Source organism: Molossus molossus, unplaced genomic scaffold, assembly GCF_014108415.1.
Source record: "Molossus molossus isolate mMolMol1 unplaced genomic scaffold, mMolMol1.p scaffold_m16_p_11, whole genome shotgun sequence".
In the NCBI taxonomy this organism is placed as follows: domain Eukaryota; kingdom Metazoa; phylum Chordata; class Mammalia; order Chiroptera; family Molossidae; genus Molossus; species Molossus molossus.
Genome location: NW_023425346.1, coordinates 32,120,079 through 32,408,436, shown reverse-complemented (window position 1 = coordinate 32,408,436; position 288,358 = coordinate 32,120,079). Strand labels below are relative to the sequence as shown.

General features: G+C 45.4%; 1 protein-coding gene and 1 long non-coding RNA gene across 2 annotated transcripts; both read right to left on the bottom strand.

The window, feature by feature from the left end:
• Positions 1–80,840: 80,840 nt before the first annotated feature.
• Positions 80,841–232,092, bottom strand: KIF5C (kinesin family member 5C). The gene is made up of 26 exons (XM_036254866.1): positions 231,953–232,092; positions 180,766–180,856; positions 172,820–172,893; positions 165,744–165,848; positions 161,478–161,526; positions 161,152–161,207; positions 160,360–160,447; positions 156,192–156,316; positions 152,940–153,044; positions 152,428–152,576; positions 140,297–140,445; positions 130,182–130,366; positions 125,379–125,447; positions 123,482–123,688; positions 120,179–120,325; positions 113,602–113,790; positions 111,525–111,642; positions 109,413–109,489; positions 108,272–108,381; positions 106,078–106,179; positions 105,797–105,857; positions 100,828–100,899; positions 97,841–97,945; positions 95,912–96,128; positions 94,702–94,815; positions 80,841–82,231 (listed from the first exon to the last, which is right to left on the bottom strand). Exons 1-25 carry the CDS (start codon positions 232,076–232,078, stop codon positions 94,709–94,711), a joined length of 2,883 nt encoding a protein of 960 aa, XP_036110759.1. The 5' UTR covers positions 232,079–232,092; the 3' UTR covers positions 80,841–82,231; positions 94,702–94,708.
• A 13,383-nt stretch (positions 232,093–245,475) lies between these two features.
• On the bottom strand, positions 245,476–261,762 carry LOC118624974. Its single transcript, XR_004958589.1, has 3 exons — positions 261,610–261,762; positions 261,007–261,158; positions 245,476–245,537 (listed from the first exon to the last, which is right to left on the bottom strand). It is a non-coding gene; the product is annotated as an uncharacterized LOC118624974 (long non-coding RNA).
• Positions 261,763–288,358: the final 26,596 nt, after the last annotated feature.

Genomic DNA, 288,358 nt, shown 5'->3' with positions numbered 1-288,358 from the left:
TAGATCCTTCCAGATAACACACAACTCTACAGTTTTTCAACTTTCTGATGCCAAGTCTCTGCTTAACTGCTTACTGCAAGACCTTGGACAAATTACTATGAGCATCAGTTTTGTTACATTTAAAATGGGGATAATATCACTTTCCATCAGTGGCTACAGAAGGATTAAATCAAATGTAACTTATGTAAAGGGCCAGCTATATATCTGCACATAGCAGGAGCTCTATAAATAAAAGGTACCATCACTGACAGCTATTTCGCTCTGTCTTCAACATTTTGTTGCCCCTATCTGATTTATTTTCTTCGAAGTATTTGGATTCAGAGAGGTACAGAGGAAATAGAATATCAAGAATAACAACGTTAGCCTCAGAGAATGTGTCAAAGATACAACATCGAGCAAACGGTCTGCAAAAACTCATCCATTTCTTTCCTACTTGAGTAGGATAAAGTCCAGTGCCCATCAGTTGGTATTCCTGTATTCTAAGTTTAAAAGTTATCAAACCCAAGAAAACAGCTCAAACAATTAATGCTCTTAAGTGACTATGGTAGCCAGCCTGCACAATGGCCCCTGATGACCTCCCTCTCCCACCTCTGGTAGCAAACCTTTGATAGTGCCCTCCTCCATCCCTGACACACACACTGAGGCAGGGCTGGTCTATATCGCAACCAATAGAACTAGGTGGAAATGATGATGTGTGACTTCTGAGGCTAAGTCATAAAAGACATTGGAGTGTCTACCTTGGTCTGTTGGATCACTTGCTCTGGGGAAAGCCAAACCCCATGTCATGAGGACACTCCAGCCGTCCCATGAAGAGGTCCATATGAAGAGGGACCAACTTGCCACCACGTGAGTCACCACAGACATAAATTGTCCAGCCCCAGACGAGCTTTCAGATGACTGTAACCCTGGTCATATATGATTACAACTCATGAGAAACCCTGATCCTCCCAGCCCCAGCCAAGCCACTTCTCAATTCCTGACCCACAGAAGCCATGAGAGATAATAAATAATGGTGGGTGCTTTAAGCAACTAAATTTTGGAGTGCTTTGTTACATAGCAACAGATTGTTATTATAGTAACAAGGGTAATTTGGCAAGAATATGAACTGGAATAACATGGCCCTTCACCATATAGCTACATAACCCAAAGGACATGTCCAAACAATGGTACATGAACAGCATGGCCCTGCTATGCAGAAGAAAGTGGCTTTAATACAGGACCACTTTCATATTTTAAGCATTATCACATCACACATTAACTGATCCCTAATTCCAAAAGCCTTTTAAAATGACATATTTGATTACATAAAAATGTAAAATGTCTGTATGGAAAAACTATAAAGTAAAAATCTAGTGACAAAGGAGGAAAATTATCAGCATTATAGGATAGACAGAGTGTTAATACTCTATAAAAGAAAATGCATAAATTAAAAAAGAAATCACTCCTTGTAAAACAGAAAGCAGATACGACAGATTCAAATAAAAGAGGTGCCAACAAAGATTGAGCTCTAGGGTACTCTAGTATTTATGTATCCGGAAGACAAGGTTTCAGCAAAGGAGACTGAGGAGCGGCCACTACAGCAGGAGGAAAACTAGAAGTTTCTAATGTCCAGGAAGACAAGGATCCAAAAGGGTTTCAAGAAATAAGGAGGTCAAGTAAGACGAGAACTGACGGTTGACTACTAGATTTTGCCACATGGAATGACTGGTAACAGCCACATCATCTGATTTCTCTTCCTACGGGCAATAAATCTTTGTTGAGGGCCCATTATATGCTAGGTACAGTGCTTCTTGAACTTAGCCTGTTACGTATGACTGCCAAAGCAGTTCGTTCTTTCTGGTTACTTTCAGAAGGGCATTAGACATTCTTGGGAGTAGAGGAATGGTAAGAAAATCAAAATGATCAGATTTAAATCCATTAGGTATCAAAAATGGCACATCAGTAAATAAGTAGTAAATATCTGGGAGACTTCTGACTATAATCACAACAATAGGTTTATGACGTCTTTCTACCTAGAACAGTCTGGATAGGCTAGGCTCTGCTGCCGAAACAAACAACCCTCAATTTCAGTGATCTGACACAGCATACATCTATTTCTTGCTGACTCAAAGCCCACAGTGGGCACCTCTAGCAAATAACCATCTTCCATGTGTTGTCTCAGCGTTCCAGAGTTCTGAATGTAGAAATGCACTTTCGCAATCACCACAGCAGGGGAAGAGAGCTCTAAAGGGTCTCATGCCAGCCACTAGATACTCCGGCCAGAAGTGACTCACGTTCAACCACAACATCTTGGGCAGAAAGAGCCACATGACCTGCCCAATTGGAAGGGAAGCCAGGAAATTTTCCCATGAAGAAGAACTAGGAATTGGTGAGCACTGGAAGTCTCTACTAAAATCAGGTTCTATTTTTTAAAGGATCTGACATCTAATCATCCATTTGGTCATAAAAACATCCCAATAAGGTAAGATGTAAAAATTGAAGGAAAAAAGTTTAAACAACTCTCCAATTCATAGTAAGATCTAACTTAAATCATTCTATAAGCTTTTTATTTTTTGTAAGTCCATGCTACCATTAACTTGGGGAAAATTCATTAGGACCACTGATATTTGTGGTCACTATGGTATATATAAAAGATGTCACAGAGTAGAATACTGCATGATTCTCTAAGTACCTTATACAAAAGAAGGCCCTTTGGAATAGCTGGGATCAATCCCTTCAGACATATTTCTGGCAATGCCTGGCTGATGCCGAAAATAAAAGCTAAAAGGGCTTAAAATGGAAAGCTTGGGTTTTCCTCAATACACTGGAGGTTCGTTTCTCTGTCTGTCACTGAACACTAGGCCACAGGATGGCATGTGTAAACTCTCTTCATGTTAAAGATGAACTTGAAGTTTCAACATTCCCTACAGTTCTAATTCGCAGGCTGCTGACAGCCTAGCTTTAATGAAACCAGCCTTCAGATACCATTTCCTTCTCTCAGATATGGGGGGTTTTCATATGCTTTTAGGACAGCAGGGAAGAGCTGTATCGGCGGTTTTCTTTATCAGCAGTTACTTAATTTAGTAGCATAAATGTGCTAACATTTTTTTTCAGAAAGAAATATATAGCCAAACCTTGGATTCCTAGCTCAAAATGAAATATCACTTGGCACCGAGATAAAAGCATTACTTACCACGATAAGACTTTTTTCCAAAGATTGTGTATTCAGAAAGAATTGAAAGAGCAATTAGCTGTAAGCTCTTATTTTTTCTTTAGTCTTTAAATTCCATACTGTAATCCTTAATGCAGAAGCTGGTATGTGAGTAAAGTGCTAAGTAAAAGCCTCAAATGGTATCAGGTCAACCTCATGAAACTCTTTCAACTGTTCTGTCCACAGTTTTACTTCCCTTTGCTTTACTGGGCTTTCGGAGGGAAAGAGAAAGAAAGGAAATTTCCAGTGTCCAGATAAATGATACGTACCCAGAGCTGACCAACCAACTACTATTCCCTCTTGGAAATGGGCAAGGATGTTTCAGTGCAAAACTACACCCTCTCAATACCTTACGTAGCAAAGGCACGTTACATAGCGAAGATAACTTGGTGTCCTGAAAAAGTGACCATGCGGTTTACTTCAGGAAGCCACCGAAGCTCACTCTTTGTCGTAGTCAGAAAAAGCCCTATCCAGAGAGTGTAGAAAAGGCTCCCAGATGTGTGTTTTAATGGAAGAGAATGAGGAGACATGAATTTTATTCCCAGATCAATCAATTACTAGCTATTCTCATCTCTATTTAAAAAACTGGAGAATACGATAGACTCAAATGGAATGATACAAATAAAAGCACTCTCCATTTGAGTAGAGCCTTATGGTCTGCAATGTATTTTACTTAACATTGCTCCCCGTGGCCTATATTAAGAACCCATACTTATACTGCCCAACTAGCCAGGACAGATCATTTCAATGTAGAGTCTATCTTCCTATCCTGAATGGTATTTATCTTTCTCAACTTCATCACAATATTTAGACTAAAGCGTATTCTCCATCCTAATACACACATCTTTGCGCAAAACCATCCAAGAGCGTTATTGAGTCCTGTGATAACTTTTAAGGGGGGGATCACATAATATATCCCTTAAGTAGGGGGATCCCTTAAGTAGGGGGATCACATCCCTTAAGTCGGGGGATCACATAATATATCCTCCAAGTTGGGACACTTCTGGAAAAGAAAAGGGACTCTTATGCAATGACACCAACAAAACAGTTCAACTGGAACTGTCCTTACAAACTACCCTCTTTATAAGCCTCCCAGGTAGACCTCAAGTTAGGCAGGAGATTCGGGCCTTAAAGGCTACGTATAAATAAAATTACATTTCTTTAACCTATTTTACTGATGCATTAAATCTTCTCCAGCTGATTCTTCCGATGGCAGGTATCATTGGAGCTTCTCCTATTCACTCTCTTCTCTTGTTCAACCAAACAGTCAGTGACCTGGGCAGAAAAACCCTGACCCCCTGATGTTTCTATTTAAAGGAACTCTGTTTATTTGTTGGCTGGTTGGTTGTAAAAACACAGAAACTACACCCAATGGAAAATGGCCTAAAACCAAACACTGCTAACATTTCAACAACTGTTATTCCAGTCTGTTTTCAGTGTTTCTAACTCTTAATTATAATAGTAATGTATAAATATGTATGACTATTTTCTCCCTTTAAAACATTGGAAAATTATAAGGAATGCAAATAATGGTCCAGGAACCTATTAATTTCTAGGCACTTAATATACATTATTCCAGATTCCAAAGTTTATTCCATTTTTACCATATAATTTTTAATATTTTCTATATTTTCTTTTTGTCTTTTCTTCACAGTTTTTTGTCTGTTTAATGTAATCATACTATGTATACCATAGTCTATGTTTAAGTGCATTTTCACATATTAATATAAACCTTGTAAGGATTGCTTCTCAATAAGAGCAATGCAAGTTTGATGAGGGGGAAAAGTCTTCCTAGATCTCCTTTATATCCAAGTGCACTTAATCTCTCTTTCAGAAGTAACCGCAGGGAACCCTTTCTTGTGTCTCCTTTAAGACATCTAAGCATCTCAAGCATGTGCATTTGATTTCACTCTACTCCTGTGTTCCCTGTAATTCCAAAGACCATCCATGCCCACTGTCATCACACCTCTCTGACATTCTCTCTCGAGCTCACTCCAATCACACTTTCAGTCCCACCACGCTCGCAAGACTGCACTTGTCGACGTCACCAGTGCCCTCCACATTGCCGAATTCCAGTCAATTAACTCTGAGACCTCATTTTCCTCAGCCTGAAGAGCGACTGACATTATATGTTGATGTTTCTTGAAACATTTTCTGCTTTGGGTTCCTAGGATGTCTCTCTCTGAAGATCATCCTGCCTCTTGGCCATTCCTTGTTGGTCTCCTTTGGTGGCTCTCCCCCATCTCCCTGACCTCTAAATGATGGGAATCCCACCCTCAGCCTTCTTTCACTCTCCAGCTATACTACCCCCTAGGTGACGTCGTCCAGGCCTATGCTTTAAATGCCTACTATATGTTGATCACTCTTAGCCAGATTGCAGTCCAGACTTCTCAAAATAATTGTGCTGAGTAAAAGAAACCAGATGAAAATAAGTACATACTGTCCTCTTAACATAAAACTCCTGAAAATGCAAAGTAATCTGCAGTGACAGAGACACTCCCCTGCCTGGGAAGAGGTGGGAGGTAGGGATTGCGAAGGGGCACAAGGAAGCACTTCGGGGTGACGAATATGTCCGTTGTCTTGATTCTGGTGATAGTTTCACAGATATGCACATGTCAAACTTAACAAATTGTACACTTTAAATATGCGCGGTTTATTGCAGGTCAATTTTATCTAAAAAAAAAAAGCTGTTATAAAAAAATGATGAGATTGCCCACTTGAGGCTGACCTCTTGCCAACCTAAACTTTGGCCTCATTGCAAAAATGTTCTTGAAGAGCATTTAGGAACAGACTGACATTGTTAAGCTTAATGCCCTGTGAAATCGTCTCAACTAATTGTTTCGAAGGCCTGTGGCAGCAGTGTGCCGAGATTATATCAGACGACCCTTTTTGTCTTCATGTAAATATAAACGAATGTTGCCACTGGATAAAGAATGCTTTTACGGCAGTAATCTCACTAGTTCATGCCGACAGACAGACGAATGTGTTATTTCACCTGGAGATGTCTGAGAACAATGCCTGCCCTTAGTTCCTTGTGGCACGTCTGTTACCTTACATGGTGGCTTCCGCAGGGAATTCTACCAGGGAGACAGCGAATCTGCATCACTGGTGGAGTGTGTGTGTGTGTGTGTGTGTGTGTGTGTGTGTGCACGCACATGAGCACCTGTGACAAAGACTGAGAGAGAAAGAATGAAGGAGAGAGACACAGAGGGACATAGGAAGGGAGACCTTAAGTCAAGTATTGATGTGTTCCCCTTCTGGAACTTTCTGGCTTTAACCCAGCCATTTCTTCCCTAAAGGAAAAAAAAAAATATGTGGAGTCAATTGCTTGACTTCTAAATAGCTCCAGTCTCTCCTACATCTTCTAGCCCCAGCCTCAGGAATTCAGGGAGCCCACAATTCCTCCACCTTCACTTGCAAACAAGTGCACACAAACACGGGGGCACCCCTGCACATACGCACGTGAACCCCAATCCCTCCAACAACAGTGCAGAGGTTCCTTCTCACTCTCTTCCCAGCAGAAGGTATTGAAAACCTGCATTACGGTGAAGGCCTCTCTTCCTCAAAGAACTCCACAATGCCATCTTACATGTGGTCCCTTGTCACTAAATCCGTGTTTTGTAAACGCAGTCTGAGCCCGTGGCAACTTGAATTGGACTAAAACAGTGAAGAAATCAACTCATCTCTTTTGTACAGTTATGTTTTAAATGTTACTTCGCTGCTCTGAATAGGAAATCAGTACCGCTTGGCAAAGGCAGCAGATAATCCCAAATGTAAATACAATGAACACTAAAGATGCCAGTAAATGCCTATAATCGTTCCCTGTGGAAACCTCGGGGCCTCCGTCCCTCTCTCGGAGGCTGGTGTGGCAAACAAAGACATCTCTAGTACTTGCTGATATCACTTTTTAACAAACTGATACTTTCTTCTTTTATTGATTTATTGATTGATTGATTGATTGATTGATTTTGAGAGAGAGAGAGAGAAACACTGATTTGCTGTTCCACTTATTTATGCATTCATTGGTTGACCTGCATGCGCCCTGACCAGGGATCAAATCCACAACCTTGGTGTATCAGGATGATGCTCTAACCAACTGAGCTACCAGCCAGGGCTGCTACTTTCTTCTTGACTAATGCGTAGGACTGGAAGAAAGCTGAAAGGGAGTGTCTTTGTGCACGTGCTGTCGTGTGCATCCCTGAACTCATCTCGTCCCAAGCGGTTCCTGCCCCCGGGATCACTGAGCCCCTCTCCCGAGCCGGGAGGCCAAGATGGACTCAGAGTTCACATAAAAACTGACCTACTCTGAGGACCTAGGAGAGGGCACCTTTATGCAAATTAGGGAAAGGCACCCACCCTGGGCCAAGGCGCGCAGGGCGTGATGAAAGGATGGTGTCCGTGTGAGCATTTGAAAAGGCATCCCTTTCCCCAGGCCAACGCAGCCTTCTGCCCGACAGACACCGGCTGGAGCTTGGCCCCACTCAACCCTCTGGCTTGGTGCCCTCGTGCAGTGAACGAGAGACACAGCTATACTTGACGGTTTGCCAAGCACTACCTAAGCCTCGGGTTTCCACTAGTTACTACCAAATTCATAATTCAGTGGCTGACTTTCCAGGGCTGTCTGTGGTGTACTTCCAATTCCTTTTCGTGTCTAGCCTTTGGGCTGTGCAGTGGCTCAGTACTTCCACTGGGGAACATACTGGAGAAAAGGGAAGCACTAACAGGGCCTTGTGGGCTCCAGATCACCTCTGGTGTTGGCTCCTCCCCGCCAGCCCCGCCCCACCGCTGCCACCCTTGAGGCTGGCTCTGGCCAAGAAGCACCCCTCCCTGAGCTGGCTGTTTCCGTCCAGTTCTGTTGGCAGCTAACAGCTGAGTACCGAGTCGGGTTTGGAGGCTTCTGCTGGCAAACGCACGCTAACGAACAGCGGGTCCAGGTAACTTACAGAAAGCGGCAGAACTGAGAAGAGTGTCTGCTGTTTAAGCACATGGGTTCAACTGTCTGAAGACACAGCTCTGCCTGCAAAGATCTGAACCCTGACAAGGGTTGGCTCAGGCAGCCAGAGTGTCTATGAAAAATGCCACACAGAGCTGGGTGGCAGGATGGGGCTGAGTTTGTATTAGCACAGACAGGAAGCAGATTTTTCATTATTTTTGCTTTTTATACTTCAAATTCTGGGTAACTCACAGCTTAGTCTGCATGGTAATTTTTTTTTCTTTATTGATTTTTTTTAGAGAGAGAGAGAGAGAGAGGAAAGCAGAAGGAGAGAGAGATAGAAACATCAATGAGAGAGAACATCGACTGGCCACTTCCTGCATGCCCCCCCCTGGGGATCAGGCCCACAACCTGGGCATGTGGCCCAATCAGGAATCAAACTGGTGACCTCTTGGTGCACGGGTTGACGCTCAACCACTAAGCCACACTGGCCAAGCTACATGGTAATTCTAAAAGGAGAATTCTCAAATGCTAGAAGTTCAAAGATGGATTCGTTTAGGCTTTTACAATAACTTACACAAAGCCACCGTTTTAAAAGTTCATATAAGTAAGACAGTCTTGGTTCATAAAGCCTGTGGAGAGGGTAGTGAGGAGAAACTAAACTCTCCAAGAAGAGTACCTATTGGCTCTCTTTGAAGGTAAGCCTCCACCAGGTGCTCTAGTCTGGTCCAAGGACCCACTGCCCATTGGTGACAGGGCAGGAGGACCCAGGGGAAGACCCACTGCTTTTGAAGACAAATTTCCAGAGAAAGACGGGGAGAAGGGAATCCATCTAAACCAGAGGTGGCAAGCTGGCCTCCGCGCAAGTGTCGACCACCAATGAGTCGTGAAGCATGCCGGGGTCACACCTGGGCTCCCAGGAAAGGGGGCTATAACTTTACAATAACTTTAAAATACATTACGATCCAGTTTAGCTATCACACACTCTGCCACTCCTTGTCCCTGGCAGACATCAATAATCAATCTTTTCCTAACAGGAAATGAGCTGGTATGAAATGGTTCTCTGTGGAACAAAGGTGTGAAATTCCTCAGACTGAACAAAGTGCTCATTTGGAGCAGCACGGAATGGTGCAGGGACCACGCCTGCTGAAAACAGCTCCTGCAGCCTGCATGCGTCCAGGAAGCAACTTCTGACCACGGGTCCTGGCTGCCTGCTTATTAAACATGGCACTGCTGTGCCAACAGACTTGCAAGAGGTCGACCCTGAGGCCAGGCAGTCAGGTGTGGTCTGACCTTGAGGGCTGGCTCTCCTTTCAGTTTCTGGGAAGTAAGGTTTTAAAAGTCCCCAGGTTTAAGACTTGCAATTCCTGCAGATCAGCCATTGTAAACGGAGGCATTCAGTCCTGGACTGGGCACTGCTCCTGGTCACAGAGCTTCGGAGAGCCCGGGGCGAGGCTCGCTCCAATGACTCATGTCATCGTTCAGAGAGACGGTGTTCAACAGTCTTAGGGTTCTGCTGGGTTCCAGGCTTGGGGGTGGGGATCTTGCAACACGGATTGCCTCCTGCTGGCTCTCCTGGGGTTTTCCCGTGAGAAAGTCATCAGGCTGCTCGGAGACCCAGAGTGATCTCGGAAGAAACAGAGGTAAGAGAAGAGCTTCTGTCCCTCTGAGGGGCCTCACCTGCTCTCCCCAGCCCAGTGGACCACAACGGCAAAGCTTTCTTATCGATTTTGCTAAAGTATAGGTGGTACGCCTTCAAAAACTCAGCTCATAGCCAGTTGTAGGAGGGGGACATTATGGTCATTGGACATCTGGAAACATTTACTTAAGCAAGTGTGTTGGCAGCCAGTCAGGAATCCAGGAGGCGTCAGAGCCACCGATCATCCTGTGACAGTTCGAGGTGGGAAAGGCCGCTGGGAGCCCCGAGAAAGTGCAGGGCGTGGCCTCAAAGTCCCTCATCTCGTTTGTCTAAACTTGCCACTGTCAAAGCAGTATGGCAAACCTATATCCATATCTACATACATCAAAGTCACGAAGCACTCCTGCTGGAGATAAGCTAACTTACTTATTAGCAATGCAAAAATCAAACCTGCTTTTACTTATTTTATTTTCTTTTAGAAAGAATGCAAGGGAAGGAACGAGGGGAAGAGGGAGGGAGAAAGAGAAACATTGATTCGAGAGAGACGCATAGATCGGTTGCCTCCTGAAAGCACCCCAACTGGGGCTAGGGATGGATCCTGCAACCCAGGTACATGCCCTTGACTGGGAATCGAACCTGCGACCCTTCAGTGTGCAAGCCAACACTCTAACCACTGAGTCACACTGGTCAGGGTTGAAATACATTTTTTTAAAATTTTTTTTCCTTTATTGATTTTGAGAGAGAGAGACAGGAAGAGGGAGAGAAACAGAAATATCGATGAGAGAGAACATCGATTGGCCACCTCCAGCATGACCCCCACTGGGGACTTGGTCCACAACCTGGCATGTGCCCTGACTGGGAATCGAACGGGCGATCTCTTGGTGCAGGGATCAACACTCAACCACTGAGCCACACCAGCTGGGCTCAAACCCATTTTTAAATCTCCATGGTCACGTCCTACACAATTCATACAGGACAAACTGATTTTGACCACACGGATCCAGATCAGTTGAGAACAGAAAAGTGAAATAACCTCAGAAAATTTAAGTCTTAGAAATACACAGTGAAACTCAGAATATGCCCACATTGGTGCTCATTCACAAAGGAATGTTCAGGGAGAGCACTAGGCCTGGGTCTCTTAACTCCCAGGTCTGTCCACCAGTCTATGCTAACTCCCTCAAGACGTGAACTAAAGGCAAAGATATAACAAGTAAGCAATTATTTACAATTTTTATTTGCAGGATCTTTAAAAAAGCACTGCCTCAGAATAATCAAAAGTGCAATATCTGACCCAATGACTTTTAAAAATTATACTCCCTTCTATTTCCTCATTAAATAAATCTTGTGTCTGCACATTAAAAATCATATAGGGTACATGATGAAATGACCAAATAGCCCAAGAAAACTGCTGATGTTTAGATTCAAGCACACTTGTATTTTTCACTGACAGATCAACAGCCATTGACTGTTCCCAAAGCCAGTAAAGAATCCTAATTTATATTAGAGGCTTGTTTTATTGCCTACTCTAACTTGTATAAATCTCCGATGATATTTAAACCAAAAACTCCTTTTACAATTATTCCCAGTGACACTGACACTACCTTTTGGAAGCAGGTACAAGGATCCTAGGACATATGAACACGTCATAGCCTTGGGAATGACAGGCTCACTCACTACCCAGATGAAATTGTTAGGGTCTGGTACTCCCCACAGGAGTACCTGGGTTGCCACTTGAGCAAATAAAAACACAGGAGGCTCCGTTCAATTTGAATTTTAACAAATAATGTTTTATTCATTGCTTATCTGAAATCCAGGTGTAACAGAGTGTCATGTATTTTATCTGGCAACCCCACCTTCCTCCACAGTGAGTTCCCGTGTATGGTTTGCAAAGGAGACTGCTTTCTAACATCCTGTTAAGACAGCAACTTTTGCAGATGTCAAGTTGCAAAGCAGTGCCTACATCTACACCATGCTTCATATTTCAAGGTCTTTCAGGGTGGCTTTGCCCTGCTCTACTAGTGGGAGAGGCTCCCTTTGGGGCAGAGGAAGTGGGGAGCAGAAAGACAACGAGGCATGGCGCCACCTGAGCAGTGTGCCGACAGCCTTTTGCCACTTTATAGAGGATGATAATAGTAATTATTATTATGTGTCGCTATTTTTGAGCACCTGTTTACTAAATGCCAGAAACTGAAACTGGTAAGCATGTTTGGCTAGTTCCCACTGGAGATGGAGACTTAGTTCCACATTTTGAGATCTGGCTCAAAAATACTCCTAAGAAAATAACCGGAGTTTTAATGGTTCTATTCCCACTTGAAAAGTAATAAACTGGCCCTGGCCAGTTTGGCTCAGCGGTTAGAGTGTTGGCCAGTGGACCAGAGAGTCCAAGGTTCGGTTCTGCTAAGGGCACGTACCTCGGTTGCAGTTTGTCCCTGGACCCGGTTGGAGTCACGTGGATGGCAGCCACTCAATGCGTCTCTCTCACATGGATGTTTCTCTCTCTCTTTTCCCCCTCTCTCTCCCTTCCGCTCTATCTAAAGATAAATGCAAAAATGTCCTCAAGTGAGGATAAAAAAAATTTTTTTAAGTAAAAAAAAATAATAATAATAATAATAATAAACTGCCCGGCTGGTGTGCCTCAGTGGTTGAGTGTCGACCCATGCACTAGGAGGTCACCTGTTCGATTCCCGGTCAGGACACGTGCCCAGGTTGTAGGCCCAATCCCCAGTGGGGGGCATGCAGGAGGCGGCCAATCGATGTTCTCTCTCATCGATGCTTCTATCTCTCTCTCCCTCTCCCTTCCACTCTCTCTAAAATCAATAAAGGAGAAAATAACAACAACAACAATAATAAATAATAATAATAAACTACGTTTCAGAGCAGAAGAAAGCAGCTGACCTTTCTTTTTCTGTGTCTTCGGCCCTAAAACGTTCTGCCACTCCCTTCCCTTTTGGATGGAACCTTCCCCACCTCAGCCCACGAATCCCTCAGTCCGCAGGAACTCGCCATCTTTTCTCACCCGCAAAAAGGTAAATTTAGGAAAATAAATGACATAATAAAAAAAAAATCAACCCCCCAGAGATGGCTGAGAGCTTTAATTACCGCCTGGCAAGCAGCACCCTTTCACTGCACCTTTACGACGAATTTTTATAATTGCTTACTGATTGAAACTGGGACTTGCAACAGGGTAAACTCATTTCCATACTAATATTAAGTAATGATGAATGCAGCTCAGGACCCAAGTTCAGGATCTGAAAGCATGGGCTAAGTGGAAATAAAGAAATTTAACCCACAGGGGTACACTTGCTACTTGTCTCTCAGATGATTTTCCATTCATTAACTGGCGTAAGATAAACGTATTTACATCTGCTCCGTGATAACTCACAAATGAATTCTGGCAGCTACCAGGGGCCCTGACAGATGCGACCGCCTCAGACTTGACTCTCCTTCCCCTTTTCTCTCCCTGTCCTCCCTCCTCTGCTGGTCCTTGATTTTGCATATTCATCCATATCCTCCCTCCCTCCCTCTCTCCTCCTCTCTCCCTCCCTCTCCTCCTCTCTCCGTCCTCCCCACACCCTGCACCGACCACCTTCTCACCCTCTTGCTGTCACAGGGGCCTCTCCCCCTTTCACTCTCCTGACATCTCCTAAATGGCCCCATTCACGGTTCCCCTCGCCCACCTGACAATCTGATGGCTTCAGCACCAGAGAGCAATAATTAACCAGATTAGCTCAGAGGAAATAATTTTTATTGTTCAACCCAAGTGCCTACAAATCACTAAGCACCGCAGCACTGAAACAAACTCCCATTGTGGGTGGAGGGGAGCCCAGCCAGACACACACTGATTTCACCTCAAGAACAAAATGTCGTCAGGAGGGAGCAGGGTGTCACAGGGGATGGCCCGCCATCCTTTTAAGAAGAGAGAAGCCCTTTCAACGTTTGTCCTTATTTTAGTACATCAGCTATGGCGTCCTTGCCATAATCTTTTAAAACAAAAATTCCTGAACATTAAAAGTCACACAAGCCAGGATAACAACATTGATGTTAATCATTTTTTATTGTTTTGATAGCTATTTTTGGAGTTGCTACTTGCTGCTTGCCCATCCTCCTTTGACAAGTGACTTCTCAATGCCAAGCAAACAAGCCACTATACAGGGTGGTATGAAGCCCCTTTTACAACTAACAAGTTACTTGTTATCTACTGACAAGGATCAAACATGAACACAGAATTGCAAATGGTGCTTACATTTTCACTGTCTGTAAATGTTTTGTTTTAAATAATTTAAGTTTAAAGTAAAATCTAATTTTCTCCTTCTTTACAAAAAAGAATCCGTCTGAGAGTTAATGCATGCTATCAAGAATTCCAGTCTTACAGGAAATGCATGATTACGCTCCTGGCTCTAGTAAGGCAGCATATCCAGAACTTAATCCCCAAGTGGTTTGCCCCAGGGTAACCGTCTCCTAACTATTCATTTCCACCTGCCTGGGGTTCAGTAGCATCTTTCAGACAATCCTTTGAATATTTGGTTCAGCATATCTAATTATGATCTTCCCATGCAAAAATGTGTCTCCAAGATTATATCATGTCCCAGGAATTCCAGAAGGAAAGTTACAAGGCTTTACTCAGTTTTCCTTAGGAGAGCAAGAGTCCAATCATTCTTACGTCAAAAGTTCATTTACGTTTATTTAGTGAAATTGCAGCTGGTATTCAAATCCTTGCTTGAGCATTTAAAAGGAAGGGAAAAAAAGATTTTTACTTTATGTACCATTTATTATGTCTGCTCATTCACACACAGGGACCAAAAATAATTAAATCGGTACCAAAAATTAAGTAGATAATTATTTTCTTCTTTGCTGGAGGAAATCTTCTCATTCATTATACATGTTTATTTTGCCCTCTTATTGCTCTGCCGTCTATATCAACTCCACAGTACCAAAGCAACATTCCTCGAGAATACATCAGAAACAAAAAAGGCAAGAAAACTTTTGTTCCATGATAATTAGAAAGACAAAGATGATGTAAAAGAGTCTCAAAATGATTGAGAAGAATCACAGATGAAAGAGAAATGTATCACCAAACTAGTGCAGCTGGGAGTAAGTGTGAGAAAATAACTTCAAGTGACCATCATAAATCGGGGGGGAAACAAATTATTCACTAACAAGAGCTAAAGAAGTAAAACAAAATGCAGGTTCCTACTATATGCAAACATGCAGAAGAAAATTCTTGGGGAAAGAGAAAAATCACAAATTGTAAAAGTCATAGTTAATGAAGGTGATTTTAGAAAACACTTGTGGCCCCGGCCAGTTTGGCTCAGCGGTTGGAGTGTCGGCCCTCAGACCGGAGAGTCCCGGGTTCAGTTCCCACTAAGGGCACATACCTCGGTTGTAGTTTGTCCCTGGCCCTAGTTGGGGTTGTGCGGGTGGGAACCACTCCATGTGTCTCTCTCATGTCGATGTTTCTCTCTCTCCTTTCCTCCCTCCCTCCCTCCTGCTCTATCTGAAGATAAATGCAAAAATGACCTCGGGTGAGGACTAAAAAAAGAAGAAGAAAAGAGAATACTTGTGGAAAGAGAGAATAAAGCCACCCAGTGCTGTCTAGATAATGAACAGTGAACCGTGTACAGCTCAAAATGTCAAATCCAAGGGAAAATACCTGAACTTGATCTTTAAGGAAATGGCCCGTGTGCACTTGGAGAAAGAGCAGAGAAGGTCAGGAACCACCAGGGATTATCCCCGCACAACAGACGACAGACTACCCTGATTCCCTTTTTGAATACTGTTCCCAGTCTTACTCATAGAAATGGCAATAGGGGTCTAGACAGTCTATCCCGAGATCTCATTCAATCAGGTGCCCAGGCCTCAGCGCCAACAGACTGGAACCCCCATTTCTATGTCCATCGAGCCCCCTATCTGAGTTGATTGCATCTGGACCAATCTAAATTGCCTATGGACCAACACAGACTACACCAAGCATCTGCTGGGATCTTCGAGTCAGCTTCTACACCCATGCCTCACATCCCTGACTTCTTTATCTCTGCCAAAATGTAAATTCCTATCTACACCTGTCCAAACTGTCTTCTCCACCCTGTTATCCTTGGCAGCCACTGTTTTCGGCTCCCTGCCCCTCAAAGCTTTGCACTAGACCTTTTGGCAACTTCGTCTCCAGGTAAGACAGTCCTTCCGCATCCGTAAGCTCTTCTCAGAGTGGTCTCCACCGTGTGACTTAGACGGAAATCAGGCTCTCTCTCTGAGACACTGCTTCTTCCCCTGCTGATGCCAACTACCCTCTCAATCCTAAACTATGGTGCTGGATTCACTTGGCCATGAGTGACAGGACCCCAGAACCCCAAGAAAGCAATGGCTTTAGAAGATAAAACACCGTATTTCTCTCTCACATAAGAAATATCTAGAGGTGAGCTTCACAAAGTCAGGAAGGACCAAGGTTGTTTCTCATCCTATTACTCCATCATCAGCCTGAGCAGTAGCTTCGGCTCACAGTACAAGAGGACTGTCATTTCACAAGAGAGCACAAGCATATTAAAATCAGCCAGAAGACAGAAGGCTCTTTTCTCTCTGAGGAAGTATTGGGTCAGTTATAAGCACCACTCCCACTTATATTCTGTTGGTCAGAACTTGGTCATATGGCCACACCTAGTTGCAAGATAGGTTGGGAAATGTAGTCTTTCTCTGGGTGGCCATGTGCCCACATAAAATTCATGCCTGTGTTGTCAAGGAACAGGTATGGGGTGTCATCTCACCACCTCTGCTTTGGGTGTAAATCTTTGATTCCAGGGCCACTTTCGAAACTGTCAGTCTCTCCCGGTCTATAGAGATTGCCTAGTCGCGTCCACATTCTCAGTGACACCTGGCTCATGGTCTTCCTGACTTCCCTAGTCCCCCATCATCTAAGATGACTTTTATGTGCACACAGGTAGCCTATCCAGCAGCCACCACCGCAGCTATATGACCCTCAATGCCAACACTCACCTTCCCTCTAGCTCTACTATCCCCTCTCCCATCCACATACTCAGTCCTGTGGTTCTTCTTTGACATCTTAACCCCCCACCCCACCCTCCCAATCCCAACCTCCTATCCTTCCAGCTTTCTTACTTTCCTATTCTGTCAAACATGAAGGCTGCTAGTCCCCTGAGGGCCGCCTTTCTCCTAATCTGGCAGGCTTTCTCTAGCTCCCTCGATCAATCTCTCTCTCTCCCTCCCTCCCCACCTTCTCCCCTCTCAACCATTCCTCCTTACCCTCCCTTCACCAATCTGAACACCACAGTTGTTCATATGAGCTATCATGCCCTGCTGGCATGGCTCAGTGGTTGAGCATCGACCCATGTACCAAGAGGTCGCTGGTTCCATTCCTGGTCAGGGGACATAACCCAGGTTGTGGGCCAAACCCCCAGTGGGGAGCATGCAGGAGGCGGCCAATCAGTGTTCTCTCTCATCGATGTTTCTGTCTGTCTCTCCCTCTCCCTTCCTCTCTCTCTAAAAAGGAAGGGGAGGGGAGGGGAAGGGAGGGGAGGGCAGGGGAGGGCAGGGGAGGGGAGAGAAAGGGAGGAGAGGGGAGGGCAGGGGAGGAGAGGGGAGGGGAGGAAGAAAAAGAGAGAGAGAGAGAGAAAGAGAGAGAGAGAGGAAGGAAGGAAGGAAGGAAGGAAGGAAGGAAGGAAGGAAGGAAGGAAGGAAGGAAGGAAGGAAGGAAGGAAGGAAGAAAGAAAGAAAGAAAGAAAGAAAGAAAGAAAGAAAGAAAGAAAGAAAGAAAGAAAGAAAGAAAGAGAAAGATAGATCACCTACCTTCTTGGCAAACCTCCATCCAGAATCAATTATTTCCAAAACAATGATCCTCAAAATTGGCTTAAAATTGTTGCATAGTTTTGAAACGTCCTCGTGTACCATTTTCCCCTCTGCTGGTTTACGACCTGTCTCCTCTATATTTTAGTTGCAGAAGTGACACAGTATGAGATTCACAGGAGTCACCTAGTAAATGTCCATTGGTTTATGAATAGAATGATGGACAGATCAGTGATTTGATGACAATAAGAACAGACATTGGACTAGTGTAAACCTAGATTTGCAGCTACTTCAAGAAACAAAGAATGCCAACTGTGATGAATATAAGCCCAAGGAAACCTCATGAAAGGCACAATTCAAAAGTTTATCCTTGGGCTTACCCTGTTCAACATGAATGAGGATATAGTTAGCATAATTATTAAAAATACCAGAGTTGGCCTGCTGGTGTGGCTCAGTGGACTGAGCCTCGTCCCATGGACTGAGAGGTCCTGGTTCGATTCCCCGTCAGGGCACATGCCTGGGTTGCAGGCTCGATTCCCAGAAGGGGGCGTGCAGGAGGCAGCCAATCAATGTTTCTCTCACATCAATGTTTCTATCTCTCTCTCCTTTCCTCTCATTCTAAAAAATCAATAAAAACATAGTTGAAAAAAAAAAGAAAGGCTTGAAACCGAAAGAGTAAAATAAATGTGGTTTGCCAGAAACAAGATCCAAAGGCTCTCAATAGGTTAGAATCAATCTATTTATCTTCCTTTTATGCACACAATCTGTTTGTTTGCTTGCTTGTTTGCATGTTTAAATAAGGACAAATGTCAAGTCCTTCATTTCATTTAGGTCCATTAGTTAGGTCCAAACCCCAACTTCACAGATGCAGAGATAAAATCCAATAGACAAAACTGCACAAGTGAAAATATATATAAGGCTCTGCGTGTTGCAAAGCTCAGTTTGAATAAAGAGCTTTCCCAAAGCCAATGCCACTGATCCTGCCTGACAGACAGCAGGCATCAAGAGCTGACCCCTGACGCACTCTGTGCACAATCACACTTCAAGCGCTGTGTTCAATGCAGGGCACCCAGATATTTTCAGGATGATTTGGACCAACCAGAACATAATCAAAGAAACGTAACCTCACAAAACTCATGAGAAAGTCTGTATCTTAATCTATTTATCTGTTCCCATGTTTACCAGTGTTGCCCAATGCTATAATTTTACAGCTTCAGAGTTTCAAAAGTATCAATGACTATCACATAATAGGCACGCAGTAAAGATCAGCTAAATAATTAAATGAGTAAAGACAAACTTTTCTTTTATTATTTTTAAATGTATCTTTATTGTTGAAAGTATTACAGATGTCCCCCCTTATTGCTTTATATCAAGCTTTAAAGATTTAAGATCCTTTCATTTGCCTTATGTAACCAATACCATTGGATCCCCTCCCCAATGGTTTGAGATGAGTTTTTTTACAAATAGGGTATTCTTTCAAAATAACTATAAGATTTTTATATAAGTATCTCCATTCATGCCTTATATGTAGTGTTGTCTGGTTAAGATGAACAGTCCTGTTTGAAGAAGCTAAGAGTACTGATAATATCAATAAAGATCATTTCCACCCCTAACATTTTTTTTTATCCTCACCCAAGGATATTTTTTCTATTTATCTTCAGATAGAGTGGGAGACACAGAGAGGGAGAGAAAGGGAGAGAGAGAGAAACATCAACATGAGAGGGCCAGGGACTGAACTGCAACCTACGTGCCCTTGGCCGGAATCAAACCTGCAACTCATTGATCCTCGGGCTGAACTCTCTACCACTGAGCCAAACCGGCCAGGGCTCCATCCCTAACGTTCTGTGAATACCTCTGATCTCTATCTTGAGCCAAAGAAAACAAATCTAAAATGAAAAGGAATCATCCAGAAAGACAGATGTGTTCATATTAAGTGCCTAATTTCATTTTGCCTGTAAATCATTGTGACCCACTGGTCAGCTGGAAATTATATCTGAACAATTCTAGGAAAATAAGTCCATTTCCTAAAAAGCTTATCTAACTGCATGTGAGTCTATGTTATGTTAATGAGTTAGGCTATTTTATGCCACTCAAAGGGTGAATTCATATATCTCTGAAACATAAAGCCTTGTATCAGGATATCACCTGTTATCATTCATTTACTATCTTTGTGATGACACAAATCCTCACCATGCTGGAACAACGGGAATGTACGCAGAGAGAGAACCACAAATTTCCTGACCCCTCGAATATACACATCAATGCAGAGTCGTGGATTTGGGGGTCCCAGGATAGGTCGTCTCCATGCCCATCACACACTTGGGTGCGCATTGCAGGGGAAGAATATGAGGTGGTACCTGAGCACGCAGGGCGGGGACTCTGACCACAGCTATGGAAAATAAACAGTTGGCTGCAGCAACGGGGTTCTAAACACCCACCCGCCCAGCCTCTGCACCATTATGCAATTCTGACTTTTAAAATAGATTTGCTTTTTTATTGAACCACTTAAATTTTTTGAAATACATATTTTAAAAATCTCACAAGCTACTAGATGGGCAAGACTGCACAGTGACAATTAAAAGTAACCCAACAAAAAAAAACAGGAGTTGTTGGTGGACAGCATGAGTCGGTAATTTACTTCCTCTACTTATTCAAAATGATACTTTCCTTAAACGGTCTAGCACATCCATTGAAACATAATATATCCAAACCACAAATAAACACTTACAGTGTGGTTGATCATCCAGGACAAACATTAACATCAGATTTAAGTATTTTAATTATTTTATAGATCATTTGTTAATATTTAGTATAAAAAAATGAAAGACAACATGAATGGAGCAAAGAGATTAGCAAAAGCTAGACTAGAGGACCGGCGATATGTCACCAACCTTCCCTGTGCAGACACATTTAACCCCCGCACTTCCCACGGTGTCCAGACGCAGCCTCACCGTCCCGCCCTGCTAGAAATCAACTCCTTTCCATCTGAAATTATATATATTAGCCAATCCAAGTTGGATTCATAATGGGTATACATATAACTGAAGGTAAACTAATTGCCTAGAATGTTCTCTATCCATGTTTGTTATGCCGCATGTCAAATAACTATCTCAATATTAAAAAATAACATTCATAGAATCTTGAACATGCACACAAATGCACTTCTAATATGACAGGCACTAGACTGCATGCTTTGCATATATTCTACCATTGGGTCCTCACCATGTTAGGTGCTGTGATCGCCATCATAAGAGAGGAAACTGAGCCTTTGGGAGGTTCCCTAGCTCCCTTAGAGATGCCCAGGAAGTAGGTGGAAGGTCTGTTCAGTTCTCATTGCTAGAATTGTGCTCTTAGTCACTACACTGTACTATCTCCCTGTTCTTCTCAAAGGCTCAAATGGTTTACTTGATACAACTGCTTACCTTTAACAGAAGAATTCACACTCTTCGTCCTGGTGTCTTGGCCCCAACAAAGTTAACGACTACTGAGAATTTCCTGACCTCTCAACCCCACACTTTGCTCAACCACTGCACATGGTCCTGACACTAAACACTGAACATTCTGTTTAAACCTTATATTATTGTGTTATTACTATCCTAAATATTATATTATTACATTATTACTATCCCAAATGGAACACTTCTTGGAACGCCTTCACCTGGAGAATGCAGCAGATACACGTTTACGAGGGATGTCAGTGTGGGAGACCGCCCACGGTGACTGTGCTCTCAGGCTGCTGAAGCCGGATGGGGCAGCACCAGAAGCAAGAGGGGCGGCTATGTGTCTGGGATTTGCTCCTGGGCATTAGAATTTCCAAGTAACCAATGGTCCAAAAAAGAAATCATCAAACCAAAAAAACAACATGCTCATATAATTACATTTTAAAACTAAAAAATAAACTTTAGACAAAAGAACATTTATTATATTAATTTACCTATTCATATTTTACTCCCCTTGCGAGGATAACCATATTCTTGGATGATGTTATACTGAACACAGACCACAGTAATTAGAAACATATCCCCAAATAACCTTGGTCCTAAGCATTTCAAAGAAAACCTCTGAAAGATATATGATTAGTCTGTTTTCTAGATGTCTTAGAAGGTCCTAGAAGCTCCCCACCATCACAGAGAAGCATGAACCCAGGGGACACGTGACACCCACAGAAATGTAACAATTCCAAAGGCAGAGTGTGGGGATATGAGGGCAAGAACATGTAAATCCCGCTGTAATGAAGGTCAGATGTGGAGGGGAGAAGAGAGAAACCAGAAGCCAAAGCATCAAATTATTTACCTACAAACAGTGATTTACAAGAAATGACATGACTGTCACCACCTCACAGTGGTGCGGAATTGCTAGTCCTGACAACAGCGCAGTAGTTCTCGAATCCTATCTGTCTGAGAACTTCCAACGCACATGTGCAGCATGCAGATTCCTAGGCCCTGTTTAAAAGACACTGACCCACTAGAACTGGGGCAGTACCCACAGATGAGCCCCTGGAAAGCACCACATGGGATCCTGATGCAGGCAGAACTAGACTGAGAGGCTACAGAATTTCCTTTGGGCACTAGGTCCCAATTCTGACGCTGCCACCAAGAAACTGTGAGCACCTCTTAGTGGAGGAGCAAGACCCTGGCAAGACCCTGGCAAGACCCTGGCAAGGCCCCTCACAGGTGTGAAGACTTACCCAACAAATCCACAACCTATGTGTCAGAGAAGGACATTATAACTGCTAAAGAACAGCATACATTACAGTTGATTTCTCCTTTCCTTATACACCTAAAATTCGAGCAGAGAGTAACAGGTGCAGAAGAAAAGGAAACCATCAGTTAAGTGTTTTTTCCAACTAAACTCAGTTGTTATAGATGAAACCTTGACTGTGCTCTTGCTCTTCCTTCTGTTTTGTTTTGTTGTTGTTGTTGTTTTGTCAGATGGGAGAAGAATAAGTTGCTCATCAGAGCAGTGTTCAAGAAGCTTGCTGTTAAGAGACTAAGTTACAAATATATTAATGATTTTTAATATTGAAATCAAATACTAAGATGTATTTCTATATCTCCTGGTAGAAGACATAAACTTTATATACATATTCATTCATGTGTTGAAGTCTGAATCCCCGGTACCTCAGAATATGACTATATTTGGAAATAGGACCTTTACAGAGGTTATTAAGTTAAAATGAGCTCAGTGGGATGGGTCCTGACCAAGTAGGACTGGTGTCCTTGTAAAGAGGAGTCGGACACAGAGAAGATGACATGGAGACACAGGGAGAGGGAGGCCATCTATAAGCCCAGGAGAGAGGCCTCAGGAAAAACAACCCTGCTCACCCCGTTATCTTGGACATCGAGCCTCCAGGGCGTGAGAAAATGAGTTTCTGTTGCGTAGGCCACCCAGTCTGCGGGACTTGGTTACGGCGGGCCAGGCCAACTAATGCACGTGTCCGAATAAAAAGCAAGGTAATCCTTCTTCCTCTGATACCTGTCTAAGACAGTGTACCTTGTCCTAGTTCTGACGAGGCCAGCCTTGTTCAGAGATGACACTCTGAGTCCAGACCGAGACAAATGAAGGAGAGAATGAAGCCCTGGATTCTCAACTTACCACTTTCTGTACCTTGAAACTCACGGAGCCACCACAGCTCAGTTCCTGGGGCTCCCGTCCCTCGTAGGTCTGCAGGAACAGGGTGGGGACCAAGGAGGGGCGGACTGCACAGGAAGAAGGCAATATCCACAAACCCCAAACCAACTGGCTCTCTCCTTGCTCTCTCGTCAGGGAGAGAACGGACGGCCCCTTTCCATTTTCTAGAGGTAGCCTTCTTTGGATTTATTACTATTAAATGTATGCAAATGTGGGGGGGCCGTTCCACACTGGGGAAGTGCTCTACCTGTATTGGGGTGGGAAATGTTTTCTGGAAACACTTCACGTTGAAGAAGAAATGGACTGCAATACCCCGGGTCAAAAGCCTTCACGTAAGGCACATCCAAGCATTGAAAAGACCCAGGCCCTCTGCCCAGGAACAGCTTTCTGGCAATGTCTTGGATTTTGATGGAGCTGGTTTTAACGGACCTCCCTCCTGCTCCCTGCATTAACCCAGAGGCACTGAGCCTGGCTTCCTTTTTCAGAAAACCCCAGTCCTCGCTGACCAGCCTGCTGAACGGGGCTACCTTCCTCTCCTCTCCCAGTAGTCTTTCCTCATTCTCCTCCCACATGAGTAACAGGAGCGTTGAAGAGAGCACCATGCTTCGAATCAGAAAACAACTTAAGACCAGTTACCTTAACGTAAAGTTACAGATGACGTACTCCCTCTCCCCTTGGCTTCAGCAGTACTCAGCATCAAATCCCTTCTTAGGTTCTACAATTTTATAACAGCCCCAAACAAAGCTGGTTCTGAAAGAGAACGAACCCCTAACAGACATAGCCCTATTGCTGGAACACTCTAAACACTTCTCAACATAACCAGTTGTTACGCTAGTTGCCTATAGTTAAGAAACTACTTTAAATGACTCTATTTTTACACAAGAGAACGTGTCAATTAACCAACTCAACCTCCTCATGTCCTTCAGCATGAAGGACATCCAGAGTATCAAAAAGACTAAGGGCCGCCATTGTTTATAACATATTAAGTAGATAAAAACCCATGAGTCTACAGTGATATTCAGAAATGGGTAAGGAAAATTCTCTACAGAAAAACGCCAGCAGGTCACCATAGCAGCAATGAAAGAATGACAAAAATCTCCCTGTTGCAACTCCAGTGTAACAGCTGATTCAGGGAGGGGTCAAAGGAAGCAAAAAACTTGGTTGAAAAGTGGTTGGGAAACCACAGGCACTTGACTTGCACTTTGGCAGAAATCAAGCCAAAGATTCTCACTGACAGCAAAGAAAAATGCACTTGCACAGTGGAAAGATCTGGCCGCCACCAGGTCTGCGTCAGCAATGCTGAGACAGCAGGACACTGTGCAATGTGGAATTCACAGCATCGCCTCGTCACCTGTGAAGTAGTTTGGGTAAAAATGTGTGCTATGGTCTGAATGTTGGTATCCCCCAAAGCTTAACCCCCAAGGTATTAGGTACCAGGAATTAGGATGTGGGGCCTTGGAGTGGTAATTAGGTCATGAGGGTGAAGCCCTCATAAACAGGATTGGTGCCCTGTAAAAACCCCGCAGCCCTTTGCCCCTCTGTCGTGTGAGAGAGGGAGAATTCTGCAACCCAGCAGAAGGCACTCACCCAACCATGCTGGTACCCTGATCTCTGACTCTCAGCCTCCATAATTGTGAAGAATAAGTTTTGGTTGTTTATAAAACACTCAGTCTATGGAACGTTGTTATACAGCAGCCTGAACGGACCAAGACAGTATTCGATATGAACCTACTCACATTTCTCAACCTAACTTCCAGTTTACAGGACATACACACAAAAGAGAATACGGAAATGACTCATGAGGAAACAATCAAGAAACCCAGATGTGGGACATTCTCCAGGACAACTAGCCCAGACTCTGCACAAGGATAATGAAGAAGGACTGGAGAGTAAGTTCAACTAACGAGATATAGCAACCAAATGCAACATGTGAACCTCGATTAGATCCTAATGTTGCTATCAGACATTTTCCAAATAAGGAGGGGAATCTGAAACTACAGGATATTAGATGACAAAACAACCACTGCTGATTGTCTAAGGTGTAATACTATAATAATAAACGGGAAACGTCCTTATTCTTAGCAGGTGCATTCTGAAGTATTCAGGGCTGAAATGCTCTGGCGTCTGAAACGAGAGAAGAGCAGATAGAGCAAACGCTAGTTGTTTGCTGGGGCGTGCATGGGCATAGCGCACATGAAGTTCTTTCCTTTTGCAATAACGTCTCTGCAGTTGTGCCCTACTGTCCCATTTTATTCCCATGCAAGGGGACTTCGTCCAGTGTCTCCGAGCTCTAGCCTGGGGACACGGGTTTCTGCACTGGCTTCATTACCTGCTGCGGGAATGTCTGTTCGGGCAGCCCTGGGCTTCCTTTACGAAGGCATACCCAGGAGCACCCAGGCAGGCAGAGAAAGCTGTTCCACACCCTGAATTCCTTATTTCCTATAGGCAATGAGGTAGAAAGGGAGGCTTGAATTATGGCTGTGCCCAGCCCAGTTCAGCTGACAAGGTTTTCCAGCTGCCTAACTACATGGTATGTATTAACCACACGATGGAGTCCAGCCAACCTGGGCCCTCAGCTGGCACGAGCAAAATCCCAAATAATAATGATACTGTTGTAATTACCTACTTATTAATTATAGGAAAGGAGCAAAGGGAAGACCAGATATTATAGGCACGTCATTTAGGCAGCTTCACCAGGAAGCTACAACTTTACGCTCCCCAGGGTTCCAACAAAGGGAAGACAGACACATGACCAGTCGCCGTTGAGGGAACTAGCGAGGGCGCTTGCTGGCGATCACACCTGTGGACAGAGATGGTTGGCAGAAGGGGCGTGGCCACGGCGAGCAGGAAGAAATCTGGGATAGTCAATTCCCTGAACAAAGAAGTTCGTGCTCTTGGTTCCTCTCGGCTTCCTAGCCTTCTCCAATGCGGCCCACGGCCAAGCAGACCCCCACACACAGCGGGCTAATGGACCGCAGAGCCTGGACCCGGCCGCAACACGGAACGGAACCTCTGGCCTCTGACTTTGCTTCTGGTTTTACTGAAGCAAACTTCTCCTATGACTGGACCAAGGGAAATGGAACTTTGGAAATCCAGGGATATAATTCCATGAAAATAAAATTTTCTACCATATCTCATCCTCCCGTGGGGGCCTCCAGAAATGCGTGTTCTAGCAGTACCCTAAGAACCCCACTTCCACCAATAACATTTGCAAAGAACAACCCCAGTTCGTGAGTACTTACTATGTGCCAGACACCAGGCTCAGCGCCTCACATGTATCTTAGTTCATGGATTTCCAGACGCAGTCAATCTTTACCACATTGAGTACTATACTAAAATACTGACTGAAACGCTCAGTGTAACTAAAGGCTAAAAAGAAATCCATAATATTATTCACATTCAGAAGGCTAAGTCACCATTGCTTAAAAAAATGGGAATTGGTATTGGGGGAGGGGGGAAGTTTCGCTGTTTCTCTCCAAAAAACCATTAATGCAAAACGTCAAATTCTTGCATGTCTAGGCATCCATAACCATTTATCATGAGAAAGAATGCATCACAATCAAAATTACAGCTTGCCGCCAGCCGTCTACCATGGCAATCAAAGCGAGAGAAGCAAAGATATATTACCTGGATCCAGCTGATCGTCCTGGGCCACGCTAATAGCTCCAGCCATGGCTCACAGCTCTTTTCACACATCGGTGTTGGAGTAAAAAAACTGGAGCAGATGTTTCCCCCCTCAAAGTTACTGCCCAGAGTTATTAAGGGGGAAATTACTCTTCAAATACCCGGTAGGGACAGAATAAAGGGGGAAAGGGGCCTTTCAAACATCAAGGAAGATAGGCAAGCGTTCGCATTTTGGAGAACAGCTGCTGAATTACATGAACATGTACAAGAAAAGAAGTGCAGCAAACCATTCAGCAAGCGACTCCAGTTTTTAACTACATAATAACTATATAGAAGAAAGTAATTTTTATTAATAAAATAGAAAGGCGACACTGGAATATCGTGCAGCCACTGAACTTGAAGGGCCACAGAATATGCCACATTAAAATATGACTATTGGAGTTTGGAACATTCTACCCCCAAAACATTTGGTATACAGTTTCTTTTGAGCTGTAGGCACTTGAAGGACAGCAAACTCCAGCAGAGGCTGTCTCTGAACAGCCCTGTCTGCTCAAAGACAGATCCTCCCAAAGGAACTCAACTGTCATAAGTCCCTTCCCCTGGAGGTTCATCAATCAGGGAAGATTGACTCATCACAGGACAGGAGGCTAGAAGTCAACACCATACCCAGACAAACTTTGTCACAAACTATCATATTTCCCATCTATTCTTCAAGGGTCCATCCATCTTTCCTAAAAATCATTTACTTTCCCCTACGAGGCCTCCACTCCTTCTTCCCTTTCCCTAGTAAGATGATATTGAAGCCTGAATTCTAAGCCACTCGAGGGAACTATGGATTTTTCCCTGGGTATCTCTCATGTATACATGAAAGACATGTTAATAACTTGTTTGTTTTTCTCTTGTTAAGCTGCCTTTTATTACAGGAGTCTTAACCAAGAACTCTGACGGGTAGGGAAAAATTCTCTCTCCTCCCATAGAATGAATGAATATGACTGCAGGCAACAACACGGATGAAATCTCACATCATGTTGACCCAAAACGCCAGACATTAAAAATACATACTATGACCACATACAATGTATGTGTATACTTTGCTTATTAAAATGTTTTTAATTTTAAAAAGTTTCAAGTATATTTAAAATGTACACAACATTTAAGCCAAGCAAAAATAACCAATGCTCTTAGAATTCAGAGTAATGGTTACTTTCGGAGAGAGGGGTAGTAACTCGGGCAGGCGCTGTCTCCAGGAGCTTGCTGTGGGCACTCGGTGTGGGAAAACTCCCTGGACTGCACTCTTCCATGAGCATTGTTCTGCATGTACGTAATACTTCCATAAAAGTTTAACTTCTATATGAAGATAACTGAATACTCCTACACCAAGAGATCTCTGACGTCTACATTTGAAACCACTTCAGAAATGGTGCTGGGGTAAAATCAGCCACCTAAGGAAAGCGAGGGCTCAAGGCAATTAGGAGCCGACGTCTGAGTCTATACGTGAAGTGAAATTAGACACAGTCCCTGCAATAACGCACAAATAGCTCAGCGGGCATTCACAGGGAATCGCTGGGGGGAAGTAATTACAAAGGCCTTTGATCTCCTAGTATGTCTTCTATCTGGGATCTCAAAGAGGCCAGGAAACAAATGAGGCCCAGCAGTGCTCAACAGGGGCAGCCCTGTCTTCCTCTGTTTCCTGCACCAGGGCCAGATCCTGCACCTTTGCATGGGAACCGCTGGACTCAGGAAAGGACCTGGGTGATCTAATGTCCTGAGATTCACAACATGATTAAATCAAGACTCCGGGTAAGTTGACTTCTGTCTGGTCTTTGTAAGCAGGACCCCAGTCGGAGAGCAAATCTACCTGCCCCAGGTTGGCATGTTTCCTCATCTGTTGGACTCTTAAAAAGGAAGAAAGAACAGAGAACTTAAGAAAAATAGCACAGCCTGCTACTTCAGCCCACCCAATTCTACTTGGCCTTCTTGCCCCCCAATTTATGGGTTGAATTGTGTCCCCCAAACTTCACATGTTGAAGTTCTAACCCCCAATACCTCAGAATGTGACCTTAGTAAGCAAGAGCCTCGCTGCAGATGCAATTAGTTAAGATGAGGTCATACAGGAGTAGCGTGGGCCCCTAATCCCACATGACTGGTGTCCTTACAAAAAGGGAAACTTTGCACACCCACATGAAGAACGCCCTGTGAAGACTGGAGTTATGCTGCCACATGCCAAGGAAGTACCAGCAGCTCGGAGAGAGGCCAGGAACACATCCTCCCTTAGTGCCTCAAGGGACCAGACCTGCCTGCGGGACCGAGAAAACACACTCCAGTTGTTCAAGCCACTCATTTGTGTGGCTTCATTCCGTCAGCCTTGGCAAACTCGGACCTCGAGTAGCCCAGGTCTGGCGGTGCTGGTTAAAAGGCCATTCCACCCTTCTCCTGCAGATGAAATAACACACACAGAAGAATAAAGCAGACCGCTTTAAGTCACAAAGCAGGGGACACAGACCAAGATTGGAATTCAGGAATCAAGAAAAAAACGTGCAGCCAAAATTATGAAAAGTAAAAGCATGAGAGAAATAGCAAACTCTCGCCTGCTAACCCCTCCATCTGGGGTGGCTTCAGATGGTCCTGGCGAAAGAGAGAGGTGACTGGTGTATGTCCCCACAGCCTACGCCCGCACACCTTTCCCCGAGACGGGTAGCTCCCACTGCAGGGATGAATTCCTTTCAAAGGCCTGAATCGGCTAAAAAAGAAAGCAGTTACTGAAAATAAGGCAAGAGAAAGAGAGAATATGAATAGAAATGGCACTTTAATAAGTAATAAGACTTCAAAGGAGGCCAGTAGTTCAGAATCACTTCTGAACTTTAATATAGAATTAATGTACACTCTCTTCCAAAAACGTTAGTCCAGCAAAAATCTCGTACAGTGGTGTCTATTTCAAAAGCAGCCACAGAAAGTGAAAATGAACCTCCAAAAGCAATCGACACGGGGATGAGTTTTTTGAGTTGATCTCTGATATGTGTCGGCTATGGCTAAAGTCCAAATTACGGCAAACGTCAGTACCGTCTCAATTAAATTTAATATTAGCTGGTAAAATATGACTAGAGTTAAAGGTTATGCAGTGGAAGTCCACTCACTTAAGAAATATTCATTGAGCACCTGCTACAGGCTGGAGACCAGTCCACACACTGAGAGTCAGACCCAGCAGTGAACAGAACAGATCCCAGCCCTGCCCTCACGGGTCGGATGGAGCTCGCAGACTGCAGTTTCGAGGTCACTCACACAGTGCTCATATCTGATGGTCTTTAAAGGAGAACGTTTTGTGACAACATTCTTGAGAGTTCCTTTTTTGCTCTTCTGAGTTTGAAAATTAAGTGGGTCTCCATGACTCTCACTGAAATGAGTCCCAGAGGCGGAGCTTGGGGCTCTTCCGAGGTACACCGCGAGAGGGGGAGGGAGCTCCCCATAGTGGGCGCACCAGCCTCAGAAACTGACCAGTGTTCGGCCTGAGGAAGCCAAAGCCGCTGATTTCATCCCCAAAGCACCTGGTGACTTCAAGACACTGTACTTACAATGCTGGCCGGCAACTGCACATTTGAAATCACTGGACTACGGAAAGGAACGATGCGCTCCAACACACTCGGATGTGACACGGGCGAGCATTTCATGGACAGAGAGGGAAAGGCCAATTGAAATGAAGGTCGGTTATGGCAGCAAAAAGGCCTCTGTCCAGGGTGGTGGCACTTTCCCAGGGGGTGGCCAGGGTGCAAGGTGAGGGCAGCACCCCCTCCACCTCCACATGTGGGATCCTCAGTCCTGGGAGGGTGCTCCTCAGGCTTCCATTGTGGCACTGTGACCTGACATTGTTAGGTCAGCCTCCCCGGTAAACGATAATGTTGACTGACACATTCCTCATGTGCATGCTGCGACTTCCCTTTCCTAGTGGGGGCCAGCAGCTCTGCAACAGCCCTTAGCAAAGCCGACCCCCTCCCCCCCCAAGCAGCAGCACTTGCGTCAAAGGGCCACAACTAGGTTTCAGCCCAAAGCTATGTCACTGGGACCTGATGCCGTTCCAACTGCCCTTCTTTCTCCATGACACCAGCTCACTTGCAGCCACGGGACAAATGGAAAGTTAGATGCCGGCATGAATGACTTCAGTGTTTACATTATTAAGGTTGAAAATCATCCACTAGAAAACGCCCAGCACTTGGAGAACAGCGTCTGGTGCACTGCTGCCGACCCTGACATGTCAGTGCGGCACAGGTGAGCCCCAAAGGGGCTCAACCCTAAGAGCATGTGCTCGCGTGGATGTGCTCAGCTCTCCGACTTGAAAGACTCAGGTACAAAAAAAGAGAAGACAAAACCTTAGAAGCCACTCCGTTCAAATCACTTTCAAAACAGACCTCTGCAGAGCCACCTGCTGCGGGGGAGTCCTAGGGGAACGTTTTAAAACTACAGTCACCCCTTCTTACTACCTAATACATTGTCCTTAAGAAAAATCAAAATGCATAGGAATACAATGGTTTCCAAGTACAAAGAGAACATATTTTTCAGGTAATCTATTGTGTCCAGATGGCTACTGAAGCCATTCCAGAAGCTGAAACCTCCGCCTCCTCGGCTGATGGACAACTAGGGAGTTTCGCTGCTCTCGGGGGAGGGGTGGGCTCCTGCAGACTAGCCGACGGCTGCTTATGCTCTGGGTGCACCTCCAGTCGGGTTTTTTCCCTTATGTTTTCTAAGTTCCAGGGGACTTCCTAGGGGTTAAAAATAAGCTGTCAGGGTGTTCTGCGGCATTTCACAGGGCACCGGTCTCTAAGTTCTCCCTGGCCAATCATTCCAGCCAGGCAGCCCTTCAACTATGGCCAGAGGCACCGGCTGTCATCCTCCCAAATGCCTCAAGTACAAAGGGGGATGGGCTGAACCCGCAAACCGTGCATATCCTAGGTTAGGGATGTTTTCACTCCCCTACTGAAGACTTGCTTCCTCCTCTCTTCTCTTCGGTAACCAAATCCAACCCCAGCACAATTTAACCTTGACCCTATATAGCTAAGGAATTTACAAAAATGCCTTGAACGCCTCAGATTTAAAACATTTGTGATTATTGAAACAACCTAAGTGTCCAGTGGTACACAAATGTATAAAGATGTGGTACATACAGATATACAATGGAATATTATTCAGCCATAAAAAAGAATAAAATCTTGCCATTTGTGACAACAGGGATGGACCTAGAGGGGATTACGCTAAGTGAAGTCACGACAAAGACAAATACCATATAATTTCATTTAATACGTGTGCTCTAAAAACCAAAATAAACAAACAAAACAGAAACAAAGTTATAAATACAGAGAACAAACTGATGGTTGCTAGATGGGAGGGAGAGTAGAAGGAAAGGTTAAAAAAGAACAAGGTGAAAGGATTAAGAAGTACAAATAGTCACGGGGATATAAAGTGCAGCATAAGGAATATAGTCAAAAATATTCTAATAACTGTGTATGGCATCAGAGGGGTATTAGACTTATAGGGGTAATCACTTCATAAGGTATATAAATGTTTACTCATCATGTTATATACCTGAAAATAATAAAATAATATTGTATGGCAACTATAATTGAAAAGTTAAAAAAATTTTTAGAAAACATTGATGACAATATCCTCCAATGAATAAAGGCAACCAAGTTTCCTTTCCATTTTCAACCCTTGGACCTTTTCATAAATTGGAGTGAAGATTTTTTTCCATTACCTTTTAAGGTAGTATATCCTCACTATAGTTCACTTATTAGAGTCCATCAAATATACACATCAGTAATATTCCCTTCCTGTCTTTTTTCCAAACAATTTTCATCCTGCTTCACACCTAACATAGAGCATATCATAATATTATTTCAGCTCTAAAATATCCCATCCTATAGATGTACAACCATTTACTTATCAATTCCCTTCTTCCTTAGATAATTAACTCACTTTTTATTTTTCTTTATTATAAATCACACTCTGAAGAACATCTTTAGGCCAAAGATTTTATTTTACTTCATACATTCCTTTGAAAATATATTTCTAGAATTAGAATTACTCCAGGTATAATTATCCAAATGGGCAAATTATTTTAAAGTTTTGAAGTCAAACTCAGAGTCATCTCCAAATGATGAGCATTCGTTTACAGATTCATCCACCACAGGGCTTTCGATCGGTCCTGCCCTCTAGTCTTCCATTTACCCAAAGCAAACACGTTTCCACCTTCCTTTCTCCACTAGAAGTTTGACAACTTTTAAAGAGTTTACATCTCAGTTGGTTTTTTTAGAATCACATAAACTATTTAATTCTATCACACTGAGATTTGGCACAAACATACACATTGAGTCTAAATCGCTCAGAAATGTGAAATTTAATAGAGTGTCCATATACACTGCACAACACAATATAAAAACACAACCATAAACATATGTATCCGTCAAAATAGAAGCTGTCCATCTAAATCTGATTGGCCGTTTCTAAATGTTCCTATTAACATCTGTTTACTGTATTCACTTAAGACGAGTATGCTCCCCCCTCCCCAATAAGGACAGAGGGAAAGAAAGGAAGAGAACGATTTCTGAATTTCAAAATCAAAAATCACAAAAATTTATAGACCACCTTAATATGTGGTTGCAAATTAATAAAAGATCAACTCTTTTAACTTTAGCAATAAAACACAAACCTCAGACCAGCTGGTGTGGCTTGGTGGGTTGAGCATCGTCCCATGCACCAGGGGGTCACCCTTTCGATTCCCAGTCTGGGCACATGCCCAGGTTGTGGGCTCAATTCCCAGTAGAGGGTATGCAGGAGGCAGCCAATCATTGTTTCTATTTTTCTCTTTCTCTCCCTTCCTTTCTCTGAAATCAATAAAAACATATTTAAAAAAGAAAAAGAACCCTGGCTGGTTCCAAAGAGTCGCAGGTTCAATTTGGGTCAAGGGCATGTACCTCGGTTGCAGTTCAGTCCCTAGCCCTGGTCGGGGCCATGCAGGAGGCAACCAACTGATGTGTCTCTCTCGCATCGATGTTTCTCTCTCTTCCTCTCTCCCTCCTACTCTATGTGAAGATAAATGGAAAAATATCCTCAGATGAGGATTTAAAAAAAAACAAAAAACAGAGCCTTCAGAATATTAGGAGGAGCACAGCTCTAATTCCAAGTCCATCCCTCCCTTTCGCCATCTGTAGGAGTCTCAGATCACTCTGCCACCACTGCTGTGACAAAGACACACCACGGTGGCTTCTCAAACTGCAACATGCCTCCGAGTCACCAGTGAATATGCGACATGCGGATTCTGATTCAGGAGGTCTGGGGGTGTGGGGGACCTGAGACTCTAGGTTCTAACAAGCTCCCAGGGGCCATTACTGCTGCTGGTCTGAGGACCAAACACTTCAGCCGCTAAGAATTTTGTCATCATTGGATTTATAACAGACGTTTCCAAACTGCAGCTATTAATGATTGACTGGCTCAGTTCGCTTTGCTTTTGGTTGTTTTATTAAATACAAGGTCTTTAAAGAGAGAAAAGATGCCTTGTTTTTCCAGATTAACACTGATTCGGCAACTATATTGACTATGAACAAAATATATCAGAAACTGGTCATGTGAGTGACCTTGAGGAAGGACCTGACCACCTGGGGGAGGGAAGGAAGATTTTCACTGAACATTCTTTTGCAGCTTTTAAATGTTGAACCACGTGAGTGAATTACCTATTCAGAAAATAAATTGCGTTTTAAAATTTTAAAGCATTTCAGAGGATATTCTGGAAGCTCAATAAATATTCATTCAAATTAGTCCATTTCTCAGGAAAGAAAGTCCTAGGCCTTACTTTATTATCTTAAATAAGTTAGCACTTTCTGCAAAAAGGAGATATCTCTTAGTTTAACCACCTTCTCGGATCATGCCAATATTATTTTATAATAACATTTTCAATGTGATTACTCTTCTCTGGCACTGGAAAGGCCCACCTGCACACCTTGACTCACAGGAGATTCATAAACACTTCTCTGTGCCCGCTAACAAGTCTGGTGCCTACTGCTGCGAACAGGAGAAAACTGCAGAGAACTTCCTATAATTTCAACATCTAGTCTGTAAATTTGAGAATCAAGCCTATTTGCACTCTCGTCCCTATTAACAGCATTCAAGTTGGCATTTTGCTTCTACATACACAGAAGTAATTGAAACTGGAAACAGAAACCAAAGGAGGGATTGGTTGAGAATATGTGTGTAGCCATGTGCATGGTGCATGTGCATGGCGTGTATGTATATGTGTGCATGGCGTGTGTGTGTGCATGGCATGTGTGTGCATGGTGTGTGTGTGCATGGTGTGTGTGTGTGTATGGCATGTGTGTATATGTGCGTGTGCATGGTGTGCATGGCGTGTGTGTGTGCATGGTGTGTGTGTGTGCATGGCGTGTGTGTATATGTGTGTGCACAGGTAAGGAACCCTACCGCTGACTCCTGGAGTAAACCTTAGCGTAGCCCTCTGACCTAATCTTAATCCATACTGACCCAGCCCCACCTGGACCCTCACAGGGTCTCCATGGCACACGCATCCTTCTTTACGTAACTTGGCCATGACTCAGCTGTAAGACTCTGCAACGTCTAAATTAACATTCACATGTATACTTTTTTTTATTTTAGTTTTTCCTTTATTGATTTTAGAGACAGAATAAGGGAGAGGGAGAGAGAGAGAGAAATATCGATGAGAGAGAACACTGACTGGCTGCCTCCTGCATGCCCCCCACTGGGGATCGTGCCTGGGCATGTGCCCTGACCAGGAATGAAACCGGTGACCTCTTGGTGCATGGGTTGACACTCAACCGCTGAGCCACACTGGCTGGACTCATGTATAAACTTTTTTTTTTTTATCCTCACCCGATGACATTTTTCCATTTTTTGTACAGATAGAGTGGTGGGAGGAGGAGAGAGAGAGGGAAACATCGATGTGAAAGGGACACATCGAGTGGCTGCCACCCGCACGACCAACCAGGGCCGGGGACAAACTGCAACCGGGGTACATGCCCTTAGCGGGACCCGAACCCGGGCCTCTCTGGACCGCAGGACAACGCTCTAACCGCTGAGCCAAACCGGCCAGGACTCATGTATAAACGTTTAAACAGCTTGTTTGGTTCTGCTTTACACTGAGTCCCCTCAGAGCACACTGTGCCACGTTCGCGGAGCCTTCCTTCCCCAATCTCACTTCTGTCATCCACAGCTCACGCTGCCGGTGCCCTGGCTGGGCCTTCCCCACGCCTCAGGTCCCCATTCTCTCCCTCTAGGGCACAGCCCATGCTGATAACTGAGTGGGTCTGCTGCATGGGCTACAGGGTCAGAGACAGAGAACCCAAGCTGGAGGGATCCCCGCGCAGAGCCCTGCCCGGGTGTGGCAGCAGTCCAGCTCGTGTGTCCAAAGAAGCACAGTCAACCCTGCCTAATTCCAGTCTGTCATCCAAGGAGCGTCGGCAGTGGTAGGGGGATAACCCACAGCACTGGGGTGAGGACAAGGAGACCCAGCAGCTCAGTGGAGCTCCCTAACTCTCCCCTCAGCACAGAGTCCCGAACACCCACAGATACAGCCCAGCACCAGCCCTGACTCCAGCAACGAGGGCTGGGCTTGGCAGAGAGGATGGCGAGAACCAGGCAGATCCAAGGGCCTAGCCAAGAGGGCAGCGGTCCCAGCAGGAACATCAATGCCAAGCAAGAAATTGAAGAAACTCAGAATTACAGGCCAGGAAAATAGTGCAGGGGCTGAGGCGAGGGTTCATTCAGCTCACACACGTGCTCTCACCCAGAGCTTGAGCTGTACCCGAGTTTCCTACCTGCCAGGTGATGGGGTGTGAAGCAGCCAATGTGCCTTTGCCCACGTTAGAGATGGATGGAGATCTGAGAGCTACTGAGCTGGGGTTGCTGGTGAAAACCAAGAGGCACTACAGCTGCTCGGGGCTGGAGAAGGCAGTACAGCGGCCAAACTACCATCCCACTCACTCAGAAACTCTGAATAGCACCTCCTCCAACGCCACCACACCACCATCATCAAAACCAACAGTGACTGGGCATGCACTGCCTCCCTGCTCACTATTCTCCAGCCTCTCTAGCCTCTCTGATGTTCCTTGAACAATCCAGGTAAGCTGCCACCCCAGGGCCTTTGCACTTGCCATTCCCACTGCCCAGAAGGCTCTTCCTGTAGATGCCTCCATAATTCTTTCTCTCTCCTCCTCCATTCTGCACTCAAATGTCTCAGTTTGCCTTCCCTGACCACCCCGTTCCATGCATCACATAAGCAATTTTCCAATTAACAAATACTCATAAATGATCAATCCTCTCCCCTGCCACCTCCGCACTCTCCTTTTCCTGTATTTATTTTTCTTCAAAGCACTATCACACTGACAGTCTGTATTTCTTTAATATCTTTGTTTATTGTCCCCTTTACCAGAAAGCACATGAGCTGAGCTGAGAGTCTAGGAAGATAAAACAGCCTTCCAGAGAGAAGAAAGGATGCTACAGGCAAAAAAACAACTGCCCACTAGGTCCTTTTTCTTCTTCTCATTACATAGCCATTTGCTTCCTGACCTTTAAGATCTAGAGTGAAACTCCTCCTCCTTAAAGTTTTCCTTTATGTGTCTCCACTTCCCTTTCTCCACACTCCCAGCACCTTGTCTGTCCAGGCAAACGCCACACTAACCACCAGCACCTCGCGGGGCTACCATCCCCCACTAGAGGACTCAGTGAGTTAGTTCCTGCTGGGAAAAGCGCTAGAACAGTGCTTAGTTCTGTTAAGTGTCATTAAATTGTAGCCATTATTATTATTTGGCATATGTATCTTGTATCGCATATACTGATTAAAATCTTATTTCTATAGCGAAATTATAAGCAAATTGAGGGCAAAGAGCTTAACTTATATTTTGGAATCCCCCAGAGTACTTAGCACAGGTTTTTAATAATTATTCGTCAAGCGATTGATTTCTGTTTTAAAGAGTCATTTGAAACCCCTTAGAAGCTCTGTTTAAACAGTGACTCCAATCCTTTAGCTCCTCCAGGACTGACCCGGTGTGCAAATACGGCAAATCTCCGAAACCAGCATTTACAACAGGAACTCTGCTACGGCGCGGAATGCAGAGGCAAAATACTACATAAAAAAAAAAATTTAAAAAAAAGATCAAACAAATATTGACTCAAAAGAATTTTCCCCAAGGCAACTGTTATAGTCTTATCTTGAATAGAATGTTTGCACAGTTCATTAAATATTGCCATGGACTCAGCAAAATCCCGGGCAGACCCTGCCAGACCAAGCTTCACATTCCCACCACCTTATCACTCTGAAAAAATCCTCCCCCTCACACCCTCACCTATCTCTGCGGCTAATGCTGTGTGTGGGTTAAATGATAAATCAGTCACACACCTTTTAGCCATGGACAAAAGATAATGGAGTCTCAGTGCCAAAGACTGCATTTACCAATCCCACAGCAAATATGCTCTGTCTTGACCCTCCCAGAAATCAATCAGGCTGCATCTGTTACTACCTGTTGACTTCTTGGAAAGGTATGAAATAGTAGGACTGTATAGAGAGAGAGGCATTTACTGGTTTACAGAACATGCCTCTACCCACCAAATACTAAGGAGAGTTTACTTCCCGTGATTACTAATGGCGAAGCCTGCCAGAAGCCAGGAGCCTCGAAATTCACCCCAAACTCACAGACTGTTCTCTGGGCAGGGAGAAGGCTAACTGCTAGCTTTCACTGCGTTGTCTAAAATGTGTGTGGCCGGGGGGTGGGGGTGGGGTGTCAATTGTGATATGTGAAAGCCAAACAAGAGTCATCCACAACCGTTCTTCCTCCCCTTCTTCCCCCCAACCATTATTTATCAAGCACTTTATACGATGACATATTATGTATATGATGGTTCAGACACTCTGTTCTAGGCACTGGGAATACAAGAGGAAATAAACCCTACTTTGCCCTCAGGAAGGTTGTCATTTAGTGAGAGAGAGAGAGCGACAAGACAATTTAGTAAAATCTATATTGTGTTAGATATTGGTAAGTGCTAAGGATAAATGGGAAATTCTGTGCAAATGTCCTGTGGCAGAGCATGGCTAACATGTTGGTGACCATCAAGGAGGCCAATGTGGCTGGAACCTACTGTTCACAGGAAGAGAGGCAAGAAATGAGATCCAAGGGAGCAGGGAGAAAGACCATACAGAACCTTGCTTTCTAAACATATGCCTTTTTATTAAGCACAGAAAGACCACACATTTACCAAATTTTTATTTACTCAAAACTCTCCAGTGGTTATTTTTCCAAGAATGTATGTCTCCATATTTCAAGTGAATAACCTGCCCCCTACCAAAAAAAAAAAAGTTATAAAGCAAGTCAACATATTTGCCTAGGGAAAATCCCTGTGTTCTAGTAAAAATGAAAACACTGGCTTTGAGTGTAAGCTTCTATTCATGGGACTGGGACCAGGCATCACAACAGAAACCACAGCTCAGCACCATGGGCAACTGGATGTGCCACGATGCTATAAAAAGATGTCATGCTCGTTAAAAAGAATAATATGTGGAATTATGGGAGTCTGGAGCATTGAAATTTATCACAGGGATATTTTTTTAAATGTTTAATGCCTTAAGGTCTTTGGCAAATTTAAATGCAAAGCTGGCTAGTATAATATCCAGACCACACATGTGTCCTGCCCAACTAGCTTCTCAACATGAGTAACATGCTATCAGCCAAGATCTGAGACATCTGGGTGGTATCTACCAATTCGAGACAGCCCTGAGCAACCCTGTTTCGTGGATCACATAAGCAGTTTTCCAATTAGCAAATTCTCATAACAAATTCTAAACAACTGCCTGGAGTGACTCCTCTGTTCTTCTTCTTCTTCTTTTTTTTTAATTTATTGATTTGAGAGAGAGAAACATCAATTTGTTGTTCAACTTATTTACGGTTTCATTGGTTGCTTCTTGTTTGTGCCCTGACCAGGGATCAAACCTGCAACCTTGGCACATTGGGACACCGTTCTCACCTACTGACCTACCTGGCCAGTGCCGCCAAGGTGACTCCCCTGTTCACAGGAACACACAGTCTGTGTCGCCAAGACAACAAGCATGGACTACAAGACATGCCCTGAAGCCCATGTAACAAAAAAAAAGCTATTATTATTAATAACCAGGTAGTCACATCTTTGACCATCAGGTTCTACCGGGGCCACACCTACCACCCCACCCACAAAAATGAGCAAATTCCTGTTGCTGGGTCATTTCATGGCTCTCCTTCCTGGGATAGAAGTTATCAGGAAGAAAATTAAGAGAAGTCAGTGGGGCTAAAGTGATTTATATATGAAGAACTTAGGGGGTAGAAGTGCCTAGAACTGCAGAAAGGTATGGATGGGAGGAGTAAAAGTAAGGTTTGAGGAGAGGCGATCCAAAACAGTGCCTCAGCTAGGAGAGACGGGAGAGGATTTTTAGAGCGGTGGCTTAGAACGTTTAGAAATGTGCCTTGAATCCCTCTTACTGTTCTCAAAAAGAGGCAAGTCAAGTTTGAAACTTGGGAAACCGTCGTTAGTTACTTGGGATTCTGAACTGTGTTCCTCTGGCGGGTAAACTGCATCGAGATCTCTTGGAACCGCTGGAAATGGAGAGTCTGGTCCATGACACAGAAATGCATGGAATTCTTCCCTTGACAGGATACAGTCTGCGCTTTCAGGGTGATGACATATTCTAGAACAAAGCCTGCCAAAGATGTAACAGGGCGAGTCACACCCAGCTGTCCCTGCCCTGCCGCAAACATCTAAGCCAGCTAGTCCATGGATGTTCAAAATCACATGTCAGTTTCCCCCAAACTACCTAACAGAGAGATTTTGTTGTAAAGATTCATTCTGTCTTGCATTTTTCCAGTCTCAGCAAAAAGCTCAAGTAAGAAAAATCGGCTTCCTCCATGGTGTTCCCCAATCACCTAGAAGTTTCTAAGCAATTACCTAAGAAAAAAAGGACTTTCTGCGGGGATCGTCAATCTAACAATCTTCCAGAAGACAACCTACCAGTCAAATTAAAAGGAGGGTAGTCATGCATCCTTCAAAAGTAAAGGTTTATCTACCCTCCAGGAAGTTTATGGTCAAAGAAGATTAATATATAACATAGAATATGTCCCACTGGTGAGTAAGCAATTAATTTTTCAGTTGTACAAAGAAGTTAATAAAGTCTCCATCCTGACTGTAAAATAACTATTTAAGATATAGATGATTACACCAGGAATCTTTTTAAATTGCATAAAATAATAGAGAGCAGAGCGTATAGGTAGCATAAAAACTAAAGAAAAATATTACCTGAGAGGATCTTCTACAACCAAAGGATAAAAGCAAAGTTTATGAAGTCCCACTTTATAACACTATATAAAACTCCAAATCTAAATATGTAGAATGGTTTCCATTCTCTGTTTTTGCACTTTTTCTTATTTTCTACAAGGACCATATATCATTTCTACAAATCAGGAAAAAAAAATTTTTTTTTTAATTATGCACAGGAAAAATAAACAGAAAGAAAATCTACCTTTAAAATATTATCAATACGAGTACTTGATGGGGTAAATTTCTCTTTACTTTTCACTTTTCTGTATTTTCTGAAGCCTTTATAATGGTAATGTAATAATTTATAGTAAAAAAATACAACTTTTAAAAAGATGTTTAAATTATTAAAATGTCAAAGAACTAAAATTTTTTGTTAAGGGTCATAAATGTCTGACTACAAAATATGATCAGGAAGACGTGTTCAGCACTGATCCAGCTGCTTTCAGAGTTCAAGAATGTACGCGTTACGGACCAGTGCTTCTCCGCTGAGCATGCGTAGAAGCCACCTGGAGGGCGTGTCAGACACAGGTGATGGGACCAGCTCTTCCAACAAGCTCTCAGATGATCCTGATGCTGCCAAGCAGTGGCCCCAGGGTGCACAGCCAGGTTTGAGGCCAGAGAAAGTGAGTCGAGTCCAGCCTGTGTTCTCCCAGGAAGCATGTCAAGTTCATTCTAGACTGGGCGGAAGAGAAACTGAAAGTTCTAAAGCAGGGACACCCAATCCATCTCTCGCTAGTCAACCCTCGGTGATTAAAGACTTAGTCATGTCCTTAAAAGGGGGTCGATGAAAGGAAGACCATCAAGATTCCAGGACTCAATGATGGAACCAGCCTTTGGCTCCAACTCGGAGACTGCTTCTGGATTCCCTAGAATTTTCCAGAAACGTACCAAATCTCCTGGCGGTAGTTTTCAAAGACTATATTTTTTGCTACAATGATTTTGTCAGATGCCTAAGAATAGGTGGCAGTCCATGAATTCAGTATCTATCAGTCATAAGAAGACCAAAATAAATAAATAAAGGTGAGCTGACCAAACACACCAGGTGACTCTGAGAACACTGGAGGGGGGGGGGGGGACTTGTAAAGAGTCAAAACACCTGCTGCCCCTTCACTCTCAACCCCAATTCCCAGCCACCCTGGGGTCCATCAGGCGCTAAAGACAAAACCCACACTTGAGAACTCCGTTAAAACCTCAGGAAGACACTGCAATGCCTAAGAAATTACTCCGGTCACCCCGATCTCCTCCACCTCGACAGCCCGTCAGAATGCCACAGGTGACGGTGTTTCCTAAGGAGGAAGGTACCTGGCTGAGAGGCCTCCACGTTTGTGCAGTGAGAACGCTCAGGAACTAACTAATTAACCATTCAGAAGAACACAGGATTCCCACCAGCCTCAGGTCCCCAAACGCCACATTCGCCATTCATCCCCAATGCTGCCAAGTCCTGCTGCAGGGAACTAATTACACGCAGTGGGAATTCTGGAGCTGCCGGTTCTAATGTTTATCTGCTGTTAACTTGTGCGACCTCAAAGATATTTCTCTAGTGCCTTTATTTCCTCTGCTATAAAAGCAAGACAAGGGAATGACATGCTTGACAAAGTGCCCCAATATAATACTATAGTCACCCCTATTCTAGAGATGCTTGCAGAGATGGTAATTAACATGTCTCTTTACGAAGGCCTTTAAAGATAATTGATGACGTATTGTGAGAAGCATGGGCTCTCAAATGATATTTCCTCTTAGGTTTCAGTGGCAAATGCTACCGATAAAATGGTTGATTAAAAAAAAATACAGTATCAAATGCGCTTCTTTGTAAAGCATTTGGTTTCATTCACTGGGGTGTATTTTTTCAGACCCGTACCTCTAACAACAGACCCTGGTTTAAGAAATCACTTAGCCCTGGCTGGTTTGGCTCAGCGGTTACAGCGTCGGCCTGCGGACCAGAGAGTCCCGAGTTCGATTCCCGCTAAGGGCATGTACCTTGGTTGCAGTTTGTCCCCGGCCCCAGTTGGGGTTGTATGGGTGGCAACCACTCGATGTGTCTCTCTCACATCAATGTCTTTCTCTCTCTTCCTCCCTTTCTCCCTCCCGCTCTATCTGAAGATAAATGCAAAAAAAAGAAAAAGGAAAAGGAAAAAAAAAAAAGAAATCACTTTAAATTACATTTCCATAATCTTAACCTCAGGCACTGGAAACCATGTTTTAGAAGAATGATCAGTAATATACTATGGACACGTGAGAAAAATTGGTTATAAAACATTCTATATACAAAACAAGTAGTATAACCTGATTTTGTAAATCTACGTGAGCACAGAAAAAGATTGAACAAAGTGTAGCTGTGTTTTACATCTATTAGAGCCCCAGCCCTTAGCTTACACATCTGAGTAAGCTATATATTAAAGTTATCACCCATGTTAATAATTTGTGTCACAAGCTAATGCCAATTTCCCCAGTCTGTTGTCTCTTCATTTGTATACAAATTTTAAATTTTAACATATTTAAATATGTTCATTTTTTTTCTTCATTGGTTGCTTCTCTTGTTTTAAAGCCATAAAAAGTCTCATCCCTATGCTGACCTAATAAATATTTTTCTGCTAGTTTTGCTATAATTTGATTTTCAATGTTCAGTTCTCTGAAATTTATTTTTGTGGTATGATATGTTTGGTGGGGTCCAAATTAATATTGTGTCCAAACGATTTATTTTAAAATCTATTAAATAATTCGTCTACATTGCCTTATTTTGAAAATGTTAGCACTTTTGTATTATATGTAGTTAGGAAATAATTCCAATTCACTTTTTTCTTTAAATCCTCACCCGAGGATATTTTTCCATTTATCTTGAGATAGAATGGGAGGGAGGAAGAGAGAGAGAGAGAGAAACATCAATGTGAGAAAGACACACAGGGCTGGGGACCAAACCACAACCGATGTACGTGCCCTTGACTGGAATCAAATCCGAGATTTTGGTCCACAGGCCAACATTCTAACTGCTGAGTCAAACCAGCCAGGGCCCAATTCACTTTTTTAATATAAAGTACAAGAACCTCAAAGTAAAATCCAAATGTACATAATAGTTTTGTAAGAAATCTCAGTAAGAAATTATGAAACAAATAAAATCATCATCATCAAGCCATTTCATCTGCAGTTGGACATCAGGCAGCTAAGCAATAATTCCAAGAGGTCGCCGGTTCGACATATGCCCAGGTTGTGGGGCAAATCCCCAGTGAAGGGCATGCAGGAGGCGGCCAATCGATGTTCTCTCTCGTCGATGTTTCTATCTCTCTCTCCCTCTCCCTTCCTTTCTAAAATCAATTTAAAAAAAGAAAGAAAAATAAAATCAGTCTTCCTTATTCAGTAGAAGGCTTTGAGGAAGTAATTGTAGGGTATATAAGTATATGGTAGCTGAGTCACCAACTCCTATTCGCATTCTCCCCTTATTTTATGAGGAAGGGCTACTTCTTGGGTGGCAATGTTATTCTAACCCTGACACAGCTGGAAATAACACCCCTCAGCCTGAAAAATCTCAAAGAAGTTGAAGAACTCATTGTTATCCAATCAAGATTTAGAACCATCATTTTCACTCTATTGATTTTTTTTCCTCCAGATATATTAGAAATCTCCAGCACACGATATGTACTATATCAATTTGCACTTGTTTCCTTGATTTCTAAATGTCTGCATCTTGCTATTCCCATTAAGATCTAGGCTCCTGGAAAGCAAAGGTTGTGTTTATCAAGGAAGGGAGAGAGGAAGGGAGGGGACCCAGCTGCAGCCACCTGCAGCCAGCTGCCTCTTTGCTAACCCTTGCCCACGGTGAGCACTCAGAAAAGGCTGCCACTGGCTCAGCTCTCCCAGCATTTCAGCCATAAACGATGCTTAAGGAAAAAGAAAAGGAACGTGTATCACTGAAAGCTTTCATCTGAATTCCTCTTCCCTACGAAGGAATATGGACAGGTTTCTGCCATCGCCTCACACCCCGAAGCACAAAATGTGATGATCTTTCCTGCATTTGCATAGGTACGACTCATCACATTATGCAGCCCTATTTTTTGACTCAACAGAACAGAATTGCACCATTAGGATTTCAGCATGTCTATTCTTGCAGTGACTGTTTCGAATTGTGCCTTTCAGAAGCAACCACTTTGAGGGGAAAAAAAAAAAAATTGTAACTTCCAAGGTATATACTTGGCTTGGTTTTAGAATCTGAGCTTTTCTGGGTTCATTTTCCTGTTGTTTCCCTCGTCGGGAGGGAATGGCTGAGGGAGGGTCCTCTGGAGCAAGGCAGCTGATGGAGTCCTCCGCCTTGTCATCCCTGACTTCCATCCCCTCCCCCAGCAAGTGAACTAGAGAAAGCACTCTCACTGTCAATGCTACAATTTGCTGAGCAGCTTATAAACATGTTTTACTTGTTATTTCCAGTACTGTTTCTGTTACCAAAAAATTCTAGAATGTATTCCCTCCCCATCTCTAAAACAACTGCTCAGTTTAATAGGGTGCTTAATTATTAGGTGCAATTTTAGAACTCTTGCTTAATTTTTCATCTAATAAATGACTAGCATGTGAAGAAATTTGATATTTAATTTCATAATATACTTATATTCTCATACATAAAATAGAAAAGCCTAACTTATAAAAATGACCCTGCTCTCCCTTTTCTGTCAGAGAAGAATGGCTTCGTTTGTCATGAGCATCAGGAGGCCAGGGAAGAGGAAAGGGATCGTTTTACCTGCTGGCAAAGCAATCGTATTTGACTCCTCCCAAAAGTGTCCCCATCCTACTCCCAAGCCCAGAGGAGCCTGGGAAAACGAGTAGAGTTACATAGTAATAAATACCATCCCAGCTGCCTCTCCCTCCCCTCTCTCCCAGCGTGTGCCCAGTAGTGTCCACTCGAGAGTCAGGCACACACACAGGAGGTCAGAGAGTAGAAAGCAAAGGCCAGGGGGCCCAGAAAAAATGCAATTCCTTCCACTGTATTGGGAGAGAGGCATCTAAAACCACATGTAAACGAACACAAACTTTATTCTTGGATTTAACCAGTAAGTCTTATCGTAGCAATGCATACCTGCTCCCAACCATGTTCAAGAATGTCACTGCAGCCTGGTGAGTCTGAGAGAGAGGCCACAGAGCATCCCTGCAGGAATACCTCCGCTCCTCTCCAATCTTTCCTGTCAGTAGTACTCAAAAGTATTACCTGTTCCATTCCACGGAATCTAGATTCAAACCTACACCAGCGCATTTTCCCCTAAAAGATGCAGTCTCCCCCAAAGACTCTGAGAAGCAGGAGGAAGAAGGCATTTGCAAGGTCTAATGGTCAATACTGGGAAGAGTGCCGGAAGGTCACTAATTGAGGACAGACACCTGGGGTTTAGGTTTGCCCAAGCTGACTTTGCCCCGCATGGAAGCTGTCTCTTAGAAGCAACAACCTTGCAGTTATGGGAGACACCAGGGTGGCCTGTGGCACTTCACATTACCGGCTGCCGTCCTTCAGTCCTGTCTCTGACCATGTCCTTCACCAAGTGACCTTGAAGCTCCTCTCACTGATGGGGAGCTCGACATTCCCCTGCCCCTTGATTCTGGGTTTGCCTGTGACTTGCTTTGGCTGGAGGGAGGTTAGGCCTTCAGAAGTCCTGTAGGTTTGCTCCTACACCTCCAGCTCTGCCATTGCCTTGGGAAGAGCTGCCCCAGGGTGATCCTCAACTGCATGTCCAGCCAGGTCATAGCTTGAAATATAACTGCTCAATCAAGTCCAGTCTAGATCAGCCAAGCCCCAGCCAACCCACAATTGCTAAAGCCATCATAAATCATAGCTGTTCTAAGCCAGAGGTTTTCAACCCGTGTGCTGCAGGAATTTTTAAAATATACAGTACCTGATTATTTAGTCAGGGGCACTGACCTCTTTTCCCTTAGACCGTCCAATAAAAAAAATGACAACAGCCAACACAACAATAGCTGTCTGGTGTGAATGAATCAAAATTACACCTATTTCCTTTGTCAGATAGGCAAAAAATGGAACATTTTTTTGGTGTGCTGCATGATTTCAGTAATTAGTTTGTGTGTGCCATAAGATAAAAAAAGTTTGAAAATCACCGTTCTAAGCTTCAGGACATTACGATGGGGGGAGCTAACTGAAACACAGTCTAAGGAGACTACTCATGGAAAATATGATATGCCCTATGCCCCAAAAAGGATAACTAATTTTTTTTTTTTTTTATCCTCACCCGAGGATATTTTTCCATTTTTTGTACAGATAGAGTGGGAGGGAGAGAGAGGAAGGGAGAGAGAGAGACAAACATCGACGTGAAGGGACACATCAAGTGGCTGCCACCCGCACGACCAACCAGGGCCGGGGACAAACTGCAACCGAAGTACGTGCCCTTAGCGGGAACCAAACCCAGGTCTCTCTGTACCGCAGGTCGACGCTTTAACCGCTGAGCCAAACTGGCCAGGGCGGATAACTAAATTTTAATAAGTGTTTACTATGAACCTATTTTTTTAAAAGGTGAACCCGGCTGGTGTGGCTCAGTGTATAGAGCATCGTCCTAGGGGCTAAGTCCTGGTTCGATTCCCGGTCAAGGCACACGCCTGGGTTGCAGGCTCCATCCCCAGTAGGGGCCATGCAAGGGGCAGCTGATTGAAGTTTCTCTCTCACATGGATGTTTCTAGCTCTCTCTCCCTATTAAAAAAAAATCAATAAAACACATATTTAAATTTTTTTTAAGTCTTAGGTGAGTTATTCTTCACAAGAACCCCAGAAAACAGGTGGGATTTTTTTTTTCCTGTTTTAAAGATAAGGCAAACCAGTTAAGTAACTTGCCCACAGTGGAATGTGGTAAAGGCAGGATTCAAGCCCCAGTCACCCAGATCCAGAGCCCTTGCTTATAACTTCACTACTAAACAGCCTTGCAAACCTAGCCCAGTCTACCTAAAAGTCTGCTGAAAGTTCCCACACATTTGGGGTAAAATCCCAACTGACAAGCCCATTAGTTAAGTATTCAAGGCCCTTTACAGTCCTATCCCTGTCCCGGCTTCTGTTCCCTCGTCCTCACCCCTCCCTCACTGTCTGCTCCAACCACACTGAGCTCCTACACTTTCCAAACCCACCAACTGCCTTGAATCTTGAACTGTTTCCTCTCCCCAGTGAACCTGCTGCTCCCTCTACCCACAATGCCCACACGTTCCTTTTTGGGCCACCTCTAGGTCACTCTCTAGGACACAGGCCCTGGGGTACCTCCTCTAAGAACTGCTTCCTGCCCCGGCCAAGTGCACCTGGCTGCCCCCCTGAGTACCCCTCACTTCCAGGGCCTTTTCCAAAGAGCACTGGGCACTCTGGGCCACTACCATCTGCCTCGTCTGTCCTGAGCCCGGCCCCCAGCCCCTTGAGGGCAAGGCCTGAGCTTTAGTCATCTTTGTCAGCTCAGTGATTAACAAGGTGTCTGGTCTCATCGTGGGAACGCAATAAAGGTTTGCTAAATTAAAAAGCGGGTGAAAGGAACAATGACATGATGGAGAAATGGATATGGAGACAGGAGGTTTAATTTTTCATTTTTAAATATCAAGTCTTCACTTCTAATAAACATTAATTAAACTGCTCAACACCCCTGAGTCTCCAGCTATATATTCTTCAATTAAAATAGTTCTTTCATGACGGTTTCCTCCGCCAAACCTTCCCCCGCAGGCTTGTGTGTTCCCCGGAGCACCCTGGGACAAGTAACAAAAGGCATTATATTTCCTTGCAACAGCAGGGAAATTGAAGGCCTACCCCCTAACTGTTCACTCCCGACAACACAAAAGTACAAGTACTATGATTGCAAAAGAGATGGAGGAAAGTCTGTGGCAGAGGAAGGCATATTATTAAGGAGTAGAAGACTCCCAAGGCAGGGCACAGAGAGGTGGTAAGTGGACATCGAGGAGAACAGGCTCATTTCAGATGAACTAGCGGGGGGCTCCGGACAGGCCCCACTCTCAGAATGCCGACTTGCAGGTGACAAGTGGTTACCGCTGCCTTGACCTCAGAGACACCCGGTACAGGTGTGGGGCTCAGCGACCCCACAGCAGCTGTGGAGGGCTGACGAAGAGGCTACGGCGCCCTCAAATGCACAGGGCTCCCAGGCCGGATCCTAATCTCAGAGCCCACAGACACTACATCCAACGAGAGTAAAACGTTCCTGGATCGGGGACTGGAGTCCTCTGAACACAGACTCCTTTCCCTCCGCAGCTGCCAGCTCACCAATGAGCGCGTGTCTGATGCTGGAGACACGTGTCTCTGGTGACTCCTGAGACAGACAGGAGAGGCGGAGCAATGGGTGTTCTTGATCCCGCACACCTTCTGCTCGGACTGGGTGCACTGTTACAAACAACTGGAATGGAAGAACCAGAAGATCTCTGAGATCAGTAGTTTTCAAACATTTGCTAGTGGCTGCCTTGTTCAAATAACAGCTTGCAGAGTATGAACAGAGGAAAGGAAGCCGAGGCTGCTCCCTTTAGGAGGCAGGGGCCAGGAACCCCAATTGTGTGTGCGGGGACAACCTCCGAGATGGCTTCATGGAGGCTGGGGAATGTGGCAGGGAAATCAGAGTCAGTCCAAACCTGTATTTTGCAGGATGGAAACCATAGTTCAGAGGGAGAGGTGACTCATCCAAGGCCCCAGGGTCTGAGAGGCAGAAGGCCACTCAAGAACAGGACTCAGGCTCCTGGCCTCCAGTCCAAATGCTCCTTCCTCCACGTGGTGCCACCCCCTTTCCTGGGAAGGCCTCCACACCCTCACCCTTTCCCATTAGCAAGTCCCAGGGCAACTCTAGGGCTTAGACAGAGGCAAAGAGTAACTCAGTGACAATGTTTTACTAATGCATTTATCACATATAATAGTTTGCTCTGCTATAAACACCAATGTGTCCCCTCTGCTCCCCACCCCAAATGACCCCCAACATGGGCAAACCATTGGAGGCTTTTCAATGACCTAGAACTCTCTCAGGATCTCCTCCACACTCCCTCCCTTTTCTGTTGCATTTTTTTTAATCCTCACCCGAGGATATTTTTCCATTTATCTTCAGATAGAGTCGGAGGGAGGGAGGGAGAGAGAAACATCAATGTGAGAGAGACACGTTGATTGGTTGTCTCCCGAATGACCCCACACAGGGCCTAGGGCAACCGAGATACGTGCCCTTGGCTGGAATCGACCCAAGACTCTTTGGTCCACAGGCCGACGCTCTACCGCTGAGCCAGGCAGGCCAGGGCTCTGTTGCATTCCTAACAGCACTGAATCAAATGACTGCCTGCAATGCTGTGCTTCTTCATTTCGCTGGGTTTACCCCCACACAGTATTTGTGTGTGCTTTTAAAATGCTGCTTGTGCCACTTTTTAATTTCATTTTAGACGTCTGCAAAGAGAGAAGCCAACATTAAATCACAGGGACTAGAGGGGACTTTATGAACCGCTTACAAGGCACAAATGAAGTATTTTCCCATTTTCCCCAGATTGACTTGGCTGCTGTATCACGTGCAGAAAAGAGTGTGAACCAGAAAGCGGCCTGCACCCTCCTCTCATCCCTCACATATCAAAAGAAAAAATGCAGTGTAATAAAAAAGAAAAAAAAGAAACCAGGACTTCATATTTGTTTACAAGTTAATTAAACTTGAAAGGTTTGTGGGGACAATTCATTTTCTTTTGTAGCCCAAGGCCATAAGGTTTCTGTTCCATTTACCAGAGAAATGATAAAAAAAAGTAACAGTAACCTGCTGTTATTTTAATCATAATAATAAATAACATATAATAAAGCCAGAAGCAAGGGTTTCTTTTTAAATAGCAAAGTAAAAATGGAAACACATGTACCAAACAATTTTTAATTGACTTACTAGAACAAAACTCCAAACTTATTTAAGATGTGCACCAATTTAAATGCTTTTGTTAATACCACTTTCATTCTCTCTCTTCCCGAAAGATGACTTTACTGTCAGCACACAGGTATGACCTGACATGAATTCTAATTGATCCTCTGAACTGACAAGATTAAAATGGAAAGAGTATGCTCTTTACAAACAAAGTTGAATGTGCAATAAGCAGAACAAGAAGCCTTCCCCAAGCTTCCTGGGGAGCTCAGGCAGGAGTAGAGAACGTCCAGTCAGTCTCACGTCATCAAGCACCGATCGGCAGAACAATGCTGAGCAGCCTTCTCAGGGAAGGTGAAGCCAATCCTCCACGGTCACACTGATAATGAACGTGGGGGCTGGTGTTGTATTACCCCAACCAGACACAACAAATGGAGCCAGGAAGAGGCTACACATGGATTGCCTCCCTTTGGAAAAGGCTGTGTGTGTGTGTGTGTGTGTGTGTGTGTGTGTGAAAACATTTCAGAGAAAGAAGAGTTGCTGATGAGATAGAAAAGAAATTGTTGCATACACTAAGAGGTTCCTCCTATCAAAAAAAATGTGAGGTTGAATAAAGGATTTCTAAGCCTCCAGTTCTCCAATTCTTTGTTCCCATGGGGGTAGAAGGTGAATGTTCCATTAGCAAACTGACACCCAAAAACTCGAAGGGTGAAGCCCACATCTTGCACCAGTTTCTTCTGACGGGTTACAGTTTGATGGGAACCACTTGCCAGAATAGTAAACTTCCTACTTCCCGTCTGTCTCCCCAAAAGACTTCTCCATGAGCACCCTGAGGACATGGCTTGCGTTTAATCTCTGTGATTCCAGCTCAGTGCCTAAAGCACACAGTAGGCAATCAGAAATGTGGGAAGGCAGGGTAAATAACTAGCAGAGAAAACTGGAGTTTGTTGTAAAATAATGAATGCCTATATCTTATAAAATGTTAATCACACTCCTTGGCACCTAGATGTCACCTGAATAGATTTTTCAATTAAAATTCTCCTTTTCTAGCAACTACTAAGCCAGGCCTCCCCACGTACAAGACAAAGGGAATTTTTATTGTCTGATGTCCCTTCTCAGGAGGAACCAGTCAGCAACTCCTGCTCTGTCACTCAAATTCTTAGAGTATAAAAACAGGCATCAAAAATAGCATAAATTATACCGGCCGTCTCGTTAATCAGGAACATCAGAGAGGAACAAGACAAGGATGTTTGCTCTCACCTCTTCTATTCAACATTGTACTGTCAAAGCAATTAGCCAAGAAAAAGAAATAAAAGCCATCCATATTGGAAAGAAAAAAGTAAAACTCTCTCCATGCGTAGATGGTATGATCATGTATATAAAAAATCCTATTGAATTCGCTAAAAAAATAAAAATAAAAAAAAAACTACTAAAGCTAACATAGTGCAGAAAGGTTTCAGGATATACAATCAAAACACAAGAATCAATTACACTTCTTTGCACTACCATTAGACAATCCAAAAATTAAATTAAGACTATTGTGTTTACACTGCATCAAAAAGAATACAATGCTCGGTAGTAAATTCAACTTTTAAAAAATTAACTTTAAACATTTTTTTAATAAAGGAAGACTTGAACACTGAAAATTACCAAACGTTGTTGAAAGGAGTTAAAGAAGAGCTAAATAAATGGAGAAACATCTCTCAAATTAATAATCCTCAAATTGATCTACAGATTTAATACAATCTCTATCAAAATTCCAGCTGGCTTTTTTTGCAGAAATTAACAAACTAATCCTAAAATTTGTTTGAAAATATAAGGGACCCAGAATAGCCAGAACAATCTTGAACAAGAAGAACTCATACTTCCCAATTTCATCAAGATGAATGGATAAGCAGAATATAGTATGTTGAACAGAATATTTTTCAGCCATAAACAGGAATGAAGTACTGGTTTATGCTACAACCTTGAAACCGTTATGAACCTTAAATTTTAAAAATATCATGCTAAGTGAAAGAAGCTAGACACAAAAGGTTGCATGATGTATGACTGCACTTATATGAAATGTCCAGAATAGGCAAATCCACAGAGATAGAAAGTAGATTACTGGTTGCCAGGGGCTGAGGGAGGCTGGGAATGGGAAGGGACTTAATTCCTATGCAATTTCTTTGTGGAGTCATGAAAACATTCCAGAATTAGACAGTGATGATGGTTGTTCAACTTTGTGAATATACTACAAATCACTGAATTACAAACTTTAAAGGGGCAGTTCTTATGGCATGTGTCTTTACCTCCGTTTTAAAATAACAATAATAATGGTGAGATACTTTCACTGACTACTGGTGAAAATGTTCACTGGTAGAACCTCCTGAAAGAGAGGTTTGGAAATGGGTATCAACTTTGACCCAATCATTCAAATTCTAAAAATTTATACTCTGTAAATAATGATAAATGTCACAGGTTTAACTATGAAGATTATTTGCAATGTTGTTTATAATATCAAAATATTGGAAATACCCTCCCTGAAGGCACAGCAGAGATTTTGTTACACAAATTATGGTACATTCATTCAATGGAAAGTGCGTTGTCAGCTATTAAAATTATCCTTATGATATACTGTTAACCAGAAAAAGAAGGAAATAAAATACAATGTGTGATATGATCACATCTTTGTTTTTTGAACTACGCATGTATGTATACATGCCTCCATGTTACAGAAATAACAGAACTGGGTGTCTAACATGGTAGCCACTAGCCACGTGTGTCTATTTAAATTTAAATTAATGAGAATGAATAAAATTTTAAATTCAGTTCCTCAGTCACGCTAGCCACATTTCAAGTGCTCAATAAACACATGAGGACAGTGGCTGCTATACTGAATGGCATAGAATATTTCCATCATTGCAGAAAGTTCTACTGAAATGAGCTGATATAGAAGAATACACACCAAATGGGCTTATAGGTACTTTTAATTTTTTTTGTTTCTGTTTATTTTTCCCTTTTTCTATAAATATGAATGTTTATAGGAATATGTGTGTGTGTGTGTGTGTGTGTGTGTGTGTGTGTGTATTTATTTATTTATTTATTTAAGATTCAAAGTCAACTGAAACAGGAGAGCAGGGCTTTGGGAAAACTTTCCCTGGGTGCAGGCATCGCCCACCACTGCAAATGGAGTGAATCCCTTTGCCTGCGGCAGCAGAGGGGCTGGTTCTGAGAGCCTCCCTTGCTGAGACCACACCTCTGCACCCACTGAGCTGGGAGTGACGAGGGCGTGGGAGCACCCACGGACTCGCTCTGCTCTTACCCGGAGTTCAGCAGTTTTTCAAGAATAATGTGTCTCAGCTTGCTGTATGTATTCGATGGATTACCAGAGTGATAAAATGACGGTCTCTGTTCATTTTGTCCAGATTTATAGTTGCTTTCTGGGGAGAGGATCTGCAACCTCCTCACTTGGCCACAGCCAGAAGGCTTTCCTCCTAATACAGATTTTAAGAAATAATAATCTTGGTGCTGCAGGAGGCTTGGAAAAGAGAAACTCTCAAGCTCCAGGTGATAAAATAGATTAGTTCATGCTTTCTGGAGGACAAGGAATATATATATATATATATATATATATGTGTGTGTGTGTGTGTGTGTGTGTATATATATATATAGAGAGAGAGAGAGAGAGAGAGCGCCTTAAAAATATTATAGCCCTTTACTCGATTATGTCACTTCTAGAAACTATTCTAAGGAAATAGTGGATGTGTGCTTCAGAGGCTTAGCTACAAGCGCACACATGACAGCACTGTGCATGACAGCCAGAAGCCGAATTCAAACTCCAAGGACAAGGCATGGCCTCCCGATGAAATGTTACGCCAGCCTTTAAAGATAATGCCGTGCAGGAATATTTAACGACAGGGAAGACGTTTATGAAGGTTAAGTTTTAGAAAATGTCTTAATACAGTATAAAAAGTATCATTTCACGTTTGTAAAATACATATTATACACACACACACACACACGTCTATGCTTAGAATAAATGAGAATAATTTAAATGTAAACAGTGACTATCTCTGTAATGGGAAAATAATCCGATCGGGGAGGTATAATCTCTTATTTTCCACATTTGCTATAATGAACATGTATCACTGTGGTAATAAGAAAAAAAAATAAAAATTATTGTTTTTAAAAGATGAAATCATATGATTTAAGACAGGAAATCTTTGTACTTAGAACCTAAAATAAAATTATCACTACAGTTGAGCATTCTACATTCAGCTCTGGGCTTCCTGGCCACCAAGGCACACAGAGAAATATAAAGAATTCCCTAGGTCTCCTGGGGGACACATGGCCACCCTGGCACTAGGCTCTAAGGGAAGAGTACGGTGCCCATTTCTCGGGAGCCCTCATGCCATCCCTGCAGTGTGGCCAGCTCTCATCTTGGTCCCTGCTGTTCCCGTAGCTGCTTAAGAGCTCTGGTCCTCACACCTTGCTAATGGACAAATAACACACAAAGTACTTCCACTCCTATATTCTACCATAGCAAAATAGTCCCAAAATAAATGAGATGTTTTCAGTAAGACACCAATGATGCGCTATTCTGCCGGTGTCACTGGCTCGCCAGGAACAAGAGCGCTCAGAAGGTGGTCTCACAGAGGAAGTGGGGCGTGGAGCGAGTGGTCCAGGCAGTACACTTTCAGAATGCACGTTTCTGAGTAACACGGCTGAACAAGAGCCCTCTGAGAAGAGAAAGTAGAAAAAGTAGGTCAATGGCTATGAACGGCCGCTCTAAAGCCTGATGGAAGTCCCGAGGAGGCAGGGCCAGGGCTGCCCGCCTCGAGGTGGTCCTGGCCAGCTGAGCCTCGTCACGACAAGAAGCAGCCTCCAGAAGGGCACACAGACTGTACCTGTCAGAGTCTCTGAAGGCTCAGCTGTGTATGTCGGGGGAGCGGTGCGGGAGGGGAGTTGTGCTTTCTTCTCGTCTGTGGCTCTCTCTCCTGCTACAGAAACAGTTTGCATGAGATTCCCCTCTGTATCTTACCTGCATTTTCTCTCAGATCCTATCAATTCAAGTCACTCCTAGAGACAGCAGAACTTGGAATTTCACAGAACTTGAGAGACTCCTAAAAATAGCTTTCTTCACCCCCGATGTGGCTCAGTGGTTGAGCATCAACCCATGCACCAGGAGGTCGCCGGTTCAATTCCCGGGCAGGGCACATGCCCAGGCTGTGGGCCAAATCCCCAGTGGGGGGCATGCAGGAGGCAGCCAATTGATGTTCTCTCTCATGGATGTTTCTATCTCTGCCTCTCCCTTCCTCTCTCTAAAATTCAATAAAGAAAAAAATATTTTTAAAATAAAATAGCTTTCTTCTTCCAAATCTTCTCCACCCCCAAATTCCTTTCACCCCATGCCTGGTGCTGACCTCCAAAATCAACCCTTTCCTGACCACCTGTGTGCCCTGCTTTCCTCTGTGACCTCTAAGAACATGTCCCCACTGCACAACTCACTGGTGTTCTTCTTACTCGTCGTGTGTCCCCAAGTAGGCTGTAGGCTGTGAAATACTGTGCACCTCACTCAGAACCTGCCACAGTGTCTCATGCATGAGTCCCAAGGTGACAAGTCCAGTTAGATTACCGTGTTTGTCCACTGCCCAAGGTAAACGCAGGGCTATCGAGTTCATGTGTGGTAAGTTATAGATAAGGTTGAAGCACAACTGGTAGCAAAGCAATGGTGCCAAAGGCCAAAGTAGCTTGACTGGGAACACAGTTTTCTAAGGTTCATTCAACAAATTAATTTTTTGGTATTGATCCCTATGAAGAAAAAGCAAGAAATTCTTCTGGACATCTAAGGAGTTCATAGTCTCTTAGAAACTAAAGACTCACACGTAGCTAATCAAGATAACATGTTATTAATATGAAAAAAAGTGGGACACATAAAAATTATCCAAAAAAAGCTAACAATAGTGTTCCGCAGGAGATGGTTTCAAATTACATCCCACTGAACTGGGGCCAGGACTCGAAGTGGTGTCTAGAAAAAGACAAGGAACCCTTCCTCTGCTCTGAAGGATCTGCCCGCCTGCAGAGCCCCGGCCTCTGGATGAGGTCGTCCACGTGCAGGACTGGAGTTCACAGTGCATGACACTGGCCAGAGCGATGCGGAGGCTGCAACCGCCGAGGAGGCCAGCACAGAGAAGGCACAGGACAGCTCTGAGGTGCCTATGAAGCGTGTCTGGTGGAGTACGGCTGGAGAAGCACGTTTCGTACTGCAAGAAGCAACCCATTGGTGGTGTGTGACATCCATTTAGAAATACAAGACTTACAATAAGCGCTGTTTCACAAAATGCTTGCGATGAGCATGAGTGTGTGTGTGTAGGTTCACACATACACGCACATGCATGCACACACACATGCACTGGGTCATGCAAATGGATTGCTTTTCAAAACCGTTTGCGAGTAGACACATTACTTGGTAGATTACATAAGAACACATTCCAATGTAGTACAAGGAAAACACTTCAACAAGTAAAGCTATCTCACAATGATGTGTCATTTTGAATGGCAGAGAGTTTCCAGCATCTGAAAGCCATGCCAAAGCCATAGTTTGTTACAGAAGGTATTCACAGAAGTAACAGAAAGTTAAATGAGAAGAACTCTAGGTTTCCTCCCTGTTCTGTGAGAGTGTCAGTAGATCATTGGTAATCAACTACCACTGAAAGCGCAGTAAAGAGGGTAACAATTCCACAAAGTCACAAGGGTGAATGTATATAGCCTGAAGTTTCATTTGGTCATTTACATTGGAACAGGGCCCCTGTGAAAGGAAACATTGTCACTGATATTTAGACCAGAGGTTCTCAGCCTCGATGTACATCAGAATCACCTGGGGAGCTTTTACAAGGCGCCCATGCCTGGATCCCAACTTATATCAACTGGAACACTGGAGCCCAAGGTTTTTATTTTTTTTTAACATTCCCCAGGTAAGAGTTGAAAAATCACTGATTTATCTCCATAAATAACATTGTACAAAAGCACACAGGGAAAGTAAACAGCACCAGAATTATACACGAAGATCATAAAAAGAGTTAGAAAACGTCATGTCAAGGCTTCTGAAAGGGCTGAAAAGAGCACCCCTCCCATGCACACAACAAATAAAAAACCAGATAAACTGCCAGTTCACAACCTCCTTAAATCCATTAGACAGCTGAGGTCACAGAGAACAAACTAGCCCCAAATCTTAAAGAACTAGGCACCTGCAGAAAGAGACAAGACGTGAGCACTTGTTTACCTGAGGCAAATGCACCTGGACACTGGCTAACAAGCATCAGGTAACAAATAATAATGGACTACTTCTGGAAGAGTTAAAAGAGCATGGAAACAGAACCCTCAGAGGCACAGTATAAAGGGAAGACCTAAGGCAGACTCTGAAACAGATATTGAGAAAAGTCCTTCAGCAAAGCAACCCCAACTCTGAACTCAAGGTGGCCCAAGACGAATTTGAAGTCTGTGAGGCACCTGAGGATAACCACAGCAACAACAAACTTCAAATCCAGTTCAACCCCTGACTAAATTGATCAACACCAACACTAAGGCCTAGTCGAAACAGAAAGGCTTACCCATTTCCAGGTATAAAAGCTACTTATCTCAGTCTTGAATGTTCTACACAAAAATGTCCAGTTCTCAACAAAACATTACAAGGCATACCAAAAAAAAAAAATCAAGACAAAAACTACACTGCTAAAAGACATAGCAATTAACAGAACCAGTCTCCGATATGACTTAGATGTAAAAGCTATCAGACGTAAAAGTTAAAATAAGCATAATTAATTGTAAAAGACTGAAACAGAAAAGGTGAAAAACATAAAAGATTAAATATATTATTTTAACAAAGAAATAGAAACTATAAGAATAAAAATGGAAATGGTTGAAAGGCTAAACACAGTAAATTAAGAATGCTTTCAATAGATATTCCTCAATAGCTTTGACAGAGCCAAGGAAAGAATCAGTGAACCTGAAAATAGGTTGGTAGAAATAGCCAAACTAAAACAAAAAAGAAATAGGAGGATAAAACAAAACAAACAAATTTAAAAATTGTCCAGGAGCTATGGAAAAATTCTAACCTAGGTATAATCAAACTTTTAGGAGAAAAGAAAGAGTATGGGATGAAAGAAATATCTGAAGACATAACTGCTGAGAATTTTTCAAAATTAATGACAGACACCAAACCACAGATCCAAGCTCAAGATTACAAAGCAGGTCAAATACTAAGCATGTGTGTATGACATGCACACACACACACACACACACACACACACAAGCATTTCATAATCAAACAGTTGAAAACCAAAGACAGAAAGGAAATACTGAAAGCAGTGAGAGAGAAATAAAACATTAAATACAAACAAGATAAGAATTACAGAAGACTTCTTATCAGCAGGAAGATAAGTAAGACAGTGAAACATCTTTAAAGTATTGGAAGAAAAAAAACTGCCAACCCAGAATTCTATATCCAGTGAAAATACCTTCCAAAAATGAAGGAGAAATAAGCATCGTCATAAACAAACAAAAACTGAGAAAATTTATTGCCAGGAGACCTACACTATAAGAATGCCAAATGAAGTTATTCAAGCAAAATATAATGCCAGACAGAAACTTAGATCTACACAAAGACATGAAGCATTGGAAATGTGATAAATGAAAGTCAAACAGAATTCATCTTTTTCTTATTTTTAATTGATATAAAAGTTAACTGAATATTAAAAGCAAGAGTCAACAAACTATGGCGTCCAAGCCAAATCTAGCCCTGTAGTCTGCTTTAGTATGATTGATGAAATAAAAATGGTTTTATGTTTTTAAAATGTTTTTTTAAAAAAATATATACAACAGAGACCATATGAAGCCTCAAAACCTAAACTATTTACTTTTTGACCCTTTACAGAAAAAGTATGCTGACCCCTGGTCTAAAGCAAAAATAGTAGCAAGGTTTTGTTTGCAGTATATGTAAAAGAAAAATAATAACAATAGCACAAAGGATGAAAAAGAAAGTTTGGTAACATATTGCTGATGGTCCTTTACACTACACATAAAACAGTAATTTACTTGAAAATAAACTCTAGTGTGTATATCTATATCTCACTAAAAAAATGTTAAAGAAACATAAATAAGAAGTCCATAGTAGAGATAAAAGGGAATCATAAAAAATTCTCAAGAAATCGGGGAATAAAACATCCTGCCCAGGTGGCCCAGTTGCTTGGAGGGTCATCCTATACACCAAAAGCCTTCAGGTTAGATTCTCAGTCAGGGCATATACTTAGGTTACAGGTTCAATCCCCAGTCAAGACACGTACAGGAGGCAGCCAATCGATGTTTCTCTCTCACATCAATGTTTCTCTTTCTCATTCTCTCTCTCCCATCCTCTCTCTAAATATATCCTTGGGTGAGGATTTAAAAAAAAAAAAAAAGAAAAGAAAAAACAGATGGAACAAAAGAAAACAACATGGCAAAATGACAGATTTTCATTAACCATACCAATATCATAGAAGTGCGAATCATCAACACACCAACTAAAAGACAGATATTGTCAGATTGGTTGAAATAGTAAGACCCAACTATATAAGGTCTACAGAAACCCACCTTAAAACTACAGATGTAGACAGGTCAAGATTAAAAGAACAGAAAAAGGTATAGGATACAAACACTAACCAAAAGAAAGCTGGTATATCTATAATAACACCCAAAGTAGACTCCAGAATAAGAAATATTAACAGGGATAAAGAGAATATTATACAATAAGAAATGAATCAATTATCTCCTTCTTAGGACATAACAATCGTAGGTGTATATGCACCTAAGAACAGATGGTTAAAATATATAAAGCAAAAAGTGATAGAACTAAAGGGATAAACAGAAAGAAAATCTATAATTTCAGCTGGAGATTCTAGCATTTCTCTCTGCCGTGGATAAAACAAGTAGACAGAAAACAAGTAAGGACACAAAAGACCTGAACAATTCTATCAAGTAACTTCACCTAGTATTTCTGGAACATTGTACCCAACATTAGCAGAATACATATTCTTTTCAGAACATTTAACAAGACAGACCTTATTCTGGGCCATAACACAAATGTGAACAAATTTTAAATAGAAATTACGCAAATTATATTGTGAGATAATAATATAATTAAACTAGATTATCAGTAACAGAAAGACTTTTGGGGGAATTCCAAACTATGTAGAAATTAAATGACATACTTTCTTTTTTTCTTTTTTTTTTTTTAATCCTCACCCAAGGACATTTTTCCATTTTTTGTTCAGATAGAGTGGGAGGGAGAGAGAAGAAGAGAGAGAGAGAAACATCGATGTGAAAGGGACACGTCGAGTGGCCACCCGCACGACCAACCAGGGCCGGGGACAAACTGCAACCGAGGTACATGCCCTTAGCGGGAACCAAACCCGGGTCTCTCTGGACCGCAGGCCAACGCTCTAACCGCTGAGCCAAACCAGCCAGGGCAAAGTGACATACTTTCAAGTAACACATGGGTCAAGAGGAAAATAATAAGAACAAAATTAATTAAGTTAAAAACAGAAATAATGAGACAAAATCTAATCTTTAAAAATGTCAATAAAACTGATAAACTTCTAGACAAACTGAGTAAAAAAAGACTGAAGACACAAATTACCAATATCAGGAACTATCACAATAGACTCCACAAGCATTAAATGGATAATATAACACTACCACAAACAAATCTATATCCATAAATATGACAACTTAAGTGAAGGAAATTATTTTCTTGAAAGATATAAACTACCAAAACGTATCAAGAAAAAATAGGTAACCTGAATTGTAAAAAACCTATATCTATTTTTAAAAATTAAATTTGTAGTTAAAAACTTTCCATTAGAGCCCTGGCCAGTTTTGCTTAGCGGTTAGAGCGTAGCCCTGCAGTCCAGAGAGACCTGGGTTCAGTTCCCGCTAAGGGCACGTACCTCGGTTGCAGTTTGTCCCCGGCCCTGGATGGGTCGTAAGGGTGGCAGCCACTCGATGTGTCACTTTCACATCATCATTTCTCTCTCTTTCTCTCTCCCTCTCACTCTACCTGAAAAAAAAATGGAAAAAGGTCCTCAGGTGAGGATTAAAAAAAAATTAAAATAAAATAAAAAAAACCTTCCATTAGAGAAAACTCTAGGCCTAAATGGTTTCTCTAATTAATTCTACGAAACACTGAAGAAAGAAAAAATACCTATTACATTCTCTTCCAAAAACACATCACAACAAAGTGGAGTTTATCCCAGGAATACAAGGCTGGTTCAACATTTGAAAACCAATCAATGTAATTCACCATATTAAATATAAAGAAAAATCACATGATCCTTTTAATAAATGGAGAAAAAAGCACTCAACAAAATTCAAAATCTATCCATAATAAAAAGTCAGTTAACTAGAAATACAATGGCATCTACAAAAATAACCCTCAGCCATCATCATAATTAATAGTAAAAGACTGTCGCTGCCCCATGATAAAATAAAAAAATAAAAAAATAAAAAACAAGGCAAGAGATTCTCTATCACCACTCCTGTTCAACACTGTACTGAAAAATCTTAGTCAGTGCAATAAGACAAGAAGAGAAATAAAAGGCATCCAGATTAGAAAGGAAGAAACAAAACTATCTTTATTCACAGATAATATCATTGTCTATGTACAAAAACCCAAATAATCTACAGATAAACCTCCTAGAACAAATAAGTAACTTTAGCAAGATAACAAAATACAATGTCAATATACAAAATTCAAGTGTGTATCTACATACGAGCAATAATAACAACCCTTCAAAAATAAACTACTTAAGTATAAATATAACAAATCATGTGTAAAATTTCTATCCTAAAATTACTATACTATTGAAAAACTTTTTTAAAAACTGAAATAAATGAAGACATAAGATATATCATGTTCACAGACTGAAAGACTCAGTATGTAAAGATGTCTATTCCTCCTAAATTAATCTATAAATTCAGTGCAATCCCATTAAAAGTCCCAGCAGGAGTTTTTATACATACTGGCAAGCTGATTCTACAATTTATAGGTAAAGGCAAAGGAACTAGAAGAGCCATACAATTTTGAAAAAGAATAAATTTGGAGGACTTATACTATCTACTTTCAAGACTCATTAAAAAGTCACAGTAATCAAGACAGTGTAGTGTTGGCACAAAATGGCCATATAAATCAATGAAATAGGATCGAGAGTCCAGAAACAAACACTTACATTTTTGGCCATTTGATTTTCAACAAAAGTATACAGATGATTCAACAGGGAAAGGATAGTCTTTTATACAAATGGTGCTGAAACTTCCACATGCCCCCCCCCCCAAAAAAAAAAAAAAAAACATTTCTTGACTCATACCTTACTCCTTATATAAAAATTAGCCCCAAAATGGGTCACAGACTTAAATATAAAACATGAAACTTCTGGAAGAAAACAAATTTTTCAAAACTTTTGCTTGGCCAAGAATACTTAGATAAAACAACAAAAGTTTAATCTATAAAAAAAATTGATAAATTGGTTTATCACAGTTTTTAAAATTCTGCCCTGAGAACTATATTGTTCCAGGAATAAAAAGATTAAGGCCCAGACTGGGAGAAATTATTTGTAAATCACATTTCTGACAAAAGATATATATCCAGATTATGTAAAGAACTCTCAAAACTTGACATTAAGCAAACAAACGACCCAATAAAATAGGTAATCAAAATTACCTCTGCATAACACTTCTACGCTATACATTCTCATTTAAATCTGTACATTTTTTCCAATCAGTTATGGGTCCAAATTTCTCACCAATTTTTGTTTGTACCATATTATTTGACAATAAAATTAGGCTTTTGGTCTCTGTTAACCTTTGATGCACTTTGTATTCATCTAAAAAAAATTTTTTTGTTTTAATTCAGGAGATAAATTTCATATATAAGTCCTTAGTAAAGAGACTACTTTTCCCATCAAATAAAATCGGTTCTTTAAACAACAAAAAGTTATAACTCTGAGTCATCAAAATTTTTCTCACCTTTTAAATAATGAACCCTGAGCATGAATCACATTTTTAATCACCATATTTCCTCCTTCCCCTGCTACCAAAACTAAACAATTCTCTAACACAGTGATGAAAGAAATGACCCTTATTATTCCTTTGCTCATATTTCTTCACTTATTTCTCATCACCTTGTACTATGCTTTTTAAGTCATTGTAAATCATGTTTGGGAACAATGTGAGTTATAACAACAGATTCTGCAAGAAAGAAATCCTTCAAGATCAAGTTATCCAATATGTAACCCTCTTCTTGCAAGTGAGCATCGGCATGTGTGGGGTTTTTCTGCCCAATACCATACCTGCCCAGACTATATTTCTTTGCTGGCAACCAGAGAGAACAAGCCTGGAAGACTTCCAGCACTTTGCCCAGTGTTCTTTTTAACCTGTTTATTTTTTCATTATAGTACTTCTCACCACCTGACATGTGAAACAAATCATAAATAAATGTCTTCTTCCAGTAAACTGAAGCTCCATGAGAAGAAACTTTGTCTTTTGTGTGTACTCTTTATCTCCAGCACCCAGAACCGTGTCTGGTACACAGTAGATGCTCAATAAATATTTATGATTCATTCGAATGACCACCCAAGGTCTCTCTCCACCTCATCCCCTCACATCCTTCTAGTGATGCTGCCTTCCACCCCCTCCTTTCTGTCAGGATGAGTGACGGATCTTTTTGCCAATTTCTGTGCTAACTAGATATTGAGAATGGAAGATCATGAAAAGTAGCATCCCTGGTTGTCCAGTCTAACTCCAAATGTCCACCAGTGTCCACCATATCACATGGAAACAAAAAGCAGCACTAACCTCATACTTGAAGTGAAAACAGGCTAAATGCTAACAGGCTAGTTTCCTACTGAGCACAACTACAGAGTAATCACTTGCTGGAGTTACTATCCGCAGAGCTGTCTTCTAGTCCAGGAGCTACCACTAACTGCATCTTCACCAAGTCCCAGCCTGTTAGTTTGGACAGGGAACAGCACTGAAAGGAAGACATGATTCAAAGGGACATGGGGGAAGGTTGGGGAGAGGGACACACAGCAGAACCAGCTGTGAAGCTTTTGCAAACTACACAGAGCGGCCCCTAAAGTCCTCTACCCTCGTCCACCCGTTGAGAATTACCACCAAAGATTGAGTCACTGTTGCTGTTACCATCGGGAGTATGAAAACCTCAGAAAATCTTTTCCACGTTTTCAGTGTAAGTTCTTTGAGGAGTGGGGCCAAAATGTATGCTTCTTAGCAATACCCAGAGTGGTATATAACGGAGGGTATGCCTGTCTCTACCTGCGTCTCCAACCTCAGCACCTTTCTTCCTGTCGGACACACCACATACTGCTGTTGTACTGAATTTCCCCATTGCCCATATAGGCCACGCCTTTCATCATCTGTCACCACCTGTGGAAGACAAGGTTGAATGCCCACCTAACCACCCGACAGGCAGTCTTGCTTTCTTCCTTGTCGACAGAATTCCGATTTTGTTCAAATCTGGAGCACCAATGTGCTCAGGGGAGGTGAGCCCCTCATCTGGCTCCAGAAGACTGCTTGGCTAAAACATTCATGGCCACCCTCTCTCCTTTGCCAGTGACTGGCTTAGGGTGGGCTTACAACTATTGTGGCCAATGGCACCTGGCAACGGCACATGGAACTTCTGGGAATTTTGTCCTTTGTTATCTAGAGAAACACGGAGAAGCAAGTCCTGTCCCTTCTTTTCTGCTTTGGATGCTATCACGTGAAGGCATAATGCAGCCCCAGTCACCCTGTGACAGGGCAGAGAAAACCAAGGGCATCTCCGAGGAGCCAGTCTGGAGCTGTGACTACTCCAAACTGCCTCCCTCCAGACTTCTCACACAAGATAGTACAGTAACCTAAATGATGTTACTTACACTAGAAAACTCTACATGATACCCTGCCACATGGCCTGGGAAGTCCCTCCATTTTCTTCTCCTACAGGAGGCTTACTCATCTCCAATTTAAAGGACAACTACAGTTTCCTTGGGAAGTCTTCACCATATCCCCAGTGAAACAGTCCAGACTCTGCCTTTCCAGCTAGACTGGGAGCTTATAAGCAAGCATGTTCACCCTTGGCAGAAGCCTTAGCATATGTTGGGCATTAACTAAATGTTGAATGAATAAATGAACAACAAAACAGTGAATGAGAGGATGAATATGCAAGATGCCTTCATGCCCTGGACAGGCAGACGATGACATCCAGTGTACACTCTGCTACAGACTTCTTTGGATGGTGGTGAGCAAAGGCAGAGACAGTGCAATGGGCATGTCCTATTATTATCTGCCCAGGATGCAGCTTTCTCATTGGGAACTGCCCCACCCCAATCCACAGCAGCTGTTTATCACAGTAGCTAAACCAATCTCCCAGACACTGGTGGCACTTGGGTAAAGTACCCCCTTCTGTGGTGGAAACCCACTCCCTGTCCACTGAGATGGCTTGGCCCTGCTTTGGTCTAGTATATGTCAATAAGATTTGCTATAATGATGAAGGAGCTGGAAGAAGAGACTGCCCCGCCCCACCCTCTCTCTGAAGGAGGAGATAAACCTGACGGTGCCAGTGCTATTTATCATTCCATAGTAAGAACCAGTCAACACGACGGAAAAGAGCCAAGAAATATCTGAGAAGACACCCTGCACCCCCACAGGAGCTCCTGGATCTAACTATGCCTAAAGCTGAAATCCTCAGCCTTTTCACTCATGTGACCCAATCAGTTTCTATATTACATAAGGCAGTTTCCAAGCGAAGAAAACCCAACCCAAAGAAAAGAATTCTGACAAATGTAACAACGAGAGCAGGCCGATACCCTTCTATCTGCAGGGCCTGTGCACCAAAAGCTCTCAACCTTGGCTTCTAGGATGGTGTCAGGAAGTAAGACAGCACAGAGGAGGCCTCTCCATGAACAAGTCAGAGTGGTAAAAAAATAAAATAAAATAAAAAATCTCCCTCTCCCCAAACACAGTGCCATCCCCATCACCAGGGTCCCTTCTTAAAGAGGGTAGTCTAAGGCTCCTGGGTCTCCCTTCTGTTCAGAAATGTGTGGGGAGTTCTGGAAGGCATAAAATGTTACACTAAACTTAAAAAACGGAGAGAACTTTTTCATCAAGCACTGCATGTACTTTATGGAGAACCTATAACTTAAGGCTGTCCTAATGATTGTAATACTCCTTTTACCTTTGAGGAAACTGAGGATCAGCGAAAAGTAATTTGCTCAAGGTATCACAGCTGATAACTATAATTTAAATACCAGTCAATACCATTCTAGACTTTCTCCGCTTTATCACACTGATCGCCCCCCCACCGAAGATGGAGAGCTTCCACCTTTCACAACGCCCCAGGGCACAGAGCCCTGCAGCCCTGCAGCCTACACCCCTCGGTGTCAGAGCAGCTTCGCATACTCAGCTTCTCGGGAGCTCCAGGTAACCCATGTGTGGGTCGGTTATTCAACACCAGCACCGAAAGTGCGGAGCAGGGCAGAGCGGGCAGCAGCACCGGCGCGGGCCCAGGGAGGCGCCGCAGACGGAGAGGCTGGGGCTGCCCTGCTCCGCCGTCGGCCTGAACCCGCACCCGCCCGGCGCTCTCCTCCGCAGTCGGCCCCCAGCCTCTCCTCTCCCACCAGCGCCACAGAAGTCGCGATTCCGCAGCACCCCGGCCACTGAAAGAGCCACGCAGCCCTCGCGCTGCCCCCGGCGCCAGCTCCTGCCCCGTCCAGATGTTCGCAGCTGTTCGCCCGAAGCCAGCGCCCGGACCCGACCCCTCCGCTGTGCCGCGGCCCCCGCGCGCCTCGCTCCTCCCGCGCGCCGGACGGGGGCGCCCCGCAGGGCCTGGACGCGGGCTCCGCAGCCCCGCAGCCCCCCAGCCCCCCAGCCGTCCCCGGGCCGCCGCGCCCGCCCTGCTCACCTGCACCGGCCGCGCTCGCCCGGCTCCCGGCCTCGGCTCCGAGCGCGCCCGCGGGGGGCCGACGTTGGCTGCGGCCGCGCGGGGCGGGGCGGGGCGCGGCTCCTCCCCGCCCTGAGCCACCTGGGACGCCCCGAGGGGGCCGAGCCGGACAGGTGGGCCCCGGCGGCCAGGGAGCAGCCCGGGCCCCAGCTCCGCTGGGAAACCTCACGGAGCCTCCGCAAGGCGGAAAGGAGGCCCGGGCGACCGCGTGTTAGGTGACACCTAGGACTCTCAGGGCTTGGGAGGCGGCGGGGAGTCGGCCCGGCCTGTTCCCACCCAGCCTGGCCCGCTCGGGAAATGGAACACAAGGGAGTGAGCTGGACCCAACCGAGCTCAAAGAGGGAAGCCAACCCCTTTCTTTGTAGAGTATAGAAATCGAGACCCTCAGGGTGAAAATGATTGCGCCAAGGACACAGGTGAGTTAGTTCAGAACCGGAAGAACTCAACCAGCTTTTCCCGATCATTCCACCCTGCTCCATTCCCACATCACCCACCCCTCAAACAATCCCCACCCCTTTTTAATAATGACATTAGGCTATAAATAAATAATTTCCAATGGTATGTCCTCCCCACCCCTAGACTGTAAGCCCCAGGTCAGGCAGGAACCTCACCTGTCCACTGTTGACTCACCAGAGCCTTGAACAAACCCAGGACAGAGCAGGTGTTCAGTTAATACCAATAAACAAACAAGATCTGGCCCCGTCTTTTGAGTCCAGCCTTATGCGGGTCATTCACATCAGGCCAAAGTGGCTTACTCCCGCTTTAGAAGCGACAGCCCAGAGTCAAGCTGCCTGGCTTCCAGGCTACCTATATCCTCTCTGCACTGCTTACCTCCCCTCCCCCTGCCAGCCAAGCAGCTTGTGGGAGGTCTACACTCCCAGGGCAACTTCGGATGCTGTCAAGCAAATCTTTAACTTCTGAAGATGTCACAGGCCAGGGAACTCCGATATCTAATGCCATCCTGCCAGCCTTGCACTGTGCAAACACTATGGCAACTGATCCAGACACCCACAGCTGGTAGTTTGAGGTGCTGGTGAGACAGTAGCTGGGACGTCTTGGTGGGGACAGAACTTCTGCTGAAATGGGGCTTGGGTTTGGTCCTCCACTGAGATCTCGAATCTGTGGCCTTTCCAAGCCTCTCAGAGGCGAAGTGTGACCTGAGCCACTTGCATTTACTGAGTCCCTGACAGTTTCAAAAGCAAAGACATGTCAAAATAGGATACAAAGAACATGGTATGTTTGTGTGTATGTGTCCCATTTAACAAATGAATGGGCTTCACACATATATACATGCAAGGTAATGTGTGATGCTGCTAATTTCAAGATTCATGAAAGAAACCCATTTCAAGAGCAGTACAGGGAAGGAAGGCTGTATAACTTTCAAGTTGCAATGGAGAACATTCTTCTTATAACTATTTCAATACTCTTCTATGACTGCATGTATTAAACCTCAAAGGCCATAATTAGACTGCCAAGGTGAGGTCATGGTCAAGTGGCTTGTCCCTTCCCTTCCCCCAACAGTATGCACAACATTCTCAGACCTGGAGCTCCCATTCCCTTTCATCAGTGAGTCCTGGGTGGATGGGTGTTTAAGACCTGGTGTTGTCCGGCTGAGCACATCACACTGGGCAAGGCTAACCTGGAAAAAAGTTTCAGTGGATGCCCCACCTAGGTGTGCCTTACTCCAGTTGTCCTCCCCCTGTGGCAGGTGGAGAAGCTGGTGTCCCAGGGCAGGGCTGTGGTAGGGCCTGCCCCTTGGGACAGCCACTCCCCAAAGCAGGTGGGGCTGAGCTTGGAGCTCCTCCAGGTCTCACCCACGCGAAGTGGGCCCAGCCCTTGTTGTGTGTTGGTTTCAGTCAGTGGCACATGTGATCCTCTGTGATTTAGGCTGAGTGTGATCTGGGCTGAGCCAGCCTGGTAAGTGGATAAGTGATGCCAGCCAGACTGGCCTGGGAATGATCGGGAAGGCACAAGTTCTGCCCTGGCACACACACATGCCCCCCACCCCACCCCACCCCCGGCTGTGCTTCCTGAATATCCCTGGCCCTGTTCTTCAGTTATGCCCTTTTGCCACTTGGGAAATGTGCAGGCATAAAAACAGGTAAGATCTCTGCTTGAAGGTCTTTGCCTGAAAGGGGCATCTGAAACATGAAGGTCTGATCCATTGTGAGGGTCAGTGAACTAATGCATGTGAGGTGCGTGAGCAGAGCGACAGCACAAAGCACCCGCTCAGTAAACACTGCTGTCACTGTCGTTGATGTGGCTCTGACCAGCGCCGCAGAGAGAGCCCACTGATGTCCGACAGACGTTAAAGTGCTGGAAATAGAGACAAAACCATTGCTGGACTCTCAGGAACCTATGAATTAATCCTTGCAAATTACTGTCTTACTATTCTCTGCTGGTTCTTAAGGAAATATTTGAACTAGAAAATCTTCAGTTTCTTGTCTATCTCTAGTTCTCTGATAATACCATGAAACATAAATTAAGCAAAGAGGAAATAATCCAAAAAATATCCAAACCTCAGGAAATACTTCCCTTCCTAATTATTTCTACATTTACTTAGGATTCAATGGGTACATTAATACTGTATTTCACTTTCTGAGCATATCTTTTAATAAAACAATGTATATAAAGTTCCTAGGATCATTCCTGGCACATAATAACTATTCAACTAATTATAACTAATATAGGAGAAATGTAGAGAAATGGCCATAAATATTAAAGTCAGAAAGAGCTATGATCAGGTAGGCAATCCGATAATCACATGATTGGGTTACCCAAAATTTTAAGTTCACTGGCTATGGAATCGGAATATATGAGTTGAAATCCAGCCACCACTTACAAGGTATGTTAATCTCTCTATGCCCCACTTTGCTCGTCTATAAAACAAAAAGAATGCTAGTATATCATAGGAAAGTTAAGAGACCAACAGAATAACCTTTGGTGAGCAGCTACCTTGCAACAGTCATGGTTCTAAATTCTTAGATTTTTTTGGGCGGGGGGGGGGGGGGGCGCGGGTATGTGCCCCTAGCGGCGGGAACCAAACCCGGGACTGTCTGGTCCTGGCCAGGGGTTAGATTTTCTTCTGAGAGCTGACTTCAGAGTAGGAATTCTTAATCAAGGGCCAAAGGCCTCGGGCTGGATTCAGTATTTTGTGTATGCATACATTTTGCCTAAAGCTGTCCTCAGATTTGCAAAGAGGTTTGAATCTCGAACATAATTAGAATTCACTGCCTCCCAGACTTAGCCAAGGGTTTCCGAGCTGGAAGACTGAGAAATCAGGTAGACGGCTCTTCCCAGACATCTCTTGGGAGGAGGATCACCTGGGAAGCTGGCCCATGACCCAGGTTCAGGAGAGAGGGACATTCTTTAATAAGTGCTCCAGGGCCACTTGCCTCTGGGCAGCCTGGAAACTGATCCAATCCATTTCCCAGGTGAAGAAACAGGCCCAGAGATGTTCAGTGTGAAACAGCTTCCACCCCACACGTGCAAGGAGCCTCCCTTCCCTCTAAGAGAAGCCCTTATTTCATCTGAACAAAGGAAATGCTTTCTTCCAGTTCACATGAGGGGCACTTTAAAGATAAAATCAGGCTTTTTAAAGAGGAAAATAAAATGGGTGGCCACCTCTGCGTTAGCCCTTTAAATCCCAAAGCCTAGACCTTTCTTGCCAGGACTACTCACACCGCACCCCAGCACCCACCCCCTCCACACACCCCACCTGTATCTTGCTTTGCTATTTGAACAGCTGAGGCTATTTTGAGTGACATCTTTAAAAAATGGAGAGGTTTTGTTCTAATTCCTCAAGCCACAGGCTAATTAGATACCGCCGCGCACCTCCTTCCGTCTGGCCGTGCAGTAGCCAGCGGCCCGCGGTGGGAATCGCTCCTTTCCTGGCGGGTCTCGGCAGGAACTGAGTCGGAAGCAAGAAGGGGCAGCGGCTGCAGCCAGAGCGGTGACCAAGTGATGTTTCAGGGATGCCCAGCAGTGTCAGCTCAAGCATTAGACAAAATCCAGAATCTTCTCCTTTGACTGGGGAAATTCTCTCCACGCTCACCAAGGGCAGCCAGGGAAGAATGCGTTCTGATGGGGTTTAATACTCACCGATCCCAGAGTCCTGATGTAGCCAAAAGTGGAAATAGCCCCGAGTGTGTTGGGCATCCGTGTCCCACACCAGGCCAGCAGGCACACTGCCGCCGGTTCATCTTCCTGAAAAGAGGACCATGAAAAGATGCAGGTGGCCCCTCGGGCCTGTGCTGGACCCTGAGGTTGGGCAGCAAAGCGGCTTTTCCAGAAGTTTCCCTCCGTGTTACCTCCACTCTCCAGGGCTGCGGTGAGTCTGCCGCGCTGTCTGAACGCTGGGCCGCTCCCGCCTGGGCTCCAGAGTGAGCCCTGAAGCGTGGACTGCGTTCCGTGCTCCTGCTCAGAAAACCACTGGCTACAAAAACGCCCAAACGGCTTTGTTGTTGTATTTCTAACCCCAGGAAAGAAGTTCTTGATTCTTCCAAATGTACTTTTTACTTTTGAAGACAACACAAACATACTTATCGTCTCTTTAATTTGCCAGGTCAAGGAGGAGCTGAAATACCAGTGTGGAGAAAACTCTTTGTATAAAGTTCTGTTACCATTAGCACACCAAGCAAAACCTTCGACCTTGGCACTCGCTGGCTCTTCTGCTTGAAACTGTCTCCGGACCTTTGCATGGCTGTTTCCTTCTGTCGTTCCGAGGCCTTTCCTGACCACCAGGTGTAGAGTAGACCCAGGACAATTACCATCACAGCGTCCTGTTCTCTCCTCATACACCTGAGTGTGCTGAGTCCTTTCAGAAAGTGGCGTTCACTGGCTTATCACTCGCCTCTAAGACAAGAAAGACTTCATCTTGTCTTGTTTACCACTTCTCTCCAGCTCCGAAAGCAATGCTGAATATAAAGTAGGTGCTCGGATCTGTGTGGCAAGAATAAATGAATGCTAATACTTTTGCCGAGAGCTGTGAGCCCCTCACATGGAGGTTTCAGCGGCAGAGGCCAGGCGGCCTGTTGGAGGCTCTAGGTCACCACGGAGGAGGGCGGACTGTTGTAACTCCCATCTAGAGACTGGGAGGTCCACCCTTGATCACAGGTCCTGGCACACAGTACACACAACAAAAGACTGTGGCAAAACATTCCCACCCAACTCACAACAACAATGCTTGGGCGCATGTCAGAGAGGCTTCCGTGGCTAGCACGGTCTCTGTGGCTAGCACGGTCACTGTGGCTAGCACGGTCTCTGTGGCTAGCACGGTCACCGTGGCGAGCTTCGATGTCTGCAGGCCCGGGGTTGGGGCAGCAGAGTGAACGCTGACTCGAGCCAGATGCTCTGGGCTCCGTCTCTCCATGTGACATGAGGAGAGTCACTTTACCTCTCTGGGTGGACCCAGATGATACCCAGTATCCCTGGACCTTTCTCTGCTACTCCAAGTATTGGTGACATATACTTTATTTCTTCAAGAACTCCCTGATTTATTGGCTCAATATAGTAAAGTAAAAACTACTTTTAAAGGCACTGTTGACTTACAACCACTCACAGGGGAAATTGGGAATGGCAAACATGGAGACAGGCACCCTAAGGGCTGTAATAGAAGGAATCTGGGTTCTAGAGCCAAAATAACCCTGTGACCTCGGACAGGTTACTTCACCTCTTTGGACTTTGGTTTGCTCCTGGTTACAGCTCTGAACGGAGACGAGTACAAGCGGAGACCATAGTCATCTCATGTCTACGAGTGGCCGGCCCAGGTACGGAGGGACCAGCCTGCGCTGCACAGGACGGTCGTCCGGTGTGCGGTGCCAGGAGGGGACCTGAGGGAGCAGAGGGAGCAGGCAGCCTGTCTCCAGAGGCCAGCAGAGCCGAGTTGCTTCCGTGCGCCAGCCTGGCTGGGTGACCAGGTGAGCACCTCTGCTCTGCTCGCTGTGGGGAACTGGAAGCTGCTACGGAGCTGTGGCCGGGGTGGCGGCTCCGCGGCAGCTGTGGTTGCTGGGACACTGACTGGACCCGACTCAGGATCCCCTGTGAGGACGCTGAGTGCAGAGCACCCCCAGAGCCCTCGGTGTGAACAGCCACTGTGCACACAATGTGGACACTGGCCTGACACCCTACAGGGGAGTTGTTGGGAGGGAAGCATATTCTCTCCCCGGGAAATAGCCTGGACAGCTTTTCCCCAAGAGGAAAGAGGGTGGAGAAGTGGGAAACGGAAGAACCCTAAACCGAGAGCTACAGTGAGATTTGACCTCATGGGCAGCAGGCCATCCGTGTCCTCCCCTCCTTCCTTCTCTCCCACGGAGTAAAGGTGCTGCAAGGAAGGCACAGCTGGGGTCCCCGGAGAAGACCCTTCTCCTGGGAAGTGCTGACAACACAATCCCTCACCCTTGAGCAGCACATTTATAAACTGGTTGCACACACGGTCTCATCTGATCCTCACTCGACCTGAAGAGCAGAGGCAGCGAGCCGAGACTCGGCACAGTCCAGCTGAGGCCACCGAGAAGCTGCGCAGTTCCCCCGCGCGACCAGGGCCGCAGCCGCTCGGCGGGGATCTGTCACACCCAGGTTCCAGTTGCATCATTCCTTCCATTTCGCAACTGTGGACGAAAAAGGGGCCACGTGCTCAACCTGACAGCTCAGAGGAGGCCTGCGTGGCAGCCTTACAAACTCAGACACCTCGAGTAACCACACAGGATGGTCTGAAATTAAAACTTTCTTACTAAAAGTGAGTCATGGCAGCTGGTCATGTCCTAGGCCAGCATCTTCCTTGACAAAGGTCAGTCTTTACCCTGTGTCTGTCTATTGCTGCTACAGTAACACACCTTTGGAATGTCAGGGTAACTCCCCCTTTTCCAGACTCGTCAGGGCACAATCTCCAGGAGACCACAGACCCCGCAATGTTATCATGTTCTCCCACATACCATCTCCATGTGCTGTAAATGTTACCTATCCTGTACCCCACAATGTGTGTGCATCCATTTTACTTTTTATCCAATCTCAGAGATTCTCCTGCTTTGCTTTCTCCCGCCTCCCTTATCTACCAGCAGTGGATTTCATGTCCCTTACATCTCCCCTTTAATTCTGATGCATAAAATAAGAGGTAAAACTGCCATTCTCTGGAGCATTTTCTCCGTCCGCTGAGATTGTGCTTCCCAGCAATTGTGGTCGGTTTTGATGTTTACGTCTGTACACCGACAGACTTGTTTCTTTCCTACTTACAAGGGTTTAACTTACGATGTTTTGACTTTAAAATGGTATGAAAACAATAGGCATTGATTGTCTGGGGCTGGCAATGTGTGGCACGCACTCTCTCATGATGCTGGGCGGTGGCACAGGACGGAGCATAAGCACCCACGGTCCACAGCGCACTGTACACTGAGCACGTTGAAGTTCGAGTTCAGTAGGTTAGGTGTATGAGTGTATTTTCAATTTATGATAGCTCCAACTTAGGGTGTGTGTAGTTTTTTTTTTTTTTTCCACCCTCACCCGAGGACACTTTTCCATTCTTTGTTCAGATAGAGCAGGAGGGAGAGAAAGAGAGAAAGATCGACGTGAAAGGGACACATCAAGCGGCTGCCTCCCGCACAACCAACCAGGGCCAGGGACAACTGAGGCACATGCCCCTAGTGGAAACCGAACCCGGGTCTCTCTGGACTGCAGGCCGATGCGCTAACCACTGGGCCAAACTGGCCAGGGCAGGGTGTGTTTATTGGGACATAACCCCCTAGTAAAGAAGTGAAGGAGCACATGTACTCAGCAGGGTCATTGCCTGATGGCCAGTGTACAGGGGGCATGTCCTGCTGTTGCCTGCATGTCCCAGAAGGGGGCTTTGCAGGGCAGCAAGGATGCCTGGGATGGGGGTGGGGTCTATGGGCACTGGCTGAAGGACTTAGCATCCCTTGGCCTAGAAAACTGCCATCAACCCATCCTTCTCAATCCTGCATCAGCAGCACCCTCGGACAGGAGATGCTGCCAGTCTGGTAAAGCGGGGGCTCTAGGAGAACCCCACCTGCACTGCTTCCTCCCTGTTCTGTAGTTGGACCTGCATATGCAGGTGTGGTAAGACTCGAGAGTTTGCTTGTTCTAACCCTAAGGAACTAAAATGAAACCCTATTCATCTTCACCACAGTGGGAGTTGGGGTGGGGCAGCAGTTATCAGCAGGGCTCCCTGAGCAGCCTCCTCCACGGCCTCACACAGACCTGGGGACCAGGAAACCGACCCAGTGCCCCCTCAGACCCTCTGGTAGAGCAGGCTGAGAAGGGGCAATAGAACCCTGCTGTATGTTTAGCTTAAGAAGCCAGGGGATATAGATTATGTACTTAAATATGCAACCGGAGATCATGCCCTAAAGAGAAAAAAAATGTCAACATGGGTAAGGATCCATTAAATCCTTACCACAGTTTGAAGTGACTGCCTCAGTCCTAAGCGTCTGTTACTCATGGAGAAGCTCTGACAACTGGGCTGCTGCACTCGGCCCTGTTAGGGGTCCCTCCAGTTCTGCACGGCCAGGCCCTGCCGCTGGGCACCCGCCCTCATTACCATGTCCCCCGCTGTTCCCCACAAAGATACACCTGACGGCTTAAAGTGACTCAGACTATGTCTCAGAGTCCTATGAAAGCAGGAAACACAGAAAAGTTGTAAAGCTATAAAACTTTGTATCACTTCTTTACACAAAGATTATTTGAGGCTCGCTATTACACACACCCCACATTATTCTGAGGTGGCGTCAGTAGCTGCTGAGAGCACAAACCAGACCACCTGGGTTTCAGTCTCGACTCCTCCCCCTCCTGCTAGCTGTGAGACCTTGGGCAAGTTCCGTAACTTCTCTGTGCGTGTTTCCTCCCGTGGAAAGTGGAGATAATGGTGCCTACCTCGTGGGGTTACTAGGAGGAATGGATGGATTAATGCATGTAAAACACTTAAATAGTGGCTGGCACACAGCCACACTCTCGCACTAGTCGGCTGCCCGCTGCTGCTCTCTGAGCAGGAGGTTCCGGTGCGGGTACGCGTCCTACAAGACGAGGGTTGGCCGATTGCTCTAATTTCATTGACATGTTCTGAAGGAGTGACCACGGCTGTAGGCATCACTGCGGTCTGCGCAGGGGAATGGTTTGGGGGTGCTGAGCAGGGCGGAGCTCCCAAACAGAAACTCTGGTGACTGCAAGTTTTCTGTTCTTTTGAGCCCAGTGAACCACACAGAAATTGGTGTTTTCTTTGCCAAAGGGAAGTAAAAATCCATGGCTCAGGGTGCCTTTTGTCCAGTGAGCCCACATTTTCATCCGGTGTGTCACCGAGAGTCCTCCTCCTCCTATTTTATTATGTGCATTAAGACAAATCACAAGATGAAACCTGTCACAAGGGCTAGAATTAAACCTGCCAATACACACATCACTGGTAATTGCCTTTGCAGAGCCCGGCTTCAGCCCCACGCTCCCCCAGATGCTCAGCCCCAACACGGTGAGCTCAGGGCAGGAACCCTGGGCACGGGGGCGCCGGCAGCCCTGGGGCCTGGGGGTCACTTCCCACTGAGACTGAAGTCTGCTTTGTCATTGGATTCAGAGGACTACTTTCCCATTTAAATAAACAGGTTTCTACCTAAAAATTCAGCCACCTCATGTGCGGTTTTACTTACATGAGTCACGATCTGATATCTGGAAACTGCCTCTTCCGAGCACTTTGGGAAATTACCACTTCAAGAAAGATGGATAAGACATCATAAAGCCCATCATTGGCAGTGCCCTTAATCCCACATATAAAATGTTCATTTGGCAGCCATCCTTCCCATTTTTAATTGACTAAAGCAGTTTACCGTCTGGCCCTCGGCTGAAACATTAACCAAACAAAGGACGAGAGTGCGGGTGTTCTACAGACACGATGCGGCGCGTGGCCGAGGGTCCCGGCGACCCGAGGCAGGAAGTGCTTGCTGGCAGCAGGTAGAAATAATCCCGAGTTCTCCCAGTTGCTCTTCTCCAAAGGCTCCCAGCATCCCCTCGTGACCTCAGAACTGCATGTTCATACTAATAATCAGTAGGTTAAACAGGAATACAAACCCCCCAACTCTTCCCAAAAGTTGCCAATAATCTTTCAACATGTACAGGGCTCCAAAGCATTAGCTGGAGAATGGCGATGCTCTAAGACATATTATTCGAGTCAGTGCCCTTCTTGGGCAAGAAGTTCCACTAATACACTGGTTTGTCCACTAAGCTTTAAACTCGATCCTACTTTTAAAGTCAACACGTTTATTTATATCAGCCCCTGTCGTTTGAGTGCTGAAGAGACAAATGTCAGGTTTCCTTGGTTCTTCGATGAACAAATAAAATAAAAACAGATATTCAGGCTGGGAAAGAAGACAAAAGGGACAAGGCTGACTTTGGTCATGCTTCCCATTTGAGCTCCTCTGGGGCCAGAAAATGGCTCACACTAACACAGGCATTGGACTCAAATAAGAAAAAAAATAGACCAGCCAAAGTTTAAGTCAAGTTTATTTTCCACTTTTAGTATTTTTCAAATTATACAACATGCAGCCTGCCAGAGTACCCATACATCTTCATTTTAGAACCTAGAAGAAACCAAAATTTTCCATGGGCCAGGGGAGGGTCACTTCCAGACCTGTCGCTGCGTGTACTGTATTACAGCATCGTTACTCCATATAAACTGCTGTTCTCCCCTTCAAACCACCAAGTTTGCCCACAGTTGTTAAAACGAAAGCTACTGCACGGATACACAGAGCCCAGAGAACACACATCTGCAGTACACACTACATACTTTACAAACCAGACATGAATAACTCTACAGACACCCTATTCCCCTCACCTCCACACACAATGGAAAGTGGTTCAAACTGACACACAATTTGTGACGTGTAAGCAGACTTCATGGAGCCGTGCTTCCTTGGCAATCGACCTGGCCCTTGTTCAACACTTTTTAAAAGTCTAAGCGATCATGTTAAATGAAATCGTCATCGACTATGATGGTTCCTTCAACTTGCTCAAGATCTGCGGGGCGAGACAACGATGTGAATGAATGAAAACATCCCCCATCCCCTGCCAATGAAAAACTCCCCCAAAGTCTCTTCTACCCTGCTTAAAAAAAAAAAAAGCACTTCAAAGAGGGGACTGTTAAGAGCTTTTATTTGCTTTGGAGAACCAATGATTCCTCGGGGAATCCTGGTGATAGCTTGGTCTGACCTTGGACAGAAGGATCAGTTTCTCGTGTGAATTTAGGGCTTCAAAATACACTAGCTACATTCTAGACAGACATTTTTATTTATCCTGATATTTCTATAAATTCTAATTTCTTAATCATATACTATTTCCTTTATAAGCCTTGATTTATACGTAATGTTCTCCTTACTACCTGCCATTCAGCAAAAGCAAACTGTACAGTATTTGAAGAGATGATGAGTTTGTACAGAAGTCTCTAGTAATTGACCAGACACATTTGGCATGACTATATTTTAGTCTCCACACCTCTTGATATGCCAAACAGCATTCTCCTAATTTAACAATCCACTATCCTGCAGTAGAGATTATCTGTATAAACCATCTGGCATTCCCTTATAGAATCAAAGAGTAAACATTCAAGAAGTAGCATGATATAAAATTATTTAGAGGAGAAAAGCACATGTGCACACATACACACACAAACACACATGTGCACGCACACACACACACAATAGCAAAAAGCAGCATACAACCAAATATATAACCATTGGCTTGGCCCTCAGAAGTATGTGTTTTTATATTTAGAGCCCAAGTGTAAAGGAACAACAGTTTAAAAAAATAAAAATTGCATAAGTGTGGCTTTTTAAACAAGTGGCTATAGGATCTCAATATTAGCTTATTACACAAAGTAATATTTAGGGATCCATTTGAATACACTGAGTAATCCATTCCAACAATCTGCCTACCTATTAGTAGCAGGATAAGAAACTTAGCTCAGCAGTCCCATAAAGATCAAAGCTAGGTAAACTGACTGGCTGATCAGCAACTAGCAGAAGTATCTTTTAAGAGACATCAAAGCCAACTTTCTCTGTGAATAAAAGCAAAGTGAATTTTGTGAGTCCCTTGTGGAGATCAAGAAACACGGAACCACAAGTGACTGTTTCTTTGAGACGTGAAAGGGCCAAGCAGTCCTTTAGAAATAGAAAAGGGGGACCCACGAAAAAATTGCTTTGGAAAAAATCCAAAATATCTATTAACAAGAGAGCCAAAAAGAAATTATTGACCTTTGTTCAATTTGCAAACACAAAGTAATACAGTTGTAGAATAGACAGTGGCGGTATGGCAATTACTTATTAATTGGCATTCTTCTCTAAGACCAATGTTTTGGCTTCTAAACTCAGGCAAGGTTGTCATCTACGGCATAAGTTATCACCTGATAAGGTTTGCGAAAGCTGCCCTGCAAGGACCCCTCTCAGATTGCAAACGGCAGCTGGGCAGTTTACACGGTTGAGTGCTGGCAACAACGTAAGAAAATCAAACGAGAATTTTAAAAATGCAAATAAATGCAAAATTGTCATCTTTTCCAAATAAATACTTCTTCTCTCCTATTCCCCTCAGGAAAAGAAAAAAGAAAAAAAAAACACGAAGGGGTCAATGAGGAAAAAAAGGGGATATCTGTAATACTTTCGACAATAAAATACACACACACACACAAAGTGCAACATTTAACAAATAAATTAAATAAAGCAGTTTTGCTTTGTTAAGGAATTTTATATAAAAAGAGTTTGGAGGTCAATTCAGTCCTTAGTGCTTTCCCCTCTCTGTCTCTCAAACACACACACACACACACACGCACGCACGCACACACGCACACACGCACGCACGCACGCACACGCACACGCACCTTGAACTATCTTCCATCCACACAGCCACCAGAAGCCCAATGTCGTCCCCACGTCCACCTCACTCCAGGAGTGACAGCAGCAGGGACAGTGTCAGCTCGCTCAGCTTGGGCAGGCACATCACAGGAGGACGGGTGCTTGTGTCGAGTTTGGTTTGGGTGTCGACTTACTCTCAAATTTGTCAAAACAGTAGCAGCACAGAAGACCAACTTAACTGAAGCCTTGTCAGTTTCCCTGAAAACCTGACTACTTGGAAATCCATCATTTCAATATGCACAGCAGGAAGAATTGGTTCAGCTTCAGATCCATGTATTTAAATACGGCAACAGCTAAATATATACATATATATATAAAATCCATCCATCCTGATTTCTTCTAATTCTGCCTAAGAAGATGAAACCTATCTATTTGATGTCAAAGAGAGAACTCAGTCAGAATGATGAATTAAAATAACAACTTATTCACAGCAACTTATTCATAGGCACAAAAATTTGTCAATTACTTTGTCCCCAGGACTTCCTCTTCCAACTGCTGGAATGATCCTGGATTTCGGCAGCAACACCCCTCTCAAGGCTTAAGATGGTTCCCTATAGAAAGAGGCCACCCTAACACCAGCTCCAGTAGGGTCAGGGGGAGGGGGGCAACCCCACTTCCAGCAACTTTGGGCATTTTCAACACTTCTGACGGAGTGGTGTTCACACCGGGCTGGCTGAGACTAGTCCCTGCAGGTTCAATAGCAGAGAGCTCAGAGGTGAACTTTGACTTTTCACATTCACATAGATGTGTGTGAATGAACAGATTCTACATGGCTACTGTCCGACTGCTTTTCTGCCTTGAAGAAATTTGCTTTGTGTTTTAGCGGGCGCCATACTAAAAGGTGTACTTCACAGATCCAAAGATGTGACCAGGGTGTTCAAAATGCTTCCTTGGAGTAATTTGTTTTGGAAAAGTGTTCAGAATGAAAATTTTGAAGCCTATAGCAGCACATTTTTTGTTCCCTAAAAATATAAAGTGTTCATTTTACAGGAAACTATAGAGAGTTGGGGCAGAGCGTGGTCACCTGCGTCTGCGGCGCTTGGCTGCTCCCCTGGGAATGGAGCGTAGGGTGTTTGTCGGGAGAGCACAGGGGCCGCCCAGGGGCACCCCAGGCCCGGAGGAGAGTCCGCAGCAGTGGCTCCAGGAGTGAGTGGACCTTCTGTAATCATCCCCTTCGGATTTCTCAGGAAGAGAGAAGTCCAGGCACACATCTGTACACACAGAAATCCTACAGCTCACACACCTGACACTGTGTACTGCAGATGCTGGGTTAGCAGGTGGAAAAGAAAATTGGGTGGGAGGGACAGAAGGAACTGGTGATTAATTTAGTCCTTGACATGCTACGTGGAGAGTCATATCTGCGAAAGAGAACCGAAGAGAGAACACAGGTGTTAGAAGACACAACAGAAATTCACTCCTTGGTAAAAAATACATATACATATATATTTTAAAGTCTAGATATTTAGAACGCAGATGTATAATAGAAATACCATGCGAGCCATATAATTTTAAATTTTCAAGTGGTCACATGAAAAAAAAAAAAAAGAGAAACAGTTCAAATTAATTTTAATAATATAGTATTTCATTGAACCCAAGGTATTCAACATATTATCATCTCAATATGTAGTCAGATTCCATGTTGAGAAGTTGTACATTCTACTGTCACTGAGCTACCTCGCAGTCCTTTGCCCAGTGTTTGCGATCGGTGCGTATTCCCCCCATTCAGCACATCTCAATTTGGACTTGACCACATTTCAAGGGTCCGTAGTCACATGTGGCCAGGGGATTGGACAGCAGAGCCTCCTACTTACTGCTCTTGCTTTAAGTGTTTAGCTCTAACAACAGTCTCTTCCAAGTCACTGTTGACACTGTAGCTCTTCAGAGAAACATGATGCATGTTCTCATTCCCAGGTGGAGCCCACGCGCCATTTCTCACCCACCAGCACTGGGGATGCCAAGGCAGGTCAGACACAGCTTCTAACTCGGCTCTCCCCAAGAACGAGTTCTCGGTCCTGAGAGGGGTGATGACGTGCCTGGGCAGAGTGCCCCCGAGTCCACTCCACTCACCACCAGCAGCTCATGAGGTCTCAGGGTGGAGGTCTGGGCTGGTCCCGACGCAGGGGCCGGCCCTTGGACCAACCCCAATAAACTCAGCTTTCAGGAAGAAACTGAGGTTCAGCGTCCTCGTACCAGCTGGAACCCTGGGCCTGTCTGTGGTCTTGCCTGTGGGTTCTGCGCAGAGCTCATGGTGGTCGTGGGGTGGGGAGGAGGAGACAGAGGGTGGGGGCAGCCTCATCCCTGAGAACGTGTGGGAACTGCCCGGCACAGGAAATACGACAGACACTGCGAAAAACCCAGTTGCTCTTAGGATAAGCAAGTGGAAAAAAAATGGAAATTGTATCAACGGGAAAAAGACTTAAAAAGAACGCCGTGGCTTAACAAATACTGCTTTCTGGTTTTGCCTCCACCGGGACAAGGGTCTCAGATTCCTCCCTTCTCCAATCATTTTCTCTCCGCTCTCCTGACTGATGAGTGGCAATAACGTGAACAACCTCACGTACTCTGCAGCAATAAGCAGGATATAAACTATAAATAAACAGAAAAAATCAGGGCATAGAAAGGGATTATAAAAGCAGATAAGAACAAAGTGGATAATAAAAAGAAGAGAAATATAGAACAAAAATTGAATAAAAATTTAAAAAGAAAAGAGAGGGAACTGATTCTTTTTCAAGAGCGTCACCTCCTTGCTGACAAAAACATACCCAGGGAACCTATTCGCTCGCTACCATCCCTTGCTCCAGTGGCACAAAGTCACTCACAATTACAAAGCTGCTGAATTAAAACTGGTTTAAACAACCTCGTAGGGTAATGTTCATACCATTTTTAGAAGTCGCAGAGGGAGAGACTTTTCTTTGGGAAACGTTTCTAATGGTCAGCCTTTCTGCTGAGGTTCTGGGCTCATGTTAGAAGCAGAAAGGGAAAAGTTGGGAGAGCACGGCCAGAGTTGTCCTTTAACCCCCTGGGCCTGCCAACCAGGAGGCTCGGGAGTGCTTTCTGAAGACACCCCTGAAATCCCACTTCAGTTTCCTCACAGCTTCGTTTTTCCAAGCACCCGATCTCAGAGTCCCCCTGGGTCCCCCTGGGTCCCCCTGGCCAGGTGAGATGGTCTTCCTGCATGCCTGGAGGCAGGGAGGTACTGAGTACATACCTTACATTGTAAGATTGTGGCTTAATTGTTGATTACAACCAAGCCATGTTGACAGAGTCAAACATTAGACACACAGACTCGATGGGGCGGCATCAATAACTCCAGCAGACCATGAAGGGACACGGTTTCCGCTAGAAAGGCCTTTCATTCAAAGCCCCACTCCCCACCATGGGCAAGATTTGGCACGTTTGGCAAATAGTTCAGAAGAAAGGGGGGGGGGGGCACGAGGAGGCCCAACCTGCTGGCTTCATTCCCTCCAGGAGGGCGAGAGAGGAGAGCTAGACTGGGACAGGTTGCCGACAGGAAAAACACAGGAACTTCACCAATAAAAGGTCCTTTATTAGAAAGAGGTGCTCGTCTTCGTCCCGAGTTACAGATCTTTCCGGGCCCGCCTGCAGAGCAGTCTTTCCAGCAGGCCCAAGAAAAACACAGTCGGCTCGGATACCCGCATCCACCTCCTGACTATCTGGGTGCTCATCTCCTCAGAGAAATTTGGGAGAGCAAATGAATATGACTTGTAAGTGGGTTGGTCTCAGGAGAAACGTTCTGACTGTTCGGATCACACGGACGGGCCATGGGACAGGCTGGCGCGTGAGGACATTCACAGCCCCGTGTGCTCACCCTCTGGGACGGCTCAGGTCACCATTCACTCGCATGCACTCATTCACTCATTCAAAGCAGCGTACTGGGCCAAGTGACCTGATCGGACTGTCCCTGGGTCTCTCCCAAACTACAGATGCTAATTCAGAATGGCAACATGTGACCAGATTCAGAAGGAAACAAAATCAGCTTCCTTTAGAAGGGGTGGAGAAGGCTGAAGCAAGAAGTTCATTATATAAGGGTTTTGCAAGAAGTATTTAAAGGCCCCCCTCCCCCGCCACCCTCAACTTTAGCTCTTGCAATTGCTTGCAGTGGATTTACGCTTAATCCGAACAGTACATAGTCTCAGGTTTTCTTTTGCCTGCCACAGTGCAATGCCCACATGGTAAGAATTACCAGCTACTGAACAGAAGTGGATTTATCTCACGGGAGCGTGAGTGCTCAGCCTTTGTAACCCTGAGCACCACGACGTGGCGGAGAAATCGAGCAGAGCCCACTGCAGACAAAACCAGTTCTTCCTTCCCGGCGTCCTCCGTGCAAGGCCTGCCCCACGCTCCTCGGTCCCCTCACCCTGAGGTCCTGCTGTCTGTTCTTTCTACGCCTGTCCCCAGACACCTCAGCACCACTCCTGTTTGTGACAGCTGTGGCTGGGGCTCTTCTAGGACTTCACTCTTCCTTCCCATTGTCTAGTTCAGTCCTGGGAGCAAACCTGTGGGGGCAGGGCTGTGATCAGCCCCTCTCTGTGCCACAGTTTCCGTAGCTGTTAAACGGCCAAGAACCTTGTCTGGAGCTACAAGGCTGGGTGTCCTTACAACTCAACTAAAACACACGGCAACAGAACGAGGAAGCGGACGTGAGAACCCAGCTGCCATTTCTCGAGCCAAACTGCAGAGATTTGTAAGAAGAAGAAAAAAAAATGTAAAACAATGCCATTCGGCTGAGTTTGTTTTGGAAAATTAGTATTTTTAATTAAAAATGGCATTTATGGCCCTGACCAATGTGGTTCTGTGGTTAGAGCACTGGCTCACCCAACGAAGGGTTGTGGGTTCGATTCCCAGTCAAGGGCACACACCTGGGTTGCAGGATCAATCTCCGGCCCCCGTTGGGGTCGAGTGGGAGGCAACCAATCAATGTGTCTCTCTCACATCAATGTTTTCCTCTCCCCCTCCCTCCCTTCCTTCCACTCTAAAAATCAGTGTAAAATATCCTCAGGTGAGGATTAACAACAACAAAAAAGGCACTTACGTTAACAGGAGTAACATTTAGATCTTTTGTTTTAATTTCCAATATAAAACATATCAATAGCTATAACCTAGAAATATAAAAGCTGTTTGATGCCATTCATATTTTTAAAGAACATAAAGGGTCCTCGGGCCAGGAACTCCGAAAACTGCCGCAGAGCAGAGCAGAGGCCTCGGTCCAGGATCCACCCTAAAAGCTGAGACCTCGGGGGCCACCCTGCCTCTGGAAAGCAGAGTGAAGAACGCGACCGGACTGGGCGACGACCGGGGTGAACCAGGGGCTCGCTCCGCGCCAGGCATCCGTCAAGCGGTCGTACCCAGTCCCGAGTCAGGTCCTCACAGCCCATCAGTAGGCAGTGTCACTGGTCACATTTTACAGAGGACACTGAGGAATGCAGAGGCGAAGTGACTTGCCCAGTATGTGGCCAAGCCGGGGTTCGACTCCAGGCAGTGCACCCCTGAACCCCCCATCGCCCAGCTCCCCCACGTGCAGCAGAACCCTGCGTGCAGTCCCGGGACTGTCTTTCCGTTGCTGGGCTGTAGCGGCAGCAAGGCGAGCGGCCAGTGGTTTAGACGCAGGCTGTGTGTGGCTAAGGCACCCTGGGGCCTGCTGCAAACGAGGCTTCTCGGCCTCGTTACTTTGCTGGGCTAACTCTGAAAGCAATTCCTTGTCTACCCTGCATGTGCGGAGTGAGCCCATTTCTGCTGGGGGCCGGTCACCTGGTGCATCTAATACATAGATACTGTTTTTTATTTGTGATTGGGTGTCAAAACCAGAAGGTCAAGGCGAACCCCAACAACGGTACAAGATAGGTTGGGTCCAGGTATCTAAAACAGAGGAAAGAGTAACAAGACAGAGAGTCAGAAAAGGAGAGAATGGCAATGAACACGTGCCGTCTTGAGAAGTCGGCCGGAACCTAGGGATCGACAAGGACCAAACGGCAGGGCCTTGTTGCAGCAGCCAGGGGCTGAGAGGACTCCATTCTGCCCGGGTGCGGTGGGGGTTCAGAGGAGGTGGAACTTCCTCAGTTCAAAGAAAGTAGAGCCAGTGGCCTAAGTGGACCTAAAGTTTAGGGCTTTAGTAGCAAGTAGTAAATGTGGGAGGATATCCAGCCACATAAACAGCACAGGGAATCTGAGGTTTAAGTGCTCGCTAGAAAACACTGGTGTTCCCATCTTTATTTTTTTCTTTGGGTGGAGGGACATATTACTTTTATTTTAAAAAATGTTTTTTCTTTATTGATTTTAGAGAGAGAGGAAGGGGGAGAGAGAGAGAGAAACATTGATGAAAGAGAACATGGACTGGCCGCCTCCTGCATGCCCCCCACTGGGGATCAAGCCCACAACCCGGGTATGTGCCTTGACCGGGAATCAAACCTGCAAAGTCTTGGTGCATGGGTCGATGCTCAACCGTGAGCCACACTGGCCGGGCTTCCCGTCTTTAACATACACTTGGGATTTCCCTGTCTGGGTGCGGCTCACTGTGACAAGACCTCTTGCAGTAGAAAGTCAAGTGTACACCCCGATGTCTGGGCCAAGTGTGACAGGCTGACGATCCTGCAGCAGGCACACGGGCAACGGAGGGGCCGAGACTTCAGGCTGCCGGTGCCCGCTGACCGCTAGGGCAGCGGAAGGAGGTGGTGGGGAAAGCCCTCAGACCTTTGTAACAGGTCTGCTTTCGGCCCATCACTTAAGAAGTTAAAGATACTATTTTTTATTAATTAACATATATATTCATAATAAGGCCCTGAAGTAGTGAAACCTAAAGAAGACAGAGTCATCCTACAGTGACTGTCACTGATCCTGGGAAGCAGAGACACAGGGGTCAAAATGGAACACCCAGGCTCCTTGGATGGCTTTGTAGTCACGTTCCCTGGGTGGCCCCGCCACCAACTGCAGGAGGCCCTTTCCGGGCGGTTTCCTCTATGCTCGAACCCCGCAAAAGCACACAGTGTGCAAATGACATTCTTCTCCAGAGGCCCTGTAAGAGCCTAATGCGTCCCTTCTGACTCCACCACTGCGGCTTTTCCAAATAAACTCTGACAAAGGTTTATCAAAACTTTATTCAATAGGATATAGTTCCTAGACTTACTATGTATGGTTTTAATAAAAGTGCAGTCCTCAAAATACCAGGCTCTTCATCCATACCAGGCTCTTCATCCACACCAGCACAGTGAGAGGCATCCTGGATCTTTGGTTCATTTCATAGTTATTTTCAACTTTGTTTTTCTTGCCACAGAAACCGGCAGCACTAACATGCGCGGCTGTGGGTGACGGAGCGGGCTGCCGGGCAGCCAGCATGCCGGTGCCAGCCACACACTCCCTTTATGCTGTGACCAAGCTGTTGCTACTCCTCGAGACTTTAGTCCTCTTCGTCTGAGAGGACAGAGCTGGACTCTAGGAAAATGAGGCGTCCCAGCTACGAGGAGACAGAACGCCTTGAGCATGCTGATTCTGCAGTGATTTTAACAGAGAAGAGGGGCGAGAGAGTGGCGTCACGTCAGGAGACGCAGAAGCGGTACAGGCAGGCTGCACCCTACCAGTCACCTGCATGCACCTGGCTGTTTACGTTCAGCAAACAATCATCTTTCATTAAATTTTTGATTTGTGGTTTCATTTTAATCTAACTTCTAAATTTAGCTTGAAGTTAGTTGTGTAAGGTTTGTAAGTATAGGGAGTGTATACTGTTTAAAATTTGCATTAATGTGCAAATGTTAATATTAAATACTTAAGTAGTATACTAAAATAATTTAAACTCTGAGACTATGTGAGAGTTTTATTTCTTTAAAAGTACTCTATTTACTATTTACATTCGAGAAATAATGGTCTAAATGTAAAAAGATGAAAAGACCATTCTGCCCCAAAGCCTTTCAGAAAACTGCTGAGGTTTCAGCAGTGCCCCACTGGCGCCATCTGGTGGACACAGCTGAACAAGTGCCCACTGGCTTGCTGAAGTGCGGCCAGGAAAGGAAGACGAACTCCAGGGCCCTCAGAACCAGGGAGCTAGACAAGTATTGAAATGGTGTCTACATCAAATGTGGGGGGCTCAAATAATGCCTGAGTGACCTATTTCACACTTCCTCTCTTCTCCAGCTTGCAAGTCCATCTCCCCACTTCCCTCTCAGCTGATATCCTGGCTTCTTACATGCAAAAGAAAACAAGCACTAAGATGAAAGCCCTTTTACCTCCCTGTGTACCGGACCCAGCCCCTGGGTGCAGTCACCTCCGCTCTGGATCTCAGGTCCTCTTGTGTAGCCAATACTCTGCACCTGTAATTCTACATTACCATGACCCTCTCAGCCGGCTCATTACCATCCACAAAAAATAAGTTGCATTATCTCCCATCTTAGAAAAGAAATGCCAATCCCACCTTTACCCCACATCCCTCTGCCCATTCAAACAAAGCCTGAAGGAAGCCGGTGCAGTTGCTGACTCTGCTTCCCCATCCTCTCTCTCCCTGGTCCAAGCTGGCTGGGCTGCATCCCGCCACTGAAGCCGCTCAAGGTCGCCGCACTCTGGCCTTCACCAGCCGTCCAGTCTGTCGCCATCTGCGTCCACCTCTGAGCAGCCTTTGACACAGCTGACCCCTTTTCTAGCAACCAGTGTCCACTTGACCTCCCAGACCTGTCTCCTTCTCAGACCCTTCTGCTGATGCACCCCCTTTTCTCACAGGTCCCCAGGGCCTGTCTAACTCCCCAACCCCCTGCCCCTGTCCATACTTCCTCCAAGCTGCCTCCTCCAGACCCGCTGCCTTAACAAAATCTCCAGGTCATGACCCATCGCCTCAACCCTGACTGTTCTGAGCTGCAGACTCATCAATCCAAAGCCCACTCAACACACCCACTTGCATGGTGAGCCCGGCTGGATGTCTAAGAGACATCTCATAATCAGGATGATGAAAGGCAAACTCAGTTTTTCCACAGAAACTGCTCATCACCTGATTTCCTAGTCATGCTAAAGGTAACAATATTTACCTGGTTGCTAGGGCCCCAACCTAGGAACCACCTTTGAGATCCACCCATACCTGCTCCCCCCTCCTCCGCCCTCAGCTCTCACACAGGCTGACTCTGACCATTTCCTGCCACCCCCTCAGCTCAGATTAGCCCTTTCCAATCTTGAACCAGGTCCCCACTTCCATCCCAAAGGCCCCCGGTAGCCCCATACACTTAGATTACACTCTAACCTGCTCACCTGAGCCCCAAAGCCTCATTTATCCTGCCCCCAGCCCGCTCCCCAACAACCCGAATTAAGACAGTCTCCACTATTCTCTGTGCTTCAGCCCCACCAGCCTTCCTTGGCTCCTCAAATATGCCAGTCACCCCACCTCCCATGAGAGGTGGTGCCACTCTGCCCCAGGCTGCAGGGGGGCTGGCACTTTTATCATTCAGTTCCCAGCTCAAATGTCAGCCCCTTTCTAAGTAAGTATCCTCCATCTCTATTCTGTTACCCTGTCCTTATTTCTTCTGCACATTTACCACCATTTGAAGTGACCTGTTTATTTGCTGTGTCTTCCCCAAACAAGCATATCATTACATAAAAATAGAGCGTTCTCTGTCTCACTCACTTAAGCCAAGTAGAGAGTGGGCTCTCCATGCCCGATCCCATTTTGTGGATGAAGAAACTGAGTCTGAAGGAAATCAAGCAAATTGATCCAGCGTCTCATAGGAGTCACGCCAAGGCCAGGGCGGGAACCCACAGCTGGCCAACGCCATACCCCATGTCCTTGGCTTGCTGCATACACTGCCCATGTCCAGCTTTGGGGTCTGAAAAAGATGGTTCCCTACCCCATGAGGCAGACCCACTAGATTTAAATTTGATGAGATAAAAGCCAGCATTATCCTGGGTTCTTTTGAGTTCTATATCTTGATTTCTACATCTTCAGTTCCTCTGAAATCTTAAGAATAAACTAAAATGCTCATTGTGATTGTATTCCTTGGACCCCGAAATGAAGCAGAAGAAATTCCCAGATATCCAGATGTTACCCAAGTCTGAGTACACTGCTCTGGCCCCCAGAAGGCTGGAAGGGGAGCAGCTGAAGCCGTTTCCGCCCAGTGCACACTCGGAGCGAACATCCCAGGATCCAGAAAGGCCATCTTAGGGGTCTTGGTCTCATCTAAACAATCAATTCCATGTTTCAATTATTTCTTTTAAAATGATTTAACGCCCTGGCCGGTTTGGCTCAGCGGTTAGAGCGTTGGCCCACGGAGTTCTGGGTTCGGTTCCCACTAAGGGCACATACTTCGGTTGCAGTTTGTCCCCGGCCCTGGTTGGGGTCGTGTGGGTGGCAGCCACTCGATGTATCTCTGTCACGTAGATGTTTTTCTCTCTCTCTCTCTCTCCCTCTCGCTCTATCTAAAGATAAATACAAAAATGCCCTTGGGTGAGGATAAAAAAAATAAAAATAAATTTGGAAATAAAAAAAATAATTTAGCATTTTCTCACTTTTGATTATAATTCTCCACTCCACTGGATACTTTTTTTTTCAATTCCACTGAATTTTCTGTAAAATAGTCCATGTTCTTTCCTTAAAAATAGTCATTGTTTTTTTTGTTTGTTTGTTTTTGTTTTATCCTCACCCAAGGATATTTTTCCATTTTTTATACAGATAGAGTGGGAGGGAGAGAGAGGAAGGGAGAGAGAGCGAGAAACATCGACGTGAAGGGACACATCGAGTGGCTGCCACCCACACGACCAACCAGGGCCGGGGACAAACTGCAACCGAGGTACATGCCCTTAGCGGGAACCAAACCCGGGTCTCTCCGGACCGCAGGCCGACGCTCTAACCGCTGAGCCAAACTGGCCAGGGCGGAAATAGTCATTGTTTTTGTTCATAACTTTAAGATGAATGATACTATCTTTAAACCCTTCTAGCTGCTCACAGCGCAAACAGCCTCCTCGGGCATGGGCCTTCCACACTCAGCGGCCACGACCTACAGCTACAGAGAGACTGAGAACACTTTGTAACAGCTGTGTGAAATAAAGGCCATTCTAAACCAACATTCACCAACCACCTACTTTGTAGCTAGTACTGCACTGCGCACCTATCCTAGAAGCTGACATTTTAGTTGCACATCTGTCCTCATATCAGTGCCCTGACCCAGGGAAAGGACTCCCCCATCACGGAGGAGGGAACCAGCTCCGAGGTGAAACAGAAGGCCGCGGGCGATCTGACAGCACCGGGTCTCTTGTCTGAAGCCAGGCCCCAAGCAGTTTGCCACCCTGACAAAGGAAGGGGGCTGTTTATGACGTGGTGAGAAAGCGCCCAGCGACAGGACATGTACGTATGTATAAACTAGGTTGAGGCAGTTCCAATTCAGATAAAATAATCAAAACCACTTGTAACACTTTGAGTAAAGAAACAAACAAATCACCACGGTGGGTGAGGGCAGTTCTGTTGTTTGGAAGTCTCACCAGACCTACTGATTCTCAGTCTTCAGTGTGAGAAGAGGCTGGCCGGGCGCTGCATGGCCAACAGAGGGCTGTGCGTGCTGTACACGCAGTGTGGGGCTGGTAGACCTTTATGGGGCAGCACTAGAAAGGCACTGTCCACTGCACAGTCCCTGGAGTCAGAGTCGCTGGGCTGGGGTATCTACTGAGAGCTTGCTGGGAGCCAAGCACAGACACCTGTATGCATGCTAACCTCAAGTGGGGTAATGCAGGTACGACATCCAGCACAGCTCAGCTGCATGGTAGGTGTTCAAGAAATGCAGAGTGCTGGTTGCCCCCCAGCATCCATCTCCTGGTCCTCAGCAAGAGAACACTACACGTATTCAGGGCAGTGATGCGCCCAGCTAAAAGGCCACCGTGTCCACCTCCCTTGCAGCTGGGTGTGGCCTCGGGCCTCAGTTCTAGCAGAGTGATGTGGGCATCGGGATTGTATGGGACTTCTGGGAAGGCCACTTAACTAAGGAAGGTGACTCAGCGGGAGAGCTGCTTCGTCTCATCTCTGCTTCCTACGCTTGGAACTTTCATAGTAGAAGTCATTTTGGTGGCCTTGAGATGACCTTGCGGAAGGAAGGTGCTTGCTGAAGGTGGTGAGTCTAATTTAAGAGGCCAGCTTTCTGTTGTGACAGGCCACCTCAAATATTCTTTATGTCCAGAGGAATAAACTTTCATTCTATAGGAGTCATAGTTACTTTATTTTTTATCCTCACCCAAGGACTTTTTTTTTTTTTTTTTTGCATTTATCTTCAGACAGAACGGGAGGGAGAGAGGGAGATAGAGAGAAACATCGATGTCACATCGAGTGGTTGCCACCCACATGACCTCAACCAGGGCCAGGGACAAACTGCAACCGAGATACATGCCCTCAGCAGGAACCCAACCCGGGGACTCTCGGGTCCGCAGACTGACGCTCTAACCACTGAGCAAAACTAGCCAGAGAGAGTAATAGTTACTTTACAGTAGTAGTTCTCAAACTTTGGTGGCAAACAAAACCACCTGGGGTACTTGGTAAAAACACAAAGATCCAGGTCCTGTGCCCTTCAGGGAGCCTGGTCTCTGGGTGCCAGATGGAGCTGACGCCCCCTGCAGTCCAAGAACCAGTGCTTTAGACTTTTCAGTGCTAAGCTGCCCAACCTGACCTTACAGCTCCATTCTGGCGTCAACCGGACACTGATCACCTGGCAGTCAAAAGCAATTTCATAACATCCAATTTCATTTTACTTCTGCGTGAAGTAGAGATCAGATCCGAATGGCGTGGCCCATTGCCAAGATCATTCCCATCCATCCTTCTAGGACACGGCAGATGGCGGTGGGCACGCTGCCTGCTCACGGGCTGCCTTGGCCTTCCCTCCTGTTCCTTCCTGTCCTGCTCCTCGCACGGTGCCTGGGTGAAGCCACCAAGCTTTCTCCCTGGACGGTTCAGTCGGAGCCTGAGCACTGCCGTCACCCCCGCCTGCGTGAGGGCCGCAGCCTCCTTCCGTTCACTTCCTTGCCTTGGTGAGCAAGGACCGGCTGGGGGACAGCTGGGGACCCGCTGCTCTCGAGCTGCGGTCACTGAGGCTTTGCTGTGCACTCGCCCTTCTTGCAAGCTAAGCCCCGTAGTGAGGGCTCAGGGTCGCGGACAACATTCGGAGCCACCTCCTCCCATCCACAGGTTACTGGTTCGAAGTCAGAGTTTTTCGAAACAGAGTTCTCTGGACAGCTAGTTGTCTGTCTGCTCTGCTAACCAGTGACCTCTTTTCTCTACTTGAAGTACAAAAGGACAAGCATGTGCTCTTTCCTTCTCTCTTCCAAAGCACATTACTTTTCTTTTCCTTTTTGCTGGAGAACAATACTGGGCATGTGGGATGTGGGAAAAAAAGTTTACACCCTACTATCTCGGCATAAAAACTGGTCTGGGTCCACCTGGACATACATTAGCATCATTCTTAAAAATGCCATTTGTTGAGTTCAGAGAGTAATTATAAATATATGACTTTCTGTAATCTGGCTCTGTCTTTATACTCAGTTCCTGAGACTGAACCACCCACGCCTGTCTGTTCTGGGTGAAAGCCGCTAACAAGCAGGTAATGCCCTTTTGGATGCCAGCTTTGGAGGGGAGTCCCAGAGACAAAAGCTCAGATGAATCATTCACCACACCCTCACCTATCCCTGGAGGTACCCCGGCGCCAGGTGCCCCAGCGAGAAGACCCTGGGGCTCTAGACGGAGTTGAGGACAGTCGCAGGGCCCGTGGGGGAACAGAGCTGTCTCCTGTGTGCTGCAGGTCCACACACACGGGAGGGAGCCAGGCGGGCATCTGCCCCAGAAAGAAACCACCCAACACCAGGAACTCACTTCTTATTTATTTCTGGTAATGAGCGGAGTTCGATGAGCCACCTCCTCCCCCTCGGATGGCGTGAACGGCTGTTGGAGATGATGCTGGGTAGTGTCCAGGGCGGATGGGCTTGGCTGTATCCAACCAACAGAAAGGAAAGAAAAGACATTCAGAAAGAGCTTAAACAGTCACACCCAGGTACCTTCAGGCCATGTGTGGAAACCAAGAGGCACAGTTCTTGTCAACATAACAGTTCTCAACCACTAGTTTCTGAAAGCAGGAGGCTTGCCTTCTGGTACAGTTAGAAGAGAGAAAGAAATTATGTATCAATTATTTTCATTCAGACTGAGGAAAATTAGAAACAAAGACCTTTCAGTTCTACTCTGAGGTGATCCATGGATTCCAAGGGCATCTGTGTAGCTCCTGAACTTGGATGCCGAATTCTGCCTGTGATGCATTTTTCTGGGGAGAGGGGCCATAGTTTTAAGTAGATTTTCAAAGGGTATAAAATCCAATAAATGCAAAGGGTGAAAAATCCAATGAGCCACTAATCTAAAGTATAATTTAAAACTAGACACTTGAGGTTGCTGGTTTACAAAACCTCTGCACAGCACTGTCTGGTGGGCAAATACTACGTGCTGTTGGAGATGTTCCAGGTTGCAGAAAGCCCTCTAGAGAACATCCTTGCATCCCTTTCCTCCTACAGCTCTATCCTGGGAACATGACTTAGCAGCTACAGTCTCCCTGCAAGGGCACGAGGCCCCATCCAGTCTTAAAGGGGCTGGACGTCCAGGCCCTTCCCCCGTTTGGAACCACGAGCTCACCGACACCAGGCCTGGAAGCCAGGACACTTCCAGACCTGCAGGCAGCTTTCGTCGAGGTTCCACCTGGTGTGGGACAGAGGGGCCGCCAGGCCTTGCTGAGAAACAGCTGTGTATTTCTGTGTCTCTGACAGTGTGTGCCTGTTCACGCCCAACACCTTCGCCTACAACTCGGCCAGCTGGCCTCGCTGCCCAGCTCAGCAGCTTTGAAGACCGCAACGTATGCTGGAATCTCTCAGTGTAAGGGAACGGGTGCAGACGTTCCCATTCTCCCAGGATGGGTGCGGGGTGCTGGGAGGCGCCTGGCCTACGTCCTGCAAGACTGACCCCAGCCTTCGGCATGTGTCAGAGCAACCACCCAGGTGGAGCACTCGCCGTTCAGCAGGGGCCTGGGCGAGAGGGCACATACCAATCTGGGCGGAGTGGGCCCTCCGGGCCATGTTCTTGGCCCGCACGGCCTCCTTGATGCGATCCACCTCCTGCTGGTAGCGCTTGCGGTCCCGCATGGCGTTCTCCTTGGCCTCCTTCAGGGCGCTCTCCAGGGCCTTGACGCGCTCCGCCGTGGCGCGCAGCCGCTTCTCCAGCTTGGGCAGCTCACAGCGCAGGTCTGCGTTGTCCCGGACCAGCTGGGGCGGAGGGGAAGGTGGGAGTTACCAGGGGGCAGTGGGGCCGGAGCAGGAGCAGATCCACCTCGGGGGACAAAGAATGCAACCGGAAAGCAGCCAGAAGCAGACTCTGCAGCTGCTGACCATCCCCTGCCCGGTGTAAAGCCCTTGTGACCATACACTCGGGAAGAGCGAAGGAAGATAAAAATCTCATGCGCGGGCTCCAGTTTGCTAAAGGCATGCTTCACAGGTGCGAGGAAGGGAGGCGGTCCAATTAAAGGCAGTTCCCAGCACCTGAAACTTTCAGGCATGGGCAGGATTTCCTTCCTCTGCCCTGAGTGGGTGGGGAATGGTGTGCGTAAGGCCTAGGTGCTGGGGAGGAGGCGGTGCTCTGGGGAAGGCGGAGCTCGGGGAAGGCGGTGCTCCGGGGAAGGCGGAGCTTGGGGAAGGCGGAGCTCGGGGAAGGCGGAGCTCGGGGAAGGCGGTACCCAGGAGCTCACCGAAGACCTCCTCCCACCAGGCCGGGCTGTCTGCAGCAGCAGGTGGCTGGGACCCCGCTCTGCAACACCCCCAGAGGACACGCAGTACCTCGGGGCCTGCTCATGCCTTCACCTCCTACGATCCCTGCTAAGAAGCAACAAGCTCACCCTGGGTCAGGAGTGGGCCCGGCTCTGATATTTTCTGGCTGTCTGACTTGTTGTAAGTCATTTGACCACTAGGGTTTCTCATCTATAAAAAGGACATGATAGGACCAATGCAAGAACCCAAGGGGATAAACAAGGTTCTGAAAATCAGAACGTGCCACACGAAGGCTGAACTGTTGCTGGGTCCACACCAGCGTTCCTTACCCGTGTACCCCCAGAACCAGTTCCGGTGCCTGGCAGAGAGCAGGGTCTTAGGAAACACTCACTGAATTCATAAATAATTGATGAATGTCAGAGCCCTATTTCCTGACACTTCTTACTTTATATTTCTCATCAACAATGTGTTTGAATGGCGTCAACCATGCTGCATCTGTGGTCCTCCCTCTGGGGCAAACTGCCATCGTCAATAACAGTGAAGAGGATGGAACAAGCCCAAGACAAGCCCAAGACAGATGCCATCCCCTCGGCCATGCTGGCCCTTCAAGATGGACCATTTCCATCAAATCCCAGATCTTTAGGATTTAGAGATAACAGTCATGAACATTCCAGCATTCTAACAGAAAGGAGACAAATAACCCACCTAAAGCACTATTGGTTTGGACATGGTCATCGCTCTTTATGACTCTGGACAGAATCCAGTGCATCACAAGAACCTGAGAGGGTGCCCAGGACACAGAGCAAGAGTAGGAGTGGCCGGAGCTGCTCCCATTCTCCCGCCCAGGCCCAGTCCGCTTCCTCGACTGTAAAGCCAGGGGCCTGAACCCGCTGGGCGGTGTCCACTCTGCCTTCTGTGGAGCCTTTGAGTCCACAGAGGAGCCCCAGCAGCAGCGTGGGAGACACCAAAGCCCGTTGTGGCAGAAAAGACAGAACTCTGACCTCCACTCCCCAAACTGCAGAGAGCTCAAACAACTCCTCACATCGGCACTGATGACATACATCTTTTACACGTTAAGGGAAGACACGGACGACGACAGGATTCAAGGGCCGCTGTGGCTCTTCTGTTGCCGAGCCTTCTGCCTGCACTGGGCTAGTCCAGCGGGGCTCCCGTCCAGGAGAGAGAGGGGCAGTGGAAATGGGCGCAACTCCTACCTGTTTGTGAACCTTCGTGAGCTGCTCCAGGTTGTTCTCCAGGAAGGAGATTTTCTGCTTCTGGGCAGCGCTGCCCCCGCCATCGTCGCTGTCCAGCTCCACGCTCTGCAGCAACACCAGGGTCAGGAGACAAGCCCACGCGCCCACCCTCAGCCCAGCCTAGCGTGCATGCTACATTCTAGATCTTCCTCTTGAAAAACTCCCAATTCCACTAAAGGTTATTCTGAAAATGAAAATAAACAGGGGTTCTAAAAGTTTAGAGTCAACAACCTCCTCCAAATGAGTTATTTGGTTTATGTCAAAAGTGTTAGAAGTGTTATTTTTTATCGGGCAAAACCAAAAAATTCCAAGTCTTCTTTTGAAGGAAAGAGATTAGTTTTCTTTGTGACATATACCTCTCCCTTGCAGGTAGATAAATACTTTTCTCTTCAAAAGGAAGTGTCTCAAAACTCATCGAGAAGAGCCAGTGTGAAAACATAAACCCAAGACCTAATGTTCATTTCAAACATCACCACTGGGGCAAGTCACCCAGCTGTGGGCAGGTGTCTGTGCTCAGTGGGAAGCCTCAGCAGCCTCTGCTGGTCCCCTCGGCTCCCACTTCCATAAAAGTCCCTAATGAATTCATCTCAAACTACTCAAAGCAGCATCCAAGTGCTGTGCTGCGTAAATTCTCAAATGTATCAGAACTTGAGATTGGCACAAACAGTGTCCTCTGGGCAGCGCCAGGCTGAGCGGCCGGCCAGGTTAGGAGATACACGTGCAAACACGAAAAGGGGAGAGCGGACTTGCTTTGTCTGATTACGAAGAGGTACTTGCTGTGTGAGCATCTGAAACCTGGGTGCCCTCAGTCTAAAACTGAGGTTCCCAGACTTCCCTAGAGCAGGATTTATGAGAACCCAGATTGCTGTGCCCCACTCAAGTCTCTGAGTCAGTAGATCTCAGGTGGGTCTGAGAAGCGAGAGATCCAGCAAGTTCCCAGGTGACACTACACTGCCAGCCAGAAGACCACACTTGGAGAACCTGGTCCTTCCTGGAGTTTTATTTTATTTTATTTTTTTTATCATCCGCACCAGAAGACATTTTTCCATTTGACAGAGTGGGAGGGAGGGAGAGAGAGAGAGAAACATTGACGTGAAAGGGACACATCGAGTGGCTGCCACCCGCACGACCAACCAGGGCTGAGGACAAACTGCAACCGAGGTACGTGCCCTTAGCGGGAACTGAACCCGGGTCTCTCTGGACCGCAGGCCGATGCTCTAACCACTGAGCCAAACCGGCCAGGGCCTTCCTGGAGTTTTATATCATGAAATCAGGGAAGTCTGATCTCAAGCTCCTCACTCCCCCTCAGAATACCTCCTCCCTCAAACCGAGACTCTTCAGTTCTTGTCACGACCTCTCTCTCCATCACCTCTTCTCTGACCTCTCTCGCACCTGGTCCAGGTCCTATGGCCATTTCTAGTTTGATGATTGTGGTCACTACCTGCCTGTCTGACCATTGCCATTCAGGCCTTGAAATCTTCCATCATCCTCTGGCCCTTTTCCTTTTTTTTTTACCTTTTTTTTCCTTTATTGATTTTCAGAGAAAGGAAGGGAGAGGGAGAGAGAGGCAGTAACATTGATGAGAGAGAACATCGACTGGCCACCTCCTGCATGCCCCCCACTGGGGATTTGGCCCACAACCTGGGCATGTGCCCTGATGGGGAACTGAACTAGCAACCTCTTGGTGCATGGGTGGATGCTCAACCACTGAGCCACACCGGCCGCGTGAGCCCTTTTTCTTTATTTTTGTGTCTAGGCTTCCAATCTCGCCAGGGGTCATGGCAAACCCATGCTCTGACCCCCAGCTGGACACTCACACCACTGCCCCGCAGTCCTTTCACTCATCCCTAGCCAATTCCCCACAGCAGCCTGAGCCTTCTCTCGTCTCCCTGGGCTCCGCTTTCTCCCTCTTCTGCACTGAGGATGGAGCCTCCACATTCAGAGACCACAGTGGTCAGCTGCTTCTCCTCCTACTGTTACTGTTTCCCTGCAACGTCTCCATCTTGGCTTCTCACTTCTCTCTGGGAAAATGCACCCTTCCCCCTTCCTAACATATCCATCTATGCTAATAATTCTCACTCTATCAATAACCTGCTCTTTTAGCATTTCCCTTCTTTCCTTTGGCTCCTTCGCACAGACACACATGCACATATAAGGGCACACATGTGCACACACACATGCATGCACACACTTTTTGTACAGCTTTCTTCCATCCTGCTCTGCCTCGGGATAGGGCCCATGGCCCCGTCTGTCGCTTTTACACATCTTAAAGTGCTGCTTCCACTCTCCTGTCTCCTTAAACCTCTTCAAGCTGCTTGTGGGGCTCTCCGTAAGGCGACTCCCCGAGATCAGTATGTGGCATGAGGACCAAAGGAGCTCCGGTTCAGGAGGCACACAGACCTGCCTTCCAGTCCTGTCTCTGGCTCTCCCTGGGCTAAGGTATTTAACCTCTGAGCCTATCTCCACAGCTGCAACACAGAACCCTGAGAACCACTCACATGTGTCCTGGGAAGATCACCAGGCGCCAGGCAGTTAAAGTGCTTCATGCACTCCGGCCTCCTAGCAGGCAAACCGGGGCTCCCTCCTCTGCCTTTTCCAGGCACCTACCACTCTCACCAGGCTTCGGGGCCACGCTGTCCAAGACCCCTCTGGACTGACCCTGCAGCATGCACACTGGCTTCTCACTACAGCCGGGTAAATACGTGTTCGCTTGAAATGAAGGCCAAGGAAAGGATTATAACTTCCTTTTACTAAGAAGGAAAAATCAGACGGCAACATGTTCCCAAGTAATTGTTGCCTCTAGCACATTCTTTTAATAACATCCACGGCTATGCAGTAATTAATGTTCAAGCATAGCCAGCCCCAACTTAAGCAACTGATATTTCATGTGAAAGGATTCTTTCTGGCCATTTTCTCTGCTCAGTCCCATGCACCCAAACAGAACTCACCTTCTTAACCCGGGCGGTCAGATCCTGGACGAAGAGTTTGCGGAGGTTGTGCAGGGTCTGCAGTTCCCGAGACTGGAAGAGAAGGTTGTGAAGACGCCACGTAAGTGGGGGACACGTGGATTCACAGCACATCTGGCACTAGCCACCTGCTCTGCAAGCCCATGGTCAAGGCCATGGTGTCCCCACACAGGTCCCCCAGTGACCTGGCCTCAGCTCAGCCGCACCCCAAGGTGCAGGGCCTGGGAGCGCACAGCAAACTGCTGACTAGAACAAAGCCTGTTGTTTGCTGTGTTCTAAGCACAACCTTGGTTTCCTCTTCAACCGCAAACATTCAGAAGTTGTCTCACCGTGAGTCCTAGGGGCTATGTCACCAGAACACAATGTTTTTTCCTCTAATTTCTCACTCACTCTCCCTCCCTCTTTCTCTCTCTTTTTTTTTTTGTCCTTACCCATGGATAGAGCGAGGGGGAGAGAGGAAGGAAGAGAGAGAGAGAGAGACATATCGACTGGTTGCCACCCACACGACCCCTACCGGGGCTGGGGACAAACTGCAACCAAGGTACGTGCCCTTAGCGGGAACTGAACCCAGGACTCTCTGGTCCACATGCCAACGCTCTAACCACTGAGCCAAACCGGCCAGAGCTTCCTGTAATTTCTCACAAGCACATTCTATACAATGTCAACAAGGTTAATGAAGTCAGCTGCCGATTCTCCTTCCCTCACTGGTCTGTTCTCATGTTTGCACGTCCCTAGCCTGACCCGCAGGTCTGTTTGCACCCTGAGTGTATGGGGGAGGCAGCTCATCACCACCCAGGTGATCCTGGGCAACTGCCCTAACCTTTCTGTGCCTCAGTTTCTTATTTATAATGTGAGGACAAAAACAGTAGCTGCCCCACAGTTGTTGTGGTCAAGACGCAACGAGATGAGCTTTACAGACCTCTCAAACAGTGCTGGCACACAGTTGTGGTCAAGACGCAACGAGATGGGCTTTACAGACCTCTCAAACAGTGCTGGCACACAGTTGTGGTCAAGACGCAACGAGATGGGCATTACAGACCTCTCAAACAGTGCTGGCACACAGTTGTGGTCAAGACGCAACGAGATGGGCTTTACAGACCTCTCAAACAGTGCTGGCACACAGCACGCGCCCAGCAACCAGCAGCTAGTACTGGTGTGTGCGGCATCACACCCGGCAGCCCTGTCCTCGCCAGGCTGTCCGTTTCCTGTGTGCTGTGGGGGCTGTAAACGTTCGCTGTAACCCACTTCTTAGGGGCAGTTTTTCTTCATTTTGGATTATTTTCTACAAATGGACCCTCAGGAATTAGACTGCTGAGACAAGGGTCTGAATCAAACCTGGTGATCTTTGTTAAAAGGATCAGAAAACCGCCCTGGCCGGTTTGGCTCAGTGGTTAGAGCATCAGCCTGCCGTCCAGAGAGATCCGGGTTTGGTTCCTGCTAAGGGCGTGTTCCTTAGTTGCAGTTTGTCCCCGGCCCTGGTTGGTCATGCGAGAGGCAGCCACTCGTTGTGTCCCTTCCACATTGATGTTTCTCTCTCTCTCTTCCTCTCTCTCCCTCCCACTCTATCTGAACAAAAAATGGAAAAATGTCCTCCGGTGAGGATAAAAAAAAGATCAGAAAATCAAAATACTTACTTCTATTCAAGTCTCCGTGTATTACAATTAGTTCCTTGCAAAATATTTTCCCATAAGGGAGGAGAAGAAAGATAAACGCATTTATACTTTTCAGTCTGTCTAAGTTGACCTACTTTGGCACAAAATGTCAAGGCATGAAGCTCATTCATGCTCACAGGACAAAGGGAGACACCAGCTGCAGCGCTATGGAAACGCTACATTTCTCAGAATAAAGGTCTGTGTTAATTTCGGTCTTGTAACTAGGTCCAATTCTGCCATTCTTTCTGGAACTAAGAAGCACCTAAAGTCAACCACTTCCTTCAGTGAAGCAAATTACTTTCTGCGGGAAGCCAAACGGTCTGTTATTACGAAGACTGAGCACCTCGTACCTCTGCAAGGCCTGGCCACCTTCCCGGGGAGGCTCCCATTTCTGCAGACACGCTCTCCCCCGCCCCCGCCGGAGGGAGCTCAGCCCCCAACCCCGTCCTGCATGCTCTCCCTCCCACGCCAGGGATCTCATTACTGATTGAACGTCATCCCAGTAAACGTTTCCCACGGAAAACGCCACCATGCCAAAGAGAAGTGAGAAGAGAAGTCACAGTGTCTGGTCAAAGGGCCAGGCATTTCCATGGGCATAAGTACCAGGAATCTAGAATCCTGGGTTTGGTGACTTTCCCTCATGTTTGTTTTTGGGTGAATTCGACAATTTGGGAGGAGCAGCTAAAGACCTTCAAACTCATTTAGAAGTCAGGCTCATGCACATTTATGCCTCGGCAACTATCACTTGGCTTCCGGGGCAACAGGTTCCCCTCCGTCCTCTTCAGTATCATTCCCCACCTCACCCGACCTGCCCTCCTCGGCTTCCCAGCCCAGGCCACCGCCGTCTGTGTAGGGCTCGGGGCGCAGCTTCCTGTCACAGTGGACAGTGAGGTGGGACTGAGAGGTGGACACAGGAGGCCCATCAACACGCGGGGGGAGGGCCCAGCCCGAGCCCAGAGTGTCCTGTTACAGCAAGATGGGCCCCTCCAAGGCAGCCCCCACAGCGGCTCCCCGAGCCCCACCCTGGACAAGGTCCCGCCCCGCCCTCAAGACAGAACAGGCCGCGAGCTAAGGAGGCTCCAGGACACGAGCCTGTTTCCAAAGGACATTCACGGCTTGGGGAAGATTACGCTGGAAAGTGAAGACTGAAATGGCAGGCGCTGTGGGTTCCAAGCCCAGGTTTAAAAAGCATACGTGTGCAACGGGAGTGGCGAGTGAGAGCAAGTGGGAGCCAGAGTGTCCGCGGGCGTCTGAGTGTGTGCCGGGCAGTGGGGGTGGGGAGCCGCTGGGCGAGAACCGCGAAGGGTGTGAGGCCAGGGAGGAAAAGATGTTAAAAAATGTGTTCACACATCAATCAGAAAGGCAAACGGATACGCTCAGGAGAGAGTATAAAAGAGGACGCACGAGTGTGACAGTGGAGTGTGCAGGTGTGAGCTGAGGTGAGCGAGTGTGGAAGCGAATGCGTGACAATGACATCCCAGCGGTGAGTGAGGAGCTGAGTGTGACACTGGTGAATGTGAGTGTGTGGACCTGACTGCATGAGGGTGTGTGAGGGGAGGGCGCCGAGTCAGAGCATCTGTGCAAGGATGTGTGAGTGTGTGGGTGTGAGCAGAGGTGTGATTGAGGGTGGGCAAGAACTGAGAATGAGTACGAGTGGCTTGTGAGGAGCATAAGTGTGAGTGTACAAGAAAGTGAGTGATCACAAGTGTGACTGTGTGAGTGTTATGAGGGTGTACTGAGTAAGTCGTGAGTACCTGTGTGAGGATGAGAGTGAAGGCCTGTGAGTACAGGTGAGCACAGGTGTGAGAAGAGGGAGGGCCTGCAGGTGTGCGTGGGTGACGGCGCACGTTCGGGGTGGCCTGAGTCTGGGCGTGACTGCAGCGAAGTGTGACGGGGGGTGTGCGCGCGCACGCGCATGACAGAGACGGGGACTAGTGAGTGTGTGAGAACGGGATGGAGAAGGGCGAGTGGGGTCCGTGGTGTGAGGGGAGAACAGACACTGCAAGAGCCTCCACAGCTGGTGTGAACACAGCAGCATTTTCACGCTGGATGCTCTCCTGAGTTGTGTGATGATCTGTAATTACGGGCATCACTCTCCAGGAGAACGGACACAGAGGAAGCAGCGTCACGGCTTCCTTGTCGTTCTGCCCGCCCAGCTGGAAAGGTCCAGCTCCCTTCCAACAGCCATCGCGCCTCTGCCCCCACGGCCCACGCCCTTGGCCCTGCCCCGGCTCTGAGCCAGGAGCCAGGCTCAGCCCCACAGAAATTCACGTGTCTAAGGTAAGGCCGTGTCTAAACAACGGTTCCCTCCACTGTGCACCATGTGAGATGGCAGGACGTGTGTCACCAAGCGGAGAGGCTGTGTCGGGACGGCTGCCTGCAGGCACAGGCCTGCGCACTCTGCCAGCCGCAGAGCCGGCGGCCATCCTCCAGGGCAGCGCGGGGGAAGCTGACCAGAGGCGCCAACCCAGTGAATTCAGATGCAGGGCAGAAAACCCACCAGGGTTTCAAATGGTGAGCCCTCCAACGGCGATGGTCTGTCATGCCTCTGCCCCAAACCTGCAGGTCTCAGGGCAACTGGACCTCCCGTCTTGATTCTCTGTGACCATCTCCTGCCCCCCTTTTGCATTTGACCACAGCCACACTGACCTCCCTACTGCCCCACAACCTACCAAGCATGGGCTCACCTCAAGGCCTTGGCACGAGCTGCTGCCCCTGCCTGGAAGGTTGCCAGACACCCCATGGCTCCCCGTTTCGGGTCCCCTCTCTGATGCTACCTCCTCACAGAGCCTCCCCAGCCACCATGCTTGTTCTTGCTACAACCACACCATGGAGTTCAGAATGTACTTCCCAGTGTTCTTTGTCCGTCTCCCCCAGCTAACAGTACGCTGCACAGAAGCCAGGATCGTGTCTGTTGTTTGTTATGTAACCCAAACACCTAGAAGAATGCCAGCCCTTGGCAGGTGCTCCATACATGTGTTGAAGGTTGAATGGAGTAAGTCACAGGGTGCAGAGGCTGCAAAATCGCAGGCAGTGATTTGTAATTTAGTTCGAGTCTTCCTCAGGGGTTCCAGGGTCCCAGCACCAAGGACGGGGGAAGGAGGGAGGGATGGTTAATCATTCTGTCACGAGCTGGGGAATACATTCTACAACTCTCTTTTCCACAGCATGTTTTATGTCTAAAATGATACACTAAAGGTGTGCACAGATAAAACTGTAGAACAATAAACTGATTCAAAACAATCATAAACTAATCTGGTCTTTGAGACTAAAATGAGTTGGCAAACATGTTGACATACCACGGTCTCTTCCAGCCCTTTGAGGTCCTCCCTGGCTTGCTCCCTTTTGTCATTGAGCAATCTACAAAACAAAGAGGAGTCATGAGCCACCAAGCAGGCTCCGAGATCTCCACAGATGCCCTTGAACCTGCAAATAAATCCACAGAGTGAACCAACTCGGCCATCTCTGTTTGTAAACTGCCCGACATCATCAGGATCTCTGGGTCTCCGAATCACAAAAGCAGACTTCTTGGGACTTTGCTGGGAGGAAAGGAAACAGGAAACATCTAAAGCGCACTCACAGGAGCTTCTCCAACTTCATCTCTCTCTCCTGGTCCTCGAGCTTCAGCTTGTCGTAATCAGAGCTCAGCTTCTCCTGTTCCAGCTGCAGCTTCTGGTTCAAACTGGAATGGAGAGGAAACAGCAATACATTCCCATCAACCTGAAGTCCCGAGTCCTGCTGCTGAGGACACGGTTCTGTCCCAACGCGTCAGCTCTGTGCAATGAAGGCGGCAGTTCTGGAGGGTTTGAGGACTCAGAGGACAAGCTCACAGCTCCCTCCCTGCCCAGGTGCAAGCGAATTTCATGGCTTTGGAGATGTATTTGTAGTTGGCTTGGGTGAGAGCTTCAAGGGGGAAATAACGAGACAGAAAAAGGCTGATATTTTCAAACAGAGACAGGAGCAGGTCTGAATTCTGCCGACGGCATACACCCACTCGGGAAACCTTATTTGGCCATTTCAACCTTCCCTTCCTCTTTGGTCCCATGTTCTGAAAACATCTCCTAAATGCAAATTCCTGGCTGACACAGTGACAGTTCCACTCCTTGATGTCCTCAAGGAGCGGGACAAAGGGAGGAAACAAAGAGCCTTGGGTCTCTGCAAAGGAAAAAAAAAAAGAAGAAGACTGGTTGGGGCATCTGGTCAACCCTGACCCAGCCCAGCACGTACAAGCCCTTTTGTGTGGCCCACGTGACGACAAAGGGCAGACCATGCAGGCGCTGAAGGAGAACTCAGAGTCCGGTGAAGGGCCCAGGAAACACCCCACCAGCTAACCCGGTGCCCAACCCTCCGTTCTCACCTCCCTGCCTCCCCCTCTCCCTTCCAGCTGAAACTTCGAGGCTGACTAACCAGGACGGGGAACATGAGACATGCGTGAAGGAGAAAGCACAACATGAACGGCAGCCAGCTGTGGCCGGAGGCGGGAGGCCTGATCCCTGGGTGGGCTGTGCAGTCCCTCACGCCACGGACACGTTTGCTCGTTACCGTTCTCCTCTTTCTAAATGCAAATGTGCCATGTGCCATTTTTCACGTCCGTGGAAAAGAGATTCGGATCAGTAGTCTGGAGAACTGAACTCTAACTTGTTAATTCCTACTTAGCAGTGTGACCCTAAGTCAATCATTTCACTGTGCTTCCCCTTCAGAGCTGTTTCTTCATTTACAGAAAATGGGAGGAAACAGCACCTTTGGTCTGGGCTGGGGGCCGGGGGAGGGGTCAGTGGATAGAACTATATTTCAACAAAGTTGGTTTTCTTATGCCCTTTATTTGGGCCATTAGAAAACATTATTCTGTAAAGAGATTCCAAAATTGCCAAGGAGCTCACGGTGCAGAACACATGAAGAACCCTCAGGAAAGGATCCGGAGGCCGCCTCCCCGCTTGGAGACTTGTGTGATGACGAAGTGGAAAGTACGAGAGGAGGAGGGAGAGGCTGTTACGAGCCGGGGCTCTTCAGTGGTTGGGACATTAAAGGAGAATGGCCTTCGAAGGTGTCACCGGAGACGAGCTGCCATGCTGGTGAACGCCACAGGTACTGGAGCGCAGACACAGGACCTACGGGTCCCTGGCGCGTGTGGCTGCCTCCAGGCACCTGGGAGCTGTGCTGTGTGGTGAGGGGGCGGAGCTGCCTTCTCTGGAGGGTTTTTTTAATCTTCGCTCACAGATATGATTATTTATTTTAGAGAGAGGGAAAGGGAGAATGAGAGAGAGAAAGAGAGAGAAACGTCGATGTGAGAGAGAACATCGACTGGTTGCCTTCCGTACGTGCCCTGACTGGGGACCGAACCCACAACCTAGGCATGTGCCCTGACCGGGAATCGAACCATCTTTCAGTGTACGGTACAATGCTCCAACCAACTGAGTCACACCAGCCAGGGCCTGGAGTACTTTTTAACTTATCTGAACCCCTGAGCCAGGACCAATTTAGGATTTGGGGTTGTTTTTAATACTCTCATAGTGTCTCCACCTACTGAGACATGTGTCTGCCTAGATGAGTCACCAAGATGACCCAGCTCCTGGGGACTGGGAAAGGCAGCTGGGCTCGCCGGCCACCTGCCCCACCAGCCCCTGAGCTCAGCTCCGGATGGGGGACCAGACCTGGCAGCAGCATGTCCAGCCGCCACAGCCCAGAGTGGGACACAGGGCTGGAGGCCACGTCCTTCCAGGCTGGCCCAAGAGCTGTACCCACACCCACCTCCCAGAGCACCCGCAACAACTCACTCCCGAATCTCATCGATGATTTTCTGCTTCTCCTCGATTTCATCGCGAAGTCTGGACAGCTGCTTCTGGTGCGCCTCCCGGTGGCTCTCCATCTGCTGCTCCAGCGCCTTCTGCAAGCCAGGCCAAGAGAAGCTGTCATCCGCTCGTTGGCTCTCAGCCCACATGGTGACAAGCCCTGGATGGCTTCTACCTCCTGTCCCACGCCCCTTGGCCATCAGGCCCCAACACTGGGGCCCCAGAACCGCCGTGCTTTACTGAGACAACAAAACCCAAGGAAGGTCACACAACCGAGTGGATCTTAAGAACGGATTCGCCCATTTATTACATAAAAAGGCTTCCCCTGGCTCTTTGCAGCGCCCCTCAGCCCCATGGCATCTCCAGCCAGGTCAGACAGAGGGCACAGGCCTCTTACTACCCGGACGACCTCAGACAAGCCGTGACCCTGTGTGAGCTACACTTGCTCACCCGTACAGCTTGGATAACTGGCCCACACTGCCCTCCGCACCAGTTAATGGTGATGTTCAAAGGAGCCCTTTTCTAAAGCAATGGAGAACCAGGAGAGGGCTGGCCCGGGCGAGGCAGGGCCATGCTGTCGGCTAGAGCAGGATCATGCCATGGACATCGCTTTAACTATGGGCCTATCCCCAGTGGGGCTCATGGTTGGACTAAAACGAGTCAAAATTCTACGGTTTCTCATATCTCATTTTATTCACTCAGAAATCATATTTCCTGATCATTTTCTCTGCATTTTTTGTTACTGTTTAAATGTGACCAAAAATAAAGCTCTCTATATTTAAGACGGAAATTAAAATGTGGGTACGTGGGAGACACGTTTTCGTCCGTTCAAAGGAAGGACGAGCATTTCTTCAGGCGCTAACCCGACGCCCAGGCAGGGACTGGGAGGCGCTGCTCGTCCACCTCCATCAGCAACAGGAAGGAAAAGTGCACGGATGCACCCCAGCTGTTATCCACAGACATCTCCGGTTTCTGGACACCACCACCTCTGGGATGGGATCTGACTGCCCAGCGGGGGTCCCGCCGCTCCCTCCTCCCCTGCCTCCCACCCCTGAGGAGGACAGGGTTTCCTAGAAGGAGCTGGCCCAGTCCGGGTGCACGCTGGGCTCGGGGCGGGGCGGCTCACCTTCATCTCCTCGGCATCCTGCAGCCGCGTCAGGTGCTCCTTTTCCTTATCCTGGAAGCTGACTTCGTGCATTTTTTCTGTTTTGAATTTTAAATGACGGTTTAAGATTTAACTTGAAGGACTCACACCCAACAGTAAAAATTGAAAAACAAACCAAGAATGACAGTGGCAGGGAACATCAGCTCCTATCACTGGTTCCGAGCTGGTACAAAGGAATGTCCGTCTGGGGAAAACGTCTGGCTAAAGCAAGGCTGACCGCTCCGGGGACATTACCTAGGTCCTGGGGGAGGGGAATCACACAGGGAAAGGTGCCCAATGGAGCGGGCCACTCTGCAACTGACGTGCACCCCACACCTGGGCGTCCTGGCTCCCACCGGGCCTTGTGAGTGACCCCGGGGCAGAACCGTGCTCTGTGTGGGTGCACAGCTCTCCGTGGACCTGAGTGGCATCTGCATTGATGCCACTGTCGGTGCTCCTTCCAGAAGATCTAATTTACCTCCCGTGGGTGAGCTGTCTATTCTCTAAGAATCTGGAGTAGGAAAACAATCTAAGGATAAGGACAAAGGAAATAGAAATATCAAACAGCACCCTCCGGATTGAAAGGAAGGCCCTCCATCTGGGGCAGGGCTGCTACGGGACACACGGTGGGGGCAGTCCCGGCCTGTTCTTGGTCATGGCCCCGAGCACGTGGGGCCGGGGCAGCCGGAGTTGGGGGTAGGGGTGGGAGCCAGTGATCTGACAGCAACACTCAAGTCGCCAAGTCTCCCGCCCACTCTGCTTCCCTGTACTTCAGGTTCTCTTGCTCCTATTTCACTCCCACTCGGGGGCCACGCACAGAAGCCACCTACAGGAGGGGAAAGGTCTTCCTGTGTCAAGTTTCAGGCGCAGCATTATACTCCTAACATTCACCCATTGTCACGCAGACAACATGACAAGGCCACAGTGGGGGTGGGCGTGTTCTCTTTCTTTTTAAAATTTGCCTTGGCTTTTGAACCAAAATGTATTTACTGAGCAAATAACTATATAATAATAAAGGAAGTAAAAAGGATAACATCATCACCAGTCCTAGTACCCTATCAAAACCATTTTCACTTCAAATAGTTTGTAGGCCTTGAAACACAGCATCCACTGATTTCTAAATGTTATAGCCACAGTAAAAATAAAATTACTCATTGTGACTTTTCATCTCAGGTTACACCTGCAGCCTTCATTACTTCATCCCCCATATGAAAAATGTTCTACTGCACAACACAGCATAGTTCCTCTAACTGTTGGACATCTGGGTGACTCCCTTTTTTCCCACTAATACAGGTAATTCTGCAATGAATATTTGAGATTTGAGGATCCAAAGATATGAAAAATGTTGTGATTATTAATGTTTTTCAAAATACTTTCCAAAAGGTCTCTAACAATTGCCAGTGCAACCCATAATATGTGTGTTCCTGTTCACCACCATGCAAACGTGTTTAATCGGTCTGGTTTCTGCATGTGTCCTGTCGCCCAACCCTCTCGAACTTCCTGTGTTGACTCAGATTCACTGAGCACGCGGGGTGCCCCTGAGCAAGGGCGGCAGGAGGCTGCCTGACCAAGGGAAGAGCTTGTTCCAGGGATGGACGGTACCGCTGAGCCACCGGCAGAAGTTCAGACTTGACATTAAGAGCAACAATGTCAGAGGCGTAGGGCTGGGCACAAGACAGATCTGACTTCAGAACAGTCCCCTGGTTGCAGCACGGTGGCCAGCCTGGAGCCGCCAGGGGGTGGGGCCCTCGGTACACGGGTGTGGTCACAAGTGTTCCTTAGATTAAGGGCAGTGACAATGAAGACAAAGACAGCAGAACCAAGGAAGCATCTGGTCGAACACAGGCCTGTGACAGACCGGGCGCAGGGAAGAGAGCGAATTCTGAGGTGGGCGGCAGGGTGGGCTGGGGAAAGTGGGCGATGGAGCAGATACAGAGGGGGGCTGTCTTCTGGAGGACCCCCCAGTTATGCTATTGTCTTCAGTAGGCCTAGAAATGCTTTAATTGAGCAAAAGCAAACACCACGAGCTCAGCCCTCCGGAGAGAGCCTGCTTAGGCCTCGAGTTCGACGTCTGCAAAGCAGTCGCTTGTTTACCTTGGGCCCGGAGCTTGGCCAGCTCTTCTGTGAGCGAGTCTTGGGACTCCTCCAGCTGCCTCCTCTTCTGTTCCATGTTCTGCATGTAGTCTGTTAGGGACTTGATCTTGGCTTCATGCTTGCAACAGCAAATAGATAAAAAGGAGGAATGAATGACTAGCAAGTGGTTCTCCACTAGCCTGGGACTTTCCAATGGGAAATGCAGTGAGGAGTCCTGAGTCCCTTTTGCAGTTCCAACACCCACAGAGCATATTCTGCCCTTTGCTTGGGATCCAGGATCATGGACTAACTAACAGGGTCCTCCGTTTCTGCCGTGTGTTTCTCTGCTTCATTCCCCACAGACAGCCCTCATGGCCATGCCCCTCCTCCCCACGCACGTCAGTGAGACACCAAAACCCAGGCCGCTTTCCTCCTCACAGAGAAGAGTGTGCTGGAGAGAGGGGGGGCGGGAAAATGTCTGGGGCTGAGGGCTTCACTCTTTGAACCCACACCTCTGAATTGCATCTTTATAAACCAAATATCATGGCTTTTCTTTTACTGTCTCTCACACTCACCAACTCCTATCTCACGGACTTTGCATTTCACACTTGCCTCTCCCTGGTAAGCTCCGCCCCATCCCTCCCCAACGTGGACCTGGCTACACCCCTTATCACTCAGACCCCAGCATTTTCTTAGAGCACTGAACTTCTACGTGATCTGTAGATAGTTTATTTTGTCATAATGTCAGCAATATTGTGTTCAACATCTCCCATATAAGTGTTTAACATTTTTAGTCAGGAAATGATAATACTATATAAAATGAATTTTTTTCATTTTTGTCACCAATGAAAAATACCATACGTGAAATGACTGCACCAAAGTACACTTACATTTTTCATTTACATTTTGATTCCCAAGGTGCTTTCCAAAAGGACTAACCAAATCATACTCTGGCCAACAATGTATATAAATTTCATTATCATACACTGGCACGGAACAATCGTTTTAATACATTGTTGCTTATTATGTTAGTTATAAAATGGAACCTTGATGTTCTAAATGCATCTCTAGATTAGATGGTGGCAGACAAGGAGGCTGGAGATGTTCTGTGACTGCATGCCGTCACTACATCTGAAAGCACAGCTGAACGAGGTATGTGTCGTATGTGTCTGTCTGTCTGTCTGTCTCTCCGTGTTACTTGATGCACTGCTCATGCCGACATGCGTCTGTTTCCCCCGAATGACTTCAGCTGTTTTAATGCCTGTATAAGGCAGAGGCAGCGCACACCAGACCACTCACAGAAGCCCCGAGCCCCAAACACCAGGCTCAGACAACAGTGGCAGACCAGAAACTAGGCCCTTTTCTGAAACCACCTTGCTCAAATGAAAATACCAGTCCAAGGGGAAGAACAGCGCATTCACTGAGCGAGGGAAATGTGCTGGGAGCTGGGAAACGCCTCCGCGGCTTTGGGTTCACGTACACTTTGGTCCGAGTCCCCGCTCTGCTTTCATTGGCTCCATGAGTTTGGACGCTTTATTTAATCATTATAGGTCTCTGTTTCCTCATCAGAAAAACAGAAACAATAATAATACCTGCCGACCAGAATATTTTTAAAGATCAAGCGAGATCATGCATATGAGGTGCTCAGCACAGCGCACGCACACTGTACACACTCAGCGAAACGTCACTAATAACGGTGCTGGCGGTGGCGGCTTCTGTTTCAGCCATTCAGTTGGTCTCATGATAGAGATGAAAAGAAGACGGAATATTGCCTTAGCTGATAGAAGTTTTAGATTCCACCCAATCTTATCCATTTTATCTACCCACCTACCTACCTACCTACTTATCCACAGATAGCCAGATAGAGGTATATAGGCACATCCTTTAAAAAGGGACCAAAGATGATTCAAGTAACTCACACAACAAAATCTAGCCGCGGTTAACAAGAAGCCTGGGCCGTCACTGCCCGGGGAGGCCATGGACAAGTACTACAAAGCAAAGCTCATCCACACCCCATCACGCACATCAGCCCCAGCAAGAGCACGGAGGAGGCCGGTTTCGAGAACAGGGTGTGAAGAAGAAGAAAGGTGGGACCCACCTGGGATATGAGCAGCTGGCAGGCGGCCAGCTCCCGCTCGCTGGCATTCATCTTCCTGTTGGAGTCTATCTGGGCGCTCTCCAGCTGCTTGCTGCGGTTCACCAGGGACTTGACCTCCGACTTCATCTTGCTGATGCACAGACGGGCCATGGTGAACTCCTCCTCGATGACACCGTTCACATCTGCCAACTGAGCACAGGAGGGGACACGTTCGCCTACCGCCTATAATTCCCACAGGTTCATGGGGCCCCTGAAACCCGTCCAGGGGTCCTCAAGATGCCTGTTGGTTCCTGTTTAAGAATCCCTACTTGTAGGACCACAAGCTAAAAATGATCCTAAAAAGTGCTATATGTTCAACCTCAAGGTCTTAGAAACCTCAGGTGAAACTTTCAATTAAAAACCTCTACTAAATGTAACCCTCAATTAACCAGGTTTTTCTTAACAATGGATTTGCAGGACAAAAGAGATATTATCAAGAGAAAAAGACACTGACGGTTATAACAAGAGATAAGTTTGAAGAGCTGGTCCATTCAGTGTCTTTACCTGATATTTCTAGACCAGCAGAGGCCCAGGGTTCCTAAAGGTGACTCTGAGCCCCTAGAAGAACTCCAATCAGAACTGCAATTACATTCTCTATCATCTGCTATTCAGAGAGAAAAACAGTCTAATGGCTTGAATATGTTTCTACAACTAAGGGTTGGAACAAAAGGATCTTCTATATAGTCCTCAATTAGGCAACAAAACAATCTAATGAATAAGATGTGCCATTACCTACAGCCCCTCTAGATGAAGATGCTTGTGCACGACTTGTCATTACTACCAGGTGACGTTTCCTCGCCCTCTACATGCCTGCCCCTTCCAAGCAGACAGGAATCTATCTTCTTATTTAAGATCACCTGAGAATAACAGTCTAAATCCACCTTTAGGAGAGAAGAGTCTGACAGCAGCATTCCTGCATGATCTCATATTTGGTTTCTAAGTTTCAGAGCTCTGCTGGAAACAAAAATTGATACAAGATACTTGGGACAGAAACCCATTTGCTGACATACAGTCATGTTTCTTGAAGGGCAGTTTTCCAAATGAACAAAGTAACTGTGTGCATATTCTGTCTAACCAGCAGAGGGCACCCTAGCACCTCAGTCCAGAACCCAGCCCATAAATAGAGGCTTCAGTTGGTTTTAAGACAAGGATTCCAACTGTATTTTTAATGTTGCACAGTACATTTTAACAGCCCACTTTTGTCACTATTGTCGTCATTCATATGACTCTTGTTTCAGTAAACATTTAAGAGTTAGGAATATGGAATTGTGTATCAACCCTGAACATTGGTAGCAGATAGGAAGTACACAAATTAGACAGCACGCTAAGCATCTATAACATGGTGTCAACCTTCCCCTAAGAATTCCATAACAGCACTGGTTAAATCAGTGTCAATCAACACAACTCAGGATCTATATTAACAGTGAGAAAATCTACACATATCAACCTTTGACTCCACTTTAATTTAATGGAGGTTCTTGCTTACGCCCGTTATATTTCTAACTGCCAACAATTTCTCTACCAACACCACTCCTCCTTACATACTCTTTTTATAATCCCGTTGCATGGAGATGAGTAAGAGAATTCTCGCTTGCAATCTTTAATTTTTTTTTTATTGTTCTTCTGCCTTTGTGATTGGTCAAATGTGGAAGAGAGATAAGAAACTCACTCTTTAGCCTGACCGGGTATGCCCTGCATACTGTCCGGGTTCTGTAGAAAGGTAAGGGAACATCCATATCTTCTATGTGGAATTTACAACCTACACAGCTCTGGTAGATAAACATCACTGAACCAACAGGTAGGACATCTTGGAAAGAGACAAACCCCTCCTCTGCTCCAGGTCTGTCCTTAGACAAGACACTTTCTACTTTATGCTCAGATCCCATGTGAATTGGGGAGAGTAAAAAATGCATATATAATAACGGGCTTCCTCCTAAATGATATTGATTCTCCCAAACTAGAACCAGAACCTCTGAAGCCTACTCTTTTCCTTGGAGATCTGAACAGAGATTTGACCCATGCTTGATGGGAAAAAAAACAAAAAACAAAACAAAAACAGTATGTCAACAAATGATTGTAACTATGAGTGAGGTTTCTGCCCCTTAAGAATTCATATCTTTTGTCATGTAAGTTGAAAGTTTTCAGTAATTCTAGTACCCTGTTACTTCAAACAGAAGAATCAGAGTGTGCTGCTGAGATGTTATTTATAACTCTCCCCTGGGTCTGACGATGGCTCCAGCACTACACCCTAGACTGTGATCTACGACAAATCACTAATCCGGAAAAAAGGCTGTTCACGTGGGAAGACAGATGCTGCCTGCCCCTCTATTCTGCCTAGAGAGGAAGAGTCCCCCCCCCCCCCCCCCAGGAGCATGGACGGGCTGAGCAAGGTGCCATTCCTAGGCCAAGTAAAGGTAAGTAAGGTGATCGTTGACATCCTGAGACACAAAAGTCACAATGAGACTAGAAGTCAGTGTGGGTCAAAGGAAAATTAAGCAGCTAACCCATTCATTTCATTTACTCTACCTCTATTCTATTAGTTTGTGGTTGGATTCCTGGAAATCTCATGAAAAGAGGAAGTTCATGAATAAACCTGACAAAGTCAACACCAGGCTCATCTTGTCATTAGCTGGTCTCATCGTTTTGTTGGCTAAACAAAATATTGCCCGGACTGTTTCAAGACATGATCGAGCTGGAGAACTATGGGTTCTTCTGTTTCCGGGCGGAGCGGGCCTGTGGTATTCTGGAATCGATGGCTGAGGAGACGCCAACAGCCATGCCTCCCTCACACCACAGCATGACCGGGAGGGACCTCATGGGACACCAAAAAAATAAATAAATAAAGCTTCCTGGATTTGCTCATTTTCTTAGATCAGAATAATTGTATCAACTGAGCAGTCCTAACAATAAGGAGAGTATCTATAATAAGAGGGACTTCATCAAACCAAAAAGTTCCTGCACAGCAAAAGAAACCATCAACAAAATGAAAATGCAACCTATGGGATGGGAGAAAATATGTGCAAATCATATATCTTATAAGGGGCTAATATCCAAAATATATAAAGAACTCATATAACACAACAGCAAAATCCAAACACTCTGATTAAAAAATGGACAGAGGATCTAAACAAACATTTTTCCAAAGATATACAGATGGTCACCTGGTACATCACAAATCATCAGGGAAATGCAAATGAAAACCACAATGACATAGCACCTCACACCTGTTAGAATGGCTGTCATAAAAAAGATAAGAGATAACCAATGTTGGCAGAGCTGTGGAGAAAAGGGAACTTTAGTCCACTGTCGGTGGGGATGTAAACTGGGTCAGCTACTATGGAAAACAGCATGGGGTTTCCCCAGAAACAAAATTCCTTAAAAGCAGAACTGCCATATAGTCCCGCCACCTTACGTCTGGGTATGTAAGCAAAGGAAGTGAAATCAGAATCTCATAGAGATGTGTGTTCCCACTGCCGCACTGCACACAATCGCCAAAAAACGGAAGCAACCTATGTGTCTGTCAACAGGTAAGTGGATAAAGCTGTGTGTGTGTGTGAGTGTGAGATGTGTGTGTACAATGGAAAATTATTCAGACATGAGAAAGAAGGAAATCCTGCCATTTGCAACAAAACGGATGGCCCTTCAGGGTTTACCCCTCAAGTGAAATAATTCGGACAGAGGAAGACAAATATGGTATCACTTATATGTGGTATCTAGAAAACCTAAAAATGTCAAACTCAGAGAAACAGAGTACAGTGGTGGTTACCGGGGGGGGGGGGGGGCAGTTACTGGACAAAGGGCACAAACGTCCATCTAGAATGTTAACCAGTTTGGGAGCAAATGCACAGCACGAACAGGACAGCAGACAGCACTGCACACGGCCTCACATGCTGCTCAGAGAGCCGGCCTTCGGTGTGCTCACCGGGAGAGAAATGCTAACCACGAGATCAGATGAAGGTGGTCGCTAATGCTAGGGTGGCAGCTATTTTGCAACATATATATATATAAACGCATCAAATCAAGGTATTGTACACCTTAAATTATACAATGTTATGTGTCAATTTTATCTCAAAAAAGCTGGGGGTGGGGAGTATCTGTGCCCATACGACAGACCTAATCAATATCTGTATATCACGTAATTTCGAGCTGACAACCTTTGAGGTAATCGGGTTCACCTTGTCGTTTTACAAATCAGGAAAATGAAGCCCAGAGAAGTAAAGTGATTTGTCCAAAGTCCTATCCCTCCTCCCTTTAGCTCTCATGGTTGTCCTAATAATTAAATCATAATTATAAGGAAAATAAACCAAAATAATTAAGAATATGATGCTCTGCAAGTGAGAGTCATCAATGAAATTAACTAGTTATCAATGAAATTAACGAGGGCATCCAATGTCTGGAATCCAAAAATATCTTTAAAACATCCAGTTGAGTATTTAAAAATAATCTCAGTCGTACTTCAGATTCCCAAAGGTAAGGACTTTTTTTTTAAACGCTGAAGCACCCAGACATTCCTTGATTTCATTAGCATTTTTCATCAGCTCTATTTTAGAACTTAGCATAAAAATATCTTCCTTTATCGTTATCAGCAGCAGGTGCCAACTTCCCATAAATCAACTCCACCTTCCTATTTCAAAGGATATTTAATCACCCAAACGTCAGAAGTTTATAGCTCAACACCAGTGTATGCTTCTAAAAATTCTTCTACATCCTCAAATAAAAAGCCACCCAAACTGGAGCTTAATGGGCTTAATCCTATAGTATCTGAGAATTCTAGGCTAAAATTAGATTCATTCATAAAGGTTTATGAAATATTCAGTTACAATAGAGGTTCAATGAAAGAATAATTAGGTTTACAAGAGATCATATATTCTAAGCCAAGAGCTGTTATACCATCGAAGAAGGGCTTTCTACGTTTTCTAGAAATGTAATTTGGAGAGCCTTTTCTAGTACAATCCCAGCTCAAAACCCGAGTGTTCCCACAAAGCAAGCTAATGTAGACTTCAGCTTTTTAAAAGTCGCAAGGCTAAATTCAAAGATTTTGGTTTAGAGACTTGTGAGGTAGAAGCTGATTAATACAGCACCATTCCCTAGCCTGGTCAAATCCACGCATCTATCAGTGGCTGCTCTGTACAAGGTGCTGCATTACTATAAGGCAACTGTAATCAAAACAGTGTGTTGATCTAAAGATTAGATCAATGAAACAAAATCGAGAGACCAGAAACAGTGCATATACTTGGGGGGGGGGGGGTATATTCATTATAGCTTACTGTGGTGATGGCTTCACAAGTATATACATATGTCAAAACTTCTCAAACTGTACACCTTAAATAAATACAACTTACTTTATATCAATTATACATCAATAAAGCTATTTCTAAAAATGTGTCTTATTGTAAATGGCATCTCTATATTGTGGCAAGCTGTTCATTTTTCTTGGCTGATAACTATTTATTCTCTCTTCCCCACCCCCCTTTCTAGCTCATGGACAACTTTATACCATTCTCATTCTTCCCCTTACCTTAGGTCCTTGCCATTAATGGCACCAATGTGCACAACTCCAGGAAATTATTTATGGTTGACTTAAGCCAATGATAAATCCTACTTCTCTGCTTTCCTAGCTTCCCTCGCAATTTGGGGTAACTATGTAACCCATTTCTGACCAATGAAGTATAAGGGGCTGTCTAGAGGACTTTGCGGATACAGTTCCCTCCTGGAAGAAAGTTGGCTGCCTTTTCAGCCCATCCTGTCTTGGATGTAGTTGTGTTAGGATGTGAAGACTGGTGCTATGGCAGCTATTTTGCTACCATGAGACAAAAACCTACAGATATGAAAAAGTAACAGACAGAGGAAAGAAAGCATAAAGGAAACAAAGAAAAGTCCTGGATCCTTGACATTGTTTCAACGCCAAACCAAAATTCGCTTCTAAAACTTTAATAAGCAAAAGAACGGCCTGAGGAATCTTGTTAAAATGCAGTCTGATTCCGTAAGTTTGAGGTGGGCCTGAAAGAGTCCATCTTCCCAACAAGCTCCCAGGTGACGCAAATCACAACCCGAATAGCAAGATTCTAGATTTCTCATAATGTGAATAATTAAATATGGCTTTGTTTTATAAGCCACTGTTAGAATCCTATTACTTCCAGCTTAAAGCTTTTCTTATTCACACTGATTGGTTGGGTTTTCATAGAAAAGGAGAAACACAATTCTGAGACTAGAACTGTGGGTTAACCTAATTCCAAATTTCCGCAACACTGGCATGTAAGTTTGAGGAATAAACCGATTTGCATAAAGTCAACCAAGCTTTGAAGACATTTCCTATATTTGAAAGGTACATTTTTTCTCCTCCTCCCTACCCAAACAATGACCCACTTAGTCATTCATCAGCCCTTTGATCACTCTTATTGGAATATTACCAAGCACACGGCGGACACACAGCACTGCGCCACGCATTGGTACTCCGAACAAAGCAGAGACCCTGCTTGCTCAGCTTCACCCCTGAATGAGAGAATGACAGCGGGGAGAGAATACAGGCCTGACTTACAGTCTTCACGTCATTGGTGCCGATGATTCCGCCTATCTCCCCCAGGTCCTTCAGCAGCAAATTCAGGATCTCGGTAGCTCTCTTTTTCTGGTGGTTGCTAAGTTCTTGAAGCTGGCTCAGCTCTCTCTGTGTGGTTGTCAATGTAGTCTGAAAAATACATTTCCACAACAAATGTAAAAGGGTTGCCCATCGACTTTTTACACTCAGCACTGCAGTGAGTAACAACACAATGGAAGATGGAGTTCAGTTACCATTTCATGAGATTTCAACACAAAGGTTCTTTAAAGGCAAACTGCAGTACAGCGCTGCGTTCCTCAACAAGAAGAGGAATTTGTCTTGGCCTGATATGTTATGTCTACGTATCAGGTGACAATTTCCAGGTTAGTGAAATAAGTTATTAAAAATAAACAAAGCCCAGAGGAACCCTTAGGTTTATAACCTGTAATCACATCTTCCTACCTACCAGATGTTCTGTGTCGGTTCAGGTCCTCAGGGGTCTAAACATACCTCAGGCACCCCCGTCCCCACTTCCAAACAAGCCTGCTCCCTGGACCACTTCCAAATTCCCATCTGACTCCCGTCTGGGAGGCCCAGAGGGACATGAATGGGTTTAGAAAACTCAGAAAAATTCTAATCTTTACAGTGAAGCTGAATTGAACACTCTTCATATTTTTTCAAAATAAATCAAATTCAACAAGATCAGGCTTCTGAATTTATAGCAAAAGCTCCATTTTATTGTCCAACATTAACAAACCCGTATCTTTTCCATCCCTCAGGTACGTTACCAAAAGGTATATAGATATATATTTTTTAATTTTTATTTATTTATTTATTTTTATTTTATTTTTGTTACAGATGTTTCTCCTTTTTTACCCCATTGACACCCCCCTCCCCATCCCCCCCATCCTGTCCCCGGCTTTGTTGTCCGTGTCCATTGGTTATGCATACCTGCATATAAGTTCTGTGGTTTATCTCTTCCCTCCCCCCACCACCCCCTCTCCTGAGGGTTGTCAGTCTGTACCCTACTTCCACATCTCTAGGTCTACCCTATTAAAAGGCATATATTTTTAACTAAGTAAAACTAACTAACTAACCTAAACTCTCAAAATCCAAAGAACAGCCATCTTTGGGTGTCTTGATATTAACTCAGCCAATGACGAAAAAAAAATAATGCCCCTAAATTATGAAGCTATGGGGGTTAATGCAAAGACACTTTTGCAGTTCTTCCATATGCAATTATTTTACTAGAGTACTTTTTAATGATCTTACTAAAAATAGTACTCTAAATGAGTAGAGCAATACTTTGGTTTGACAGAAAATAAGAACTGTCTTATGGAAAATGTTTCACTGTTTTGAGAAGCAAATACCAAGGATTAGTTAAGGAACCCTATAGCAGATAATAAGCAGAGAAAATCTAAGTCTCTTCCTTCCCTAAGTGATTTCCAGTCTGTTTTTCTGTCTGTTTTTGTTTTTGTTTGGGCATTACCACTGTGGTTTCATTTCGTTTTTTAAGTCCAGAGGATCTAGGGAGGTCATTTAAAAAGCCCGCCTGCCCTGGTCGGTTTTCCTCAGAGGTTAGAGCGTTGGCCTACGAACCAGAGAGTCCCGGGTTCGCTTCCCGCTAAGGGCATGTACCTCGGTTGCAGTTTGTCCCTGGCCCTGGCTGGGGTTGTGCGGGTGGCAGCCACTCGATATGTCTCTCTCACGCCGATTTTTCCCTCTCTCTCTTCCTTACTCTCTCCTTCCCACTCTATCTGAAGATAAATGCAAAAAATTAAAATGAAAAAGCCTGCCTTCATGCAGTTGGATGTGTGGAACGCGGAGCCTTTCCCATCAGCTCTACCGTCAGCAGCTTAGAGCTCGCCTGCACCATCTGCTACTTCTCCTTGCCCGGGAGAACTGGATGTTTTCCACAGAACAGTCTGGGTACAATCCCGTGATACCAGACCACTGAGCTTAGGTGCCAGGGGCAGCTGGGTACAGCCATTCAGCTTCCCGCCACCCATTTTCCAAGTAGAAAAGGACAAAAGGACACCTCCCACCACCAGCCACCTTGCCCAGTGCTCACTGGCCCTGATGCCACGAGCTCAGTGTGCAGAACCCGCAGCATCGCTCACTGGGCGAAGCTGACAACCAGAACGTGTGGACTGAAGCACTGGTTTAAAGCAGGACAGCAAACAAACCGAGACAGCTGAGTCCAGGGCTAGTACACAAACTGTGGGGGTAACGGACTTCATTCAGGAGGCTACGAACAAGAACAGGGAAGTCCACTGCCTTCCATGGTCACCCACTCTCACCTGCTGACTTAACAATTTGAGACTTACTTATTGTTACTTAGAAAATGTACAGGTCCAGCCCTGGCCGGTTTGGCTCAGCGGTTAGAGCGTCGGCCTGCGGTCCTGAGAGACCCGGGTTCGGTTCCTGCTAAGGGCGCATACCTCGGTTGCAGTTTGTCCCCGGCCCTGGTTGGTTGTGCGGGTGGCAGACACTCGATGTGTTCCTTCACATCGATGTTTCTCTCTCTCCCTCCCACTCTACCTGAGCAAAAAGTGGAAAAATGTCCTTGGGTGAGGATAAAAAAAAAAAAAAAAAGAAAATGTACAGGTCCATGCTAAGTGCTTTATGTAAACGTTCACTAATTCTCACACACTTAAAGAAGCATGTTATTTTCGCCAATTTTACAAATAAGGGAACGAATACTTAAGACGTTTAAATGTTTCGACTAAGGTCTAATAGTTGAAAAGTCAGAATTTTAACCAGGGCCCTGGCCGGTGTGGCTCAGTTGGCTGTAGCATCATCTGTGCACCAAAAGGTAGTAGGTTTGATTCCCAGTCAGGGCACATGCGCAGGTTGCGGGTTCAATCCCTGGTCAGGGCATGTGCCAGAAGCAATCAATGGATGTTTCTCTCTCAAGTCAATATTTCTCCTTCCCTCTCTCTTTCTTTCTCTGTCTCTTTCTCCCTTCCTCTCTATAAAAATCAGTAAAATTTAAAAAAAATTTTAGCCAGGATTTTTCTGGCTCCAAAGTCTGCACTCTCTTGACTATTCCACAAGGCATCCCTGCTAATGTTCTAAATTCCCTGAATATAAAACAGTTATACTATACAGTTCTAGGATGAGTGGATGAAAAGTCACTTACACAAAACATTTCGAACCTTGGAAGATTTCAGAGAATGCATCTAAGTCTAACACTGAAAACCATTCTGCCAACTGCCTTCCCATATACAGTCTGTCAAGAACCATGGATATAGTACAGGAATGGCAACTGAGGAAGTCCCGCCCCCTAGGCACAAAAGTTCCAACCGTTTTCTGGGCCAGCTCATCTGTCAGCTGCTCATTGGCCCTGGTCTTGTCCTCCACTTCCTGCGACTTCTGGTCATAATTGACAGCCAGCTCCTCCAGGGCCTGGAGAACTTCTTTCACCTCGTCTTTGGCTGCCTCGTTTTCAATCTGGAGCCGTGTCAACTCCTCTTGGATCTTCTCATAGTCTCTTCTGGTGGAAGCTAAAAGCTGGGGAAATGAGATGGCACAGAACTGGTGAACCTAATGTTTGCATTTTTATGTTGTGTTTTGTATCCAAAATAAAGTAATTTTAAAAAACAGATACAAGAAAACAAGTTGGAAAAGCTCAGGATGACTAGAAACCCTACTGTATATCCAGATGCTCAATTTACAAATAGCATGTTATTTCAAAAATCTGTTTTTTCTGCTTTCTTTTCTCTCTCTCTGTTTTTCCTTCTTCATTTTCATTGCAAACTATCTAGGGTTAACTCGAATTGCTTACACATCAAAAATCACCACACTTCATAGCTGGCTATCCATCCCACATGTTTAACAGAGTATGGGGGAATCATTTCTGAGAACAATAATACTTACATGACTCTTTAGCATTATCATTATTTCACATCATAAACTGGTCAATTTCAAAATCAACCACAGAATATAAGGGCAGTCATCAATTTTTCTTAATATTCTTCATGGATATATAGAAGCATATACCCCGAATATTAATACAAGTTAAAAGTGAATGTCTGGGCAGGTAGATGCTTTCATTGTCTTTGTGCCCACTGTATGTTCTGATTTTCCTGTAATGAACATATATTACCTTGACACTATAGAAAAAGAAAAATATTAAGAGTCTAAATGGTAACAAAAGGAAAGTTAATCACAGGCAGTTGTGCCCAGTTGGAAATGCAAAGAACTAGAATAGGAGGAGGAGGGCAGAAACACTAAGCAAATGGAAGACTCAGCTACAGTTAAGAGGAAAATCAATTAAATATGGTTTATCTCACTGCAAAGGCATACATGGTCTCCCTGCCAAGAGAAGTATTTGGACAGGGGGCATAATCCTTGTCCCAGAGAGATGAAGGGAAACAAAGAAGAAAAGGAAATTATTATGGAGAGAGTTATGTCTATGGGAAGGCTGAGACTGGGGACATGGACCCAAGCTACCTGCATTGCATGATGCAATTCATACCATTTTAGAAACAAAGCAGAAAGCACCCTAAAGCACAAAAGAGAAAAAAAAAAATACTTAGATGGTCCTCAAAAAGAGAATTACAAACCATCTATGTTTGATAGATTCTCTGTCTCTTCTTTGCTTAGGTTCCTGTTTGTAAAATACTAGGCAAAATGCAATGCAATACACTTACTGGAGAATTGAAAGGCATCAGGGAGACTGAAAACAATTTGCCTCCTTTTTATTGTATCACATATATATGGATGCAGCATTTGGACCCCTTTCCTCTCTGCTTTCCCTTTCTCTACCTTCTAATTTCCGTTTGTTTGTTGTTCCTACAAGACAGCATGAGAACATGGTGTATAGCCAATACCTGAACTGGCTGATTTGCAAGGCTGAAAAAGGCCAAAGCGGCAGAAAGCAGGAGCTTTGAGCACTGGGCCTGAGCACCGAGTGGAACCATGCTGTCCACCTACCAGGCTTCTGTCTCTGTCTACCAAGCTCCTCAAACTCACTCTCAAAAACCCAGGGCTCTACAAAGTCAGACACTTACGTTCTAAATTCAGGCAAAATCAGCTTTTAAAGGGCATTAAAAATAAATCTACCAAGAAATATTCACATGATTCAGTGATTTTTGAAAAAAAATCTTTGCAAATTAAATTTCTGAAAAAAACACCAACAACAAAGAGTAAAAAAAAAAAAAAAAGAACTTTGTAAGAAAAAATTTATTACGAACTTTACCTCATCCTGATCCAACATCTGTTGCTTTAGCTTTTCAGCCAGCTGGCTCTGCTGGTTAATTTCATCATCCTGAAATGAAACATCATGTTTAATTCTTTTCAGTTAGTTGTGTCATTTTTTATATCCGAGATAGTCCGATACCAGGATGCCAGCTGTGAGCTTCCTAATAAAACGCAGGAAGTGGTATGGTGCTTCCCTACCAAAGAGAGACTGGCTCTGGGATCTTGATTTGGTTAAAATATCTCTCACCCTCTTTTGTCAGCAAATGAAACATCTGGGTAGTCTGGAAAATATAATATCCTCCACATTCAACTCAGTCTCTGCTCTTCCAGAAGTCAGAGATCCAGGGCTTGGGAACTTTGAAAGGGACTTTGGAGTTCCCTCTCCCAGTTCAAAGATGTTAACAGCGAACGCCTAGCTCCCAAAAATAAGGCAGTGGATGTCTAACCATCTGCACTGTAATCAATTCATGTCCCAAATCTTGTCAAACACATCAGTGACCAGGAATGCTGACACGTGATATGTAGGAGAGACCAGCATTTCTACTTCAAACCTCTTACTTAGAGAGGTTGGAAAAATATTTACTAGAGAGTTAATCTTTGCCATAAGCAGACCTCTCTGTTGATTGGAAATTTTCTTACCAGCTTGGAGAGGTGGGGGGCGCTAAAGAAACTTGGGGATGCAGCAACGTTAATTCTTACTTTCCAGCCTGTGGCTAAAGTAAGAAAGGGTCTTCAAACAGGCCAATTCGCTCTCCTCACTCTCATGTTCTGCCACTAGGTGTCGCTGCACAAAGCCAGTGCCGCGAGCCTCCAGCTGCCCATGCAACCTCTGTGCCTCTCCCCAGGTACCTCCACCCAGTGGGGGCAAAGCAGCAGGCGGACGATGCCCAGCCGCATGAGACTCAGTGTTCACGACAACTGTTTTCATGAGTCCAAGTGCACATCTGAAGCACAGCCTGTGAGAACGACCACTCGGCTTCCCGTGTGCCTCTCTCCCTCAGAAACAGCAGAAAATTCTATTTGATGACTCAGATTCAGTTCAGTACTGTGGGGTCCCTCTTGCTGCCAGGTGCTGCCCAGTTGTTTTCATCAGCAGCCCATAAAAAAAAAAAAAAAAGAAAAGAAAAGAAAACAAAAAAACACCCTGCACCGTGCCTTCTACCTTTTCTAGAGGTGAGGTGAGGGTACATTCCAGGGCCTACTTAGCAAACCTTATTAGCAAAAGCTCAGTTTTCCACGGCATACTCTCCAGCCTGTCTGGCCGTGTCTCTGCATACATTTAAATGAGATTAACTCAGTGTCTGTCACAACTAATGCTTTCCACGGAGCAAGAACATTCTGAAATCCATGTTACAGCATCTGCATCTCCCTTCCCTTTGGGTAGCACATCTTTTGGCCTAATTCTCTCCTCAAGGAGATCCTTTTCTACTGCAAGTTTTGCAACGATGTTTCTTTAGCGCTTCTACAAAACGCTCATGACGTTCCTCCCCAAACCAGATTTCTGACAGAATTTGGGAAATTACACCAAAGTGAAACCGCCAAAAATGGCACGTCCACTAGAAGACTAATTTGTAGGACTTCCTTCTCTTCTACTTTGTAAACTCAGAGTGCTGGGTACCAGGAACAATGTTGTGTTCTGTTCCTCAGCATATAAATATTAAACAACCTAACATAAAAGTCTCCAGGAGTTTAACCCCAGCAGTTGCCATCTTCCCGGGGACATACAAACAGCCACACGTGATGTACGTCACAGGAGAAGACAGAGCTTCGTTCTTATCCTGTGTCCAGGTCAGAGCCTGAAGTCACAGGCTTCCTCCTGACAGGTGCCAAGTGGGGTGATGCAGTAGTTCCTGAGGTACAGTGAGAAACTCAAGGGCCCCTATCCCCATCTGGGAAGGATGAAGAACAGGGATCACATGATAAGGACATAAATCACTGTACCAGAGACACTTCCATAACTACATTTCCCCTTTACTAAGGCAACTGCTCTTAGGAAGGAGCATAGTTTATTATGACTTTTTTTTATCTTCAAAACTTTCAGAATAAGATGCAATGTGCTGTCTATATCTATTATTCAAGTACCTCTCGTACGCCATGTTTATAAGTGCACTCTGATGCTATTAAGAAGTAAACCATGCATAACAGATTTTAAAGCACTTTTCAGAAAATAGTCTCGTACTTGAATTTTCTTATCCATGAAATAGGTGAGTTGTCAACAGGTCACTGGTCACCTTCATTACAAAGATGCTTTTGTTGCAATGGTCAACAGTGAAATAAGGTTCAACTTATATTTCTACTTATACTTCACTCCTTCTACATCTCCAAAAGTACAGTAGCATTGGAGAGGTGACAGGGAATGAGAGAGACAGTGTCAACACCAGTTTGCTCATCTTATAACTCTGCTGTCAGCCCACCTGTGAACCATCACCCCTCTGACACCACATACGATGTGGCTTCTCCCTTCAGCAAACAGAAAGGGAGAAGACAAAGAAGAAATAAACCACTATGTATTGAGCATCTGCTATGCACTAGGAGCTTTTAATCCCCATTGCAAACTTCTGAAGTAATAGACGTGAGCCCCACGTTGCAGATGAGAACATCATCAGTGCAGGTCTCAGTATTTTAAGTCACAGGTCGGACTGTAAAATGCATGATTTCCCACCACACAGCACTGCCTGGGGGAGCACCTGTCCTCAGGCCCCTGGAGGGGCAGCACAGGAACAGAGGGGCGGCTGGGAGGGGCCTTTCTCCCACCACATTCTATACAGGTCCATTAGGGCTGACATGCTCCTCATTTGGAGGGATGAGCACTGGACTGGGAATCAGAGGCTGTGTAACCTCATTGCAGCTCGGCCACCTACGGGTGATGGAAACTTGGGTAAATCGTGTGAACAACCAGGGGTAGTTTCTCCTCTAGACCTAGATGCTTTCAGCTCTGCCACTCAATAATCTATGAAGGTACCACATTCCAAATCATGCATTCTCAAAAGTGCCAAGCCACCTGCATCATCGAAAACATGAAGTACCTCCTGGAACCTAACCTTTAAGAGGAGGGCAAATGAGACCAGCTGCTGATGAGTCCATGGGGAGAGTTCCTGGGGTCAAGCCACTTGCTTTGGTGCCACCTGAGGCTGAGGCTTTTGGGTTCAGTCCTCTCCCCGATCCCTCAGCATCGCCCTGCGATGGACCGGAAATGCTAACCTCAAAATGTGCACTTTACAGGGTTTTCAAGGCATAAGCCAAAGAGAAATGACATGACAGAAAATGTCCTAGGTTGTGCATCAAGAGGCAGAGACTCTAGGGTCAGCTCTGCCAGCTACCTGCTAAATACGAGGCATGGCATCTGGTTCGCTCTGAGCTCGGTCCTCATTACTGCCTTTCGTGAGCTGGATTCAAACCTCAGGTCTTTCACAGTGACAGCACCCCGCGCCACAAAGGTAATGACCCCAATTCCCACCGCGGCAGGTGTCTATGCATAGAGAAAAGAGTATAAAATCAGTTTATCAATCCTCATCTAAGATTCTTTGAGGATTATTAAAAATGAAGCCAAAAAATCTAAAATGAGAAAGAAAAAAAACAAACCCTACAGTATGTTTAAACAATAGCATTTCTTTGGAAAAATCAAGAAATTGCCTGTACTGGTAACTTATTATTGATATTCTTGTTCTCCTTTTTACTTTGAGGTTATGTAAAATACCCAGGCAGAAATGGAAGCGTAACAGTAAGCCAGATGCCGAGGGCAATTAACCCTGCTCTCACCGTGCGAACAGCTCACTGAATATGTCACCAAAGGGTAGGGCGACCCCAGTTTAACACTGTGGTTATAATGCAAGCTCCCAGAGTCACACACTCAAAGCAGAACAAGCTTCCTTAAGGCGACCAGTCACATTTCCCTTGTAAAGGTGATACCAGACTGCGCCTTACTCCAAAGAGGCCTAGAAGATTAATGGCAAAGTTAACATAACAAAGCTGTTTCATCCGAGCCGGAGGTGTCCCTGAGCAGTCTGAGCTGAACCACGGCAGAAAAGATTATATCAGACTAAAAATATCAGCAACCTTGATGAAATGAACCGAAAGGATTTAGAATATTCCAAGGGCAGTATGCCAAGATCACGTGAAACATCCATTTAATTTCCTGTGCCTCTGGGACTCCTAACCAGACCCCCACTGGGGATGAACGATACACAGCGTGCTCCGATGTCTCTTTTCCTCTATTCCAACTCGTGCACTGACATGATTATTTGAGTCCCCAAAGTCTGCCAGAAAAACAGACATCCCTAATCAGCATGTTCAAATTACTTCCTTCAAGAGCACGCCCTGGAAACAGCTCTGCCGATAAGGTAGGAGCCATCGGACCACACGCCACCACTATGGCTCCTCATCCGGGACCTTAGAGCTACACGATTAAAGCACACACCTGAGCTTTGGGAGCCCTCGCCCTTGCCCCTATAGCTGGGACTACTGTTGGAGTTTCAGAGGTGAGGAATAGGCCCAGAGAAGAAAAGAAGAGAGAATTAAACAAAGGTCACACACACTGACACCCCCAGACCCCCACTCTGATGCAGAGATCAGCCCCGGGCCAGCCTCTGAAGACTGCCTGTCTATTCCCTCTTCCAATGAATTTCCATGGAAGTTCCATTCCACACGAGTCAAGCCCCCCACCTCTGCCCAATCAAGAGCCAGGGCCAACATCGGGAAGACAGACATAAACAGCCTGCAGTGCTACGTCAGAAACATAGGTTCTGGGACCTGCCACCTTTTGTCTCTGTCCCAGTGAGGACTGCGGGCTCTGACTACAGACCTTATCATCCAGCTGTCTGTAGAGGCTGGAGAGCTCCTGGTCGTACTTCTCCTTCTCCTCCGCAGAGATGCCGGCGACCGCGTCAACCACGGGCGCGATATTGTCGATGATGGGGGTGTTATCACAGGGCTCCAGGGTCTTCTGGTCCTTAGCACTGATCTGCTCATCCTCAGGCACAGCTTCTCCTGCAAAACACAGCCGAGGGCGCTGGGGATGAAGAAATTCAGCAGGCACTGCTCCAGGAGGAGTTCCAAAAACGGTCCCTCCCATGGAAAAGACAGGGAGGACACAATGAAGAGCTGCTCCGGAGAGTTATAGTTTGTGTTCTTTCTATTTAACAAGAAAGGTCACAGTTAATTGACCAAAACTGGTTCTATCAACCACACAAGCTCTTAACTAACCCAACTTGTAGGGAGGCCCAGAGTTTTCGGCATACATTTTCCTTTTGAGGAATGTGCTGGAGCTTTACTAGAGTCACATGCTCTCTGGTGACTGATTCAAAGGGAAACAAACCTCTCAGGCATCCTAATTACCAATTCATTAGGTTACTATTTCATTAATGGAAACAACCACATCAAGGAACAAATTCGCCATTGTTTAAAAGAACTCTGCACGGCCCAAATCCTCTGAATTTGAGCTCTCTGAATCCACAGCAGGAGGCCAGGGAGCTGTGCACCCGGGAACCCTAGTGGCCCTGCACAGCCACAGTCCACTATCAGCCACTCCCTCCGGCAGGAGGCCAGGGAGCCGTGGGCCCGGGAACCCTAGTGGCCCTACACAATCAAATTCCACTAATTGGCTCTCCTGGAAAGTTCAAATAGAATAATTTCCTGTGCTGTCAGTTCGTCCCAGGAAAGAAAAAGCAACCAATCTAGAACATCATGCCGGGACCTTACACACCATTTCTCAGCCTGCGGAGTAGTGCTGTTGGGCTTTCAAATAAAGCATTACCAAGTCTGACCACGCAAACTGAGGAAAATGGTGAAGTTTTCAAACTGGCCAGTGGCTATGCCCAGGAAAATCACCTTGCATAGACAGGCTACATAAAAAGGATTCTGTGAAAACCATGTGGCCCAACTGCGTCTCTCAGATGTCTTCTTGGAAAGCAAACCAAAACCAACCAGACTTTCCCCATCACAATGTTTACCATCAACTTCACACTCAGTTTGCTACAATCAGGGAGTATCTGCAATGTTCCAAGGCTCCCTCCACTTAGCCCATAAAATTTTGTGGAAATTCCCCAGGAAAACTGCTCTGAGCCAGAAGAAAGTTCTAAAAAAAAAAACAAAACAAAAAAAGAAACCTGACAAAACTGAGATCCTAATCTTTGTTCACAATCTATACCATGCCTCAAGGAACCCACCTGAACACTGTATACATTTATCGCAATATAAACAAAACACTTTGTGATGGGTTAGTTTTGCTGCTTACTATTCCATTATCAAAGTTGATCATTACAAATGGCCTTCGTGTGAAAAAAAATTAACACCAATGATTTCACTTTTGTATCACAGTTGTTTCAAGCAGCAACTTGAAGCAAAACCTGGAATAAACTATTACTTTGTTGAATGTAAAACTCATCCAACCTTTTTTTTCTTCTAAAGCTCAGCCAGACTGTACTGTACCCAAACCTTTTTCTAAAATTATTGACATGAAACTCTGAACTGTTCAGAATATCTGAACTGAACCTGAACCAAATCAATATTTCATTCAGTTTCAATTCCTGGTTTAAAACATCCATCAACCACCTTAGTGTGCAGATAGAATTTCCCCCAATTAAAGAACTTATCTTCTCTACAGCCTGCTAAATCCCCGGGCCATAAAAGCAGTACCATGATCTAGTTCTTAGGAACATTTCTTATTTTGTTTAAAAAAGATATATACAACTACACACACACACACACACACACACACACACACACACACACACCTTTCTCTAACCATAGAGTATACACAAAACTTGAAATTCCTCCCTCAACCCTACCTTCCAATTCTGTTCCTTCTCCAGACAATTCACCACTAATACTTTGGTAAATGTCCTTTCCCTGCTTGGATCACGATCGTCTCCCTAATTTTTCAGTTTTAGCTTACAATGTCTATGAACATGGCAATCTAGTGAGGTATGAATTTGACCATCCAGCTTAAGCATAATGGTAAAATTCTTAACTGCTCTAGACCACAAACCAGCCGGATTATGGTCATATTACCCATAGGCCAACTCACCCCAAGTCCAGAAGTAAAATACAGAAACATCTGGAAGAGCTATATCCCTGTGTCCTTCGGTTCCCAATGGCCAGAGAGGCTGTGATATCATAAGACTGGTGTGGGCTAAGGAGCTAGCCAGTGTGTGTTTCGATGCATCTGGGCAGGCAGGAGCCAGGAACGAAACCCCATAACCTAGCAGCAAATCATTTGCTCTAACCAAAGTCACAGGTTTCACTCCCCTAGAGCCGCTCTCTTCTCCCACTGAGGAATTACGGCAGCACCACGTACCAGGGCTGCCCCAGACTGCGGAGGTTCAACAAGGCACCCTAAAATGTGACCAGCCGACTGCATAACCTCTATGGCAGGACTCCTTCCTTGTACAGAGCTAATGACTCCCAAGCCCATCTCCGGAGAGGAAATAATAATGCCTTAAATACAGCATAGTTCTAAAGAGTAATTAAAATAGCATATGTAAAAAACACAGAAGGTATTATTGTTTCAAGTCCATCTCTTAACCCCTCCTCTCGCTGATAAACTGTCAACTTTTTTAAGCTGTGCAGTTAAATTAGTATTTTGACTTATTCTGAGATTACTATTTTTGGGGTTTTCACAATATCTTTGTGGTTAGAGCTCATTTCCAAAAATAAAACAAAATAATCTATGCAAGCCCCTTTCACGTTTACTTTTATTGTTACTATTATTATTAAAACAGTATTTGGAATGTACAGCAGACTTTCTGATTTCTCTTGAAGAATTCTCCGCATCAAAGCATCAACACGTCCCGCACAAAGCTGCATCTGCACGAGGAGCCTCCCGGCTTACATCCCAAGGTCAGGCAGTCGGGGTTATTGTTTGCAGCGGCCGCTCAGGCCGAGAAGAACCACACGGGAACGAAGCAGCAGGCATCTGCGGGACAGCCCGGCTCCTGCCCAGAGAGGAACCTGGAGCCGGTTCCCCAAACACCGCTGCCCTTCAGAGGACCGAGAAAATGACTTCCAGAGGCATCCCTGGTAACCTCACTGTCCAGCTCACGAACACGCCCGGGGATTGTAAATTCCCAACACTGTGCACGACCTGACACTAGGCAGTCTGTCTCCATGGCGATCTCACCACTGTAATGGAGAATATTCCCGGCACTGCAGAATGTCTCCTGAGAAGCCCCATGAGGTGATTACGGAGTAACTGATTGTAACAAGGAAGACAGCTGCGAACAAACCCGGAGAAACAATGTCCTAACATCTGGTGACAGGAGAACAGGAAAGGATTACCAAAGGAAGATTAGCATCCATTTTTACTTTCATTCTCCTTCTTTGCCTTAAAAGCAAATTTCTCTCAGTTTATCCCCTAAGGCTTTATACCTGCTATCTACAGGGAATGGGCAGAGCGGATGACACTGCAAAGCATCTGGTTTTTTAGAATGAAAGCATCCCCCAACTAGAACCCTTCCCTCTTTCAACAAGCATTCTGGCATCTCCTGTTGTCAGTTGTAATTACTTTTAAGGCCTAAAAAGATTTGTGTGTACACAGGAGCATTGACTTGGAGCATACCTATAAGGTTTGCAGAGCATTTTAATTATAAAATGAAAACCCCCAGAGGGCATAAATAACATTTCTACAAAAAAGCAGAAATCCATCAATTGCAATAAACAAGAATGACAGACTAATAAAAAATTCTTGTTAGGCCTATTAGTTAAAAACTCTGACACAGGCTTTTCAGTTTTGTATTTATGCAAGAGGGAGAGAGAGAACCATTAGACTGCCACTAATTCATTAAAATTTCACACATGAAATGGCCACAAGCTCGTTATCCTTTTCAAAGGCTGAGTCCCCGAAGCCTCTGACACAGAAAGGTAGCTGCGCTCTCTCCCTGCCACTCCAGGGCCCAGACCTGCCGGTCACTCGCAGCTCCGCCAGAAACCACAGCAGGCCTGGCGGAGGGGTGCTTTCTTTCCATTCCAATGAAACAGGCCCAATGGCAGACCTAATGGAAGGTCATTTCTATATCAAAGAAGCTGAAAGGAAATCCTTAAGTTGCCAGATGGGTAAGAGCAGCTGGCTACAAGATGTCATTATATAAATGTCAGGTTGAAAAAAAAAAAATCATTCCTTTATGGGATTATTTTGCACACAAATAGCTTCTTTCACCCTCGTTCCTAAAAACATTGTAAGCAGCTTAAGACATTCTCTAATCCCTTCTAGAGCAATCTTCTAGCACACGGGCCACCCAGGACTCCACACCCTCTTTACGTCCCCGACTTCTTGAGCAGGCCACAGGCCACAGCCCACGGGCCACAGCCCACAGGCCACAGGCCACACTGTCCTCCCAGTGGTCAGGGTTTGTGTCCGTGTTTGCTTGTGCTCTCGAGAGAAGCAAGAGGGCCTAACAAATCAGAGCTCTCGAATGAAATGTAACTTCGGAGTATCTACTGTGATAATCATAAATCCAAGAGGGACCGGCATCATCTACATATTTATGCTAAAGGAGCAAATCATGCTCCAACCGAGGGGGCCGCACCGTTCCAAAGCCCCAATCAGACCCAAGGTTACAGATTTAGCTTGTTAGGGGACCAAGCCTGCTGGCCTGGCAGGTTTTAAATCTGGAAAACAAATCTGCCCGAGAGACTGCCGATGTTTCCTTGCCTTCTCAGCCTGTGATGAAATCATTTTTTGCATGACTTCAGCAGATGGGGTGAATCGACATCTGCTCTGTTGTTTAACATTCTCCTTCTTCCAGAGACACTGCAGCGATGCCATGTTCTCAGGGCATTTCCCTGCCCTCCTGAAACCTGGATTTCCAGGGCCTCCTTTTCTGACATAAGCCCCTAATTTATCATTTTTCAAAGGGCAAAATTCAAAGACGTGTCAGAGAAGAGGGCCTGGGTGAGGACTCGCCTGGCCACGACGGGGAACTAGACACCCACACAACCCTCTTGGGCATCATGCCCCTGACCTTCAACCCTCCCTCCCCTACTGCGTAGCCTTCCTGCCGGACTGGGGGCAGTGAGAGCCGTAATTCACACTGACCCCAACTACCTAAATCTATCTCCATTTCTAGGATTGTTCGAATCCTTTCCATACATAAGATCAATAAGAAACACGACTGGAAAAATAAAGTCTTATTCCTGACAACTGCCCACTCTAGCTACCTGTCCCTGAGTAAGCAGGCCGAACAGATCTCCATGAGGCTAAAGTTGCCAATAGAGCCTCCGATACAAAGGAAGACTCAGGAGGTTTCAGCCCACCAGATGTCACCAGCAGACAGTGGTGGACGTGTGCTGTTTCCCAGCCACTCAACACCCGAGAACAAAAGCGCCTCCACTCCCTCGTGAGGAATGAGCCCCCTCCACGGAGGGCGGTCTGCGTCCAACACTCGGAGCGTGTCCTGTCCTTCCCCAGCCGGAGCCCAGCACCCAGCGCTCTCTCCCTTCTCTCTTGGGCCTCTGGGTCTCCGACACACAGCAAAGATGAGACGGGCACTCCCGGGGATTCGCCCCCTGTGCCCTGCACAACCCTGCCGGTTCTCTCCCAGCGCCTGGGTCTCTGAAGCAGCCTCGCTCCACTGCTGAGACTAGTTCCTCGGCTGTTCTCTGGCTCTAGGAATCATTCCTACTCTCCTGACGCCTCCCCTTTCTGTGACGCCAGGCAGGGTCCATTCCTGCCACTTGCAACCCAAGGACCCCCCCTGGCACAGTGGGGAATGAAACCAGGAGAGTGGGTGGCTCTGCTCATTCCCTCTTTATAAAATCAAGGTGTGGCCTCCCCGAAGCCGCCACGCACGTGCCCTGAGCATGGCCCTGATGGCACGGCTGAAACGGACTACGGCTTGGTGCGGCACACACATTCTGAGCGACAGTGTGTTCTGAGAATCCATGCTCTACTCTGCACGGGGCAGGAAACTGCCAGGCTCGCAGTCTGAAGTGGCCCGTTGCGGTGTGAGGGGTTGAGGAGGGATGGGGCGGGGGTGGGGAGCAGCCTACAGGCATGTCACAGGATAGTATTTCTCAACGTTTGAATGACTTTGTACAGGGAATGCTCGCTCTCTCCTGTGGCACAGTCGGTCTCAGGCTGTACCCTACACACCTCCCTTCACTTACTTCCGCCACCTGCCTGGACACGGCGTGCTGTCCGGGCCTCGCACTGTTTTACCTTTCCCACCCCGTGCCCTACCTCGTTCCACAGAAAGCCCCGGCATGCACACGCGCACGCTGTGTTCTGCTCCGGGCCATCTCCCTCACCTTCCTGAAGCGGGAGGACAGCAGGGCTGCCCTACTGTTAAATTATAAATGCACCACGCAAGGAGAGACATCTTTCCCAGGGAAGCGCGCATACTATTGACAATGCTCTTTTAACTTGTTCAGACCACAGTGTGGAGCCATCGATACCAGGAATCGCTGAGGGGAACTAAGAGGCTGCCTCCCACAAGCTGAGAACCAACGTGTGTGTCAAATTTCAAAAGAACGTTGGAACTGCCCTGTCACTTGGACGTTAGTGGAAGGCACTCCACCTTTCAAAACCCCCGTTCTCTAGCTGACACAGACCAGCCATGACCTCATGACTCCGAGGACTTGGAACTGCTGCACGGACACCACTGGACACCCTCCTTTTCTGCTCTGGTCCCATCTACGCGCCTCAAACACAGACCACTAGGCCCACGGGCAGGCTGTGCAGACTAGGAACAGGGAATGAACTCAGGAGTCAAGCTCCCTCTGATCCCAGCTCTCCCAGGGACTCAGGCACCTCAGGCAAGTCTTCCAACCTGGCAAAACCACAACAAGGGCTACCTGAGGGTTAGACACCCAGCCTAGGAGTATAACCAAAAGCCTGGGGGGGTTGCAGTATGTATGGTGTACATAGTTAATCCTTGAGACACACCTTCACTCACAGCTGGACGATGGACTACTCCACCGGCCTGAAATTTGTATCGCTGGAGTCGGTTTTCCATATTCAAGAACTTTTGCTTCCAGAAAAATCACCTTTCAAATGTAAATGCTAGCCCAGCTGGTGTGGCTCAAGGGTTGAGCATCGACCCATGCACCAAGAGGTCACCGGTTCGATTCCCAGTCAGGGCACATGCCCAGGTTGTGGGTCAAATCTCCAGTGGGGGGACACGCAGGAGGCAGCCAACTGATGTTCTCTCCCTTCGATGTTTCTATCTCATTCTCACTCTCCCTTCCTCTCTCTCTATCTCTAAAATCAATAAAGAAAAAAATTGTCTAATAAAATGCAAACGTTAGCTTGGAAGGACAGGGGGGCTCTGCGGAACTAACTCCCTTCTCCCATCACCGTCCCTCGGTGACCACGTGTTTGGATACGGAGGTGACCACCGCCCACTTCTCTTCCTCCCTATCCTCTCTCTATAGTCCACAGCGGACCTCAACCTACCCATTACTTCCTAAGGATGGATGACACTCAAATTTCTCCCTCTGGTTCAGGGAGCTCTTCTCGGCTCCAGACCCGCAGACCTGACTTAGTTGACATTTTTACCTGGCATGTCCCACAGGCACCCAGTCTTGTCTCCCTTGTCTCAATCTGGCTCCTCCATGGCTCCGTCTCTGTCTCCGGGCATCACCCTGCCCTGCACCCCGCTCGGCCACAGAAGCTCCCACACGCTTTCCCGTAGCCACTCTCCACCAGCAGTGCGATTTCACCTCCCAGACAGATACTCTCTCTCCAATGTCGTCTCGGTTCCGCCACTGAAATCTCACCCCTGGATGACCACTTCAGTTCCTGGCCTTCCTCCTACCCTCTCCAGTCCATTCTCCAACGTAATCAATGTTCAAAACAGCGAGTCTTACCGTATTATCTGCAGCTTAATATCCTTAAATGGCTTCTCACCGCTTCCAAGATAATGACCAAAATCCTGACACGGACTGCACAGCCCTGCACAGGACCAGTCTGCCGACCGCTCCGGCCCAGCTCAAGCCAATGCTCCCCACCTCAGCTCTCCACACTGGCCTTCCTGCCCCGCCCTCAGGGACACAGCACACCTGGCCGCCTCCAGCCCACCCTGACTCCACTGAGCACCTCCTATTTCACCTGCTGACTGCTGTTTCTCTCGGATCAGACGCCTATGTCGCTGATTGGGGGAAGCTTCACTGACTTCTCGGTCAAAGCTGATACTTCCCCCTCCTGGCACGGAGGGCCATCACACGTTTATTGGTGCTGGCTGGCGCCTACCTCCCCCATCAGACTGTAAGCTCATGAAGGCGGAGACCACGTCCCACAGCTCGTCCTTTAACCTCCAACACTGCATTATGCTTACTTGCATACATTTATAAAAGTCCATCATGTGCCAGAAATCAACCATCCATTAGTTTCCCCAAATTATGGAACTTTGAGGGCGTACGTGGGATCTCATCCCATAGGGCCTGGACAACAGTAAATTCCTGAGCAGATTTGCAAGGTAGTGGGACAAACTGTTAAAGCGATGCCAAGTGCAAAGTCCAAGCGCAGGAGAGAGTGCCCACAGAGATGCGAGGCCCAAGGTGAGCCAGGCAAACAGGGCAGTGGGCAGAGCCAGAGGACAGCCGGTGGAGGGGTGGAAACTGAAAGGTTAGAGCTTAGCAAGGGGCAGGACAGAACAAAAAAAAACAAGGTGAGTTGTCCACTCCACAGTATTTCCAAGGCCAGTGCCCCCTTCCTTTACCAAGAGGCTTCACTGAATGTTCCCGTGCCCAGCAGAGAACTGACCCAAGAGGAGCCCAGAAATAGAACAGCATTTCAGATGGCCGCTCCCTGCTTTGCCAGCACCCTCCCCCTCTCCTACGCCTGCCAACTCACAAGGAATCATCCACCAGCTCCAGGTGCTGAATTAGTCAGTTATTCTAGCAGCTTTCAAAACACATATGCAGCTAGAAAGTCTCTCAAAAAGAAAAGAATCATGTTATTTAGGCTACTAGGTCATTTCTTGAACCTCCCTTGAACCCGGGTTTGCCACGTAATTGCTTTTCAATTGAACAGCCGTAGCTCATTGACACCCCACCCCTGTAGCAGAAGCAGTGGCAAACATATAATCACAACCCGATCTGCTACCTGCAGCTACGAACAGGAGGCTCACCTCCCGTCCTGCGCGGCAGCCCCGGTCCTAGACTTACCCGACGAGGTCTGCCGCACCGCCCGCAACGAGCCTCAACAGCACAGCAGCGGAGTCGAGAACTACCTCCAACCATCCACGATCCCTACGTACACCGACCTGCCTTACTGCAGTTTAAAAAATTAAAAAGAGTGCTACCTTCCAACTTCCATCACAATGCTAACATTTCCGTGGAAATAAACAGCCTGCACTTAGATCTGGAAAACCCTCTTCAACGCCTCACCCACCACCCACCCACCCACCCCGTCAGCTCGCTGAGATATTTTCTTCGAGTAGAACAAACCAAAGGAATGTTTTGGGGAAAAAGAAAAACCAGTCACGAAACAAGCCTTTAAGACTCAACCTTGGTACCAGGCCTCCTCAGGAGCCTCTATTTCTGGCTCTGGAGAAGCGTGAAGGCGAGACAGGGGGAAAGCAAACAGCAGATATTTACCAGAGGTGACTTTAACCTCAAATCAGTTACAGAATTCCCACAGGAGAGAAGGACATTTCTCATCTACGAAAGCAATTTGAACGACAAAGCCCCAGGCACTGCCCTGTGACCCTCAGAAACGGCTTCGAGAGAGCGGATTACAGGAACAGATAGAGGGGCACCTCCTTGGAAATACGGTAGGGCAGCCTTGCAGACAGTCACCTGCCCACACTAGGCATGCGCGTCAGCCGAGGGATGGGGGCGGGGAGCCATGCCGGGACCCAGAGCACATCTGCTGCTCCCTCCGGCCGTCACAAGCAGGGCCATTCCCCCCCCCCCCCCAACTGTCCCGGACCGAGCGCTGCGGAAGACAGAGCACACACGCCCCCCTCCACTCTTCCTCACCGTTTCTCCACCTGTGGAGCTCCATCTCCAGGTGCTGGATAACATTCTTCAGAGTCTTGTTTTTCTCTTTCTCTTTTTCATATTTCTTCTTCCATTCTTCCGCTGTCAGTTCCAGGTTCACGGAGACGGTGTTCTTGATGGTCTTGGCCCTGGGGTTAGAAGCACGAGGAAAGACGGCAAGCACGGCTGTGAGCATCGAAAGACTGGAAGTGGGGAGCAGGAGGGCCCGGGACCGGCACCTACCACCCTTTACCCGGCTGTCAATGGCACGGCTTCCTCCCAAGGCCCCAAACTCACCTTTTCCTTGTCTCCTTCGCCTCCTGGCAGTCTCTGAATCCAGTGGACAGTCATGCCAACTGTCTCTCAGGGTCACCTCCTTCTCTATTCCCTGTCTCCAACCTGATCTGTGTTCTCAGCCCTGACTTGTGGTTATAGCCCCTTTCAAATATTCAGTGCTGTCCTTTAAACATCACACCACTGCCAGGTTCCTCTTCCTTAATCGACTTTCCTTTCAATTCCAGTAACGTTTATGAAACACGGCATACACCAAGACAGATGAGACAAGGTCCCTGGCCTCCTGGAGCTCGCTGTTTCTCCCACCAGTATCGCACACATGGAAAGATAGACTCCACTGTTTCTCTTACTCACACCACCTGGAGGTCCTCCCGACCTGCTGAACACATGCGCACACGGGCCTCCCGGCCAGCGGGCCAGCGGACTGAGCGGCGGGAGGGTGAGACCGTGGGCTGCGCTCAGCACACGCTCCCTCACAGCCAGTGTGTGCCACGGGGAACGGGGGCCACTGCTCTTGGGCATCCAAGTTTCCAAGAAAAGCCAGCAATCAAGATTTGTATGTGTGCCTCTCAGTTTATAACAAATCTTCAAAATAATGTGTGAGACAAACAAACATGTCTAAAAGCCATCAATTTGCCATTTCTCCCATAGAGATAGAGTGACCTCCTAGGGCACATGGCTGGGGTGGGGTGGGGGTGCCACCACGGCGGATGCTGGGACAGTACCCCAAGGGAGCAGGGGTAAGAGCGAAGGCTCTGGCTCACACTAAAAACCACGTGTAAAAATGAACACGTCTAATCAAAAAGTCAACTGGCCATGGCAGGATTCCACTTACCGCTCACTTTTTAAGCAGGTAAAAACACCATTTAGAAGTATGTGATAGCCTGTTTCATTTGCTATAGACTTTTTCACTTTAAACGCCCACTAGTTCTTGTCATATTTGCCAGCACTACCTGATATGTGATTCAGGTTAATTACTGTTGTCATCAAATGACACCGTGGACAGGATTTCTACTCCAGTGACAGAAATTCCGCAGCCCGCACCAGCGCTGCCGGTGGCATTCCAAAATTAATTCCTAAAGCAGACAACTAAATAACCCAACTGTCAAAGGAGGAGTTAAGCGATTTCAACGGGAGACTCCCCTTAAGCAGCAGAATAATTCGCCCTCGTTCCCTGTAGCTGGAGGCTGCGGTCCCCAGTAGTGATGCAACTAGTTGTTCAAGCAGCAGCAGTTTTGTCACTGCTTTAAAGGCTGTGCCGGGCCGACCCCCACCTCGCCCCTGACGTCCTCGGTGCCGTGGCCGCTCCCAGGGTCACGCAGACACCACAGCCGCTCTGGACGCGTGAGTCAGAAAGTGGAGAACAGCCTGTGGCTAAAAATGCATGTGGACCTTTCAGGGTACACTTTGAGGCTGCTAACCTTACTTTTTACATCAGAGTCTCTTGACGGTTTCTAATGACACTAGAAAGAGAGGAAGAGCCTCTCGGCGACACTCAGGCAGGCTTAGCCGGAAGTGCACTTTCCTGGGCCGACGCGGCGGGTTATCACGATGTAACTGCTCTTCATTTTCGACGTTCATTTAAGCTGTCCTGGAAATTTTTTTTTTTTAATCCTCACCCGAGGACATTTTTCCATTTTTTGTACAGATAGAGTGGGAGAGAGAGAGAGGAAGGGAGAGAAAGAGAGAGAGAAACATCGACGTGAAGGGACACATCGAGTGGCTGCCACCCGCACGACCAACCAGGGCCGGGGACAAATTGCAACCGAGGTACGTGCCCTTAGCGGGAACCGAACCCGGGTCTCTCTGTACCGCAGGCCGACGCTCTAACCGCTGAGCCAAACTGGCCAGGGCTGGAATTATTTTTCTTCCACTTCTGTAGTAATCAGGGTCCTGGCAAGAATCACACGGCCCACGCCAATTGCAGGCTTTGGGAAGAGTTTGACAAAGGTATGGGCACAGTGATGAGAAAGAACAAGAGACGAGTCATACCCCACCTTAGGTATGGGGGAGCCATTACCACCCTTCGGCTGAATGGGGCCCCGAGGGAGGGAGCTGTGACAGCCTTTAGTCTAGGGACACAGTCACCCAAAGTGACCCTGCAGGGAAAGAGCCAAGAGACCTCACTCTCTTCCCCCCTTCTGACTGCCCGCCATGTTCCTTCCCCACTGCTGACACTGAACTGGAAGCCGGGGGCAAGGGAACCGTTGTATTTGTCCCGCTGGTCACTGGCCCTGGCCCAGAGCAGAGAGGGCACAGAAACAGTCCAGAGGCGCGGAGGGGAGATACACACTCCAACGCCTTTGTGGAACCCAGAGCGGTGGTGGGAAACCAGGGCTCAGGCCACTGCCCTAGATTTCACCCACACCCCTCTAGCCATGACAGGCAGACTATGAAGAAATCAGACAACATCAAGAGGGAAAGATGTTACTGCTCCTAAAATTGTTCTATAGATTTGAAATAGTCTCAAATAAAACCCCAGGAGGTGTGAATGGGGGTACAGAAATTGATAAGCTGATTCTGAAACTTATGAGAAATGAAAAAAGAAGAGCAGAGAGAATTCTGAAGAGCAAAGTTAGAGAACGGAATACCAACACATATTATAAAATCACACCAATGAAAATCGATTCCAGAAACATGCCGACGACACGGTCATCTGACTTACAACAAGGCGCCCATGAGTCCAGTAGGTCAGGGTGGTCCTTTTCAATACACGGTACTGGGTAGACTGACGACTCCCCCAATATCCACTCCCCCAAATTCATATAGAAGTCCCATTCAGGAAGGTAAAACAAAAAAGCCTCTAGAAGAAAACCGGAGACTATCTTCTTCAAAACACTGAATAAGCAAAGATTTCTTAAATAGGACGTAAAAGAAAAGATGAACCTGACTTCGTTAAAATTTACAAAACCCCTCTTCATTAAAAGTCAACATTAAAAAGGTAAAATGTAAGTCACAAAGTGGGAGAAGTTATACACAATGCAGAAAAGGACTTTACCAGAATAACCCATATAAATCAATAAGAAAAAAGCAAACAAGCAGTGAAAAAACTGGGCAAAGATTTGAATAGGTACGTCACAAAAAAAGTGGCATAAACACTCAAAAACGGAGGTACTTAACATCATTAGCCATCAGGGAAATGCAAAATAAAACAACAATAATATGCCTTTACACCCCCAATAGAATGGCTAAAACTTTTTAAACTGATGACACCAAGTGCTGGTGAGGATGTGCAGAGACTGTAACATTCAATTGCTACGGGAGGGAGTGTAAATTATTCCAGGCTTTTGAAAAACTCCTTGATAGTATCTGCTAAAGCTGAATATCTCATATCCTGTGAGCTAGCTATTCTCATAAGGATGACATTTGTTCACCTAAAAATATGACAACAAGTATCGTAGTAGCTTAATTTATAATAGCCTCAAAACGAAAACAAATCAAACTCCATCAAAAGCAGAATGGATATGTATGTGCTTGCTATATTCATACAACAGAAAACTATATCTCTTTAAAAACTACTACAACACCTAACAAGGTAGGGAATTTCAAAGATACAATGTTGTATAAAAGATGCTAGATACAAAACATTATTGAATTATTTTATTTATATAAAATTCAAAAATCAGCAACAGTAATTTAGGTTGAAAGAAGTCGGTATGACACCCTTGAGTGTTGGGTTTTGACTGGAAGGGTGCAAAAGAGAGGTTTCTAAGATGTTAGGTGGTGGTTCATTCGTATGCAAACTTGTACAGATGGGTTGAGTTGCACACAAATGTATGCATTTTACTATGTGTATGTTATATTCAATAAAAAATAAGTTAAAAGCCCTGGCCAGTTTGGCTCAGCGGTTAGAGCGTCGGCCTGCGGTCCGGAGAGACCCGGGTTCGGTTCCTGCTAAGGGCACGTACTTCGGTTGCAGTTTGTCCCCGGCCCTGGTTGGTCGTGCGGGTGGCAGCCACTCGATGTGTCCCTTCACGTCGATGTTTCTCACTCTCTCTCCCTTCCTCTCTCTCCCTCCCACTCTATCTGTACAAAAAATGGAAAAATATCCTCAGGTGAGGATAAAAAATAAAAATAAAAATAAAAAAATAAGTTAAAAAATAACCCAGTCAGATACAAGAGGGAAACTGAATTTCTATGTCTGGAATTACTTTTTTAAATAGAACAAATACTCTAATCTAGAATCTTGAAACAACCTTACAAAGTAGAATAGGAGTGTCTCAGTCTCTTATTCCTAGATTTAAGAGACCTAGATTAAAAGGATGTTGAACATCTATAATCTCTGTTTCTGTTAACCATAAACTTCAGGAAAATTTACAGAGTAAGGAGCCTAATAATCAGGTTTTATCTAATTCCATCTTGTGTAAAGTTTACCACCAGTATGGGTTAGGTAGTAAATTGCTCTTTTTTGGCTCTGTCCACTTTAGAGCATATCCAAGTGTCTTCCAGCTTTCAAACTCTTTGCTCATTTATTTTGGTAACTGTCACAGTTACAAGTGACTACACTTGCTAGCTGTACTCACACTAAACAGCCTCATTGTGGACCCTGTTCAAACAGTGAACCCACATGAATCAGGGGCCCGCACAACTGCACGTGGACAGTTCAGGGACTTGTGAGCACACACACGTGCACTTTGCTCATCCTTGATTCCAAAAGAATTTGAGGCTTACAAGGAAACAAAATGGACAGGAAAGCAGAAATTAAGAAATGGCCCTGGCCGGCTTGGCTCAGCGGTTGGAGCGTCCGCCTGCGGTCCGGAGAGACCCGTGTTCGGTTCCCGCTAAGGGCATGTACCTCGGTTGCAGTTTGTCCCTGGCCCTGGTTGGTCGTGCGGGTGGCAGCCACTCGATGTGTCCCTTTCGCATCAATGTTTCTCTCTCTCTCTCTTCCTCTCTCTCCCTCCCACTCTATCTGTACAAAAAATGGAAAAATGTCCTCAGGTGAGGATAAAAAAAAAAAAAAGAAATTAAGAAATGCCCTTTATAATTTTGTCTAGCTGAAGCTACGTAGCAGGAATAACACCGCCTACCCCTGCAGTCCTGGGGCACTATCTCCTTGACATAGGAAAACAAGGCAGTGATCCACAAGAGCCTTACTCTGCCCTGAACTGACGCTCGCCCATCACCTTTATGAGGCAACGGGTCAGTCTCACTGCGATGACATTTGATTAATCCAATGTGACCTGAGCACTCACAAAGGAGCACAAAAGTATCTTAGGTATTCGTTTCTGAAGACCCTCAGGTTTTTCAACCAGAGGCTCCGAAATGCAGAAATAAAGGCCATTTCCACAGATATAACCATAGCAGACAATGAGTAAAATCCTTACCCAAGGATGCTTAGGAAAAGCACCTTAATTAATCTTAGGTTTATAACCTAACAGCAAGACCCAGTTAGCACAAATGAGCCAATTCTTGCGGGTATAATTATCAGAAACGTGTTCTGTAGTTTTTCTTTGTTTCAGCTTGCGTCAGAGACCACTTAAATAATATATAATCTAGGTTTGCCCCAAATAGATCTCTTCTCCCGGCAGGGAGGGAACTAGGACCCAGTTTTTAGAAGACTTCAAAGCTAATGAATGTTACCACCTTTGGAGGGGCAGGCCAAGCACAGCAGACAGGGCAGAGGTCACAGTACGCCTTCCAAGATCCCCACATGGAGACAGGTAAGCCAGAGAAGAGTTCTATCAGACGTGCTCCGCTGCGGAGCAGGAGGGACTCTGCCTCCCACCCTCCAGCGCATCCGTGATCCCTCCCCCTCTCACAGAATGTGCTGTTTACATGTTCAGAAGCATATGGCCAGGCTTCTAAGACTGCTGACCATGTCCATTTCCACCACCGAGGTGAAGCCCCCAGACGTGGCGAACACTCATTTTTAGGCATTCTCATAAGCGGGCACTTGGATCAACCCCGTTAGGGAGGGCAGTCCTAGAACCACTTGGTCCGCGTCCCTCTGCAGCCTGATAAATCCCGTCTCCACCTAATTCCTCAGTAAGTGCCTATACTGGTACGTTCTGGCCATAGTCAGTCCTAAATGATAAACTGACTACGTATCATGAGAGTTTCTTCTAGTTATCTTGTCCTCCATGGAAGAGCCGGGCAGATGTTTGTTCTTGGTACTCCCCTATCCTCCCAATTCCAGCATTTCCCTTCCCCCTCCAGGTGTTCAGGACGTTACTGGCATTTGAACAAGGAGCTCCTGACAGCCCCACCTTCAATGCATAGAATAAATCTGCAGTGTGTGATTCTGCACTATGAATGGTGTGTGTGTGAGAGAGACAGAGACTGAGATCCTCCCACTGGGTGGGAGAGGGGAGCTAAGCATCCTTCTCTATCAGTCAGGGTTCTCCAGAGAAACAGAACCAATAGGACAAATTATATGTACATGATGGATGGGTACACAGATAGATATTCTATTGTGTGTGTGTTATACCTCACATTTCTTACATTTATTTATCTACGTCTTCGTTTATTTATTTATCTAAAGAACTTGGCCCGCATGATTGTGGGAACTAGCAAGTCTGAAAGCCACAGGGCAGGCCAGAAGACTGGGACCTCAAGCAGAATTTCTTTTCTAGGAAACCCATTTTTGTCCTTAAAGCCCTCAACTGATTGATTGAGACCCACTCATATTATGGAGGGTAATGTGCTTTTTAAAAGTTTTTTGTTTTTTTTTTAATTGAGGTTAAGATTGGTTTATAACACTATATAAGTTTCAGGCAGGCAACATTATAATTTGACATCTGAATACATTCTATCACGCTCACCATGCAGTTGACTTCCTTTACCATTTCCCTTCCATCCACCCCCTACCCTCTAGCACTAACAATCTCTTGTCTGCCTCTAAGTTCGTTTTCTGTTTATTATTTTTGTTGTTTATTCATTTGTTTTGTTTTGTTTTAATTTTTTTTTATCCTCACCCGAGGACATTTTTCCATTTTTTGTTCAGATAGAGCGGGAGGGAGAGAGGAAGAGAGAGAGAGAGAAACATCAATGTGAAAGGGACACATCGAGTGGCTGCCACCGCAGGACCAACCAGGGCCGGGGACAAACTGCAACCGAGGTACATGCCCTTAGCGGGAACCGAACCCGGGTCTCTCTGGACCGCAGGCCGACGCTCCAACCACTGAGCCAAACCGGCCAGGGCCATTTGTTTTGTTTTTTGTTTTATATTCCACATGAGTGAAACCATACGATTTCTGTCATTTTTCATCTGACTTATTTCACTTAGCATAACATATGGTCCGTCCATGTAGTCACAAATGATAGGATTTCAAACATGCTTTTAATTAAAGTCAACTAATGTTACCACATCTACAAAATACCTTCATAGCAATACCTAGATTAGTGTTTGGTTAAATAATTGGGTACTGCAGCGTAGCCAGGTTGACACAAAGCTGTCACACTTTTAACTTGCTCTGAGTCCTAGTTCCGAGATAAAACACCTAACCTTCTCCTGGAGACGTGACTGCTACAAGATGCCGTCCCACTTACTGAGAGGCCATTTCTCTGTCTGTGAGTGGGGGGTGTAGGGAGGGAGAAATTTAAAGTTTTAAATTTTATCTTTTGAAAAGCTCTAGTCTCCCAAGAAACATTAAGAAATGACCAACCTGAATGAGAATCTGGTCTCTGGTTAAACTTCTGTCATCCACAGTATCTCTTTTCCTTCAAAAGGAGAAATTAGCCCTGGCCAGTTTGGCTCAGCATTAGAGTGTCAGCCTGCGGACCAATGAGTCGCGGGTTCAGTTCCAGCCAAGGGCACGTACCTCGGTTGCGGTTTGTCCCAAGCCCTGTTGGGGTCATGTGGGAGGCAGCCACTCAATTGATGTGTCCCTTTCACAGTGATGTTTCTCTCTCTCTCTCTCTCTCTCTCTCTCTTTCTCTCTCTCTTCCTCTCTATCCCTCCCACTCTATCCGAACAAAAATGGAAAATGTCCTCTGGTGAGAATAAAAAAAAAGAGCAGAAATTCACCCGAATGATATTTCAGCAACAGGGCCCCCAACAGTGGGTGATTTGAGTCTTCCTTCATTGAACATCAAAAGTGTATGTAAGCACCTCTATCTGCCGAAGTGCTCACTCCAGCCCTGCAGGGACCTTGTTATGCTCTGTGACATGAATTTTGCATGCACTCCACTCAGGCCTTTGGCTCTCCTGATCCAGCTGCCACTAAACTGAGCATGCAGTTGGGAAAAAAAAGTGTACATCAGGAAAAGAAAAAAGAATTACTTTCCCTAAATTATCAATTCTTCTCCCCCTTTCACATAGAAATAAAGCCTTTAAATTATTCATGCTGGATCAATCAAAACTCTTGGTGCCAAACATGTGCTAATTCTCCAAACTGATTGATCTGCCCCCTTCGGAGTTCCCTTTCCTCATTACCACCCCAAATTAAGGTACATTTAATAGGCTTCCAAGATAATTGGGTGCTTTCAGCTCGTACTTCTAAAACTCATAAATATCTTTTTCAAATAGTGCTATAAAAGTACTTTGGAAGAGTAATTAAGGACTAAAAAATAAAATGCTGGGAGCCAGAAGGAAAAAGATCAATGGAAGTGCTCTAATTTGAGGACCCCGTCCCTCGGAGCAGAAAGCACTCAGCTTCCCCAAAGTCCAGCTCTCCGCCGTCTGGAAATGCACGTGCTGCCTCCTCGCCTAAATCGAGGCTCTTGAGAACACAGAGAACGGCTTCTACTTCTTAACCAGCACGATGCTGGGCGCTCCGGGGACTGAAGAGGACAGGCCTGACCAGACAGGAGAGCCAGAATTCCTCCCTGGACCAAGAAGCAGACACACGGAATTCTCTCCTTTAAATTTCAGGGCCTAATCTAGAATCTTGGAGAGTGCTGATGTGGTAGGCTGCCCTCGGGCCTGTCGACTCTACCATGTTGCTACTGCTTCAAAGGATAAGCTATTGTTTTATTCAGAGCATCAATACAGTATAGCCTAGCAACAAACAAGGACTTTCTTCTTGTCCTTGAAAGACCACATATGAATAACTAAGGCAACTCATGCCGCCGTAAGGTTTGGCCATTCGTGCAACAAGAATATAATGAACACTCGTTACACTGAATTTGAGATGTGCCTGGCAGTCTTTTCTGAGTTCAAAGTGCTTAATCTCATTAGCTATCAGATGCCATGTCTAATCCAATGTTCAGACTTGTGTCTGCTGTGTAATTGGGTTCAATGCGTATATTTAACAATAAAGCAGGTAGTGGCCCCATAGAGAAGTTAGATGTCCTTGAAGAAGCCATTAACCAACTTGGAGCTAGAGGGCAGGGAACCAAACCTCATACATTTCTAATGATAGGCTGGGAAACGAACCAGAGCTAAACCCAACCAAACTTCTGGACACACACCCGTGTCGCATTCAGCAAGTGCTCTCACGCTCTACCGAACCGACACAACAGGATCCGATTCACCTGCTCATTCATTTGATGAGCACTTGTTTATCGACCACCTAGTGTGTCCTAGTTGTCCTAGACACTTGTTGGGACAACTGATGTCAACGATCAGCCTTGTCCCTGCCCTCAGGGAGCCCAGTGTCCAAATGACTCTGATGAAAGACTAGAGATCAACCTATTTCATTTGAAAATATAATTGGCATACTTTTTATTTCCTAGAATCCCAAATTATCATCATTATTTACTTATTCGTTCCAGAAACTGAGTCCTAGTTCTATTCTTCAGCCCCGTCCACCATATTTTGGTCCCTATCCCGTATGTTCCTGGGGCCCTCCCAGCCTCGAGCATCAGCTGCTAAAGACGGGGAAGGTGGAGGAAAAGGGGAACTGCAATCGCTGGGGGCCTCCTACATGCCAGCCCTTGTGCTACGTGAAAACTGAAGCAACGCACTGAGTCCTCCCAACAACGCTCAGAGTAGGTGTTCCTCTGTTTCTTCCTGCAGGCGAGGGGACTGAGGCCGACTGAGAAGTGAGAGTGGTCAGCAGCAGATTAGCTTCCAGACTGGAGTTACTGACCCCAGAGGTCATGCTCGGCAAGGTTCCTCATCAGCACCTTGGGTGTGAGAGGCTGTGGGTCAGATAATAGTCTCCACCCTCTGACATCCTACATGTTTAGTCATTTACCAGCTGCGTGGTCTCAGGGACTGTACCTAATGGCTCTGAGCCTAAGATTCAATTCCATCCTACCTAACAGTATTTCTAGGAGGAGGAGGACGTGCCTGGCACATGACAGACCCTAAAAATAAGTGTTAGTGACAATGACCATGGTAATGACTATCTCACTAAGATCAGAAGAAAGAAAATAACCATTTGGACTTGTACTGTCTCTTCCTACAGACAGCTGTAAATGCCCACTAACAACAGCAACCTTGACAGAGACACTCCAGTGCCCCAGGATGACTCTGGTTTGCAAAGGTTCAGATGATTTTTGCTTTGCAGGTAAAATTTTTTAAGAGCTATTTCCTTTATAAATGCATTCGGTGCTGGTTTGCTCAAACATGTCTTCGGAGAACACTGTGAAAGCTTAAGTTTAAGAAACCAGGGAGCACGGCGGGCAGGATGATCAGCATAGTGTTCCACGTTTCCCGCAAGCAGAACCTGGTTTATAAGTATCCTGTGACCCTGGAGAAAAGAAGGTGTTATCCTTCTGCAATCCACTGAGCCAAGCATTTGGCTAATCAAGGAAGTGATTTGAGAGGAAGTAAAGGACCCGAATCCAGTTTAAAAGATATGTTACCTCTACAACATTTCAGAGTAATTATTATTTATTGAGACATCCCGCCGGTGCCATGACTGTGTAATTCTATGTTCTACTGAGGGCTCAGGAAATGACTGGGGTTTAATGCCGTTTAAACAAGCCACAACAATTTCCCATCCAGCATGTCCACCCCCATCTGTCCTTTCTCCAGGCATCTTAAACTATTTCTTGAGTATAGCCAAACAGCACACTCCCGGGAGGAAGACAGAGGGAGCACCACAGGGAACTGGACACTAGTTTAAAGATCACACAAGTGCTCAGAATTACAGGAAATGACAGCAGTGGAATCCATGTCTCCCAACCAGAGGTCTGGGCTCAGCCCACTGAGCACGAAAGATGCTCAGGTCACGCAAATCCACAGCACCCAAGCACTCTGGGAACTAGTATGTGACAGTGCCATGCTGAGAGGATGGGACGGAACACCCAGAACTGGGGGACATGGCTGCAGGTGAGGCCTTGGGCAACGGGGAGGGGAGGGCAAGGCAGGAAAGGACGGTATGAACTAACCCACATGGTGAACAGCTTCAGGGTTACTGAGGTGTCCCTGCTGCCCTCCTAGTGACATCGCCCAGACGTCTAGGAAATCGCACTTGGACATTTTGAAGGTGAGATGGTGGCTGCTCTCCCCCTGCTTCCTCAACATGTGTTCTGTGCCTCCCAGGGTGGGCATGAAGGTTCCTTTCCCCCATGTTAGTATTTATGCAACTACTCGACATTCAACTGTTTCTGGTTGACTGGGAATGTAACCCGCAACCCTGGCATATCGGGATGATGTTCTACCCAACTGAGCTACCAGCCAGGGCCTGACAGTCAGACCTAATTCCATGAAGAACAAAAGTAACACCCCACTGAATTACTAATAATCACATCTACAGTAAGTTTGAGTAGGTTTTTTCAGACGTCATACCTTTGATTGGCATATTACTACCCGTTATTTTAAAACATAATTATTCCTTTGGCTTCAAAGAAGGATGCCTCGAGTTTAAGGTCACCTGTCAGATGTAATTTAGTAACAAGCTACTGGCCCCCCTCACTCTATTTCCCCTCTGACACTAGCCCTTTGCCAGTCCTAACGCCTCCCACCCAGCTCAGAGCATGGGCAAGGGTGAGACCACACCCACCTTTGTCCAAACATCAGCGTTGATTTGGTCTCAGCTTCATTGAAGACAGAAGGAGAACAGCAAATAACAATAGTAGTTCTGCAGTTCCCACCCAGAGAGTCCTGAAGAATCCGAGTCATCTTGCTGTCCCGATACGGCACGTGTGTTTTCTATGTAGGAAGAGAAACAGTACTGGCTCTTACAGCCCATTCAAAGAAAAATCACAGAGGTAAGCAAGTCAGTGATAAAGACACAGGGCTTAGGACACAGGAGAAATAAGCATGCCTGGTCCTTGGACCTTGCCCAAGTTTCGCATGCCCATTCTGGGACCTGGGTCACAGGACATAAGCATCACCATTCACACATTTTGATGGATTAGATCTCCCAGCAGGCAAGGTGCCCACAATCAAGATTCCCTCCGTCCCTTTCCAAACAAACACAAGCAAATCTCCGGAGTGTGTGGCAAAGAGCACATGGACCAAAAAGGCAACTTCTCATAATATAATTTAATAGATGGGAACAGGATCACTTACTGTCCCTTCTGCCAAGGCAGAGATCACGTTTCCAAGAGCAGACAAAGACTTATTGATATTTTTAGCTTCGTCGAGAACAGCTCCCTCGGCCCCAGTTTTGCTGACCTACGAGAGAGAGAGCAGTGAGCGGCCCAGGACAGCAAAGCACAGCAGAAAATCCCAGCGCACGGAGGGCAGCGCGGGTGAGGCCGAGTCCGCCTGGAAAGCAAGGGAAAATAAGAGTAAGTGAGGATCACGTGGACAAAACCTTCCCTCGTGCCCGAGGCTGGGGATTTGCTCTTCCTTGTTGTCATTTTCCTCTCCATTAGGTCCAGGGAATGGCTGGAAGGCCCCGGTGGGGGAGCAGCAGACGCTTCCCCGGGAACACCCCTCCAGGAAAAGCAGCTCTAAAATGCTGTCAGCGTGAAAAGGCCAGCCGGGGAGACCCAGCCGCGTCTCCAGTCCAGAGGCGGCGCAGGGGGGCTTGAGGAGAAAGCGCATCTGGGCGCAGTGGATGGACACGCTGGGAAACCACGGGCTCCGACTTCAGGCAAAGGAGGGGGCGCTGCGCATGGCGGCCCAGACTCTGCTCCTTCCTCGCTGACACACAGCAAGGGGAAAAGGCACAATTACCCAAAAGGGAAAAAAAAAACACAAAAAAAACTTTTATTTCTTAGTCATTAACACTTAGCTTTAATTCAAATTAATAACTTAGATGAAGAACTAAAAAAGAGTTTAAAATCACCTTCTGAAAAATCACATTTACAGAAAAAAATTAAAACAGGCCAGCAGGCCCTGGTCAATGTGGCTCAGTGATGGGAGCATCGGCCTTTGCACCAAAGGGTCTGGGGTTCGAGTCCCAGTCAGGGCACGTGTAGGAGGCAACTAACCGATGTGTCTCTCTCACATCAATGTCTCTCTCTCTCTCCCTCCCTTCAACTCTCTAAAAATGAATGGAAAAAATATCCTTGAATTAGGATTAACAACAAAAAAGTTAAAAAAAAAAAAAAAAGCCAACAGAGTCCAAAAAGGTGCAGCTTATATTATTTCCACTAGGATGAAGTTTACTCTTCAGGGTCACACAAGGCTTAGACCACACAGGCCAGGAAGAGGAGACAGGGAGGATGAGCCCCAGGCAGTCTTTATCCTGGATTCCAGGGGCCTCAGAAATAATCAGCATTTTCAAAACACTCAACTAGAGCTCTTTAGAAAAATGGCTGCTGTGTCTTGGGCATTTATTTTCAGGTTAGGTATGAAAAGTCAAGAAAATGCATAGTCCATGGAGACTCTGTCTGTCCCTCTGCAGCCAGAGGGAGCGCGCGGTTCCCCCTCCGCTGCGCTATTACGGGTAATGTCGTATTTATAGCACTTGCTGTCGGGAGAGAGTTTACAGATGCTGGAGGAAAGGGGAACCAACATGATTCATAGCCTGCTGACTGGGCGAGCCACGCAGAGGCAGCAGCTGCTGTCTGAAGAAAGAAAAGTGGGGAAATAACGTTCAACTGCACAAAGACGGACTTCAATTATGTATAAAGGAGAAACTCCTAACAACAGAGATGAATGCATGTCCAGGGAAGACTTTTTTTCCAAATCGGATAGATTCTCATTTCTCTGGGAATTGTGTCTGTGCCTAACCCATGATTACGGATAGAAACTAATACAGCTGATGGGCCACAAATAATAAGTCTATTCACATGGCGTTAAGATGTTTTCATATTGGAGTGTCTTAACTCCATGAAATATGCAAGACAGGTACGATCCCCTTCCTTGTGCAGACAAGGAAAATTTAAGTTCCAGAGCCGTCAAGCTGCCAGCCTAAGGGAAAAACACCGTTTACAGGAATCGGGGACGAAAGCCCAGAGTTGTGTTCTACTCAATCATACTGACACATTCATGGAGACGCATCTGGGGCAAAGAAAAACAGACGCGAGCAAGAGAAACGGTGTGGGACCACAGTGTTAAAATGCCTCATAAATATCATAAGCAAACACCACCGACCCTGTGCAGAGGACGGGCTACCCCGCTGAACTGCCGGCATCCGCACGTTCGGCCCTCCGCACTCAGCCCGTGCTCTGCAGGGAAAGAGGGCAAGCGTGGGAAGGGCGAGGGGCCGGGCTCCCCATCTGGCCCGTCCAGTCGGTGTGTCCAGCCGGTGGCAGCACAGTGGGTCCTGGTTGCCAGGGGTTGGTCTAGAACTAAGTGGTGTTGCTCACACTCCTGTTCTGCTGGGTGTCTGTTTAAAGTTACTGACCGTGCCAGTAAAATTTTAGATTTCCAACAAGGAATATCCTGATGACTTTCCGCTCACGGCTTTACAACTGGGTACAGGAGAACAACCCAAGTAGCCATTACTTACAGGGATAGCAGTGGCCGTGATGTGGTGTCCAGCAACTCAGTCGTGGGCTGCTGGGATCAATGACAGTTCAGGAGACTGACTGAGCTTCAGGACTAGCCCTGGTGGGGACAGTCAGCAAGATGTCAGTGAGGATGGACAGGCCACACGGTATTGCGCACAAGGACTTGCTCTGTGATGTCGCCCAAGGACAGCAGAGTCCCCAAGCCAGGGTGTGGCAGCAGGCGCGTCTGGTGGTGCCATGGAAGTGAGGCTGGAGGGGCAGGTGGAAGGTTCTGGGAAGCCTGTTTGGTCTGGGGTACTGCCTCAGCCGGTGCCTGGGGGAGCATGGGGCAGGATACAGATGCCTGACGAAGCCAGAGAAGGGCTGGGCTCGTGGCGAAAGCACTGGCTACAGGCCTCGTAGCCTGAAGGAAGAAGGGAGGCTGCCCACTAAGACACAGTCTCCATGCTACCGCAGAGAGAGGCCGGCAAGGCGGGGCAGCCCCGGGTTCCAGACCTTCCATCAGCAAACACACCTGCAGAGGCAGGACTGCCACGTTCCAGTGCAATGCCCTTTCCTGGTCTATGTGGGTCTGGAACTCGGGCCCCTCCCAGTGGTCAGGAGTGCATCTCCCTCCCGCGTCTGGGAGGCTGCCTTTGCCAGGCTAGGTTCACACCAACACTTGCCTGATGTCATCATTAGGCAGGAATCAGAGCGGGCAGTCAAAGTGCCCCCTGGGATGTCAATAGAGGATGTTAGGACCAGAAAAGGCAGAGCAGGGAAGCAAAGGTTAAATTTAATAACATCTTGGCACAACATCAGAAACTTTAAAAGCTCTTTAAAACCAGGAAATAGAAAGGCATAAAAATTATAACATTGCACAGCGAAGCAAATAACAGGGGGACATTATAGCGAATACAAATAAAGAACCAATTACCTTTTCGCTCCCAGCCAAATCCACTAGATAAAGCTTCCCACTGAGTTTTTTTTCAGTCTCTACATTCTCTTGTTTAATATTAATCAGGAAGATACTGTGACTTCTAGAGCTGTGTTCATTCATGTCTGAAAAGGAAAACAGTTACTGTTCTACAAAGAACACATACATTTAGGTAGCAAGCCTCTCATCTAAAAAACAACACATCATGCCAATTTTTAAAATGATCCGAGACTACCATTTCTTCTTAAAAACACTACTCATTCTAGAAATGAAAGATTTTAAATATCTTTAAATGGCAAAGAAATTCATCTAAAATCTTAGCCGATGGTTTAAGATAACAGACTCTCTACTTCTGCCTAAAGAAGAGCCATCCTCCCGCACCCACACTAGCTGCCTCTGTCCTGCAAGACCTCACACTTCCTTCCCTGCCTCACCTTAAGTCCCTTAGCCTTTAGCATCATGACTGGTGTCTGACGTACTCCCTGTGTGTACTGCTGCCTTATCAGTAATATCATAAACTTTCTTCAGGAAGTACTATGGATTAAGACATACACCTCTTCTATAACCCATGCTAGGTGCATAGAAGGTCTCAAAGATTAAATATGCTTCATTAGGACTGAGTACGGAAATTAAAATCTTTTTGGACCCTGTTCTTTATTCACCAGGCAGGTAAAGACCCCAGTGACTGTCTTATTCAACCCCCACTAACAATCATTTCTTAAAACCATCTTACCATATTATATGAAAAAACAAAAACAAAAAAAAACCCTGAAGATCACACACACACAAATTCAGCAAAGTAGCAGGATACAAAGGCAAGACATAAAAGTTGCATTTCTACATACTAACAATGAACATTCCAAAAAAATTGTTTTAAACATTTCTGTTTAAAACAGCAATTTAAAAAGGTACTTAGGAATAAACTAACCAAGGAAGCTTGTATACTGAAAACTACAAAATGTTGCTAAAAGAAATTAAAGACACATGAATAAATGAAAAAACATTCATGATCATGGATTAGATGACTTACTATTAAGCTGTCAATACTATCAACAGTGATCTACAGATACAATGTAATTTCCTTTTTTTTTTTTATCCTCACCCGAGGATATTTTTCCAGTTTTTTACAGATAGAGTGGGAGGGAGAGAGAGGAAGGGAGAGAGAGAGAGAAACATCGACGTGAAGGGACACATCGAGTGGCTGCCACCCGCACGACCAACCAGGGCCGGGGACAAACTGCAACCGAAGTACGTGCCCTTAGCGGGAACCGAACCCGGGTCTCTCCGGACCGCAGGCCGACGCTCTAACCGCTGAGCCAAACTGGCCAGGGCTACAATGTAATTTCTATCAAAATCTCAGTGATGCTTTTTATAGAAATAGAAATCCATCCTAATTCATATGGAATCTCAAGGTACCCCAAACAGCCAAAACAATCTTGAGAAGAAACAAAGTTGGAGGTCTCACACCTACTAATTTCAAAACTTACTACAAAACTACAGTAATCAAAACAGTGTGGTGTTGGTATAAAGACAAGATATATAAACCAATCGAATATAACAGCCCAGAAATAAACCCTCAAGTAATACAGTCAAATATTTTTCAACAAGAGTGTCAAGACTATTCTATGGGAAAAGGACACTCTTTTTACCAAATGGTGCTGAGAAAATTGGACATACACATGCAAAAAAAGAAATAAAGTTGGACTCTTACCTTAGGTCACACAAAAATTAAGTCAAAAAGGATCAAAGACCCAACCATAAAAGCTAAAACTATAAAACCTTAGGAAAAAACATAGAGGGAAAGCTTTATGACATTTAATAGGCAATGATTTCTTGGATATGACAACAAAAACATAAGCAAGAAAAGAAAAAATAAATTAGATTTCATCAAAATTAAAAACTTTTATGCATCAAAGAACACTATCAACAGAGTAGAAAGGCAACCCACAGAATGAGAGAAAATATTTGCAAATCATATATCTGATAATGGATTGATATCCACTATATATATATATATATCCCTTATCAGATATCTATATACACACACACACACATAACAACAAAACGAACAATGCAATTAAGAAATAGACAGAGGACTTGAATAGACATTTCTCCAAACATGTACAAATGGCCAATAACATGAAAAGATGCTCAACATCACTAATCACAGGGAATTACAAATCAAAACAAAAATAAGTGTTAGCAAGGATGTTGAGATATTAACTTTTGTGCTCTGTTGGTGTAAATGCAAATGGTACAGCTGCTATAGAAACAATACGGCAGTTTCTTTAAAAATTCAAAGTAGAATTTCCATATGATTCAGCAATTCCACTTCCGGGTATATACCCCAAAGAACTGAAAGCAGAAACCTGGACATAATTCGCATATGCATGTTCATAGCAGCACCATTCACGAGAGCCAAAAGATGGAAGAAACACAAGTGTCCAGCCATGGATGAATGGATAAACAAAATGTGGTATATGCATGCAATGGAATATTATTCAACCTTAAAAAGAAATTCTAACACATACTATAAGATGGATGAATCTTGAAGACATTTTGCTAAGTGAAACAAGCACGTCACAAGGAATCTGTATCATTCCACTTATATAAGAGGTACATAGAGTTGTCAAATTTATTGAGACAGCAAGTAGAATGTTGACCAACAGGGTTTAGGAGGAGAGAGTACGGGGAGTTATTATTCAATAGGTGTATGAGTTTCAAAATTCTGTAAACAGTGGTGATGGTTGCACAACATTGTGGATGTGCTTAATGCCACTAAATTATACATTTAAAATGGTTAAAATAGTAAAATTTATGTTATGTGTATTTTACCACAATAATTTTTAAAACCACCTTACCAGAATGATAAGAAAAACAGTAACATTCTGGACCAAAAGTTCTGAACCAAGTGGCCAAGATGGCTGGTCAGTTATACCATGAATAATTCATGACCAACAGCTTAAAAAACCAAGTGAATAATTTCTTTATAAAGGAGAGATTCTATTACTACAAGAATGAGTCTCACGTTCTTTCAGGCATGTGTTTGTGTGAGTGTTTAAGCAGGAGAGAAAGGAGGAGAGTTTAACCTACACTGTACACAACTCTAGGCTCACCTATGAGACTTGCCCCATCTGTGAATTTCATCTGATCCATTTGTTGTGGTTGAGAATAGGTTGAGAATCACAGAACCTTGGCTGGGAGAGACCTAAAGAAGCTAGATCAGTCAGCCAACCAATACTAGACTCTCTTCTACAACATACGGGGAACTCTCTGTTCTCCAGGCGGCAGGCTCTAACCAGGGCAGGGTTAGGGAGTTTTGTGGTAGGTCCAAAATTGCCTCCCTGCAGCTTCAACCATCCTGGGTGGTCTACCCATTCAGATAAAACAAAGCAAGCTGACTTTTCCTAATGTCAGCACCCTGAACATGTTAAGGAACTCTGCATTGTCCACATGTCCCTCCCCCCAACCCAGAGTTATTTCTCTCTTCCAGGCTTGAAAGCATTCGCTTTTTCAGCTCCTCTGTGTCACTCTCATGTATCCATATCCTTCTGGGTAAGACAGACAGCCCCCATTTTTCACGGAACCTCTGCCATTCAAACACCATATGACCTGCTTCCCTGAGATGTGTGCACACGCGTGGAAGGAACCGAAAAGTAACCAAGGTGGCCTGAATGTGTTAGTAACGCAGCATCAGAAAGTTTTCAATAATGCTCCCAACTCCACTTTCTGACTTCCTCCTTCGTTTTCCCTTTATACGGAGGACAGAACTCTAATATGGTTTCTTTCCATGTGTATGATTGTAGAATTTGTCAGTTTAGATTTTTTTAAAAAATAACTGAACAATAACATGGTTAAAATAAGTAAACTCAGAAGCTTGCTTGTTCCCCGCTTTGGTTAGTAGGTTGGTTTGTTGGTTGGATGTTTTCCCCGGGATTCTGGCTCCAGCGAGTCCCACCCAGCAGTTCCGAGACTCCCCTGGACAGCAGGAGGCGCTGTTCCCCACGACCTGCCTAGGAACACTGCACATCCCGAGTGTGTCTGACTCACTGCTTTCAGCAGCCTTCCCCTGAATTATTTCATGTGGACCTCATTACCCAGCCCCCCTGGTGGGCAGGCAGACATTTGTATCCAAAGTTAGAGGGAGGAAACACCACCCCATGCTTACTTGTTACAGCCACGTGTCGGTTTGCTTTGCCTTCATCTATCACATCCATGACTTCCTCAGGGCTGGACACAAACCGCTCGGTGCACCCCTGCGGGAGAGCCAGTTCGGGTTTGCCATTAAAAAATTGAACAGCAACAATACTTTGAAACAGCTAAATATATTCCCGTTTCTCCTCTGGATGTGCAGATCAAGAGAAAGGCTGCAATGTTGATCCAACAACTTTCCGCCCTTGCCGAAGGCTTGAATTCTACATTAAAAAGAAGGCGAGCAACCCCTAGGAAACCCGAAAATAAATCAGAAAAGAAATGCTCAATTTCCCTAGATTTTTTAGTACATTTCAAACTCAGCAGCAGCAGAGAAAGCAATAAAGAAGAAAAACAAAGACAGAAAAAGAAATAGATGAAGTTTTGCTTTGTCTCCCATCTTTGTTTATTACCACCTAGCCACCAACTTTAGACACTTTAAAATGCTAGACATAGGCTTCCCCTAAAAACAAAGTATAAATGATTATACTCAATACCAAAGCCCCTTCAAATGTGAATAACACATGTCCGTTCACTTCTACAGTTCTCAGCATGGGATTAGACATCTGTGATAAATTCACACAGAGAGATATGATTAAAGAAATTAGATGTCTATTTTTTTTAACCAGGTGAATTTTAAATATAAGGAACATGATTAAATATCTGTATGTGTTTTATATGCATAATATTCTGGGCATCTTATGTCCTAATTATTATGACACTGACTGGAGAGAAATTAATTGCATCATCAATCAAGTTTTTCTCATACCTTTACATACGGGACTCTGTTTTTATCTTCATGAACAGCCAAGTTTGTCTTGGACACTATAGATAATAAAGATGACATGCAAAGAAGAAAAGTTAAAGACCCTGTATTAGAGGAAAAATAGAAACTGTTATAAAAGATAGACAAATCTAATCTCTTTGCAATTTACAAGAAGTGTAAGCCTTGTTGCAAATAAGCAGATAGCCTGAAGGCAAGAGAACATCTCTGCACACTTTCATTAATCCCTTACGCAGAAATGCTCTACATCAGTCCCACCTCCCTGGGCTTTAGTTACAGAACAAATAAAGGACAGCATTCAGGTTACTTACCATCGAGTAAATCCCTGATTTTGTCCAAGTAGATTTCAAAATAGGAAACCTGTTAAAAGCAAACTAAGTCTGAGACAGAAATGCACACTACATTACAAAAGGCTTCCATGCATTAGCCTGAGTGAGAAGGGGTGCGGAGTGAAGATACAGAGCTCCAGCATCCGGAGCGCCAGCCCACCCCCCCATATCCCCTGCTTCCTGCTTCATCGACTTGCTCTGGGTCCCAGCTTGGCGTGGGCCACTCTCCATCCCGCTCATCACAGCTCCCTATGGTTCGACTCAGGTGTTATTTACATCATGTGCTAGACAGCCACTTACAGAGGACTCTAGCTTTTACCTTAGATGAGCACCAAGCAAACTTCTGGCATGACAACAGGTGGAATAGAAAACGTTCTCTGCAGGTCATTGTCAAAAATCAGTAGGCCTTCCCTTATGCGTGATACTGACAGCCTCATCGGACCAGGGTGGGAGCATGGCCCAAACATTCAAGGAAGTGAGGAGGGGCAAAGACAGCTTGCTTAGAACTACAAGAACTCCGAAAAGTAACTGGGAGAAAAAGCATGAAGAATCTAGGAAGGATTTGAACAAAATGTGACTTAATAAAAGACTGTAAGAGGGAAAGAAGCCTTCCAATTGTTCTCAAACCTCAGCTCCGGCACCACCTACATGAGCTTCCCCCAGGGCATTTGTTTAAACTGCAGAGCCCTGAACCCGACTGCTGCCCTCCTGGACCCAAGTTTCCAAGAATACGGCCTAGGTATGTATCGGCTTCTAGACTCCTCAGGTGATTCATACGTCGGCTAACATCTGAGAACAACCTGAACAAGATGCAATCTTGACAATTTAGTTCACATGTAACCAGGATCCTAGGCCTCAATTGTCCCGTCTATTAAATGAAGCTAATAGACTTGATGACGTCCAAAAGTCCCTCTAGGATTTTCCATTCTGCCTACATTTGCCTTCTGCCTCCCAGATCAAATGTTCTCTCCTATGCTCATGGGCGGTTTTGGAAATCTAAACAAAATGGACAAAAAGTTATTTAAAAAAATAAAATTGAAAAAATAGTTGTAAAGTAGGGATGGTCTCTACAGGTGAAACTTCGACCCCACAGCCCAGCTCTGGACCAGTCTCGCCTCCAGTCAGGGCGGCAAGCAGACTCTGTAACCTGGCAGTGGTCTAACCCAGTTCGGCCCTGGTTCATCACCATCTGTCTGCATCTCAGCCTGGAACCTCCTGAATGCCTCATGCTTCTGAGATCTGGGGTCCTGGCTTCGAACCCTGAAATCTGTTCTGGGCATCCTCTCCAGGTTGTCTGTCTCCCTAACAACCTCTGCCGGCTCAAATGTCTGGCAAACTCCCCTGTCACTGAGCCTTGTCTGCCGTGGATACACCTACCTGACCTGGGAAAGACCCACTGCTCCTGTTCCTGGATCCCACGGGGCCATTCGGCCTCTAATCTTAGATGTCTCTGCCCAAGCCAGCCCTTCCCGCAGCTAACTGAACCCTGGTTCCAACCCATTCTATGTATTCCAGAACTGTCCAGTTTGTATTTTTTTTTTTTTTTTTTTTTTTTATCCTCACCCGAGGATATTTTTCCATTTTTTGTACAGATAGAGTGGGAGGGAGAGAGAGGAAGGGAGAGAGAGAGAGAGAAACATCGACGTGAAGGGACACATCGAGTGGCTGCCACCCACACGACCAACCAGGGCCGGGGACAAACTGCAACCAAAGTACGTGCCCTTAGCGGGAACCGAACCCGGGTCTCTCCGGACCGCAGGCCGACGCTCTAACCGCTGAACCAAACCGGCCAGGGCCAGTTTATATTTTTGATATCTTAAACATGTGCCCTTACTTCCATAGATTTTAGAGAAAATTAATATCTAAAAAGCACTATACTAGATACTAGCAAATCTGGCACTTAGAATTCTATCCACATTTAATGTAAGGAGAAAGAGAATTCTGATGTATCCATTTCTTTTTACCATAGCAGATACTGGCTGTTTGGGGCTATTTCTGTCACTTCAAATACTTTGTGAGACCAGGTAAAAGAAAAATAAATTGGCATTGCTTGGCTTTAAGAAAAAGCATACTCAGAAATGTTTAAAACCACTGTGGGACCTGCTTTAAGGAACCAGTTTTCGATATTGCCTTAATCAAGCCTCTTTTTCTTGATTAGGCCTGTCACTGCTCAGTTCAAAATGCGCAGTAGTCAATAGCTAACCTGCCCACTTAACGAATATTATTTGTGAAATAAGTAAGCATGCCTACAGACGCAGAACGGGAACCTGGGCAGTAGAATTCAGCCCTAGAGACTTTCCTGTTGGTTCTCCTCTCCTCCCACTTCATGCCAGGGCTATTTTTATCTTAACAAGATTCTAATAGGAGACCCATTCTGAGGGCAGTAATTGGTTTAACATCTTATTCCAGGATTATCCTGTAAGAACCCTAAAGCAGTCTGAGGTATTCAAATGCAAACAGCATTACAGCTGCCCTAAGCTCCTGAATCTTGATCCCATCAAAGCAACAAGCTTCGTGTGCTCAGGTACAGAGGCCGGCAAGAAGCTGCTTTAGGCGACAAAGGGACTGCAAGGGAAGAGATCTGCCGGCAGCAGTTCGTAACTGGGCGAAGTGATCGCCTTGTTTTTATATAATTTAGGAGAGGTACTTAGCAGAAATAAGAAGGGTAGACGTTTAATATAATGAAAGAGGTACTACATGTGGGGCTGGTCAAATCAAGAGCTTAATCTCGACTCTGCCGACGATTCGATGTAACGCGGGGCATCTGGATCTGGACCTTCGAGCCTCCCTTTCCTCACCTCTGAAATGCTGGGCCCAGTGGACTAAGGTTCCAGCCTTCAAGGATGATCAGCCTCTTGACTGACCTGCTCGGCTCCACATCTCTTAGAGCTGCCCTTTATCCTCCCCACTCCCTGTCTACCCTGTCCCAGTCACCAGGGTCGGGGCCAGTCAGCCACCGGCATCCTGGACACAGCTCATCGGAGCTGGGGGATCACCTACTGCAGGCTGGGCCAGGGAGCCTGCTTCCAGGGTACTGGGAATTTGCAAGAAGGCAGTGTGGACCAGGAGCTGCCTGATGCACCTCCCACCTCCCACCACCAGGGGAGAGAGAGAGAGAGAAGGGAGGAAGGGAGGGAGGGAGGGAGGGAGGGAGGGAGGAAGGAAGGAAGGAAGGAAGGAAGGAAGGAAGGAAGGAAGGAAGGAAGGAAGGAAGGAAGGAAGGAAGGAAGGAAGGAAGGAAGGAAGGAAGGAAAAGAAAGAGAAAAAGAGAGCAAGAAGGCAGAAACACAGGGACTGTGATGGGTATGGAGTTTCTTTTGGGGGTGATGAAAATGTTCCGGAATTAGATAGTGATCATGGTTACACAATTTTGGGAAGACACTAAAAACCATCAAATTGTATACTTTAAAGGGGTGAATTTTATGGTATATGAATTATAACTCAAATTGTTTAAGTTAAAAAGAAAAGGCAGGTTATGTTGTCCATTACCCCTCTCCCCCAAGCCTGCTATCAGATCCTCTAAGAACAACTTCCTCTGTTTGCTGAAACAAGTAGCTTTCAGTCATTTGCAAACAAAGAAGTTCCAATGAATATACCCAAATATCAAACATTATGAATTTAAGCAAAAACATAGGTCTGGGTCTCTCTCTCACGCACACAAACACACACACACACACTCACACAAAACAAGGAGGAAGAGAATTCCCTTCCCCAATATTTATCACAGAATGCTCCTCAAAACACTAGTCTGTCATACTCCAAGGGAGGAAAAATATGTCCAGTCAAGCTGGGAAATGCAATACCCTCCATGTCCCCTTTGCAGAATCACATTACGCAATAGCACATAAGTTTAACGTTGTGCGACAAAGCGTGTTTCCAGCTTATTTAGCCACATATCTCCCCTGGTAAGCCACCTATCAGTAACACGAGGGACTGTGTTCCACGGAACACACTTTGTAGACCCATTCCAGTCCTATCTACAGAAATCCACAGGGAAAAGGGCAGAAGTCGGACAGCCATCAAGGTGACTCCATCCAAAAGAGGGCATTTACCTTATCTCGATATCTCAACACGCTGTCCAGATAGCTAAGCATTACCTCAACCATTAAATAAAAATACGGCTCTGCGTCCCAAAGGAGCGTCATTTCAGTTAGATAAGATCAACTTTTTCATGTGTACAAAATAAGAGGAAAGCTAGAAAACATAATTTGGGGCCCTGCTTCTTGAGTCTCAATCACTGACACTTACCTTGATGTGAAATTCTAGGTTTTCATCCATGGAATAGATGTGGTCGAAGATGTCGTGTGCGATCCTGGGGATGATCCCCATGAGTTGAGGGTCATGCAGCTTCCCCTGGGGGGTGAAAAACACAAACACGGGTGCTAAAGAGTGCTGGGAAACACGAGACAGGGAAGACACCGCAGCTGGGCTTCTTAACCAGAACTCTGTGGAACGGGACAGGGACACTTGGACAGACTGTCTGCTTCCTTGCAGACCTACCTGACATGCCAACAGACCAAAGTTGGCCGAACGGCTGCACGCGGAGTCTTATCTCCCAGCAGGGAAGAGCTTATTCTGTGAGGCTGTGAAGCCCCACAGTGCCCCTTCCTGCTGCCACTCAGATCAGTGTGCACGTGAGTCCGTGGGTAGGAAGGAGGAAGAGAAGGACGGAGAAGGCTGAGAATATATGGGTGATGATAACATATGAAATTCGGGTTTTGTATCTGCAGTTTTACAACCTGACCAGAACCTATTATCTGAGTCTGATAGGGATAGTTTCATTAATGTCATCATTGCGCAAAAATTCCTAAGAACCTCGTCAGGGAATGCCCTCGTTATCACTTCACAAGCCAATGAAGAAAATCCGTTTTATCAATTTATTTTTTAAATCTGTAATTCCCAGCCGGAATTGTTCCAAGTAATGTTTGGCTGTTTCTAATACTTAAATCCAAATGTAAAATATTCTCTTATCCTTTTTAACCCTTTTTTAATAATTCTACTCATTTCACCTAAGGGGTAGAGGAACAGATGGATCTTTCTGCTATGTGGACTAGCACTAAATTCATTTTAAAGATCCAGATCTGAAAGCAACTCCTAAAGAACAGTCTTAAGTATTTAAAGCAACAGCCTTGCCCAGCTGGTGTGGCTCAGTGGTTGAGCGTCGACCCATGCACCAAGAGGTCGCCGGTTCGATTCCCAGTCAGGGCACATGCCCAGGTTGTGGGCCCGATCCCCAGTGGGGGGCATGCAGGAGGCGGCCAATGAATGTTCTCTCTCATGGATGTTTATATCTCTCTCTCCCTCTCCCTTCCTCTCTCTAACATCAATAAAGAAAAAAATAAAAATAAAGCAACAGACTTAGCATGGACGTGGGTAAACAACTCCCAGAGAGTTTCATTGGTTGACTGATTGATTTTTAATCATCAGCCTAGGATATTTTTATTGATTTGAGAGAGAAAGAAAGAGAAGAAAACATCTATGTGAGAAAGAAACATTGACCAGCTGCCCCCCGTTCACACCTCAACTGGGCATTGACCCAGCATCCTAAGTAAGTGCCCTGACCAGGAATTGAACCCACACACTGAGCCACCCAGCTGTGGCCCAGAGAGATTTTTATGTCCACACTCAAATGAACGCCTGCGTTCTCTTACATGTTCCTCAGGCCATCAGTGCACAGCCTGCTCTCAAGTGATCACTGGCAACTACAGTCCCAGAGACCTTTTCCAGATCTTTCGAAAGTTGTGAAACTCTAAGAACAAATGGACCTAGATGACAAGCACAAACCCCAGGGTGCGCTTGAGTTTTGCAGGGAAGCCCCACAACCTTCGCAGTGTTGACTCATGTCCGTGTTCCAAATCTGCCCGATACCTGGAAGATCTGCTTTGTTTCTCAGTCAGCTCCTCCTTTTCCTTCAGCGGGTCACCACACAGTGCCTCTCTGGCAGGCTCACTTTCAGGCCGACCTCTGAGTCACCGAAAGCAAAGAGGCACGTGACCCCGGCACTGGCTCTGGTCTCGGCAGAGCTCTCACCGGGAACCGGGCACTCCCTGGAACGCCCTGATCTGCCGAGGATGCCCATCACTGGAGGTGCTTAGACTGCCTTCAGTCTGAGCGTATTCTCCCTAACGGCAGGGATGACCAGGCACAGGCGCCTCCCCCCACCGCTGACGGTACTTAGTATAGTATCTACTCATAGAACTATTGTGGGATTTAAATTCAAAAGTATATATAACGTGCTCAGTGACAATAAATGTTAGCATTCTATTACTCAGTTCACAGCAGGTTCGCATGAAGCAGCTGTTGGGAGTCTATTTGACCTGAAGTCTGAAACATATTTCTACTCCACACCATTACTATGTATCTTATGAAAAAGCACCAAGTGACAGAGACTGAGAGGCTCCAATGCTGGACACCTTGATTTGCAGAGGCCATCACAGACATGTAACAAGTCAAATATTGGACCTCACTTGCTCAGGACTGTGGAAACTGCTGGAAAAAATGATGCCTGCAGTGAAAACACAGGTCTCTGTCCAGTCAAATGCTGTAACACCACCGGCCACTCTGACTCAGACTGTCAAGAAAGTGTCCCCCCCCCCCCCCACACACACACACTCCCTCCAGAGTTCTTTAATAATTCATCATTATCCTTGAGCTTCTCCTCGGTAGTCTACAACCCAAGAAGATGATTGATAATCCAAATATCATTTATAATTGACTTGAATCTGCTTCCCCATTCAACAGATTTATCTTCAAATTGATTCCTGGCTAATACAAGTATTGACATCCCTTTGCTTGCCTTTGTCAGGGAAGAACCAAGGCAGAACCGGGGTAAGTCTGGGACACTCCCTATTTTGTTTCTCTGAAGCCTCCACCCCAACATCACATGAGAGGGAACACATGTTCATTTGGAGACAGAAGTGATCCCCAACCTATTACAAGTTTGGGGCTGGGGTGCTTGGGGTACTTGATCTAGTGCATAAGCCCAAGAGTGGTGAGGGCCCTTATGCTCAGTAAGCTGAGCCTGCTCAAACAATCTGTGTGTGGGGAGGGGAACGGGGGTTTGATTTGGGAAGTGTTGAGTGTGTGGTGTGTATGTGGTATGTGTGTATAGTGCGTATGTGTGGTGTGTGTGTATAGTGCGTATGTGTGGTGTGTGTGTATAGTGCGTATGTGTGGTGTGTGTGTATAGTGCGTATGTGTGGTGTGTGTGTATAGTGCGTATGTGTGGTGTGTGTGTATAGTGCGTATGTGTGGTGTGTGGTATATGGTGTGTGTATATGCAGTCTGGGTGTGAGTGGTGTGTGCACGCGTTGATAAGTGTGGTGTGGGTGATGGTATGTGTGTGTGTATGAGACAGAGGTGTTCCATTAAGATCTTCACTGCTCCTAGGCGGATTGCCTTGCAAATGAAATACACATGTACACACACATACAACAAATATTAACCTCGGACAGTGAAAGGCGGTCAAGAAGCAGAGAGCTATCCACAGAACAGAAAGTCCCTTCCAGATGGGGAGATAGGGTGGCTCCCTTGACAGCACCGACTCCTGAGGGCTGAGCAACATTAGGGCTGGGCCGAGAGGGTGCAGGCAGAGAAGATGAGAAGGAGAAACATAACAAAGGGACAGGAACCGAGAAAGAACGGTGTCCATTTGGAGAACAGTGACAAGTTTAGTTGGCTGGAGGATCAGGGGTAGACTTGAGTAGCAAAGAAATGTACCACTTCATCATCTTGTCTCTCCCACAGAGCAAAAAAAAAAAAAAAAAAATTGCTTTAATATTTGAATCCTATATAACCCTCTTCAAAAACGTTCCCCACTACTAAGTATGGCTTCTTGGAGCAAGTGTGAAAGGAGAACCAGGCCCCGGCCTTCGGCCACGAAACAACACTCCCTTTGTCCGCCCCAGTTGCCTCCTCAACCTCCCACGGAGGACAGTTTCCTGCAACCCCTCAGATGGGAAAGCAGGCAGCTGGGCGGCTCACACGAGCACCGGGGCGCTCACACCGACTCACTCAACACCACCGGGCAGGCTCCACTCAGCAGCAGGGCAGCCTGTACCCGTGCAACGGCCTCCAGGTGTCCCTTTGGGCCGACAGAAAATCACAGGGTGTCTCCATCTATTTCTGTCAGAGCGCTGAACAAGGCCACGAAGTCGGCATGGGGCCAAGAGAAGCCCTTTCCCGCATCTCAGGCTGAACAAAAGGCAAGCCCCTCTCCCCAGCCCGCCCGCACCCCGGCAGGCCTTCCCCCGCATGGGGCCCCGGCTCCGGGCTGTGTGAGCTGGGCCCTGTGCACGACCAGCTCAGCACCAGCACTGTCAAGGGTTTCATATTTTTACTGGAAATCCGCCTGAAATGCTCCATCTTCAAAAGCTAATCTTTCCAATTTTGTGCAGGCTTATCTGTTTGTTCCCCTCAATAGAAGGTGATGGAATCACCACTGGATGTCAGAGCAAAAATGGGGGGATTAAAATGAAAAACAGCTTTAAAATGTGACAGCTCTGTCCATTCAGGGAGTTAACATCCCCTTCCAAAAGCCTTTGAACGATCACAATGTGCAATTCCGAATACATAAAATTCCGCCTTTCAGACGGTGCAAACCCCGCAGGGTTTTTTAAATTTAATTGCATTTCAGGGTCCTGGATTTCTTGGTCTCCTACAGTCTCTATGACATTAGCTTGGGGCTCCTCCTTTCCTCTGTTTTCCTCTAAAATATCCCCTACCTTTTCTCCAATCTATAATCACCCCATTGAAATAACCAGATTAAAAATTGGGCGGGGGTGGGGGGCACTAGGAAAGGCCTCCCATCCACCCCCCCTTCCCACTGGAGGCATAAGTATGCGATCTTCAAAAGTCAACACAAAGAAAAGCAAATGGCTGCAATCGACCTTTAAAACTGACGAGGAAGAGGCTGCAGGGTTTGTGCACTGTGAGAGTGCTCTGCATAGAATCCAGGTCCCGCTTGGGTCCCCACGAGTCCCTCTGGGTCCCCCAAACTGCCACAGCCATTATGGGGTTTACACCGTGAAACACCGAGGGCTGAAGATGCTCTCATTTATGAAATGCCTCCAATTTTAGTTGCAAATTGCTGACATACCTCTTTGCCACCACTGCACACCCACCTGTTGTCCCCACGCATAAACACAAATCCAGATTTTACTCTTCAGTCAGGTCTCTCCTTCGATGGCTTACAATTTAAATATCTGACATTTAGCAAACACTTTACACTTTCCAAAAATGAACTAATCCCAAAGCTGAAAAGGTCACTCTTATAACCATTCCCTAAGATTTTGCATCATTTTGTATATTATTTAATAATTTTCCAAACACCTAGAGACTGACTGATACCCTCGTGAGATGCCCTCTCTCTTTCCTATGCCCTATGCCCTATGAAGGTTCAGTCCCCGGCTACTGGAGTGGGTGGGCTTAGAAAACGCAGGACCACGACTCTCACACCTGGAAGGGAAAGGGTCTGCAGCCCAGTAAGAGGCAAGGGGCTGGCACCGGAGCGGGGGACGCCTGGGCCTGTGTGCCACGCTGTGCTGCTGAGGCATGTGAGGCGCAGCGGAGGGAGAGGGGCCAAGGAGGCTCGGTGGCCGGGGCAGTCCTGCTGTCTGGAAGAGGAGACAAACAAACCTGGTGCTTCCTTTCATCTGTGCCGTTTCTGAACCACTTTGTCTCCAGCAAAATGGTGAAAGTGAGTCAACACAGCAGAAATGAGATCCCCGGAGTCCCAGCCCACACTTGAAATCGGTGTGAGCGGAGCATCCGGGCCCTGAGGATTTCAGCTTCGTGCCTTTGAAATCTCCCCTTCAATAGGAATGATTCATAAGCTAAACTGATTCTGCAGCCGCCGTCTCAGTGGTGTTCCCAGGAGGGCACCATAAATGAAAAACCTAAGCTTGAAGGATTAAGGATTCATTTTACCCTGCTGCTTAGAAACTGAATTCCCCCAAACTTCCTCTGTGCAGCTTCTTATAATAACCACGCTTCCCCCTCTCCTCACCTGTCGGGTGGGCCCAGCCGTCTGAAGAAGGATCTGGCCCCGAAGGCCTTCCAGGAGCCCATGGTGGAAAGCAGGGAAGGAAGAGGTGAAGGGGACAATCTGTCTGCAAATGTCCTTGTCCGAAAGACAGCCTAGGGCCACAAAGCTCAGTAGCCAACACCTGAGCCGGGGTCACACCCTCCAGTGCCCAGGTGTGTAGTTAATGAGGAAGGATGCTGAAGAGAGCCGTGGAGCAGTGGTGTACGTGGAGTGGGCTGGAGTAGCCTGGAGAGGCGCGTCCATTCACGTGGTCGACCAGGGCCACCATGGGGTGTGTGTGTGTGTGTGTGTGTGTGTGTGTGTTTATCTTCACCCGAGGACATTTTTCATTTTTTGTTCAGGCAGAGTGGGAGGGAGAGAGAGGAACAGAGAGAGAGAGAAACATCGATGTGAAAGAAACACATCGAGTGGCTGTCACCCGCACCACCAACCAGGGCCAGGGACAAACTGCAACCGAGGTACGTGCCCTTAGTGGGAACCGAACCCGGGTCTCTTTGGACCGCGGGCCGACACTCTAACCGCTGAGCCAAACCGGCCAGGGCGACAGGGTATATTTTAACAGGTATATTTAACAGGGTATATTTAACAGGTACTTTATCAAGCCCCTCCTAGGCGGCAGCCAGACATGTGAATGAAAAGGTGAATAAGACAATGACGATCATCCCTGCTTTAGTGAAGCTTACCCTTAATATTATAGTGAAATTGTACCCAGTGTTGCTATGTCTTCACAATTTTCACCCAAATTTGGACACTTAGAATTGTGTGAAATCATCTCATTTTAAACACTTCCTGAAATTTAATTAAAAATAAATAAATAAACTCTGTGCAGGCTAAACAGAAACATGTCTGTGGACTGAATCTGGTCCACAAGCCAACTTCTTTCATCTCTGACCGTGTGTGTGTGTGTGTGTGTGTGTGTGTGTGTGTGTGTACACCTCCCCAGAGGCCTTCCTTAGGGTAAATGATTTTCATAACAGATTTCTGTTCGATTGGGCTCCAGCCCATAAAGATAATCACACCACTGTTTAGCTTTTTGATGATTAATTTTAAATAAAATGTATTATTATTTTGACAGAGCTATCAACAAAGGATTTTTTAAATACCAAATTCCTAAGATTTTATTACTCACTGCTACTTTAAAACTTCTCAAAGATACAATAAATTGGCCAAACATAAGCTTCTCTGTGGCCCAGTAAGAAGCCACATGCGCCTCTAGCTTCGCAGGAAGCGCCTTCCGTTGGGTCTCGGAGCACAACATCGCAGCACGCGGAAATCTTACCTCCATGGTGTGCGTCTTTCCTGATGATGTCTGTCCATACGCAAAAATCGTCCCATTATAACCTTCGAGGACGTCTGCAAGCAAGAGAAGTAAAATAACATTAACCCATTACTTTGATTGTATGCACAGTTTTAAATTACATTTTCCAAATGGCCCATCTCATTTTTCACACAATTGCTATTTTAACTCCATTTGCGCTTCAAGTAAAATTGTGAGATGAAAGTAGAAATGAGGACCTCCACTGCTCCACAGAGGAGACAAATGGACCCACACCCTACAGCACAGATTAGTAGAGGGAGGCAGAAACACAGTCTCCCTGGAACGTCGAAATTCGAACAGACATCGAGCAGAATAGTACTTTTCTTCTCGTAGAAAGATCCTGGAGTTTTCTTCTCTAAGTAGATCTCTGGGGATCAGTTAGTGGGGGAAATACTATCTGTGCCCAACGTCTCTGGAGTGAGGTGCAGAATAGAGTTTCTTTCCTGAAGATCTGATTTGGGTTGGTTCAACCCCAGCCCAGGAGAGCTCCTTGGGGAGGTTTCTCGCGAAGGCGGAACCAGAGCCCCTTCAGAGGGTGCTAGTCCAGAGCTGGGGGCAGGGCCCCGTCTGTAAACTGAGCCACCAATCAGCCCAGAAACTACCAGGGCTTTGACTCAAAGTCAGTGCCTCTGTTTTTAGTGACTGCTCGAGAGAGCCTGGACCCACCAGCACCGGGATTTCTTTAATGCACAGCGAGCACACTGGGCACACCCCGCACAGAGCTGCCGGCTGCCATGGGGACGGGGAGGGGCTGATGGGGGTGCTTTTCGCTGAAGATTATCTGTGGGGATTCTTTCAAAGCAGCAAAGGTGACTAAAGTAGACTGTGTGCTTATTTCCCTCCACCCTCCTTCAGCCACAAAAACCTCATCGAAAGGGGAATGGTGCATAATTAATACCCTTGACCACTCTCTCTACATGAGGGGAGGAAGTCCTCGTTCCTGGAAGGCCGGTCAGGCAGGGAGAGCCCCACACTGGGCTGTCCTCTTTCAGGGCCGTGGACATATAAAAACAAGAAAGCAAGCCAGGCAATCAGCTCATCTATTTCAGGCCCAGATCAGGTTGGTTAGTTTGGTTGGTTGGTTGGTGGGTCTCTCTAAATTGTATGATGTCAGTAAGTTTTCATTAGATTTCCTAAAAAAGTTTTAATATACATTTTATTGATCTGGGGTTACTGAAGTCTGAACTGAGATCAGAAAAGAAAGCAGGATTTTCCTTTAGGAAGCTAAAAAAGAAAAATTAAGTGGCAGGATTTTTTAGATCCTAGCAGCCCTCAAGAGTTTGCGTCAAGCTATATTGAGAGAGTGTTCACACATATCAGACTTCTGGTAATGGTTTCCCTGGTAACGGATGAAGCAAACACTTGAAGAACATGTAAAGGTTGAAGGTTCAAGATTCGGTTTTCACAAAAATGCCAACTTTCTCGGAGAAAAGATTCCTCAGGCCTGAAAACAGTAGCCAGAGTGAAAAGCCTCTACACGCCTACGAATGCAATATGCTTTGAGGGACCCACGGAAAGAGGTTCCCGGCCTCTGGTTGTGCTTTTTCTTGAGAGTGCATTTATTAAAGCTGGGGACAGTGGAACAGGAAGGGCCTAGGACGGAAGAGGCAACAGGAGAGACTAGGCATGCTCTCTAGAAACATTCCGGGGAAGAAATGAACCTATGCAGGGCTGCGTCAGCTCCCTGGGGCCTTGGAGACAGGTTCAGGGTCAGCTGGGATGAGCTGCCAGTGCCCATTGCTCCCCTGGTTACACATCTCACGGGGTCCCTTAGAGTTTAGGAGATGCACATCTGTGGGGGACGAGAGGACAACGGGAAAGGCGCAGGCAAGCTCCTGGGAGGGAGAGTGTGCCCCTTTGGTTGCACTTTTAAAATTCTACATTCATGGGACAAACAACTCCAGCCAATTGGAATTCTAGCCACAATCACAGCACTAAAGCTCCTATTTACTAGAAATTAAACTTCCCCCCAAACCGAAAGGGCTTCCTTACCTAAGCCCTGTGCAGGAAGAACTCTGGGACCCACTAGCCCCGGCAGAACAGAGCTAAGGAAGCCAAGGCCAAGGGTCCGGCTCCCTCTGCTCCTTGTCACGGGCCACTGGCCACCCTACAAGGGCTCATGTGCACAGGAGGTGGCTCGGAGCTACATGCCACACCCTAGAGAAAACCCAGCTCAGAGCCGAAGCCCTGCGGACAGAGAAAACTCGCTGGGGCTTCTTCCTCTGCCAAACGCTACAAGACCTCCCTGGAGCGCCAGGCCAGTCCGTCTCCGAACCCAGCCTCACCCTCAGCGGAACGCACGGTCCTACTGACTCCTAGTTAGTGGCCGCTCACTGACCGCCAGCGGGTTAAGGGCTGGGACGCAAACATGAACTTGTGGAGGAGGAGCTGAGGAGCAGGTGGGACTATCTACTTAGAGAATCCCTGGTTGCTGACGCTGCTATTTCAACACTGAGCACAATTACTTCCATTTTTTTAGGAAAAAGAGAACAGACAAAACCCCATTAGAACAAACTGCACTTGGCCTTTGAAGTCTTTACAAGCACGTCACAATTCACTCAGTGTTGAAGAAACTATCCCCAGGGTTCAAGGTTGAACGGAGCTGATGGTGGCCCTGTATCAGTTCAATCCTGAATTAGAAGGTAATTTAAAAAGAAAAGAAAAAGCTCTCTGAACCCAGTGTTCTCTATTTTCTCCCAAATTCCAGTTGTTTTGGGGGGGTATTGTTTTCGGGTGACTGGCGGAGAGGAGGCGGGCGGGGTTGGTGCAGCACAGCCAGTGCTTCTGGGGACAGACGGCTGGGGCACAGGGGGCGGCGGGCGGAGCCCACCGAACCGAACCGCCCCAGGGAAGGAAGAGCGAGCAGGACTGTGCTCAGGGCCACACCCAGCACACGGCGCCCCAGCCCGCTCGCGGGGACGGTCCCAGAAAGGCACTTCCGTCATGCCAAGTGACAGTTCCCGGGCCCCAGGAAGGCATGCTTCGGTCTCTGCCGTACAAAAGGACATTTCTGTGTGCCAGCCGCAGCGCCGGGACCCGCTCAGCCAGGCAGAACCTCCTTGCCACGGCGTCTGGCGCCTGTGATCACGGCGCACCCGTCGGCAGCACCCCGCACGCGGCAGCCGCCCATCGAGCGCCCAGCGGAGCCCCGGGGTTCCACCGCGGGCGGGAAGGGCCTTCTCTCCCGGAGGAGGCCGGAGGGAGTGGGATACATGAAAATACTTTGTGCCTCGTGCTGCAGCTTCCGAAGCCAAGTTTTCTGTCCCAGGTCTTGCTGGAGCAGAAGAGTCCCTTCGATTGTCAGGTGAGAATTCGGGGAGAACATAATCATGCGCACACGTCACTGTTGCTGAGGAGGCTGCTGTGACCTTCCAGCGGCTTTCGGGGAACAGCCTGCCAGCACCAGGGTCTCTGCAGCAGTGGCTGACCAGTCACCCCTGGCTTGGAAACCTAAGGCTCTCGCCAGTTAACCAAAGGACACAAGAAGGCCATATGGGGAGAATGCAGAGGCAGCCCTGCCAAACACCAGGGCCAATCCGAATGCTGGGCTAACCAGCCAGCCTGGAGGGCCGCCAGGTGCTCACCGGGGGGCCTGCGGCACCTGCAGAACTGAACTGCATCTCATTATTGGCAGACAGCCAGGGCCACCCTGAGGCTCCAGGACTGCAACCTCGCCTCCCTCTCCTCTTTCCTCCTCCCACCCCATTCCTGCCCCGTCTTACTGCGGAGCTCGCTTAACGTCCATGTGGCTGACAGAAAGGAACAGCTCATAAAGTAACTGTTATTAAATGCTCACTGGCCCTGGCCGGGTACTTCAGCTGGTTAGAGCATCATCCAGATACACCAAGGCTGTGGGTTCGATCCCAGGTGAGAGCACACACAAGAATTAACCAGTGAATGCATAGATAAGTGGAACAAATCATTGTTTCTCTCTCTCTCTCTCTAAATCAATCAATAAATATAATATTAAATGCCCATATAGGCCCATCAGAAACGTGGGAGGAAGACAATGCAGAAAAATCCAAGTCAGTCAGATAAACACAGGCTCCAATCCCAGCCTCACTCCCCCTAACTGACCTGGATGAATTGCTTCACCTCAATTCCTCTTTGGTACAATGAGAAAAGCAATGTTCACGCCCCACACAGCTGTTAAGATTTAAAGCACAATAACATATGGCCCTGGCTGATTTGGCTCAGCGGTTGGAGTGTCGGCCTGCGGACTGACTGCCAGCGGGTTAAGAGTCTCAGGTTTGATTCCGGTCAAGGGCACACACGTACCTCCAGTTTCAGTTTGGTCTCCGGCCCCGGTTAGGGTCCTGCGGGAGGCAACCAATCAATGTGTCTCTCTCACATCGATGTTTCTCTCTCTGTCTCTCTCTCTCTCTCCCCCTCCCTCCCTCCCACTCTATCTAAAGACAAATGGAAAAATATCCTGGGGTGAGGATTTAAAATTTAAAAAGTACAATAACATATGTAAAGTGCATAGAAGGTGCCTAATAGATAATAGTAGAGAAGTAAATATATTTCTCCTTAAGTCACATAATATAACATAATGATAAAATAGATCATATTCTTCAATGGGTCTTCATTGTCTATAGGATAAAGCCCATCAGTTGCCACCAAACTCTGATCCAACCTCACTTGTTAAGTCTCATGCCCCACGCACCCTGTTCCACTCTAAGTTGCCCACACACCATATAACGTGTCTTCCTGCTTTTGCAATTCCTTCTGCTTCACAGCTGTTCTCCAGTCCTTGAGACCCAACCTTTCCAAGAAGCCTTCCTTAATTCTCCAATTCCCTTCCACACCCACCAAAATCAGTATCCAGTGACTTTCTTCTGTGCTCCCAAAGCATTTTGCACACACACACACACCTTCTAATAACCACGTGTATAATTATGGATGCATCTGTCTGTTTGCTTATACTCAAAAATTCTTGCAGAGTCTTATATATCTTGGTGACTCCAGACCTTAGCAGTGCTTATACCACATAGTAAATACTTAATGCACCTGCATAAGGAATGAATGGAAGAAACAACCAAATAAATGAAGTTCATAGAAATTAGATCTGGAAAACAAGAGAACCACCTTCTCTAGTACCTAGTTAATGTGGAAGGTAAAGGCCCAGAGTGACTTTTGTATCTGGGATGCAGTTATTCTACTTCAACAAGGGCATCTAGTAACCATGGTTTCCAATTCCTCGGTGTCTACAGGAACCTCCCCATTTAGCATGCTGGTTGTCACCAACCCTACAGCCTCTTCAGGAAGAAATGGAGGAGAATTCCACGTATTCTCTCAGACAACATTTTGAAAAACACACACCAGACAAAGATGAGAGTGTGGGAGATGCCAGGACTCTACAGTCAAATGTTTAAACCTTTAAAACAAAAACCAGCGAAGTTGAAGGGAATGAAAAAACCGAGAGAAAATAAAGGTGCCAGTGAAAAGGAGTTTTCCTGATCTCAAAAGCATTAAGGGTTTAGAGTTGAAAAGACAGCTCACCAGCCCACCACCTTATTGGATCATGGAGACTATGGTGACTTCATGAGTCATCTGATTCCATTCTTGGCCCCTAGAAAAGAGGCCCCCCACAGCACCACCTCCCATTCCTGACTTAAAACAGGGCTTGTCGTGGCAAGAGATGTCTCAGTTGTACCTGGTATCTATCCCAAGGAGTTCTTTCCTATTATCTATGTTTGACCTCACTGGTGCAGAAATATATGGCCACTTCCGCTCCCACTAGCCCCAGAGGATATTAAAAAAAATTAAATCAGGTCTTCCTCTTCTTAATTTCCTTTCAAGGGAGACTAAGGTACTTGTTATTGTTACAAAATGACTATGTTCATGTAATATTTAAGGTACCTTAAAAATGTGTTTATTATATCATACCAGAGCCTAATTTTATTCTAAATATGTTTTCTTTGTGGCTGTCCATATACTGGGTCTCAAATTACCTGTAGTTAGGTCACATCTTCATGGGGGCTCCCCAAGGACAACCTGTTTCTAACCCTTCATACTGTAGGAAAATCCAAACACTGAAAGGGACACAAACTTCTCTAGTAAATAAAGACTCAACGATTATTATTATTGTTTGTTAATCACAGGATTTCTTTTAAATGGAGTTTCTCCATCTCTAATTCTAATGTCCACTTAGAAGGGTGGGGTGTATTTAGATGGCCCTCATGCATAGTACAGCATGTGGTCAATGCTATTTGGTTCTGATAATGAAGGAGGAGAGAAAAAGGTGATTCTGGCTCTGTGATTAAACTCACTTTAATAAAAATATGAACCACTCTGATAACCGAGAGGAAGGAGGACTGACTAGGAGCCAACTAGAACTACATGCTCCAAAGAGAGAAAAAACATGTTTAGATGAAAAGAGAAGCTGAAGAGTAGACAAAAATTACCACTCGTTACAGGCCCATATTATTAACTCAAAAACAGCTCAAATTCAGGCATATTTTTTCCTTTTAGTTTTCTATAACAAACTTGCTGTGAAGACCTTCAAAATTAGTTGATGTCTGCAACAAGAACATGAATAACCATATACCTCAGCAGGGAACATTACATACTGACAGGCTCCCACGCAGGTATCCAGGGTCAGAATTAATCTAACAGATGTACCCAGGGCTGATTTTCATGAATTTCAAAGTGTTACGTTAGTCATCTCAGCTTCTAAAAATAAGTAGGTCTAACATGACAAGGTGTTTTTCAAATTGTGTTTTTATTTTTTGCTCTTTAAATTCAGAGCTACCTATAAAGGTGGCAGTATCAAGACATTTGAAAGCACAGTTGCCAAAGCATTCCAATGTGAAAGCAAGGATTTCATGATGAAAAGCCAAGGAGCAGGAGATGCCCCTCAGCTCCGGGCAGATGGCGAGCTCCGCAAGGCAAGCTCCCGCCTGCCCCTGACTTGGAGGGCGAAGGAGGGCGGCTGGTAAATTGCTTCATCTCCCTGCTGCTATTGTGACACAAATCATTGGGGCCAAGGCCAGTCTCAGAGACAAGGACAGATATCCAAGACACGGATTTAGGCTTCAGGCTACCTATCTGAAGGAACAAACGCTGGGATCTGCGCGGGGTGGCTGGAAGTGGGTTGGATGAAAGTATCATTGAGGAATGCTGAGTAGCATAAACAGCTCCAAAGCCAGCGAGGTAATGTGATTTTATGATGCTGTAGACAATTCCTTGATGCTCAAGAATTTTCCACATTTAAGGCTTCTTTCTTAAGAGACAGACGCACAAAATAAATCAACCAAAAATATACAATCAGAGCATCAGGAATATATATTTTTCTTTTTTTTTTTTTTTATCCTCACCCGAGGACATTTTTCCATTTTTTGTTCAGACAGAGTGGGAGGGAGAGAGAGGAAGAGAGAGAGAGAGAAACATCGACGTGAAAGAGACACATCAAGTGGCTGCCACCCACACGACCAACCAGGGCCAGGGACGAACTGCAACCGAGGTACGTGCCCTTAGCGGGAACCGAACCCGGGTCTCTCAGGACCACAGGCCGATGCTCTAACCGCTGAGCCAAAATGGCCAGGGCTATATTTTTCTTCTTAAAAGGAAAAAAAAGTTCCTATACCTGCAACGGCATTTTAAAACTATTACAGGAAAAGTGTGATCATAGCTTACCTGCTTCGAAGCTTCTGGATGATAAAACAGCTCTGCCAAAAAGATGGCAAAAGAAATAAAAAGTCTCCTTGGAAAGGCAGTACAGAGGGGCTGAACAACTGGCACGACATCCCTGCAAATCAGGGCCAGGCCTCGAGCCGTGATCCAGTGTTTCCAATTAGCAGGCCTCTGCTCACAGTCAAAGCACATTGATTCTTAAGCTGCAAATATCACTTAATGTTTTCAATTACTCTGAAAGGCCCAGGAGGAAATAAAGAAACAGCGCTTACCTTTGACGATCTGCTTTGCACACGCACTGTAAACCTGCTCCTGGGTCGTGCTGGGAGGCAGCACTCTGTCGAAGACATATGGCTTCCCTTGCTAAAAAGACAAAAGAAAAAGAAAAAAGGGGCAAAGAAAACACATTAAAAGTTTAGGAATAAAAAGCACTAATATTAATATAGAAAACAGGCACTAACTCGCCGATCCTATTCTTTAAGGTAGTTTTTCAGCAAGACGAGGGAACTTTTACAGCCTGAACCATACATACCTTATGTTTATATGTGTTATATATCAAGAATCTGACAGAAGAAAGAAAAGCGTGGTGTTTTGTTTTGTTTTTTACTTGAAATACTTTTCCTGATGAAAAGTAGGCTGACGTGTCATTCACTCACTGGAACTACTACGGGTTCACTGAGAGCTTCCTCGGGGCCAGGAGCTAGGCTGAGGCTGCCCAGAAAACAGCCTGCCCGTGTGAAGCGCTCAGTCAAGTGTGGCAGGTACCTAATAACCAGGAAAGCAGACAGGAGAGGGCACTGTGCCTGAGCACGGGACAGAGGATGGCAGAGGCCACAGACAGGATCAGAAAGTCGGTGCCACGTGAAGCGCTGTGGAAGAACATTCCAGACAGAAGGCGGAGCAGACAGGAGGGCCTGGTGTGCTCAAGGAACGGGAGGGGCCGGTGCATGCCGGGCACTGCGAGCCAAGGTGACATACTTGGCTTTTACTCAATAGGAAGGTGACGTGACCAGATCTAAGAAGCTGCTCTTCTGAGCAAGATATTATTGCTTTGTGTCCCAAAGAATTCTAGTGTTTTCTTCACATCGTAAGTGGTGCCTTAACTGGGTCAAGGCTTCGGCGACAAAAGAAGCCCTTCCTTATGGTTAATCGGGTGACCTCCCAGGTGTAGGGTCTTGGGATTTGGGTTGACTCTGGACGTGTAGGATTCAAGGAGGCCGCTGGGAGAAGGGAGGGAGCAGCACCGCATGGCACTGCCCGAGCCCTGCCGCCCAGCCCTCTAGAGGAGGTTCTAGGGGACATTCCAGAGCAGGCACTCGGGAAGGGGCGGTGAGACAGACTGGCCTCTGCCTGGGAGAACCCCGATGCTGCCCACAGCCAGATCCACCCAGGCAGCCCTTCACCTTTATTGTCCCCAAGTGGGAGAGGGGAGGGCAGGAGAAGACAAGGGAGAAAAGATGAGCGCCCAGAGCCACCCTTATCTGGGATGTTCCCCCTCTGTGCTTCACCTCCTGTGCCTCACCCCCACCCGTGCCTCCGACACTAGACACCACCCAAGGACAGTGTGACACCTCAAAAAAATTAACTGCTCATGAGGGACCCAGGGACAAGGCTAGTTACAGCCTGCAGCCGGCACACGGAGTAAGCACCCAGCTGTCAGACGGCTCAGCCTCTCACGCATGTGAGCAGGGCAGGCGAGGACTGTGCTCCAGGTGCTGTGCCTGAGCTGTAGCCTTAAAAGCGGGTTGAGCCAACCAGGTAAAAAAGCGACCTCCACTTTGAGGTAACTTATTTCAAACTGGAGAAAATAAAATGGAGAATTTCAAGGTACCATAAAATTTTGTTTATATACAAAGCAGCAGGAGTTATTCTGTTAAAATTATGGAAAGGGATCATTTTCTGGTATTTTGTTCCCAGCGAGTCTCATTCAATTAACGAACCCAGTATTCGGTTGAATAACCAAGAGACTATTCCTCACCACGATCTATTGCCAACAATCAGCCCACTACACGCGTATTAGCTTATCTATTTGTAAAATTCAGCGAAATGTCAGCAGGGTAGAAGGTGAAAATAAAGCATTCACACAGTTTGCCTAAGTATTTGTCATCCATTGAACCTTCTGGAAAGAAAATACGGCTTTGCTTAATTTAAAAGAAATCCACTATTTCTCCAAACTTGATTAGAATCAGCAAATAAACCATCTTGTTTACAGCATGACCTTGCTTTAGGTTTTGGAGAAAACACACTTAATACAGCAGGGAAAACGACCTATTACACTACAGTATATGGCACAAAAAGATAGGACTCCCTAATATTACCCTTAGATTTAAAATGTTTATTGGCATGTATTATACTTTCACTTTGAGAGAGGTAGAAGGTAAGACATCTCTACTCATTTAAATGTCATTACCACGTGACAAACAGATAATACAACAATCTTCCATCAGCTGAAATTAACTCCTGACAAAAGCTGCCTTCAAGAAAAGATAAAATTTAGAAAATGGTTTGTTATGAGACTTATCTTGCCAGGATTAGCACATGAAGTAGTTAAAAATAGGAGCATTTTTATTGTCCTTTCGTGCATGCACCAAGTTGGCTCCATGTTTTTATTTTAGAGGAACCTTAAAATCTTGGAATTAGAATTTGGAGAACGATTATTTTCAAAGAACTGATTCGTGGCCCAGCTGTGCCCGCTGCATGTACAACTGCCACTAAACAACCACCACCACCACCGATTCCTCTTTGCTGCTTTGCTAATGGTGTCAAGTCTCACACACCCTGGCCCATGAGACGCCACGTCTGAGGCACTGTGGCTGAGGGCTGCTGCGGGCAGGTGTTCGGCTCCCTCGCTCTGGTTATCACTACGTTTATAGCTACGGAATCAACTTTGAAATTACATCTGAAAACGAGCCCTGGGTGCCAACTCTGGACACCGAATGACAAGACACTCGCCCTTCCGGCCTCCTCTGCAGCACAGGGTTCTCTCCGACCTCTCTGGCTACTCCCTACCACAGCCTTTGTTGGTGTCTCCTCCACACTTCTAACTCATGATGTGTCCTGCACCCAGACCTCAGTCTCCTCTCCGTCTACACTCTTGGCCCTCACATGATTTCAATGAACATTTCAGCCCTTATATTCATCTAAGCTCCAGATTCACGCACTCGTTGCCTGCCGGACATTTTTCACTTGGACCTCTGTTAGCCATCTCAAACTTTAAAACAACCAGCAAGCCCTCCATATCTGAGTAAGAACTACACCATCCCTGACCCAGTTACTCAGATGAAAATCATTTGGTATGTTCCATAGATCCTATATCTAAAATATATCCCAAATTCTAGCACACCTCACCATCTATACCATACACCCTTCGTCCAAGCCACCGTGGTTTCTCATCTGGACAATGGCTGTAGCCTCCTCACTGGTCTTACTGCTCCTTTCTTGCTCCTAACAATCCAATTTCCACTGAGTGGTCAGAATGAGCTTTTTGCCCAGCAGGTCTGGCTCAGTGGTTGAGCATTGTTCCATGTACAAGAGGTGGCAGGTTCGATTCCCGGTCAGGACACATGCCCCAGTTGTGGGCTCAATCCCCAGTGGGGGCGTGCAAGAGGCAGCCAATCGATGTTCTCTCTCATCAATGTTTCCATCTCTCCCTCTCTCCCTCTCCCTTCCTTTCTCTCTAAAAGTCAATAAAGCCCTGGCTGGTTTGGTTCAGCGGTTAGAGCGTCAGCCCACGGACCAGAGAGAACTGGATTCAGTTCCCACTAAGGGCACGTACCTTGGTTGCGGTTTGTCCCCGGCCCCTGTTGGGGTTGTGTGGGTGGCAACCAGTCGGTGTGTCTCTCTCACATTGATGTTTCTCTCTCTCTCTCTTTCTCCCTCTCTCCCTCCCGCTCTGTCTGAAGACAAATGCAAAAAAAAAAAAAGGTCCTCAGGTGAGGATAAAATAAATAAAAGTCAATAAAAATATATTTAGAACAAATTTTTTTGTAAACCAGTGGCTCCTATTATATTAGACCCTCGTCCCCCTCAGCTCCCTGCATGTTCCTCCACCTCACGACAGGGGAGCCCCCTGGACCTGCCTGGACCATGCCTCTTCCTCGGTTCAGAGACCCTGCTCTGAACTATTCCCTCCCTCGGAATTCTCACCACTGCTCTTCACTTGGCTGCTCTTTACCATCCTTCAGATGTCAATGCCACTTTCTCTTCTTTTCTTTTTCTTCTGCAGGCCTCTGTGATCCTGCCTAGAGCACCCCACCCCACCCCGCATCACTCTCCATCGCATTACCCCACTTGGTTTGCTCCATAGCAATTAGTATGTGACCTATTCCCAACCAATCAAACGAACCACTACAATTAAAGCCTTTGACCAGCGAAGACAAGCCACATAAATCCCAAGACCTGATTACATGTAGGCAAACCTGCTAATTTATGAAGGAACTCGGCAGGCACAGACTCCACACACATCACAGCTGAAGTGCAGTGACCAGCTTTGCAGGGAAGCCTCGTGTGGAACAGTGCTGACCGCATGGGAGCGGAGCGACTAAATTACTACCCACAAACAAAACGTGACAGCAGATGACTCTTACATTTTTATAGTTAAAATTAAAAAAACAAATCAAAGCACCAGAATTCCTATCAGGTTGTTGAGAGCAAACTGTCTGTGAACTGTATGGCTTGTCTATTAATACATCTGACCTGTTATCCAACGACGGCTCCCCAGCCAGGAAGGAATACCACTCTGGAGACAGAGGAAAGCAGAAGACGCACTAAAAGGTTCAGAAGACGGGCACCAGGAGGGATGTTAAGGAAACTGAAAGTAATTATCATCAAGAAGTAATCTAATAACAATCTCTAAGACCAACCAAAGGTTGCGGCCAAAGGTGGCCAATGATTTAAGTGACTTTTCTTCTATCTTTATTAAGAAAGAAAGAAACAGAAAAAAAGAGACTTCGATTTCCACAGCAAGATTTAAACCCACCCTGTGGAATCATCTTTAGACACTTCGGAGTATTAGGAAGAGGAACTGATCCCTGAGAACGATCACTAACCCTCCGGCCCAGGTATTTGCGGGACTTCGTTCCTGAAAGCACGGGGTAAAGGTCCCTCGGCGACGCTGACCACCAACCGTCCCCTGACACCGTCACCAGCCACTGTGGGCCCAAACCCTTTTGTTCTTTATCTCGTTTAATTTTCACAGTTACTCTGTCACATTAGCAGCTCTATTACTTTGGGGAAATAACTTGAAGGCCCTGGTTTCAAGTGTTCTTTCTTTAAACTGTGCTGTTTTCCTAAGTAGCTTATGATTTATTGGCAAAGTAGGAGACATACAAAACAGCAGATGCTAAGACTAAGAAAAGATTGAAGCAGTGACTGATGAGGTAACAAAAGAGAGATACTGCACTAGCCTACCCAGCAGTCAGGACAGTGTTAACCATGATGAGGGCAGAACTGACATGAAACCAATGATGAAAGAAAGGCTGAATGAAGATCAGTGAAGAAGGACCAGGAGGGCGAGAAACATGGTGGGCATGCACATGGCAAGCCTTCCTTGCACAAGACGGAATTAAAAACAGGCAAAAGCTGACCAGAGGCCAGGAAAAGAGGGATACAAGACTTGCTATGGAAAGTTGAAGATATGTTGAAGTTATTAAAAGTTCTAGAATGTTTCAGAGTCAAAGGTCCTTCAGGGCCATCCCAAACCAACCTTATGTTTTACAAATGGACAAGCGAGATCTGAAGAGGGTACATGGTTTGCACAAAGTCACCCAGACAGTTAGGTAGACAGCAGGTCTGTGCCCCGATTCCCGACCTCCTGCCTACCTTTTCTGGTGTTCCAGAAGTTCTGGCTGTCGAGTCAGTTGCTCTCTCTGAACATCAAGGAAACAACAAGCAGAAGCCTCTGGTCCTTTTTTTTCCTCCCAATCAATTCTAATGATTTCCAAACTGATTAGTTCAATGAACAAAAAGTCACTGCTATGAGAACTGGAGTAATGCAGCTGGAGAATCAGAATCCCAGCCTCCTAGAGTTAATATGAACTTAGAGTCAGCCAGACCAACTTTCTCTCAACGCCCAGCTCCTACCTCTGTGGCCTGACAGGTGATGGTGAACCTACTCAAAACTCAACGATGCCCTGGCCAGTTTGGCTCGGTGGTTAGACCGTCAGCCCGCAGATCAGTGAGTCGCAGGGCTGATTCCAGTCAAGGGCACGTACCTTGGTTGCAGTTGGTTCGTCCCCGGCCCTGGTCGGGTCGTGTGGGAGGCAACCAGTCAATGTGGCTCTATCACATCGATGTTTCTGTCTCTCTCTTGCCCTCCCTCCCACTCTATCTGATGATAAATGGAAAAATATCCTCAGGTGAGGAATAAAAAAGAAACAAAAACTCAACAACCTTTAATTGTTAGAAAGCTGTGTCCTTATGTTAATTTGCAATCTGCCTTCCTGAAGCATTAGACCGAGAATTGTCCTCCGGAACAAGACACACCAGCGCCAAGACCTGGTATACATCCACATCACAACTGTGGTAACTAAGTATTTCACTCGGGTAACTAAGTATTCAACGTCCACATTTCTTTCATCTGAGAGAGAAAGAGAAAGACAGATGTGTTTCCTTCCTAAAAGTTGTATGGATTTGTCTTGGCTTGAAGGACTCCAAGGATGTCCAAGGTTAAGACATCAGTGAAGCAATTTATTTGTTTGCACAAGAAGAAATTAAATAAGATAAACTCAGAGACCATGAAGAGCTTTTTGGTAACAACCTCACAGAAAGTTTCCAAAACATTAAATAAAAAAGCAGAAGTCCTTTGGTTAGTGTTGATACTCATTTTTTATCAACACAAATATCCTGCCAGAAGTTTTGTTTTGTTTATTAAATATAATTCACAGACAATAAAATTCACCCTTTTAATAAAAGTGTACAATTCAATGGTTGTCAGAATATTCACAAGGTTGTACAACCATCACCACAAATTCCAGAGCATCTTCACCACCCCAAAAAGAAACTCTGTACCCGTGAGCAGTGACTCCCCAACCTCCCAATTCCCCCAGCCCTAGGCAACTACTAATCTGCTTTCTGTCTTTATAGGTTTGCCTGTTCTAGATATTTCATACAAATTGAATTATATAACATGTAGCTTTTTGTGACTGGCTTCTTTCACTCAGCAAGTTTTCAAAGATCATCCATGTTGTATCATTAATCAATACTTCATTCCGTTTTATGACTGAGTAACATTCCATTGTTCACATTTACCACATTTTATGAATCCATTCATCAACTGGTGGATATTTAGGTTTTTTCCACTTTTTGGCTATTATGAATGCTACAGTCATATAAAAGTTTTCAATGTGAATATATGTTTTCATTTCTCTTGGGCATATATCTAGAAGTGGAATTTTGGGGTTATATTCTAATTCTATGTTTAACTTTTTGAGAAACTGACAAACTATTTCCCAAAATGGCTGTATTGTTTTAGGTCGCCACCAGCCGTACATGAGGGTTCCAATTTCTCCACATCCGTGCCAACCATCCTGTTGTGGTATGCAGTAGTATTTCTTTGTGATCTTGATTTATATCTTGGGAGAAGTTTTTTTAAATTGATATTTAACATATGATAAAATGTATTTTAACATACAGTAATGATACAGAGATGTCTCCAGCCATTGTAACACACTGTTGTGCTATTATCTCAGCATTTACAAAATGGCCCAAAATGACAGAATCACCTCTGGGAAGTGTAAGGCGTACACATCCATGTGCTTTAAGAGAACAGTGGACCAGGAGGAGGGGACTCCCAAGGCAGTTCATGAGAGGGTTGCTATGCTCCTCACTGCAGTAACCAATACTGAGTGTTGCCCAAGGCAGGCAGAGGTGGATCCAAACGCACTTGGGTATCATTCCCATTTCTCTGAGGCTGTTTCCTCATCTGTAAAACTGAGCCCATGACATCCACAATCCAGGCCTCCTGTGAGGACTGGATATATGCTCGTGTGAATAAGGGACCTAGTGCAGTGCCTGGTGTTATAGAAGACGCTCAAGATGTGGTCAGTGTTGTTCTGTAGTAAAAACTTCAGACCCGTTTATACCGGGCATTAGTATTAGAATGTACCAGCTCAGAGACGTGGCGTTGGCACCTGTACAGCACCCAGGTACCAAATCATGCCTCGGGCATCTCCGGGCCCACAGGTCTGAGTTTGGCTCCACAGAGCATGGGGTCATTTAATTTCTGAGGGTCCTAGAAAAGGTTAGTCTGCTCCAAGGCCATCCTCTACACTCTTTGAAAATAAATAAAATCTCAATATTCAGCCGTGAAGCCTGCTCAAGACTAGGAGGTGTGTCTGTGCAGGCTTCCGGGACTCACCAGCTCCGCTGTTTGTAGCTTTGGAGCTTCATAGAAACTTCTGTGTTAATATCATCTGCAAACCTGGAGTAGATGCTTCCAGGGTGCTGACCATACCTCTCAAGCACCACCAGGTCCTTGCAGGCCGGCCCGCCTCCAGAACATGCATCACTGTGCTGGGGGCTGTTCTGGCTGCTGGAGCCCGTCTGTGGCCTGCAGGAGGCCAGGACCTTCTCAGCACCAACCTGGCAGTTCAACCAATGACGGACAGAAATTGGGGTAAATACTTTCGCTCCCTCACGAAGGACTGGGAGTGGAGGGGGTGACTCTGGCTCCCAGAGATCCCCACTAGGGACACCCTCCCATTGCTCGCGGTAGTAACCTGTGTGATGCCGCACCCTACACTGGTTTCCTTCACCTCCCTGCCTCACCCCTTCTCCACTCTTCATCACTGTTTCCTGGATCTACCTCCCAAAGGAACTTGCACTGGAATCCCTGTCTCAGTAACTGCTTCTGGAAGCCCAAAGTAGGCAAAACCTAGACAGATGTTTCTATTCTTTCATTCAGTAGGTCCTATGAGATTCCAGATTGTTGAATCACTTACTTATGGAGCCATCACTTTGGGCTGATGTCCAGAGAAGTATGTGAGTGAAAACTGAAATCCTTGTTAAAATTTAACAAGCTGTGAGCTTGGGATACTGACCTAGAAAAAAGGGTAATTTTTTCTTCATAAAAGGGTGCTGTTCACTTGCTAAACCTTGGGCCCCAGAGGCCACATCTGCCCAGATGACTCATTTACACGAGGACGTGCTACCGGGTCCTGAAGGTCCTGGCCTAGCAAGTGCCTTGTGCACAACGGTACTGGGTGGGGCAGGTGCGCGGTAAGTCTGTGGATGGTGATGAGACACACACCTGCCAGATGAGCACCTGGGAGAGTAGACACAGGACATCGTGAAATGGTGCTGGGTGCTGGAGGGAGGAGGCGAGTCCACACTCACTGTATCGCTCCAGTGTGTCAGAAACTTGACTAGCTGACCGTTCTCATCCCCCACCTCCGAGGTTTCAGCAGTCACAGGCCCTCTCTTCTCATCCTTCCACAACTCTTTTCCCCATCACCTACCCTCCCACTTGTCTAGAGCTGGCCGGCCAACTCCAGAGCCCCCCGTGCAGAAGCATTCCATACCTGACAGTGACCATCAGCTCCTTCCTGTCACTCTCTCATCCCTTCCCGAGCCCGTCAATCTGCAAACAGAGCTTCACACGGAAACCCTGAGGCCACGCAGCCTGCTTTCTCCCATCAGCTGAACTCTCCCCCGCCTGGCCCACCTACGCCAGGAGGACCTGTGGCGGGTATATAAATGCTAAGCCAGAGCTGCACCCAGACTTTCCCATCCCACGGCCCGCACTGGCTCTGTGCCCCAGGGCGGTGGCTGGTGCCAGTTCCGGCCAAAGCCGAGGCTGCTCCCAGGAGCGGTTGCAGCGACACTGACGTCCATAAAGGAGCAGTTGGCTTCTCTTGGAGTTGCCAAGGCAATGGCACCTCTGCAGTCTCCAGAATGAACAAAGGCAGCGCAGAAGAATGAAGCTGGCGGGAGGAAGCCAGGCTCGACTCCTCTCCTTTCTGCCAGGAGCCCTGCTGTGTGGACGCACAGCCCTGTCAAGACCACAGACAGCTATGAAAAACCACTCTGGGAGGGCAAACCGCCCAAGTGATAATGAAGAAATTCAGAATCACTGCCTGGCCAACGGGCCAAATGAAGACAGAGAGGGTTCTTCCGTTGAAGAAATTAATGGAATCTGTGTTTCAGAAATGCAGTTCTTATTTGTATGTGATTTTCATTTCATACCAAAATGCTATGAACTGCCCCCAGTCTTTGCCCTTGAACTGCGCTTTACCTTCATCTACCGAGACACAGGGAACACAGTCAGGGGAACTGGTTCTGACCCAGACCTCACCCCCCTTGTACCTGACTGACCTATATTTTCTGGGCCCCCCCTCTCTGTAAAGTGAAAGATCGGCTCTTTCTGTGCCACAAGAATGGGCGGCACGGGGGTTCTGGGGTTTTCCCCATGAGAGTGGCTTCCATCTTGACCACATCCAGCACAAGAAAAGGTAAAGTGTACACTGGGCTGGGCTCAGTGTTCTGTGTATTTAGAGAAATGAATGAAAATTGCTGCTATGGTAATTTCAGAAGATCTGGTTTCCTGCCAAGTCAAGGCTGAAAAGAAATAGAAGAAAAAAAAAAATTCAAACCTTCTTCACTGGAGAGGAGGTTGAAAAGCTGTTTCACAGAAGGGAGAATGTAGGAATTACTTTGCCAAATGGAAGACAGCAAAGACAGCACGGAGCCTTGTTCCTGGGGCACGTCACCCAGTGGCCGCCCCTGGCTCGGCTCTGTGCCCTCCAGTGCACCTGTCACTCTGCACACCTCTCCCAGTTCTGCTCAGACCCAGGTGGCACCCCCAACACAGAGGCCACATGGTGATACATGTAAATGTTCTCTGCTCTTCAGTTAAAAAAATGAACTATAAAAACCTTTGCCCAGACCTTCGCTTGGCGAGGTGTGGTACACAGAGAGGCTTCTGATAAAATGCAAATATTTACTGCAAACAGAAGTAATATTCTACTGTGTTTTTTCACTCTGCAGAAACAGCTTATGAAATTCTGATTTTTCCCATGTATTGAACAGCAATTTTGCTTTTATGGCAAGTTCTGGTCCCTTGTCTCCACTTGTTTCTCGGGATTTTTTTTTTAATTAATTTATTTATTTTTGTTACAGATGTTTCCCCTTTTTCACCCACTGATTCCCCGCTCCCCCTCCCTCCCCACCCTGTCCCCAGCTTTGTTGTCCATGTTCACTGTTCATACATACACGCATATAAGTTCTGTGGTTTATCTCTTCCCCCTCACCCCCTCTCTTCAGGGGATTGTCAGTCTGTACCCCACTTCCACATCTCTGGGACTACCCCGTTCCTCAGACTGCTATGTTCATTATATTCCACAAATAAGTGAGATCATGTGGTATTTGTCTTTCTCTGCTTGGCTTGTTTCGCTTAGGATAATACTTTCCAGGTCCCTCCATGTCGTCTCAAAGGATATAAGAGATCTTTCTTTCTTACAGCTGCATAGTACTCCACTGTGTATATGTACCACTGCTTTTTTATCCATTCGTCTACTGATGGACACTTGGGCTGTTTCCAGATCTTAGCTATTGTAAATAGTGCTGCTACAAACATGGGGGTACATATATTGTTTCTGATTGGTGTTTCAGGATTCTTAGGGTATATTCCTAGAAGTGGGATCACTGAATCAAATGGCAGTTCAATTTTTAATTTTTTGAGGTGACACCATATTGTTTTCTATAGTGGCTGCACCAGTCTGCATTCCCATCAGCAGTGTACTAGAGTCCCCTTTTCTCCACACCCTCGCTAACACTTGTTGTTTGATGATTTGTTGTTGGTGGCCATTCTGACAACTGTGAGGTGCTACCTCATTGTTGTTTTAATTTGCATCTCTCTGATGATTAGTGATGTTGAGCATTTCTTCATACGTCTCTTAGCCATTTGTATGTCCTGTTTGGAGAGGTGTCTGTTTAGTTCCTCTGCCCATTTTTTAATTGGGTTCTTTGTCTTCCTTTTGTTGAGTTGTATGAACACTTTATATCTATTGGAAATTAACCCCTTATCTGATATATCATTGGCAATTATGCTCTCCCATACAGTGGGTTGCCTTTCCATTTTGATGATTGTATCTTTTGCTGTGCAGAAGCTTTTGAGTTTGATGTAGTCCCATGTGTTCATTTTCTCCTTTGTTTCTGTTGCCTTAGGTGATGTATCAGTGAAAATTCTGCTGCGTATAATGTCTGAAATTTTGTTGCCTACATTTTCTTCTAGGATTTTTATGGATTCATGAGTCACATAGAGGCTGGGCAGGCATGTTAGCTTCCCGTTCTGGGAATGATGAACACCTTCCCATGGCCATGTGAAAGGCAGTGATTTCAGCTGAGACTAAGATCCAGAATTTCTGGGTCCCAGCTGAGCCTTGTACCCTTAACACCAGATTGCATCTTGTCACTTATTCTCCAAGAACATATTTAACCCCTAATGACTCGCGCATTTGGGTTTAGAACATGACACAGTATAACAGTGCAGTGGCTTGCCTTTTCATACTACTGATAAAATAACTCCCATAAATTACAGAAAAATATGTCCCACAAAATAGAGTAATTACATTAACCCAAACCAGCAAGTCATTAAGTTCGGGGTAGCTATGCCATGATTAGTGTCAAAGGTGCCAGCCCCATTCAATTAGAGTGCATTAGTGCGATGAAAGGAAGCGGCCGGATGTAAATCTCAGCAGCTCTTCCGCAGTCCGCTAAGCCTAGGAGGGGTGGGCTGGAACCCCAGCGACACGAGCTTCATACGTCCCAGTCCAAAGAATCTCTGTCCTCACCTAGCAGAAGAGAAGTATGTCCCATCGAGGCAGAGGTGGATTTCCCAACTGACAGATGAAGTACAGGGGGCATACCAAAAAAATGTTGTTTTAACGATCTGGTGTTGCTAAATTCAGCCACAATTTTGTAATTAGAAAATATCTATAAAGCTGTTTTAAATATAGGTGACACAGAAGTTTTGTACTTTTTTTAAAAAAGACTTTTAATTTTATTTGAAGAATATAGCATCATATTTTTAGTGCTTGAGGTCCTGGAAGATCTGGTGGCCACAAACAAGGTGGAATTTGACGAGCAAAAATCTCCCGATACTTTCTCCACTTGCCCCTGCCCCTCCTTCCTGACCTGAGGTTCCATGCGAACCACTAATGAATGGACAATGAGGGACTACCGTTTCAGAAGGCTAACGGTTATCAGAAATAGTTCTCCAGTCTTTTGCCAGGAGCAGCAATTAGCTTGTCAGATTCATTAGTTAACAGAAGAGAGATTTTAAAAACTGTTCATTTCTGAGTAGACAGTGGGGGCAGGGAGACATTCCCCCAGGTCAAGCGGGAAAAATCATAGTGATTGGGGAGGGCACCAAAGGCAAATGCCATCTCCTTCACAACCAGCCTGGATGGGCCACCACATAACTGTTTAAACCTATTATTCCAGCGCTTGGCCCAACTATTGAGGGTCATGACTGCTTAACAGACACCCACACTCAGACCCCTGGAGGGCTGCTTGCTGGTACCTCTTCCTTGAGAAGGTAGCCCTGTGTTCTTCCGTTTTTATCCTGTTTCTTTTCAATATCTCCCTTTTCATAGTATGTTGTTTTGTTGTTGTTTTTTCTTTATTGATTTTAGAGAGAGAGGAACAGAGGGGGAGAGAGACAGAAACATCGATGAGGGAGAACATCGATTGGCCACCTCCTGCATGCCCCCCACTGGGGATCGGGCCCACAACCTGGGCATGTGCCCTGACCAGGAACTGAACCGGCAACCTCTTGGTACATGGGTCGATGCTCAACCACTGAGCCACACCGGCAAAGCATGTTTTTGTTTGTTTGTTTGTTTTTTATCCTCACCCGAGGACATTTTTCCATTTTTTGTACAGATAGAGCGGGAGGGAGAGAGAGGAAGAGAGAGAGAGAGAGAAACATCGATGTGAAAGGGACACATCGAGTGGCTGCCACCCGCACGACCAACCAGGGCCGGGGACAAACTGCAACCGAGGTACATGCCCTTAGCGGGAACCGAACCCGGGTCTCTCCAGACCGCAGGCCGACGCTCTAACCGCTGAGCCAAACCGGCCAGGGCTGGCATAGCATGTTTTAAGAAAAGGAAGAAGAAGCCTGTGTATCTTCTATTAATTTCTTTCTTTGTCCTCCCTCAAACTACTGCCCTACCTCAGCCTTTTGTCAAAACACATGGAGGTCGGGTCTTCTCTTGTCTACTTCCTCACCCCTCCACCTCATGTCCTGCCACCTAATTGCTGCCTTCATTCAGCTACATTCTTAAAGAGCTCCACGGCCTCCTAGTCATCAAATCTAAGACCTTTGACTGGTTTCAATGTTCTGAACTTACACACCATTTAGAACTGTGCACCAGCCCACCTTGTTGAAACTCTGGTCTGCTGTCTCCCCGGGTGCTGCAATCCCCACTCAGTACCCTGTCTCTTTTATTTATTTATTTATTTTTTATTTTTTTAATTTTTGTTACAGATGTTTCTCCCTTTTTACCCCATTGACACCCTCCTCCACTTCACCCCAACCCCGTCCCCGGCTTTGCTGTCCATGTCCATTGGTTATGCATACATACATATAAGTTCTGTGGTTTATCTCCCCCCCACCCTCTCTTCTGAGGGTTGTCAGTCTGTACCCTACTTCCATGTCTCTGGGACTATCCCGTTCCTCAAACTGTTATGTTCATTATATTCCACAAATAAGTGAGATCATGTGGTATTTGTCTTTCTCTGTTTGGCTTGTTTCACTTAGGATAATACTTTCCAGGTCCCTCCATGTCGTCTCAAAGGATATAAGAGATCTTTCTTTCTTACAGCTGCATAGTACTCCATTATGTACATGTACAACTGCTTTTTTATCCATTCGTCTACTGATGGACACTTGGGCTGTTTCCAGATCTTAGCTATTGTAAATAGTGCTGCTATGAACATGGGGGTACATATATTCTTTCTGATTGGTGTTTCGGGCTTCTTAGGGTATATTCCTAGAAGTGGGATCACTGGATCAAATGGCAGTTCAATTTTTAATTTTTTGAGGTAACACCATATTGTTTTCCATAGTGGCTGCACCAGTCTGCATTCCCACCAGCAGTGCATTAGAGTCCCCTTTTCTCCACATCCCTTTCCTCTTTTGAGTCCTTCTCTTCCTGACACTAGTTCTTGCAGCCAACGCCTTAAAGAACATCCCCGCTCTCTCACCATGCCTCTTCTCTTTTGCACCTTCCTCTTCAATCCTCTCAAACACGCCTATGGTTTCAGCCATGGCTGCGTGCCGAAGACACACAAAAGTCTATCATGAACCCTGAGCCCCAAACCCATGTTACCAACTGTCTGTTAGAGTCTCTAACTGCATGTCTCCAAATACCCTAAACAATGTGTGTTGAAGAGGGAGCCTTCTTCCTCCTCCCCCTCCCCCCTCTTCCCAGCACTGTCCCCAATCATCTATGGTCAGGGCCATCTTGTCCCCAGTTCCCACCGCTGTTGTCAGCGGCCACAGAGTGGTGGTTCAATTCTTTGCTCTATCTCTTGCTTTGCATATCAATTATCCTTAGACACACAGACTTGTGTCTCCTCCCTCCCATGCATTCCACATCCTTTGCCAAATCCTCTGCCTTTGGCCCAACTCCTGAAAGGCGGCTCTCAGTCACTTGCTAGGATACCCTACTGTACACAAGCCCCCTAGTGAGGTGCCTTCCACGATAAAAACCTGTGTAACAACCCTCGCAAGTGGGTCCTTCCCTACTCAGCACGCCAGTGCCACATACACAGCAACTGTCCTGCATCTCCCCCCTGCCCTAATTATTCCGTCTGGAGTGGCACCTGGACACCTTGACCTTGTTATCTGTCAAAACACTACCTGTTCTTTAACACTCATACCAAATGCTATCTCTCCCAAAAGGAAGCTTTTCTTGATAAATGCCCTCTTTCGCAGTCTCTCCCACCCCCTGTCCACCCCCCTGCCTCCTTCCTACTCCTTCCTTGAACTCCACGGCACTCCGAAACCCTTCCAGGAGGACTGAGCACAGACGACTTCATACTGCAGTCATCTGAAGCACACCGTGGGGAGAAAGCAGGGTCTGGGGTCAGAGGCGGGGCAGAGAGGGGTAACGTATTTGAGTGACACCTGCCACACCCTGCACTGTGCCTGGGTCACAGATTTCTCACAGCTACTCTCTGATAATGTTAACTATCACTCTTTGCATTTTATATGTGACAAGGTCAGGTTCAGAAAAGTCCCTGAACCGGCTCAGGGTCACAAGTTCCATATTATATTTACTTAACATGGTGGTAGTGAGAACCAACTAATAAAAGGCATACAAAAATCACTTTATAAATTGCAAAGCACTGTTCACATATTGGTTATTGGCATTATAGCTTATATTACCCTTTTATAGATTTTTAGTTATTTAAGAACATGTTTTCTATCCTGCTCATCTTTGGGTTCACTGCAGCATTTATGATAATTATTAAAAGGGTTTAAATAGCTGTTTAACTAAATCAGATTTCTGATGCCATGTCCGGAGTCCATAGTATTTTTTTACATTTTACATCAAAACAAAAGTTGCCATTTATTGCGCAGGTACCAGTGTCGGGCACAGAGATCTCTGATCCCCACAACAATGCTGGAAGGCTTGTATTATTGTCCTCACTTTATATGTGGGAAATAAGAATTCAGTGACAGGAAGTAACCACTTCACAGCTAATGAGGCACAGAGGCAGGAGATCTGATTTCAAAGCTCAGGATTTCCCACCACTGCAGGTTCCAACCGCAAAGATCCAATTCGCCTAGATGCCATCGGAATCCAACAATGTTCTGCATGAGTCCTGTCACTTATGAGCACAGAAACCTTTTCCTTCTTATCCCCACGAGCACTGAGCGCTCCTCTCAGATTCCACCCAACGCGACCACATCCTCCTAAACACTGGCGGGATCAGCTCTCCCTTGCGCACAGCCGAACAGGTTTCACACATCCTTACAGACTTCGTGTCTCTTCTCCCTGTTTTATTCAACAGATATCGATAGGACCCCTTCGTGTACCAGGCGCCGTTCCAGACGCTGGGAATGCAGCAGTGATGAGGCACAGGTCCCCCATTTCCTGGAGCTTTCATTCTAACGGAGTGGGAAGAGCATCATGCAGTTAATTTCTCCTGGTGTCGGATGTGATGAAAATAGAGGGCCGGGGAGGATCGCTCTGAGCATGTGACAGCAGAGCGGAGGCTTGGCAGTTTGCCAGCCACGGGAAGAGCAAAGGGCAGGGTGCTCCAGGGAGCGTAACTGAAAAAGTGCAGCCTCGGCTCAGGAAGCGCTCAGAGTACTGGAAAGCGGTCAGGTGCACTGGGAGAGGGCAAGGAGCTGGATGGTATGAGACAAGGCAGGAAGAGCCAGGCAGGCCTGGTGCTGAAAAGCCCTGTAATACATCCTTGTAATGTTTTTCTAAGCAAAGGAACGGCCTAATCTGGCTTCTGATTTAAAATATCACTCTTGCTGCTCTTTGGGGACTTGGTATTTGGGGAGGGGATGTGAAGTAACACAAACATGAAGACCAGTTAGGAGGCCATTTACAAGTCTAGGAAGACATGAGGCAGCTTGGATTAAGGAGAGGGCAATGCAGATGGGGGAAAAAAAAGGTAGATTTGGGGTGGGGCTGGGAGGTGGGTCCATGCTGCAAACAAGGATGAAAAAGAACCTCATGCAAAATACCTAGGACTAAACTTCACAAAGGATGTGAAGGACCTATATACTGAAAACTACAACACATTATTAAAGAGATTGAAAAAGACACAATGAAATGGAAAGATATCCCGTGTTCATGGATTGGAATAATCAATATAGTTAAAATGGCCATATTACTCAAAGCAATATACAGATTTAATGCAATCCCCATCAAAACCCCAATGTCATTTTTTAAAGCGATAGAACAAAAAACCATCAGATTTGTATGGAACCACAAAAGACCCCGAATAGTCAAAGCAATCTTGAGAAAAAAGAACAAAGCCAAAGGTATCACACTACCAGACTTCAAATTATACTACAAAGTTACAATAATCAAAGCAGGATGGCAATGGCAGAAAAACAGACACACAAACCAATGGAACAGAATTGAGAGCCCAGAAATAAAATCACATGTATATGGGCAGATAATTTTTGACAAAGGAGTCAAAAACACAAAATGAAGGAGGGGAAAAGCCTCTTCAATAAATGGTGCTAGGAAAATTGAAAAGCCACATGCAAAAGAATGAAACTAGATTACAGTTTGTCCCCATGTCAAAAACCAATTCAAAATGGATCAAAGACTTAAACATAAGATCTGAAACAATAAATTACATAGAACAAAACATAGGTACTAAACTTATGGTCCTTGAATTTAGAGAACATTTTATAAATTTGACCCCAAAGGCAAGGGAAGTAAAGGCAAAAATAAGTGAATGGGACTATATCAAACTAAAAAGCGTCTGTACAGCAAAAGAAACCAACAACAGAATAATAAGGCAGAACCAAATGGGAGATTTGCAAACAACAGCTCCAACAGGGGTTAATATCCAAAACATATAAAGAACTCATACAAGTCAACACCAAATAAACAATCCAGTTAAAAACTGGGCAGAGGACCTGAACAAACACTTCTCCCAAGAGGACATACAAATGGCCAACAGATATATGAAAAGATGCTCAGCTTCACTAGCTGTTAAGGAAAAGCAAATTAAAACTACAATGAAATACCACTCACACATGTTAGAATGGCTACTATTTTTTTTTAAATCTTCACCTGAGGATATTTTTCTATTTATCTTCAGACAGAGTGGGAGGGAGAGAGAGACAAACATCGATGTGAGAGGGACACATTGGGGACGAACTGCAACTGAGGTATACAGTATGCCCTGGACCGGTATCGAACCTGCGACTCATTGGTCCGCAGGCCGACGCTCTACCATTGAGCCAAACCAGCCAGGGCTAGAATGGCTACTATTAAATAAGACAGGTAATAACAAGTGTTGGAGAAAAGAAAAAAGAACCCTCGTTCACTGTTGGTGGGCATGTAGACTGGTACAGCCATTATGGAAAACAGTATGGAGGTTCCTCAAAAAATTAAGAATAGCGCTACCACATGACCCAGCAATCCCTCTTCTGGTTATCTACCCGAAATACTCAAAAACATTTATTTGCAAAGATATATGCACTCCTATGTTCACTGCATCATTATTCACAGTGGACAAGACATGGAGACAACCAAAGTGTCCTTTGGTAGAGGACTAGATAAAGAAGATGTGGTACACATATACTATGGAATACTACTCAGCCATAAGAAAAGATGAAATGCTGCCATTTGTGACAACATGGGTGGACCTTGAGAATATTATTATGCTAGGTGAAATAAGTCAGTCAGAAAAAGCTAAGAACCATACAATTTCACTCATATGTGGGATATAAAACTGAAACTCAGACACGGACAACAGTGTGGTGGTTACCAGAAGGAAGGGGATGTGAGGGAAGCAATGAGTAAAGGGGCCGAATATATGGTGATGGAAAATGATCTGACTGCCCTGGCCGGTTTGGCTCAGGGGTTCGAGCGTCAGCCTGCGGTCCCGAGAGACCCGGGTTCGGTTCCCGTAAGGGCATGTACCTCGGTTGCAGTTTGTCCCCGGCCCTGGTCGGTCGTGCGGGTGGCAGCCACTCGCTGTGTTCCTTTCACATCGATGTTTCTCTCTCTCTCTCTCTTCCTCTCTCCCCCTCCCACTCTACCTGAACAAAAAATAGAAAAATGTCCTCAGGTGAGGATTAAAAAAAAAAAAAGAAAATGATCTGACTTTGGGTGGTGGGCACACAATGCAATGTACGGGTCATGTAACATAGAAATGTACACTTGAAGCTCAGGTGATCTTATGAACCAATGTCACCCCAATAAATATAATAAAAAAAGAACCATATGATGAACTGCTGTAAATACCCATGAGTCTGATAAACTGATCTTCATGCCAGAGTCACAGGCCACATACTATTTACTGAGGTCAGCCCAACATCAAGGCTTACCGAGGCAGAAAGGTCTGTTCATCCTTATTCTCAAAACAGTCTTCAAAAATTGCCTCTCCTCCTCTGACCTCCAAGTTCAAGCATGCCAACTGTGGAGTCATCAAATAGTCCAGAAATCAAGAAACCAAGTGCCTCATGTCAACATCTTCCATGCCCTCAACAATTCCACAGAATTGGTGCTATCACCACCCGATATGACAGGGAGAACACACTGATTCCTCAGTGTCACTTAACTGGTAGTTGGAAGATCCAAAATCAAGTCCAGGTCTGTCTGACCCCAATGCCCATGCTTCTTCAACCACACCACGTACAAGAGCCAAAGAGACTTTGCCACAGGGAGTCAGCTTCAAGGAGGCTGCAGTACCATGAGCCGACCACACTCACTCCTGAAACTGGTCTGAGTTCTTAATTTTAGTTTCCCTCTTTTTTTTTCTTCAAAATTTTCTAAGTAAAAATACTTTGATTGATGCTTCCTTGTTTCAGGCAACCTGCTAGATCCTAGGAAGCAATAGTGAAGACAGTCCCCAAGCACTGAGAATCCAGGGTCTGATGGGGGAGGCAGGGAAGGTAGTTTTATCCTTGGTCCTTTAAAGTTTAATAAATGCTAAGGTTAAACAGACACTGGAAATTTGGCTGCTATGTTCAGGGACTTCACCGCTTTTGTGCCACACTGGCTTCGTTATGTAGACAACTTCACAGATTCATTCTGTTTTATTATTTTGCAAGAGTACTGTCTAATAAAAAATAAAAATAAATGTGTCAGCTTAAAAAATGCAAAGTCTCAGGCAAAGTAAATAACTTTTTTCTATTTTAAGCAGCCGCGGGAATGTTAGTAGTGCTAATCAGCACCTCACCGGAGAGCTACGACCAATTCTAAGTGCAATGTGGGGGATTATAGTAACAGAGAACAGCTCTCCGCTGCTGGAACCGGGCCCCACGGGGAGTGTGCTGCAGAAGTCATCTCACTGAATCCTCAGACAACCCCGTGGAATAGGTAATATTAGGATGCCTGTTAGGGAGGTTAAATGACTTGGACAATGTGACCCAGAGACTGTCAGATGGAACAAAGGCCCATGTTCTTAGTCCCTCTTGTGTTCTGCTAGGGCCAGGGCGGGCCTTGAAGATGGCTGAGGGGTCAGAAACAGGACAGTGGATTAATGGACCTAGCTTTATTTTGTCTGCAAGGGAGGAATTTTGGAGGGTGATTAATTATCACACATTCAGGGTATTTTTTAAATAAATCGAGACAGCTGCATTCCATCTCCCTAAGAGTAGAAGAAAAGGCTTCGCCCTCAGCCTGCCAGGTGAAGCTAAAGATACAAAGTGTCCAGGCAGTAGAGTCTTACTGGACCCTGGGGAGCTCTGGTGTCTCCTGTAACTGTTTTCTGAGCCACAAATGCCTCTCTTAACCCGACTTTCTTCATTCAAATCCCACCTGCTGAGAAGTCTTTTTCCTATGGTTATCTTCTTTTTCTGAGAACATGTATCTTTTCCCAGTTGAATGGCAAGTGTCTGGAGAGAAGGAGCCAGCTACCCGCCCTGTCTCTGGTGCATTTCTCTGGAAAATGCAAATTGACAGTGATTCTACAAGCACCCACCTGAGCAGTCTGGAAAGGTCTAACTTTCGATCCTGGCAAACATCAGAATGCCTTCCAGATGAATTCCTTATCTGTGACTGTGGGCAGTGCTGAAGCACAAGAGAGCCAGGCCGGCCAGAACCTGACGGTAAATGGTAACAATGGCAACTGAGTAAGAGGGAAAGATCTGAGCCAGAACAAGCCATGAGACCCCGCAGGGACTTCAGCCTGGAGACTAGAGACTAGAGACTAGATCTCCAAATGAACCAAAAGATAGGGAATGGCTTTTACCCGGAGGGCCCCCCTGAGGGTCTGAGGTCTCTAACCACTTCCACTGCCTTGAGCCACACAGCAAGACCGGAGGGGTGGGCCATGCAGATGCTCTCTTCTCCGCACCTCCCACCTCCCTCCTTCAGGCCCACGGAGCCACAGCGGCCAGCTCCACACCAACCCACGCCTCACCCTCTTCCCCGTTCTTCCACGCGCCCACAGGCCGGGGTATGACGCCAGGAAGCACGGGGCTTGGAGCCATGCACAGAAAATGACTTTGCTTTTCTCCCTTGATCAGACATGTCCTCCCTAGATGACATGACCGACAGCCCCAGTTGTCACTCTGCTCCCACATGCTCCAACTCACCCAGGAAGGGATGCAAGGGACACATGCATGTGGGTTCAGCAATTCAGCCTCCTGGGTGAACCGGCAGAGCGTGGGGCCCAGCTGCACGGTGAGTTGGGCCCTTTCCCTGTCTACACCCCCAGACCTGGACGCACGTGTGCCAATCCCAGACCTGGACGCACGAGCGCCAATCCCAGACCTGGGCGCACGAGCGCCAATCCCAGACCTGGACGCACGAGCGCCAATCCCAGACCTGGACGCACGAGCGCCAATCCCAGACCTGGGCACACGAGCGCCAATCCCAGACCTGGACGCACGAGCGCCAATCCCACCTGGACACACGAGTGCCAATCCCAGACCTGGACGCACGAGCGCCAATCCCAGACCTGGACGCACGAGTGCCAATCCCACCTGGACGCATGAGTGCCACTGCGCCTACGCACGAGTGCCAATCCCACCTGGACACACGAGTGCCACTGCGCCTACACACGACCTTCTACAGACGCCCAGCTACGAGTGAAGCAATAGCAGGCTGTCCTTCACGGGCCCCTGAGGAGGAGGTGCCGGTGCCCCACGGGGGGAGACCTCCCGCCTCCCCTCAGAGGGCAGTGAGCCTGCTAAGGGAACGGCTCTCTTTACTGTCCTTCCAAATTAAAGAAACCTCACAAGATGGCACCAGAGGGCCCCAAAAGGGTGACGTGAGGCTCATTCCCTTCAGTGGATCTGAACAGCAGCTGCTACTGTCATTGTCCATCTCACTTTCTCAGCTGTCCAGTTTCCCTGAGCACCATGCCCTTCCTGCAGGTCAGCCCCGACCCCTCTTCCCCAGGGGCCTCTGAGGGCCAGTGAGCCAGGGTTCACCTCCTGTCTCCACTCCACAGCCCCGTGCTTCCCTCTCAGCGCTTTTACTTGCTCTCCTCCCACCTTTCCTGCTGAATTATTTAAACACAAAGAATTCGCCCAGCTGGTGTGGCTCAGTGGTTGAGCGTCAACCTATGCACCAAGAGGTCGCCAGTTCAAATCCCGATCAGGGCACATGCCCAGGTTATGGGCCAAATCCCCAGTGGGGGGCATGCAGGAGGCAGCCAATCGAAGTTCTCTCTCATCAATGTTTCTATCTCTCTCCCTCTCCCTTCCTCTCTCTCTCAACTCAATAAAGAAAAAGAAAGAGAGAGAGAGAGAGAAAGAAAGAGAGAAAGAGAGAAAGAAAGAAAGAAAGAAAGAAAGAAAGAAAGAAAGAAAGAAAGAAAGAAAGAAAGAAAGAGAAAGAAAGAAAGAATTCACTTTAATAAAAAATAAACATCAAGAATTGGCTAAATTTTACTCGCAGAATGTACTGGTAGGAGAAGAGGCAACGTGTCCCTCCCCTCCATCTCCCATCTCTCCTCCAGCCCAGGGGAAGTCTTGCTCTTTCTCCCCTCAATCCTAGGTAAACCCAACTTCATGCACCCCTGCCTCTGGCTCCCTCTCTCCCCTCTCACACGCACCTTCACCAGTTCTTCTTCCATTAGCTAAAAACACGCCCACATCCTTCCTATTCTGAAAACACAAAACCTCCCATCCTCCTTGTTTCTACCTCACCGTCCTACGCCGTCATCACACACCAGGCCGCTAAGAAAAAAGCAGAACATGCTCCCTGCTTCCTTCCTCTACGGGGCTTCCTCAGTCTGTGCCCATCCTTTTGCTAACCCGGCACCAGCAGAGGCCTCACAGTTGTCCCATCAGCAAACCCAGTGGCCTCCTTCGGTCATCACTTCACGGCCTTCTCTGCAGCATCTGCCCCTGCGCCAGCCTTCCCCTCCCAAAAATATTTCTCCTGCAGCTCTAAATTCTCAGTGCTCCGGCAACTACCCTCATTTCTCTTCTTTCTGGACACTGGCCACCCCTACAATAAGGCTGCGCCCCCGCCCTCTCAGCCATTTTCCCAACTCAGAGGTTCGCGTGCCGCCCGCCCAATCTTTGCCATAGTCACGTGCCACCCTGAAACGTGTGATTTAGCATTTTTCTTTAAATCGATTCATTTTTCCTTAAATATACTTTCCATAAAACTTTTATATTACTATTATACATTTAAAAATATGTTATAAATAGAAGGCAGTAAAAATAAATACAATGAAGGCAAAGCAATTTTAATGAATTCTATCTGGATACTATAGCCTACCAGGAGCTCCAAACCTATCACTTCCTCTTTCCTTTTGTTAAAAGGAAAATGCCAAAGAATTAGAGATTAAAGACTAGCACCAAACTGAGCCTTTCTCTGACAGAATCACAAGGCCTGAAAAAGGAATGAAAAGAAAATAACTTTTCATTGTGTGATTCCATGTTATCTAAGGCCATGTCTGTGTAATGCCTAAATTATCAACTAAGAAAATAATTTTCCGACTAAATACTAGGATTAGTTCTCATACCCCCATGGTTCTCTTCAGGGGACTTACAATGTGCAGACTGAAGAGCATCTATATGAGGTGTGTGGTGCAACACTTGAGGTTGATGCACAATGAGGTTGATGCCATCATTAGGCCCAGTGGGAGGAAACCAACATTTGGAGGAGACAAGGACCTTGCCAAGGATTCCCAGTAAGCAGCAGATCCAGGATGTGCACCAAGTTTGTCTGACTCCAGAGCCCGCGCTCCTAACTCTTCTGCTGCCCTGATGCTAAGACACAAAGCAATTTTAAACCTCACAAACCTCAAAATAACAGCCTGCTGCTTTAAGCACAATTAAGACAATGGGTTGACACAACAGGAAGACCGTTCAATGTGCAATTAAACATAATTACCAGTGTCCTCTAATTGTTTGGGAAAATAAGTCTCTCCCAGTTGACAAGCTATAATTCTGGTGTGTGCCGAGAGAATGTGCAAGTCTTGGTTTCAATCTGTGCATCTCCAGCACATTCGCAGGTTGCTGGTCAAATTTCATGGTGACTACTAGGGTGGCTCAAAGATATCTTCAGCACATAACTTAGAATCAAATAAGCTAGGGCTTGGAGGGATTTTGCAATCCTACCCAATCTTGCATTTTAAAGATGGGATATCAGGGCCCAGATTAGTAACTTCTCAAGAACATGCAAGTCTCTGCCTCCTACTCAAGTGCTCAGCATACCTCACTGAGTAGGCAGGTTAAGATTCAGAGCACCTAAAGCTTTCTGAAAACATGGCTTCACCACCTGGCAGCTGTGTTACCTTAGGCAAGTTACTTAACCTCTCTGAGCTCAAGCCAGGAATAATTATAACTATCACATAGGGTTTTGTGAGGATTAAATGAGCTAATATATGTAAAACATTTACAACACTACCTGGGCATAGGACATCTTACTGACACATTTAGCCATTAACACTATTATTTAAACAATAAGCTACACCGGCATGACAGCATTGGAAATACTTCAAGGTTCTAATCAGGGTTGCTAAGAACAGTAATATGGATGTGTTCTCATCTGCTGAGGAGCTGTTAGGGTTCGTCTCCAACATCTGCACAGAGCTCAAACCACGAAGCAGAAGAGTTTAGCCCAGGAGGGAGGGAGAAGGACGGAAACATAGTGCTACTCAAACTCTGCAGGAACAAGCTTCACTGCCAACAGCTATGCCCTTGTAAGTAGACATGTTTATCTGGATAACCATGTTTCCAGAAGAGCAAACAAACAAACAAAAAAGCTACATTAGCTCTGGCCGGTTTGGCTCAGCGGTTGGAGCATCGGCCTGCAGACCAGAGAGTCCCAGGTTCAGTTCCCATTAGGGGCATGTACCAAAAAAAAAAAAAGCTACATTAGCAAATACTTATTGAGCATATACTTGGTAAAAAGCACTAGAAGCTGTATGAGATACAGATAAATTTAGGTAGGGATATCTAAGGCAAGCTTGGCAAATACCTGGAACTATGCTCACTTCTTTCTAGCACATCATGGCAGACATCACCAATCAATCACAGCACACTTGCCCCAAAAGTTCAAGTATGGCTCAAGTACAGCCTTACTTTAACCCAGTACTCCAAGAAGTCATTGCCAGTCCATAAGCGTTGAGTTTTAGGGAATGAAGGTAAAAACAGGCCACCCAAGAATGACGCATGAGACTAAAACTCAGTGGAGGCCAAGAATTATTTTTACTTAGATTCTTTTTATAATGCATTTGCATTTAAAACCACTAAGAATACGAAATATATCTTATGTGTATTGCAAGTGAAAAGGCTCAAAGCATCCAAGAGATAATACACATAAGCAATGTGAGATGCTCTTTTTATAAGACTCTCTGTCAAACAACACAAGCACTCCAAAAACACTGTCATTCCCCCAGACTCCCAGTGGAAAAACTAGCAGCATCTTCATTTGAAAGGTGAGAAATGTGAAGGAACAGAGACTGCAGGTGCTTATTAAAGCTGTCCCCTGGCAGTTAGTGGCCATCTTGGTCTTGCCTCCTGTAGGAGGAAAACCCAGGACTCAGAGAAATGAAACAACCAGAGGGGAAATACAGGAATGAGTGGCACTCTGGGGCCCACCAACCACAGAAGGCGTTGCCCCACCTCTGCATAAAGAAAGAAGATACTGAAATGGGGGAAAGAGGGTCAGGATTTCTATTGTGTCGGGGCCCAATCCTGACTGTTAGAAGGAGCCAGTGAGCTCAGAGACGAGGTCCCCTCCATACACAGCCCACCCACTGAAGAGGCAAGAAGTATCACACCCTATTTAATCCAAGTTAAAAATAGTGTTTAAAAGTATACCTTGCTTGGCACAAAATATTCAAAGTGATGAAAAGCAAGGACCTACAACCAAGATTACTCTACCCAGCAAAGCTATCATTTAGAATTGGAGAGCTAGAGCTTCCCAGACAAGAAAAAACTGAAGGAGCTCATCACCACCAAAGCAGTATTACAAGAAATGCTAAAGGGACTTCCCTAAAAAGAAGAAAGATCCAAAATATAAATAATAAAATGGCAATAACTACATACATACCACCAATTACCTTGAATGCAAATGGATTAAATGCTCCAATCAAAAGACATATGGTGGCTGAATGGATAACAAAGTAAAGCCCTTACATATGCTGTCTACAAGAGATTCGCTTCAGATGGAAAGACACACACAAAGTAAAAGGATGGAAAAAGATATTTCATGAAAATGGAAACAAACCAACAAAAAAGGCCAGGATAGCAAAACTTGTACCTGACAAAAGAGACTTTAAAACAAAGGCTATAATAGGAAACAACAAAGGGCCCAGCAACCTCACTTCTGTATACTTACCCACAGAAACCCAACACTGACTTGAAAAGGCGTGTGCATCCCTATGTTCACTGCAGCGTTACTTACAATAGCTAAGCTATGGAAGCAACCTAAGTGTCCACCAATTGGTGAAAGAATAAAGAAGTGGGGCATATATACAATAGAATATGACTCAGCCATAATAAAGAATGAAATCTTGCCATCTGCAACAACATGGATGGGCCTAGAAGGTATTGTGCAGGGTGAAATAGTTGTGGAACTTAAAAACTAAAAAATAAATAAGTAAACAAACAAAACAGAAGCAAACTCATAGATAGAACATTTTGATGATTGCTAGATATGAGGAGGGCTGGGGGGTTGGGTGAAAAAGCTGAAGGGATTGAGAAGTACAAACTGGCAGCTACAGAACAGTCATGAGGATGTAATCAATAATACTGTAATAACTGTTATGGTGCCAGGTGGGTACTAGATTTATTAGGGTGATCACTTCGTAAGTTATATAAATGTCTAATCACTATGTTGTAAAAAAAGTTCATACTATATGATTTCATTTTTATAAAACTGTAGACAAAGCGAATTGAACTCTATGGTGGAGGTGGGGAGGGAGGAAGAAGTGGGGATGTTTACAAAGGGGGTGATGGATATGTCATTAATTTTCTTTACTGTCATGATGATAACATATATGTATACATATATCAAAACTTTTCAAATTGTACACGTCAAATATGTAGTTTATTGTGTGTCAATTATATCTCAGTATAAATATTTGAAATAAAAAATTAATTTAAAAAAAAAGTATACCTTGCTTACATTTGTTCTAAGTATTCTAGTCTCTGTAGAGGTTACTGACCCTTTAAGAAAAGGCTGTGTGACTGAGGCCATGTCTCATACAGGCCACTGTCCAGACTCCTTAAGGGAAGGCAAATAATGTCCCCTCTGAAGTGCCCAAGAGAGCACCAGGAGGGAGCTGGGGGCCGGTGGGAAGGCGTGCTGTGCTGGCAGGAGCAGCTGTGGGTGCTTGGCATGGGGCACACGCCCGGCTAGTGGCCACAGTGCTGAGAGGAAGTTGCTTCAAAAACATTTAATTGGTAAATAACCTGCTATAAAGGATGAAATAATTTATATCTTCAGTTTAAAAGTTCCCTAGTACTATTTCAATGTTTTCTTTTTAAATGTTTGACTATAAATACGATGATATGATTCAAACACCAAAAAGTATAAAAGGGTGTACAATGAGAACTCTCCCTTGTAACCCCATCCTCCTGTCCCCAACCTGCCAGCTACTCACCACCTCCCCAGGCCAACCACCACCACTGGTCCCTCGCTGATCTTCCCAGAGTTCTGTGTCCACGCAGAAGCAGACAAACACACGCTTAGCCATAAAGAGTGACATGTGATGTACACCTGTCTCCATCTTCCTTTCTTCACGTAATGTGGCTTGAAGATCTTTCCACATATCAGGACATAGTTTCTCACAATTAATTTCATTTAATTTACATATAATAAATGCATAGATCTAAAGTAGTCTACTAGATAACTTTGAAAATCATGTACCCCCATGTTACCATCACCTAAAATATAATATTCGTATTGTGTCCCTTTCCAGTCAACCCCATCTCATCAACCTCCCTTTTGATTTGTCACCATGATGCATGGTTTGTTATACAATCTAATGCTATAATGACATCCTATTCCCGTTAGGGACTAGTAATGAATTTCATAAGATATTTCACCCCTTTGTGAAGGCCCCTCCAATACAGCTCCCTCCCCAGACACCTGCCCCCTTCTGGACAAGGCGCCTCCTTGTGGTCCCACACCTGTACTTACCCTCCAACACTGCACAATGGCCACTGAATTGAACCCCCCATCTGTAAACTCAAGCCCCATTCTTTGTCACGAGCGCCTCTCTGGTATCTACTGAGAAAGCACCAATTAAATATTTGTTAAGGCCTTTCCCCTAGGCAGTTTGTAATTGGAAAGTTAAAGTATCGATCCCCTGACCCAGATTGCTCTGGAAGTGACTAAATGCAAACTTCATTTCACAGTGAAAGTGACCGTCAGAAAGGAGGCGGCAAGCCTGCAAAGAGGCACAGGCAGACCAGCCCTGTGACGGAGAAGAGCCGCTCAGGATTCTGTCAGCAGACAGGGAGGGGCCGTATTGTCACTTATCTGCCTTTGCTGCTGAAGGGAAGAATGGGGGACAATTTAAGAGCTGATTTCCAAGGTTTCGAAAACAAATCAGAGGCCTGTCGGGCTTCCCATGAAAGGTTCGCAGACGACATTCCCTGTTCCCGCACCGCACTCTGAACCTTAAGTAGAAACCAGGGGCCAGGTGGGGGACGGAAGGTATGGAACAGTGTCCACAACAGTGTGAGTTTAGGAATGAGGGGAGATAAATTACCAGGAAAACCATCTGCTTCAAGGTCTGAGAAGTAGAAAGTATTGTCAAAAAAGAGACCTCTTTGGGGAATACTGAAAATTGAGCTGCAGAAAAGGCAAATGGGAAAAATCACAAAATCAGCAGAATAGCTTTCCAAGGAACAAACAAGGCACCTGAAGAGTAAAAAAATGGTTCAATAAAGCTGACTGAGCAGCCAATTTCTGGGCAGCTACCAACCCTAATTTTTTCTGTACTGGTCCCAGCCAGGCTTGAAGCAGGGCAGGGTGAAGCGGCTGTTAGACCACTCGTTCTCCTTGGGACCTGAAATCATCCTGCTCTCTGCCCCAGGACCATCCACATGTAGCCAGGAGAGCAGGAGCTGCACCTGAGGGTAACGAGGAGAAGGGGAGACACAACCTCACAGAATTCAGGAGGAAGAAATTCCCACTACTTGGGGAGGATATCTGCTGAACCCGTTTTTAAGGAACCTCTAGGTAAGTGAGGAACATTAATCGTCCATTTTTTACGCAAACCACAAGCATGTCTAGGATGTTCTCATTCAAGAGAATAAAATAAATCCCTTTAGTATGCTCACCTCGCCTCGTTTCCCTTTCTGATTATCCAAACACCGACTGCCACGGAACTCGGCTACCTCCAAGAGACAGCAGCACCTGACTGTCAGGGAAGCCACAGCCAGTACTGGGGACTGAGAGCCCAACAATGCCCCCCATTGGAAAAGGCTGGCATGCCTCTTACATGGACCCTCTACTCCCTTGTCTTCATGCTCACAGAGGCCACCCTCTGAGAGGGCTCCCCAAGAACTCTACTCTGGGGAAGATAAATGCAAAAATGTCCTCGGGCGAGGATAAAAAATAAAGAAACATATATGTAAAAAGAGAAAGTCGCAGAAAAATATACATGGTATTTTTATAAATATTTTATAGATTCTTGGCCCTGCCGGTGTGGTTTAGTGGTTCAGCATCGACCCCTGCGCTGAGAGGTGGTGGCTGGTTCGATTCCCATCCGGGGTACATGCCAGGTTGTGGGCTTGATTCCTAGTAGGGAGTATGCAGGAGGCAGCCAATTAATGTTCTCTTTCATCCATGTTTCTATCTGTCCCTCTCCCTTCCTTAAAAAAAAAGTAGCCCTGGCAGGTTTGGCTCAGTAGTTAGAGTGTCAGCCCTCAGACCCAACGATCATGAAGGTTCGTGGGTTCAATTTCCAGTCAAGGGCACGTGCCTGGGTTGCAGGTTTGATCCCCTGACCCTGGCTGGGGTCGTGTGGGAGGCAACCAATCGGATGTGTCTCTCTCACATTGCTGCCTGTCTCTCTTTCTCTCCCTCCCTTCCTTCCATTCTACCTAAAAATCAATGGATTCAAGACCAAGCAAAATTAAGCAATATATCATTTAGGGTTAAAAAAATGTTTGCAGTAAAACCATAAGAAATATTAGAGAAATGATAAAAGCAAAATTAAGGTTCCTCCTTGGATGAGAGGGTAACTGCAGGGACCCACGCACACACAGGTGGATGTTGCCCTCAGGGGTGTTAATTTTCTTAGGATGTCTCACAACTTATTTTTGTTATATATATTCTTTTACATATATTAAGTGTTTCATAATTGAACTTATAAAATTAAAATATTGGAATAATAGAACACCCATCACGTAACAGCAGTTATTCAGGGAAGAGGGGAGAGGGGATATGGGACATTTCTACTTTCCAAATTTTATCTCCTTAAATCTTATTGATTGTCCTAAAGTATATACATAATAGTTATATTTAGAATAAAAAGTCAAAAATTAAAGGAAGCAAGAAGAAGCTACTGAACCTTTGTGATTACTCTGTTTCTTTAATCTCCCTTCCCTTCCCTGCTCCATTTTCCTGAGTAATAAGCTCAGATGAATAATTGACCATCTTGAAGAAAAATTCATTGGTTCATCTATAATAATTTTAATCCTCAGACCCTGTGGTTCAGTACTGATTTATTATACATATTACACAAAAGCTTATTTGAAATGTAAGCTCCAGCTAAAATTAACCCACACTCTTTTGAAATGAAAATAATAGCTATAGGGTTATAATAATAATTCAATCACACTATAGCCTGGTTATTAGGAAAACGCCAGGAAACAGACTTCCAAGGAAGGAAGTTTCTTATTTCTTTTCCTTTCAAGGCACTTTAAGTAAATTACATCTGGCTAAATGTAAAGACATTTCCCTTTCAGAGATGAGGACTATCAACAGAATTTTAAGCATGGTTCATTTATATTAATGTCTTTAATTTTGAATTTCTTTTACCCTTCTTTATGATGCCGGTTTTCAGTTCAAATTGAAATAATTTTATAAAACTAGAAAGTTGCGAATCAAGAGAAAAGTATTTTGTGTGTGGCTTCTACATTTCAGTAGAAGAGGAAATCCTTTAAAAGCAATCACTTTCTATACTTAACGAGTCTCTCATTTCTTTCCTTTTTGGGTCTGCCAACTGACCAACTGAGTAGAATGAAACAGTTTGGACAATCAATACAAAACAAATTGTATCCTTTCGAAATTGAGCCACTTTATTAAATTTGCCCCAACCTTAAAGATGTATATGCTCAATAAACCTTCAGTATTATTTAATCACTTATTAGTAATACTGCCATTATTTGTCTCTGTGTGTCTGTCTGTCTGTCTCTTACTGGACAGTGAGTTGGTTGAGAATAGAATAAGTGGATTGTGCTCCATAAGGAATGCCTGTATGCAGTTTGGTCCAACAATGGTGAATTTCACAAAAGAAACATGTGAGTGAGAAGCTCCCTGAGGGAGGGAGAAAGAGAGGGGCAATGAAACCAAAAATAATTACAAAAATGAGCAATAAGTACCATAAGAAATACTCTTTCAGTTACATTCACTCGTTCCATCATGTATTATGCCCCCATTATGACTCATATAGTGAGAATATGCAAATAAATCAATGTCAATCAACTATGGCTCAATAAAGTTGTAAAGGAAGGGAGGGAAGGGCAGGGGTGGGGAGGGGAGAAATCAAACCCCTGCCCAAGAGGAACTTATACTCTTATGTGTGATGATTCTACACAGGGAAGGACAAAAGGAAATGCCTCACAGTGAGTTTTAGGGTGAGAATTTCAGGAGTCACAGGCAAATGACAATGGCACTCCAAGAGATGGGAACCTCGTGAACAAAAAGCCCAAAGAGTGAAGGTGCAGACTAATTTTGGGATGTAGTAAAAAGTTAGGGCTGAGAAAGGCAGAAAAATGAAGTAGAGCGATCATGGTAAAAGACTGAAGGGAATATATTGTGGAGGGTTTTGCTGAATCTCAGGAACCAAGTTGAGAAGTTCAAATTTATTTTAGTAAGCAAATGTCTTAAAAGTTTTTGAGTAAAGAATTGACATATTGTGCCCTGACCGGTTTGGCTCAGAGGTTAGAGCGTCGGCCTGCGGTCCAGAGAGACCCAGGTTCGGTTCCCGCTAAGGGCACGTACCTCGGTTGCAGTTTGTCCCCGACCCTGGTTGGGTCGTGCAGGTGGCAACCACTCGATGTGTCCCTTTCACATCGATGTTTCTCTCTCTCTCTCTCTCCCTCCCACTCTATCTGAACAAAAAATGGGGGAAAAAAAATGTCCTCGGGTGAGGATAAAAAAAAAAAAGAATTGACATATTGTGAGTAGTGCTTCAGAAGGAAGACTTTAGCTACAGTGTTCAAGAAACTAGAGGGAGTGGAGAGCAAGCAGAGAATTTTTTCCAAGTTACAATCCAGTCAAGAAGCAATCAAGGTCTTCAACACCTATTCATGATTCAAAAACAAACTTAACAGCCCAGCTGGTGTGGCTCAGTGGCTGAGCACTGACCCTTGCACCAAGAGGTCACTGGTTGGATTCCTAATTAGGGCACATGCCCCTGTTGTTGTGACCTTGATCCCCAGTAGGGGTCCTACAGGAGGCAGCTGATTCATAGATCTTTCTATCTCCCTCTCCCTTCCTCTCTCTCTAAAAATCAATAAAAACGTATTTAAAAAAAAACAACAGCTAGACATAGATGGTGCTTCCCTTACCTTAGTAATAAAACACCTAAACACCTACATCAAACAATGCTTAAAAGCAAGAAAAAAGATTCTTGTTGTTATTGTTTTTATTTTAGATTGTCCTGGAGGTCCTATTCAATACAGTAAGGAAAGAAATAAGAAATAAAAAGTACGTGTTTTGGAAAAAACAAAACAAAACTGTCATTATTTGAAGAAGATAAAAATTATCTTCATGAGTTCATCCCCGGCCCAGGAGGCAACCAGCTGACGTGGCTCTATCACATTGATGTTTCTCTGTTTCTCTCTCCCTCTCTCCTTCCCACTCTAATGATAAGTGGAAAAATATCCTCGGGTGAGGAATTTTAAAAAGTTATCTTCATGATATATCATATCTTTTCAAATCTACTGACAAGTTTTTAGATGACAGTTTAGTGATGTCTGAATGCACAGATGGACTTAGAAATCCAAGACGCAGACATAAACCTCTCCCCTTTTAAGACACAGAAGAGCAGGGTGAACACATGTTTTTATAAGAAAAACATCATAATCCTTTTCGCTGGGGACACACCATGTAGGTTTGCAATACACTAAGACATCCAGAAGCCTAGCCTATGAGGTTTCCTAGCAAATGCACCACACCCTGAGGGGCTGGCAGTGTGTTCTGTGGAATGTCCTAAACAGTCTTTCAGAGAGAAATCCCAGCAATAACAAGAGCTGATTCTGACCTTCATGCAGAATTTGGTATCAGTTCAAGGGCAATCAACAGAGAGAAACATAACCTCCACTTTCTGCAGCCCAAGTTCACAGCCTTTCTCCTACAGCAGTTCCCAAACGGGTTGCTAATGGTAAACACCAAGTTAAACAAAGCTAAGAGTGCTTATCTACCGCAGTATTGTTGAGGCTGGGCACAGGCAGAGGGAGTCCGCCAGAGAATCTCACCAGCTGCCTACATTTAACTGACATCAAATCCTTTTATCAGGGAATAACTCAGAGGATGCGTGGCCAAGAGGAATTCTAATTTAGAACATGTGGTGCACCTGAACATTCTCAACTCCTGACAGTAACCAACATTGTAGAGGCAGCACAGCAATGACTCTTGGGCCACATTGCCTGGGTTTGAATCTCAGATCCACAACTTACTTTTGTGTGACCTTGGGAAATTTACTTAACCTTTCCATTCCGCAAATTCCTCATCTGTGGAATGGGAGAAGGGTTGTGATGATAGTATCTACCTCATCAGGTGGTATGATTAAAATAAATGAGTGAGACTGGCCAGTTTGGTTCAGTGGTTAGAGCATCGGTCTGCGGTCCAGAGAGACCCAGGTTCGGTTCCCACTAAGGGCATGTACCTTGGTTTCAGTTTATCACCGCCCTGGTTGGGTCGTGCGGGTGGCAGCCACTCGATGTGTCCCTTTCACCTCGATGTTTCTCTTTCTCCCCCCCCCCCCCTCCACACCTGAACAAAAAATGGAAAAATGTCCTTGGGTAAGGATAAAAAATAATAATAAAATAAAATAAATGGGTGAATGTATGTAAAGACTTGCATAAATGTTAAGTCAAGCACATTTCATTATATGCTGTCCCTACTCTGTTAGAATTATGACATTTTATAAGCAATAGGGGAAGAATATAATCTCACTGGTCTAAGAAGAAAATTACTCTTCTTCATCAAATGGGTCTGTAAGAAGAGCTATAACATACAGGTTGTCTGTAGTTCTGCTAATCAAGACATTCTATTATTAACTGATAGCTGTACTGACACATTGATGCCTAGAGTTGTGTTTGGGGTGAGGCGAATAGAAAATAAAAAAAGAGGCTATCCTGAACTTTAAAAAGATCGATCCATTTTGTCCAAATATGCATCCAAGTTAAAAGCACCTCTCTCCACCTGCCCACACTCACTTTCCTTCAGGAAGGAAATTTAGTGCTAAAGAATTGCTCCCAGCCCTGGCCGATTTGGCTCTGTGGTTGGAGCTTCAGCCTGCGGACCAGAGAGTCCCAGGTTCAGTTCCCACTAGGGGCACATATCAAAAATAATAATAATAATAATAATTTCTCCCAGAATTAAGCCACTTTATATGGTGGTTTCCTATAATCTCTTCCCTTATAATATGCACACCAACAGATATGAAACTACTGTTGTACACTGCGGAGCCTCTGACATGCACAATAGTCAAAATTAGATGGTACTCAAAATTATGTTGAATACTATTTATCTAAGGAACTTATTGATTAGATAGTTATTAATTGCAATGCAAAAGTCTTCCAGGAAACAGCTATTTCGTCAGAAAAGCATTGTTAAAGATGGCTTAAGTTATGTTCACTATGCACCCAGTCCTTGAAATTTGGTGAACCATATATGCTAGCCAGCAGCAAGGAAAACTTCATCCCCTAATATTGGGGTTAAACAAGATATAATATATTAATCCTTTTGATGATAAATTAAGAGGCCAAAACAGTTGGGACTCGTTTGGAACAAACAAGAACTGCATGTTTTGACTGAGCTACCAGGTACTGAACTGTGAAAAGCAAACTTCAACACTACCCGCCTTCGTAGGAACCTGAAAAGGGTTGTTTTGAGGCCAGGGGTCACATGCATTTCAGGAAAATGTTCTGTAGGAGTATTTCTGAACCAGCTATAGGCTAGAGTAGAGTATGAAGTCAACCAGATCAAATGTCAACTCCTCTAGCCCATTCTCAAGACCCTCCACATCTAATTTCATCCTGTCTATTCTAATCTGACCACCTTGTTATTTCCATATACTCAGGCCTCTTGAACCTGGCCCTCAGGCTGCCTCTCTCCCTTGAACACATAATGATCACCTTAAATATGTTCTTCCGGTATTCTATCCCACCCTTCCTTTTCTCTTTATCTCCTTCTGCGTTCTTTAATTTTTATAGCATGAGTGTGTACAAATTTATCATACTTTTAAAACCTATGATTTAACCAGACTTACAGGTAAAATTTTCACAAATCATTAAGTTCCTTAAATAAATGGTACTCAACATAATAATTAAGGCATCAAAAACGAGTGACAACCTATGCAATAGAAAGCAGTACTTTATATTCACAGTACATTTTGTAACAAAGGAAATGTGTCATGTCCTCTGTGGTAAGTTGAGAGAACAAAGACACCCAGGAAGGGGGTCCACAGCACACCTTTCCTTTTCTCTGTCGGGCCCAGGTTTCCTCTTCATATTGCCTTTCTTTTTGTTTATCTTATTCAGGTTCTCCTGTCCCAGCCCTGGGTTAGCTAGTGATACCCACAGGATGCTGAGCCTGGTGAGGAGCTACCACTGAACTGAAGAGCTTGCCGGTCCCTGGAGCATGTATCCCCAGCAGAGCATGAGTCACGCCGTTGTGTGGTGCCACAACTCCAGGAAGGATGGATTCTACCGGATGCATCTAGCAAAGGGTATCCCGGTGTGCTGCTGTTAGGACGGAGAAGGTCAGAAGCTCATGAAATGCAATAGAATAACTGTATCTGTGAGCATGTGAGAAGAGCCCTGAGTTAAAACCACATGTAAATCATCACCTCTAATCAATTCCTTTGATGGATGTTGGGGGGTGGAGTGCGGCAACCCTTTCAAGTCCTTCCTTCCTTTATATAGCCCAGGAGACGCCCTGCCCTGCCCTGCCCACCAGCCTAATGCTGGAAATGCCCATGACAGCAATATTCCAAATTAAAACAGATCACTAAACAGTTATACTATTAGTTTAAAATTCATAGAAATCAGAGGAAATGCCTGGAACAAAACCCAAGACACATGAATCCGAAAATAAATTCACTGCCATACAGGATGCTCACACATCCCCAGAGGCCATAGGAACTGGTAAACCCCTATAGAAAGCAACAGGATAATATTTAATAGGACCGATTAAACTGTTCACAGAATTGGATCCAACACATTCACTTCCAGAAAATATATCCTCTAGAAATAACTCCACAAAGAAAACAGCTCTGTGTGTGAGGATGTTCACTAAACCATCACCGGAGCAAGGGGAAGGAGGTCTGAACACCCGCCACGCAGGACAGGTTAGCCGTTTGTACACTGTCAGCCCAACAGACACTTAAGTCTCACTTAAAATTAGAATCAAGAAGGCATTACACAACATGGAAAACTTTACATCCAGTAAACTTAGGTAAAAAGAAAAAAAAAGGCAGAACTGTATATCTATAGTTAGATACACATTTTTAACAAATATTAAGTATCAGGCAACAGGTCCTGGCCAAGTAGTTCAGTAGGTTAGAGTGTCACATGCCAAGGTTGTGGGTTCGATCCTCAGTAGGGCACATACAGGAAGTAACCAATGAATGCATAAATAAGTGGAAAAACAAATCATTGTTTCTCTCTCCTCCCCCCCTTCCTTTCTCTGTAAATAATTAAACAAACAACAACAACTGGTGTTTAAAACAGAAAGTATCAACCAAGAGAAGAAAAGGGAAGATATAAAAATGTAAATGGATGACAGGGTGGTGAGATCATGGTCGATTTGGTTGTTGCTGGGCTTTCGTGTTACTATCATAGCATTTTCGCCGTTTACAACGGAGTAAAAATCAATTTTGTGCTAAATCAGACAAACTGGGACATGAGTTGGGGTGAGAGTGTTTCCAGGTCAGAACCAACTCCTGCAAAGAGCTGTGTGGCCCTTACCTGCTAGGAGCCTCTCCCCCACGGACGCCAGGAGCAGGCACCTGGGAGCCAGAGGCAGCGGTTCCCCGGTTCCCCCCACAGCGCCCCTCCCACCCGTCCTCCTGGGGGCGCTTCTGTTGCGCGGGGTGGAGGGACCTCACGAGAAGCGCCTGTGCTCAGCACAGAGCATTTCCAGGACTAGAGGGTTCGTCATTCCTAGCATCAGCGACAGCAGGTAAGTGGCAGATTTGCAGTCACCGAGGTGCTCCTTGCCTGAAAATTAAAAACCGCCGGCCAGGCCCGGGGAGGGTGAGCCAAGCGGCGCAGGGGGCAGGGCCACCTCACCCCCACCCCCACCTGCAGGCCCGGTGTCCTGTCCCCAGGCCGACTGTAGGGGGAGTCAGGCAACAGGGCAGTGCCGTGACATTTTTCACCCACTACAAATGCATCACAAACCTGCTGCCACATATTAGCTGGTACTTAATTACAGGACTGGGGTGGGCTGATCCTCCCAGGAGCCCCCCCCCCCCCGCCCCGCGACCCTCAATGTCACAATACTTGAGGGGGATCAAGGAGCGACAAGAGAGACACACAAGGCTATGAAACACATCCTTTCTCACATCCTTTTGCAACAATATTCGGACGGAATCCTGTAAAGCAGCCACCTAGAATTGCAAAGTGACTGAAGATTAAAAAGCAAACTTCACATTTGCATCAAGGTCAGGATCAAATGGTCCCTCTGCCTGAGGCTGGTTTCCATGGACACACTACACTTGCACTCTCTTTTTAACTCCAAGACTTTGTTTCCTCTTGTCTTTGGACACTCAGCATGCCAATTTTTTTTTTTTTAAACGTGCTTTCTACCACTGCATTATATAGATGGTTACTGATGGCAGGGATCTGGTCTCATCCAAAATGCTTAGCACTGATCTTAACACACAATAAGCCCTCACTCAACACACCAGAATGGAACCGAAGTTAATAAATGCAACAACAATCTGAATGCCAGGGTCTTGATGTAAAAGCAACACTGTCCAAAAGAAAAATAAGCCAGCCAGAAATGCAAGTCACACATGTAACTTTATATTTTCTAGTAGTCACATTAAAGTAAAAAGAAAAAACTCCTTTTATTAATGTTATTTAACCCAATATACACAAAATATTATAATTTCAACGTAATGAATACATAAAAATAAGATACTTTTCATTCCTTCTTTTGTACTATGTCTTCAAAAACCAGTGTACAGTTTATATTTACTGCACATTCTAATTTTGACTAATTTTTCAAAAGATAGGGCGCTGGGTCACCTCTTGGGCATTGCAAAGTGCTCAACAGTCACATGAGGCTAGTGGCTACCATTCTGGACAATATTACAGCACAAATACTTCTTATAAAAGGAAACACTTTTCATAGCAATAAAGAACTCGTTTAACCTCAAGTTTTCCATTAATCTGTATGTTACCTCTTTATATTTGTTTTTCATAGAACTAAGAAAGTAAAGTATTAAATAGGTATATATTTTCTCCTTTATAAGCTCTTTTAGATAAATGTCTAGGCCAGAAAATATTCTTTAAAATACATCTTTAAGCCAATCTTTATCAAGAGCCATATTTATTAAGAAACATTTAACAAACACATGTACAAACGTTGTTACTCTAGAATAGCGATTTTCAACTTTTTTCATTTTGTGGAACACATTAACTAATTACTAAAATACGGCAGCACACCAAAAAATATATTTTTTGCCGCTCTGACAAAAAAAAAATAGGTATAATTTTGATTCATTCACACCAGATGTCTAATGTTGTGTTGCCTGATGTTTTTTTTAAAATTTGATAATCTAAGGAAAAAGAGGTCAGTGCCCCTGGCTAAATAGTCAGGTATTGCGTGCTTTAAAAATTCTTGTGGCACACTGGTTGAAAATCACTGCTCTAGAATATAGTACTTTGGGTGTTTTTTCCTCACATGTTTGAACAGATAATTAGTAGGCTGTGTTGCTTAGTAATTATTATGGAGGAGCTAAACACTTCCCTTCTAAAGTCTACTTTTCACAAATATTCTATAAACAAACTATTAGTAATTAGGACAAGGTTTGGATGCTCTCATGAGGACATCAGTACCAGGGACCCAGGAATGCCAGGGACCCAGACTCCCCTAACAGTCGGCCCACTCCTCGTCACTGGGTGGGCAAGTGTGCTCTGCTCAGGAACAGTGACACAGCAGGTATCCAAGCTGGTCCAAGTCCTCCTACTCTCCTCACTTCACCACTGGTCCATGCCGAAGCCCAACCTCTTTGGAACCTTGAGCCCAGCCCACGTGAACCCGAATCTGTAGATCCAACCTAACATATCCACTCAGCAGTGTACAGAGAGGAAATTTTTTAAAAAGTCCCTGGAAGCCAGAGCGGGAAGCCAGAGCCTGCGGAGGCTGGCTTACCACACAGGCCAGACACAGGAAGGAACTGACCAGTTCCCATGAGATTCTGCCACCAGGAACCAGGACAAACAGAGGCTGGACGCTGACCAGTCAGATCGGCATTTGTTTCTCTCTGTGGGGTGGGAGGTGACTATGAAAGAGAAATACAAGTTTCTGATGTCAGATGGAGTTGCTGCTTCCCCAGGTTCCCGGATGAAAATCAATAATCTTGGAGGAGCGAGGTGCCAGACCATTCGCTCAGAAAAAAACTATTACCCTCCTAGAGAGCTGAAGCAGACTGTTCTTCACTTCCTCGAGAGGCCAAATGAGATGTGGAAATGGGAGAGATCACTCTATGAGGGAGCCTGGGAAAGACAGAATCCCTGAGACTTGTCAACCCAGAATTGTGTAACCAAGATCTTTAACTAAAATATTTGTAAAATTATCTGATTGATCTGCAGCTCCTCCAACCATGCTGTGTCCTGCAGTCAAGGAAGTCAAACCATAAATTACTGGGATGCTTGCTCTTTTTCCCCAAGCATATCTCCCTTCAAAAGTCTGTTCTTTTTTATGAGAAAAGACGTAAGAAAAAGAGAACTACAAACCTCCTTCCTCAAAGAACTGTGTTGCACTGAATTCTGTTCTCACCTGTATGTTTTCCCTTCAGCTCTGTGGATTTATTTTCCAGTATTCAATTCGCATCAGGATAGTATTCATTGACTAAAAAGGTAATAAATACTAATACACACAGACACACCTAAGAGAATTGCCCAAAATATAGTGGGTACCAAACTAATAAGGGTGAGCACTGAGCTTGGAAGACCAATGAGTGATGCTTCTGCCGGCCTCCCTGAAGCTGATGCCAGCCGACAAGGCAAGGGAAAGAGGCAGCAGGAAAAAGCTATAAAGCATGAAGGTCTTTAAATAGCTTTTCTGGGTGACACTGCAGTGCCAGCCTTGGTTTATTAAAAAGATAACTGGTCGTGACCGTGGTTAAGGGAGATGGGCTGGAAGTCTTGATTAGCCCTGGCTGTTCTGTGTTTCTACCGCCACTAGATTCTATACCAAAAGCTGCCCTCCTGTTTCAAGAGGGAAATGTATGAGCACCTCTTTCTCTCCTCACTTGTAATTAATAGCACCTAATATTCTGATGAGAGCAACCCAAATGTAGAATTATGAGGCAATCTGGATATTTGGCGTTAAGGAATTGTTCATATTTTCATGTGAAAATATGAGTGTGGTTTTAAGAGTGCTGATCTTTTAAAGATATTTGTATAATTTAGGGATAAAACAGTGTGAGATATTTCACTTTAACCAATGTCACCCCAATAAAATCAATTTAAAAAAAAAAGATTCCACCTTAAAACAACTGAGTGATTTGGGGGGAAAAGGTTAAGTAAAATATAGAAAAAATAAGATTGGCCAATGGATCAGTTGATGATGATTAAAACTGGTTCATGGGGGTATATTTTGTTATTCTTTCTACTTTGGTGTAATTTTGAAATTTCATATAATGGGTTTTTTTAAAGAGTACCAAGTAATCAAGGGGGGGGGCTCTTTTTAGGGCAATTTTGAGGGGGCTATTTTATCCCTTCTCAACTTATCACTACCCAGAAGATATCACAGGTCATCCAGTGTCAGTGCCAAGGAGAAAGGGTACATCCATCCTCCTTTTCTCTTTAACACCACAATCTTGGCCTCTTATCTCTCTCTGCCTCAAGAGACAGATTTAGCTCCCGATCACCACAAGAAACAACATCCTTCAGTATATTGAAACTGACACGAAACACCCTACAGAATCAAGTCTGAAGGCATTGCCGTGTTCTGCATCTATGAGTTAACAGTGCGTGACAAAGCACCACTGTAAGAATTTAGTTTAGCTCAGGTATGAAGGGATGGATACCTTATGAGACAAAAAGGCAGCGATTCCATGGGGGAAGCAGACAAGTGATAGTATAAAACAAGACAGTTCATCATCTCTGAATTGCTCCCTCTCAAAAACTATGGATGCCTTAAATCATCTATATCCTTTTACCCAGCCATCCTAGATCTAGAGATGTATCCTAACAAAATTATTGGGCAAGTGCACAAAGAAATGTGGACACTGATGTTCATCACACCTTTGTTTATAACAGAAAAGGAAAACACAAGTGTCTATCAGTAGGGACTGGTTTATTGATGAGACATGATGGAATTACATGCAACCTTTAAAAATGCTGATGTCTGAGGCATACTGTAGGTTTCAAAACAGATTTTATAAAATCATATCTTTGTTTTAAAACAAATGTATCATTTATGAATAGAGAAGAGCTGGGATAAACAATAAGATGTTAATAATGGTGTTTTCTAGCTAGTAAAATTAAAGGTGATTTTTGCCTCCATGCTTTCTGAATGGTTTGAGTTTTTTCCACAATGACCATGAAATCTATCAGAACCCCTGAAAAAGCTATTACTTTTAAAACAGTAATAATAGAACCATGAAGATGCCCAAGTAGGAAAAACAAGTTACCAGAGCTGGACGGACATCAAATAACACCAGGCTGACATCTGGCAGCCTAGAAGAGTCAGCATTCTTCCACCTCTTTAAAAAGACATCTTGTACTGAGCAACTACTGTTCCAGGCACTGTTCCAGGCCTTGGAGATGAAATAAATAAATAATAGCTGAAAACCACCTTAGTTCTCAGTCTTACTGGAGGAAAGGACACACATACCCAAATAAATGCAGTACCAGGGAAATTCAACCAGGAGTTGTGCATGATGCAAAGGTTTCACAGGAGGGAGGGTCTAACCTGGCCAAGACTGAAGGGAAGAAGGACTGGTCAGAAAAAAATCAGAGGAGGCACCATGGGATGAGATTCTAAAGGTAAAGGGATGCTTGCCATGCAGGTGCGCTTTGAGGACCTTCATGCTAGGCACGTGGGATGTGGGCAGCTGTTGGCAGGGAGGTATCGAGCAGCCTGATCACTTGGAGAAATGGCAGCACGGATGGAACATGAAGTGAGGTTGGGAAGGTGGGCAGGCCCCACTGACACTTCTGGTTCCACGTGACAAAGACTCACTCCTGGACCAAACTTGAGTCACGCTCCTCTGAGAACCTCTTCTCAACTGAGCGTCAACCTTGGACTTCCACGTCTGTCCATGCAGAGTCTAGTTTTAGCAAGAATCCTGCTAAGGTGGTGTAGAGAACCCCTCACCCTTACTACCTCATCACCTTCAATACCTCAATACCAACATCTTGATACCTCGCTTATCTGGCCTGCCTTCAGCAAGAAGCCTGTTAGGTCAGTTCTGCAAGAGTTCTCTGCCCCCTTGCTGTGCCTTCTGAGTAACTGTCCACCCACTAGCCCCTCAACCTGCTCCCCTTGTCCTCGTATTTGGAGTCGAGCCGATGTCTCTCCCCTACTGCACCAGTGCTGCGCTGACATCTGTCAGTCACAGTCGTCTTCCTTACTATTTTTACAAGTGTCAGAATAATTTTCTGTTACCATAACCTGAGGGCACTGGGGAGACTGTGAAGGGTCGGGGCTTTTCCAAGATCAGTCGGTCTGACAGGAGCACAGAGGAAGAGCCGCCGAGGGTCTCACAGGAGCACCCGCTTTCTGCCGCCTGCCGCCTGCCAGGCCCCGTGCTCGGCTCCACCCGCAGGACCTCCTGTCGGTGCCACAGCCCCAGAACGTGGGGAACACTCTTCTCCCTGCTTCCCAGGCCGGGAGACTGGAACTCGGTGTGCTTTAGCCATGTGCCCAAGTCCACACAGCCAGTGGTCACAGAGCTGGAGTTCGTCTGGGGCCGCCTGACTCGTGCCCAGGTGGTGCTGGGGAGAGATCCTAACACATCTAAAACTCCATCTTCTCTCAGGCTCTCTGCGATATTTGCAAATAACCACAAACTCAACAACTCAATTCCTCCTAAAAGGAACGTGACTGATGAGCAGCAAATGGGTTAAAGGGGAGCTTTCTTCACCACAGAAATAAGACTTTATGAAAAGCCCGAGAACAATAAAGTCAATTGGATCTGTCAAGGGGCCACTTTTTCTTTAATTCGAGAGAAACCATTAGGGAGTAGGTAGTCTTGTTTTTGCTTGTTTAATAAGTGACACAGGTGATCATTCTGAGGCAGGGACCAAAGGGAATCCAAAGGTGGAGGAGGTTTCCTACTGAAGTGGGGAGAAGAGCCGAGAATGGAAAACACAGTCATTAAACAGGGGACTTGGGCGAGACAAGCTCAGGTGGAGGCAGAGGGAAATCCCCAGCGATACCCAAGTTATTTTAGATAATTCAGAAACTGGCAATTACAGAAACCTGATTCCAGGCAGGAAACAGGAGAGAAAGGAACCCTCAATAATCAAGATATACTTACTAAGCAACTGTACAACTGCAGTGAAGGAGACAAAGATGTTCAAAAACAGCTCCTGTCCCTGAGAAGCTTATCGTTTACATGGGGAGGACACACAACCCCCACACACAATCCTGTATGTGATCATTGCAGATGAAAGGAACAGCTGATACAGTCTATAAATAAGCAAACGGGAGGGGCTCTGCCCTCATGGAGGGTTAGAAATTCTACAATAAGCTGAAGAGCGGCTATTCCAAGCAGGAAAATGGGGTGAACAGTGTAAACAAATGCCTAAGAAATGAGGGTGTATGAAGGGTTGTCAGGATATAGCCAAAGTGAAGGGCAGTAATTTTGGAGAACAAAGATAATTCTGAAAACGAGGGAATTTAGTAAATGTGGGAAATAATTATCATGTATTGAGCATTTCTCTGTGCCAGATTCTGTTTTGACCACTTCATTTCACTTCATCCCAATGACCCTGAAACAGGAGTAATTATCCCTACTTTAAATGAGCAAACTGAGGCCCATAAAAGTGAGGCAGCTTTTGAAAAGCCTTACCACTAGCCCTGGCTGGTGTGTTCAGTGGTTAGAGCATGGGCCTGCACCACCGAGGGTCGCATGTTCAATTCCCGTCAAGGGCACATACCTGGGGGGCAGGTTTGATCCTCGGCACTGGTAAGGGAGTGTGCATGAGGCAACCAATCGATGTGTCTCTCTCATACCAATGTTTCTCTTTCTCCCCCCCACTCTAAAATGGAAAAATATAATAATAAAAAGCCTCACAGTTAGCTAGCGAATTCATATTCAGTCCTGTCTGACTCTCCCTGGTGCCTCTACCTCCTCCATTCATTTACGTAGCACCAACTGTGTGCTCACTGCAGTGAGCAGCCTCCACTAACACATGCCAGATCATGACTACTCTCCGTGCTCACTCACTGCAGGGTTTCAGAGGGCACATTTCCGAGAACCACTGATCCAGTTTCGGGTGATATAAACATCTCTGGTTTAGGGCACAGAGGAGTGGAGAACTGCTATATCTCAGCACTACTAAACACTATTAATATTCACTTAGACAAAGTGGTTGAATAGACTCTTTAAACCCTAACTTAAAATGTTACTGCTTTTAGATGGGAATGCAAAAGGATACAACCACCTGGGAAAACTGTTTGAGTTTCTTTTTTAAAATGTTTATTTATTAATTTGAGAGAGAAAAAGAGAGAGAGAGAAACATCAATTTGTTGTTCCACTTATTGATGCATTCATTGGTTGATTCTTGTATGTACCCTGACCAGGGATTGAACCTGCAACACTGGTGTATGAGGACAATGGTCTAACAAACTGAGTTACCTCACCAGAGCTGTTTAGCAATTTCCTAGAATTAAACATAGAGTTATGATAGAATCTATTTAACAATCCCATTCCTGGGTAATTACCCAAGAGATATAAAAATGTATTCTCACACAAAACCTACATGCATAGGTGTACAACAGCTTTATTCATAACCATCCCAAACTGGAAACAACCCAAATGCCCTTCAACAGATGAATGGATAAACAAACAATGGTATACCCATCTAATGGAATACTACTAAGCAATGAAAAAACGAACTACTGATACATGCAACAACATAAAGCTCAGAGTTGATTAAGTAAAAGAACCCAGACTCAAAATGATACTTCACATGATTCCATTTTTATGACAATCTAGAAAAGCCAAAATTATAGAGGAAGAACAGATAAATGGTTGCCAGGGGTTAAGAGAGGGGAGAAAGTTTGACTACAGAGGGGTAGAAGGGGCATGAGAGCTTTTTTGTTTAATGGTAGTATGTGGTAAGCAGAATAATGGCCCTAAACCATGTTCACACTCCAAACCTTGGAAATCTGTGACTATGTGACCATTACAGGGTAAACGGGACTTCACAGATGGAATTAAGTTTGCTAATCAGCTGACTTTAAAATAGATATCTTGGGCCCTGGCAGGTTTAGCTCAGCAGTTAGAGCATCAGCCCACAGACCAGAGAGTCCTGGGTTCGGTTCCTGCTAAGGGCACATACCTCGGTTGCAGTTTGTCCCCGGCCCTGGTTGGGGTCGTCTGGGTGGCAATCACTTGATGCGTCTCTCTGGATATCAATGTTTCTCTCTCTCTCTCTCCCTCCCGCTCTATCTGAAGATAAATGCAAAAATGTCCTCGGGTGAGGATAAAAAAAAAGATTATCTCGGATTATTGGGGTGGACTCAATATAATCTCACAGGCCCTTCAAAGTGAATGAGGGAGGTAGAACAGGCGATGAGAGAGACTTGCTGTGGAAGTAGAGGCAGGAGGAAGCAACCGTAAGTCCTCCTTTCTCAGGACTCTGAACCAGAAGACGAAAGGAAAGCCCGAAACTCAAGTGTGAAAGTCCATTTCAAAGAATTTTACAGGGAACTCTCCAAGACAGTTTCCATCAACACAGATGCATCAAGACTTCTAGAGTCAACAAAGAGATCAATAAATATGTATTAAGTGCTTTCTATGGAGAAGGCCCTGAGGACCACAGAGAAACAAAACACAGAAGGTCCTTGTCTCTCTCTGCACATGGCTTAAATGCCACTAGACAAATGATCAAAACTAATAATAATTAATCTAAGGCAAAAGATTATATGATCATATACAAAATAAATGCTATATGGGTTCAAAGTGGGGCGAGAGAGTGGCGGGGGGGGGGGGGGGGTCAGGGAAAGAAAGCTCAGCCCAGGAGTTAAAACAATGCAAGAATCGTGGAGATGATTCCTCCAAGACAGGACATTTCCTCAAACAGAGAAATCTAGAAGCTCCACTCGCGAAATCTCCCTGTTAGCATACATTCCCTTAAGATCTGAACATGACTTTCAAGAGAAAAAAAAAAAAAACACCCCCTTTCAAAAATAAAAAGAATTTCTGGGATTCTGAATTTGGACTAAGAGCTAACTCCACAGAAATTCTTTCTTTAATGGTCTCTGTTGGGGGTGAAGGTTACTGGCATTTCTGGATGCTTCTGGGGTTTTCATCCCCACAATCTGCACCCCTGCAAGCAAGGAAAGGAGTAGCCACCTTAGGCAGTTTCCATCTGAAACTGAGCCACGTGGGCTGGTTCCAAATGAACTGACAGGGGAGCCATTTGACTCAGTGTACAAAGCGTGATAGAGGCTGCCAGACCTGTCATTTCCCTTAGTTACACATTATTAATTAGGAATGGGGAGGGAGGGTCCTAGCACATGCCAATCCAAGTCCCAACACCCTTCAGCATCTGGCAGTTTTCTGTTCTGTACCCACACTCACCAAAAGATGTGTATAAAAGAATGTGCATAGCGGCTCTGTCCATATTAGCCCCAGATTGGAAACTATCCAGATGCCTACCATCAGTTAATGGACAAATACACTTTGCTGCATTCATATAATGGGGTACTACAGAACAATGAGGATGAACAAGCTGCTGCCACACGCCACAACGTGGATGAATTTGACAAACATGATGTTGAGCACAGGAAGCCACACACAAAAGTGGACATGCTGCTTGGTTTCATGTATATAAAGTTTCAAAAAAAAAAAAAAAAGCAAAACTAATCTATGGCCTTAGAAGTCAGAATAGTGGTTACCCTGAAGCAGGAGGACTCAGAGGCAGGAAGGGACACGAGGGGACTTCGGGAGTCCTGGAAATGTCTGTTTCTTAGTTTGAGAAGCGATTACAAGGGAGTGTGTACTTTATAAAAACTCATCAAGCTGCACAATTATGGTAGCACCTTTCTATAGGAATGATTTGTTTCAACAAGAAATTTATCTTAAAACTGAAAACTTGGTTGTATTAAAGGATTATAGTAAAAATTATAGCAAAAATTTAACTTTATAGTGGAAGAGCTACATGTGTATTCACATACACAATTTTTTGTTTAAATTATGGTAAAATAATTATGGTGAAATTTATTTTATATAATTTGTTTTCATTTATTTGGTCAATAACATATGTACTTCGATGGGAAATACATAGTCATAGTAATGTCATAATATTAAAGAAAGATCCCTAAAATTAAGGATCGCTGCCTTGCACACAGATCAGAGGATGATATACAGGCTGGGTAAAATTGTTCATATGGAAAATAATACAATAATTAATAAACAAAATACAAGAATAAACTCTGTGTTTCACATACTCAACAACGTAAACCTACTTTGCCCCACCCTGTATTACTCCACCTTGTTAGTCCTGGTCTATTGCTCTCAGAAGACAAAGAGAAAGAGAAGGGAGGAGGAGGAGAAAAAGAACAAACTTCTCCAGGCTGTTCTTTAAACCCTGGGGGTGGGGGATAGGGTCACCAGAACGTGTTCTAGTGCAGCACAATTATTTCTTTAAAAAAATTGTTACAAGGCAAGGGGCAGGGACTAAATGTCCCATAACTCCCACTCTAAGCCCAGAGTTAGGCTGATCCCAGCTGAGAGGTGTAACCCAAACAATTTGCTATTTGCCCCATGCACTGGCCATGGATATACCACTATCCCATATCTGCCATAAATTACAGAATTTTCCTCCTTATCAACAGTCATAGCATACATCTTCTCTTCAACTTAACATTACACAGAGTGAAAACTCTTTCTGACCCTCACAGGTCAGCTCTCAGAAAGAACACCCATCCACATAGCATTTAGAAGTCAGTTTCCTGATAAATGTGAAAATGGGGACAGGAGAAAAGGTCGTCACGGGGAGCTGCCTTCCTAAGGGAGGTACAGTACAAGATGAAGCCCAGATGCCAAGGTCAGAGCCTTGCCTGAGAACCCTAGTGAGGAGTGCTCAGCCTACTGATACATTTAGCACCTGCCAGTCCCAGGGGCCCTTCGCTGCGGTTCAACCTTGACGAAGACGCTGGAACTGCCTGAGCAGGCAAACATTGGCCTCTAGTTTGAGAAAGGCCTGCAGACTCTGGCAGAGACCCTCAGTAAATTGTCACCTGTCAATCACTTGACCTAAATACACCAGCCACTCGGGGGAATGGGAGGGAGAAGGAGTCGGAGCATGCTCAGTGATCGGGATGACATCACTTAATCAATGCTGGGGACGGGAAGGCTGCATCAGCAGCCTCCAGCGGGCTGCCAGGAACGTGTCAGAGGGGATCCGGAGGCTCCCATTAACTCGGTCTCTCCCCACGCGACTCGCATACAAAGAGGGCACCAGCAGCTACTCATGCTGGGGACAGTGGAGGGGGGTGGAGAAGGGACGGGGGTTGGGGGAAGGACAAGCCTGGTTCATTTCAGCGGACATATTCCTTTAAGAACTAAAAACTCATGGTATTCCCTCCCTGCACCGGCAGCCCCAGCTGGTTGGGGGGGGGGGGGGAGAGGGTAAATCAAGAGGGAGGGGTGCCCTAGCCACACTAAGTAACTTCTGTTCTTTGCACAGTGGGGCTACTGGGGTGCGCTCTGGGCCCCCTAACCCCACAGATGTGGGCACACAGCCTCCTCTCCACTCAGCACGAAGCACATCCGAGGATCTGTGGACACCAAGTGGGGGAGTCGCCCCATCCGGGAGGGGTCAGACCCGGGCTCCACGTCCAAGGCGGCCTGGGCTGAGAAGCAGCAGGAGACACAGCAGGCCTCCCGGGGACAGCAAGGCCACCAGTGTTCCCTGCATCCCCCGCCTTCCTTCAGCTCGCCAAGCAAGGTGAAACGCCGTGGGGGGGGGGGGGGCAGGGGGCAGCTACACGGCTCCGAGACGAGGCTAGAATTTTTCCAGTACCTTTTTTTTTTCTTCTTCTTTTGCTAAGATCGTGAGAAAAGGCAAAATGTTCGATAAATCGAACTGATCCCTGGAATCATTTGTAGGTTTGCAGAGCTCATACTTTAAGAGGAGCCTGAGCACCTCAGTTTACGGGTAACCTGAACACTACCCACAAGACATGAACACTCGGGTGGGAACAAAAGGCCCACCCGAGCCCCCACCCCGCGAACAATGGAGACGCCGAACCCTTCCTCGCCCCCCACCCCCACCCCACCACCTGGGGCCCGCCCCTCCGCCCGCGTCGCCCCTCCACCGCCCCTCCACCACCCCGGAGGGAACTATGGTGTGGGGGCAGGGGGTTCTCGTCAAGTCTACGGGAGAAAGCAGCCCCGCAGGAATGTCCGAAGGGGCGGCCCAAGCAGAGATGCTCGGTCTGGGGCGTCGGGACGCTGGTCTGCAGCGCGAAACAGGAGGGGAGGCTGGATGCCCTGGCCACTTACCCCGATGACCACGGTCTCATCGCCTTTAAATTTGGGGATAAATTTGTCCCCGCGGAGGATCTCCGCTTCGTTGAGAGGCCGGAACCGGCACATCACTTTGATGCTGCATTCAGCTGGATCCGCCATCTCGGCCGGCGGCAGGGAGGGGGCGCAGGGAGCGGGCGCAGGGAGGGGGCGCAGGGAGGGGTGGGGGGCCGGGGCTCGGCAGACGAGGGAGGAGGCCGCGAACCACACTGCCCGCAGCGAGGCCGCCTCCAGCAGCCCCCACGGAGCTTCTCAGCAGGTCATGGCGAATTCGGAGGATGGGCAGCTCCTGCCGCTCCGAGACCAGGTAGGTGGCAGTCTATCAGCCTTCGGCCCTGCCGGCTGCAGACCTGCCTTCCCTGGCCCTGCCCCGGCCCTGCGCTCTGCCCCAGGCCCACCTGCCCGCGACCACGCGGCCGGCGGACCAGGCGATGCACTGGGAGCGAGCCTCGCCCGGCTCAGACCCCCAGGGCTCCGGCGCGCTCAGCCATCCTGCATCAGCACCAGCGCGCTCTCCGGCCCGCCCCTCGGCCCCGCGGCCCCGCCTCCCCTGGCCCGCCGGGGGCTATAACGTCACTGCAGAGACCCGCCCCCGCTCCGAGCGCGGAGCTTCCTGGGACTTGTAGTCGGTCCACCTGCAGGTGGAAGGACAAGGATGCTGGAGTTGGGTTTCGGGGACAGCGGTCGTGCCCAAAAGCCTACAGGTTTGGTCTGGCTGCCCAAGATCAGGTTATATCTAATAATTCCAGTTAAAATCTCTAAAAATAACCAGGTCTATTTCATCTCTACATCGCAACTGAACAGTTACGGAGCATTTTCTCTATGCTAAACAGTTTCGTAAGAGTTGTGGAGAAGTTCAGGATGAAAACGAGATTTGCGTGAGTATTTTATGCCAGTTATTCCTGAAGATGCCTGTACATAGTAGTGGTTCATATTTTGGATTTGGGGTCAGGGATTCCTTTAATATCTGATGAAGTTGGGTACTTTCTCCATTGCAAAAAATGAAGACCACCTCATACCCACCCACAGATTTTGCATGCTATTTCAGAGGGTTTGGGAACAACTGCAGCCTGCCTGTGACTCCCAGGTTAAGAACCTCTTAATTACTATTAATTATAGTACAGTTTACAGAACTTTTGACTAATGCCTACTTAGAATCCTATAATATGTACAGAATATATATAGGATCAAGTCCAAAATCCTCTACAAACACACCCAGGCCCCATGATCAGATTTCTGCATACTTGTTAGCCTCATCTCTTGCCACTTCTTGTCTGGATGTTTACACTCTGACAAATACCAAACTACTTTGTGGCTTTCTCCATTCACCTCTTGTCTGCTTGCCTCTGATATCTTGTTTCAGCCATTGCTCTCCTTACTAAGTATTAGGGCTCCTACCATGGAAAGTGATAGAAACCTGAGTGAAGCCACTGAGGCAAAACAAAGTATGTGCTGTATTTATCAGAAGAATACAGATTTATCGTGCTTATTCAAGAAATGATGAGTCCTGGCCAGTGTGGCTCAGTTGGTTGAGCATCATCCTGTGCACAGAAATGTGGCGGGTTCAATTCCCGGTCAGGGCACATACCCAGATTGTGGGTTCGATCCCCAGTCAGGGCAACCGATTGATGTTTCTCTCTCACATCAATACAGTCGTCCCTCTCCACGCTTTGACTTGCATGGCTTCACTCTATCACGTGTTTTACAAATATAGCCATTAAAAAGTTGATCGAGACAGTGAAAATGATACAGCGTGCGCTCGGTTGTCTGAGTCAATTATACACCCCTGTATTACAATTAAAATTAAAATTTCTGTACATATAGACTGTAGGCCTATGTATTCAAGCACCTCAGGAATCCTTCAACGCCAGATGCAACCGCTAGAGTCTGGAACGGATTAACTGTGATAAACGAGGGATGACTGTATTTCTCTCTCTCTCTCTCTCTCTCTCTCTCTCTCTCCCTTCCTCTCTCGTAAAATTAAAAAAAAAAATTGTTTGCCCTGGTCGGTTTTGCTCAGTGATTAGAGCGTTGGCCTGCGGTCCAGACAGACCTGGGTTCGGTTCCCGCTAAGGGAGTTTGTCCCCAGAGGCAGGGATTCTGTAAGATAAGGGGAAGGTTCCCAAGTAGGGAGGAGGTCATTCCCTGCAGTAATAGCCATCAGTGAAGTTTCTGTACTCCGCAGTCTTATGTCAATGGTGCATGGAGGAATTACAGCCCAGGGTGGGGACGAAAGCGGCCATCTGGCCCTCCAGCCACTGAGGCCCACATGGCTGGAGCAGCAGTTTGTCCCCATCCCTGGTTGGATCAGGGCCGTGTGGGAGGCAGCCATTCGATGTGTCCCTTTCAGGTCAGTGTTTCTCTCTCTCTCTCTCACTCTTCCTCTCTCTCCCTCCCACTCTATCTGAACAAAAAATGGAAAAATGTCCTCAGATGAAGATTAAAAAAAAATTTGTTTTTTATCCTCACCCGAGGACATTTTTGCATTTATCTTCAGATAGAATTGGAGGGAGAGAGAGAGGAAGAGAGAGAGAAACATCGAAGTCAGAGAGACACATCGACTGATTTCCACCCACACAACCCTCAACCAGGCCTGGGCCGGGACAAACTGCAACCGAGGTACGCGCCCCTAGCGGGAATCGAACCCAGGTCTCGCTGGTCCACGGGCCAATGCTCTAACCCCTGAGCCAAACTGGCCAGGGCTAAAAAAAAATTTTTTTAATGATCCAACAACCTAGCCAGAGCATGGGGAAACTACTAAGACTCTCTCCCTCTGGTCCCTGTTCTCTCTTTGTGTTGGCTTCACTTATTCTCACTCTAGGTCACCCTTCCAAATGTCAGGAAACCTAGCTGCCAACAACCTCTGGGTTTCATTCTTCAATTTCTGTCATTAGATAAGGACAGATATTGTTTCAGAATTTTAGTTTGAAAATCCTAGGGAAAGTCTGTGATTGACCTGGGGTTAGGTTGGTGTCTCCCGCTAGACCACTCACCCAGAGGCAGGGATTCTGTAAGATAAGGGGAAGGTTCCCAAGTAGGGAGGAGGTCATTCCCTGCAGTAATCGCCATCAGTGAAGTTTCTGTACTCCGCAGTCTTATGTCAATGGTGCATGGAGGAATTACAGCCCAGGGTGGGGACGAAAGCGGCCATCTGGCCCTCCAGCCACTGAGGCCCACATGGCTGGAGCAGCAGCAGCAGCAGCAGCAGCAGCGTGTTGCAGGCGGACCAGAACCCTGGAGATGCAGGTCGCAACTGGAGCAGAGAGAGTAGGGACACCACAGCAGAGCTGAGAGGGAGTTTAGGAGCGAAACCACAGGGGAGGTGGCCTTCGAGGAAGGTGACCCTGAAAGGACAAGGAAAGGATAAATCCTGCTGTTATACAGAAAAATCCACACGAGTCACCCAACCTTACTGCTCAGTACTTTGCTTCACAAACCTCCACTTCTCACCGTTCTCCAAGCACTGGACACATCTTGTCAACGCTGACTCTTTACGCGCCTAGTGGATTCCTCTCACGTGTCTGCCTCTTTAAATCCTAGCTCTCTCTCAAGAGTCTATAAGATTGTCTAGCCCTGGCCGGTTTGGCTCAGCGGTTGGAGTGTTGCCCTGCGGTCCAGAGAGACCTGGGTTCGGTTCCTGCTAAGGGCACGTACCTCGGTTGCAGTTTGTCCCAGGCCCTGGTTGGGTCGTGTGGGTGGCAACTACTCGATGTGTCCCTTTCACGTCAATGTTTCTCTCTCTCTCTCTCCCTCCCACTCTATCTGAACAAAATATCGAAAAATGTCCTCAGGTGAGGATAAAAAAAAAAGACTGTCTATAAAACCTCCCAATACAGGGTTTCCATTTCAGGTGATGAATAAGCTCTGGAACTGGATAGTGGGATGGTTGCACAACACTGTGAATACACTTAATGCCACTGAATTGTACACTTTAAGATGGTTAAAATGGTAAAAATGTATGCTTTGTGCATTTTACTACAATAAAAAGGAATTTTCTGCATCCCATGTCCATTGCATCATTATTTACAATAGCCAAGACATGCAAACAACCTAAATATTCACTGACAGATGGGTGGATATAGAAGATATGATACTATATGTAATATATATTCATATATATGCATATATATTTATATATGCATAATATTCATATATATGAATATTATTAAGCCATAAAAAAATAATGAAATCTATCATTTGCAACAACATGGATGGACCTAAAGGGCATTAGACTAAGTGAAATAAGTCAAACAGAGAAAGACATGTACCATATGATCTCACATATGTGGAATCTAAAACAATGCAAACTGAACTTAAAGATACAATACACCAGAGGCAGGGGTGAGGGAGGGCAAAATGGGTGAAAATGGTTAAAAGTTAAAACTTGCAGTTATAGAAAGCATAAGCCATGGGGATGTAATGTTCAACATGGTGACTATAGTAATAATACTGTACTGTATATTTGAACGTTGTAAAGAGAGATCTTGAAAGTGCTCATCATAAGAAAAAAAATTTGTGCCCTGGCCAGTTTGGCTCAGCAGTTAGAGCATCGGCCTGCGGTCCGGAGAGACCCAGGTTCGGTTCCTGCTAAGGGCACGTACTTCGGTTGCAGTTTGTCCCCGGCCCTGGTTGGTTGTGCGGGTGGCAGCCACTCGATGTGTACCTTTCACGTCGATGTTTCTCTCTCTCCCTTCCTCTCTCTCTCTCCCTCCCACTCTATCTGTACAAAAAATGGAAAAATATCCTCGGGTGAGGATATAAAAAAAAAAAAAGAAAAAAAATTTGTAACCATGTGCGTTGATGGATGTTGACTAAACTTATTGTGGCCATCATTTCCCAATATATACATATATCAAATTATGTTGTACACCTGAAACTAAAACAATGTTATATCAATTATATCTGTTTTTAAAAATATATAATATTGAAAGAAAAAGAAATTGAATTAAAAACAAAACTTCCTGCACAGCTCTAGTTCCCGGGGTCTCTGCCTCCTTAGCCATCATTCCCTCAGGTTTGGCACGTGAGCACTTGCTGCCTTGTGATGACATTCCTATTGTTAGCTGGTACAGTTCTCTAGTTCTCTCCATGACACAGTATTTTTCTTCATGGTAAATGTGTGTGTATGTCTTCTCCTTTATCTATGTTGTGGGGATCATGTATTATCTACATGCTTGATAAATATTTTCTGAATGACCAATCGATGTCCATCATGATCGCGATAATGGCAAGAAGAAATCAATGAATACATGAACCTGACAATAATGACATTGCATTGTCGATGGAGCCTTGGGCTCAGAATCCTACATATTTCATTCCAGCTCTGTGGCTAACATGTTCTGTGACTTTGGAAAATGTATTTAACTTCTCTGAATTATTTTTTGTTTTCACCCCATTCATTGAAATGCTGCTAAAAATATATCCTCTTCTGGATAAGTGAGAATTGCAAAAGAAGTATGTGATAAAATACAATGGAAATAAAGTCTGGGAGAGGCTCTGAAGAGATTGAGGGAATTACCTCTCCCAAGAAAGCATGAGAAAAAGAAAGAAATCGTTAATATAGGGTTAATTATTCCAAGGCCTGGCATAATGCCAGACACAAAGTAGCAACTCAACAAATGTGTTTCATGTATTTATGCACCATTCATTCATTCATTCATTCAACAATGTGGATTATCAGTCCCAGAAGTGAATCCCCAGGGTCCACGTGAAGTGAATCATTTGCTTCAGGGAATGATCAGTCCTGCTGCCCTGAATTTTGCTCATGGTTAAATTTACAGGTGTGGTGCACTCTTCCGAGACCCGCCTGCTCCACTCCTCCTTCCTGACCCCGCTAAGCCTCTGCGAACAAGAACTGACAGTCATCTGAGGGCAGTATTGAACTGAGGGATTTAACCACCTGCACAGGGTAGGGGCCTCAAACAGACTCCAAGTTCCCTGGCTACGATTTATTCTGACACTTCAGTGAGCAACACTTTCATGGCCCTACAGCTTCATTGTTGAGATGAGAGAGAGGAGAGAACATAGACAATTATCTGGATCATTCAGGCAACAATGAACAGCCTCACTTTGACTGAGCCTGGTAGGAATCAGGGCCGAAGCCCGTGCATTCCCCCCACACTCCCATTTTCTCTCCTAAGTGATTAGAATCCTTTCCTGAGCACTCTGCTTCTCTCTCTTCAGCCCACTCCTAGAGAGCAGTTTCTGTCACAGTCCCTACTGCCAGTAAAAAGTATAAATTGATGCAATTATCTGGATTGTTCAAGGAAAAAAAGCCTCAGAAATTCTTCTGCCTGAGTGATCTAGGTAATTGCTTCAATTTTCACATCAGCTCCCCATCTTCGGCAGTCACTGGGTAACCATTTACCTCCAACACTGGGGTCTGCAGGTCCCGTGTGGGTTTAATCATTTCTGATTGCCCAGGCCCAGCTCTGCTCCTGCAAGTACAAAAAATATCTGGCTCTAGTGAAGACTAAAACCCAAAAGAACAGACGAAATGTTTATAAAGATGTTGAAAGATCTCTTTAAAACTTGCAAAAATAATCTGTTGCCATGGAATGTTAAATCTGGATGTCTTCTAAAATGTATCACCTCAGTTCAAGATGCCCAGATAACCCAGCTCAGTGGGGAAGGGGCCAAGACGAGCATCACCTGTAACATGACATTAGCTGGTCTGATGCAGAGACCCCCTTCTTTTCTAGGAGAGCTGACCCAAGGACTGAGCCTCACTGTACTACAGTAGACCTTCTGTAGTAATGCAGAAAAATATTCAGGTTCTAGACAAATAAGACAGAGAACAACTGTGTGTAAGGAGGGAGAGGAGAGGAGAAAGAAAAGCCAAACTCTTAAAAATAAAAAGAAAAGCCAAACTCTTTGTCCTGGGGGTGGGGATGGGGCACCTGTGAATGAGTGCTGGCAATCACAGGATAGCATGTGGGTACCAGGCACCAGGCCTGGGTAGTTGGGGCTGAGGTGCAGGAGGTGCTTGGCATGGAGGACCCCTGCCTTTCTCTGGGCTGACTCAGCACACTCCATGACTCAGTGTGACCTGAACGTCAGCGAATCCCTCACTTTACAGCAACAGTGTCTAAGTCCATTCAGGCCCCATTTGGAGACAGAAGTCAACATTGGTTTTTAAAAAAAAATTCTACTCCCAGGGCCCTGGCCGGTGTGGCTTAGTGGTTCAAGTGTTGTCCTGTGCATGGAAGGTCCTGGGTTCAGTACTCAGTCAGGGCACATGCCTAGATTGCAGGCTCGATCCCCACCCCCCAGTTCGGGTGCATGTGGGAGGCAACCAATTGATGTGTCTCTCTCTCTCTCTCTCTCTCTCTCTCTCTCTCTCTCTCTCTCGCCCCCCCCCCTTTCACCTCTCTCTAAAAAAATAAAAAAAAATCAATGGAAATGTTCTCAGGTGAGGAGATACGTGTGTGTACACACACACATATTCTCCCAGGAAAACATTAAGAAGTAATGTAAACTTTACTAAAAATACTTTACTAAAAATGTACTGGGAATCATAGATGAGGGATTTCTGTTGCACAGCCCACAGTGGACTACTTAAAAATCATGAATTAAGCCCCACCAGTGTGGCTCAGAGGTTGAGCGTTGACCCATGCACCAAGAGGTCGCAGGTTCGATTCCCAGTCAGGGCACATCCCGGCTTGCAGGCTCGGTCCCCAGTGGGGAGCATGCAGGAGGCAACCGATCCATGGTTCTCTCTCACATCAGTTTCTATCTCTTTATCCTTCTCTGTTCCCCTCTCTCTCAAAATCATTAAAAACTTTTTTTTTTAAATCATGAATTAAAATAGACTTCATGTCTTCAAAGTCTCATATCCATTATGCAGCCACGTAGGGTCCCTTTCTCTCCCAACACCCCACAGAGTACTCGCTCTGGGTCCTGACTTCCCCTGCACTCTCCCTCCCTGATGCAGATCCAATCCATCATGTCCCAGCTCTGTCCCAGGCTTGTAGCCTCATACTCATCACTGTCCTGAGCAAAACACAGGGCACTCCTCTAGGGAGCAGCTCCATCCTCCTCAGACACTGTGGGAAAGAAGAATAAATAGAAACGTATTTTCTATTACCCGCATGGAGAAATATAGCTGCATCCTCAGCAATCAATTCCTTGTAAATATGTTAATAAAGCCACTGAGACTTCCAGGGTTGGTGTGGTTTCCTATAGAGCTCCTTTACTCTTCAAAGCAGCAAATGAGATGGTCAAAGAAACAGAGGTCAAAGTACCCAAAGACTAGAAGCCTTTTTTTCCCCAACAGTTGTGTTAGTTATCCATTGCTGTGTAACAAATTACTTCAATTCCTAGTGGCTTAAAACCACATTTGTTATTCCGCAGTGGGAGGGATCCAGGCACTGCTTTGCCGGACCCCACAGCCCAGCCTCTTGCTCTCAGGCGGCCAGTGCTGCAACCATCTCAGGGCTCAGCTGCCGAAGGATCCGCTCCAAGCGCACCCGTGACGGTGTCGGCAGGACTCCATTGCTCACTGGGTGTTGGCGAGAAGTCTCAGTTCCTTGTCACATGGGCCTCACAGGAGCAGTAGGCATCATTAGAACCCGAGGGGGGGGGGGGTGTCAATCTTTTACAGCTTCATTTCATCCAATCAGTTTTGCTGTACTCCATTGATTAGAAGCAAGTCACTAAGTCGTCTGAAGGATGCAATTACACATAGGTGTGAATATCAGGAGGCAAGGAACATTGGGAGCCATCTTAGAAAGCTGTTGGTCACAACCACCAACAAATGAATTGTCACTTACTAATCTCTTACATTGCAATAAGGCAGAGAGTAGAGTCCAGGAGTGTAACTTTGGAAACAGACCCCTCTCTCAAAGGGAGTCTCACTCTGAGGCAAGACGTACAGAGATGATAAGAGAAATAACAGCCATGCTAAGCAAAACAAACAAACAAACAAACAAAAATATAAGACAGCAACCATCAAAGGAGAAAAGTAACATATTAAACTTCACAAAAATATAAAATTCTATACATTAAAAATCATACACAATAATCAAACAATCTGCTAAGGAAGGTTTGCAACATATACAGCAGAGTAGATCTCTTTAATACCGTGTTCTTACAAATCAGTGCAGCAGCTGTAAATGCACAGTGGGAACACTAGCCAAGAGCATAGAACTCAATACACAAAAGAATTACAAATTACCTTAAATGCATGAAAAACTCTTTGGCCTCATTTATAACTAAAGGAACACCTATTAAATTGGCAAAGATTACAAAGGATAATAACACCCACTACTGTAATGTATACTAGGAAGGCAGCCTTCTTTTATCCTACTGATAAGAGGTAAATTTGTATAATTTTCCTGGGATTGCAACATAAATCAAACCCTGGAAAGGGCAGAGGTACAGACATCCTGCTGAAAGTGACAGAGGTACCAGGCATGCAAGCATTTGTATCTTCCAGGGGAAAAAAGGTGCAAAGTTGTATGGAGACATCTGGGACCAAAATTGGAAAAGTGGGTTTATGTCAAATAACTGAGAGCCTCGAACAACAGGTCATAGTGTCTGGGTGACATTCAACTGGCAGTGAAAAGTCACTGGAAGTTTTTAAACACGTGAGTTATCAGATGAAAGAAGAGTTCTCAGCCCAGTTAGAAACACCACTGAGCTATGAATCCAGGGACAGAATTGGAGGACGCACCGCTCTCTCCATGAGACCTCTGACCCTCCCATGCTGGCTTCACTGTCCAGCAGGGACAAACAAATGGCCCTTCTTACTGAAGGACGACTTGGATGCGTTGCTCAGCCTTTTGAGCTCCTTTGATCTTTGTCATTTGAAGCCTATTGGCATATGAATCAGATAGCACCTCTCACAGGGCATGGAATAGGACATAGCATGAACAGCAGCAATGGAGGTGCATAACCCAGGGCGTGTTACTTAGGATTCTTTGGGTTGCAAGCAACAGAAATCTGCTTGAGTTAGCTCAAGCAAAAGCAGAAGAGGAGTTGATTATAATTCTTGAAGAAATAAATCTGGGCTGCAAATGGGCTCAGAAAAAAACTGGAATCAGGGACCTGAACATTCTCTTTGTCTTGTCTTTGTTCCTTTCTGGGCATATGCTTTCTTCGTTTTCTCTTTGCGTGGTGTGTTCCTTGGTTTTTCCAGGCTATATGACAGAATATTCAGCACTGCCAGCTCAAAAGGAATGTGTCTAACAAGTTGGAATTATGAAGGCTCTGTGTCTCTCAGCCCTGATTTCAGTTTCTGGAGAAGGACTCTGATGGGCTCAGCTCAGGTAAGATGCCTCTGTTGGACAAATCATCTCTGATCAGTGACAGCATCGTGTTCAACAATCATGGTTGCCAGACGTAATCCCTTAACTAAGCGAATTCGGGTGGTGGAGGGTGGACAGGCAGACCCCAGCAAAGGGAAAGCGCTGGACAGACAACCATGGTGTTGATACCAATGGAGCTTGGGAATAAGAGAGGCCGTGAGGGAGACCTCATCCTTTCCCCTGCAGAATTCTTCCCCAAATGGATGCAGGGGCAGCAATATTCAATACCGTGTGCCCTGCATAATCTCTCATATCAGATTCTACCAGAGTTAAATGCCCCACTCTCTGCTCCTTCCTGCCGGCTTCTTCCCCAGCGGCACACATGCACATGAACACATATGCACATGCACACACAAATTGCCTAAAGGCAGTCAGTAAAATCCAGATCTAGCGGCCCAGATATGGCCATTGGTCAGCCTACCGCCAATGGCCTCTGCCTTGGGAAGCCAGGTGATGCATTTGGTCCAGCTGGCTTGTGGATGGCTCAGGACTCCGAAGGTGGCTTTATTTGTCCCTTAAATGACCCATTTCCTTTTGCGAGGAGAGAGAGTAATTAAATTGCAAGAAATTAACTGGATAAGACTCTCTAAACTAACCCAGAAAAGAGATGAATTTGTAACAGTGCTTGAGGAACCCAGCCCCGCTGGCCCCAGGGAAGCTTCCAGGCTCTGCTGGTGTGAGCAGGGCCACAGCTTGAACCCATTTGGCAAATGATCCTCCAGCCCGCTGACGTTCTTACTCCTACAGTACACACACTGGCCACGTTCCGCCTTTTACTTCTAACTAATGCAAGCTAACAGTTTGTGCTTCTTTGTCCGCTTTTACGGGCATTCATCTGGCCATTGCAGCAAAATACCGACACCAGCCTCGAAACATAAATCCTAGGGTCTACTTTACTCTATTTAATCCATACTATACACACACACACACATACATATGTATGATATGCAAGCATGTGTGCATTGATGCCACACATATATGATATATATATGATAGACATCTTTGTTCTAGTGTTTTGAAAAGTTCATTTATTTCATGGCTATCTATAAAATGCCTGCTAAGTGCCGGACACGTTCTAGGTGCTGAGGATACAACAGTGACAAGATAGATGTGGTACAAGCACCGTGTCCTGAAGGAGGTAGACAATAAACAAGTATATGACACGGTATGTCTCCCGGTAATAGGTGAAACGAAAGTAAAGAAGGGTAAAGGGATGGTGGATACTACTCTAGTTCAGGTGATAAGGAATTATAAGAATTTGGAGATATGTTTTAATCCTTAAGCTCTAACAGAAGAAGAAATGTAGGAACATACACACATACACAAAAAGCAACCATTGAAGGAAAAAAGTAACATATTAAACTTCACAAAAATATAAAATCCTATACATTAAAAATCATACACAATAATCAAACAATCTGCTAGGGAAGGTTTTGCAACATATACAGCAGAGTAGATCTCTTTAATACCGTGTTCTTACTAATCAGTGCAGCAGCTGTAAATGCCCAGTAGGAACACTAGCCAAGAGCATAGAACTCAGTACACAGAAGAATTACAAATTACCTTAAACGCATGAAAAACTCTACACATAAAAAAATTAAAGAGAAAGAAAGAACGGAAGGAGGAAGGATATTAGTTAGCTATTGCTGTATCACAAACCACTCCAAAATGCCGTGGCCTAGAACAACAACCGTTTCCTATTTCTCTCCAGTCTACGCGTCACTGGGCAGTTCTGCTCAACTAGCCCAGGCCCAGTGGACCCAGCTGGGCTCTCTCCTATTTCAGGGGATCAGTGGTTGTCAGCTGAGTCTAACATGGTCTTGGCTCTTCTCCCTGTAACTCTGTGTCCCTCCAAGGGGCTAGCCCAGGCATCTTCTGTGGTGAGGTAGAAGTGAGAGAGTGAGCAAGCCCAGTTGTTCAAGGGATTAAGTGAAAATGTGCATGTACTTCTCTTCTTTATATTGAATGTTTTGGGGTGGCATTGGTTAATAAAATCATATAGGTTTCAGGGGTACAATTCTATAACACATCATCTGTCTATTGTATTGTGTGTTCACCATCCCAACTTTCCTTCCATCACCATTTACCCCCTTTTGCCCTCTCCTACCTCCCCCACCCCCTTTCCCTTTGGTAATCAGCACACTGTTGTCTGTCTACGGGTGGCTGCTTTCTTTGCTTAAGCCCTTCAGCATTTTCACCCAGGCCCCAGGGCCTCCCCTCTGACAGATGCATCTGCCCCCGGGAGAGGTTTTCCTCAGAACCTGACCCTGCTGGCACCTTGGTTTTGGGCTTTTCAGCCTCCAGAGCTCTGAGAAATACATTTCTATTGTGTAAGCCTCCAAGGCTGTGGTATTTTGCATGAAGCCCAAGCTAAGGCAGGTGCGGACACATGGAGGCAGTGAGCAGGTGAAGAGGATTGGGACCAGGGACACAGAAAGACACTGGGACCCGCCAAGTCTATTCCAAAACTAGAAGTGGTTTGGGGATTTTCCATGCTTGGGGCAAAACCAGTTGCGTGTGAAAGGTTCTAGTTCTGCCTGGAGGACTCGGCATAGCCTACTCCCTATCTTCAAATGTCAGGCAAGCTTTTGGAATAGATTTTTAAAAAGATATCTTCCTACACTCAGACCTGTGATTCATTTCCTTCCTCTCCCCTCCTTTTAGATGGCCAGTCGTGTTTTCAAAACTAACATCTCTCGTCAGCAGGCAGAACCTTAGATTTCAGGTAGGATGTACTTGTTTTATTGCTCATCGTTAAGTCTAGTGAATTCTTTGTCTAAACTGTCTTTCCTGTATCCCCTTTTCTGCATGTCCTTAACATCATTCTAGGCGAAGCCGTTATGACATCACCCCTGACGTGCCCCCCTTAACTGCTCGCTCGGCCCCGGGTACTCTGATCTCATATTTATCCTTCCCATAGCCACTCTAAAACGTAATTCCATTTTTATTATTCCATAAACTATCACCAATGTGCTAAGGCAACAAAGAGAAATGGGAGGCATCACCGTAGAAAAAGTGGACACAAAATGATACATAATTGCGGGAAAGGTGATTACCATCCCCCTAAATCATAAGAGTTAGCTAAAACGCTAAGAGACTTAATATGACAGTTCCATAAAGTGACCCGATGGAAAATAAATAGATGAAATTACCCATTTTTCTGTCCGTCAGGAACATTCAGCCACATAAGGGAGAGGAAGCGCCATGAACAGGACTCAGTGTCTCACGTGAAGGTGGAGAGAAGTGGACACTTCCTGCAAGTGGACGATAAGGAGAGTGAGGGCCCAGGTGCTGGAGCTGGACTGCATGGGTTCTAATCCCAATTCCACTTTTTCACTCTTGAGTGACTTTGGGCAAGCTACCCAACCTCTCTGTACCTGAATTTTCTCATCTGTAAAATGGGGGTGATAATTGTACCACCTCACAGGTAAGTGTAGATCAGTGAGATCATACACAGAAAGTGATAGAATAAGCACCATCGAAAGGGTTGCTATTATTATTTTTATGTTTTATTATTAGTAACTCTCAGTCACACTTTGTCATCTGCCCTGAAAATTTGCCTTCAGCCCCAAGTCTCACACGTTCTTCCATGAAGCCCGGGCCAGGTAGCTCAGTTGGTTAAAGCGTCATCTTCATACACCAAGGTTGTGGGTTCGATTCCCCAGTAGAGCACATACAAGAAGCAACCAATGAATACATAAATAAATGGAACAACAAATTGATGTTTCTCCCTCTCTCTTTCTCTCTCCCCCACCCTCTCTCTCTAAAATCAATAAAATAATTTTTTAATTAAAAAAATTCTTCCATGAAAACAAGTCCATTATTTCCTAACATCCAGTCTTTGATTAATATAGGGGTGCAAGTCCAAGACCCACGCACTGTGCTAGCTCTTCTAATATTATTGACCCCTCCTTAGCTAAGGGTATTTTTTCCAAAAGCAATCCAAGTCTGCAGAGATACAACTCAACATCCAGCAAAGGCTTAAATTCTAAAAATGTTTAGCTCCTTGGAACTGGTCTCTAGTACCTTCATTTAGGAGCTTTGCTTTATATTTGCATTACTAAAATTTCTACTTGAAGGTAATTCTAGGACCAAAAGAATTGCCTCTTAAAAGCAGCTTATAAATAACAAGAGCTGTCTGTTTTCATCCTCTTAATTATCAAGGTTTGAAAAATATCAGGACTCAGGTCTCAGCTTGGACATGTCAGAACGAATGTCCAACATACCTTCATATTTAAAGGTTTTACGATAATGCAATGATGCGGTTGCATAGTTTTGCCCTTGGAATCTAAAGGTGATCAGGGGCTGAAAGTACTGCTACCTGGAGGCAGCAACGCAGGCGGCAGGGACTCCAGGCTAAAGATGAGTAAGAGAGATTACCTGGTGTTATGTTACTCTTTTTTGTTTATTTCCCCTTTGTTACCCTGAGCTTTCAAGAACTGTTAAAAATTTTTTTTAGCCTGTTCTTGGCTGTGGAATTAAGGGAAGAGTTGTATGCTTTATGTTCTCATACTGGGGCTAAATCCTCAAAAGTAAAGCAGAGGTTTCCAAGGTCAGCCTATAGGTGATAGAGTAAGCAGTGAGAAATCCCCCAGGAGACAGTGACTCTCAGAGCAGGAATGAAAGCTTTGAGGTCCAGCCAGCACTCCTCACTTGGTGATTCCTCCCCGTCTCCAGCCTTGGAGAATCTGGGCTAGATTTTATTAGGCTAGCCATCTGGTTCTTTTCAGTATAAACCCAAATAGCATTAATACAAAGAGGGATGTTATATCATGTTTCAATGCCACAGGGAGTTAGAGGCAAGTGTTATAAGAATTCAAAGGAAAGAAGCCATGTCTAGTTGTCGAAAGGTCAAGCAAGACTTTCTTGGGGAAGTGACATTTGAGTAAAAAATAGTGGCTTAAACACACAAGGATTTATAGTCTCTGTAAGAAGGTAATCCAGGACTTATATGGCAGCTCCAGGAGGTGACCAAAGACCCAGTAATCATAGCAAAAAGGTTTCCTGTTTCTATTCGGCCATTCTCACTGTGTGGCTTCTGTTCTCAAGATTGCCTCATTGTCCAAGATGACTGCTAGCACACCAGCCATCAACACTATATTCTAGGCAACAAGAAAGGCAAAGGATCACAGTCCTGACTAGACAGCTCCCTTTATATAACTTTAAGATGCAGGCAACACTTCTACTTACAACTCATTGACCAGAACTCATTCACAAAACTGCACCTAGATGCTATAGTCTTTTAGCTGGGTGCACTGCTGCCCCAAATAACATCGGGGTTCTGCGCCTGCACAGGAAGGGGAAAATGGATATTAAGTCTCAACTAGTGGTCCCTGGCACAGGAATTTTGAACACTTCTAAACAAAGTAATGATACCAATTAAAATGCCGCAAAGTAAACCGCCTGACCAGTGCGGTATAAAATGGACTAGACCGGAGTTCCACACGGAGATGTTAGCATGAGGAGCTCTGCAGCCCACTCCCCAGTAAAACAAGCAAAGCTGGTGAAAACTATTTTAAAAATGAGCATTTGAAGTCTCTGGAAACTGTCCTGAGGGCATACAACAGATAAGAAACATTTATTGAAGGAAACCTATGAAACTTGACAAGAACAGCAAGCATCTGTGGCACCTGAGCCACAACCCACTTCCTCCCTCTCCCTACCCCATCTCAGCTTGATGGAAGCTCTACTCCAAGCAGGTGTGGTCAAGAAGACAGGGCTTCCTCTCCCCTCATCCCCCCCGACCCCCGCTCCATGGTTACTACGTGTCACTAAGGCAGGCAGGACACCAGAATTTCTCATCTCCATCTGCAAGTTAAAGAGGTTAAATTCCTGGTGAGCTCTCTTCTTCCATCCAGGCTAACTCATAGGATAGAGGTTATATCCCAGGCATGACAAACCAAGAACACTGAGGCCTCAATCACCTTCATCCAAATTTGCTCCCTTGTAAGGTAGAAACAAGCCAAGAAGACCAGAGGCTACCACACCAACCCATGCTCAGAGCAGTGGCTCTGAGATTTTGCCCAAAGGAAGAGGCAGTTCATAAGAAAAAAAGAGTTCCAATGTTCTCTGTTTTTTTTAAGAAACTGACTTTATTTGAAACAGCATATGTAATAGTTGAAGCCCGAGATGTTCTAGAAAAGAAGATCCTCTTTTCATTAAGAGCCAATAAGCTAAAGAATAAGCTACATAGTTCACCAGAGAGGACAGAGGAAAGGGGTTGTTAAAAAGAGCCCTTCTGGGGTCAGAACAAATCTCCAATACTGACTGAAAAACCAGTTCTGGAAGGATTCCGAGAAGACAGGAGACTAGGAAGCACCAGAAACTGCCTCCCAACCAGGACAATAATTGCACTGGCAGGAGCTATCTGATACAGTCTTTTGGAACTCTGGCATCTACTGGAGGTCTGCGACTTCCAGGGGAAGGCTTGCATGATAAATTACAGTTCATTTCAGTCAGCTTCATCTCTCAGCACAGCAGCAGCTATCCATCTCCCGCTGCTCATTCCAAGGCCAGGCTGTTGTGCACATGTTCCTGGAGCAGCTTGCACATAGCTTTCAGGAGCCAGGATGGACGAAGAGGAGCCTGTACTTCAAATACCAGGGATCTCTGAACACTGATTGTTGTTTCTGATCACAGAGGTGCAGACAAAGAGGCATGACCATTATTGCATCTCCCCTCATTGTTGCTAGCAACCCACCTCTGGCTAATATGACTTCCAGGTGATTTTAAAGGTCCGATGCCTCTCCTTCCCTTTATTTTTCTCATTTTTAGAGCCTGACATTGAAGACTGGAACATTTAAAAACAAAGTCACAAACAGGGAACATTAGAACATCATAGCACTTGCCCAGAGAAAAGCATAGGCTAATAAAAGACCTTAAGTTTACACCTCAGCCTGATCCTTGGCACAGAGACAGCCTATAAATAACCACAAAAACAAAAACCAAGCTTAGCAAACCCTGGAGAAGGAAGAGAATCTGACGTCCAGAGTTACCATATTATTTAATTCAAATGTCCAGTTTTCAACAACAAAAAATCATACATACAAAGAAACAAAGTATGGTCCATTCAAAGTTAAAATAAAAACCAATAGAAACTGTCCCTAAAAAGTTGCTGATGGCAGATCTACTAGAAAAAGACTTTAAAACAACTGCCTTAAAGATACTCAAAGAACCAAAGCAAAAGGTGAAGAAAACAATGTATGAGCAAAATGGAAATATCAATTAAGAGATACAAAACTTAAAAAGAAACAAAAAAGAAATCCTGAAGCTGAAAACTATAATAATTAAAGTGAAAATTTTACTAGAGGAATCCAAAGGCAGATTAGAGCAGGCAGAAGAAAGAATAAGAAAACTTGGAGATAAGACAATAGAAATTATTGAGTTTGAGAACCAGAAAGAAAAATGATTGAAGAAAAGTGAACAGAGCCTAAGGGTCATACAGCTATTTTAGAACTCTAGTATCTACTGGAGGTCTGCAACTTTCTGGGGAAAGCTTAGATGATAAATTACAGTTAATTTCAGTCAACTTTATCTCTTAGCACAGTAGCAGCTATTTTTGGTCAGCTTGGACACCATCAAGCTGACCAACATACATTGTAAAAGTTCCAGAATGAGAAGAGAGAATAAAGGGTAGAGAGAATATCTGAAGAAATAATGGCTGAAAATTCCCAAATTAGATAAAAAATATAAATATAAACATCCAAGAAGCTCAATAAACTCCAAGTAGGGTGAAGTGAAGTCACACTAAGACACATAATCAAACCATACAAAGAGAAAATGAAAGTTTTGAAAGCAGCAAAAGAGATGTGATTTGTCACATATTAGGGATTCTCAAGAAGACTATCAACAGATTTCTCAATAGAAACTTTGAAGGCCAGAAGGCAGTGGGTGGATTATTCAAAGAAGAAACTCAACAAAGACTCCTATATTCAGCAAAAATGTCCTCCAAAAGGCAAAAATTAAGATATTTCCAGATAAACAAAAGCTGATGGAGTTCATTGCCAATAGATCTGCCCTGGTAGAAGTTGTAAAGGCAGTCCTCTCAATTTCAGTAAAAGGACATTCATTAGATGGTAACTTGAAGCTATGTGAAAAAACTAAGATCTCAGTAAAAGTAAATACATGAGCAATTATAAAAGCTAGTATTATTGTAACAATGGTGTATAACTCCACTTTTTGTTTTCCATATGCTTTAAGAGATTAATACATTTTATTTATTTATTTAACTCATCTTTATTGTTGAATGTATTATAGGTGTTTCTCCCTTTTTCCCCCATTGATCCGGTCCTCCCCAATCCTGCCCCCTCCTGCCTTCCCCACACTATTGTTAGAGTCTATTGGTTATGCATATATGCATAGAAGTTCTTTGGTTTATCTCATCTCGCCCTTTCTCCCCCCTTCCCTTTAAGGTTCATCAGTCTAACAACCAATTTGTACTTCTTAATTCCTTCATCTTTTTCACCCATCCTCCCAACCCCCACCCATCTGACAAGCAACCAAAAGTTCTCTGTATCTATGAGTCTGTTTCTGTTCTACTTGCTCATTTTGTTTGTAGATTCAATTGTTGATAGATATGTATTAAATTGCCATTTTATTGTTCATATTTTTGTTCTTCTTCACCTTCAAGAAGACCCTTCAACATTCCATATAATACTGGTTTGGTGCTGATGAATTCTTTTAGCTTTTTCTTGTCTGGGAAACTCTTGATATGTCATTCCAAATGATACCTTCACAGGATAGAGTAATCTTGGTTGTAGGTCATTGCTTTTCATCACCTTGAATATCTCTTGCCACTCCTTTCTGGCCTGCAAAATTTCTTTTGAGAAATCAGCTGACAGTCTTATGGGAGCTCCTTTGTAGGCAATGGGCTGCTTTTCTCTCGCTCCTTTTAAGATTCTCTCTTTGTATTTAACCTTTGGCATGCTGCTTGTTTGAGAGATTTTAGGAAACTCTGAAGCAGATGATGTGTCTTGGTGTGGACCTCTTTGGGTTCAACTTGTTTGGGACTGTCTGTGCTTCCTGGACTTGCATGTCTGTTTCTTTCACCAAGTTAGGGAAGTTCTCTGTCATTATTGTTTCAAATAGGTTTTCAATTTCTTGCTCTCTCTCTTCTCCTTCAGGAAACCCATGATGTGAATGTTGGCACGCTTGAAGTTGTCCCAGAGGCTCTTTACACTATGCTCGTTTTTTTGGATTCTTTTTTCTTTTTGCTGTTCTGGTTGGGTGTTTTCTGCTTCCTTATATTCCAAATCAATGGTTTGCTTCTTGGCTTTACCTACTCTCCTCTTGATTCCCTGTAAATTATTCTTTATTTCCGTTAGCGCATCCTTAATTTCTGACTGGTCCTTTTTTACGTTGTTGATGTTCTCACTAAGTTTCTCAGAGGTCTCCTTAAGTTCCTTGAAGGTCTCACGAAGTCCCTTGACTGCATCTGAATGATTGCTTATCTCCATTTTGTTTAGTTATTTGCCTGGAGTTTTGTTCTTTTCTTTCATTTGAGACATGCTTCTTTGTCTCCTCATTTTGGCTGCTTCCCTGTGATTGTTTCTATGTATTAGGCAGAGTTACTATGTCTCCTAAGCTTCGTAGGGTGGCCTACTGTTGTAGGTGTCCTGTAGGATCCAGTGGCACAGTCTCTCTGATTACCCCAGCTGGGCCTTCATGGTGCACACCTTCTGTTGTATTTGAGTCTTGATTGCTGTTGGTACATCAATGGGAGGGACTTACTAAGGCGATCAGCTGCAAGGACTGGCTGTGCCCACTGACCATTGGCCTGACTACCTTGGAGGATGAGATGTGCAGGGACCCACCACACAGAGTGAGACTTACTTCATCAGGGCTCTGGTACCCACTGAGTCTACTCATTGAGTGAGTCACTTATGGAGGTGGTTGGGTGGTGGTGTTTCACAGTGTTCTGAAGCTGTCCACTGGGTGTGCTGGCTCTGGGGCAAGGTCAACCACTGCCTGTGTTCTATCCAGGGCCACCTGGCATCAGCTACAAAGTGATCTACAGATGGCTGTTTCTTCTGCTGGGCTTGGAGGTGCCCAGGAAAAACCAAGTTGTGAACCAAGGCTGGATGCTTCTAGTGCCAGGCCTGGGGCCACTTAACGAGAGGTATGGGGCTCGCTGAGACCAGATGCTTCTTGTTTGAGAGATTTTAGGAAACTCTGAAGCAGGATCCAAGACAGGCCAATCCTACGGTAAAGCCTTTGGAAACAACTTGGGTGGGCCTGAAAGTTGGGTGGGGCAGGGCCTCAGGGAATCACCAGGGAAGGGAAAACAGTATGAGCCAGGTTGCTGGGGTCCCAGATATGGCACCCATCTGCCTGCCCTGTGGGGGCAGGGCTCACCAAAGGAACAACGGCCTCCGCCAGCACGTCTGTCCAGGAGAAAGCTGCTCCTCCACATCTCGTCCCAAGGCCAAATAGCTCAGTTCTTCCCTGTTCTCTGGCACCCCTCAAGCTGCCTCCCCTCCAAACTCAGAGGGAGCAGGTCTGAGTAAGTCTGTGCATGGGCCCTTTAAGATCAGCTGCCTGGGGCTCCAGGAGCCGCAGCCTCCCTGAGCCTCAGTTCCCACTGGTTTTTCCAGCCAGAAGTTATGGGGACTTCTCTTCCTGGCACTGGAACCCTGAGCGGGGCACCTGGTGTGGGACAGGGACCCCTCAGTCCTCAGGAAGGACCTTCCCAGCTGAGGTCTCTCCTGATTTTATCCGCCACATGTGGGTGTGGGACCAGTCTCGGTGTGGCTTTTTTAATTCCATAGATGTAGGACTTCCATTCAGCTTGATTTCAGATGGTTCTGAATGATGGTTGTTCTGTAGTTTAGTTGTAATTTTGATGTGGTTGTGGGAGGAGGTGATAGCGCGTTTACCTACGCCGCCATCTTGACCGGAAGTCTGGAAAGACTAGCACTAATACATTTTACAAAACAATTATTAGTCTAAGATTTAGTATTATAACTCTGGTTTGTAACCCCACACTTTGTTTTCCACATAGATTATGAAACAAATGCATTTTAAAAAAGTATTAGCTTATGTTTTGAACACACAATGTATAAAGATGTAACTTTTTGTTTAGCACAATAATTTTGAGATTTATCCATACTGTTGCATGTATCATGAGAACATATCTTTATATTGGTGAGAAGTATTCCACTTAATGGTGAAAAGACTGGACACTAACCCTAACACTCTTGGTAATTCATTGTCAATGAGTCATACTCTTTGAGGAAATCAAAGAAAATGAGAAAAGGAAATTTTCTCTCAACATGTTTCTAAACATCTCGTTTAGTTCCCTAGGGATATAACGTTTTAACATCAACAACTGAAAGAGGTGAGGGCAGAGCTATTAAAGGAGCAGATATTTTGTATGTTGTTGAAGTTAAACTGGTGTAAATTCAAATTAGAGTGTTATAATTTTATGATGTTAAATATTATCTTCATGGTAACCACACAGAAAAATAAAGCTAAAGAATATACACAAAAGATGCCTGGCTGGTGTGGCTCAGGGGACTGAACCTCCTCCCATGGACTGAGAGGTTCTGGTTCCATTCCTGGTCAGGGCACATGCCTGGGTTGCTGGCTCCATCCCCAAGGAAGGTATGCAAAAGGCAGTCAATCAATGTTTCTCGCTTACATCAATGTTTCTATCTCTCTCTCCTTTCTCCTCTCTCTGAGAAATCAATGAAAAACTTTTTTTTTTTAAAGAATATACACAAAAGGAAATCAGAAAAGAATTTAAATGTTTTATTATGAAAAATAACTAGCTACAAAAGAAGGCAGTAATGCATGAAATGAAGAACAAAAAAATTATAAGGCATATAGAAAACAAAGAGCAAAATGACAGCAATAAGTTCCTCTTGATCAGACATTACTTTAAATGTGAATGGATTAAACTCTCCAATCAAAAGACAGGTTAGCCTTGGCTGGTTTGGCTCAGCGGTTAGAGAGTCGGTCTGCAGACCAATGAGTCATGGGTTCAATTCTGGTCAAGGGCTTGTACCTCAGTTGCGGTTTGTTTCCTGGCCCTGGTCAGGGTCATATGAGAGGCAGCCAGTCCAAGTATCCCTCTCACGTCCATGTTTCTCCCTCTCTCCCTCTTCCTCTCAGTCTATTTGAAGATAAATAGAGTGGAATGGATAAAAAAAATATTATCCAACTATCTGCTGTCTACAAGAGATTTATTTGGGTCCAAAGACACAACAGATTGAAAGTGAAATGATGGAAAAGAATATGCCATGCAGGGGTGGCTATATAAATATTGGAAAGTATATACTTTAAATCAGAGGAGGTTACAAGAGACAAAGAAGAATATTATACAAAGTGGGACAAAAGTAGGTTTATAGTTGTGAATATGCAAAACACAGAGTTTATTCTTGTATTATTAATTGTATTATTTTCCATGCAAACAACTGTAAACCTATTTTTGCCCCACCTTAAATATAATAAAAGGTTCAATACAGCAAGAAGATATAAAAATTATAAACATTTATATACATAATAACTGACCAGCAAAATATATGAAACAAAAATTGATAGAATTAAAGAAAAAAATAAACAGCTCTCTAATAATAATTTGAGATTTTAATACCCCACTCTCAGCAATGGATAGAACAACCAGACAGAAGATAAATAAGGAAATAGAGGACTTAAACAACACAGTAAACCAACTAAATCTAAGGGACATATATAGAACACTATCCAACAATAATAGCATACACGTTCTTCTCAGATGCACGTGGAAGTTTCTAGGACTGACCACATATTAGGCCACAAATTAAGTCTCAGTATATTCTAATAGATAGATATCTTCTCTGACCACAAAGAGATGTTAGAAATCCAATGGAAGAAAACTGGAAAATTTATAAATTTGTTGAAATTAAACAACCAGTAAATCAAGAAATAAATCACAGGGAAAACAAAAAAATGCTTTGGCATAAATGAAACTGAAGACACAGCGTACCAGAACGTATGCGATGTAGCTAAAGCAGTGGTTACAGGTAAATTTATACCTGTAAATGCCTATATTAAAAAAATAATATCTTGCCCTGGCCAGTTTGGCTCAGCAGTTAGAGCGCCGGCCTGCGTCCATAGAGACCCAGGTTCGGTTCCCACTAAGGGCGTGTACCTCAGTTGCAGTTGTCCCTGGCCCTGGTTGGGTTGTGTGGGTGGCAACCACTCGATGTGTCCCTTTCACGTCGATGTTTTTCTCTCTCTCTTTCCCTCCCACTCTATCTGAACAACAAGAACAAAATAATAATAATAATAATAATAAAGATCTTAAATCAACAACCTAACCTATCTTAAGACACTTTAAGAAAAAAGAAAAGAAATTAAACTAAAAGCTAAAAGAAGGAAGGAAATAATAAAGATTAGAGCAGATAGAAACAAAAATAGAGAACAGAAAAACAATAGAGAGTACTGATGAAACCAATAGTTGCCTCTTCACAAAGATCAACAAAATTGAATCTTTAGCTAGACTAACCAAGAAAAATAAAGAGGAAGCTCAAATTACTAAAATCAGACATGAAATAGGGAACATTATCACTGACCTTATAGCAGTAAAAAAAATATAAGGGAATACTATGAACAACTGAATGTCAATAAATTAGATAACTTACATGAAATGGACAAATTTCTATATAAATACACTAAACTGACCCAAGAAGAAGTTTTAAAAATCTGTAATGTATCCACACAATAGAATATTATTCAGCAATTGTAAGAATTGAATGATTTTATTTTATATTTTTAATTATAATAAATTAATTTAGTGATAAATGCACATGGCTAGACCCTAAATACATTATGTTAAGCAAAGGAAGCCAGTCACAAAGGACCACATGTTATATGATTTCATTATATAAAATGTCTACAGGGACAGAAAGTGGATTAATGGTTGCCTAGGGCTGAGGGAATGGTAGATTTGTGGGGAGTGAAGGGTAAGGGGTGTGGGGTTTCTTTTTGGGATAATAAAAATATTTTAAAAGTGATTGTCATGATGGTTGCACAACTTTGTGAATATATTAAAAGTCAATAAACTGCATATCTATTTAATGATAAATTGTATAATATGTGGCCCTGGCCAGTGTGGCTCACTGGTTAGAGCATCAGCTCATGTGCCAAAGGGTCATGGGTTTGATTCAGTGGCATGAACCCGGGTTGCAGGTTTGATTCCTAGCCCCAGTTGGGGTGTGAGAGGGAGACAACCAATCAGTGTGTTTCTCACATCAATGTTTCTCTCCTGCACCTTCCACTCTCTCTAGAAATTCAATGGAAAAAATATCCTCTGGTGAGGATTAAAAAAATAATAGTAAATAAATTAAATTAATGTGTAGTATGTGGATTATATTTCAATAGAACTGTTTCTTTAAAAAAAAAAGACGGTCTGGGGAGAATCTGAAGGTGGGGAGGCTACTGTGATGGTCCAGATAAGAGACCCGAACTGGAGGGAAGAATGAGAACGGAAGTCTAGAGGAGGGGACAGATGCTGGTCCTGGGGTAATAGAAGGTGAGCCACTGCGTACTAGGGAGAGGAAAATTTTAAAATCCTTCTCTGGCAGCATTTTAAAGGTCAAAAAAGTACAAGAAGCTTCCTGGAGACTGCTTCAAAAAAAGTCTTGTTGGAAACACAAGAAAATGTCAAGGATACACACACACACACACACACACACACACACAGAGCAATGCATTTAAAATAATTCACGACATGGCAAACGGCAGCGCTGGAAGGGGACTGGGGAAAGGGGAAGGTAGTGCATTATGAAGAAAAGACGGCCCTGGAGAAGAAAACAGAAAGATTGCCAACTGAGGGGCGTGTCCATGAATTCATTCACCAAAGTCTGATTGAGCATCTGCCATGACCCATGCTCCGGGACACCCAGAGGGAAGACGGCCATGAGCAGAGGAAGGTAGAGACTGGCATCAATGCTGCCAACCCACAGTCCACACCTGGGGTTATCAGAGGTTGGAACTGGCAAGGAAGGATCCTCCCCTCGAGCTGTCAGGAGGGACGTGACGGGCCCCTTCATTCTGGACTTCCAGCCTCCGGGCTGGGAGATACACCCGGTCTGCGCTGCTTTGCTAGCACACGCACGGGAAACCAGCGAGGTGCTTATGGCAGAGGTTGAACAAGAGAAGCAGGTCCTTGGACAGGGAGGTGTGAGAGAGGAACTGATTCCTGACATTTTGAAAGCAGAGCCGAGAGGAATGTGCTGATACATCGGGTTGAAAAGAGAGGAATTAGTTGGTCAGAAACACACTTGAGGAGCACTTTCCAACGACCTCCAAGGCCAGTGAGTGTTTCAGTTCTGGACCTCAAAGGGAACAGATCGATCAATGGAATTTCGTGATGGTTATAGGGGCTGGGGAACAGACCCAAGAATGAACAAGGTGGGGCAGTCGAGGTCACAGAGCTTTGCCTCTGTTTCTGTGAAACACTCTAAGAAACTGGTCACTAGGCAGCATTTAGACCAAATGGACACAGTAGTCTTGGCTACACCACTGAGCCTTGAGCCCCAGGAGTTCCACTGGAAAGCATGGGTCAGGGAGTGAGTGAGGGTGTGAGAACTCCTGGGCGTGCAGGGTGACAGAGCCTGAGGGTCGCCTGCTCAGGCGCCGGGGCAACCTGCCACATTTTACTCACCAGAAGGCCACCCTGGCCACAATGGGGATGTTTAATGCAAAGGACCTCTGGGCAGATCCTGCTTCTCTGTAGCAGCCAAACACATGTAAGGCCAACACCATGCACTCAGACTCGGTGATTTTCCCCATGAGGCCTGAGAGATGAATAGATTTTTGGTACGTTCAGTGATGGCGGTAGTGGCTGGGTGTGGAGAGGTTCCTGGGAGGACCAGGCAGCACCTATCAATTGTTGGGTACTTTCTAAACATCAACATTATGAGACCCATTTTACAAACAGGTCTAATTTATCCCACGGCAGGGTGGTGGGTGGGAGAGATTTGCACAAGGAATGAGGCCCCAACAAGAAGGGTAGTATTGCCCCCATTTAACAGATGAGGAAACTGAGGCTCACAGACATTGAGGAATGTGTCCAAGACTGCACAGTGGCAGCATTGCATTTCAAACTCAGGGCTATTTGCCTGAAAGTCTTGGATCCTCCCATTATCTTGTGTGATGTGACCTTTCTTGCTACTCAGCACAGTCCGTGGAGCAGCAGCAGCAGCATCACCTGGGAGCGTGTCCATAATGCAGACTCTCAGGCCCCAACTTGACCTACTGAGCCAGAACCTGCATTTTAACATGACCCCAGGTGAGTGAATTTCACATTAGAGTATGAGAAGCACCACTCTACCTTTAAAAGGCTTTTGATAAGTGTCCACTCAAAAGTCCACTCAAGAGTCCAACTGCCTCACTTTACAGATGAGGAAACTGAGGGTCAGAGAGGATGAGTAAGTTGTCCTGTGTTCCTAACTCAATGCTTCTAACAACAGTGTGGACCACAGAGGACCCTGGTCAACATGCTGCTATGGCCAGAAAAGGCCGTCACACGATGGGAGCAGTGAGCCAAGAACAACACTAAAATTAAAGAGAAAGCATTGTCCCACCTGTTACACAAGGACAACAGAGGGGCAGCTGCAGCATCCCAGTCCCTCGCCCAGACCTGGTCTAGGCTCCCTTGTAAGAGTTACACTGACTCCTCCCCATGGCAGTGGTGAGCCCCTCGAGGGCATGGATGTTCTCACTCCTTTCCTTCCATCCATGTTTGAGGACATCACTGATGCTAGCGGGTGGGCGGTTTGCAGAAGGAATGAGGCTCCCACAAGAAGTGTTGAACTGAAAGCAAAGCCTGTGTATGTGCCTGGGGCAGCTCCCCAGTCTTCACTCTCCCATTCACCTTCCTTCAATATTTATTACAAAGTATCAAACTGCTTCAGCAACCTTTGGACTTTTCCAAATTCTTTGACAGGAGTGCTAGTAAGTGTGCCAGTACTTTACTTTCTTGCATTGACCCCGTTTTCTCTTCAATACCATTATTACTGCTGAAACTGCCAGGGCACTTTGGCTCAGAGCTCTAATGGATATTGGGCAGCTGAGCCCTATAGGATCAGCAAAAATTCTCCCTGGACACAGCTGGATGCCAGTGCCCAGCCCTCTCCATCCCTTGACCCCAGACTCTGCTTTCACCTGCTGCTGGCACCTACCAGCTGCCTCCTTGCAAACTCGGCCCACCTCCAGACAACAAACAGCATGACCAGCAGACAGTGAACTACCCAGTGAGCTTCCATCCTGGTGAGGTCTCTGCGGAGTGAAGGCCAGACCGAGATGACCAAGTTGATGACGAAGCCAAGAAGACCAAAAGGCCTGCAGACCCACAAGCCCAGCCACCCTCTTCTCTGCTTGAGTCAAGAATGTCCTCAAGCTCTACCTCCAGCTGCAGGCATGCGACAGCCAGCCCATCCATGCCCTTGCAGAGGAGGGAGCCATGATGAGGGGCCTTAGCTCTCTGCTTGTGTGTCCAGCCCCATTCCTTATTGCTGCTCTTGTTGGCTGTCTCTAGAATGCTCTAGGTTCTGATTCCAGCTGCCAGCTGGAACCCTTGATTTTTTCTGTTGCCTCCTTCCCGATCTCAGATTCTGGAGTCAGTTCCTTGGACTTACAGAGCTTCTACATCGTTGTCTAACTTTCTGGGCTTTCCTACAGCAACCCCTATTAGTCAGGCCATCAGGAGTCCACCCTGACCGACTAACTGCCCATGACCAAGCCCAATGGCTATAATCCATCCTTGTTCAACTTCTTGGCCAGTGACTGAGACATAAGAGGCTGCCGTGCATCCCCAGACACACGCATACTCACATCATACTAGCAATCATTCTTTGGGGGACCGAAAGGAAAAAACAAATACATGGTCGTTCAGCTCGAGGAGTTAAGAAAATAGACACACCTTGAAAAACTTGACCATGTGTACAAACTGACACCACAGCCCCAGCTGTCGCACCTCTGTCCACTCATTTTTGACCCAACCCAGGAAACTTGACTCAGCTGCAGGGAATCAGCAAACCTCTTTGCACTTGACTCTAAGACAGATACACAGAGATGGTCCATGACCTCTAGGGATTTGAGACCTAAACTAGAGAGATTAATAAAGGCCAGTTGGATAAAAACCATTAGACCAAGGATGAGCGGCTGAGGTCTGACGCAGACAGGTCAGCGGGTATGTGGGGGGACAACGGGAACCAGTCTCTGAGTCATCGACAAGTGAGGCCGTGGAGCTCCACATGCAAGATGACGTGGGCGAAGGAAAGCTACTAGCTCCTCCCGACCACAAACTCAACACGCTACCCCTCCCCCCCCAATCCGGGCAAACTTCACAGCATGAGCGGGAATTTCAGCAATTGCTCACTTGCTGGGAGACAGACTGGCTGAGGAGGAGCAGTGGAAAGGAGAATTCAGGACATGGGCCTGTCATGACGAGGCGCGGAGGGAAGTGGGAAGGGAGACAAATGAACTAGGAGAGCCTCGCCAAGTAAGAAATGATGGGCTCAGGAGCAGGGCCAGGAGAAAGTGCATTAAGATGAGAGTATTGAATAGAATCCATAAGTCATGAGCAAGACACAGCCAAAACAGTGGTCAGAGAAGCATGATGGTTAAAAGATATGAGATGAATTAAAGACACCGCCTGAGTGACAGTCTTGGCTTTATACGCTTGGCTGTGTGACCTGGGACACGTTCATTCACCTCTCCACGCCTTATTCTCCTCACCTGTGCGTTAGGAATGCTCACACATGCTTTCACCCCTGCCTCTGTCTTCAGCTCCAGCTGGTGTGGAAGGTGCTCTGGGGACTTACTCTCCTGCTAACATCTTCGCAGTTGAGGAACAGGCCAGGTGCTTCCCAGCCTGTAGGCCTCCATCTCTGTGGAAGTGCAGGGAAGGCAATGTCCCCCTCAGCAACCCTCGACCAAAGGCAGATGGGAGCCAGGGGGACAGTGGCCTTGCTGGGGACAATTAGCCTCCCTGGCTTGGGCAGAAGATCTGGGGTGGGGTAGGGAGTGTTCTGTGTGCTCCTGGTGATCCTGGGGCGTCAAGACTCTCTTGCCTATAGCAGCAACCTCTATAATGTTCTCTGGGGTGACTGTCCCCCCTCTTCCTCGCTGTCCCTGCCCTCTCCCTCCTGCTTCCTGGGACGACTTTCCTATGGACAGGCTCTCAGCCACATCCTTGTCTCAGACTCCGCATTCCAGAGCCCAAACTAAGACAAATACCTTTCTCATGAGGTGGCCGTAAGGAGAAAAGGAGAGAACCTATGTAAAGCTCTTGGAAGAGGAGGGGGAAAGACCTCAGTGACCGAGAGAAAAAAGCAGCACCTAACTTCCGTGATCTGGTCGGACCCAGGCTGGCCTCGGTGTCGTCAGAACCTCTTCTGATGCTCACAGCGAGGGCGTGTTGTTCTCCTGCTGGACAGAAACCGTCTCCGAACACCAGTGTCAGGACGTGAATGATCTCATGGGACACCAACGCTAGACGTTATCTCTCTGATGCTATGATAAAGTGAGACAAAAACAAGGTCACTGTACAAACAGCTCTCTCTGACTCTCTGCCTCCCTCCCTCCCCCCACCAAAATGATTGACTGCTGCTTCTTTCTGGTTGTAGCTTTCACCTCACTCTGATCTGCCCTCCCTGTAGATAAGATTATTGACTTCCCTGTACTTCCAATCATAGAATCGCCCCACCTCCTGACAGCAAAGCCCCACATCCTGGACCCTCCCTGAATAACCCAGCCAAAGCCTTCCTGTCTCAGGTTCTTTCTCACCCCTTCCTGTGACACCCCTGCCAGCAGAGGTACGTCTGGAGCATAGGAAGGAAAGAAAGGCCAGGAGGAGGTGAGACCAGGAGACAGGTCCTCTCTCACCCCAAACCAGTTAGCACCTGCTCAGCTCTTTGGCAAGCACATGCTGGCACCTTCTGTGCTGAGGACAGAGAGCTCAGGGTTAGTGCTGAGTGCAGACAAACCAACCCAGAGACACCGTCCCCATCCTGGAGGAGTTCGTGAGCTAATGGGGAAGAGGGCACACACTTGCAGGAAGTAGCAGAGGTCAGTGCAGGTAGTTAAGGGACACAGTTCCTGCCCCTTCAGGCCCTTCGCTCTCCTGTGTTTTACTAGGCTCAGGGGAGCCACAAAAGCCTTTGTAACCACATCAAACTTTCATGAAATATTTATTTACTTTATATTGATTTTTAAAAAGACACTCCACTCTACTAGCAGACATTTTGAAGAATCTCTTTTGGAAACGTATTCTGGACTTTTTATATGATATAAGACACCTCTGACCATCAAGCTTAACATCATCCGTGAGAAGTTGTGTTGATAGTGTGTACCCTTCATACGTCGTGATAAGAATGACACTTATTCCATGGTCTGCCTCCCAAAGACCCACAGTCCCGGTTTCATCATGAAAACAGCATCAAACAAGCCCAAGTAGAGGGACATTTTACAAAATACTTGCTCAATACTCCTCAAATGGTCAAGTCAACACAAACCAGTAAAATCGGAGAAACTGTCACTGCCAAGAGGAGTCTAAGAAAACCTGATGATCAAGTATCATGCAGTATCCTGGGTGGGATCCTGAGACAGAAAAATGACAGTAGATAAAAACTAAGGAAATCTAAATAAAGTATGAACTTTAGTTAATAATAATGTATCTAATCATCAGAGAGATGCAAACTAAAACACCTACGAGGTATCACCTCACACCTGTCAGAATGGCCACCATCAACAAATCATCAAACAACAAGTGTTGGCGAGGGTGTGGAGAAAAGGGGACTCTAGTACACTGCTGGTGGGAATGCAGACTGGTGCAGCCACTATGGAAAACAGTATGGAGTTTCCTTAAAAAATTAAAAATTGATCTGCCATTTGACCCAGTGATCCCACTTCTAGGAATATATCCTAAGAAGCCTGAAACACCAATCAGAAAGAATATATGTACCCCCATGTTCATAGCAGCACTATTTACAATAGCTAAGATCTGGAAGCAGCCCAAATGTCTATCAATAGATGAGTGGATAAAAAAGCAGTGGTTCATATACACAATGGAATACTATGCAGCTATAAAAAAGAAGGATCTCTTACCCTTTGAGATAACATGGAGGGACCTGAAGAGTATTATGCTAAGCAAAATAAGCCAGTCTGAAGAAGACAAGTCTCACATGATTTCACTTATATGTGGAATCTAGTGAATAAAATAAACTGATGAACAAAATAGATCTAGAGACATAGAAGCATTGAACATACTGACAAATCTCAGAAGAAAGGGGGGTGGAAAGAGATTAACCAAAGAACGTATATATGTATAACCCATGGACACAGACAATAGTGTGGTGAAAGCAGGGTGGGGGGAACAGGGGAGAGGGGTTCATGGGGGAAAAAGTGGGAGACATCTGTAACACTTTCAACAACAAAGAAAAATTTTAAATATATATATATATATAATAGTAATGTATCAAATACTGGTTCATTAAGTGACAATACACCATAGTAATATGTCACCAACAGGGGACACAGGAAGTCTCTGCACTGTCTTTGCAACTTTTCTATAAATCTAAAACCATTGTAAAATTTAAAGTTATTATAATAAAACCAAAAAAAGTCATACACTTTGAGTATTGCATGTCCTGTGTACTGTTTCCCTGAAGGTGAAGTCTGATCAGGTTAGCCCTTCCTACATATACTCACATTGGAGTATGTGTTATGTGTGTGTGTGTGTGCACACACATATGTTTAAAGGGGCTACATACTACACTTTGGCTTTTTTGGAAAAAGTCAGCCTAGCCATTGTAATGGTTTCACAAGTGTGTACATATGTCAAAATGTACCAAATTGTACACTTTGAATATGTTCAGTTTACTGCCTGTCCATTATACCTTACTAAAGCTTAAAAAAAAAAAAAAGTCCAATCTAAATTTTGATGCCAAAATAATTAAACTTGTTTTGACTTATGGCTTCAGAATATTTCTTTGAAGGAAAAATCAAACAAACAAACCTTAGCATCTCATGAATCCTTCTCATGAAAACTGAATTGGCCATGTAAGAGTATAAGCCTCAAACTCTGCATTATAGGTTTTGGCAAATCTCCATAATCTTTTTTTTTTTTTTTAATCCTCATCCATTATTTGAAAGAGAGAGGGAGAGATCAATTGGTTGCCTCCCACACCACCACTGGAGACTGAACCAGAAACTTTTGTATATGTCCTCCCCAAGAATCGAACCTGTGACTTTTCAATGCACAGGACAGCTGATGGTGAGTTTGGCCATGCATTCATCTATCCTCCAGGATCCATTCTTTGTACCCAACCACATAGTGTCTCTAGTGTGAGATTTTACTATTTATTTTCCCCTACTCTTTCTTATTGATTTATAATTTACATATATTCAATACATAGGTTTAATTGTAAAGCTGATGGTTTTTTTTTCTTTATTGTTTAGAGGGAGAGGAAGGGAGAGAGAGAGAGATGGAAATATTGATGAGAGAGAACATCGATTGGCTGCCTCCTACATGTCCCCCACTGGGGATCAGGCCCACAACTGGGCATGTGGCCTGAATGAGAATTGAACCAGTAACCTCTTGGTGCATGGGTTGACGCTCAACCACTGAGCCACACTGGCCGGACTATCGTTTTTTTTTTTAATGATTTTTTTAGAGAGCGAGACTGAAACGTACATGTGATAGAGAAACATCAATCAGCTGCCTCCTGCACACCCCCCCTGGAGATGGAGCCTGAAACCTGGCCATGAGCCCTGACTAGGAATCAAACCGGGACCTCTCAGTCCATGGGATGACAGTCCCTGAGCCACACCAGCTGGGCGGATTGTTTATCATTTTATCACTGATTTGTAGGGCTTCTTTCTATATTCTGGGTCCCCCTGTTAGACATATGTATTATAAATATTTTCTCTTAATCCATGGCTCGCCATTTTGTTTCCTTACACTTTGTTTTTAGTTTTATTTCTCTGTACCGCAGGCCGACACTCCAACCGCTGAGCCAAACCGGCCAGGGCGTTTTTAGTTTTATTTCTCACTTCATTTCTATACTCCCAGATCTTTCCTCAATTGCTAACCTAATCTCAAAGTAGAATATACTATTTATTGGGCACTTTGCTGAGAACTCTATGCCCGCCGACTTCCCCTGCTACCCATCACATTTCTGGGAGGCAAATAACACCCAACACCTTGAATCACGGGGGAAACTGAAGTTGAACAGCCTTCGAATATCACCAAGCCAGTAAGTAAGTGGCAGGGTGGCCTTAAGCAATGGTGTCACGCTGGCTACACTTTGGAGTTATTGGGTGGAGATGGATATTGATGCCCAAGCCCCGACCTCAGAGATTTTGATTGATTTGGTCTAGGAAGAAGCTCAGGCACTAGTATTTTTAAAATGCTTCCCAAGTGATTCTCCTTTTCAGAACCTCTGACTCAAAATGTGCTCTGTGCTTCCTGCTGCTGCTCAGAGCTTGACTCTGAAAAGGGCTCTGCCCACCAGTGCGGAAGGGGTTAAGTGACAGGCTGCCGTGGGGCCATCTCTCTGCTTCATTTACAAGTGCTGCAAAGAGAATGCATGCTGAGCTGAGGCCGTTTTTGCTGTGCAGACTGGAGATGATTTGGGTTTTAATGTAAGGAGCTCTTTAAAATCTGCTCTCCTCCACCCCCTCCTTCCCAGGAGGCAGCATGTGCAGACATCAGTGCACAAAACCAGGTCCAATTTGGAAAGCTGCAGCTGTCTGGGGAAGCATCCAAGGTGTCCTTGCAGACAGGCATTCACAACTTGGAAATGACGATTGCATAGGGGTTTCAGTGATGCATGCAAATCGACAATTTTCAACTTGCTGTCATTTGATGGGGCTCCCCCACCTCTCCAAGGAAGGCTTCTACCTAGTGGGGGAAGGGCTCTGCTTTTCTTCTCAGTAGTTCACAGCTGCTGCTGGGATTCCTGAAAAGCCAACATCTTTATCAACTGGGAAAGGAGAGAGAACCAGGGAGAAACAGGTTTCTCTAAAATAAGACCATTCTTGATTTTTCTCCCTGTGATATTTATAGCTCATAGCAATGAGCCCGGAAAATCCTTATTTGTTCTGGAATCAGAACCCTGGAGTTGACAGTAAGGGAGAGGAGAAATGTAGTGTAACTCTTCTGTGGAGTTTTGAACATTGTCATCATAATTGGGTGTCAAAAACACCATAGTGTGAAACCATACTGAGTATTTGTTCCTGGCCAATAAGCTTTCGCAGAGAGAACATCCGAGACTTGCTGAGGGGAAACAACATGACCCGCATCAGGACAGACTCTCCCAGGAAACTCATGTGCCACCCTTTGCGAAACAAGGATACCTGGGTTTGGGGAGTGGACACTAGGGTCACGGCCACCTCAGGGGGTGGCTGGTGCCTGAAGTCCCACATGCAGAGCAGTGGTTTTCAAAGTGTGGTCCCAGGGACAACAGCAGTGTCATTCAACGGTCCCGAGCCAGACCTACTGAGTCAGAAACGGGTGGTGGGGCCCAGTGGTCTATGTTCAACAAGCCCTCCAGTGGTTCTGATGCACCTTGAGTATGAGAGGCCTGACGAGAATCCTTCTTGGAAAACTGGAGCCCTCCTGAATCGCATCAGGAGGCAGCCGAGGGAGGGCCCTGCTCCAAGCTGTTTGCAGGCAATGCCTCCATGGTACATGGGGTGGGAGTGGGGTTGGATGGGTGGAGGTGAGACACCTCGAAGCAGAAGCAGAGCAGCTGAGGAGGCAGAAGAACAGCCTTTCTGCCTTCACACTGTGGCTTCCGACAGCTGAGGTCATTCCGTGCAGACCCTCCCTGCGGAAGGGGATGGTGCCCCAACAACGCAGCTACCTGAGAAGGCCCCACCTTCTGTTTGAGGAGCACAGGGTCTGCAAACCTGTCTGGGGGAGAAGGACAGCGGGAGGGTCTCAGGAACGGCTCTCCAGCCCACAGACAAAGGGGCGTCCTCTGCCCCCCCCCCCCCTTCCGCTCCGGCCCAGTGCAGGCGGATACCAGCCCTAAGGGTTGCTGTCTGTAACCTGCACAACTGGATATGGAAACAAGAGCTTAACCGAACAGGAGTTTCATGCTCAGGACAAAGAAGAGACTGGAAGGAGGATGCCAGGGCTGGGGAAGGGGAGGAAGTTAATGAAGGGAAGATGAGCCCCGGAACAGGTGGCCTAAGGGTACTGGGTTTGGGTTTGTTTCCACTGGGTGTGGTGAGGTCTGCAGACACGAAGTGACTGGCAGCAGGAGGACCCGCCTTGCCCTGGCCTTTCCCTAGGAGCGGAGACGCGGAGATGCACTGAACGACAGGGAGGCCACATGGGCCGGGCGCGGGAGGCAGCGAGGGGACGGGGACTGGGACGGGGACGGGGACGGGGACGGGGCCAGAGCCTTTACTGTGTCTCCGCGAGGAGAACAGGCGACACAGGGGGAGCAGGCCAGGAACCAGCCAGTTTGAATCATTTCGGTGGGCTCTGGGGCACAGGGCTGGTTGGCTGGTGCCTGGCCCCGGGTGACTAGGGCGGGGGAGCGTGGCCCCAGAGCGAGCGCCCCCCAGAGGAGGTGCGGCGAGCGGGCTGGGACAGTCAGCTGGGTGTGGAAGGCAGGCTAGTGGCGAGCCCTTCCTATCTCCAGGGGTTGGGAGGGGCAGTCCCCCCAGGCTCAGAGCGCAGACGCAGAGAACAAAAGACCTGGGAAGACGGGGTGACAGATGCAGACACGGGGCCTCCTCACACCTCCGTGCTCCCGGGCGCTGCGCCCGCTCCCCGAATGGGGCCAGTGACCCAGGAGCTGAATTTACATTTGGGTTTCAGTTTAACTAATTAAATATTAAACACCGAAGCAGTATAAAAGAGTCTTCTATGAAACATACTTAGTAAGAGTGTAAAATATCTATTTTCATATTGATTACATGTTGAAATTAAAATATGTAGGATGGGACTTCGGGTCACGATGGCGGGGTGGGGAAACAGGATCGGTCCTCCCACAGTGACATCAAATTACAACCAAACTACAGAACCACCATCATTCAGAGCCGCCTGACATCGACCTGAATGGAAGTCCTACAACTATGGAATTAAAGCAGCAGCCACACGGGGACTAGGGGGGGCGGAGGCGGAGGGCTGGTCCCACACCCACGTGTGCGGATAAAAATCAGGAGGACACCGCTGGGAAGGTCCTCCCTGAGGACTGAGGGGTCCCTGTCCCACACCAGGTGCCCCGCTCAGGGCTCCAGTACCAGGAAGAGAATCCCCATCACTTCTGCCTGTAAAACCAGCAGGAAGGGAGGCTGAGGGAGGCTGAGGCTACTGGAGCCCCAGGCAGCTCCTTTTAAAGGGCCCACCGATGGTTACTCCGACTGGCACCCTGCAGGATCCATCATGGGGGAGGTAGCTTGAAAGGCACCAGAGACATCCTGGGAAAAACTGAATTGTTTGGCATTGGGGTGAGAGCCACAGGGGGCAGCTTTCTCCTGGACAGACGTGCTGGCTGAGGCTGATGTTCCTGGGGCAGCAGACAGCCGCCATATCTGGGACTCAGGCAGCCTGGCTCACACCCAAGCTGTTTCCAATGGCTTTACCATGGGATTGGCCTGTTTTGGATCCTGCTTTAGATTTTACTAAATTCTCTCAGACAGGCAGCATCTGGTCCCAGCAAGCCCCATACCTCTTGTTAAGTGGCCCCAGGCCTGGTACTAGAAGCATCCAGCCTTGGTTCACAACTTGGCTTTTCCTGGGCACCTCCAAACCCAGCACAAGAAGTGGCCATCTGCAAACCACTTTGTAGCTTATGCCTGGTGCCTTGGGTAGAACACAGGCAGTGGCTGACCTTGCCCCAGAGCCAGCACACCCAGTGGACAGTTTCAGACCACATTGAAGCACCACCACCCAAAAACCTCCACAAGTGACTCACTGAATGAGTGAACTCAGTGGGTACCAGAGCCCTGATGAAGTAAGTCTTGCTCTGTGTGGTGGGCCCCTACACAGCTGATCCTCCAAGGGAGTCAGAGGCCAGTGGACAGTGGGCACAGCCAGTCCTTGCAGCTGATCAGCCTGAGTAAATCCCTGACATTGACGTACCAACAGCAATCAAGACTCAATTACAACAGTACAGTACACACTAGGGGTGCACCTTGAGTGCCCAGCTGGGGTGATCAGGGAGGCTGTGCCACTGGATCCTACAGGACACCTACAATAATAGGCCTATGAAGCCTAAGAGACATAGCAACTCTACCTAAAACACACAAACAAACGCAGGGAAGCAGCCCAAATGAGGAGACAAAGTATGTCCCAAATGAAAGAAAAGAACAAAACTCCAGGAAAAAAATCGAAACAAAATGGAGATAAGCAATCAATCAGATGCGGAGTTCAAAACACTGGTTATAAGGATGCTCAAGGAACTTAGTGAGAACTTCTAGGAACATAAGGAGAACTCCAAGGAACTTAGTGAGAATATGAACAACATAAAAAAGGACCAGTCAGAAATGAAGGATGCACTAACTGAAATAAAGAATAATTTACTAAGAATCAATAGTAGAGTAGGTGAAGCCAAGAAGCAAACCATCAATTTAGAATATAAGGAAGCAAAAAACACCCAATCAGAACAGCAGAAAGAAAAAAAAATAATAATAATAAAATAAGACTAGTGTAAGGAGCCTTTGGGACAACTTCAAGTATGCCAACATTTGCATCAGGGGGATGCCAGAAGAAGAGAGAGAGCAAGAAATTGCAACCTTACTTGAAAAAATAATGACAGAAAACTCCCCTAATTTGGTGAAGGAAACATACATACAAGTCCAGGAAGCACAGAGAGTCCCAAACAAGTTGAACCCAAAGAGGTCCACGCCAAGACACATCATCATCAAAATGCCAAAGGTTAAATATAAAGAGAGAATCCTAAGAGGAGCGAGAGAAAAGCAGTTTGTAACCTACAAAGGAGCTCCCATAAGACTGTCAGTTGATTTCTCAAAAGAAACTTTGCAGGCCAGAAAGGAATGGCAAGAGATACTCAAGGTGATGAAAAGCAAATGACCTACAACCAAGATTACTCTATCCTGCAAAGCTATCATTTAGAATCAATGGACATATCAATAGTTTCCCAGACAAGAAAAAGCTAAAGGAGTTCATCACCACCAAACCAGTATTATATGAAATGTTGAAGGGTCTTCTTGAAGGTGAAGAAGAACAAAAATATGAACAATAAAATGGCAATTAATACATATTTATCAACAATTGAATCTAGCCCTGGCCAGTTTGGCTCAGCAGTTAGAGCATGAGCCCGCGGTCCAGAGATCCTGGTTCAGCTCCCGCTAAGGGCACGTACCTCGGTTGCAGTTTGTCCCCGACCCTGGTTGGGTTGTGTGGGTGGCAGCCACTTGATGTGTCCCTTTCACGTCAATGTTTCTCTCTCTCTCTCTCTCTTCCTCTCTCTTCTTCCTGCTCTGTCTGAACAAAAAATGGAAAAATGTCTTCAAGTGATAAAAAAAACAACAAAAAAAAACCCCCACAATTGAATCTACAAACAAAATGAGCAAGCAGAATAGAAATAGACTCATAGATACAGAGAACTTTTTATTGCTTGCCAGATGGGTGGGGGTTGGGGTGATGGGTGAAAAAGATGAAGGAATTAAGAAGTACAGATTAGCTGTTAGACTAATGAACCTCAAAGGGAAAGGGGGAGGGAGGCTGGGATGAGATAAACCAGAGAACTTCTATACATATATGCATAACCAGTGGACACAGACAATAAAGTAGGGAAGGCAGGAGAGGGGTGGGATTGGGGAGGAGGGGGTCAATGGAAAAAAAAGGGGGGACATCTATAATACATTCAACAATAAAGATAAGTTAAAATATTTAGGATATATTGGGTTAAATAAAATATACTATGAAAATTAATAAATGTGTCTTTTTACATTTTTTAATGTGGCCACTAGGAAATTTTAAATTACAGATAAGGCTTGCATTAGATTTGTATTGGCCATTGCTAGCCTATACACTTATCTGTGACTAGAAGTAAAATCCTAAAACAACAGTAAAATAGTGATTTTCCCTGAGAGGTGAGTGCTAACAAAGCAAACATGGTGCATGTCTACGCCTTCCTCTTGGGGTTGGCGTACACTCATCAGGGTCTAGGAGAAAGGGTAGGGTAGGCAGGATGTTGACATGGCTAAAAAATTCATGCTCAAGCAATTTCTTGAGAGAAAAATCTACCTGAATTCCTGCAGCCCGGCAATGGCCCTAAGGCCCAGAAGCAATCAGCATGTTCTGGCTGCCACAGTCCAGGAGGGCTGCCAAAGCCTGCCTAAGGCCCCCCAGCTCCTCGTCCCTGCCCCACACTGACCACTCCCCGGGTGGCTGGGTCTGGCAGAGACAGGAAACAGTGGAGAACGGCGAGTGCAGGAACCAGGTTGAGGATCGCTGGCTGCCAGCCCTGGGAAATGTGCATGACTCGCAGACATCCTCAAGGTTAGACTTTGGGGCATAAATCAGTACAAGAGGTTTCTTGGCACAGGATCCAGGAGGCCTGGCCCTGTGTCAGCTGTAGAAAGCTTCTCAGCTAATTGGGCAGGGGTGCGGGTCGGTGGAAGATGGGGATGTCAGGGGCCAAGGCTTCCTGAGCCAAGGACAGAGGCAAAGCCGCTACCAGGCGCACTAATGGGAACATGCTGGTCTGAGCAGGACAGGGGTGGGGCTGTGTATGGAGAGGTGGCCTGGCAGAGCTCCAGTGGGCAAGGTGGCACAGCCAGCAGCCCTCTGCACCCACACACTTGTGACAAGGGGGTAAGGAGCACTGGCCTCCATGCACACGTCATCTGAAATTTTGGGTCACATCTCTAGTGAGTTGTGCATGGGACCCCTTAGTAGACAGAGAGCTTCCTTAAAATGGAAGAGAGAACTACAGATGTCCAGAAAGGGAGCATCTTGAAAAGGGGGACAACTTCCTTTTTCCCATTAGAAGAAGCAATTCAATTCAATCCAACATTTTTTTTTTTTATGCCTAACATGTGCCAGGCCCCAGTGCACAGGCACCAAGTTCCGTCCCTGCCCTAAAGTAGCTTAGAGGCAGTTGAAGTCACTGTACAATGAATTAAAGTGCAAGTGTTGTGATGGGAAGTAAAGAGAAAGTAGCCTCATTTGAAAAGGCCTCTTTTAAAAATATGTACACACAAGTAAATAAAAAGGGAATTGAGCCCCGGCTGGTGTGGCTCAGCTGGGTGCCATCCTGCGCTGGGGGTTGTGGGCTCGATCCCTGGTGGGGGGCATGCAGGAGGCGATTGGTGGAGGGCTCTCACATGGATGTGTCTCTCTAAATATCAATTAACTAAAAAAAAAGAGAGAGAAAAGGGAATCAAAATGGTATACTACAAAAAGTGAATTAAACACAAAGGAAGGCAGTAATGGATAAAATAGAGGGGGGAAGGTATGATATACAGAAAAATGGCATAAATTAGGCCTTTCTTCTCAGTAATTACTTTATTTTGTTTGTTTGTTTTTGTTAATCCTCACCCAGTCAGTAATTACTTTAAAGGTGAATGGATTAAGGCCTCCAGTCAAAAAGCAGAGATTGGGAAAATGAATTTAAAAAAATAATCCAACCATATGCTATCTACAAGAGACTCACTTTATTTATTTATTTTTAAAAAATTTTTGTTAATCCTCACCTGAGGATATTTTTCCATTGAATTTTAGAGTAGAAGGCTGGGAGAGGGAGAGAGAGAGAAACATTGATGTGAAAGAGACACATCGATTGGTTGCCTCTCACATGGCCCCGGTTGGGGCTGGGGTTTGAACCTGCAACCCAGGTACCCACCCTTTACTAAGAATCAAACCGAGACCCTTTGGTTTACCAGCTGATGCTCTGACCGCTGAGCCAAACCAGCCAGGGTGTATCCCTTTAGATACAAATACACAAATTGATTGAAAGTGAAAGGAAAAAATAATTTTCAGTAAATGGTCATAAAAAATGCTGGTTTGGCTATATCAGAAACATGAGAAAAATGACAGACAATATCAGAAAAAATAGATTTGAAATTATGAAACTGTTACAACTATTATTATTTGTAATAATAGTTGGAGATTTCAATGCCCCACTTTCAGTAGTGGATAAAACACCTAGGCAGATGATCAATGAAGGAATAGAGGGCTTTCACATACTACAAACCCACAAGACTTAACAGCAATCTACAGAACACTGTCCCCGCAAAATCAGAAATACACATATTTCCCAAGCACACATATTCACCAGGATAGACCATATGGTTAAACCACAAAACAAATATCAGTAAATTTAAAAACACTGAAATTATACAAAGTGTCTTTGCTGACCACAATAGAATGAAACTAGAAATCAATAACAGGAAATTGGAACATTAACAAACATGTGGAAATTGAACAACACACTTCTGAATAATCAATGGGTCAAAAAAAAATCACAAAGGAATTTAGAAAATACTTGAAATTAATGAAAACAAAAATATGGTACACCAAAATTTATGGATGTAGCAAAAGCAGTACGAATAAGTTTATGTCAGTAAATGACTGCATTAAAAAAAGAATAAAGATCTAAAATCAACAACCTAACTTTACATTTTAAGGAAATAGAAAAAGATCAAACTAAAGCCAAAGCTAGCAAGGAAGGAGGTAAAGATTTGAATGAAGATAAATGAAATGCAGACTAGAAAAATGGTAGAGAGAATCAATGAAACCAAAAGTTGATTCTTTGAAAAAGTCAGCAAAATCGAAAAACCTTTAGCTAGGCTGACAAAGAATAAAAGAGCCTGGTCGGTGTAGCTCAGTGTATTGAGTGTTGTCCCATGGACTGAGAGGTCCCAGTTCTAGTCCTGATCAAGGAACATACCCAGGTTTCGAGCTCCATCCCCAGTAGGGGGCTTGTAAGAGGCAACTGATCAATGTGTCTCTCTCACATCGATGTTTCTCTCTCTCTCCCCCATCCTCTCTCTCTAAAAAGTCAATAAAACCATATTTTTAATAAAAGGAATAAAAGAGAGAAGATATAAAAAAAAATAGTAAATTATAAGGGTCTGATATCCACACTATATAAAGAGCTCTTAAAATTCAACATAAAAGGGCAAACAACCCAATTAAAAGATAAATAAAGGACTTGAATAGACATTTCAGATATACATTTGGTCAAAAAGCACAAGAAAACATAATGCTCAGTTTCATTAGTCATTAGGGAAATGCAATAAAAACAATGAGGTATCCCTTCCCAAACACTAGAATGGCTATAATTTTTGAAAACAAGAATAATAGCCCTGGCCCGTTTGGCTCAGTGGTTAGAGCATTGGCCTGAGGACCAGAGAGTACTGGATTTGGTTGCCACTAAGGGCACGTACCTTGGTTGCAGTTTGTCCCCGGCCTCAGTCAGGGTGGTATGGGTGGCGGCCAGTCGATGTGTCTCTCTCACGTCAATGTTTCCCTCTCTCTCTTCCCTCCTTTTTCCTTCCTCCTCTATCTGAAGATAAATGCAAAAATATATATATATATATATCCTCGGGTGAGGATAAAAAAGTAAAATAAAAAAAGATGAAGAAGAATTGTTAGCAGGAATTTGGAGGAATGGAACTCTTGCACATTGCTGGTGGGAATGTAAAATAGTTCAACCACTGTGAAAAATAGCTTGATGCTGCCCTGGCCAGTTTGGCTCAGCGGTTAGAGCGTCGGCCTGCGGTCTGGAGAGACCCGGGTTCGGTTCCCGCTAAGGGCACGTACTTCGGTTGCAGTTTGTCCCCGGCCCTGGTTGGTCATGCGGGTGGCAGCCACTCGATGTTTCTCTCTCTCTCTCCCTTCCTCTCTCTCCCTCCCACTCTATCTGTACAAAAAAATGGAAAAATATCCTCGGGTGAGGATAAAAAAAAAAAAAAAAAAAAAATAGCTTGATGCTTCCTCAAAAAGCTAAATATAGAATTACTATATGACCCAGCAATTTCACCCCTAGTTATAAATTCACAAGCACTGAAAATAGGTAGTTAAATACATGTACACACATGTTCACAGCAGCATTGTTCGTAATAGCCTAACATGGAGAAAACACATGCATCATTGAGTGAATGGATGAATAAATACAATGCAGTTTTATGCAGCCATAAAAAGAAATGAAGTACTGGTATACACACCACAACACAGGTAAACCTTAAAAACATTATGGTAAGTGAAAGAAGCCAGACACAAAGGCCATATATGGTTCCATTTACAAAGAATATGTGGACTAGGTAAACCCATAGAGACAGAACACAGGCTGATGGCTGCCAGGGGCCGGAGGGAGAAGACAGGGGAGTAACTGCTGGGGGCTGGGGCTTCCGTTCAGGGTGCAGACCTGTGTGTGAACGGGATGGAGACGGCAGCTGCACACCACTGTGCGGTGTAGGAGCCGAGCTGTCCACGTTCAAACGGTTACTTTTGTTATGTGAATGTTATCTCGAAAAAAAGTGTAACTGTAAAATTCAAGCATTATAAAAGAAGATGTCTGCCTTAATATCAGGTGGGATAGAACTTAGATAAAAAATTACTAAACATGCCCTGGCCGGTTTGGCGCAGCGGCTAGAGCGTCAGCCTGCGGTCCAGAGAGACCCAGGTTCGGTTCCCGCGAAGGGCATGTACCTCGGTTGCAGTTTGCCCCTGGCCCTGGTTGGGTCGTGCAGGTGGCAGCCACTCACTGTGTCCCTTTCACGTTGATGTTTCTCTTTCTCTCTTTCTCCCTCCCTCCCTCCCTCCCTCCCTCCCTCCCTCCCTCCCTCCCACTCTATCTGAACAAAAAATGGAAAAATGTCCTGGGGGTACTCTGAATAAGATGATTTAAACTTGATATTGAAAAATAAAAGAGAAAAAATAGATTTTCTAAAAAAAGAAAGCGATGATGGGAAACTATCTTTCTCAGATATTTAAATGCTATAAAGTCTAAATATTGTAACAATAAGATATTGACACATAAACATATAAAAGCAACAGAACAGGGAAAAAAAACCCAACAGAAATAGACCAAAATATATATATTTACACACACACACACACACACACATACAGGGCAAGGCAAAATTGTAGGTTTACAGTTGTGAGTACATGAAACACAGAGTTTATTTATTTATTTTTAATCCTCACCTGAGGACATTTTTTTTCTCTTTTATCTTCAGATAGAGCAGGAGGGAGAAAGGGAGGAAGAAAGAGACACACATCGACTGGCTGCCACCCACACAACCCCAACTGGGGCCGGGGACAAACTGCAACCGAGGTACGTACCCTTAGCAGGAAACCGAACCTGAGACTCTCTGGTCTGCGGGCCGACGCTCTAACCACTAAGCAAAACTGGCCAGGACCAGAGTTTATTCTTATATTATTATTTATTAATTATTGAGTTATTTTTCATATAAACAACTATAAACCTACTTTTGCCCCATCCTGTATATATAAGAATTTAGAATATGATAAATGCAAGATATCAATGAAAGAAAATGGACTTACTGCCCGGCCAGTGTGCCTCAGAGGTTGAGCATCAACCCATGCACCAAGAGGTCACCAGTTCCATTCCTGGTCAGGGCATATCCTCAGATAGTGGGCCTGATCCTCAGTGGGGGGCATGTAGGAAGCGGCCAATCGATGTTCTCTCTCATCAACGTTTCCATCTCTCTCTCCCTCTTTCTTCCAAATCTCTCTCTAAATATCAATAAAGGAAAAAAAAAGAATATATAAATAAAAAATGGACTTATTAACAAAAATTTGATACAACTTTGGATAAAGATAAACTTGAACCTCTATATGTCATATCATTTGCCAGGATAAACCACAAATGGATCAATCTTTAAATATTTTATTTATTTATTTATTTATTTATTTATTTATTTATTTATTTATTTTTTATCCTCATCCGAGGACATTTTTCCATTTTTTGTACAGACAGAGTGGGAGGGAGAAAGAGGAAGAGAGAGAGAGAGAGGGAAACATCGATGTGAAAGGGACACATCGAGTGGCTGCCACCCGCACGACCAACCAGGGCCGGGGACAAACTGCAACCGAGGTACATGCCCTTAGCGGGAACCGAACCCGGGTCTCTTCGGACCGCAGGTGGACGCTCTAACCGCTGAGCCAAACTGGCCAGGGCAATCTTTAAATATTTTTAAAATGAATGATACAAATCTTAGAAGATAATAAGGGGATAAATTCGTTATAACTTTTGAGTGGGAAAAGCCTTTTTAACCATCACTCAATAATCAAAGGCATTAAACATTGATATATTTGACTATATAAACTTTATTTTAAATTAATCCTCACCCGAGGATATTTTTTCACTTATCATCAGATAGAGTAGGAGGGGGGGAGAGAGAGAAACATCAACATAAGAGAAACACCTTGATTGGTTGCCTCCTGCATGACCATGACCCACAGATGAACCACAACCAAGGTACGTGTCCTTGACTGGAATCGAACCCGTGACTCATTGGTCCACAGGCTGAAGCTCCAATCACTGAGCCAAACCAGTTAGGGCTGACTATATAAACTTTTAAAAACACCTTGTGTGATAAAAATATATTAAGCAAAGTCATAAGACATATACTTGCAACTCCTGTTACAACGTGCTAATTTTTCTGTTTTATAACCTATTTCTAGAAATGACCATAATCCAATACAAAAAATGGGAGAAGAAATATAAAAGGGCCCCTTAAGTTTATGAAAAAATAATCTCTTCCATTATGAGATAGTTCTAAATTAAACTTACACTGAAATACTATTTTCACTTCTCAGATTGATAACAATCCCAGTTTAAAAACACACTATTGGTGAGGCTGTGTAGAAATGACTATTGAGAGTGCAAAATCCCACACCCTCCAGAATTCTGTTCCTACTCAAATTATAAATATCCTCTAACCCATTAATCCCATTTGGGGAATCTATTTCACAGACAGACCTGCACACAGGAAGTGACATGTATTAGCTACTGCTGACAAACAGTGGACCACTGGATAACTTTTGCCTGCTACCTGTTTTTTGTTTTGTTTTTTAGATTTTTAAATTTTTTTTATTTTTAGAGAGGGAAGAAGGGAGAAGAGAGAAACATCAATATGAAAGTGAAACATCGATCAGCTGCTTCCTGCACGCCCCCTACCTGGGATCAAGCCCACAATCCTGGCATGTGTGCTGACCAGGAATCGAACCAGCGACCTTTTAGTGCACAGGACAACACCCAACCAACTAAGTCACACCAGTCAGGGCTTGATGCCTATTTTTTAATACAGCCTATAACCTCAGAATAAGTTTTACATTTTTAAGTGGTTGAAGAAAAATCCAACAAAAATATTTTATGACACATGAAAATTATATAAAATTTACATTTCAGCGTCCATACAATTTTAAATTTCATCAACAAAAATTTTGTGGAAATTTTTCTTGTGTTAAGTATCAACATTATAATCTGAATTTTTCCTATTGGTCCAAAAAGTCTAAAATATATATTTGCTATCTGGCACTTTATAGAAACAATTTGCCATTTCCTACATTATAGCACTGTTTACAGGAACAAAAGATTAGCAATAACCCAAATGTCTGGCAATGTAGACACAATCAACAGTATATTCCCAAAATAGAAGTCTGTGCAGCTATGAAACAATTCTCATTGCATTGATAAAGAAAGATTTCTCGGATGTTTTTGTTCAATAAAAAAGGTACAAAATGACGTATGTAGTTTGCTCTGTTTTATGTAGGAAAGAAGGAAAATAAGAATATGAGCAGGAAACCTGAGCAAACACTTTTCTCAAGAAGACATACAAGTGGCCAAGACATATATGAAAAGATGCTCAACTTCACTAGCTAACAGAAATGCAAATCAAAAGTACAAGGAGACCTCACACCTGTTAGAGAGGTTGTGGAGAAAAAGGAACCCTCATGCACTGCTGGTGGGAATATAGACTGGTACAGCCACTACGTATGGAAAACAGTATGGTGATTCCTCAAAAAATTAGGAATAGAGTTACCACATGACCCAGCAATTGCTCTACTGGATAGCTTCTGGAAAATCTGAGAACATTTACTAGTAAAGATATATGTACCTGTTTGCTCATTGCAGCATTATTCACGGTGGCCAACACATGGAAAAAACCCACGTGTCCTTCCATAGATGACTGAATAGAGAAGATGGGGCACATATGTACAATGGAATACTACTCAGCCATAAGAAAAGATAAAATGCTGCCATTTTCAACAATATGGATGGATCCTGAGAGTATGATGCTCAGTAAAATAAGTCAGATGCAAAAGAACAAGAATCAGCCCTGGCCAGTTTGGCTCAGCGGTTGGAGCATCGGCCTGCGGTCCTGAGAGACCTGGGTTCGGTTCCCGCTAAGGGCATGTACCTCGGTTGCAGTTTGTCCCCGGCCCTGGTCGGTTGTGCGGGTGGCAGCCACTCGATGTGTCCCTTTCGCATCGATGTTTCTCTCTCTCTCTCTGTTCCTCTCTCCCCCCCCCCCCCCACTCTACCTGAACAAAAAATGGAAAAATGTCCTCGGGTGAGGATAAAAAAAAAAAAAAAAAAAAAAGAACAAGAATCATATGATTTCACTCGTAAGTGGTATATAAAAACAAATCCCCAAATAAGCAAACAAAAAATTCATTGACACAAACAAGACAATGCAATATAGAGATGACGTATTATAATATTGTACACTTGAAACTTCTATAATCTTAGTAACCAATGACACCTCAATAATTTAAATAACAATAAGAATGAGTGTTTTGTGGGAAGGGCTTGCTTATATTTGTATTGAGAAACACTGTGAGGACAAACCAGAAACAAACAAGGATGGAAATATGGCTATCTGTAGAGGTGGATGGGGACAGCCATGGGAGACCTCTTAGTGCAATGTTTTAATTGCTCCATCCCTGCAACCAAAAACACTATCTGGGATATGATAGGTCTTCAGTGAATAGTTATTGAATGAATAAATGAATGAATGAGACACATTCTGTATGGTCTTAGAGAATAGAGCTTTGAGGATTGTGGCTCAGCACCAGGAACACCGCATAAAGCAGTCAAAGCAGGAATAGGGAGCATCGGGAGGTAGAAGGTCCCAAGGGGTCACTTGTTGTTAGTACTTTGGTTCCTAAACCTGGGTATATGAAAGATTTCGGGGGGGGGAGGGGGGAGGCAGAATTTAAAAGCACATTTGAACTTATCTGCAGTACTAAGCTGGTACTTAATTAGTAACAATAAATAAATGTCTAACATTTAAAAGCAAAACAAAACAAAAAAAGCAGATCGCCAGGACTTATTGTAGAGTGAATTAGAATCTCTGAAGGAATAGCCCAGAAGTCTTTTTATTTTTTTTTAAGGTTCTCAGGCAATCCTGATGTAATGGGCCGAGCAGCATTCATTGACATTTATTCAGGAACTATTTCCTGAGCCTCTATTTGCACTCGGGCGGCTGTAGGAGGTGATGAGGACAGAGGCAGGAATAAGACCGGCGTTGTTGCGGCTCTAAAGAGACTGGAAGGAGGGAAGTCGAGGAGGAGAATCAGGCAACAGGCACGTGAATGAACAAAGACACCGATACTTTCAGGTAGCACCATATGCCATGATGACAGCGAAGTGAGAGGGAGTTTAAATACAGAATTTAGAAAAGGTCGGCACGGCCCCCTGAGGATGTATTTCAGCTGGAAACTGTAAGAAGGCGCTGTAGTCAGGTGCAGATGAGGAGAAAGCGCGTCTCGGAGCAGAGCAGCAGGGCTGTGTTAGGAACAGTTTGATGGACACCAGGTAAACCAAGGCCCCTGGGCCACAGGAGAGGACAGAGGTAAATCAGCTCTAAGAGCTGAGTGGCGAGCAGGTCCAGAAGGCTGCGTAGGCCAGGGCAGAGAGCTGGACTTCTCTTTTAAGAGGAATGTGAAGCGCTGGACATCGGGAACCATGTTAGGGGGGTTTAAACACCCCACCTGGCAGCCGCAGGTGTGAACCAAGCCCCTGGGGTGCTGACTTCTGCTCCCATCCTCCCCATTGGTACCTGTGAATGTCTTTTCCCACAGGGCCAAGACTCCAAATTTCATATCCCTGACAGTGCCCCAGCGTGTCTTAAACACACTGAGTGGTCAACAGTTGCTGCATAAAATGATACATTTAGATATTCTGAAAACTTAGTGAATAAAATCAAGACATCTTATCCAGATTTCCATGCGATGTCTACAGATTTTTTTTGAGCATCATTAGCAGGAGCTCACTGCTCCATTGATTTACAACTTTTCAGTGAAGTTACTAGTTTGAAAGATATAGCTAATTTAAATACTTGCAAATAACCCAACTGGGTATCTTTAACCCAGTGAAATTAGGCTGGATTAGTGAATATATGCAACATTTCTGAAAAGTTGGCTTGCAATTAAAAATTTGTTTAATGAATTTTTACTTACCTGTACTCCTAAATGCAAATAGACATTAAAAATATAAACGTCAGCCCTGGCCGGTGTGCTCAGTGGTTAGAGCACCTACCCTCACATACTGAAGGGCTGTGGTTCAATTCCCAGTCAAGGGCACCTACCTGGGTTGCTGGTTTGATCCCCAGCCCTGGTTGGGGTCGTGCAGGAGTCAACCAATCGATGTGTCTCTCTCACATCGGTCTCCCCCTCACTTTCTCAAAATCAGTGGGAAAAATATCCTTAGGTGAGGATTAACAACAACAACAAAAAACAAATTTCAAGGCATGCAGATTTTAATGGTCCCTAAACCCATGCAATGTGTATAATAAACTCTCTAGATGTTCACTAGTAACACGGCCATCCCATACTTTCAAACTTAAAACTAAGAGCTAAAAACCACTTAAAACAAGCATTTGTTGGACCAAGGTCATGAATGTTAAGAAATCACACAGGAAGTGGTAACCTTCCAGGGTGAATCCCAGACCAGGCACCATCTAGCGCCGTGTGTCTGGATAAGCCTCTCTGTCTCTCTGGGTCCTTGCTTCTTCATGTGCAAAATGGGAGAATTAGACGAGTTCATCAGGAGAGCCCCTTTTTAGTTACAAAAATTCTATGCAATCTATTCCCAAGACAGAATAGAAAAAGACAAGACCTTAGAGAAAAGGGTGGTTTCTCATTCATAAACACTGATACAAATGTCACCTGCAGTGATGGAGGTTGGGGAAAACAGCCCTTTGTAGAGCATCCAGGGCAGAATGATTTACCGATAAAAACCCAACCCCACGTCAAACCCCATCGGGAAGAGAACTGGTGTGAAACATCAGTAGGTGGGTACAAATGTTATTTACATTTGGGGGCAAACATCTGATGTGCCTTTGGTGGGAGCAAGCTTCTTCTCTCCAAAACAGCTTGAGTGGAAAGCTTTGGTGATTCACTACATTCCTGATAAGTGTATTGAAATTCAAATTTTTTTTTTTTTACCAAAATACACCCAGAAAGCATAATGCATAATGAAATACTGATTAGTCACAAACCCAGATATGAATCTTACAGCACTCTTTGATGAAGAAATATTTCTAGCTCCCAAACACGATGTCAAAACCAGCAGCAGCCAATCTGCTCCCGGATTTTCTTATACTTGAGCACAAGTGCTAATTCTGTATAAATATAAGCAGGAAAAATGGCTTTTAGAGATCCTAAAATGAAGCCTATTCTCTGCCATGCCCACCCACGACCATCTGCTACACTATGGCTTCAAGAAGCTGACAGTGACCTCCCAAGAAAGCTTCACCAGGAAAACGAGTTTCTGAAGCTATAGGTCAATCATTTTAAGCATAATTGTGCTGTTTTAGATTTCAAGTCTGCTTGGTTAATAAGTCCAAGAGAAATGAAACCGTGTTTTGTGATCACCATGTTTTGGTTTAAAATAACAAGCAAGCCCTGGCCGGCTTGGCTCAGCGGTTAGAGCGTTGGACCCCAGACCAAAGAGACCCGTGTTTGATTCCCGCTAAGGGCATGTACCTCGGTTGCATGGGGTTGTGTGGGTGGCAGCCAGTCGATGCGTCTCTCACATCGATGTTTCTCTTTCTCTCTTCCCCCCTCTCTCCCTCCTGCTCTATCTGAAGATAAATGCAAAAAAAATGTCCTCGAGTGAGGATAAAATAAATTAAAATAAAATAAAATAACAACAAAAAGAAAATAGAAAAGAATCCCCGGATTCGGTTTCTCAGCTCTAATTGTTATTTGTTCACTTATTTAGTCAACAAATATTTCAGCAACTACCACGTGCCAGGGGCCGTGCCCAGCGCAGGACATACTACAGAGAACAAATCCTTGCCATCCTGAGGCTCACGCAGGGACTAAACAAACAATTAAAATTATTTCCTTCATATCACTGACAGATAAGGGGCTGGGACAGAGACTAACAGGAGGAAGGCCAGAGAACAAACACCCTCTGGAGAGGGGCCCTCAAGGCCTAAAAGGGGAGCTAATAGGCAGAAGGACGTCCATGTACAAAGGCACTGAGGCAGGAAACCACTTGACGTCAGGACCAGATCCCCCGCTGGGGCTCCAGTGTGGTGAGGCCAGGAAGTAGTACGGGGTAAAGTTTGGAGAGGCAGGCAAACAAGACACGGAAAATCCTAGTCATGGTAGGAATTCGGATTTTCAGTGTGAATGGGAAGAACTGGGTGACGTTTTAGGAGGCACTGAGACTATCTGACTTTTAAGGGCTCTTTGCTGCCACGTGAATTGATTGGAAATGGGCGAGAATGCAGGGGTGAGGAGTGTCCTGAGGCTGCTGCCCAAGAGGTGGCCGTGGTCTGGACAAGGTGGTGGCAGTCTGAACAAGGAGAAGAATGGATGGACCCAACATATATTTTGGAGCTCTTGTCCACACACTTGTTGATGGATTGTGACAGAGGTAGACGTAGAGGTGAGGAAAAGGAGGACTCCCAGGTGCACGGCGATGTCATTTCTGCGGTGGTAAAGGCGAGGCGAGTGGTGGTGGGATGAGGAGGTGGAGGTGGCACCTTTGGGAGTGTGCAGGCAAAAGTCTGTTTGCACATGGTTAAGTATGAGCGTGTCTGTGAGACTTTCAAGTGTTGGTGTCAACAAAGCATCAGGAACAGAATGGTCATCAGAGCAACGTTCTGGATAGGATATGACTTGTTTTTGTTTAAAAAAATTTTTTTCCCCTTTATTGATATTTAGAGAGAGAGGAAGGGAGAGGGAGAGATAGAAACATAGATGAGAGAGAACATCATTTGGCCACCTCCTGCATGCCCCCCACTGGGGATTGGGCCCACAACCTGGGCATGTGCCCTGACCCCGGGAATCGAACCGGCGACCTCTTGGTGCATGGGTCGACACTCAACCACTGAGCCACACCGGCTGGGCAGAATGTGACTTTTGAAAGCACCAGGATAAAGATAGTATTTCAAATCTATGGCAGGGAAGAGTACAGAGAGGCAAAGAGGTCCTTGGAAAGAGAAGCCACCAATGTGCGGGGGTTAAGCAAGTAAAATTCTCGTAGGACAGCTTTTGGAGGACAGTAAATTTGTTCTTATAGTCAAATCCCACAGTAATAAATATACGACTGGAAAGGGTGCTGACCACCATGGTCTCGAGAACCCGAGAGCCTCTAGCACTGGCGATGAATGGACATGAGAAAGTGGGTGATTAGACCATCAGGGGAAGCAGTTCTGTCTCTGAGCATGTTGATGTTTCGGGGCGATATGGGAACTTAGATTGCTTCAAATGGGAAGGTGTGAGGCAAATCTACAAACAGCTGTAGAGAATTTAAAGGATGAACCACAAGACCTTAAAGGAGCAGGGAAAAGCATTTGGTATAAAGCAATGACTTCCTACCTTTTTTTATCTCATGGCACAGATAAACTAATTACTAAAATTCTGTGGCACACAAAAAATGTATTTTTTGCCCATCTGACCAAAAAAAAAATTAGGTATAATTTTGATTCATTCACACCAGACGGCTATTGTTGTGCTGGCTGTTGACATTTTTTTTTTTTTTTTAATCCTCACCTGAGGATATTTTTCCATTTTTTGTACAGGTAGAGTGGGAGGGAGAGAGAGGAAGAGAGAGAGAGAGAAACATCGATGTGAAAGGGACACATCGAGTGGCTGCCACCCGCACAACCGACCAGGGCCTGGGACAAACTGCAACCGAGGTACGTGCCCTTAGCGGGAACCGAACCCGGGTCTCTCAGGACCGCAGACCGATGCTCTAACCGCTGAGCCAAACCGGCCAGGGCAACATTTTTAAAATTTGACCATCTGAGGGAAAAGAGGTCAGTGCCCCTGACTAAATAGTTAAATATTGCATGTCTTAAAAATTCTTGTGGCACAGCGGTTGAAAATCACTGTTATAAGCAATTCTTCATAATCAGTGCTATTTCTTGTGGCCATGGAGCTTGCCCAGTGAGAGGCATTCTCTTTCTGCCCTTGGAGCTAACGGAACTCACAGAAACAATTTCATACTCTTTATTTTACAGCTAAGGAAATGAATTCTGAACTTTTCAGTAAAGTTACTTGTCCACTGTCACGAGCAATAAACTGAAAGATTAGTCATTCCCAACCTTAGCTGCAGTCAACAAACACCATCTGGTGAACTTACAAAAACCCAACCAACTAACCATACGAGCAAACAAACAAAAGAACTAGTTCAAACAGAAAATACCGTCATCCTGACCCACTCTGGAGATTCAGCCAAGACCGAGACCCACGGCCGTACTTCTACCAGCTCTCCAGGTGCTTCTGACAGCGAGAAGCAGCGACGGGCTCCACTCCGGATTCCTGATCATGTCATTGCTCCACTTCTCACCTCGCTGCTAAAGCCTTACCACCTGAACCTCCTTACCACCCAAACCACTCATTCCCACCCGCTTGCCCTCCGCCTCTGCAGAGTCCTTCCAAAGGACGTTAGAAACCCCCCTGGGTTACCAGGTCTTCCTCCGCCTCAATGCTACCGGCTGGCTCTTCCTCTGCGCCCTCACCTGCCCCCGGCCACCTAGATGCTGTGGTGCTGCAGCTCACAATTGCTTTTTCCCTAGTCTCCCCTTTCTCTGCTGACCTCAGTCATTCGTTTCCATAGGGCTTTTGTGCGGATGATGGCTAGGCTTAGCTCCAGACTGGACCTCACTTCCTGCCTAGCACCCAGGACTGTGGAATTCGAGTGACACAGTAGCACGTCCGCGCTAGAGCACTCGGCGAGTTCATCCAATTATTGAGGTTAGCCAGACACGCCTGGAGTAGCCCTATCCGTCCCTTAGCATCTACACCTTCCCTCTGTTAAAATCCGTGACTTGTTTCGGACAGAACAGGGCAAAGTGAAAGGGTTTTACAGATGCGATTAAGGTCCTTCATCAGTTGACTGAGTTCGTCAAAACAGATCAGGCTGCATGGGCCGGACCTAATCCAGACCTTGAAGAGGCCCGGGCCTTCCCTGAAGCAAGAGACTTCCCACAGCAAACACTGCTCCCTTTGAAGACGCGAACTGCTGTGAATCCTCCAGCCACAAGGAAGTGCATCCTGTCTGCCCCGAGGGAGTTGAGACGTGAAGCCTCCCCTGCGTGAGCCCTGGATGAGAAGAGGCTGCCACCTTGATTTCGGCCTTGTGCCAGACTCTTCACCCACAGGTGTTGTTTGTAACAATCTGTTACTCAGCAGCAGAGAACTAATAATGTTTTATGCTAAAAGCTGAGATCCTGCATCTTGGCTGTCCCTACTTTGGGCTGATCAATCTACTGGTGGCAGGCATTGGTAAGACAGTGCTGGAGAGCTGTGTGCCATGACCCTCAGGGCCCTGGGGCTGAACAGCAGCAGCACACAATGTCCGTCTACACACCAATGAAAGGTTTTCAACCTTGGCAAATGGAAAATGTCAGTGCTCCAGAATGTGTCATTGATCAAATCAGCGGTTTGTATATGGAAGGTGATATAATTTTCTTTTTGAGATTAGAGTTGGTCTCTTGTTCTCACAGTGAAGGGAACTGCAGAACCCTGGGCTTTCCTGAAAATAAAAGGTGTTCATTCCGAGGTAGAAATCAATGTGCTGAGATATTTTATCTTCTTGACCTGAAATGTTCCTCTGATTAGTCAGCCAGTGAAGTAGGGGTTTTGTTCAGACATGCAATGATTTGACAAGGGAGATTTCATGAAAATAACAAAACATCTTTAGGAACACAAAGAACCCTTACTTTTTGTTTAAATCCTTACCTGAGGATATGCTTAAAGAAAGAGACCCAGAGACAGAGACAAAGACTGATGTGAGAAACAGAATGGTTGCTTCCATCCACTGCCCAACTGGAGATCAAACCCACAACTCAGGCATGTGCCCTGACTGGGAATCGAACCGGCAACCGTTTTTGTGCATGGGATGATGCTCAATCAATTGAGCCACACCGGCCAGGCAGCGCCCTTAATTTTGATATGACGTAAAAGATCTCATTTCAAGACAGCCCAAGCCAAAAGTTCTATACCAAATAAATCATTGCTGCAGAAATATTGGCTTAGTTTTTCCTTCCTCTTCCCTACATTAAAATCTCAAGCTTCGCCATAATCCAGAGCCAGAAGGGTTAAATCCATATTTGAAATAAAAAATAGTTCCCCATCACACAATAGGAAAAGGAAAAAGCATGGTAGAAGATCTGATTTGTTCCTGATCCTCTTGACTGGTGCTGGGTCAATGGATATTGAGGACAGCAGGGAAGTGAGGGGGTAGAGGGAGCTTTAAGCTGGCTGAGATGTTGGAGGTTACCTAACTATGATACAAGTTTAGAAATATGAAGATGATAAAATCACCAGCCAATTAAATGGCACAGAGGTATTAAAACCCAACTCAGCACATTCTGATAGTCTACTGCCCTGTGTTATCTGTCTTGTTTCCCCACTGACACCTCCAAAAAAATAGAATTCTTCTGTCCTTCTGTGGCTTGTAGTCATTGAAGTTGATTAGAATTATTTAAAGTCTGGCACAAACTCAGCTACATATTACATTACATATAATATTACATTACATATAATACAACTGTCCATACTCTGGTCAGCCTTGATGACACTGATGACTAAAAAAGCTCTAGACTAACTGTACCTCAGTCTTCCATCCCTCATTTACTTCCTTGGTGAGAAACCAATGAC

Excerpts from the sequence above, each read along its gene's own strand:
- KIF5C (XM_036254866.1), bottom strand. The coding sequence starts at position 232,078 with ATGGCGGATCCAGCTGAATGCAGCATCAAAGTGATGTGCCGGTTCCGG. Across the intron at positions 161,527-165,743 it reads ACCTAGAATTTCACATCAAG|GTTTCCTATTTTGAAATCTA; the intron begins GTAAGTGTCAGT and ends TGCTTTTAACAG. Across the intron at positions 105,858-106,077 it reads ATGAAGTTGGAGAAGCTCCT|ATTGCTCAATGACAAAAGGG; the intron begins GTGAGTGCGCTT and ends TTTGTTTTGTAG.